Source organism: Perognathus longimembris, chromosome 8 (assembly GCF_023159225.1).
Source record: "Perognathus longimembris pacificus isolate PPM17 chromosome 8, ASM2315922v1, whole genome shotgun sequence".
Classification (NCBI taxonomy): domain Eukaryota; kingdom Metazoa; phylum Chordata; class Mammalia; order Rodentia; family Heteromyidae; genus Perognathus; species Perognathus longimembris.
The window spans coordinates 44,068,545-44,356,902 of NC_063168.1; the positions used below are offsets into that span (position 1 = coordinate 44,068,545).

The window sequence follows — 288,358 nt, forward strand, 5'->3', positions numbered from 1 at the left end:
TCATGTCATCTGTGAAGAGAGAAAGTTTAACTTCATCTTTTCCTATTTGGATCCCCTTTATATTTTCTTCTTGCCTAATTGCTCTGGCTAGGAATTCTAGTACTATGTTGAAGAGCAGGGGAGAGAGTGGACATCCCTGCCTTGTTCCTGATTTTAAAGGGAATGACTTTAGTTTTTCCCAATTTAGAGTTATGCTTGCTGTTGGTTTGTCATAAATTGCCTTGATTCTATTCAGGAATGTTCCCTGGAATCCAAGTTTTTCCAGGGCTTTTAGCCTAAATGGGTGCTGGATTTTATCGAATGCTTTTTCCACATCCAGAGATAAAACCATGTGGTTCTTTACCTTCCTCCGGTTGATGTGGTGGATTACATTAATTGACTTGCGTATATTAAACCAACTTTGTATCCCTGGTATGAATCCAGTTTGATCGTGGTGTATGATTTTTTTGATGACCTGTTGAAGTCAATTGACCAGAATTTTATTGAGAATTTTTGCATCTATGTTCATCAGGGAAATCTGTCTATAGTCCTCTTTTCGTGATGAGTCCCTGCCTGGTTGTGGGATGAGGGTTATACTGGCTTCATAGAATGAGTCTGGTAGTGAACGTTCTCTTTCAATTTCATTGAAGAGTTTGAGAAATATTGGTGTGAGTTCTGTTTTGAAGGCCTTGTAGAATTCTGCAGTGAATCTGTCTGGACCTGGGCTTTTCTTGGATGGGAGAGCATTTATTGCCGTTTCTATTTCAATAGTGAATATTGGTCTGTTTAGAAGGTTTAAATCTTCATGGTTGAGTTTGGGAATATGAATTTTTTCAAGGAAATCATCCATTTCTTCTAGGTCCTTGAATTTGTTGGCATAAAGGTTTGCAAAATAGTTCCTTATTATTTTCTGAATTTTGGTTATTTCTGTGGTGATGTTACCTGTTTCATCTCTGATCTTGTTTATTTGAGTGTGCTGCCTTTGGTTTTTGGTCAGGTTTGCCAGGGGTCTGTCTATCTTGTTTTTTTCAAAGAACCAACTCTTTGTTTTGTTGATTCTTTCGATGGTCTTTTTTGTCTCTAATTGATTTAATTCTGATTTGATTTTAATTATTTGCTTCCGTCTATTGACTTGGGGTTTTGCTTATTGTTCTCTTTCAAGGAAATTAAGGTGCTTTCTTAAATTATTGAGTTGCTGTTTCTCCAGTTTGTTGGTGTATACCCTCAGAGATATAAATTTTCCTCTGAGTACTGCCTTTGCTGTGTCCCAAAGGAGCTGGTACTTTGTGTCCTCATCCTGGTTGGATTCCATAAACATTTGAATTTCCATTTTAATTTCTTCAATGACCCACTGATGGTTCAGCAGTGTGTTGTTTAGTCTCCATGAATTGTAGGATTTTCTGTGGTGGATGTTTGAGTTGAGCTCTAATGTTTTTCCATTGTGGTCTGAGAGAATGCAGGGAATGGTTTTGATACTTCTGAATTTGTACAGATTTTCTTTGTGCCCTAAGATGTGATCTATTTTGGAGAATGTTCCATGTGCTGTGGAGAAGAATGTGTATTCTGTAGTTGCTGGGTGGAATATTCTGTAGATGTTGGTTAAGTTTAGTTGGTCTATGCAATTGTTTAGTTCTGTGATTCCTTTGTTCAGATTTTGGCATGTTGATCTGTCCAGAGGTGATAGTGGCATGTTAAAGTCCCCTACTATCAATGTGTTTGGGTCTATGAGTTTTTTTAGAGTCAGTAATGTTTTTTTGATGAAGTTTGGTGCTCCTGCATTTGGTGTGTAGATATTTAGAATGGTTATATATTCCTGTAGGAGAGATCTCTTTACTAGTATGTAGTAACCTTTTTTGTCTCTTCTTACCTTTTTAAATTTGACGTCAATTTTGTCTAATACTAGGATTGCAACTCCAGCCTGCTTATGGGTACCATTTGCTTGATATATTTGATTCCAGCCTTTCACTTTTAGAAGATGTTTACTTTTGCTGGATAGATGTGTCTCTTGGAGGCAGCAGAAAGATGGCTCTTGATTTTTGATCCAACTTATGAGCCTATGTCGTTTGATTGGAGAATTAAGTCCATTAATGTTGAGAGTTAGGATTGAGAGATGATCGTTTGTGGCTTTCATTATCACTATCTTGTTTGAAGCTGTGACTTCCCATTTCTTGATCTGATGTTTACTATTTAGGGTTAATTTCTCTGTCTGTCTTGGGATCTTGATTACTTTCCCTGTACAGTACATCTTTGAGGATTTTCTCTAAAGCTGGTTTGGTGGAGATATATTGATTCAGTTTTCCTTACTGTGGAATATTTTTATTTTACCTTCGGCTATGAATGAGAGTTTGGCTGGGTACAGAATTCTTGGTTGGTAGTTATTTTTATTTAGTGTTTGGTATACTTCATTCCAGGCTCTCCTTGCTTTCATGGTCTCTGCTGAGAAGTCTGAAGTAATTCTGATTGCTTTTCCTTTATATGTGATTGTTTTCTACTCCCTAACAGCTTTAAGGATTCTTTCCTTGGACTCTACTGATCCTGTTTTGATCACAATTTGTCGGTTGGATGTCCTATTCTGGTCTGGTCGGTTTGGCATTGTAAATGCTTCTTGTATCTGTATAGGCCTATCCTTCTGGATATTTTGGAAGTTCTCAGCTAATATTCTGTTAAATAGGTTGCCTAACCCATTTACTTCTTTCTCCAAGTTTTCCTCAATACCTGTTTTCCTTAAATTGGGCTTCTGATCGTGTCTTGAATCTCCTGTAGCGATCTGTTTTGTTGTTGCACTGGATTTGTATTGATTTTTTATCTTTCTCCTTATATTCTAGGGAATCTTCAGCTCCTGAGATTTGATCCTCTGCTTCAGTTAGTTGGGACTGTAGGCTAGCTACTTGATTTCGAATCTCTTTTTCTTCTGACTGGTCTTTCCTGATGATTTCCATGTCATCTCTTAGGTCTTGCATGGACTTCTTTACTTCATTAATTTGGTTTTGAGTGCTGTCTCTCAAATCTTTCCCCTGGGTAGCTAAGTTTTCATTTGACTCTTGAATTTTATTTAGCTTTCTATTTGTTGAGGCCATGAAATCATCTATTACTTTATGGAAGGATTGCTGTATTGATTCAAATTTTTCATTTAACATGTTTATCAGTAGACTTTGTAGAACATTTTGAGGGTTCTCTTCTATGTCTATGATTGACTGCTCTGTTTCCTGCTTGTTTTGAGTGGGAGAAAAGACTCCATTGTTTGCCATCTTTTTTGTGTTTCTTCTGCCCATTTGGTATGGGAATGCCAATCTACAAGAACCTGTGAGCACCATTTAAGACCCATAGTAGCCCTTAACAAGCACTGTTGTGTAAATCTGATAAGTTCACTATTATATACAGATACCCTGTATACCTGTCTATAAAATTAGATTTGGTGTTCCTAAAGAATACAATTTCAATTTAACAACTGATCCTGGGCCCTGTATTCAGTAGTTCCTTATTTACTGTTACAACCCTATGAGCAATTCTTGTTCTTATGTTAAGTTCTTTTAGAACTGGCTTTCTCCATGAACCCCTTTGATTCACTCAGATTAAGCAGGGATACCCTCTATCCAATAACCAGGAGTCAATGGAACCTGGAGGTTCTGGCAGTAAGTCAGGAGGGAAAGTTAGAGGTAGTAAAGAGAATAGAGTAAAATGTATTGGGGGGGGGGTGATTATTTTTGTTTCAGTGATGTGGAAATGTGGAGAATAGTAGAATCAGTAGAATGAACAAGGTTAAAATGATAGACAATGGAGAGTTAGCAGAAAAGAGTGGAGATATTATTCATAGGAAGGTAATTTTTAAAGAAAGAGAACTCAAAGAAAGAAATAAAGAAAAAATACTGGAAGACAGATGCACAAAACAGAGAAAAATTATTTTAAAAGAAAATAAAAGAAAAAAACTTGATTAAAAAAACAGGTAAAAATGGAAAACAAAAAAAAAAAACAACGACATTTCAGAAGTGAAAAAATTAAAAAAAAATTTTTTTTAAATTTTAAAAAATGTTTGAAAAGAAAAAAAAATGGAGTCTTCCTTGTTTGTGTGGTCTTTTCCCAGTCGTTGGTTTCCTTGTGATGGTCTGCAGTCTATTTTCCTGATTGACTGGTTTGCAGGGGGTGGATCTGTTCTGACCCTTCTCCCCTGTTGGTGCAATCCTGGGTCTCTGTGGTTCCCACAGCTTGCAGGTAGGCCTTGGGCGTCCTCTGTAGATGGGGACGCGAGCAGTCTTGGGAACCATGGCTCCTCTGTCTGCTGTGGGGCCATAGCCTTTAATACCTGGCTTTGAATAGGCTGTGAACACAGCAGGGTGGGGCACCTCTGGCCTGGTTTACCCAGCTGAGAGTTGCTTGCCTGGGGGAGGTTCCTCCTTCCTGGGTGGGGCGGCCGCCTGGTGGAGCTGGCTGTGGAATTCAGCTCTATTTCGGGCTGGGAATTGGGCTTCCTCTGAGATGGGACCGTTTATCTGTCTCAGGAACTGTTTGTTCCCCAGTCTGGTGTTTCCATGCTGCCAGTTGCTGCTTGCTGCTTCTGCTTTAAATTTAGAAATTCTGGCGGGCAGGGTGGGGCACCTCTGGCTAAGCCACGGTTCAGGACATGCCTCCCGCCTGGACAGGGGGCGTTCTCCTGGGCGGAGCTGGCTCTCACTTATTGGTCCCTCTTGCCCTTTTCAAAGATGGCTCCTTTGTCCTCACGTTCCTCAGGCCCGCTTTAGTTCCAGTCTTGTCTGACCCTATGCCAGTGTCAAAGATGGCGCTTTTCTCTGGCAGTGGGGGAAGGGCTACCTTCCAGAAGGAGCTCTGTGGGCGCAAATGAGAATATCTTAGGTGGGGTACTCATGCTTTCTCTGCGATTTCAGCCCATCCGTGCTCAGCTGCCATCTGGAGGATTTCGCCCTGGTCTATGCTGTGTGCTTTAGCCACATGTAGGCTGTGCCTGGTGCTGTGCCTGCGCAGGCATTGGCGTGGTGGTGGGATGCCGCCCGGAGCTCAAATCTGTGTTTTCAGATGAGCAAAGTTGATTTTTCCTTCCTGGCCAGAATCCCTGTACTGTTAGAACTTACTCTGGCTGTCTTTCTAGGAGTAAAAGTTTCTATGGGGTGAGAAAACTGTGATGTCGGAGGGAGCTCACCTAGGGCTCTGCTGCTCCTCCGCCGTCTTCCCGGAAGTCTAGCTATTTGTTATTTTGTTACCTTGCATTTTTTTCAGAGACATTATACAGTGTTTATCTTTCTGGAAAGGGAAAGAATGTAGCCCACCGATGCATAACAGACTGAGTTGCCAAATACCACAATTAATTTTCCTCTCCGACTTTCCCACTTTGTATAGACCATCTCCAAAGGTACTTTCTGTTCTATGACAAAAAACAAATGTCTCAAACACAAAATCCCTGGAAGGGTTGTTGTAGTAAAGAGAGCTTTTAATAATGTTGTGACACTTTTTGGATGAATGCTTTGGTAGAATAAACACAAAATGCTCCGGAAAGGATACAGAAGGCTTTAGCTATTTGTATGAAAACTGCTTATTTCTATTTTCCACTAATAAAATTATGTGTAATATAAGGACAGTCATATACTTAATATATTTTCATTAACATATTTTTACACAGTATTTCCAATTTGAGAAGGGAGGGTTACAATTGAATATATAAATATTGACATGGAGAACAGCTCCTCTATTACAAATGGCTGGAAAGAGAAAAATACACTAAATAAATGGACACTGACACGAATATAATATTCAGAATATGATCACCAAGCGAAAAGAAAGAATTTCTTACTTTTGATATATTTAAAATTAGAATGAATTTCTGTACATCCAAAGTTATTTAGCTATCTTCTTTCCCGAAAGACGGCAGAACTATTTGATCTCTAGCAGTTAATTGTAACATTTGAATGTATGATTGCATAATAATATTGTCATCTCACTTAAGTTTTCCATTGGCCTTATGTGTTAAAGATTTGTGTGTGGAACTTTGGAGCAGAAATTGAAATACCGTCTTCCATAATGAAAGTCAGGGCAGTGTTTCTGACATGAAAGCACACGGTAGCATCATTAGAGAGAGCTCCTGCCCTAGCAGTGTGCTTTCCTCATGCCTAATTTGATAAATGGTAATGAGTATCTGCTAATCTCCAGTGTAATGGGAACCTATTTGTAGTAATTACAACCTGGAAGAATTTAGAGTTTTTGTGTGTTAGGATTAAGGGGAATAATTTTGACTCTTACATCACAAATAATCACTGATTCATATTCATGCACACACACACACACACACACACACACACACACACACACACACATACCGTAAACTCCACAGAATAATAAATTAATGAATAGTAGTGTAAAACTGTTTGTAGTTTTATTTAATGGTGAGCACTAACATGAGCCACTGACTCTCTCTACCTTGGAATGGGTTACTGGCTTTCCCTTACATGAACCAATTATTTCCCAGCCAATTCTAGATGTAGCCCTTTGGCAGGTGGTTCTCGATGTAGGCTGATGTTGTCTGGCTCAGGACCCTCATGTTCATGTGCTTTGTTCTATACCTGGCTTCCAGTACTAGGGGTATGGCTTAATTCACATGCACTGTTGATCAAAGTGGCCTCCTGCCATCCAAATATCCCCTTCTCTCACTGCATTACCTGAGGAAAAGCCATGGCTTAATATCTCCAAATAGGTTCAGTAATGGGGGACAGTGCATGATGTGAGCCAGATCCTTGAGAGAGAAGTGATTACCTTGGCTGAAATTAGCTGACTACAGGTTTCAGCACATGCTGCATAGTTAAAGGCTGTCTACATGACTGCTTTTTACTCTCACCTTGCAACAGGTCATTTGGTGGTTGAGTCAGTGGAAACAAGGCCTTTGGCCTTAATTTGTCTTCCAAAACAGGCAAGCAAAATATAGGCCCAGAATGAATAGCACAGCTTACCACTCAGAAAAGAGGCAGGCATGAACATTTGGAATTAACATTACAAAAGCTCCCATTTTGCAAAATAACTTTCCAGTCACACATTTTTAGCTTGTGATCTGCACAGCATCTTAAAATGTGGTGTTCTGAAGTAGGTATAGCTATTGGCCTTTCACTTTTCCTTGGAGTTGCTAGTGTCCATTTTCTGTTGTTAGGACATCATAAGGAAATCCACTGCAAAGACAAGTTTGTTTTGTCTCATAGTATCTGCCCATGCTTGTTTGGAGTCCTGTGGCTACACAAAACATCATAGTAGAATCACATAGCAGAGGAGACTGCCTACCCTATAGTGGTTTGGAAGCAAATAAAAGAGAGGAAGCATCCAGTCTTCCCATACACCCTTATTAGGCATGACTCCAATAACCTAACTTCCTCCCACTAGGTCCCACTTCCTGAAAGGTGGTGCTCGATGCAGGGTGATGTCTGACATGGGACCCCAGCTGTCCATGGATAGTATTCTATACCCAGCTGCCAGAGTACTAGGAATAGGGCATAATTCAAACACACTGTTGGCCAAATGTTCCTTTCAATATTTCCTAGTAGCTCCACAGCAGAAGGACCAAGCTCTTACTTAACAATCTGGGGAACATTTATTATACAAACCATAACAGTACTGTTGTTTTGTTTTTACTCTGAAATTCTTCAGATAGTAAGCATTTTATTGTGGAGATTCCTCCACAAATTACTTATTAAAGGACTGAAATCTAGTCTCTGCTCACCAATCTATTCTCTTTTACTGAAAATCCAAAGTTTTCTTGGTTTGTATTTGTCAGAGCCTCGCTCAGCATACCCCATCTTCTGAGGATCTTTCTTATCACTTATTATACATTCCCTTAGCACATACCTGTTTGACAGTTTCCTCTATTGCTCTATTGACATTAAATCAATGGTTTACAGTAAAACTAATAAGACAGATCTTCGAAACAATCACTAATCTATAGGTTCATTTAAAAAACTCCCACAGATTTATATGTGCTAAAGATTGTCAGAAGTAATGACATAATCCATTCTAATTACACAGTGTACTGAATTGATCATAGGTCTGGTTTTCTGGACAGTGAAACTCCTTTGAGGTCGGTTTCTTGTTCATTGAGAAGTGCCAGCCTGGAAGCCTGTTTCTCCCAGCCATGGTCTTGAAACAAGTTTTCTCTAGACTCACTCCTATCATGGCTATGAATGGGATCTTGCCCACATACACTGAAGTTTCTTTCCCTGCCTCTCTCCCACTAATTTAAAAATCTCATTTTTTCTCATTTCTAAAATCAGGTCTCCATTTCCTTTCTCAGTTTGGTAAACTGGCCATCTATATTTTATCTTAAGCCTAGTTCTCTTCTAAAAGTATGCTTAGTGAACTGATCCTAAAACATACGCACTGCTTTATGCTTTGACTGTGACCTGCCAGAGGGTGGAAGCCAGTGTCACTCTATTCTCTTTCCATGGTGTGAGCACACCACACAATGGCATACAAAAGACCTTTGATCAATAATTTTTCACAAGCTGTACTGTCAATTAGGTGCAGCTGCTTTGGGAACTGTGTTAGTTCCTTTGGCCTCTAGCATTTGGTAAATAATTCTTCCAAAGCATGAAATTTGTCCTGTCAACTTGAAAGAATGAATATCTCCCCTAAGCACATCTAATTTATCCAGGCAATGTGTGACTTCCCACAACAGATTCAGCTCCTTTTGTTGCCATAGAATTTTGTCCTGTTTTGGCATGGCTGCAGTTTCCCAATCCTGTACAAACTGCTATTTCCCAACCCTATACAAATTGAAGTTCCAAGCTGGTGTGATTTTTCTTAATTTTGGAAGTAGATTTCTTCACTGTCTTGCTTAATCCTCTTTCTACCTTGCATACAGATAGGAATTTTGGAAGAACTAAAGGTAATGAAGCACAGGCAACATGCTAGTAATGTTAGTTAGTAGTAATGTACTATACCCTTACTGACTTTTAGCTGATTGTTACAAGGCACCTGCTGGCATTTTGCACTGGGCTGGATGACTTCCATGAAAAATGGGAGTTTACAATCTTCTCTACTTAAAGAAAAGTGACCTAACTGTGCCTCTAACCACTGGAAGAACAGAAGTGGAAATGAGAGTTTAAGTGTACATATAACTGTGGGGAGACAGAAGTAAGGGAGCAGAAAAGATGGGCAGAATAACCACAGTAATGATAACAGAAAGATAAGCAGTTAGGTAAAATGAGAAAAGCAAGGTGTATATCTTTGCTCAATTGCCCACGAGCTGTGGGAACTAAGGTATATAAATTTTTACTACATTAAAATAAGTCTTACCTAACATAGGGAAACTCAGGTCTAGATAACCACATCAGAGCTCGGCAGGTTATATACTTCACAAGGTCAGTGTGAGCTGAGATCCAGGTTTCTCTGTGCTCTCAGCACAGATGTCCATCCAAGCACAGGGCCACTTCCACCTAGAGGAATAGACAACTTCTCCTAATGATCCCATTGGACCATGTAAACACCTGAAAAGTAGCCTTCCACCATTTCTCATGAAAATTAAAAACTATGTTCTGTAAAACTATGGACAATGTATGACATCCACTAGATGTTTCTCTTTTTACTATTTCTCTAGCTCTTGCTTGTCTTCATTCTCAATATAGATTACATTCTCAATATCTATATCCAAGTCTCTGACTCTTCCTGGACTTGTATCTTCCCAGCTCTACCTGCCAGAGGCTCACATCTCCTTTCAGTTTCAATATGGGAAAAAATATATCTGGAATGGTGTCCTTTAGATCTGACCAGAATCACTGGACCAGAATAACGGGCCATTCTTTTGACTGATCTTCATTATAACCAGAAAAGGAGCAAGGAGGAGTACAATAACCAAAGGGACAATCAATCATCTTTGTCTACTGAGAAGATGAGTGGCTTAGGAAAGATAAAAAACAAATATTCCACCACAATTCCTACAATTATTGAGCACCTGCTCTTCACTTAGACTGATGGAAATTACAATAGACACAGAGCCAGAAAGGCATTTAATTGTAAATTTAGAAGATACAATGATTTGAGAACCATTACATCCAGCTGAATCAACAACTATGAAATAAAATGGCAAAACTAGTTATATTTCCCTTGATGGAATTCATTTCTCCTCTTAAATCGAGGTTTCTTCACCTAGAAAATGGAATGTCTTAATAACCAACCATTGCAAAGTTCCCTTTTCCTCTTATGTCTACAGTCCTTCCATCCATTAGTGTATCTCCTCACCCACCAGTCCATCCCTGTCTTTCACACATACTGTTAGATGCTTAAGATACTTAAATCTTAAGCCAGGAAGTGTTTATGGAGAGCCTATGGAAGAAAATGTATTGTAGGCATAATGATATATGCAAATAAAGTAAGTGACATTTTTTCTCTCCAAATTGTTTATGGTGTCATTGGAGAAGATGAAACACACAGTGCATGAAAAAAAATAAAAACAAAAACAGAAGTAAGTACTTAACACTGCAGCAGAAACAAAACAATGCTGGACCAACTGATGTCTGGTGAAGAGAATTTAAACTTTGGAATGATCCTGAAGACATAGTCAAAAAGTGTGAGAAGATGACTGCATTGAAGAACAGAGATTTTCCTCCATCTAGAGCTTGAGAAGGGTCAACATGGACAGATACAAGGGACAGGTGTACACTATCGAAGCTGTAGAAAATTATTGAGTTCTGTTTCTTTAATACAAACTGTGAATTGTTCAGATTTATAGTACTTCTTCCAACATTGTAAAAATCAGTTACATTGTATAAAGTGAAAAAATGCTGACATACTGTAAGTATTTGGAGTAACAGAAGTTACCTGGAAACATTTGAGGTAACTACTAATTGCATTCATCTGCTAATTAGCACTTTCTCTGTCACTGATTCTAACACCAGATTGGATTTCCCACTGGGAAATCAAAGTAAAACAAAACAGAAACCAAGCAGAAAATAGCATGCTAGGTACTATGAGAATATTCAAAACAAAAATACCTGAGAAATGTTGCTAGCATGCTAAGACTTGGAGATGGGTGCCCCCTGAGGAATGGGAACATAGCCATTACATCATAGTAGTGGTCACTACCTTGCTGTTTAAACAAGGCTCTTAGTAATTGATGACGGAGACACATGGCATTAACAGCTCAGTAGACATCAATCAGTTAGTATCTGACTGGAGACTGAACAAACCAATGAGTGAAATAGGAATGTGATGGCCTTAGAGGATCTGAGAAAGTCATGCTTTTAAGCAATGTTTAGGGTTGTACTGCAAGTGTGTGTTTAAAAGGCACAGTAAGGTATTGGTCAAAGTGCTACAGGATTGAATGCCAAGAAATGGAAACAAGAGGTTTTTTATTGCACTGTTTTCAGTTATTTCTTTTTTCTTTCTTTTTACCCCTTTGGTTTATTCCCTATTGTCACTGTTTTTTATTTGTGTATACCCCTTTTGTATGCATTTATCTGATTTGGGGAAGGAAAGAGGAATCACAGAAACATTGGTGGGATAAAAGGTGAAGAAATTCAACAGTGATATTCACCAGACTTTGCTGGAAATGAACTTTACAACTTGCGGAAGACACTTTTAAAACACTGCATAGTAAAAGAAGTGCAAGGATACCATTTATATGGGAAACCTTGACCATAAAACAAAGGAATTAAAAAATAATGTTACAAGATGGCATAGTTCCATGACACACACTACAGTGATCACACCAAGTAGAGGTTGGAAAATTCAGGTGAGGAAGAATCTACTATTTTCTGTCACATAATCAATAAGGAGGGATGAATCATGGAACCCATGCATACAGCATCTTGCTTTTACAGAAAAGATGGTACCTATAACAGATGTTTAAAGATCTTCTGTCATGTTTGTTTTACTATACACCTTTATATTTTTGTGTGGTACTGGATTTAAACTGATTACTTGTACTTGGTAGGCAGGCATTCTACCACTTGCACCAAATTCTCTTTTATTTTTGCCTTATTTTATTTTATTTTTTTTTACATAGCACCTTGCTCTTGATTTTGGTGTTCGTTTGTATGTCCAGTTGTGACCTTGGATATGCCTTTCTGTTATCCTCATAGACGGGATTACAGATGAATTACCACCATAACCACCACCCCAGCTTACTTGTTGAGATGAGGTCTCGCAAATGTTTTGCTCAGGTTGACCTTAGACAGACTGAGTGAGATCTTCATACCTATGCTTCTCTCCAATTCAGAATACGGAGACATGCCACCAACCACAGTTTATTTGCTTATCTATTTGTTTATTTTATTATGTATTTGTTTATTTTTATTTATTTAGTATATTCATTTATTTGCTATCTTCTTGCCATGTTTGACCTCAAACCCTGATGATTTTCCTAATACCTGTTTCTAGAGTAGCTGGGACTGATGTATGCCACTATGCCTAGCCCCAAATGTGGTCTTTTTCTTTGTTTGTGTTTTGCTTGCTATTTTAATCATCTACTTTCTTTCATTCAATTTATTTTATTGGTTTATCAGATCATCACTACAGAATAAAACACCTGGTTCATTGTAGGTATCAGAGGCCTCTCACAATTTTTAAAGAAGACCCTCAAACCATTGTGCACATTGGTGATGGATAAGGCTCTGTGGTGGCCCATGCTTGCCTGGCCTCATCTTCTAGTGGCTCAGGGGATTGTGCAACAACATTGTGCTATTAGAGAATCATTAAAGGACAAGAGAAGGGAGGAAAGAAGCAAGAAACTACAGAAATTTGCTATTGCTAGTCAGGTTAAACCTCAGTATCATTATTGAAGCCTAAAAACTTAAAAATGGGCATTCTCAATATCACAGTTCATGAAGAGCATAGAACCCAGCTTGTCCCTCTGAGATACTAAATAAGCTTTAGCAACACTCTGTTTCTTCGTAACTAAATGTCTTTTTTGAGTACAGCTGTCAGTGCACATCAAAGGGCATAATTTGTTTCCATAACCTGTCAGAGCAGCTTCCCTACCAAAAACTTGTTTGAGATTCCTTCCCAAGGCACTGGAATTAGCGTGTTTTTATTCATGAGCTGGCCTAGTACATGAGGTTCATTGTTGGCAAGGCCAATCTGCGTCTGCCCAAGTGCTCTCTGCAGTGTGAGCTCCATCTCCAGAATTATGCAGGGTCATGCATAGGCCTTGTGGTGCCCTCACCATTCATTATGTTGTGTCCACACGCAGACCCTCAACAGCTGGCCTGATGCCCCTCTAAAGGTAGAATGCATGAGATGCTGAGTGACCCAAATATAATGCTTATAGATACTGAACCAGTCATACAGCCTTAGGTAAATATTACCAACACAATCTGGAAACATGGATTTGTACTTTTGAACTATGTGTTTACAAATGACTTTTTTTCTGTCTTTCCTAACCAACCTAACCTACTTCCTTGACCTATGTGTTTTACCTCTTTTTATCCATACTATCCCATAATTTGTTCATGCAGTACTATCCATCTGGAATTATTTTCCTACCTATCCACCACCTCAATGAATGTGAGTGTGTGTGTGTGTGTGTGTGTGTGTGTGTGTGTGTGTGTGTGTGGCATTGGGGCTGAAATTCAGTGCTTCTTCTCTCAGGACAAGGCCTTTACCACTTAACTCATGCCTCCACTTCCAGTTTTCTGCTGGGTAGTTGAGAACAAGAGTTTCATAGATTTGTCTGCCTAGGCTAGCTTCACACTTGATAGCCTTAGATCTCAGCATCTTGAATAGCTAAAACAATGGGTTTGAGCCACTAGCATTCAGCTCCATGATGCAGTCTAATCGTCCTGGATGTAGCTAAGATCTTACCTTTCCCAGAAGAGCATACTCTAGTTATATTTGCAACACTGAGAGCTCTTGTTGGTATCATTTGCCAATCTGGATAGGTCTTGCCTTCTTCTTTTCGCTCTTTTGTTATCCAAATTACTATTTTACTCTCCTACTAGAACGTATTTTCACTAGTCTGTGTCATTTCCCTGATACGTTTAAAAGGTTTCTTTTTTCAAGGAATTTACCTTATTTTAACATATATTGCCAAAATGCTAAGCTTATGTTGCAGATTCAAACATCAACACAGATTGTTCATAGATATGCGTTTAAATTTTCAACTAATTTTTCATAATCTGATGAAGAAATTTTGATGAACTTAAAGTTGGAAAAACTACAAATTGATAGCCTTGAATTATTATAATCATGTCTATATCTTGATAAAATATTTTATTTAAAAACTTCCAAGGGGGGCTGGAAATGTATCTTAGCGGTAGAGTGCTCGCCTAGCATGCATAAAGCCCTGGGTTCCATTCCTCAGCACCACATAAACAGAAAAGACCAGAAGTGGGCCTGTAGCTCAAGAGGTAGAGTGCTAGCCTTGAGCAAAAGGAAGCCCAGGGACAGTGCTCTGGCCCTGAGTCTCAAACCCCAGCACTGGCCAAAAAAAAGGAAAAGCACACTTTTTATATTATGAAATATTATTTGAATGTTACATACATTCAGAGTTCGGGTTTTGGGAATGAACTCCATTGACTTCTCTTTCCCCTTTGTCTATATTCTCCAATCTGCCAGTGGCCAGGAGATTTCACAGTGTAGGAGATTTCATCAGTGGTCAGTAATGAAAAATAGGTCAAAACTGGATGACAGAAAACATGTGTCTCCTTTTGGTGAAGCTGTGGCACAAAAGACTATGCCAACAGCCATTGTCTTTCCTTCTCTCTCTCTCATGGCAATAGCTGACCACAGATATAGAAAAATCATAAAAAGTAGGTAGTTTTTGACTATACAATGAAAGAAATCAAAATAACAGACTATAATGTAGAAAAAGTGACAGACACAATGAAGTTCTTTGTGAAGTTAGCTCCTCTCAGAACTGTACTTTCATGGGTCTGATTGTAATTAATGTACACAGCTTTGAGAAGTGAGCTAAGGGTTTAAGGATCCCAGACTGAACATTAAGCAATGCACCTGTGGGACAGGTCTAAATAACACTGTGGACATGTTGCAAATTGAACAGACCTTGAAAACACTTACCATAAAAAGTGAACTAAATACCAACTTTCTCCATAGGACTTAAGTAAGGACTGAGTCTCTTACTGTAGCATTTAAAATGTACTCATGTATAAAAAAGCATAAACTTTGCACTCACATCAGAAAGAACATTGAACGAGAGCAAGCATAAAATGATTCAAGTATTGGTACTATTTACAAACAAATAGCGCATCAGTGGCTCATGACTGTAATCCTAGTTACTCAGAATGCTGAGATCTGAAGATCACAGGTTGAAGGTAACCTGAGCAGGAAAGTCCATGAGACTATCACCAATTAACCACCAAAAATCCAGACATGGAGATATGGCTCAAGTGGTAAAGCACTAGCGCTAAGCATAAAAGCTCAGGGACAGCATTCAGACCCACACGTCATTTTTTTAAAACTTTGACATGTTTCATGTACCATCAAATTTGCCATTTTAATGTCACAATGGTGGTTTTTAGTATACTCAAGGTTGTGAGTCCATTGCTACTATTAATTCTAAAATAGTTTTATTACTTTAAGGAGAAACCACATATGGTTGGCTGTCATTGTTGTTCCTCACTCTTCTGAATACTGGCTTAAATGCTTCACCAGTTAATGAATGGTCCTTATTAGATCATATAAGTTGTATGTGAAGTAAAATGAATAGTAAAGGAGTAATAAGATTATATCAGCCTATGATATAGATTCCTCTCCTTATAATTTGCTATGAGTTCTTTAGATACCATTAGATACTTTTAAGTAACAAGGTAAAAGGATGTATTGACTGGCAAGATTAATAAGAATTTTCCAAGACAATCTGTAACCATCATTGATCTGAAGTTGTATTTGTGATTTTTTTTTGCCAGTCCTGGGGCTTGGACTCAGGGCCTGAGCACTGCCCCTGGCTTCTTTTTGCTCAAGGCTAGCACTCTGACACTTGAGCCACAGCGCCACTTCTGGCCATTTTCTGTATATGTGGTGCTGGGTAATTGAACCCAGGGCCTCATGTATAGGAGGCAAGCACTCTTGCCACTAGGCCGTATCTCCAGCCCTGTATTTTTGTTTTTTAAGTTAAGGGCTTACCTAGTAGGAGAATGACTATTGCTGTTGGTAAGGGTATGCTTAACTTTTTCATAAGTATCAGGAATTTATGAAACAGCTATGTATCATTTTCCATAAACACTAGGATTGATGGAAGTTTCTGTTCTTCTATGTCCTCACCAACAGTCAGTGTAATTGGTGTATTTAACTATAACCACGCAACAAGTAGGTGGTGGTGTTCCTCTGCAGGTTGTTTACATTTCCTTAATGATGCTGAGATGCTTTTCAGTTTGTTAGTGATCCATACATCTTTTCTGATGATAAATTTCTTCAAATAGTTTGCCCATTTGTAATTGTGTTGTTTTGTTTATATGTTTATGTGTCCATGTCCTTTACCAATGATGTCTTTCAAATGTTAAATATGTGTGGAATGTGGTTAATTAAGAGTCCTTGATATAAACTTAGCGGTAACAACATTTCAGTAAAGGCAAGTACACATGGAAAAGGATTTTAAACTACCAGGCTTCAGTGACTTAGCCTTATTTCTGAGTCTCGCTACAAGGCAGTAAGCATTTTCTGTCCAACCTCAGATTTGCTCAGCTACTTCCTGACTAGGTAATCTCCTATAAATTACTTAAATTCTCTTTTATAAAATGTGGTAACACTGGTAGCTGCCTCACTGTGCCTTTGCAGGAATTAAGGGATTTTATGTACATAAAACACCCACAGTGAATGTTTACTACATCTCTGATCTTATTTAGTAAGTTCATTGTTACTTTCCCCCTCCGGATCCCTCAGCTTATCTGTGAGTAGCCTGATTGGCATGGCCAGCTATGAGAAAGAGGAAACTATGTGTTCCTGAGGTTTGGGTGAAAGAAATTGTGGGAAATAAGTGGAAATTTCTAGAAGCCTTCACAGGCTATGGTATGATTTAGTTGCTATACCACTATACTCAGTAGAATAACATAGTAGAGCCTAGAATGTTGAGGCAGTGAGTTGATCCTCAGAGAAGAAAATTGAATTATAAAAACCTTTAACCATATAGCATGGCTTAGCACTGCATTCCATTGTATATTATTAATATGTGAGATGGAAGGGAAGGAACAAATTGGCAGTCATACACAATGCACAATGTCAGGGACACCAAATACACTTGGAAAAGATTACAAGGTTAGTCAACCAGATGCCAGTGGTTCACATCTGTAATCCTTGTTACTCACAAGGCTGAGATCTAAGGATCATGATTCAAAGCCAGTGGGGGGAGACAAATTCAGAAGACCTTATCTCCAATTAACCATCAAAAAGCCAGAAGTAGAGACATAATTCAAGTGGTAGAACATCAACCATGAACAACAACTACAAATGCAGATTAAAAGCACCAGGCCCTGACTTCAAATCCTAGTACCTGCACACACACATACACACATAAAGGTTAACCCATCCATCAGTTGATCTGTTATAAAACAAATTATTACTGTATTATGTAGGAAGACAGTGAGGCAGGGAACAGTTAAGTGATGAGCTCAGGATCTCACAGCAAAATCAACTGCAAAACCTCACAGCAAAACCTGCCTCTTGACTGTCATTGGAATGACTTCTAATAAATGCCAGAAGAGAATGCAAGTCACCTGCAGCTGCTCAACAGCTATGCATTTTAGATTTTATTTATAAACCAACTAATTTTCATTTTCCTATTTCAAGTGTCATTTTCAAAACAGAAGAGAGAACAGTTTGAAACATTTTACAACCATTTTTTTTACTACAACATAAGTACTACTTCTATGATTTATTATTTCTTTAAACCTGAAATTCATAGAAATAATTTTCATTTACATATTTCCTTCATGTAGTTATCCATTCATATGACCTTGCTGGAAAGTATAGCTGAAGAGCTTCAAGGATGTTTTCATACACATTATCTGCTCTCTTTTGCTTTGGATACCAATAGGTTGCTATAGAGGTTGTGAACACCAAGTTAAAATGAAAGGGCAAGTGACTAGATTCCCTTCCTTCTCCTACTCCTTCACAGTTCAAGTCCCTACTTCCTGGTATTCATCTGGTTAGACTGTGAGCGAGTTAGTTGTTCTGAGGAGTTATATCATTTGAATTTTTTCCTGCATAGATCATACTCTGATTAACACATTTGTATACACATATGAAGACAAGGAGGGAGGGGGTTAAATTCAGCCATAATAGTCAATGCATATGCAATGAAACTAGAAAAATGGAGGAAATGGGTGGGATTGAGAGGGATCAGGGTGAATGATGAAAGCAATAATATTGATCAAAATGCATAACATGTTGAATGGTATCCCCTTTATGAAACTACTTAAAGATAATAAAATATAATTTTTAAAAGACATGCTTATTTTCCTACATACATTAATGTAACTTTATATGTATTGTCTTTACCTCTTCAAAGACCCTGTGAAATCCACAAGGACATTTAAGATGTACACACGGTGAGCCTGCTCAAAGTAAGCCATAAGTAATATTTTAAAGGAAATTTACTGGTAGACCAATTACAAAATTGTGTAAAAATGATTATATTGTAGATGCTATAACATAAATGTAATTGCTATAAGTAGAAGGCTGAGCCAAACCTTGCCTCAAAGAAAAAATTTAATTTTCTTTACTATGGTGTTTGTAGATATGCATGTTTTCTTAACAACCAAACAACACTGCTCTAAACTGAACTCTATTTCCCCCTAATTCATCCAATGAAGCTCTAAACTTCAGTTTAACTACATTTAGAGATGATAAGGCCTAGGGGGCTGGGGATCTGGCTCAGCGGAAGAGCGCCTGCCTGGGGAATGCAAGGCCCCGAGTTCGGTCCTCAGCTCCGGAAAATAAAAAGCTATAAAAGACAAAAAAACACAAGGCAATGAGATGATAAGGCCTAGAAGAACCTAACTAAGATTAAAGAATACTATGAGGTACACATGACAGGTGTCCCTAAAAGAAAAGATAATGGGGTTGGGAATATGGCCTAGTGGCAAGAGTGCTTGCCTCCTACACATGAAGCTCTTGGTTCGATTCCCCAACACCACATATATGGAAAATGGCCAGAAGAGGAGCTGTGGCTCAGGTGGCAGAGTGCTAGCCTTGAGCTGGAAGAAGCCAGGGACGGTGCTCAGGCCCTGAGTCCAAGGCCCAGGACTGGCCAAAAAAAAAAAGAAAAGATAATGAATTTTCTCACAATATCTCTCATCCCGTCTTTCCCCTTCCTTCTCCCTCTCACCTTCTCTCTGCCATGTTACTATAAGAACATGTCCACTTCCAAGCCAGAAAGAGGGATCCCACCTAATATATTAATGATAAAACTCTCTTCTCAGACTTATTAGAAATCAAATTATTAGAAAATTTCCCCCAGAACTATTAGAAAATCAATTTCTGTTGTTTACTAAGTCAATGAGCATGTTGTATTTTGTTATCACAAGAGCAATCTAATAAGTGAAGAATTTTAATACATATTATCAATTTCCAAAAATTCTATACAAATAAAAACCCACATACTTCGTTGTGTAAAAACTTACAGATGTCAGGTAGATGGATAAGAGATGAATAGCTAGATGAAAGAGTCCATGGATAGATAGTTGATTCCACATTTCATTAAAGGTTTGGGTAGAAGTTGTAGTGACTTTAATGCTTCCTGAATACTATGATATCAAATATTAATCTATCCCAAAGTATTGCAGAAGATGAGCTTAGAAGTTCAGGTGCTTGATGAAAGATTCATCAACAGCACACATTCTCTAGAGAAGCCATTATGACCAAAGAAAATTATATTCTCAGATATTTAATGATTTCCGCAATTGTCTAAGATCCAGAGTACAATTTCAAACCTTTGAAAATGGTTATTAACTGTCAGTAGTACCTAACCTGAAAGTCATTATTGTTTTAGAAGTTAATAAAAATAAGAAAAATTACCAGACACTGGTGACTTGCACTTGTAAGCTTAGCTACTCAGGAGGCTGAAATCTGAGGTTCAAAGCCAGTTGAGGCAGGAAAGTCCTTGTGACGCTTATCTCCAATTTACCAGCCAGAAAGCTGGAAGTGGAACTGTATCTCAAGTGAAAGAATACTAGCCTTGAGCAAAAAATGCTCAGGATTGTCACGCAGGCATTGAGTTCAAGCCACAGGACTAAAAGAAACGTGTTTTGTTTTGTTTTTTTTTTTTAAAGAAAAATCAAAGTTAAAAGCAGTCATCTATTTGTATACAAAGTGAAAAGGTAAGAAACTAGATGAAAGAAGAATGAAGGGACATAGCTGGACTATACCGACAACACTGCAGAAAGCAGAGGATAAAAAAAATTGATATTATATCAACATATGATTATTTCCCAGTAGGAAAGTTAAATATCTATAGACCAAGAGGAAAGTAAATAAATACTAATTTTGGCTATAAACATACTAGTAGTGTGTATCGAACTGCTTCATTCGAAAGCTTTTTAAATGCTTTATTAGGGTGAAGCATAGTCAAAAGTGAGAGAAGTTAGGACACTAAGTGTTTTGAAATATTCATGTAACTATCAAGAACCAGTGACTGTGATTTTGCTATGTGCTCCATAGCAATATGAGAACATCCTTTTCTCTTCTATTCAGGCAGTTTTGAGAATCACTCATAAACAGCCTACCCCAAGTCTCTCCTTCATTATCATCCATCATGATTAACTATTTTAATTTGGCACTGGCTGCAACTTGCTGCCAGGAGTGCCTGGGTAATTCCACAGTGACATCACTAATTTCTAGTATGTAACCACAACAATTCACATAATGCAGTTAGAGGGAGAACTAAGGGGATATTTTCTGTGTTCTCTCACAAAACCTGTGAAATGTCAGAGCAGTCCTTTGTTAGGATTTTTTTAACTCATGCATGCTAAAAGTCTGACAAAAGTGTGGAAAGGGTAAATGAAACCTTTTATATAAAAGACAGAGTGCCTAAAAATTCCATACAACTAAGAAATATGGTAGTGCTTCAATTTTTCAAAAATAATTTTTATTAAAAGCCTATATATACCAGAAAAGTAAGCTTTCCATGCTTGGTCTCATTTTTAGGAACTGCACATATGGTCCAATAGACAACCACTTGAACACATTATCTAAAATAAACACATAAAATTCAACTGATATTTTCTCTCTCTTCTATCTCTCTTAAGATACTTAACCAATCTATTCCACTCTTGACTTTCTCTTTCAATCTTCTTTCCCCTTCCTCTCCCTTACCCTTCCTTCCTTTTCATCCTGTCCTCTCTTCCCTTTCTTCTCCCCTCCTCCTTTCCTTCTGCCTTTCCCCTTTTCTTCACATTGCTTTCTTCTCTCCTCTCCACTACCCTCTCTCCTCTTTTGACTCCCTCTCTAGTAGAACATTAGACTACTTAGAAGAAACTAATTATTTTGGGTTTGTGGTAAAAAAAAAAAAGCAATGGCTTAGGAATCCTATATGTCTTGTTTAATAGATACACTACTGACAAGTCATTTAACTTACCTGATGATGTGTTAAGTAAACACCCTATTTGATCATCTCCAAGGGGCACTTTGAGACCCAGGAATGGTAATCAATATATGATTCCTGTAGGTTTATCTGAAAACTATCAAGGGCTTGATAATGTTAAGTATCATCTCATTCCAAAAATAATAAAATACATATCAAGTTCATATAAAGGTGTTATTGTCATATTTGTATATGTGTGTACATATATAGAGATAGATAGATACAGAACCTTAGGCCAGTTTTAAAGGTCTTTTGAAAGAGATTTAACATTTAACAATGTTAAATTCCAAAATTGGAACTTTTCAAGAGAATAGATGATTGAGAAGACAGCAGTGCATCTCAAAATCAAAGAGCCACAGTACACGACTGTAGGTTGCTCTAGCATATCTCAATAAGCTATAGAGCCAACATATTTGGGAGAGAATTGTATTGGTAATGAATATGTATGGACTTTTATTCTCTAAACCATATAGTGTAATAACGATCGGCATTATACTTGCATTGTATTAGATATATATGCAATCTAAATTAAGTGAGAAGATATTCCTAAGTTATATGGCAGTCATATGCTATTTCATTGCTTATAGGGTTATGAGAGAATCTGGGAGGGGGTTTGATATCTATACGGGGTTCCTGATGCCAGCATCCTAAAAATATTAAGGGATCATATATAAAAATAATCAGTATACTAAAGTATATGGGTGGAGAATAATATTTCAGTAAAACTTCAAAGAAGTGATTACTCAATATAGGCTGGACTAATGAAAGAAACCTTCCTGAAGTGTGTTTTAGGAGTTAGGGCACAGGTATAGAAGTTTAGAGGCAAAGAATTTGAAAGGAAATGACGAGATGTTTGAAGGTTGATGTAACAAGCTGGTGAAAAATTTGGTGTTAGGTTACATGGTTTGGAAGGAGATAATCTGGAAGGCTTAGTGGCCTGGTAAGTTCCTGTGATGGTCCAGGATGTAGTATGGAGATCACTTAGGTCGGAAGCCTTTGAAAAGCAGTTAGGGCCACATCAAGTTCCTATGGGTTTTAGAAGATACAGTACCACCAAATACTAGTTTTCTTTCCAGTGACCTCTTTACTGTTAATCAAGTTCACAAGGTACATCTTATGAGGTACTCTTGGCCTACTGTTAAGAGTGCTTCTTCAGCATGAACAAGGCTATAGGAAAAGCAAAAAGCACAAGTATATCTCATTTGGGGGCAGTCTCTGGAATGTTATTTTATTAGCTTGGAAACTCTGAGATATTTCCATGCTTATCCCATGATCCTTCTACCCTTCTTACCACCAGCTATTGCCTTCATCATCATATGAAAATACAACATAGGCTTTGTCTTAGTGAGTAGGAATTGCTATTACAAAATAACACAGGTACTATTTAGCGTTTGGGGGTGGTTTTGTTGTTGCTGTTGTTGTTGTTTGGTTGTTTTTTTTGGCAGTCCTGGGGCTTGGACACCGTCCCTAAGTTTCTTTTGCTCAAGGCTAGCACTCTACCACTTGAAAGCCACAGTGCGACTTTCGGCTTTTTTGTGTGTAAGTGGTACCAAGGGATTGAACCCAGGGCTTCGTGCATGCTAGACAAGCAATCTACTACTAGGCCAAACTCCTGGCCCACTACTTAGTTTTTAAGCAACAGAAATGTGCTTCTCATAGTTCTGAAGGCTTTAATGTTTGAGTTCTGGGTGCCAGCACTATCAGGTTGTAAGAGTTTTCTCCTTGGTTTCGAACTGCCACTTTCTGGTATGCCCTCATAAAGCAGAGGGGTGAGGGGTCTCTCTGAGGCCCTTCTACAAGGACACTAAATCCCATTCATAAGGCCAGTCGCTCCTGACCTAATCACCTCCTAAAGGCCCCACACAATGCCATTTTCTCTGCTGTTAATACTTCAGCATAAGAATTAGGGAGGGGCATAAGCATTCAGTCTACCACATGCATATTTGCATAAATAATAATTCTTTCTCCACCAACATCTGGACTTTAAAAGAAGTTAACTTCCTTCATTCTCTGGGATGAGGGGGAAGCTTGAAGGTAATTATAAGCAGGTAAAAATATGATACTGAGTTTCAAGAAGAAAACCAGGTCTAACATGTAGTAGTCATTGCATAGGAAAAACTGGAAAAAACATGATGTGTGAGTTACATAAGAGAGTCCCATGGTGAAAACTATTTTAACTCTGAATCTTCACTTGAACTATGATAAATATGAGGAAGCAAATAGTTCTTAATCCACAGTAAAGGTTCTTGGCATCAGCATGAATATCAATTTCAATCATCTATGCTCTAGATAAGGCATTTAAAGGAGAATAAGAGTGTACAGAGTACACGATATAGGTGATTGTTATAGTCCAAAAAATAAATGCTATACATTAACCATCATACAGTTTATCTTCTTATCAAGGTATGGTAAGAAATAGTTTAGATATCTGAGGATTATGGTTATTGAGCTAAGCCTACATTATAATTAAGATAAAGAGGATGGTATTTTATTTTACTTTTCTTGTTTGTTAGTTCATAAAGTCTATAATGGCACAGGGGCTTCCAAAGCCCAAATATATTCTACCTGGCCTTTTCATGTTTTGTTTATTGTTGTTGTTGTTGTTTCAGTTGTGGAGCTTGAACTCAGGGTCTGGGTGCTGTCCCCGATCCTCTTTGTACTCAAGGCTAGTGCTCTACCACTTGAGCCGCAGCTCCTCTTCCAGTTTTTCAGTGGTTAATTGGAGATAAGAGTCTCACTGGGACTTTTCTGTTCAGGCTAACTTCAAACCTCAATCCTCAGTTCTCAACCTCCTGAGTAGCTAGGATTACAGGTGTGAGCCACCAGCACTTGGGTTATCTGGCCTTTTATGGGAAAAAAATCACTAGCCTTTGGTCTATAGACTAACGGAAAGTTGACACGTAGGAAAGCAAATGACCCAAAGCTGTTCATGGCAGTACTGTTTATAAAGCCAAAAAGAAGTGTGTGGGGGGACTACCTAAACAACCAGGAAAACTCAACAATATATACAATGGAGCACAGAGGCAAGTAATAATTAAGTCCATTTACAGGCACTTCAAAAGCAAACTGAAACTTTCTGTTGCTTAGAGCTACAATCATATCTGCAAAATGCTAAAATAAAACAAAATATGATTATCATAAAAGTCAGCTTAGGAATGAAGTAAATTAGCATTTTATGTTGCCTTGGCATCAATTTTAAAAACACGTTTAATGACTTAGTTGTTTATTTATTCAGTCATTTGTCATTTTACTTAGACAATATGTATTGGTCATGAATTATTTGAGTCTCTGGGTAAACATGAAAAAATAAGCTCAAGTCTCAGTTGTGACTACATCCTCGCAACAACATAACTATGCACAGATAGTAAAATAAGGCTGGTAGTGATGAGGATCGTGAAGAAAAACAAAGTATGGCCAGGTGACAAAAGTGAGAGGCAGTGCTGTTTTTGATGAGACACTTAAGAATGGGAACTCTGAGGGAAAGCCATGTGAGAATCATTCAAGTGTGAATGAGTGATCATTCAGACTGGTGTCTAAATGATCTCTGGGGCAACCATGCTGTCTGAGACAACAGTGCTTTAGGTTAAACAGGCAGGGGAGGAGGAGAAGTGAAGGGGACTTGATGTTGGAAAATGTCAGGATGGAGTATCTGGAGAATCATCTTTCATGCCTGCTCAATTTGGTAGAAGCACTCAGTTCTTTGTGGGTGTAGTCCTGAAGCCTCACTTTCTTCCTGGATCTTGGATAGGGCTCACTGTCAGATGCTTGTCCTGTGACGTGCCCCTCCCTTCCCAAATCTAGCTCTGGAGAACCTCCTCCACTGTCTAAACTCTGTCACACTTCCACTCTCTGCTTTTTTTCTCCAGTCTCAGTATTTGTCGAGCATGACATTTCTAAATAGATGTATTTCCATTTTCAAATAACTTATACAAGGAGATGATCATTTCACATGCCCAGTTATGTGCAATGTGCATCTTGAGTAAAGTGATCCTTGGACTAAGCCCCACCCCCCCACCTATCCCTTGAGAAGATATTTCAAATGAAATACTGAATATACTCTACATTTATGACAGTAAAATGGGCTATACTTTTGGAAGGCTGAGCCTAACAGATTAAGAAAAAAATTTAAAAGAAGTCTGATGCTGGCAGGTTACATTTGATAACCAACCCTTCTGATAGGTAAGCAGTTGGCATCAGCTGCTGCTGTGGCCAGCGTCCCCTGCCACTCTGCTGGGAGTGTTTGCTACTTTGTCCAGATGCCATTCTTAAACACTTAATCAAATACACATTCCCTAACCAAAGTACTTAGACCATATGGTTGATGATTTATCCAGAACTACTAATTTATTTACTTGAAGTCTTTTTTTTACATGTGTGTGTCAGGGAGTCCGGCTGTTATACCAATTGATTAAAAAGGATAGACAGATGGGAACAGCAAAAAGAAACACAAAGGTTAAAATATTCATGTCCATGATTGCTCTTCCAACTGAGCACAAATCCAGAGTGTCTTCTGCTTGCTATTCTCAAGTTGGGGGATTTTTTTTTTAAAATCATCTTCTCTAAAATTTTATTTATTGACTCTCCATTTTTACATATTTATGATCCTTCTGCTCCAATAAGATTGGTTTTGTTTCTTTGTTTCCTTTACTGTTCATCCATCAATTCCTTATATGTCCATGCCTGTTTTGGATTTTTTTTTTTGGGGGGGGAGGAGGTTCTTGTTCATATTACCATCTTTGTTAGCATGCTATCCTTCAACATCTTCCAGGACCAAGTTCCTGTTGTTTGTCCATTGAATCTCTTTTTGGTCTCCCTGCCTCATTACCTGTCTTTATATATATATATATATATATATATATATATATATATATATTTTATTATTAATTGAACATAATTTTTTTTTACAAGGTGTTGTGCAAAGAGGGTGCAGTTACATAGTAGGGCAGTGTGTACATTTCTTGTGATATCTTACAACCTGTTTTTCCATCCCTTGTCTAGGTCAGGTAGACCCATATGCAATATACAATGTATCAAGCACATATACAGTGTTCACAGACTTGGTCTCTACTGTCTCTCCGTCTCCCTTTGTTAACAGTCATATATCAGGGAGATCATACCCCTTTGTTTTCTGTGTTCTAGGTTTGTCTCACTCAACATTATTTGTTCTAGTTCTGACCATTTCCCTGCGAATAACAATATTTCACCATTCTTAATCGCTATGTAGTATTCCATTGTGTATAAGTACCATATTTTTTGGATCCATTCGTCTGTGGAGGGGCATCTGGGTTGTTTCCATATTTTGGCTATTGTGAATTGTGCCGCGATAAACATGGAAGTACAAATGTCTTTTTGATATCTTGGGTTTTGCTGTTTAGGACAGATGCCTAGGAGTGGTATGGCTGGGTCATAGAGTAGGTCTATATTGAGCTTTTTGAGAAACCTCCATACTGTTCTCCAAAGTGGTTGTACTAATTTGCACTCCCACCAACAATGGAGAAGGGTTCCTCTTTCCCCACAGCCCCTCCAGCATTTGTTGTTTCCTGAGTTCAGAGTATAGGCCATTCTAACTGGGGTGAGGTGGTATTTCAGGGTTGTTTTTATTTGCATTTCCTTTACTAGCAGGGATGTTGAGCATTTCCTCATGTGTTTCTTTGCCATTTTTATATCTTCTCTTGTGAAGTCTCTCTTTAGCTCTTTTGCCCATTTCCTAATAGGTTTATTGGGCTTGGAGGGGCTTAGTTTTTTAAGTTCTCTGTAGATGACAGATATCAGGCCTTTGTCTGTTGCTGTGCTGGTAAATATCCTTTCCCATAACGTTGGCTGTCTTTCTACTTTGGTGGCTATGACCTTAGCTGTGCAGAAACTTTTTAATTTGTAGTAGTCCCATTTGTTGAGTCTTTCCCCTATTTGTTGTGCCCCTGGGACTCTATTCAGGAAGTTCCTTCCTGTGCCTATAAGTTCTAGTGTCTTTCCTACTCTGTCCTTCAGTAGTTTCAAGGATTCAGGTCTGATATTGAGGTCCTTGATCCATTTTGAGTTGATCTTGGTGCATGGTGATAACCTGTCTTTTCTTCAGGTAAACGTATAGTGATCATTGTCTATGGATGGCCAGTTAGTAATTAGACCTTGTTAACAGTTAACTTTTTGTTCATAGGTTTTTTCTTTTATAAAAGAGCTGTTTGTTGGATACTTGTTGGATGACTGTAGTTCAATCACGTAATCCTAGCTATTCAGGAGGCTGAGATCTGAGGATCACAGTTCAAAACTAGACCAGGCAGGAAATTCCTTGAGACTCTTATGTCTAATTAATCACACACACACACGGACACACACACACACACACACACACACACACACACACACAAGCGTGGAGCTGTGGCTCTCATGGTAGGGCACTAGCCTTCAGCTGAAAAAGCTCAGGACAGTGCCCAGTTTCCAGACCCTGAGTTCAACTCCAGGACCACCAAAACAAACAAACAAACAAAAACAAAGTGCTTGTACTCTTTAGTGTTCTGTGTTTATGTCATCTGCAGTCCATGATATGCCTAGTTTTCGGTCTTTGGCACTCAGAAAGTATATGTTAACTGATGGAAAAATACTGAGTAGTATTTATTCCTAGTGAAAACAAAGTCATGTTTAAAGGAATGTAATGATTTCTTTTTAAACAAAGCACCATAATGTGAATGCCATTAACAGTGGCCTTAGGGGTTATAGTTTGTGCTGTATTATTTTTCTGTTTAAAAATTAATAATCATGTAACATAGCAGCTGCCTTTTAAAATTTATTGGCATTGATTGTGGCCCATGCCGAGTTGTAATAGATAGCTTTGAGTTGGAACTTGACTCTATAGTAGCAGATGAGGGTAGAAAGAACTGAAGGTTTTGTAAATAACTCAAACACAAAGATAACAAATTAATATTGTGATTTTGCGCTTCATAAAAAAAGGATGATGCATTAAACAAGGTCCATCTTAGAAACTGTCACTAAATAAAGAAGGCACTTTGTGATACAGCCTTTTACTACACAAAGTCAGAATCAGAAATCTTGAATCTAGGTTTCCAGGTAGACCCAAGATGCTTCCTGAACTCTATTTAGTATTCCAACTGAATATAAAATTCAGGGGAAATTGTCAGATGTCTATGTGCTTTGCTTCTTAATTCCTTTCTTTTTAGTTCTTTCACTCTTCTCTTTTACTTCCAGTGCTCTCTGGGGCCTTCTAGATGATGGAGTTTCCTGTTCCTTTGGGCCAAACTTCACATATTTACATCAGCCATTTTTTCTACCAGTTGCCAGATCTACTTTGTCCATGATAGGTCTTTTCAGTTAATAGCCATGTGCTCACACCATATGTGTTCATTCTCCCATGAGCACTTGTAGTTATTGTCTGTAAAACAGAGACTATTTGGCAGTTTTTTGCACTGTAGAGCAGGGAAAAGAAATATCTGGAGATTTCACAGGTTCCTTGTAAACCATCACCTAGCCTTTATTGGAAATAAAGATATATCTTGATCATAAATTAAGGATAAAAGCATTTCAAGCATACTTTCGCCTTGACTAATGAGAAGAAAACCTAAGATTTATCACTGCATTTTATCATTGCATTCCATGTTTTTCAAGGGACTCAGACTCTAATGCTATAATAATATTTTTTTTCACTGAGGGCCTGAGTTATTGGCCCACATGTCACTAGGTTTTTATATTAATTTACTACAGAGTAAATGCACTAAAATTCTATCAAAATTGAAATTTGAATCCTGTATTAACCAATACCTTTCAAAAATACTCGATTTAAATTTGTGATATGGGGTGGGGGCGGGCCTGTGAGATTCTTCATTTCTTTTAGAAGTCAGTATATCTCTTTGTATCTGAAAATCCTTTGCTGCTGATTGTATTTTTAAACAATATTGTCTGTGATACTGATAGTGTTTTGTTTTGTGCTGACTGACATATTTGCTGATCAATTGATTGACTGGCTATTTTTCTCCTCTATCCATATTAATTCTTCATTTCTCCCAAGGAATTTATGAGATAGAAACATCAGATTAAAGGTATGGTAACTGACATAATTTGCTGCAATCTTAATGCTACAGAATTTGGATCTTGGCATATTTTTTCTCACTCTTTACAGTTTTTTTTGTTTTTTTTTTTGAGAAGAAACATGGCTTTCTAGTGGGCTTGAGAGAAAATTTCCAAAAAAGAGATGGAATCTGTTGAGGATTCTCTATTTAAAGGGGGTTCTCTGACATGGCTGCCACTTCTCTACTAAAACTTGCAGGTACTTTTTCAGGTGCTTGCTATCTCCATTCGAAGCACTTAGTAAACTAAAGAAACAGCACCAAGCGAATGTTTTGGCGAGATGAGCAACACACCACATTGTCCATGTGCTTGCTATCTTTCAACTTTTAATTCATTTGGAAAAATGAATCTGGATTCAGCTGGAATATCATTTGTATTTTACTCTGCCTCATTGTGGCCATCACCCTTTTTTGTTACTAGTGGTTATCCATGTTTAGTTTATTTGACAATTTTCATGAGAATCTCACATAAGGCACATGCTAATATATAGTCAGTTTTTATTACAATCATTACTATAAGCAACTCAGAAATAAATATACTACTCAATTTAACCAAACATGAAAGTAATTAAGTTAGAATAATAAAGTTGGATGCATCTTCATTCACTATATGTCAGTACATTGTACCTTGAGTATTGTCACCTCTTACATCATTCCACTCCATCTATTTCAACCCCACGTATCCGCTCAAGTTATACAATTCTACTTCGTTTTTGAAAAACGTACAAACAGCCTTCTACTCAACAAATGTTCATGTATAGTTACCACTTTACAGTATAATAATTTAGAATTTATTTATTTTATTTTTGTGCCTGTACTGGGGCTTGAACTCAATGCCTGTATGCTGTCTTTCTCTCAAGGTTGACACTCTATCACTTGAACCACTGTTCCACTTCAGACTTTTTTGAGGGGCAGTTAATTAGGGACAAGTTTCATGGACTTTTCTGCCAAGACTAACTTTGAACTGCAATCCTCAGATCTCAGTCTCCTGAGTAGCTAGGATTTTAGGCATGAGCCACTGGCATGAATCAGAACCTCAATATTCTAAAATAGCTTTGGAGGAACAGTGAACATATGAGAGGGAACAACCTAGTATTCACATAAAATCTTTAGTTGATTCTTGAAAAAGCTAGATTATTTTCTCCTTTCTAAATTTGTATGACACTAACGTGTCATTATTTTTGTATTAAAATCTTTATTCAATGGTATCATTATTTTAAGTATATTAAATGCAATTAACAGCAACTCTCAAATACAAAACATACAAAATAAAAAGCAGTGTTAGGTAATAAATATTTCTATGCCATGAAAAATGAATAATCAAGCAGGTCAGTATAAAATTTCTGACTCTTTTGCTTGCTGCCTTTTATGATACATAAATATAAAAAGTTGACATATTTCTACTCAGAGATATTCAAATAAAAAGCACAACTCCCCTAACCTTTGCCCTAATTTTCTCTTTTTTCCTTTTGGCATTTTTACTTTTATTCTCCTGTTTTCAGTTCAGTACTTATATCATGGCCTCTAGACAATATTCTCATCCAAAGAATGTGAACAACTGAACATTTTCTCTACCATGCTCTCTTTTCACCCCTTTCTCCAGGTTATATATACTTTTTTTACCTTTTCATGTTTATACTTATGATGTTCAATGCTATTTTAACCCTTCATTTTTAAAAATTATCTTGCTGTACAAACATATTAAAATTCCATAAGTCAGGCTATAAAACCAATACATTTTGATTAATGTTACCCATCCATCCTTCTCTCTCATTCCCCCCCTCCTATCTTTACCTTCAAATTTTGTAGTTTAACGTTCTACTTCTCATTTGACTATCTTGACATTATCAGTGGATTCTTCTATTGTAAGATGTGAAAAATGAACATACACCCCCATAACTCTCATCCCTACTTCCTGATCAGTATGTTAGTATTTCATATAGTCACTTTTCATAACACATATCTTCTTCCTTGAATATATATCAGTCTTCTCTGTGTTTTCAGTTTTATTCTAAACTTTGAATCTCGCTTATTAGAATGTATGATGACGTACCCCCTGTGGTCACTGTATATGATTCTGGTACACTGGATATTGTATATATGCTTATCTGAACTGGGGAAGGGGAAGAAAAATGAAGGAGGGTGTAACAAATATGACAAGAAATGTACTCACTACCTTATTATGTAACTATACCCTCTCTGCACATCACCTTATCAATAAAATTTAATAAAATAAAAAAAAGAATGTACAATGAGTTTGTGTTAGATATATTAATTATAAAAATAAGTAGGGCTGGGCACAGGTGGCTCATGCCTGTAATCCTAGCTACTCAGGAAGCTGAGATCTGAGGATCATAGTTCAAAAACAGCCAGAGCAGGAAAGTCTATGAAATTTCTCTCCAATAAAACACCGGAAATCCAGAAGTGGCACTGTGGCTCAAAATGGTAGCATGCTAGCCTTGAGGGAGAAAGCTGAACTGACAGGGCCCAGGTGCTGAGTTCAAACCCCAGGACTGAAAATAAATAAAAGAATCAATAAATAAAACAAGTAGCATGGATGGATGGGCAGAAAAAGAAACATAACTTCATGTCACTAAATCCATTTATAGAATTTTTCAAGTGTACAAATGAAGGAGTAGCTCCATAGTGGGCATGCACAGGGTTGCACTCTTGTCTTCCCAAAAGGAGTCACTTCCTGGGCCTGAATGGGGTATCTGGTCCAGGTGGGGGGCCAGAGCAGTCATTCTCTTCATTGTCCTCCAAATTCCATTTCCTGTTTCTTCAGTTCCCTTGGGGAGAGAATGGTAGAGCTGAATGGTCTCAGGGAGTCTCCAGTGAAGAAGATGATGGGGGGGGGGCGGTGGTCCATGCTTGTTTCAGGGGTCTCCCTGGGCCTGGATGGAAACCTAAGCCTGCTAGAAACATCACCTTAACTATAAGACCAAGATCCAGCTCACCTGAGCCATCCCAACCCCAGAGAGCACACCTGGGGAGAAGCTGCCTTCACAGCATTGGAGAATCTCATGACAGAATGTCATCAGGATTGTCTGACCAATGGGAGGAGAACATGAGACAGGTATCTTGGAGACTGGGATAAACAGTGTTACTGTTGCTGCTGCTCTACCGTCATCCTCAACTTCTGGAAAAAAGTGTGTCTGGCCTGTCTCTTGGATGGGAATCCTCTATTTTCCAGAATCACCTCATTTACCCTACCAACCATTTTCCACTTTGCATGCTTTGGATGTGACATCAGGTCCAGAATGAAGGATTCAGTGAATGGCAGCAGGAATGTGGTCAGCAAGGAGTGCTGGTCATGCCCTGCATCAATGAACTCAGATTCAAGAAGTACATGTGTTTGCAATTTGAGAAGTATGTGCTGTGTACATTCCAGCAGACTTTCTACCTCCTGCAGAAGACCACCAAGGATAACAAAGCCAACATGGTGAAGAACAGGTAGAGATGCTGGATGGGAGCTATATTGAGAAGTTTAAGGACTTTGTGTTCACCTAAATCATTTGCTGGATTTTCTGACAGTGGTCTTTAAGTACACATTTAATCAGCCTACTTTTTGAAGATTATTTCTCTCAGTTAGATATCTGTACACTCTTTTGGGACTGACAAATAATTAAAAGTTCTCTTGGAGACAAAAAAGCCATTCTCAACAGTTCAAGGTGTTCATTTATACCTTTCATTGAGGTACAGAAGGTATCCCTAAGTCACTCAGGCTAGAATCAGAATCCTGTTGAAGGATAGAAGTAGAATTGGTAACAAGACTCCAAAGTCTAGAGCCCCCAACTTGTCCAAAGACAGACAACCCTCTAGTTTCTTTGGACCCTTCTGCCAGCCATAGACAACCTCATAACCTATAAATCTTATAAGGACTGGTTTCCTCAGATGTAGCTATTCCACTGACACACAGCAGACCAACTGAAACTTACCAAGGACCATGAGGCTCAGCCACAGTCACTTGTGATGCCATCTGTCCTCTAGCTCCGCCCACAGCATCATAGAGGCATTGCTTAGCCAGAAAGTTACTGCCTTGCACTCACATTCCAGGCTCCTATTGTTTACAGATCACTATTTCACAACGGACAATGAGAGCCATGGCACAAGCCACAACTCAATTCTAGAATTTCGTGGGTACTAATTCTGAATTGTTCTTGTAGTTAAAGATATTATTAATGAGATACTGATTGGAGGGCATCTTATAAGTTAGAACTCAGGAAGCTCAAGGCCCTGGACCATCAAAGGAGGCCCAGAACAATGGAGCCCAAAGGGAAGATTGCAGAAAACCAAGTCACCTCTACAGAGGTGACTTTAGTTGCCATTCAGGAAGTTGACCTGTGAAGGGCAGCTTCAGTAACCAGCAATGGTGAGTATTTGAGTATTAAGGACCTCCAAGTAGAGGGTGGAGTCCTGAGACCACCATCTACTGAAACTCCCATTTTTGCCATGGAAGATGGCAATCTGTGCAGACCCTCATGGACTTCCAGCACCAGCAAATATCCAAACACCATCTGTTCTCAAACAATGGAGGAAAGGACACCCACAAAGCCATCCACTGGGGCTCCTGTTTTTGTCCCAGAAGATGGTAATCTGCGCACACCCTCCTGGATTACCAGTGCTGGTAAATATCAAACCACCATGTGTCCCCATGTAGTGGAGGATGGGACACCCAGACATTCATCGCCTGGGGCTAATATCTCTGCCATGGAAGATAATCTGTGCAGACTCCTCTTGATGATCGGGGACAATAATATTCCAACCACAGAATGCCCTCAAATACTTGAGGATGTAACCTCCAAAAAGACAGTTCCTGGAGTTTTTATCTCTGCCTTGAAGAAGAGAAATGTGTGCAGAGCCATTTCAATGACCAACAACCACATTATGAACTTCAAACATGAAATCCTTCAGGGCCAAGCTGTTTTTCTCCAGGATACCATGTTTAAATTGCCAACAGAAAATATTAAACCCCACAGAACTACCTCAACCAACAAGAGGAAAGGGCTTGAAACCATGAGCCCCCGAAGAAGTAGCCGAACACCTTTGCTCTCAGCTTCGGAAGTTAATTCCTCTGTTGAGGACCCAACTGTTAGACTCCAGTCTGCCAGGGCAAAATCTGCTATTGATGAAATTAAATACCACAGGGATGCCTGGACCATCAACAGTAACCAAAACACCTTCAGCAGCCCATCAGTTGAAGGTAAAGCCATTGGAAAGCCAACTTCTAGAGAGTGTTCAGCAGCTAAAGCGATTAAACCATACAAGAGCAAGGTATCCACAAAGGTCAATACGACTCTGCAATTTGACTTGAGCCCCCCAGAAGCAGAGGTCACCAAGATTGTGCAATTCGATTTGAGCCCCCCAAAAGCAGCTGAATCACTTTCTGCTAGGGCTAAATTGACAACAGAGGACAGTAAATTACTCCATGCCACATTAAACAAGAGGGAGCATAAAACAAAGACTGGCCCAGTTATGGACAACTATGCTGAATTCAAAACTATGTTTAATTCTACAGCTAACAAAGAGAAACAGTTCAGGACCACCTTAAGCCCTGTCACTTGGAGCACACAAATATTAGTGGGACAAAGTGTTAAACTTTTAAAAAACCCATTGACCAAAAAAAGTGTAAGCTCTCAAAAAATGGATGGAAAAGTTGTTGGAAATACCACCACAAAGGCTAATACATTCACACATAATGCCACACTGGGCAAGTCCTCCTCAAAGATTATTAAGGGGCTACAAAGAGCAGAAGACCTAGCCCCTAAATCTCTGGCTGCTAAGGATAATTTAGAAGCCAAGGTGCTTAAATGGTGCAAAGGTGCCTCTACCACCAATATTGCATTCAAAACCTCAAACCTCAAAAAAGCAGAGGGAGGAATCACTGCACCACAGACTGCCAAAGGGACCTTGGCAGTAGAGGATTTAAGCCAAGGCAAGGTCACCTTGTTCAGCAAGAGCATACAAGAAAATGACAGCCCCTCCTTAGCTGAGGCCACAGCTGTTAAAATCCAAGATGCTGGAACTAATTCAACAGAAGAGGACACTAAGATGGACAAGGTCACCTCAAGTACCAAGATTACAAACAAAACTGTAAGCCCACCCAAAGGAGTTGGCCAATCCAACGGAATCTTAGCTGCTAGGGCTAATCCATCCCCAGAGATTAAACTTCACAAACCCTCAATGATCCTTAACAATGTATATCTCAGTGTAAGTTCCTCAAGAGAAAAGGGCCCAGTCACTGGATTTTTGGCTGCCAGGGATAAATTGAAAACTGAAGAGGCTAAACCACACAAGAATGCCTCATCCATAAAAATAGTACACCAAACCCTGCACTTTGGACCAGTCAGACTTCTGCCTGCCAGGGCAAATCCAGCAAAACAAAAGCAACAGAGGTCTAAGGCTATTAGGACAGAGACTGTGTGTGATCTCGAAATTAAAGGTGTCAATTTCAGAAGAAAACCTCAAGCATTCATTAAACTTGAATGCAGTGAATGCGAATGCCCAACACCTCAAACCAGTCCTTGTGCCTTAATGATGACCTCAGATCAGCAAATGTGCCCAGATGAACATGGAGATTCTCAGGATATACTTCATGATTGCCCCAAAAGTCCTCCACAATCACCAAAGAGTAATGACAAAAATACATGCTCCAAAATGACAGATAACCTCAAAGGAAAAACAGTGGAGGCACCACAAAAGACTGTCATTCAGGAAAAAAAACTTGATATCTGTCCAGAACCCTTGCAACAAAAAAGGCAGCAGCCACATGAAGACACTTTGTTTGTTAAGGATCTTAATACATGTTCTCTGAAATGTTCATTCACAAGGAATGAGCCACCAGAGGAAGTTTTTCAAGATCATAGAGAAATAGAACAGAGGAGACAGGAGTCTCCATCAAGATGTATGAAACCAACTACAGACCTTAAAGAACAACACTTAGAAGTGTGTAAAAGGGTCCAGCAGGAGGTGACAAGCCAGTTACCAAGAACTGCTCACACTTTTCAACTAAAAACGGGTACAAATGTATAAGCATCACAGGCTGAGAACACCCACGATGATAGCGCTACTAGAGAAGGGAATGCACAAAGTCAGCTCCTACCACAAAGAGAATTTATGCTCAAAAAAGTGAGTGAAGTAGACACTCTACAGCTGAGAGATGACAAATTGAGGAGACATTGGAAAAAGACACAACTTGAGACCATCAGGAAGGTTTGTTATAATGGCTTTAGTATCAACATAGACAAGGAAAAGCAACAAAAGAAGATAAAAAGCTAAGTTTTCTACCCAGAAGATGAATAGAAAAGTGTAAGTAGAAACTGAGGGATAAACAAAACACAACCAAAAAATTTTAATAAGGGTAAAAATAGGCTAAACTACTGATATGAGCATAACTCACCAATATCTATGAGAAGATGCTCCAAATACTACATAGCACCATCCCAAAGACACCAAATCAAGGAAAATCCCAAATATTTCCCACTCATGAAATGAGAGCTGGAACAGGCATTCCTAGAAATTCCTTTTATGAGGAAGTCTTTTGATTTGCAAATAATGGAAAATTTCTGCCACTGATTATCATTTTGAAGTTTTCTCTAACATTTGTCTTGAGCTATGCACCATGGATTATATTTTCACATAAATTAGCACTACTGAAGTAGTCTTACTACTAGACTCTGCCTAAACAGCTTAGGAAATGGAACATTCTAGCCAATTTATCTTTGAGGTATTTTTTCTCACAATTTCTGGGTCATATAAAGTTGATTATATGTTTCCATAGCAGGAACATTCTTGAAACCTTGGTTCACATTTCCATGCTGAGATTTCCCAGTCCCACAAATGATTGTTCAAGTCTTCCTCTGTCATGAATGCAAAAAGAACAGCTGCGTTTGCATGCAGTATAATCAATTTCATGTGTTTCAGAAATTATAAGTGGTAAAAACTTCATACAACATGTTCCATTTTATTTATACAAAAATATGTGATCTAAAATTATGCTGAAAATGTGGGACAAAATTTTTTAAAGCTTAGAGCTTTCAACACATGCTTTTGTTACAAATTTGTGTGTCTGCTTGGGTTTAAAGTACTTTCTGGGATCAGAATCCTTTGCACTCAGAAATTTCTAAACATCATGTACATCAATAAGAAAAGTGTTGTAACTCATATTTTTATCATCCATGAGCATCTTACATGCTCATTGCAAGTGTTTAATACTATCTCTTGAGCCTATTTTATATTCACAATTGTTTACCAAAACAGAGATTCTTTGTTCTCCAGTCAATTTGTGATTGATTTGCAGCCAATTGTGAGGAGGTTGATGTCTTTTGCTATTGTCTCTCTGTTCTACATGCCTAGTGGCATATATATATATACATATATACACATATATATGTATACGTATACATATACATATACATATATATGTATACATAACATATATGTATACATATACATATATATGTATACGTATACATATATATGTGTATATATGTATATATATATATAGAGAGAGAGAGAGACCAGTATAAATTAAGAATCAAACTCACTTTACAGTTATAAAATAATCATGTTTAGCCCTACAGCCAGAGTGAAGATTAAGAAATACTTATATGACAAAACTACTGTAAAGATTAATACAACTCATATTAAAAAAACTCAGTAATATAAGTCATCGATACTGTATTTTGTTCAGCACTGAGAAGACCATTTTAATCTAAACATTTCCTGGATCTTTCCTTGTTCAATTGCTTTTCTTCTTTTATTTTCTTGATAATTTTTTATTGTCTGCTTTTGCATCTTTCCCTTCCCAAACATTCAACTAAAGCATTGTTATTTTTGTCTTTCAGGGTTGATTATCCATACTTTCTCTTCTTTTTTTCCAGAAAATAAAAAAAAACAAAAACGTTTTCCCCTCTATCCTGGCATGATTGTTTAATATAGTAGCACGTTTATTTTTTATTGCTTTTAGACAGATATGTGTTCATTTTCAAGATTGTTTTTCTTTTTATTTATTTATTTAGAATCTGACTTTATTTATTGGTTTCTTTCAGTGGACCAGAGTACCCCCCCCCCCCCCAATGATGGCAATATGTGAATTTTCACCTGAGACACCAAATTCCAGTTCATGTGTCTGTTTTCAACAACGGTGACTCAGACACCCAACTATGTTTAGCTTTCATTTAAAAACACAAGTTTTAAAGTAGCCATAACTTGCACAAGGCCACACTCTCTAGGAGAAGGGTAGGTGTAAATTATAAGTGAAAAAATCCACCCTCTTTTTGATCTTTTATTCTACCTACCTCACCATTGGCCATTCTAATCAATCATCAAAAAAAATATTGAAACTAAATATCTTAAAACAGCAAGGTGAAGGGAGTAGCAGGGGAATCAAAATTGCTTTTTTTTATTGTCTAATAAGGTATAACAGGGTAATCTACTCTTATTTAGGTACAGTTTAAAATTTATTTAAGGATACTCATCAGAATTTTCTAAATGCTCTATTCTCGTGAATTCAATGTTTACCTCTATCATTAGCTATCTTATCCCTTGATCTGTGACCTCTGTACCTTGTTTCCCATACTGATAAGGTAGAAAGGTGACTATAAAAAGGACTGTTTATCCTGCTTCCTACTTGGTTCCTCTTCCCTTCCCTTTTCTCCATTTCCCATGTTTCAGTCTGGTTGAATCAATCTGTTTTCTTTTCCTCTTGGAGCTGTCAGTCATACTAGACACACCATAACAACACCTCAATTTGTCTTGGTAGTGAGGCTGGCCTCAAAATATATTCATATATGGTTTTCATCTTAACTCGGTTTTAGAAGAGATGTTGTTGCAATTCATCCTAGGTACTGTTTTTCTGAGATCGCAGGTCATTACATAGTCCAAAATACATAAGAATGTGTACTTTTTTTTTTTGGTCAGTCCTGGGCCTTGGACTCAGGGCCTGAGCACTGTCCCTGGCTTCTTCCCGCTCAAGGCTAGCACTCTGCCACTTGAGCCACAGCGCCGCTTCTGGCCGTTTTCTGTATATGTGGTGCTGGGGAATCGAACCTAGGGCCTCGTATATCCGAGGCAGGCACTCTTGCCACTAGGCTATATCCCCAGCCCAAGAATGTGTACTTTTGGTAGTGGGAGAACATAGAACACCTTTAAAAAAATTGATAGTACCAGTGTTCAAACTCAGAGGCTTGCAGTTGCTAGGCAAGTACTATACCCGCAGAGCCATGCCCCTCAACCCTATTGGCTTTAGCTGTTTTTCACATTAGGTCTTCTGTTTTTTCCCCAGGTTGATTTCTTCTCTTACATATGAATCCCCTGTAGCTCAGATTACAGAAGAACTTCACCTCACTGGTATTTTTTTTTAGTTGGTCCCACTAACTTTTTCCCCCATAGTCAGACTATAAACTGTGATCCTCTCAATCTCTGCCATTCGAGTAGGTAAAATTGCAAGTGGGAGCTACTTGTAACTTTATCATCCAGTTAAAAAGTGTTACTGTTGGCTTACTATGTGATCTGCTTCTTTGAATCCCTCCCTCTCTGACTTTTGTCTGCCCCATACATCCTGGGCCATCCACATCTATTTAGTCATTTCACCAGCTCTTTTCTAAACATATTCATGATAATTTCCTCTTGGAATATTGCACCCAGAAATCTCTAAGAAAATGCCACTCAATGCTAATCATCAAACTGATTCCTGGGGGAAAAAAACTTACTTTTGATATGCACATTTCAATTTTTTTAAAAAAAGGTATTTCAGGGAGTAGGGCTGCAGCTTAGCCAGTCTCTTCCAGAAAACACAAGCTATGGAGAAGTAAAACGATAACATTAGACACTGACATGACCTTATGACCTTAGTAGTCCTGTAATCCAAACCTTTCAATGTATCAAATGAAGCAGAGATGTTAAGTAACTGACTTAAGGATGTATAGTTTCCTATTGATAGGGCCAGTACCATACCTTGAGTCTCCTGACTCATAGTATGACTCTATTTATAAATTTATATTACATTTATAAGTTTATTGTTTGTACTATTAACAAAAATTAATTTTAAAAGCATCAAAAACATAGCATAAAAACTGTAATGGGGTCCTTTGGGTTATAAAGGAAAACACCACATGGTCAAGCTTGCCACATGCAGGTGGCCAATGAGGTTACAACACTTTACAGAGCATGCCAGGTCACACGCAGGTGGCCAATGGAGTTACAATATGCATCTTGGCAACTGTTTGAAGCAACCTATCATTTTAGTTGGACTTGGTGCATGGATTTGGCAGGGCTCGCATGATGCATGTGATATGCCTACTCATGGGAGGGCACAGGTTTAACCTTGAACGTTCCACTACTCAGGTGGTCAAGCAGTTTATACAATCTTATCACAGTGAAGGGGAACTTCCCTGGATAGGGCAGGGGAGATCTTAGTGAAGATGGAGTTGGATTCTGCTCTCTTTAATCTGAGATGAAGTCAATCTGACACCCCTCAACAGCCCATGATGGCGCTGGCCAGATCTGACCCCCATATTTCAAGAACCATTACAAATTTAGCATAAAGATTGCTAAAATTCTTTGATCTTTTATTATAAGCCAGAGCCCCTTCTAAGTATAATACCCATGGTCTCATTCAATATTTACAACAACATCTATAAAGAAGATACTGGGTGCCCATGGCTCATACCTGTAATCCTAGCTACTCAGGAGGCTGAGATCAGAAGATCACAGTTCAAAGACAGCCAGTGCAGGAAAATCCATGAGACTCTTATCTCCAACTAATCACAGAAGAAGCTGGAAGTAGTGCTGTAGCTAAAGTGGCAGAGTGCTAGCCTTTAGCAAAAGCAAATCAAGGACAGTGCCTAGGCCTAGAGTTCAAGTCCCAAGAAGAGAAAAAAAAAAGGTACCACTGTTTCTCATTTTATAGATAAAGCCATTTGTGAGCTGTGATAATTATCAGAAGAGCCATAGTCAGAGTCTGAGTAAGAGATGGAACCAACTCAGAATGAAAGAGAAAAGTGGCGGAAGAACTAAAATAAAACATTTATACAGGCTTGAAAATATATCTTATTCTCATTTATGTTTGTCATGACAACTCAGTGGGCTGTCATGCCATGAGCTAAAAATGAAGCTGAAAAATGCCTTTGACCATCATATTTTTTAAAAAATTTCTTTTATTCCTGGTTTTATTTGGGTTCCACAGAGAGACAAAAGACCTATTGTACTGCTTGTCACTGCTAAACCAGGGCATCCAGGGGTTGATGTTTTTAGGCACGCTGCTGCTTATTTTCTTATCTCTAAGTTCCCAAAATCAACTTCTCAGCTCCTATCCCAGGACTATGAGGCCAAGAGAAGGCTGGCAATAAGGAGGATCTTTGGTTATGGATTAACACTTTGCTAACTTGGAGGTTGGGGATTAATCAATGTCAGGTTGCTCTGTTAGAGTCACCAGTCAGTCAATTATGCTGAAGAAACCAACAGATTGTCCCAGCCACCCCCTATCACTATTCACAATTAGCCCTCTCTTCATTTTTTGGATGATGTTTATCTGGCATGACTGTTTTCCTTTAAATTGGCAGTCTGGGAACTTTGTGAAGAGAAGAGACAGGAGAGAGAATGTAACTTGAAATATGTTTGTTTTTTTTTTAAAAAAAAAACCCAACAAGTTCTCTAAGAATTTTTAAAGCAAACATGCTTTAAAACATCTGTGACATACCTTCATTTACCTTAAAACAAAGAATATTCCATGTTCCACATTAGTTTGTGAGAAACACGCTTTAGGGTAGGGAGGACTGAACTCATTGTAGACACCCAACCAAAACAGAATGATTTATTTCAAACAAGAAAAGAAACTTCTCACACTAAGATTTAAATCATGAGAACACACAGAATATCTTTATTAGATTTAGTAACATCAGGAAAACCGGTGAGATTTTTAAATAAACCTTCATCTGTTTAATCAGTTCTGGAGGACCATTCATCATTTTAAGATGACTTACTGGAACTTTTAAAATTAATTTGTAAGCCATTCTTTATATTTCTTCCAAGAACATTGGGAAAGGATTCTTTGAAAGTCAATTCCAACTCAAAACTTGAAGATGGGGTGGGGGGAGAAAACAAAAATCTTTAAGCAAGGCTTCAGTCTTGGCTGTAGGTTCCAGAGTGTCTTCATGCCACCCTAAGTACCACAGAGGAAACTATTCAAATCAAGCATTCATATAACTAGCTTTGTTTTTACATACATGTGTAAAGCATGCAAAGCATTCACACATGCGTATGAGCATGCCCATGAAAGATGCTCACCACCAGTGTCTGCAGTATGATGGGCTCAGTTCTGAAAAAATAGAAAATCGATGGTTGCAAAATGAACATATGGTTCACTCTACAATATAGATCTGTCTGCAGATTGCAGTGAGCATATGGTAAAATAAGTCTGTAGACACAGTGTGAGGACTCAAGCAGCCTTTCCATGTTCTATTGCATGAGGAAGGCAAGAAATCACTTGGTGTTAAACGTGCATGCACATTAACTGTGCAAAAGTAAAAACAGTGAACCTATTCAGTGGCACCACAGCCTCCTTATTCTTATCAAGAATGTCAGAAATGAGAAGTCTATACAATTCCCAATCAGAGATGGTATTTTAGAGATTGTTCTTCTAGCACATGATGCAAATCGGCATAGTAAACACTCTTGGAGTTATCTTTGCAATTCAAGAGCCATCTGCTCTCTCCAATAACTAAACTCAGAGCCAAAATTTGGTTCTCCAGCAATCACAGGGAAATTCAGACTATGTGATCAAATCTACTAAACATACCTAGAAGATGCTGGGCGTTCTGGTATTCCTGTCATCCTAGCTATGAAGGGAAGTTAAAAATAAACAGTTGTCAATCCAGGCACATACCTGGGCAAAGGAAAGAGCCTATCTCAAAAAATAATCTGTGCCAAGTTAGGTTGGTGGTATGGCTTAGTGGTGAAGTGTTATCCAGCAATAAAAAGGCCCTGAGTTCAAACCCAAGTAAAATAATGGCACCTAATTCTACATAAGGAGTTTGCACTCTTGCTTTTATCTGCATTTCCTCTATGAGACTTTTTTTTAATTTTTTACTTCTGACCCTTATAAGGGAAATGTCTTTGGAATTTAATGACAGTCGAGAGGTCTAGAGAAGATTCAACAATCAGTGAAAACAGGCTGCTGTTAAATATTTTTATAAGAAGAATTGATTTTTAAATTTTTTAGGATAAATCCCTTGAACATAAATGATGATCTAGGTTAATTTTTCTCATGAACAGATAGTCTCATAGTACTAGGCTTCTTTGTAAAAATGAGTGTGCTTACACTTTCCTTTCCTGAAGAGAAAAATTATGCCATGGTCTAAGCACAGAAACCCCAGCACAGGATCATCTTTCTTAGTGGAAGAGACACATCAGACAAAACCCAGAAAGACTAGTAAAAGTAACAAAACAAATGAGATAGTATACAAGTGACCATTTCAACTTTTCCCTAATATAAAGAGACAGTTGGAACGAAGCACTTGGGCCACCTGCTGCTGGAAAATAGAAGGCTTCATTCTTCAATACTTTTGATTCACTAGTTTGTGGAGGTGAGAGGTAGCTACTACCACATGAAATAGAGACAAATTTCATCAGTGTTCCCCTGCCTACCATCAGCCCACATATTTCTAATTGAAATCTTTAAGGAAATGTCAGCCTAATACCTACACAACAACTTTATTTATTTTTGTAGAATCATTAGGCTTTTATTCTTTCTATCCGGAATGAGACATATTTTAGAGTATTATTATTATTATTGTGTGTGTGTTATTTTATGTCTGTGACAGCAATGGGTTAGAGTCTGTTCCTTCCTAAAATATCTAAGAGCAATTTAGAAGCAATAAAAAATAACTATGAGGAAGTTAGCGAATAACTCCAAATTATAATTCCTTAGCCTTTTGTTCAGTATTCTATCCATAGTACAATGAATGATGCCAAGTACTTTGTTTTTTTTCAATAAAGAATTCTACTTTTAAATAAATGATTATGTTTCTTTGTATTATAAGTATATCCTTTCCCTCTGAAAAAAATGCTTTGCCACAAAAAGTATTGGCTATCAAAGGATCAGGGGAATCCATGCCTTTGGCCCCTCTATATATTATATGGATGTAAATTATGACTAAGTCTTTAGTTTTTGCCTTTGGCATTAACTTTTCCCATCTCCAACTTACTCCTCAGCATTTTATAAGAATGCTATTTTGAGAGGATTTTTTTTTTGGTCTGACCCTTCAATTAGTGCTTCTATACAGTAACTCACACCTTAAGAACCAGGATCTGATATCCCTTTTAAGAAGAACATTCTTCATCTAGGAATAAATTCAGGAGGAACCATGTCAGGAAAGTCAGCCGACATTCCTCAGAAAGTAAGGCAGTAATCCAAATCATTAGGAATGGCCTAATGCATTTCCTTCAAATAAAGGTTTCATCAGCCATGAGACAACCTCTGGTAATTGGGTTGCAATAAATGTTTCTTTTTGGGGAAATAATGTTCTAATAATCAAATATGCAATAGTAATATGTGGATTATTTAGTGAGGATGTCATGAAATAAAGTCTCTTCTCTCTATCACCATGGCTTTGCCCAGTCGAGGCTTGAGTATTTGCAGTAGCATCCTTAGCTGCCTGCCAGCATCCCTACTGATGATCCATCCTACCACCAGCACCAAGGACTACTGAAAAACACATGTGGTATGTGACTTCAAATCACAGACCCTCTTGCTTATGGGAGAAATCTCTAGCACTTTTCAAAACCAGAGTGACAGTCTATTGTATTTAAAGGGTCCCAAACCTGTCTCAGTCTGTTCTAAAAGTGCAAGATTATTGAATGCTGCCCATAAAGTAATAGAAATATAACCAAAAGCCCAGTTTACTTTTTCCAGCCATTCTTTCTTCTCTTTATAAGCCCAGGGCTCCTGTGGTACATTTAAGTATCTTAAATGATGGAAGAAAGCACCAGAATCAGTCCAATGTCATTACACTGAGTATATTGAATTCTAAACGCTCTGAGCAGACAAACTTGACCATTTGAGTTCCAAGCAAAGAAAACAGACTGAAATCCCATTATCCAACACAGTGACTTGTACTAAAGCAGTGCCATCATCTGTAATGACAGATATTAAGGAAATTGTGTTCACATCCCAATGATTTTCTCAGTGGATAGGGATCCAGCCAAGCTTTCTACAGTCCTTTGAATTAAAGTTCTTATCATTACTTTGGCCTCAGAGAGATGAGACAAGCAGCAATTGCAGGCAAGTTCTCTTCTTCCTAAGTGGTTCAGGAATGGTAGCGCTCTCTGACAACACAGATTTGGACATATGAAAATGGGGAACTTTCCCAATAGGAAAAGCTAGCCCTGACATTTTGATCCCAAAGTCATTGAAAGAGTCAGATTCTTGTTTCGTTTGTAGCTCTATTACCAGCAGTCTGAACTTAAGTCCTTTGTAACTGTAACTAAGTAAGTAAATCCTTCCCAAGGACAGGACCAACGTGAGTTCCCAAGAACTACAGTTTTCATACTATAGATCTGTATCAGTATTTTTCTTTAGTCTTAGCATACAAAATAGCCATACAAATGTCAGAAGGAATGAGTCAATTGTATCTCAGAAGAAAAAGTAAAAAGTACATTTATTTCCTCCCTCCCCCATTTTCCCTCGGAATGGAACTACTACTTTCTCCTAGAAAAATTCTATTTCTTTTTCCTATTTGTTTATCCATCTATGCATGATATACTCTAGTGATCCAAAGATGATATCTATTTCCCAATTTTCTGTAGCAGGAAATAGCAATATGTGTTTCTAAAGAAGAAGACAAAGCCAGGTGCTGGTGGCTCATGCTTGTATTTCTGGCTACACGGGAAGCTGAGTAATGAGGATCTCAGTTCAAAGTCAGCTTGGGCAGAAATGTCTTTGAGATTCTTATCTCCAATTAACTACCAGAAAAGCTGCAAGTGGAGCTGTGGCTCAGGTGGTAGAGTATTAGCCTTGAGCAAAAAGAAGCTCAATAAATTTGACTTAATATGGCTTTCCATAGCCAAGAATATATCTAGCTACTCTATGTCTGTTATCAGAAGAGTATGGGGACTGAAGTGGGTTCTTTGACTCTAGTTTCTACCCCTGTCACTCAAAGTTAATGAAGTGGATCCTTTACAAGAAGTATTTATTCAATCCCATACCTTCTATTGATTCAAAATGATTGACATGAGGAGACATTCAGAGTGACTAGTATTTTAATTAATGTAGTAGCCCTATATACTGTAAGATTGATTTGCAATGTTTGCCCAGTTGCATACAATTACTTGCATACAAGATTAAGAGGACTTAAAACTTTACCTATCAGGCTATTGTGGTGTTTTCGTTAATACTTTATCTTCTATGCTCCATCTGGACATAAGAATAAACCCTGACATTGCTGGCTGAGACCTGTTTGATAGTTACTGACACATGAGGAATATGCAAATAGAGTAGGGGAGGACAAGTTGGTATAGTCCCTTCCCTCCCTCTACCCCCTTGCTAACAGCTTTGCACAATCTAGGCCTAAATATTTGTAGCACATTCCTTGCTAATCTTCCAAGGTGGGGCTTGTTTGCCAGGGAACCATCTCTAGCATCTTTTTTGGCCCTGGGCTTCTGACTCATTTGCTATTTTATGGAGGATCTTGCATTCCCTATTCAGGTTCCTTGCAAGAGAAAAAGCACAACACACACAGCTGGCCACAGTACATACATGAATGGTTTTAGTAGATGTCTGCACGTGGACTGTGTGGCCCAGCTTCTCTAGAAACTTCTCTGATCTGTTCTTAGAAATGCAGCATAGATACTGACCTTCTGATGGTAGTCCAGCTCTCATGGTTCTGCAGAGTCAGGCACTAATTAGGCAAGTCGGACTAATTCATGGAAAAAGCATTAGTAAATCTCTTTGCATGTCATCAAGAAACCTTGTCTTCCATTATGAGTTTGGTCTTTTTAAATAATACTAATAATTGAGAACCCATTATGCTGAAGCAGCTTAAGTATCACAAAGCTTCAGGATCATATGAAAGTGAATGAAAACCAAATTTGTTATAAATGGTAAGAAGAAGCTTAAGCTTAGTCAATCAGAAAGCAAGAACCAACCTCTAATTAAAGTCTTTCCATTGTAGTAACCCAACTAAGGCTACTGCACGTATCCTTTTTACCTTGCACCTGTCTTCACCTTATAAGAGCCTCTTCCCCATTCATCTTTCAGAAGCCCAGAACTGCTTGCAGTTCAGAGCTGCCTGACTGAAAAAGCCCTTGTCTGCTCAGCCCCTAAAATTCTAATGCGTGTAACTCTATCTTTTAGCACTTCATAATAGAGGTGAATTTTTAAAAAAAATATAATTACCTGCCTCTTGTATCTTTCAACTAGTTTTGAAATCTAGAGAAGGAAGAAGATTGTAATTTGTTGACCCCCTCCCTCCAGCACCCTGATAACTATTCCATAGTGCTGGCCATGAAGTCTTTTTGTTTGTACTTGTTATTTTTGTTTCAACCCACTCTCTCTGAGTTCATGTATGTCACAAGAGAATGATGGGTCTCCCTTTGACCTGGCCCACTGGCACTCAACTAAAACATCATCTAGATTTCCTTTCCCTCAGGAGCTACTTGATCGTCCACAGATGAAACACTGAAAGCTTTATTTGTACATCTTCCACACAGGCCAAATGGAACTGAATCCTAAAGAAAGCTACCCGCTATGAAACAGGAGCTTCTTCAAAGCAAGCAAACAAACCTGATAGAGTGTCAAAATTCTTTAAAACATATTGGAAGTGCTAAAAAATAAGGAGTGACAGGTTAAAGGTTCAGAGTATTTTGTGTAAATGATTTAGTCCACTATTGATAATGAATGATGATAAAGAAATAACTTCAGGAGCACTTTATATGAATAATGTCTTTTTCCCTCTTATTTAAACCCTGTTGGCCAATGACATCAGTTATTGATAAGTCTGTTGACCAGGATCCAGTCATGAAAAGCTATGGTCTACAGTTAGAGTCATATTTACTATGGATTTTGAGATGATGGGCAGCCTCATGTAAACAATGTTAGATTCCCTCCTGTGGTCATGAAGTGCCTTAAATAATCCTTGGAGCAGCATGGGCTTCATTTTCCTCTATGGAAAGCCTCAGTCTTTCACTAGAGTGGCTAACATGTTTATCTCTGTCTCATAAACCTCACCTCCTCCTGCTTACAGGTGTGATTTTGTGAATGTAATTCGGCCTCCATGGTTGCTCATGGAGACAACAAAGATCAAGAGGGTGATGTTTTCCAAGTGTAGAGTAATTGCCATTTCCCAAATGTTGAAAACACTACTGAACATTTGATGATAGAGAAAATCTTTTTGTGAGCTTCCTTGGGGGGTGAAGGAACAAAACAAAACAACACTAAAGCCCTTTCATTTTTGGCTTCTTTTAGGACTTCCAAATGTATCTCCCTGTAGTTGCCTTGGTGATTTCATTGCTCATCTGTCATTACAGGTGATCTTTCCTCTTCACCTGCTTTTTCTCTCTCCCTTGTTACTGATTACCTGGGCAGAGGATGATAGAAGCACAAGTGGCATGTGTGGCCACAGGACAATGAGATGAGGGTGATGGAAACCGCCCTGTGAGAAAGTTCATGCCAGCATGTGTCTTTGCAGGAGAATGGGAAAGGAGTGGGGGTGAGGGACTAACAGAGGAACTTGGGGTTACACAACACAACTTTCTAACTTGGCTGATTAGCCTATACTTTAGGAGGAGATAAAGACTGCCCATATTGGGAGAAAGTGAGAAAACTTTACCTAAGAGGAGGTAAAGACTATTCATATGCATTGAGAAAACTTTGTCAAAGGACTTCGGAATTGACTTTTATTTATCTTTGTGAAGATAGCCCTCCCATTCACAGCTTGTATTTACTCCTGTGAGCAGCTTCTAAAGTACTATGTCACTCTATTCACAATGACTGACCAGTGCCCTTCAGCTCTTGAGACAAAATGTGACCGTGACACTTAGTATGTGGCTCTCTCATATTATAATGGGAAGTCATCCTTGTTCAGATATTGCTTTCTCTTTGCATAAGTGGTGGATATAAAGAATAATTACTGTAAAGGTTTTCAAATTGTGGCCTCACTCCATCTCTCAACACTTGTGATTGTCTCTAGTTTACAAGAATACCACATAATCCCTATATAGCATATTTGCTTTTATATTTCTAAATTCTGGTGTGTGTGTTTGGTTTTTATAACACTGGCATCATTCTTTCATATGTGTAATGTTTTAGGTTCTCTATATAACCTGCATGCCTTCGTTTTTCAGACCAAAGACTCAGAATCTTTTCTCTAGTAAGAATGAAGAAATGTTTTAATAAGATTGCTAGTGAATGTCCTTGGCTAGTCACTTGCTGCCATAAGCAATTTGAACTATCTTTATATATAATTCATGGGCTCTTCCATCTACAGTGCATTCAACATTACTTTTATTTCCACCTATGCAAAGGTCATTTCTTTGGTCCAGAAAACAACCCTTCTTATTAGTATTATTGTGTTTGTTGGCATGTATCGGACTCCTAGGCTTTGCTTGAAATGGACTCATGTGTTGAGGATTTAGCCAGGCTCCTTTTGTTTTTCTCACCTGTGAGTAAAAACCCAATCTCAGTTGATGTCTTTATGTTTTTAAGGTGAACAAAACATGGAATACACGGAGGAAACAAAACCTAAATCTTAATACCAGAGAAGTACATTGGAATGAGTATGTCAAGATCTAGTTAAAATCTCTAGCTGGAAGTATGGCCTTACTTGTGCAATTCACCTCTTTGCAAGCCCCCAGCACCCTCCTGTGCAAAAGAAACAGGCTATATTATTTGGTTTTCAAAGTTCATTCTCTGAAGGAGGTTAGAATTATGTGGTTTTTGAAAGCTCATTCTTTTTCTACTTGCCTAAGTTTCCAAGCATGTTTGTTGTTGGCAAGGCAAAGAACATTAATTTATTATAAAAATATCTTTGCAGAATAGTAAAGTTCTTTGAACTAGTCACTGCTTTTCTGTAGTGTAGATTCCATTATGATGTAGGCCAGGTTTTCTTCAAGTGTATAAAATCCAGCACTGCCTCTAACATGCCAACAAATCTAAGTTAACATACTTCAGTTGTTATCTCACCACTCAGCACATATTCTCTACCCACATGAAGATTTTCAACACTGATCTTGAGGAAAATGGTAGCAGATTACTTAGTTTAGGAAGGAGTATGGAGAGAAGTCAGCGCAAGAATTTTTATTTTTCCAGGCAGTTAGATTATCTCATATATTCTCAATTTTACATAAAATTTTAAAAGTCTGGGTCTCATTTTTAAGCAGTAATTTTATAAAGGCTTATACTACACTTTTGGTTAGCAAACTCTCCAAAACACAGTATTTTCTTATAGAAAATTTTGGGTGTATGCCATTATATCTGAGGAAATTTTGAGAAATATCAAAAAAATTCCACTTCATATAATTAGATACAAATGTGTGATTGTTACAAATGGAAGACAATGAATGATAAGGCAGAAATAGGAAATGAATAGATAGTACATTCATCCATGATACCTCAAGGGACACTGAGAAGAATAAAAGGAGCTGAGAAGAATACTTGGAGACCTTAGAATTTCACTCCTGCTTCTCTGAAAATTTATATCTGGAACCATAGTGAGGCAAGAAAGCAAAACCCTGAAAGAGAAAAGATGTTAATATTTAGATAGAGAACTAGACTTGGATACATGTGATATCTACAATGAACCAAAATATATGGGTATGTTCACAGTTCAAGCTGGAGTAGAGAATAGGCCCAAAATGCTCCTAGTAAGCAGTATTAAAAAACAGAAAACAGTGTAGAGTTGCTGCCACTAATAAGTTACCATATATTAAACACCATTTTAAATCTTCCTAATTGTTTATATATTTGATTTTATTTTAATACATAAAAAGAAATTATTAGATGGGTTGTCTATTAATGATAGTGGTCTTAATTTTGTTTCCTGTTAGATTTTAAACTTAAGTTTGAGAATGATACTTTGTTTTTATAAATGGCACCACCATATTATGTGTAATTCTGCCTTTTGAGTTTTTTGTTTTGTTTATAGTAGCCTTCGTTTGTGTGGGAGGGGGTGCTTTCCTTTGATCATTATTAATTTTCAAACAAGGAAGACTATAACCATAAATGACAAATAACTTATCAACAACTTCTTATGGGGCCAAAGTCAAAGGCTAGACCTAACACCAATGTTTTCAGCTTTTCAAACCTTTAAGAGATTTTTATGTGCCTCAAACCATCATCTTAAAAATGAAAAAGAAAATTCTTCAAATTGAGGATAATCACAACAGGTTTGCTCCTATTTCTGTCATATATCTATCTAATACTGTCTTTCAAAATGGTTTACAGTCTATATTATTTTGACTTGAAGTCCTATTGCCCAAACAAAGATTGGTGAGGGATGAACTACATGATCTATTTGGAAACACTGTAAAACTACAAGTTATCACTAATGACCTCACATGTATGTATTTGTTGGACTTTTCATCATTGTGACAAATACCAGAAAGAACCAATTAAAAAGAAGGAAGATTTATGTTGGCTCATGGTTTAGATGGTTGGGTTCAAGGTCAGATGCTTCATGGCTGTGAATCAGAGCATTGTGGTAGCAAGAGAATGTAGTGAATGAAAAATGTCTCACCTTATGATGTCTAGGAAGCAGAAAAGGTAGCAGGAAGTGGTTTGGTACAAAATATGTCTTTCCAGGGTACACCTCCAGTGACCCATTTCCTCTAACTTGTCCCCACTTTGCATAGTACCACTATTTTTCAATAGTCTACTCAGATTTTCAATCCACCAGTAGATAAATGTATTAATGAAGGTAGAGCTTTCATGAGCCAATAATTTACCCCCCAAACCCAGGCCCCATATCTGAACATCGCTTGCATATATACATTTGTCTTTTGAGGAGGGTTATTTCATATCCTAATTATAACACAACTTGCTATTCTTTTCTCTGAAAACTTCACTCTTATGCAAAAAATTACATCCATTTTAACACATTTTCTTCTAATAATAATAACTAATATTTACGGAGCAATTTCCCTGCACCGGGGCTATGTTGTACATGTATTACCTCATGGAAGCCTTATTTTATGGCTATTTATTGGTATTTGGAAACTTGAAGAAAATTGCTCAACTTCACATGGTGAGTAAGGAACGTCAGAGAAGGGAGTCGATTCCTAGCTGTCTGATTAGAGAATAGATTTACACAACACATACTTCTTCCAGATACACTTGTTTTCTCCATCATTATCCTACCGTGCTCAAGTTTATGACAAGTATTAGCACACACAAGTATCTTGGGGTGGAAACTCTCAAAGAGACTGGATGATTGCAGCTGAATGCTTAGTCTGGATGGACAATGACCAAAAGTGCAGTATCTCAAAAGAAATGGCTGAATTTCAAACCAGCTTTGCCACAGATCTACAGCATGACCCTAACATAATCTGTCTGTATTTCCTTGTTCTTAAAGGAAAACATACTCCAAGTCTAGTTCTCTATCTAAATATTAACATCTTTTCTCTTTCAGGGTTTTGCTTTCTTGCCTCACTATGGTTCCTAATACTGTTATAGGAAATTAATAAGGATATTTGTATCTGCTAACTTGGTGATAGGCACCATGCACATATAACACTACATGAATTTAATGGTTTATTGCTGCCATTGCAATTCTATCCTGTGGAACATTTGTGGCACATTCTGTGCCACTGTACCTCACACTACCTCAGATTGTTCTGCATTGCTCACATAGTTTAGTTGGCCTAGTTTGTTCATACCTCAGCTCAAATGTTCTTCATCACTAAATTATTTTTATGTACCTGCCATTCACCCTCTTTTCTTGCATCTTAATAATTCAACTTACTCATGATCTATTCTAATGTGTCCTTAAGTGCATGTCATAATTAGGTTTAAGTAATCAGAGTATTAATCTTAAATGCCTGTACGTCTCAGAGTCCTTGTTAGCTGGTATATCCTGTACAGCAAATCCATAGTGATAAAAACCCAATGAATTAATGAGTAATGAATGAATTAATCTCTTGTTCATCTGTTTTATTATTTTAGTTAAAATACCATTTAATTGTTTTGAAAATCCATTTTTGTCTTTTTTTCTATGAATTATTTTGTTTGTATCATGAATTTCCAGACTTCCTGGCCAGCAGTAATTGACTAAAAATATTTATATAAATTTCCCATAGTTACATGTGTGCCAATGACAACTAAATTACCAATTTCTTCCTCTTCAAATATTAGATTTCTGAAATACAAGTAGATTAACTCAGCTTAGAAAACAAGAAATAAACATCTTTGCCTGTTTTGCCTACTGCTTTTCAACTGAATTTTGAATGCTTGCCTTGAAATTTGCATAATCATTCATGAATCTCCCTTCATTTGAATACCACAGTAATAACAACTTAAGATATACTGTTAGTTGTTTATTCAAAATGGATTTCAATTGTCAAAATAGATTTTTATGTGTGCACCTGTGTCCATATTTGCTATGGACTAGATTAGCCATTTGATGCTATATGCTAGTGCTGTTTCAGAATGGAGATATAAAATATATCATGGCAACCTCTGAAATATTAAGAAGCAATGTGTTTTTTTAGTCTTGTCATAATAGCCATATTTTTTTTCCTGATGTTGGAAACTGCACTTAATAGACAATCACTTAATAGGTCTTACACTTAATAGGCTAGCATTTTGCCAGTTTTGATAAGCCCACAGCCCTACCTATTTTATCTTATTTTCAAACAGGGTCTCATCTCTGCTTTTCCCTAGGCTAGGCTCAAACCTGGGATCCTACTACCTCTGTTGCCTAATAAGCTGGGGACTCAAGTACATACCAACATGCCCAACTTCTAGGACATATTTCAAAAACTTGAAATCTCAAGCACATGCCATTCTAGATTTTTACTATTTAAGCTGTATATAGTTTAATGTATCAAGTCTTCAAAACATTCTGGTAGTAAGATTGGCAGAGTGCCAATTCTAATTAGGGATGAACTTTAATCATGGAAAATAACCCCTTCTTTTAAGCTAAAAACATAGAGACATTTTATTATGTATTAAACGTGCCCCAATATTCAGAACAGGAGCTGAAGTAGCTGGAACTTAGATGTACAGAAGTTCTAATGATAAAGAAAGGCAAGAAACTCCTTCTAATTATCTTTACAAGATGAAAAATAAGAAGGGAAGAGACAAGTTGTTTGGGGTATTTTAAATTTCTATTCTATAGCATGTAGCTGTGTTTGTTTCATTAATATTCTGCATAAAATGCAACATACACACATATAAACACACACTCTCTCTCCCCCTCTCTTGGCTTCTCTATCTCTGTCTGTGTCTGTCTGTGTCAGTGTCTGCCTGTCTGTATCTGTATCTCTGCCTCTCACTCTGTCTCTGTCTCTGTCTCTGTCTCTGTCTCTGTCTCTGTCTCTCCTAATAGATGTCATGGAGCATCAACAAACAGAGAAAAAGGAAGTCTGGAAAACCAGACCATGAGATTAAAGACTAAGTGAGAATGAGTGGTGCATGGGAAAGAGACAGAAGACAGAGGTTTGTATGCCTACATGCATATGAAACTTTCATCATATTGTTTTATATTCACATTTTATAATAATAGTTATAATTATTATAAAATATACTTTATGTTATTATAGTTTATTTTTATATATGTATGTATTTATAATATAATTATAGTATTATATAAAACTTAATAGTAATAGTTATTATTAATCCTTCAATGGGCCATAATGTTGTAAAGGTCACATTAATTGATCTAATGAGTATTGGCAAACTCTTCTTTTACTGGTTTGGTAAAAACGTAACGTCTTTCCTAATACATTAAAGGGAAAGAACTAGGAAAATTAAGTTGCAATTTCTTTGACAGTAATAAGAAACTAATTTGAAGAATCAAGAGAAATCCATTTTTACATACCTTTCCAAATTGTCAAATCCAGAAAAAGTATGATAAGTGTTGCCGTGTTGTATGTTTAGAACTGATACTTAACATTATCCAAACTGTATTAAAAGAATTGTTTCTAAAATAAGCTTTACTTTAGGTAAATGGAATCTGAACAGTTCGTTTTAAGTTAGCATCACTAATTTACCCCACACAAATAGCGGCTTAATTTATTGCATATTATCTATAAAAGGCAGACCTGGAAAAGAAATATTTAGGTCCCTCAGGATCAGGTATTCTCTTTCCTCTTTTGCAGAATTTAATAACACCATACTCAACCAGATTTCTCTGGTTTGGACCCACTGGGAGTATGTGCTATAATTGATATGCACACATATCTAAGGACATCATCTAAGATGATGGTCAGATTGACTTAAACCCAACCAACTAAAATTAGAAATAGTAAATGTAAAAGTCAGAGACAAATACAAAACAGCACTTCATAGCTGGTATACACGGCATAATAAGTTTGATGTAAACTAGTATGAGAGAGTTTTATTTTAAAAAAATATAGTCTAGCCCAGTGTCTGTGGCTTACACCTGTAATCCTAGCTACTCATGAGGCTGAGATCTGAGGAGCATGGTTCAAAACCAGCCTCAACAGGAAAGGCTGTAACACTCTTATCTTCAATTAACCACCAGAAAATGGGAAGTGGAGCTGTAGCTCAAGCGGTAGACGGGAGCAAATAAGTTCAGGGACAGCCTCAGGCCCTGAGTTCAAGCCTCATGACCTCCCTCCCCACAAAAAAAAATTCAATAGAGGTACTGCCTGTCATTCAAAATATGACCTTTTTCTGCTTTTTTCCTCAGTTTGTTCATCTACCTAACAAGTGGAAATGTTCTTGCAGGCAGAGACTAAGCCACATTGAGGAATAAAATATGTGAGAGCAGACATTAGAGGTCAAGAGTTTTAAAGTTCTATACGAAATCCAAAAAGAAAAATAAATAAAATTTCTTCTTCTAGTGTAGTTCGGTAATCTAACTATTCATCTCACAGCTAAATATCCTGATTATCTTCCTATAGCTATCTAAGGCTCATTATAGGAAGACACTTTCTCATTTTCCTGATAAAATTCATTTTTATCAACTCTCACACAGTATGAATTTCTATTTCCTTTGCAATCTCCACACCAAAGTTATGTTATTTCCAACTAGTCATAGACTGTGGAATGCAAAAAGATTAGTGGTAGATGAGGGAATGGGTTTGCTATGGAATTTATTATCTTAAATGCCAGTGGTTTAGTTCCTAGATAGCTGGAATATGATGTGATTTATCATATTCAGTACCATGAGGAGTGTAGAGATTTCACTAAATGCAAGGAGATAAGGCAGAAAATAGTCACTAAAATTACCATTGAAACACTACCCTTGACAATTCTTGGGAAATTGTGTTAGGGGAAAAATTCAAGGGACAGATCAATTACTACAAGGAGTAACTGTGGGGATTTTCTTGACATCATATCTGCTTTCTATCAAAGGGGCAGGATTGATCTCCTCAATAGTTTCAAGGGTTCTTCCAAGTTCAAATAATAAGATTCTGAATATCTGAATATATGCAAAAAATTAGAAAATGCTCATCAACAGACTCAGAGACATCACAACTGCTAACATTAAATTTTACTTGATAAGAAAATAATATTCATTTCTTGCAACAAAGATCAAAATACATGCAGTTGTCCAAGTACAAATAGCCTGAGGCAGTCATGGTTTTACCACATCAGTGACCAATGACCTTTATTTATTGTTGCTAAGTCATCCAGTTATATATCTGCCAGTGCTAGATAATTTCCCATTCACTTATGCTAAAGACAGAAAGAGAAAAAGAAGCATGATATGTCTAAAGACACAAAGCACAAGTAATGATTATTTTAATTTATAACCAATTGGCTGAGCAATATCACATCTGAGTGCAAGGGGTCTGGAAATGATCCTTATGCCTATGCAGCAGTATATATCACTCAAGCCTACCAAGCAGAAAGGATAGAATGGGTACATAATGGGAACTTATCAGTGTTGGCCACAGTCCACTATCTGCTCTTCCTGCAACAGTCAAATATCTTATCCCATGTTAAACTGTAATCCAATACAAACTGTGTTCTCCTCTTGTTGAGTGCAAACTCAATCAGCACAACCAAAAGATAAAGGAATGAGAAAGGCTTATTACCTGTAGCAGGCAAGGAGAGCACTAGAGTTACTCCAAAATCACTGCCATCCTCATACAGAAAAAGTGTCTGTCTTTTGTTCAGGGAGCCTTTGCATACTCATATAGGAAAGCACTTTGGGGACAGGTTCATTCTTGAACATGCCCAGGTGAAGATGTACATTACTAAGTATGCTCATCTTAAAGTCATAGCTCAAAAAGGAACGATTATCAATATATTTTTAGGTATGCTGAACTCACGGGCTTACATAGTACACATATTTGAAAGGTTAACATGTTTGGCTTATGTCCTTAAAATGATGGCAGTACTACTCCTAAGCATGTTCAACTTTATTTCTACCTAAATTGCTTTAGCCAAAACCACAAGAAAAGATACTATGAAAGTACATTAATATATCATTAATATATAAGAAAGTGCCCTCGGTGACTCCTGCTCCACCTAGCTGTCAACAAAACTATAACACAAGATGCTGCAAGAAGACCTGAAGGAGAGAAGTTTACATTATCCAATCTTGGATGTAGGATTTGGTCCCACTTTGGAATTGGCCCCCTTAGAATTCTGTGTGGCTTATCATGTTTAACATATTTAAACAAAAGGAATATCCTATCTCTCCCTCACACGAATATAAAATACTGCAGTGAATATAGTTCAAGTACTGAGAACTCTCTTGGAAGAGAGAAGATAAATTAAGAAGTCACTGATGTATAGAACACAAATCCCACTGGGCAGGAGTATGAAAAATCTAGTTTTTCCATTGAATTAAGTTCTTTTGTTAAACTAATATTGTAGCTCATTATAATGTCCTCTGGAAATTGTCATTGTAGCCCTTAGCTTTGTCCTTTGTGAGACTTTCCTTGTCCTATTTTTCATAATGAAAAGATGAAAATTTCTATCCTTCCTAGAGGCTGGAGAGTACATAGCCCATATCACAGTTTTATGACTTCCAGGTCAGAATTCTGCTTTAACGCTAGAAAAATCACAAACTTTTATATGGAGCTTTTGTTCCTTTGGAAATAGTTCCTTAAACAAACAAACAAACAAACAAACAAGATGCATCCTTCTAATTCCTTCTGCACAGAATCATAAGCAAAAGTATCATGAAAAGAAGAACAAAGTCAAAATTTGTTTCTTATAAATTACTAATAATAATGACATGCTACTGGTGAAATCAATTATGGGAAACAGAGAGGAGAGAGATGATCAAATATCATGATGTAGGGCTGGGAATGTGGCCCTAGTGGCAAGAGTGCTTGCCTCATATACATGAGGCCCTGGGTTTGATTCCTCAGCACCACATATACAGAAAATGGCCAGAAGTGGTGCTGTGGCTCAAGTGGCAGAGTGCTAGCCTTGAGCAAAAAAGAAGCCAGGGATGGTGCTTAGGCCCTGAGTTCACGGCCTAGTACTGGCCAAAAAAAAAAAAAAAAAAATCATGATGTAATATTCAGACAAACAGATGTTGCACATATTAAGACGTAATGAGACTATGTTCCAAAAATACCACCTTAGCAACTTTCAAACTCAAATATAATAAACAAGTTCTTAGAAAAATTATAACTGACATTAATTCAAGAAGTTGAATTACAGACATGCAACCATGAAAGAAACTAAATTAGTCCAAAAATATTTACACATAAAAGCCATTTGGACAGATTCTCCAGTTCTATCAATTGGGAAAAAACCTCAAATCTGCAAAAAATTTTTTTAGGGAATAGCTAAAGAGGAAACATTACTCAACTCAGAAAATTAAACTAGCATTTCTTGGCATCAAACATGATGAAATACTTTTTTAACTAAAGATGAAATGATAATTTTACTCATAAACAGAGATGAAAATAACTTTAATTACATTAGCAAAATATAAGAATTCATGACCAAGATGAATATGCCAGGAATGATAATTTAATATTAGAAATAATAAATCATCTATGATCTATATAAGTAAGACTCAGAATTCTGGAAGAAAGAGTACAGTATTGTTATAAAGCATTATAAAGCTAGGAGTTATAAAGCACTGCAACCTGTCATCAAATTCTAATGCCTGAGCTTTCTTCACAGATAAGCTGGAAAATTCTTGATTGCCACATTAGTGGGAGGGTGGGAGAGGGTTACGCAGGAATATGGTGCAGGTATTCTGGATTTCTCAAAAAGGCAAGTTTTCTGTATATTGTCTGTGATCCAATATCAATATGGCCTAGTGATTCCTAGTCTATCATTCTGTAATCTCTGAAGTAAATTATTTCACAGTGGTAGCCTACATCACATACTTAGGAAGTTTTCTTTAAAAATAATGAGGATGTTTGGTTTCATAAAATAAAATATGCCCTTTAGTCCTGTGTATAAACAAAGGGATCTTTTTGTTTTGTTCTGTCAGTCTTGGGGCTTGAACTCAGGGCCTGGGCATTGTCCCTAAGCTTTTCTTTTATTCAAGGCTAGTGCTCTACCACTTTGAGCCACAGGGTCACTTCCAGTTTTTCTGGGGACTAATTGGAAATAAGAGTTGAGGAAGAAAGTTCCTGCTCAACCTGTCTTTGAACTGCAATCCTCAGATCTCCACCTCCTGAGTAGGTATGATTACAGCTGTGAATCACCAGCACCCAACTACAAGTGGATCTTAAAGACTGATGACAAGTTATCATAAAGTCCAAAAGTACCACCAGTTGAAGCTTCTCTATTCATCTGCAAATATATGTTATGTAGAGTTAGGAAAATACTCCAGAAATGTAATTATTTGCTATCACTGTGTAATTGATAATGTCATTAGTTATGACACTATCACACATAGCTTTTTACAAATCACTATTGTGAATTGTTCATTTATTTTCTGTTTTTTTTTTTAATTTCTCCTTGAAGTATACTCTGATTTAGACAAGTAATTCTTAAGCATACGTATTTAAAGCAAATATATTTCAGCCTTTGGTTTCTACCTTTAGAGTGCGTCATTTAGTAGAAATGAGATGGAACCTAGAAAGCAATATTTTATCTACATCTATTCTGAGATGGGCAGAGGTTTGCACATTGAAAACTGTATTACCCTGAATGTATTCTGAAGTTCCAGGATATTTTGTGTAATATAGAAAAGCATCTGATTATTGGATGTGTTTTCCAGATTTCTCCAAGATCTTGGGTTGTCCTGTAGCACAGCACAAGTGTAGAGCTATGAAAACCTCCGACCTTGCAGCTAGAAAGTGAGTTCTGCCAGTCATGTTAGCTGCAGGAAGGCCTGTCATAAGATTAGAAAGAATAATTATTATTCCCCTGGTCTAAAATGATCTGATTATCCAGCTGAGTAGCTCTTAGGTATAGAGAGAATTGTTACCATTCTTTGAAAGAAAATGCTGTCTGTTACATGTTTGATGCTGAACTTCCATGGATCCTTGGACTCATGGGCCAAATGCATGAGCACCAAGTGGCAATTCCTTCCACAAATTGTGATTTGAGATGCATAGAAATGAGAGATAGTAATAAGCAATGATCCCTGAACTGAAATTTCTTCTACTGCCATATGTCTTCATAGCATGCTGCTCTAGTGACTTTCATTAAATCCGTTTTAATATTTTCAATTAATATCCAATTGTAAGTTACCAAGTTTTGCAGAGTACAGCTTTCTGTCTTAAATGGTATTTTCCTTAATTTTTTCTCCTGAACTACTGCTAATTCTCTGAAAATTAGAATACTATCTAAACTAAGCAATATTCAGTAACCGTGTGTGTGTGCGTGTGTGTGTGTGTGTGCGTGTGTGTGTGTGTGTGTGTGTGTGTGTGTGTGTATCCTGGGGGTTTGAACTGATGGCCTGAGCACTTTCCCTGAGCTTTTCTGCTCAGGGCCAGTACACTACCACTTGAGTCAAAATTCCATTTCTGCTTTTCTTGTAGCTAATTGGAGATAAGACTCTTGTGTGTTTCTTTGCCAATGCTGGTTTTGAAGCATGAACCTTAGATCTTAACTTCCTAAAGAGCAAGAATTGCATGCATGAGCTATGGGTGCCTGGCAGTAAATTTGTTTTTATGTAAAAAGAGTACCTATCTATACTTATTAAATTCAAGCATATTAAGCATGTAAGAATTCAAGTGGTAAAAATAATCTTTTAAGAAAAATATTATTATCCGAAAGATGAAAACTAGCCTCATATTTTGTCCATATTTTGCAACATAACTTTTTGCATTGTCTTGAAAAATAATTTACTAATTTCTAAGCACATGGCCTCAAATAATCATAGTAACATGGTTGATTATGCTTACTAAATACCAAATTGTAGCCCTGTAACACGTTATCTATTCTATCTTATATCACAATTATCATATTCTCCAACTGTCTCTCTTACCTCTTAAGTATTGAAACCATACATTCTCTTGATAGCTTTATATCTTTTTCTGAATTTATGAAGTCTTTTGTATATAGCAGATGCATGGCTACACTAAGTTAGTTGACTATTTATTTCTCTATTGATGTTACTGGCACAATAATGATTCATGTTTTAAAATTTCTATAGGGGGCTGGGAATGTGGCTTAGTGGTAGAGTGCTTGCCTAGCATGCATGAAGCCCTGGGTTTGATACCTCAGTACCACAGAAACAAAAAAATCCTGGAAGTGGCGCTGTGGCTCAAGAAGTAGAGTGCTAGCCTTGAGCACAAAGAAGCCAGGGACAGGGCTCAGGCCCTGATTCCCAAGCCCCAGGACTGGCAAAAAAACATTTCTTTAAGAACTTGTTTTATTATCACTATCTCTAAAGATTGATTAACCCTAAATTATATCTAAAAGGTAGATTATTTGGATTAACAACAAAATCTCTGCCCTGTATGAGATGAGCAGAACAAGTGCAGTTAGAAACATTTACACAATTAAGCAATTGTTCACCTTTCCAACTTTAGGCAAAGTATAAGTGAGTCATATGTAAATGTCTATGAGAGGAGTTTATCTTAAATTATTGTAGTTCACTGACAAATAAAATTCTAATTGGTGAAACTATCAAGAATTAAAAGTTAATAAAGTCTATATTTTAATCTGCTTTACATGTTATATGATTCAGTGTATAGCCACTCAGAATGTCATTGTTTGTTTGAAAGTAACACTGCAGATAAAGTTTACTATCCATTTATATGTTGAGTTATAAAAGACATCAATATACTTTCACTCATAAACATTTACTAAGCAGCGAGGCTGAGACTCAACAAAGCACAATACTATGATAGCAAGATGTATCTACTTTTTCAGTTTTCAGAATGTTGGTATCTTCAAAAATATCAAAATATTCCTATTGATCCAGTGTTCTTTGTGATAAAAAATTATGTTTTCAAGTGCTATCTTATAAACAGACAACATATATCCTAACTAATATATTTGAAAGCCTAACATATGATCTTTGCTCCAAAAGCTTATGTCAAAGATGGCTAAAAAGTGAGGAGAAAATGATAGTACAAGAAATATCCACTTAATGAGGCAAAGAGTTGAAAAGGAAATTAGCCATCTCATAATAGTACAAGCACAGTAGGTCTGTCTTTGCTTGGACTGGCAGGCTTCATTTTGAGATTTGGATACTGCATTAGAGTCTTGTTGATTCTATCTAGGTAAGTCAGCTTCCTAGCATACCTCTCTGTATGCAGCACAGTGGTTCTGTCCTGTGTGATGTTGTACCCTAGCCAGCACTTGATAAAGCATCCCTCCTGCTGTCTGGAAGCCTACAGGCCAGCAGTTATTTAGGTATTCTGTTACCATCCATCTCCCCAGATATCCTATCCAGAAGAGTTCCTCTTCAATATCCATTGCTTCAAAGTAGAGAAACTGGCTGCCCTCCAGGATCTCACTGCTGGTGATCCCACCTTTCCATTTAATTAAATAGGACTTTCTGATGAAGTTTCTTTGGAAACCATTTACAGAGTCCTGAGCAGCATGAGCTCTCATGGCTCTGTATACAGTAACAGATAGACAGACAGATGGATTCAGAGTTTGGGACAAATAGGGCTATGTATCTCTCCAAGTTCAGGTTGGTCAAAAACGTAACAGTGATCTATCTGACTCCTTTTGTGAATAATTCCTATACATGCACTAAGCAACAACTTGTGTCAGATATGTGATAGATAGTTGGAATACACATGTAAGCATAATTAAAATCTGTCCATCAGGGATCATGTGACCTTGTAATTAGGGTGATAGTGGAGTCTTACAAAAAAATGTATTGGTACTGAGTAAGAAGGACAAGCACCTTAACACATAGAAAAGTGAAGTGAAGATTAGATGAGGGTTAGAAGTCAGTCCATATAAAAGTTGTTGGCCAAGTGGTCCAGTTCTAAAGAAATATAAACTAAGCCTCAAGAATATCTCTATGAATGTGATGAAAATCATGGATCAAATTAATAAAGAAGCTTGGTTTAGCTCTTCCAAACCATGTTTTATCTCAGTCTATCCACATCGTTAAAGCCCAATCCCATAAATTTACCAGTAAGAAAAATTGCCCTAATTGATTTCTCTAGTATATAAGACTAGCCAGTAACAATATTGGGTTGGAAAGTGTTTATTAACCTTGAGCCTGACAAGAATGTGGTTATAAAAAGGAGGTAGGTAAATATACCCCTGTGTTTGAATGTGTAGAATTTAGGATTTGAAATTCTCCCATACAAGAATAGAGTACTGAGAATTTGTGGTGACTGTCTTCTAGCTTATAGTGAAGCAAGAAAAATAATGAAATTAACTTCTTTAGTAATAAAGGTTTATATATTAAATTAAGGCCATTTCAAATTTAAAACATCAGCCTATAAGGTTTTGTTGTGTTTATTTTGGTGGAAACCATGAAAACAACTTATTTTTTTTTCAAATTTTTATTATCAAACTGATGTACAGAGAGGTTACAGTTTCATACATTAGGCATTGGATACATTACTTGTACTGAAACTATCATGTCAGTGGAGAATAGTTTCAACCTTAACTTGCTCAGTTCTCATTGAGCCCTGGCACTGCTAATCAGAAAGTGTTTTCCATTTTGACAATTACTGTTTTATCTATGTCTTTAAAAATGTTTCCCCTTCTTTCTGTTTGTGCCTTCTTTTTAACTATCAAGGCTTTCTTTCTCTCTTTCCTTAAATCTTAATCATTTGTTCTCCGTTTCACAGTCATTTTTGTTTCTTTTTACTTTAGGTGGTAGCTTCTCCATGAAGATTTTTGTAAATGGCTGTTTGGCCAATGCTAGGTAGTATCCAACTACAAATTCGACTTGAATGCCCATGGAAGTTTCATCCAAACATGGATCCATCAAAATGTACTTCATATTCTTCCTCAGTATCTTGTGTTCCTTCATACCCTGTGTTTCGGAATAGCACCTCTCTCAGCCCAGCTCTTCATGCCAGAGGCCTGAGCCATTTTAGACACTTCCAGTAAACTCACACTCTAGTCAACCAGTGCTCTAAGTTTTTTTCTTTGTGTGGTTCCACGATATTCAACTCCTATCACTATTTCTTTTACTTACACTCTAATCTCTTCTTACCTATATAATTTTAATGGTCAGATACATTGTGTTTCTTTTCTTTAATTTATTCCCTCCTTTCCATCCTGTTCTTAGCTTCTTCAAAACCCTTCTAATACATAAATCAGATGGAAATTCTTCTATTTTATTACTCTCAGCCCTAGATTCAAATACCTCAATCAGTCATTAGGGCTTTCTAGTTATATCTCTGACCAAGTATTTCTGCACATGCTCAGGTCTGTGTTTCATCTCAAACATATCCCCGGGTTCGTCTGGTTGAAATTCCTCTGCCACTAACACTTTTGTCTGCTATGCTTCCCGAGGTGACTCTTCAGAGTGGCCATGTCCTTTATTCCTCCCTAGCTAAATACTTTCCATTCATCCTTTAAGTTCAAACTTCACTATCATATTTTTATGGGTTCTCTCCAGCATCCTTGTTCTCCAGCATCGTACAGGGCTTGACTCTGCCATAGTACACATAGCTTTTCTTTGTGCCAGTCCTGGGGCTTGAACGCAGGGCCTGGGTGCTGTCTTTATCCATTTTTCTCAAGGCTATTTCTCTACCACTTGAGCCACAGCCCCAGGTTCAGTTCTGTTTTGTTTTGTTTTGGCAGTTAGTTGTAAATAGGAATCTTATGGACTTTACTGCCTGGACTGGCTTTGACCTTTGATCTTCAGCTCTCTGCCTCCTGAGTAGCAAGGATTATAGCCATGAGCACCAGCACCTGCCTAGTAATATATCTTTTAAAAATGGTATTACACTGTAAGGTCTCAGAGGTCAAAGGCTGATTTTACTTAGTTCTAGATGTTTAACTTCCAGTATAGAGTTAGAACATAGATGAACAAATATCTCACTTAAGAAAGCAAAGTTGGAGATCTCTAAAAACATATTATAGATGCCTGCTAAACATTCGAGTAAAAAAATAGAGAGTGACAATCCAGGCATGGTGGCTCAGGCCTGTAATCTTTGCTGTTCAGGACTCTAAGAACTAGGGATTACCTTTTGAAGTTATGTCAGGCATAAAAGTACATGGAACTCCAATTAACTACAAAAAGGTGGAAGTGGTTCAAGTGGTAAAGTGCCAGCTTTGAACATAGGAAGAGCACTCTGGCCCTGAGTTCAACCCCAGTACAAGTACAGAAACAGACAAACAAAATAAATAAATAAATTAGAGACTGATAGAGAAAATTGTCAGATTTTACATATTTGTTATATTACTCATTTCAGACTATATGAAGAGGACTAATGCTTAACTGCAGCCTTTCAGATACACTGTAAATACAGGTAATTAGAACTTTGCTTTGAAGGACAGATGCTTATTTTAATTTAAAAAGCAAGAATTTCTGTTTAGAACAGCTTAAAAAATACTCACGTCTTGGGCTGGGGATATGGCCTAATGGCAAGAGTGCCTGCCTCGTATACATGAGGCCCTGGGTTCGATTCCCCAGCACCACATATACAGAAAACGGCCAGAAGTGGTGCTGCGGCTTAAGTGTCAGAGTGCTAGCTTTGAGCAAAAAGAAGCCAGGGACAGTGCTCAGGCCCTGAGTCCAAGGCCCAGGACTGGCCAAAAAAAAAAAAAATACTCACGTCTTCTTCTTATCAAGACCTGTACTCTTTTCTGGGAGGAAACAATGAAATACATATCATCTTACTGTTCACTAGAAACAAAGACAATTTTACATTGAATAGGTCAGAAGTACAATCCATGTTTACAAAATGATGCATCCTAGAATTATATGAAAACAGGAAAATGAGGTAAGGTCATTAACAGCAGAGGGAAGTAAGCTAGTGTGATATTTTTAAGTAAAACATAAAAGAAGATGCTCTAAATGAATATCAAAATATAATTAGAGACAGGATAGTTTAAAATGCAAGAAAGAAAAAGAACTACAAGAAGGAAGATAATAAGGCCTTCAGTCATGTAGGGTATATTAGTAATATTAGAGCAGAATTTAATATGCTGGGAATGGCTCGTAATTCCTTTTGATAAATTCTAAGGGGTTCAATCAATGTATGAGTGGGCCATACTAAGAAGCTTGAACTTAACATAGAAGTCATGGAGAGCCATGAGAGGTCACACATGGCAAAGTCACACATGCAGCTTAGATGTACCACTGTGAGTAGAATGCCAAGACCTACTGGAGGTAGAAGGAAAGAACTGGGTAGAGCAGGGTTAGAAAGCCGAGGGAAAAGGTTTGAGATTGGAGACAAGAAGCAGGATAGGATGGGCTGCTTGCCAGAAAATACTCCAAAATAAAACCAGCAAGAATCGCTCATTGAAATGCCTAACTTTATTTTAACAATCTAATTTTAGTGAAGGCCATTCCCCTTTTTCATGCCTGGAGATGTTTTGCCTTTGTAAACTATAATAATAAAGAGATATCAAACATCCACTAATAAGCATGGATACAGTGCTCTTTTTTAGATAGGATTTAGGCCTCAAGGAAAGTGCATTTCTTAAATCAATTATGAAGCATTTACAACACATTGCAGCCATATGGTGGGTTCGCTCAGAAATGACATTCCTCTGGGGCCCTTAATTAGATGCACCTGACATGGGTTTATTTTTTTAAATGAGGAAGTTTTTCCTCCCTGCTAAATGGTCCTAAAGAAAGTTAGTTGTAGGAGCTTCTCTGGTGCTGCCTAGTTCCTTCATTGTTTCCACAGTTTAGTCCACATTGACTAACAGAGAAGAGTAAGTCATTAAAAAGTGGTTAAATGTGAGGGAAGGGGCAGGTTGTGAGGGATGAGTGAGAATGTAGAAAAGGTTGACACTGATCAAGATTCATTGTATTCCTAAACTGCTTTGCTTAATAGCAACATCTTTGCATATCTACTTAAAGATAATAAAATAATTTTACAAAGAGAACAAGCAACATAGAAATATATAAAAGAGGTTACACATACAACTTGGAAAATTTAATATATGTATAAGAAAATGCATTGTAGTATATCCTTGTGTCAAACTAATAAGTAGTCAGTTAGAAAGGTTATCTGTCTCAAAACATTTTAAATATCTTTAAGCCAAAGATAAAAATTATTTTCTCATATACATATTATGAGCATATGATTCTAGCTCTTGGAAATTCTCTATAAATGTTATGCTTTGGGATATTTTTGTATTTATAAAAAATTGTCATAGCTAGTACAGCATTCTCTTATTTTCATCATGCACTTCCCTAAATGTTAATATCTAATATTAGCTCTGAAAATTTAAGAAATTAAGAGAGTAACATGAGGACTTTGCTATTATACCTCAAACCTCTTCAGATTTCACTAGTTTCTCCACAAATTCCCTTTCTCTGTTTGTAGATATAACCAGGATTTCATATTGCATGTCATAGCTCTGTCTCCTTTACTCTCTGACAGTTTCAAAGTCTTATTTTTCTTGACCATGATCATTTTGAGGCATGGTCAAGAATGTTCCTCAATTTGGGTTTGTCTGATACTTATGTCAGGATTGGATTGTAATTATGAGTTTGGGGAGGAAGGCCACAGAGATGAAGTATCCCTGTGACTTATCAAAGTATATGGAACACCAACTACTGGTGATGTTAACCATAATTACTTGTTTAGGGTGGTGCTTACCATGATTTCCTATAGCAAAGCATTGAGTTTCCTTTCCATGCTCTGTTCTGTGGAAAGAATCATTAAGTGTAACATCCAGTGTCAGGGATGTCATCCTCTACTTCCTGAGGAAGTATCTATCAAAATTACTTTCAATTGTTCTGCAAGGGAGATTTGCCAATTCTTTCCCATTTATTTAGTCATTCAAACATTTATATTAGTATGAGCTTATAAATATTGCCTTATTCTGTTTAGGTTGCTTAAATAGAATACTATACATCAGATTGATTGTAAACAATAAAGATTTATTTCTCATAATTCTGGAATCTGGGAGTTCTAGGACATGGTGGTGACTGGCTCCTTCTCATTGACTTATTACTGCTAAAAGCCTCGTCTCTAATACTATGATTTTGGAGATTAAGGTTTGACATATGCATTAGGGTTGGGGACAGAAACTTGCCAGCTAAAAAGTAATACTTATACTTTGGGTGGTCTTCCAATACTATTTTCTTTATTTTATCGCTCAAGTTGAACCACAAACAGCCACTGTGTTTCCCTCAAGTTGTCTCCTGTTCTCTTCAGTCTGTCCACAACACTTATGTTTTCTAACGCTTTCTTATTTTGGGGCCTTAGAAGTTGATCCAAACTCATCCTATACAATCCTTTGCCTAGGCCTAATACATTTTGGTGGCGAGTAATATTGAGCAATCAGTATCTGGACAGTATTACTGTCCAAAAGCATGTGTTTTCCCTCTCTTATCTTGTATTCTTAGAGAATCTCATACTGGTGATTCAATTTTGTCATTCTTGTCCATAAAGCTGTTTTACCACATGCAGAGGTTTGAAAAAATATAAATTCCTGGCCCCCATTTGTAGGAACAGAGATTCCATCAGCCTATAGTTGGGTACTGAACTGGCATTGCTGGTGCTAGAGTTTTGTGGTTGCTTCCCGCCCCCCCCCCCTCTGGTATTGTGGTGGTATTTGTGTTGGTAATGTTGGTACTGGTGATGCCTTTGTTGATGGTGGTGCTCTTGATTGTATTGCTGTTGTTAACTGTTGGTGGTGTTTTTAGGGTTGGTGGTGGTGGCAGTGGTGGAGTTCATGGTGGTGCTGGCAATGTTGTGGTGTTGGTGTTGCTAAGTACTCATGTAACTTTGTAATGAAAAGTAGATGGGGTCAGGGGAGCAAATCTCTTCATTACACAATGGAACATCATAAGGACCACAGAACTGAAGTATATATCCTGACACACAGCAAAGGAAGCTATTTCTATATTCTCCTTCAACTAGTGGTTTGCCCTGTTTACATTTTTAGTGTGTATTTATTTAAACTCCTTAAGCCAGAGATTAGTCAACTCAGATTCCCTCTGTGAACTTTAAAAGCCTCTATACCCACGCTCCATTCTCGGAAATTCTGATTTAAATGATGTAGGTATCATCTCAAAACTAGGTTTGTTTTAAAGCCAGTCAGTATGTATATCTACTGCTTTAAATGAATAAAGCCACTTTCATCCAGGCTCAGATACTGCATATTAGATTTTCTTTCTTCTGACCTCTCCAGTTAATGCTTAGCTAATGTCTATTCTATAACTTGACTCCTCTGGTATACTGATTCACTTCAGCAAACATTGTTTAACTCTTGCTTTGTTCTCAGCAGAAAGCTGGACTTGCAAGGGAGGGAGAAATTAGAGGCATGGGTTAGTTAAAATCTCTCTGATTCAAGGGCTCTAACTACAAGAGAGGAGCACTGGAATGGGTGAAAATTAGTGGAGTAACAAGTGGAGACAGGTGGGTGAAGAGAGCATAAAGTACCCGAATAAGGAATTTGAGTTCAAAGGAATTAAACCATGTTGACTTTATGCAGATAATTTTGTTCTCTAGCTGAAGCATTTGTGCCTTCCTTTTGAGACTTTATTATTCTCTAAGGATGACATTTACTAAAGCTGTAGCTTTTCACAGAACCCAGAAGCCATATTATTTTTTCTGAAAAGTCCATTAGAGTCACGTGTTAGCTTAACATGGTTTTCACCCAGGTCTTGATTAAGCTCCCTTGAAGCAGGAGGCAAAGCAACCCATGTTAACAATGAATCCAGCTGTAAGGAAACTTGTGTTATTTTTAGGCATCTTGACTGAAATTGCTTTGTCCCATCACTGGGCAAAGCTTTTATTGCTGTTTTTACTGCTGGTAAATTAGATTGCATGTTGTAGAAATTATGCATAACTGCACTGTTTTTAATATTTGCTACTGTAATCATTTCTGTAATTATGATAGAGGCGATGGCTGCAAGCTGTTCCATGGGTAGCTATTTTACTGAGTTCTAATGATGGTGTCTACAGAAAATTCTATCCTCCAAGGCCCTTGCTAGCAAGCGCCTCCCCACTGATGCGAGGCAGATAAGCTTTATCAGATGCTGCTAATGAGCTTGATTGATGATGCTGGTGGTTCAATCTGACACGTTATTTGGGTTTGTAGACATTTTGATTCCAGACTTTGCAATGTCCTCTCTTATCCCCTTGAGGGGAAAGAAAGAAACCTTCAAGAATATGAAACCAAAAGGCCTTGTAAAATAACGTTCACAGACCACGTTTTCTGGCAGAAACTATCTTCTAAGTGCAATGTCTAGCCCTGTACTACACACCACGAGCAAGATGCATGAAAACTGATCATTGGATAAAAGCTAATTACAAATCAAGGAACGATTCCACATTATCTATAATACCACAATTAATGGTTCCATTTCCAGTTTTTACAAAATGAGGTGATGCCCTGACAGCTGTTGTTTTCCTGGTGGTGCTTGTGCTTTTATCAGTTCCTAGTATGCATAATTCATACTAATAACAGGAGATGAATAGGTACACAGTGCGTAGGCATATTCCTCCTCCCAAATTAAGCCTTAGACATTAAAAGCAGTGACCTACAGCAGTCTGATAAATGGGAATTCCAGGCTAATTTCCTCATCCCAAACCTACCCTCCCACCACTAAGTATTATGGTGCTTGAATTCTGATATTTGGGCTATGGGTGCAAGAAACTTTCCTCTTTTTATTTCCTGTTACAAAACTGGAATATCATGGGAGGCCAACCCAGAAAATTCTCATCTGTTACATAATTGCATTTTGCTAAATAGATGATATCAAGTTAGCCAAAATGAAGTAGACTACTGCTTCCAGCCTTAAAGGATTGCTACATATTTCAGTCTTGGAGTGAAAGGTAGGAGAGTATTGGCAGGGATCCAGGACTTGAATTTGTATTAGAATATTAAGTAATATGCATTTGTTTTCCAATTCTGGATTTTGTGAGTCTTTTCCCCCCCAACTTTATTGAGTTAAAATTGGCAAATAAAAAAGTGACTATATTTCAGGTGTCCATAGAGTGAATTGATATGCATAAACATTGTGAAATTTATCAAAATCAAGTTAATTAACATCCCTTCAGGTAGTTACTATATGTGTTTGGGGACATTAGGAACACTCATTATTTCAAAGCATAAAACAAAGGCCATCTCTGAGCCCTTTGCTTTGCCCTTTGCTTTCCTGGAAAAATAGACAGTTGAGATTTCTCCACCCTCTTCAAGCTTCATAATTAAATTCTTCTAGCAGGAGAGGAAGGAGTAGTCTAATAGGTAGAACAAGATGCTGAAACAAAAGCACAGAAAAAGAAGGCCTCCCCAGAAATGCTTTCTACCTTCCTGAAATAGATGGCAGGATAGCTCTTCTTGTTATTCACCTGAGCATTAGAGCATGGTTGACTACAGAATCTTCTTATCTCAAAGGACATTTTCCCAAATCAGCAGATCAGAAACAAGTTCTGCCTCTTGGGAACAATTTGTACAATCTTAGCTGTTTGGTAAGTGTGGAGGGTGTCATGCTGTAAGTCTCTAACAACATCTAAAATTCCTTTAGAAAGGACACAGAAAGACACAGTGGCCATAGGGCAGTCACCTTCTGACAAATCCTATTGAAGTTGGTAAAACTTTTGAAATACTCCTCATCTTTTCCTGCTATCTCCTTTTTTCTCTCTGATTCCTTTCATCATATTCTGAACAGTGAGTGTCCTGCAACCCAGTTTCTGATCTTTTCTGTTGTTTTCTTAACCTAATTTCCTGTATCTCTCTTCTCCTCTATGCTCTTTCCATTTCTCTTTGTATATAGCTCTCTGAGAAGTAGATTGTTGTATAAAAATGAAGGTGCATAGCAGTTTTTCTTAATGATTAATTGAGATTTCATGTACTGATATGAAATACTAGTACTGATCTCAGAGCCTAGGCATTGTCCTTTTGCTTTTTCATTCGAGGTTGGCACTCTACTACTTGACCACACCTTCACTGCCAGTTTTTTGCTGGTTAGAGAGCAGAGTCTCATGAACATTCTCAACTGGCCTGGCTTTGGACTATGATCCTCAGATCTCAGCCTCATGAGTAGCTAGTTTCACAGGTATGAGCCATTGGCACCTAGACATTTTGCTACATTTCATTCTCCTCCATACTTAGAGTCATTCTTTTACTTCTTTAAGCTTTTTTTTTTTTTTTTTTTTAGCCAGTCCTGGGGCTTGGACTCAGGGCCTGAGCACTGTCCCTGGCTTCTTTTTGCTCAAGACTAGCACTCTGCCACTTGAGCCACAGCACCACTTCTGGCCATTTTCTGTATATGTGGTGCTGGGGAATCAAACCCAGGGCCTCATGTATATGAGGCAGGCACTCTTGCCACTAGGCCATATCCCCAACCCTTCTTTAAGCTTTTTGAGAGGCTGATGTGGGTACTGATCCAATTAAAAGCAAATATCCTTGAAGAATTTTTATTTTATCATTCACTTTGTCATTCCCACTTGTGAGCATCCTATTTTGTTAAGAAAAGTGACATTTTTTATCCTTTCAATGTTCTGTCACTAGACACTGTTCTCTTTGCCTAGTGTAACTGCAACTATAAATGTTTCATGAGTTAGATCACTTTACCAATGACATCATTTGAAACTACTGTCACCTAGGGGATGGAATAATTACCATAGCAACTGAGCCTTTGTCTTTCCATACCTACCAAATTGTTGACAGATGGAAAACACTGATTGAAGATCTACAGCAAGACATAAATGTTACACCTCTTAGTGGCCAAATTCATTAATACTTCACAAATTAGTATTTGTTCATGAAGATTGAATGCAAGGTATACATAGCTGTTTATCTGAAGTTGATTTTGCTATTAGCCAAAAGGGTATTCTCATTTTGAAAAGACTGTGATTTGCTTATTAAATTCAGAGACATTAGTAGTGGGATGTTTAAAACATTATACAATGGTTAAGAGAATAAGAAGAGTATTAAAATAATTGCTTTTGCGACATTTGCCAAAAATCTCTAATTTTTTTGCAGGTATTACCTTTATATGATATGTTCTGTAAAATATATCTTCTACTTCACTTTTTACCTTGAAATTATATACGTTTCTACCAGATTTAAATCTTGAGCATGTTTATGTTTTCTGCATGTGTGTCCGCATATGTGCAAGTACATATAGATGCTTTTATGTTTCCCTACATAGATAAACAAGATTAATTCAATATGACTTAGTCAGGTGAAATGCTATCATGCAGACCATCACATCATTACTAAGGAAAGGAGGTTCAAATATCATTTCTATTTCTACTTCCCACAGAAAATTATACAAAGCATAATCAATTTAGTTTCTCATTTTTTGTTCAGTTATTGCTGAAAGAGAAGTGAACCAAGTAAATTACCTTTTATTAAATCCATCTAAGTTTTAACAAATTTAAGTTTTCATGCCCTAATAAATACTGGGAATAGGGGCAGAGATTTGAACAAAAAGAATATTCATAATGTGTATCTTGACCTCTCTAAGAACTAAGGAATATATTTACTGATAAAATCATCCAAGTTATAGGAGAAATCATTTCTCTAATAAATAATATGTGTATAGATATTTCTATTTATTCATTTATAAAACAACGTATTGCCACAATTGCCAGTGCCTTGAAGAAAAACCATTAGTATGTGTTAATTTGACATTATTCCTTTTATGTTATTTGATACCTTCTAATCCCTTAAAATTCATGTACCAAACAGGAGTTTGCCTACTTTTCAAGATTGACTTAAAGCAAAGCTGATAATAGAATTCTAATCTAATCTACATACCATTTGTGCCCATACTGAGGCTTGAACTCAGAGCCTTGTACTCTTGCTCAAACTTTCCACTGAAATCTAGAACTCTATCACGTGAGCTATGCCTTTAGTTCTGGAATTTTTTTTTTATTTTTTTATTATTATTATTATTTTTTTTTTTTTGCTGGTTAATGCAAGATAGAAGAGTCACAGACTTTTCTTCCCAGGCAGGCTTTGGACTTCAGCCTTCAGATTCAGCTGCCTGAGTCGCTAGGATTACAAGCATGAGCCATGGTTCCTAGCTTATTCACTTATTTTTACAAAGAAAATAATGATAAATGTATTCCATTGGTCAGAACTAAAGTCTGCTTTGTGTCTGTGTTTTTGTCTCATAGAACTAAGAGTATTCTAATCCATGATAGTACAAGTGCTTTTTGTAGGATAATGTAATACATGTCCATGTTTGTCAGATTTTATTTTATTTTATTTTATCTAGCTTCTAGCAATCTACAAGTTTAATTATAACTTATCTGTTCAGGCAGGAAATTCATGTTCATTTCATTCAGAGAGGAGAAAGCATGGGCATATTATATGAATCAAACAGATTTCAAGAGGTTATCTGTGAAATTACAGATTCTTTTATCACTCTATATAGAACTTGTTGCCAACCTATGTAAAAGATTGGGACTAGGCTGGGCATCAATAGCTCACCTATAATCCTAAATACTCAGGAGTGTGAGAGCTGGGAATCATGGGTCAAAGCCAGCCTGGACATAATAGTCCTCTGTAGGGCACTAATCTTTAATTAATCACCCTGTGAAAACTTTAAAAGGCTGGAAGTGGAGTTTGGCCAAAGTGACTGAGCGGCAGCCTTGAGAGTTAAAGCTAAGCAACACAGCCCAGACCTTGAGTTCAAGCCCCAGTAGTGGGCGGCGGGGGGGGGGGGGGGGGGGGGGGCGGCGGGGTGGGGAAAGAATAGAACATGAGATTTAAGTGACAGAAACGTACAGCATTTGACTGTAGCTTAGTTTTGTAATTTCTTCAAGTTTTCTGTTAGGAATCAGGGAAAAATAGAAGAATATTATCTACAAGAATAGTATCTACTTTGGATTATTTGACAATTACTTCAGTTACAATAAAGTACCTCTCTAGTGCCTGGTCTGTGGTAAATACCTATAAAAACAAGACTTTGCTCATCTGTACTTATGCTACTTTCACAGTCCCATGGCTATGGTTATTATTAGAGCTCGCTATGGAATGAATGAAAGAGAAAATGATCAATTTATACCCAGTCTGAAATTCCTTTCTCATGGGGAAAGGAAACAATGGAGGGTTAATGAGTTAATACAGGTGGCAGCTCCTTGGTGCGAGAGACAAATGAAATCCCCCTTAAGCTTATTACCTCGAGGATGTACAAAAGATTTGAAATGCCAGAAAGCAATTGTATTTTGAATGGAAATCTCTCTGTAGTGTTTTCCCCATGGGAGAAGGAAAAGATGCTTAGCAATCATCTTCAGATAAGTGAAAGGGACCCCAGGAAGCTCAGCCTGTCTTTTCTCTTGACTTTGCAGGAAGTAGAGGGGTGCCACATCTATTCCTGTTTCTGACTAACCAAAATGAAAACCACATTAGAAATCCAATGCAAATCCTTAGATGATGAATCAAAAAGAGTATGTCCTGGGGACCATATGAGGATCCCATAGTAGGGGATCCTTTTAAAATGTATTGCCAGAAATTAAGGATTTGAGAGAGGGAAGGTAAGACTGCCACTAGAAACAATACATTAGACAATGTGATAACCCTAGTGAGAGGTTTTGCCAAGAAAGTTGAAGATGGCCCCCATCTTCAGAGTGCTTCATGATTATAACTGTTTGACTTGTACTCTCTCAGAAAGAATCACACCACTTACAATGAGTGACAAGACAACCTCTAGCTCTCCTTAATCTACAAACTGGTCTGTATTCAGGTACCTAGGAAAGCAAAGGATTGCAGGTTAATTATCCTGAAAATATGTAATTGTTTCACGCACATGTTTGAGGATTCTGACATTTCTTGTTCTTTGATGAAAGGCAGGGGCTTCTCCATAACAATGCTCCACAGAATTATTCTGGTTAAAAACCCTAGCCATGTACACTGAACTTCCAATCAAATTTCACTGTTTTGATCTCATTAGGTACAATGGGATGGTAAGTATGGTGGGGGAAACAATGGGAGCATTGGAATGAAATAAATAGCAAACTAAATTGGGGAGAAAGAAAAGAAAGCAAAATAATAAAAAAAACTGCTATGAATTTCACCAGAAATAGGAGAAAATATTTACAAAACCAAAACAAGATAAAGCATAGAAAATTATTGCAGAAAAAAATGACTCAAAAATAAAAACCATACTAGAAGTAATTTAATACAATATTTAAATAATAGAGTTGAGTAAAGTTCAGGAGCTTAGAACAAATAACAAGAAAGACAAGTATAAATGGAGGGAATTATAAAATTAATAAATCAAAACATTTCAGAACTGATGGGTTTGAGTTTCTAGGTGGGAAGGGTATTGTGTCTAAAATCAAACATAAAACAATAAAAAAAATCCCTCCAGGTAAGATGCATCATCTTCAAGTTTCATAATTCTCTTAACAAAAAGAGCCTTCAGTATTCTGGAAGAGAGAGTAAAATTGTTAGAAGAATTGTTAGAAGAAGAAAGATTTAAGTTTTACATTGTCTTTAAAATTCTCAGTAGCCACAAGTAATACTAGAAGATAAGAGAGAAATGTATTTTATGAAATATCTAATGTGTCAAGTAAGAATAGGATATAATGCAGATACCTTGGACTTGTGAAAAACTACCATTCCAAAAATGAGAACTTTTAAAAGTTTAAAGGAAAAAAATCCAAGGGAAAAAAATACTGAAACTCAGGGACTAGGATTTTTGATGCAACAGAGGGAGGAAAAGGATCAAGCCAACAAAATATCTGTGCACCAGGCTTAGAGATCAACTGCACAAGATGGAAAGAGGAGGATGGAAGACTCCAGAAACAAATAGAAATAGAACACTAATAGTCTGCTTGTTGTTTGGTCATATTAATAGGTTTTAATCTTCTCCAAATTGTTGTCATTATTTTACTTTTTAAATTTTTTTTGAGGTAGAATATTTTATTTATTTTATTTTTTTTTCAAATTTTTATTATCAAACTGATGTACAGAGAGGTTACAGTTTCATACGTTAGGCATAGGATACATTTCTTGTACTGCTTGGTAGAATATTTTAATGTATTCCAGGTTAGGCTGGAACTCATTGTATAACCATTCCAGATTGGCCTTTAATTTACAGTCCTTCTGCCTTAAGCCTCTCCAGTTCTGAGATTATAAGAATTAGGCACCATGCCCAGCAACATGCATCTATTTGGGGAATTTATATAGATATAAGGTAATGGGTGTTTCTCAAAGTTGAATGGGATTCTTGACATTGATGACTAAAGAAATATATGTGTATAAGCTAATTGTTGTATTTCAAGAGATGACTCCTGAGTCTTTTAAAACAGTTTCCTGATTAGAACAAGATTTATAGGGATCCATAGTCAGGCATAAAATTGTCTAAGTTTCAGTTAAATGGAAAAGAATATTAAGACTCTCTTGGTCTCTGGGAATAGAGAAAGTGAGAACTCCTTAATTAGTCCAATGTCAGTTATTCCAATATCAATTATTCCAATGTCAATTTTTCCAATGGACAGTTGATACCTAAATGAATGAGAATAGTCCTCAAAAGGACAAATACAGGCAAATATAACTACTGAATACTAATACAAAACTTACTAAAATATTCACTACTGATTCTAGGAATAAATATGAAAATCAATATGTATCATCTCTACATTGGTTTTGTCTTGAGAATACAGCACAGGGTATAGATTTTGAAATATATTGAAATTCATCACATAAACAGATTAAAGGAGAAAGTCAAAATTATCATCTCAATATAGCATTGAACAGAATTTAATGTTAATTCATAAATAAAGAAAAAGCTTTAGGAAATTACTGAGAAATTTCCTTTTCCTGATAAAGGGAATCTACATACCCTACAGAGGAATCATAGCATGCAAATCATTAGAAGTATTCTGATTAATAGCAAGAACAAAACAAAGACCCTTAGGATCACTACTTCTATTTCATGATGAACTGGTTGCCCTTGCCAGCATAGTAAAAAAAATTAACTAAGAAGTATATAGTCTGAACAAAAAAGTAAAGATGTCATTATTTGCAAGTGGTATTATTGTTCCTTACATAGAGATCTAAGAAAATCTACAGGGAAATAATTCAAATCAGTGAGAAATCTGTGGGTATATAAGATTGATATAGAATTCAATTGCATTTCTTTACAGATGCAATAAAAGTAAATGTATGTTAAAATAGCTATTATTGGTAGCAGCATCAAATATAAAAGAATCCTAATATTAAGTACAAAGTAGCTCATGATTTAAATGGAGAAAAATTATGACTTTATTATTACTTGAGAGATATTAAAGATGACCTACATAAAAAGAAATATGTTCAGTAACAGTTTCAATATTTGTTGATAGCAACTCTTGTTAAAATCTATATGTTTAATGAGAACCCAAAGAGATTCTGACAGGTATTTTTAATGAAATTTGAAAGACCTCATCTAATATTAATATGAGGGGAAAAAATAAGATATTTCTGAAGGAAGAAAAATAGAAGGATTTGTTTTATAATGAATGTTACAAGTCTGTGTTAATGAAGGTAGTGAGTATTGGAGTAGATTAGCAAATAGAACACATACTAATTTACTCAGATGTATGTGGACAGTGGATATATGAAATAAATGGAATCAAAGGTCAATGGGAAAAGGATTTTGGAAGGTTTCATGAAATAATGAAGCTTGTAAATGGAGAAGAATAACTGATTTCTATTTTGCATGATGCCCCAAACTAATTTAAAATAATTCCGTAATCAAAATTTGAGTCTTACTATGTAAAATATGCAAATATTCTTGTAATATAAGGATTAGGCAAAACAAAAACATCTAAAACAAGTTAAAATAGTGAATTTAAGCACACTCTCATTATTGTGTCTACCCAGCATACCAAGTAGTGAGTGTAGGCTATCTATAGGTGCAAACTATTTGTAAACCTAATTGCAAAATGACACACAAAAAAACTAGAGTACATGAGGAAAAGTTTTTCAAAATTTTAAGATGTGAAAAATAGAGGAAAAATTCAATCCCTATTTGAAGACCTTCTGTTATTATACATACAAAATTCTACAGATTTCTCACTATGAGAACTAATAAATGAATTCAGAAAAGTTGAAGGATGAACAAAATGGCATTCAAGAATCAGTAATGTTTGTATACACTAATAGAAAGCTATCTAAAAGAATTTTTTAAAAATCTATTAGTAGCTATTAAGATTCCATTTATAATGGGCTAAAGACTTAAAGGGAGACTTTTCAGAAGAAAGAAGAATGGCCAATAGACACATGAATAAATATTCAACATCACTGGCCATAAAAGAAATATAAATCAAAACAACATTGAGATTCCACCTCATCCTAGTTAGAATGGCTATTATCAGGAAAACCAATAATAACAGATGCTGGTAGGGATGTGGCCCAAAGGGAACACTACTACACTGTTGGTGGGAATGTAAACTTGTTCAGCCATTCTGGAAAGTAGTATGGAGGTTCTTCAAAAGACTAAACATAGCGCTTTCCTATAACTCAGCCAATCCCACTCCTGGGCATTCATCCACTTGAGCACAAACCAGGCCACACTAAAGCTACCAGCAGGTAGAGGTGTGTGTGTGTGTGTGTGTGTGTGTGTGTGTGTGTGTGTGTGTGCGCGCGCACGCGCGTATCTCACAAGTGCTGGAGCTTGGAGCTTGAATTCAGAGCCCAGGCACTGTTCCGTAGCTCTTTGCTCAAGGCTGGCATTCTACACCACTTGAGCCACAGTTCCAAGTTCTGATTTTTTTTGGTGATTAGTTGGAATAAAGAATCTCATGGACTTTCCTACCAAAGCAGACTTCAAACCGCAATCCTGAAATCTCAGCTGCCCTGAGTAGCTAGTCTTATAGATGTAAGCCACCAACACCTGGTTACCGGCTTAAGTAAGCAGTTCTCATGGTTTGTTAAATTAATGTCTTTCCAGAGAGCTAAGTTCAGTTCCTTTGAGATGCCTTTTTGAAAAGAAGTTAGAGCCTCCTCTTTTTAAAAAAAATGTCACATTTCTCTTGTTTATTCAATATCCACAGAAAGCTACTCTATCAAAATTAACTTTAGGTCCCCCCAAAATAAAAACTACACCAAAAGAAAAAAAAAAAGCAACCAGCACAACCATGTTCATTGCAGAATTATTTACCATAGCTAAGCTATGGAATCAACCCAGATACCCCTCAGAGGATGAATGGATCAAGAAAATATGATGTACATACACAATGAAATTCTATGCTTCTATTAGACAGAATGACATTGTACCATTCATAAGGAAATGTAAAGACTTGGAAAAACTTATATTAAGCTAAGTAAGCCAAACACAAAGAAACATAGGTTGCATGGTTTCCTTCATTTGTAATGATTAAATTGTGCCTGTAAATCTACAAGTAAATCCAATGTATAGAAAAAAACAAAAAATACTCTTGGACATGAGAAATTTTTAACAGGACTCTGAACATTCAACAAGAACAATAGAACAATGGAGGCTATTCTTGAGAGGGATCACAAGGGCTCAACGGCTATGTGCATATAATCATATAAAATGATATTTATCTAAATGAACTCCAAGAAATGGAAACAAGAGGATTTTTACTTCTTGCAATTTCTTTGTACCTTTTGTCTGGTAAGTTTATCTGATGTGGGGAGAAGAAGGAGAAGCACAGAAATGGTGAGACAAAGGGTGAACTAATTCAGCAGTGATATTCACTAGATATTATTTTGGAAATGAACAATACAACTTGTGGGGTAGGGAGTTGGGGAGGAAAAATGGAGAAAATGAGGGAGGGAGTGACACTGTTCAAAAAGAAATGCACTCAATATCTGATGTATGTAACTATCAATCCTCTGTAGATCACATTTACAATATATTTTTTACTATTACATTTATAAAGGCTATCAAAACACTTATGGATAAACTTAGCTATTGAGGTAGCTAAAACTACAAATTACTGATAAAAACAAATTGAATAAAACTATATGAAAAAATATCTCTGTTCACAGAGTAGGAGAATTAATATTGTTAAGATATCCAAAAAAATCTACAAATTTTCTGCAATTCCTGTCAAAATGTCAATGACATAATTCACAATAAAAAACCAAATACTTTGTGTGAAACCACACAAGCCCTGAATAAACAAAATTCAATGACATTTGGGGATGTGATTTTCTGAATATAAATTCAATGGAAAAGACAACCAAAGCTAAAGTGGAAAAACTAGGATTGCAACTAGGATTGCAATAAACTGATAAGCCTCTGCATGGTAAAAAGAAAGGAAGAAGGAAAGATGGACGGAAGGAAGGAAGGAAGGGAGGGACGGAGGGAGGGAGGGAGACAGAAAGAAAGACAGACAGACAGAAAGACAGACAGAAAGAAAGAAAGAAAGAAAGAAAGAAAGAAAGAAAGAAAGAACAAGGACGAAAGAGAGAGAGAAAGAAAGAAAGAGGCAAAGAGAGAGAAAGAAAGAAAGAGAAAGAAAGGGAAAGAGAGAAAGAAAGAGAGAAAGAGAATGGGGAAAAAGTAATCACTATAGTAATTACAGCAAAACTGACAGAACAGGAGAAAATATTTCCAAAATGTAGATCTTATAGGTTAAAAGTTAGAATCTAAGGAACTCAAACTACACAATACCAAATAAACATTTTCTCACTTAAAAATAGCAAAAAATACCTAAAAATTTTTTAAAAGAAGACATAAAAATGGTTAACAGATAAAATGTTCAATAGCATTAGTCATCAGGAAAATGCAAATCAAAATCACAAGGCGATATCTACTAACTCTAGTAGAATGGTTATTATTAAACAAAAAAAACAGACCCCCCTCTTGTTTAGGTACTAGTTATACCCCACCCCATAATTCTAATACTTAGTAGTTGCAGCTCCATCGGGAGGATTACAGTTAGAAGCCAGCCTGGACAAAAAGTCTATGAGAACTTTTTATCTGAACAGATAAAACTTGATATCATTGCTCACCCAACTACTTCAGAAAGCATAAATCAGAGGATTTGTGTTCAGACTGGCCTGGGCAAAAAGCAAGACCCTATTTCAAAAGTAGCTTCCTTAAGAAAAAACAAAAGAAAGAAAAATCAGCTTCCTTGCCCCATACAGAGAAGAGGGAGGAGAAGAAAAGAGAGGGGTAAGAAGAAGAGGCAGTAGGAAAGACAAGAAGAAAGAGGGAAAGAAGGGGAAGGGGCACTGGGGGAGGGAAAGGACAAGGATGAAGGAGGAAGGAAGAGAGAAGGGAGTAGGAAGGGAGAACAGAAACAAACCTAGAAGTGTGCTCAGGCTTAGAAAGATATGGTGTTGATCATCGCTAATGAAGAAAAGTTTATCTCAAAAGCAAGCTGAGGACACAATTTATCAATGTTCTTTTCCTATTTGGTTACTCATAAATATAAGAATGCTAAGGCTAAGGATGCTGTAGGCAGTCTGGGCAAATTTTATACAAAATGGTTACATGTATTGCTGGTAATAAACAAGCTAAGAACAGTGTGTATGTGTGTGTGTGTGTGTGTGTGTGTGTGTGTGTGTGTGTACATAATCTATATCAACACCCTTTAATCAAAAGGAAAATAAATTAGCTTCCCCAAATTTGGTGGCCTTTGGACCAGAAAATTACTTGGACAATGGACAAAATACAATACATGTATATCAATAATTAGAATCAAACTGCTTAGTTGCTTTATACTTCTATTTTATTTTTCCCGGTGCTTACTAAAATATCAACAGGCATTAGGGGTATTTTTGCTCACAACCACAGTAGAATTTTGTACTGGGATCTACCTTTTTGAAAAATCATGGCATAGCAACTGACAAATTTAACAACATTTAAATGGTCTATAGAAAATGTACAGATGGTTCCTCACTGATGCAGTTCAGAAATTGAGCTTAGATGTTGTTTAAAATATAAATTTATGAAACAAAACCTTAGGATTGAAAATCACTATAATTTTGAAGTTTGATAAGCAGCTCTGAGCAAACAACACAGAGTACTGAAAATCACTGTTCATGTAGATTTTATTTAAAGTATCAGAAATAGTTTTGTTTCCTTGTACTCACAGAATTTTTTATGTATGAGGGAATTTCATGTTATCATTTGAAAATTAACTTTCAATATACCTTTCCATTCCCTCTGGGTTATTTTTCATAGCAAATTGGTTTCATATGCAATATATACCAAAAAATTATTACTGTGTCAATGTTGAAATAAACTGTTGCCCACATTCGTGCCTAACCGTAACAATTTTCACTGAATAAAAAAGTGCCCCAAATGTTTCTCCCATATTGATTTACAAGGTGATTTGGAAATACTCACACACTCTATGGTATAGCTCATTTTGCAAAGATAATCAATTAAATTTAATTTTTGTATTGGGAGATGTGTATGTGTAACAGTATTGGGGCTTGAACTCAGGGATTTTTGTCTTATTGCTTAGCTTTTTTTGCTCAGGTTTGGTCCTCTACAATTTGATCCACACTTCCATTTCCAGTGTTTCACTCGTTAATTGGAGAGAAAAATCTCTCAGATTTATCTGCCCTGGCTGGCTTTGAATTGCAATTCTAAGATTTCAGGCTCCTGAGTAGCTAGGATTACAGTCTGAGTGATATCTTTTAATAATTTTTGGAATCATGGGAGTTTTTATTTAAATGAATCATGATGGGTCATACCCAAGTAATACACACACACACACACACACACACACACACACACACACACACGGCATTTTATTACAAAGGCAATCTTCTATTCCAAATAAATTCTTGAATTAAAAGTGAGACTTTTTACTGTCATCCTCTCAACAGGAGTTGAACAAATTAAACTAATAAGGAAAAGGGCAGTCTGGGTATCTAGAGGCAGAGCTGCTAGGATATTAGATTACTTGTCATGAATGGGAACTTTTAAAATGGGATATGCAAGCTACTTTGTGTCATTCACAGATATTTCTACTCACATAAAAACTTTACTAGGTAGATAAAAACCTTGCATACTCATAGGGCCTTTATATTTATTTTTCCTTCTCTAGGCAGTTCATAACTTCACAATAGCTTGTCAAACCATGGATACCTTCTTTCCTGATTACTTTCTCAAGGATGTTACAGTTAGTAGTTATCTTGGAACTGTTAAGAGTCTAAGGCAAATCACATTTATGACGTGGAATGCGGGGACTGGTATGACAGTGGAGAGAGATTTGGGGCACCATTATTTACTTAACTGTTGGTTTTTAGGTGGTTTTGTTGCAGTCATTCAGAATGAGTGGAGTGAATGTAAGCAATACAAACAAAGGCAAATCCTTTAAACTAACAAGAAAGTCATTTTATGCTATTGATTTTCATTTGCTCAAGATCCTTGGTATCCGGTACAATGAAGTTAAGTAGAATGACTCCTAGGAAGAGAAAAATAGGCTTGGACTGTGAAGGATGATATTGACCAATTCTCTATGGTACCGTATATGATGGGCAGCTTTATTGCTGTGTGCTTCCTGCCCCAATGCTAGAATGGAGATCAAATATTGCACATTTTTTCTGGAAACAGGATTGGCTCTTGTCCAGTGAAACTTGTTCTTTGAAGTTATATTGCCCTTTATCAATACCTTTTGTTTTTTCTTTACAATACTCATCATTTTTTATGATAGAATGATACACTGCTCTTAAATGTTAGAATGTAAGTGTTTGATAGAAGGAACCGAATTTTGTCACTCCTTTACTACCTGGCACAAGAGCCTTGTGGGGATAAAATGTCAATCAGTTATAATTTCTGAGTAAGACTCCTTATGAATTGTAATGAACTCATTCAGCATTCTCGGTCAGGCTGCACATGAGCCCATGGGCTGGGTGATTGAAGAAGGCTACATCCAGTTTCCTTCTCCAGTGTCTGCACTTTCTCTGTTCCCCAAGGGAAGCATTTTAATAGTCAACTGCCAGATCTGTGAAAACATCTCATGGGTTTTTGCATTCTTGAGATGTGTATGTGCCATGGACTAGAAATAAATCCAGATAACAAAATTGGAGATAATGATTGGAAGGTGCTCAATGTGAGACTTGTCATAATCCAAGTAAAAAGAAAATGGGGAGGATTAATTAAGGATGATCGCAGGGTGTCAGCCAATGGCAGAGAGGTGAAATACTCTCCTAGTGAGTCACCTGTGAGACTTCACAGAAAAGAGGTCAGGGAGTTTAAATGTTTATAAAACAGACTTTACTTACTTCATGGGCATTTCTTGGAGGGGGCAAGAAAAGCTGCCAACCTACTTTTTTGGAAAACAATCCATGATTTATTGAGGGGGTAAAACAATGAAGTGTCAAGGCAGAAATGGAGTGGATGGCAGACATATTTTCTCCTGAACAGTACAGAATGGTACAATGTGTTATTTGTAAAATGTCGTGTTGTCACTCGAACAGACACCCTCACATATGAAGCAGGGTGGCATTTAGTCATGATAATTCAGCCCCTAAAAATGCAAATTGTTGAATTGCCATTTTGAAGTGTGGGTTCCAAAATAAGCACTTGTGTTATTTCCCATTGCTCTCTGATCTTTCCCTAAAGGTCAGACTTTCCTTGTATACATTGGAGGCCCAACAGAGTGATGGGCCACTATTTCCTCACAAAGACCTACCCCCACCCTGGAGACTGGTACACCCTGGCACCTCCACCCATCTTCCCTTTTCCTAATGCTCTGCCTTTGGCCATATTAATTTCCTTTCCTGGATTGGTGTACTCTTAAATCCTCCTGTAGATTTTAAAGAACCCTTTCAACGTTTTTTAATTTCAATGCATTCTTTGGATCATGATTTTGGTATTTTTCAGTGATGTTTATTGTAAGCCACCATTTCCCTGTCTCCTTACAATGAATATGAAATTCTTTGCTGGAAATGAGCTGTGCTTTCTAACCCCTATTTACAATAAGATTACAATCCCTGTACTGTTCTACTGAAGAGTTGAAAACCTGTTTTTCTTTCTTGCCCTAACATTTCATTGCTAAGGCTTTCCTCCAAACTCATGATTGGTAGGAAGTTATATCCTAGCAAAACAAAATTATATGACACAGTGCTCAGCCAAGATTTAATGGTGCATTAATGTTGGGGATTTAGCTTAGCCTTAAGGGTGGAAGGGCAACTAGGGCTCCCTTAGAGAAGCTGCCCTTCCCCCAGCCCTGGGGCTGTGGAAGGTAGTCCCTCCCACCTTCCAGCTTCAACTGGAAGAGAAGCAAAGCAGCCCCCCACCCCCGACCCCGCAAGCACGTGTGCAATGGCGGGATCCCAGAAACCCCATCCTTGGGGGGCTGTGGTCTCCGCCCATAAAGGAAGTCCCGTGACATCATCAGAGGGACAGCCCTTGTAGCCAACCAGCAGTCCCTCTCCTGTGCCCGCCTTTGGGGTATATCTGTTGGCTACTCATTTGAATAAACCAGAACGCCCCTGAGGCTTTCTCCAGGACTCCCACGTGTCAGTGTTTTTTCTTAGAAGGGCATGAGGAGTCTCGTTCAGCCATGTGCACTGAGGCTTACCCATGTCCCTTACTCCACCCTGGGCGCCCGCAGGTCAGGCGCCCAGGGGAGAGGGTGAAAAGGGGAACACACTTAAGAGAGAGTAATCTTAGCATCCCCGGACCCAGGGGAGGTGAATCTAGCCCAGCACGTTAATAGGGGGATTGTGGCTGGATGGACTTGGGTTTAGTGGATTGGAGCTGCCTCTTTCAACACTTGCAAATTCATTTGGCAAAGAATCACATGGCACAGAATTCTGTACTATTTCTCCCCATCATGGACTGAATTTTCACAATATGCTCTCTGCTAAGGAAAAGTGAAAAAGACCATATGCTCTTAATACATTTTATGTGAATGGAGAATCTTGCTATACATATAGCAAAAATGCAAATAAACATAAATAATGTGCATGTAGGAAAATAAGAGTTGATGGAGACTTACTAAAGGTCTCTGGAGGCTGATAAATAGATTTTCAGAGTCTGTGTGGGTTTTAATGAATATTGATACTTAATCAGCTCATATATTCTTACAAATTCTATGTTTAACAAGTTGAATTCCTACAAAGTGCCTAGCATTGAGTCAAGCATAAATGTGCTTGAACTGTAGAATTAAACTCCCATTATTGAACTTTATTTGTACCAGCATCAGCAAGTTCTTTGCCCCTCTTAAGTTTTAATTTTCTATTTATAAAATGAATTTATTCCTGGTATTCACCTGATATATTTGACTTCACCACAAACTGAATTAAGTAATAATTTTAATAATGTAGATGATGTCTGTGTTAATAAAACAATTTTTGTTATCATTGTTTTCATGATAGTGATTATTCCTCATTTGGGCATTTTTTAGGTCTATCTAAATATCAGTAACAAGTATATATTACTAAAATTAAATCTTAAAAAGACTTAACTAGTAAGCTTTCTGCAGTGATAACAATAGTTTTAGTTTCTGTTAGATACATATAAGTTCCTCTAAATGTAAAGGATGTTGTTACAGTTATATGGAAGTAAAGGAAGACCAACTGAATTGAGAAAAGCAAAAATTATCTAGATCTTTCTTTCACATGAGTCTACTATCATTATTTGAGTTTCTGCAGAGATTTAAAGGCCCCAAAATAAGCAAGAAAACAGTGAGAAAAAGATAAGGCTCTATGTATGCTATATGATTGGAGCCTACTTCCATGGGAAAGCTGTAAGTGGGCTACGTAGAAACAGCCTATTCTACATGAGAGGAAAGGGCTATTTTTTGCCTTTCTCTGATTGGTCCTATTAGAAACAGAGTCAAACATGAAGGGAGCTGTCACTGATGAATCAAGTCCTGGCTATTTTAAGCTGATTGTTATAGAGGTTATTGTATGGTTTCCTGGGTTGTTGCTTGAAATGGCAGTCTGACTTCCTACTGGATGATATATAGCAGGTTGGCTTCCTAGGCTAGTTAAGAGGTAATGGATGGTTTTTGAGGCATGTCACTGTAGATTGTGGATATAAGTTCTATTTTCATATATGGTCTGTCTGCTTTCCAATTGTACATCCAATCTTAGGAATAAACTCCAATGATCTGGGGAACATTCCTGTGATCTGGAGCTAGAACTCCGTATGTAATATGTGGCCGTGAGCAAATTGGTACATCTTCCTATGACTCACTTGCTCACTCAACCTGTCAAAAGAAATCAAAACCTTCATTAACTGATAGGATTATAATAATCCAATAAGTTAAAATAGTACTTGGCACATAGTATTAGATAGAATTGATTCTTACTGATCAGTAGAATGTATGGGTGATGTGATTTTTAGAATTCATAAGATTCTATGTGAGAGACAATTGAAGGAATCTATCAAATGCAATAATGCAACATTTTATACCAATGAAGATTCTATTTTCATATAAGTAACAGCATTATCTCTATTACATTCTCATGAAAGAGCAAATCTATCCCCCTAAAAGCTAGCCAGATTCTCGATCCTTTACTTCTCTCCTGCCATACAAGCTTGTAGTAAATGACAGGGAGTGAAGTGTATTTCTCTACCCCCCTCTCTGGTGACTGTGACCATGAGACTTATTTTCCTTGGGCTGAAGCCTTCAATGCATTTGCACAACAGAGTCTTATCTCTATGCTTCTGTGATTGTCATGAGACATGCACATTCTAGAAAGCTCCTGTCTCTTTAGTCTGAGCCCCAGATAGAGTTATATGAAGTGGATCTAAACCTAACCAAGGCTTAAGCCAAGCTCAGAGTACCCTGAAGCAGAACAGCTCTGTTGATGCTGTTAGAAATGCAGATGTGTATTGTTATAAGCCAATAGGTTGAGGGAATTGTTGATAGGCACCACTATGCAATGATAAAAGACAGACAGAGAAGAAATAACAGGATGTCTTTCATCCACAAGTTTATCCTCACTGGATCAAAAGAGCTGTTGATCTTTTTAATGCCAAAAGAGTCTTGGGAAGCTGAAAAAAGGAATGATGATGTTTTGATAAGGCAGCAGTGATGAGGAAGGTAGAGCTCATAAGGCTGTTACTTGAGACTTGGAGAGAATTCAGGTGTTAAGGACCGCTTAGTTTTCAGACAGAGTAGCACTGAAAGCAATTGAGCATACACAGAGAGAGTGACTGGAATGTTTGCTTCATATCATTGTTTTGAATGGGATAAGTAAAAGAATTAATTTGTCTCTCCATAGCCTATATTTCCCAATAGCACAGAGTAACCTGTACATAGAAATAAAATTAATTAAAGCCAATAATAACCTATCAGAAAAACCTTATTTCCATTTCATGGAAAAAAATGTCAGCCAGTGGAAGTGTGCTGATGACTAGCATTGCCTGTGTATGATTACACAAGCAAGGTCTTTAGAAATACTGTATATATTTGATTTCCTCTTGCTGTTTGGGTATCAGATGGAATTTACTTCCAGGCAACTGCTGATGATTTTGTTTGGAATATCAGCCTTTGCAGTGAATTCTGTCAGCATGGTGCAGCAAACCCTTCTATGTTTCTGCAGATGATATGTAGGTAAAGCTTTGAAACATCAGACTATAAACAGAGAGAAATACTACATTCTTAGTGATGCGAAACCTCTACCACAGGCTCTGAATCAGGCAAGCCATATAATATTATTTATAATTACATTTATTTACCAGAAAGATCTGAATTTTAGAAGTTGTCATATTTACTTATTGATTAGGGACCTGACTGACCTCCCACCAGTCCTAATTCAAGATGTTTCTCTTAAGCTTCATTTTTTTTTTTTTGTCAAAGCAATAAGTTTAGAAGATTCCCTGTCAGAGCAAGGTGTGGCTTAAATTAAAATTTACTTTATGCTAATTACTCCTCTACTTGCTGAGACAAAGAATTATTAATGACTGTGAGATCATGATAAATACCATCAGGATGAGTCATAATTAAAGTGAGACAAATTCATTTGTTAGAAACAAATCAAATGCATTTTGTAATAATGCAAAAGGAAGAAAGACTGATGCCAAAAAATGCACCAAAAAGCCTCTGTCCATATTAACTAATACCTCTTCTTTAATTTTGTCATTTTTTTCACTTTTTATGCTTTTTAGAAAGGAATTTGTTAATAATGGTCCCAATGAGTAGTAACAAAGAGTGTCTCCATGTGGGGCTAGTTAAGCTTTAGCACGAATTACTGCTCAGATGGCAGGAGTGGTACCACAGATAACTGTGAAGACATTTGGAACTGGATCTTCTTAGGTGAAACAATGGGGTAGAATAGATCTTCTAAACATATTTTCAATGCCTTCAGGAAACATGTTACCTGAATACAATCTGAAAGTATTATTTTCCTTTTTCATGACTTTTTCATCAAACAATGGTAAAAAGTAAATTCAATTTGTGTCTTACACTTGGCTATTTTAAGCAAAGTCATCTATACTATGGAAATAATCTCTCCTGATGTGGTGTCTCAGACTGCTATGGAAACTTGAGTTGCAGGCTAACCTCATGATGGGAGTATGGCCACAGCTGACCCTTGATGGATATGAATGAGAAAATTCTTTGGTGGTAAGCCACTGGAATTTGGGAGAAATATTATTGCATAAATACAGTTTAATCTACAAAAAAGACCCGATAATTTGAAGAACCCAGACTGTCAAGAACAAAAGGAAGCTAGAAGTCACCTAAAATTTCCCTATTCAGAAAGGACCAACTTAACTTCTGATGACATTTCTTTATGTACTCATATATGAGAAAGTAGTACATGCCTGGATGAAAATAATAAAGAATATAAGTATTCTTTACAAAACTTTTACTTTATAACATATTGAGTTTAGCTTTTTTAACTTAAAGAAAAGTAATAAGACAAATTAAAGGTATTTCTCACTTTCAGATAAAGGCTAATTCATTGCAAGAACCATTCATATTTTAATAACACTTCTATTACTAAAGGATTATTTCGAGGATTTGTGGTGAGTACTCTTCCTAAATACATACATTAATACATATATTAATTCAAGTCTGTGTCACAGTCCTATCCTTTGAAAAATGCACAAATTAATGTCCTGATATTTAGAAGCATAAAACATTCCAAATAGCTAAAGCAATCATAAGTAAATAGAGAAAGGAAAGCTACAGGTGTTACAGTTGTACTACAGAGCCATAGGAACAATAACAGCACAATATTGGTACAAAAACAGACCTACCAATTAATGGAATATAATTAAGATTCACAAGTAACCTATGCAGATATAACCTAATTCCTGACAAAATGTTCAAAATCATAAATTTCAGAAAAATCAGTCTCTTCAACAAATGGTGCTGGATAAACTGAATATCATTTGTGGACCAAAACTAAATGCCTATCTTACACCCTATAAAAGTAACGTGTGCCTATAAATCTACAAGTAAACACATTGGTTGGTAAAAGGCAAAAAGAAAAAACACATTTGGACATGATAAATTATTCAGGACTATAGATACTCATACAGAGAAACCAAAGGAGCATATTCTTAGGAGAAGATCACAAATGCTCAATAGCTATGTTCATATGATCATATAAAAATGACATTTATCAAAATGAAGACCAAGAAATTGAAACAAGAAATTTTTGTTTGTTTTTTTCTCCTTTGTTGCTGTTTCACTTTCTGTACCCTTTGTCTTGTTTGTAAATTTATCTGTTTGGGGGAGTGTAGAGGGGATCACAGAAATGATGGGACAAAGGATGAACAAATGCAGCCATGATACTCACTAGACAGTATGTTGAAAATGAACTATACAACTTGTGGCGAGGGATGAAAGGGAAAAACTGGGAGAAAGTAAGAAAGCGGTGCCACTGTTCAAAAGAAATGTACTCATTACCTGATTTATGTAACTGTAGCCCTTCTGTAAATCACCTTTATAATAAAAAAAGAAAAGTGAAGGAAGGGATGGGGTTGGGGGGGAGGAGAATATTAAAAGAGGTACTGTATTCATAAACTTCTCTGTTGAATATTCTACAAGTACTTAAAAAGGGGAAGAGGTAACAAACAGTACTAGAAAGATACCCAAGGCCTAACATATAAAACTGTAACTTCTCTGTACATCACTTTGACAATAAATAGAAAAAAATATTTAAAAAATAAAATAAAAATATCAAAATAAATAAATAAAACTTCAAAATGGATCAGAAATTAACCTAAAACTTTGAAAGACTACAATAAAGCATAAGAAAAATAGTTGAAGATAGAGACACAAGTAACAACTTTCTGAATGAGACTTCAAAAGCTCAGGAAATAAGAGAATTGACTTTTGGGTTTGAGTCAATTTAAAAAGCATCTTACAACAAAGTAAACAAAGCAGAATGAGGAGGCAGCCTACATAATGAGACAAAAATTGTATTCAGCTATTCATTAGACAAATGAGTAACACTGAGAATATATAAAGTACTTAAAATTAAATAATAATAATGTCATTATTAAATGAGTGAGCTGAACAGACAGACCTCAAAAAAGGAAGTACAAATGACAAATAGCTACATAAAATAATGTTAAATATCTTCAGCTATAAAGACAATGCAAATTAAATTGATGCTTCGATTCCATCTTACCCCATACGAAGTGGCTCTCATCATGAAAAAAGAAATCAACAAATGCTGGTGAGGACACAGAGAACAAGGAACCGTTTGCGCACTTTCGATGAGAATGCAAACTACTGCAGCTATTGAAACTTAGAATGCAGATTCCTCAAACCTGAAGTAGAAACTACTACATGAGCCTTCTATGCCTCTCCTGAGCACTTACCTGAAGGAATGAACACACCGGAGTCAACACACAGAAGACACACCTGCATACACATGTTCAGGGCAACACTATTCACCAGAGCCAAGCAATGGTATCAGTCTAAGTGCCTATGAAGTGATGAATAGGGTAAAGAAAAATTGACATGGGGGCTGGGGATACAGCCTAGTGGCAAGAGTGCCTGCCTCGGATACACGAGGCCCTAGGTTCGATTCCCCAGCACCACATATACAGAAAACGGCCAGAAGCGGCGCTGTGGCTCAAGTGGCAGAGTGCTAGCCTTGAGCGGGAAGAAGCCAGGGACAGTGCTCAGGCCCTGAGTCCAAGGCCCAGGACTGGCCAAAAAAAAAAAAAAAAAAAGAAAAATTGACATGGATGTATAACACAGTATTATCCAGCCATATAAAAGAATAAGGTATCATTTATAGACAAATGGAAATAAGCCATACTCAGAAAAATACTGTGTGTTTTTTTATCCTCATACAAAGAACCTAAACCTAAAAATATGGCATGAATATACAAGAGAGACTATTTGCAGGGTGAGGGGAAACCAGTGTGGGGAGAAAAATGGAAGAAAACGGTAATGAAGGGGAGTGAATATGATCATTGTTCATTATACATGAATGAAAATGGACTAATGAAACCCATTAAAATGGTAAAGTAAAAAGTAAAGGAAGATAAGAAAGAGAAATAAAGGGGGAGGTCAGTCAAAACACAGTATATGTTGTGTGGAAATATAATAAATCCCATTGTACAATTAATATATATTAATAAAATATATTACAAATTGAAATGAATGATCCTGTTTCTCTGAGACTCTGTAGAATTATTTATCTGGAATCTTGTGTGCTAATTTGCATAATTCTTTTTAGTTCCTGGTGAATTCTTTACCCAGGCATCTTTGTTTCCTTTAATTCACGTGGTCATGATTATTGTTTTTTCTTTCCACACAGGAGATGGAATTTCATTTTCTGAGTCTTATTCACCTTTGTGTGCCTTGCACTGCTTGCTAAACTATGAGGTGGAGGGATGGGAGGTGTAGGAGATAGATGCCTGAGTCCACCACTCTTCTAAAAGCAGATGTTCTTGCTATGCTCACGGTTGGCTGCAATTTAAAATTACAGCCTTATACACCTCTTGTCCCCACAGTCTTTAAACATATTGTCTAGGAAAATGATATCCCAGGGCACTCTGAAGGCAGACAATACTAGCAGTCAATGGATTTTACCTTCTTTTGGTCTAACTTTGCAGTGCATTGCTTATTGACTTTATATTTTGTGGTTTAGACTTGTGACATTTTTGTTTGCTTTATTGATAACAGAAGGGTTTAGCCCTTGGGTTCTGATATTTCAGTTATCTTCAGTGCATACTTCAAAAGCAAGAGAATAAAGTGTCTTTCATCTGGCATGTGAAGAGAGCATTTTTAATTTCCTTTGAATATTACTATACAATTCCTCCCCTTAATAATCTAAAAACATACCAAGTTTCTGACAAAGATTGTATACAGTTTTTTAAAAACATGAAAAAATGATGACAAGAAGACCAAATGAAATACTTGGCTGTATCTTCCACTACATCATAAGACCTGTAAAAATTCAACTAACAGTCAATGGTAATTAACAAAGTCAAGCAAATGTTGATTCAGGAGATATTCACCATTCTACTTCTCCAGATTAACAGTGGGCACCAGAGAGAAGAATATGTTGTATCCATATTAAGGACAACTAAAAAGCCAGGTGTAGTATTAACGTTTGAAATAATAATGATGTCTTAAAATATATCTACTTGTCCTTTGAAAATGTAAAATTTGCTTTGATGTAAACATCAAACATGGATGATGTAAACACCATGGATGATGTAAACATTTAACATGGATTTTTTTCCTGACCACCTTATTTACATTGTATGCAGTAGGTGTTTGCATTCCAGTGCACATGTGCATAGATGCAGGGAAATGAAGGATTAAACATCACTAAATATTTTATTTAGATGATCTCAATTTTTACCTTTCTTCTGTTCAATCACAGTCATGTTTGATATTTAAGTTGTTTGGGTCAGACAATTAATGTAATATCAAATCTGAAAAGCTATGTTAAGTGAAGAAGTGCACTCAAACTAAATGGGAGGATTCAGTAATGAAATTTTATGTTAAAAAAGTAATATTGTCCGAAAATAAATATACTCTTTGCCTGACTTATGTGACTGTAACCCTCTGTATATCACATATATAATAACAATAAAAATAATTGTAAAAATGTTGGACAGTTAAACAAAAAAAAAAGCAAGAAGGGGAAAATATCCCCAGAAATTAAGAACATAAAAGTCAAGATAATCTGTTTTTTACCCACTGGGTAAACATCAAGTCGACCCAAAGGGACATTTTGGCAGCTATAGTAATAATTGGAGCAATGCATACATTTCTTTCTTCTTTTGATAAACACTGAAAGATGATGTTCAACAAACCTAAATGTATCAGGTTACCGGGAGCCTGTAATGCTGTTAACAATTTGGAATTTGTCCTAAGAGTAATGGAAAGTCTGAGGTTTACTGAACAAAGTCTCTCTCTTTCCTTTAGAGCCAGTATGTACAAGTGGCTATGAAGGAAAAATGAACATTGGGGGAATACTTGTTACATACTACAAGTGTGACTTGAGAAAAGCGATTGAAAGTGTTGATAACAGAAAATAAGGAAAAGAAGTAAGGTCAGAGAGGAACACAGAAACAACCTTACTCCTCCTCATTTGGTTTTATGCATTGGATGGAAGTTTTAGCTTAATAAGAATTCTGAAAACTTTCCAAATTGGATCTTTCAGACACAGTGTCTGCCATCTGGGGCATTTCTTCAGAAACATCTGGCTAGTGCTTAAATCTCATGGTTCTCATGTAAATGTCTAGCATCACATTTACACAAACTTGGAGGAAAATTGTGATCAATTACAAAAGAGAATAAAATTAACAACTCCCAGAAATCTTTAGGGTTATATATTTATTTAATTATAAATCTCATAATTTTCACAATATTCTAGAGAGAGTGACTATATCAATACTCATATCCAACCGTGTACTTAAAGAACATTTTCCTTGAAATACTATTATAATTTTTAATTTTTAATTTAAAACTTAAGCCATATACTTCTTCCTCTTCTCTTCCTCCACCTCTCTCTGTTTGCACTATTAGAATTTGAACACATGGACTCATACCACCATACGCAGCTTCTTCCATATAAATAGAATGACATTCAGGTGCTATGATACCTAGCAATGGGTTGAGAAGGTGTCTCATGAACTTTTCTGCCTTGCCTGGCCTGGAGTCATGGTCTCCCATTTGCATTCTCTCAAATAGCTAAGTCTTTTGTATGTGTGGTTTCCTCTTTCTTCTTTCTTCTCTTTCTTCTTCTCTTTCTCCTTCTCCTTCCTCTTCTTCTTCCTTCTCCTCCTCCTCTTCCTCTTTCTCCTCCTCTGCCTCCCCCTCCCCCTGCCCCTCCCCCTCCTCCTCCTCTCCTCCTCCTCTTCCTCTTCCTCTTCTTCTTCTTCTTCTTCTTCTTCTTCTTCTTCTTCTTCTTCTTCTTCTTCTTCTTCTTCTTCTTCTTCTTCTCCTTCTCCTTCTCCTTCTTTTTCTTCTCCTCCTCCTCCTCCCTTCTCCCTTCTCCCTTCTTCTTCTCCCTCCTCCTCCTCCTCCTCCTCCTTCTTCTCCTCCTTCTTCTCCTTCTTCTTCTTCTCCTTCTTCTTCTTCTTCTTCTTCTTCTTCTTCTTCTTCTTCTTCTTCTTCTTCTTCTTCTTCTTCTTCCTCCTCCTCCCTCCTCCTCCTCCCTCCTCCTCCTCCCTCCTCCTCCTCCCTCCTCCTCCTTCTCCTCTTCCTCTTCTTCCTCCTCCTCCCCCTCCTCTTCCTCCTCCTCCTCCCCCTCCTCCTCCTCCTCCTCCTCCTCCTCCTCCTCCTCCTCCTCCTCCTCCTCCTCCTCCTCCTCCTCCTCCTCTCCTCCTCCTCCTCCTTCTTCTTCTTGTCTTTATTTTTTGGACTGGGTATTGAACCAAGGACATTGCACTTGCTAGGCAAGCAATTTGTCACAGAGCTACATCCCAGCCCTTCTTTCTCTTCTTCTTCTTCATTTTCATTGTTGTTATTGGGATGAAAAATATATTAAATACCCTAATATAAGAACAGAGGGTTGGGATTTAGACCATAGATCCTACCTGAAACTGCAACTTGCTCCATCTCTGCACTGTTAATCCAACATACCACACTGGCTGCATGTCAGTCATTGCTACTGCTACAAAACCGAGCAACAGGTTTAGATGCATCTGCGACTTACCAATTACCCTCACATGTGTGCAGGTAGAGATAGGAGCAATACATTCTTAACTCTGTGGCTTTTACTACAGATAAACAAAAGCAGGGAAGGATTTAACATCAGAAGTTTTTTACATCCTGATGCAAGGATTACTAAACCTAGAAGACTAAGCTAAGTGAATGCCATTGCCTAACAATAGGGGAAAGGAAGGAAAAGGAACAAGAGATTTCGGGAAAGCAACCAACAGGGTGTCATGAAAAGAAAATCTCAGGTGATACTCATAGATATGGTCATGGCTCTGCATTGTGGAGTGCCATGACTACTCAGCTGAAGGTGGGCACCAACAAAGGCTTCGGTCTTCTGGGGCGACTTTGCCTAGGTAGAGTACTGATTGGTCTGGCTGGAAGGTCCCTATTAAAATGACGTAGAGACAAGTGGCTCTAACACAGAAGCCTGGTCCCCAAACCAAACTTCCACACTCTCAACTTCAGATGAAGAGGAATCCCTCACTTACCAAAAAGCCAAAGGACAAAACAAATAGCAACCCTTGGCCCCATCATTGACTTTGCCCCCATCATTGACTTGTATCCATCATTGACTTTGCCCCTGTCCTTGACCTGAAGAAGGGTGGTTGCTCAGATGATCAGCAAGTTTGGGACATGACTGGGCTGGAAGGATCCTGTTCCCAGTGGTATTTCTGAAGGCAAAATTTTCATTCCCCTAGCTGACAATAGTATCCCATTTTCTAATGATCATGAGGAAGTAGAGAAGTGTCACAGGAAAGACAAAAGGAAATAGAAGAAAGGAAAGAGAGGAATACAGACAGGAAGTTAGTGATTCTGATGAAGATGAAGATTATGAGCCAGCAATAAAGAATTAAGGGTGGAACTGCCATCATCACACCCACTTCTCTTGTAAAGGGTGACAAAGTTACCTGGAGATTTTCCTTATGACAAGGATTCAGGACCTCACAGTCTTCCAGAGCTGCTATTCCCCCTCTAGTGCATGAGGAATGGAATAGGCCAAAGTCTCTAACTGGGTCCAGCAACTCCTTTTTTGTTAACATGGGTGGAAAAGATGAGCAAGACAGGCAGCAAGATCATTATAGGTGATGCCACTGAGGAGCGAGAAGCTCAGTATGCATTCAAGGAGTCATATTCAAATCTGTGAATTGAGATACTTAAGTGCCCTTCTAAAGTGGTTCTGCTATCAGGGTCAGTATATGAGAAGTAGATGAAGAAGTAGTATAGGAGAAGTAGATGTTAGAACCAGGGAAGAATGTGCAAAAATAATATGGCAAAATTGGAAAATATACAATATTTGAAATCCCTGATGCCCCCTGATGATGAAGCAGTAGGGTATTTTAAGCTGTGTTTGATCTGAATGGCAGACATTTTGGTGGTTGATTCATGTTTCTACAATTTGGATAAACTCAGGAACAAGTTAGAGTTTTAAGAACTCGAGTCATTTCTGATGATCCTCAGATGAGCTACAGACTAAGCACTGAGAAAGGGAATACATACACAATGCATATAATTGTATCAGATAATAAGTCCCCAAACTAAAACTAAAGCTGAACAGTAATAACTTGAATGAGGTCAGGAAGTAAATCAAGAAAAGCACACAATGGAAAACAGCACTGAGGCTCTGAGGCCAGCAATATGCTTCACAGACTAGAAGAATTGAAGAAGCTTTGTAGAACTGAGAGACTGAGTGTATGGGAGATTTGAGCATCTATACAGGCAGAGAAGACCTAGGGTTGTGATCATAAAGCAGATGGTAGGGCAGAGGAGAGGTTGGTATTTTATTCTAAGTGTGAGAATCCATCAAGAAGGTTTTCAGCCTAATAGGAATTTTTGATTTGTATTTTAAAGTGTGAGATGGTAAAATCCTCTCTCCATTGAAGATATCACATCATTACTACTTCCAGTCCATTGTTATTTGGGGTTTTGTTATCGGACCTTACAATGGGTATCTGTCTGTATTGCATAATGTGTATAGGTTCCTGACACCAGGATCATTTGTCAAGTTACCCAATTAGTTTGGATCTCAGTTTGTTCAGGTGGTGAGAGGACTTGATTTTTATCATTTATAAGCATGTTGAGGAGTTTGAAAAAAGCTAAACCAAGTAAAACTCTTCTTGGACATAGGAAATATTCACTAAATGTTATTTAGTGGTTTCATTAAGGTCATTATCATCACTATAAGTGAGCCTACTCAAAGCTCCAGAGAGAAGGGGACAGCTATGTCAGGGGCTGAAGAAATTTGAAAAATTAAAAGAATGAGGACCTGTTGGATTACATAGGAAACCCTTTCTCTCTCTCTCTCTCTCTTTCTCTCTCTCTCGCACACACACACACACACACACACACACGTACACACCAGAAAATGCACAAGGATTTAGCTTATACATGTATTCTTAGAAACTCAAGTGGCTAAGATCTGAGGATCACAGTTTGAAGCCAGCCCAGGTAGGCAGCACAGTTTATGAGATTCATATCCGTGATTAGCAGCCACAAAATCTGAAAACTGTGGCTCAAATGGTAAGAACACAAGCCTTGAACAACAACAACAAAAAAAACAAGGAGAGTGAAGAGTCCTGAGTTCAAACACAAGTATGGGCAATAAATAAATAAATAAATAAGTAAATACAATTCTTAAAAAATTAAAACCACATCAAAACCTGTAATCCTGGTGACACAGGAGGCAGAGGCTAGAGGATCATAGGTTTAAGGTAATCCCTGGGACATATAAGGAGACCCTGTCATGAAAAAGAAAAAAAAAATCAAAACTGCTGATTCATGGCCCAAGTGATTGAGTTCTTGTCAGGCATCTGTGAGTTCAATCCTTAGTACTAAAAAGAAAAAGAAAAAGATATTACATCAAGATATTTACCTTTACTCTTGTTACTTTTGCTTCGCTCTCTCTGTAAACTCTAAGAGTAGGAAAAATAAGTGGGGTAATGCATGACCTTTCACAGAACTCCTATAACACATTTAGTAGTCTTGTCTAATTTGCTGCAGAAGTGTTAAAAACAGGAATATGTGTGAAGCAATTAACCAAAAATCTGTGATTACTTACCATTCCATGGTTCTGAAGTTCTAGGACTGAATGCTAGTTCCCTAGCTTTATCTTTTTTTTTTAACTTTTTATCAAAATAAACCAGATGTTGTATAGTCATTGTCAGTGAATTATGAAAATGGAAGTTTCTTTACAGTCATCCTCACAGGCCATCCTATTTATTACATTTCAGTTGTGATTCTACCATCTATTTTATGGTTAAAAGTGTAGATCAGCCAAGAGTAATAAATTTAGAGACTGTATAGTACCACTGAATAATTTAGTAGGCTGAAAGCTTTTCCTCATTTTCATATGAAAGCCAATTAGGAAAAAATGAGAATTTCTTTTTAGCTGTGTTGTACATTATTGTGATACAGTCTGGAGCCAAGTTGGGCTGTTAGGTTGCCCATGGAAGTATTAGACAAAATTAAAATGTAAGTACTTTCAAGGAAGATCATAATGCTTTTAAACATTTGGAATTGTATGACTTGGGCTCAGAGCCAGAGGTAGGCAGGGTGAGGGAGGTCCAGGGGGAAGGGTGGATGTGCAGGACAGTGATGTGAAATCTTATTAGCCAGAAGTAGTTTATACTCACAAGACAATACATTGGAAATTAGCTGTGCAATTTGGGGTGGGAGGGGGAGGATTGGGGGAGGAGGGGAGGTGGGAGAAAAATGAGGGAAAGGGTAACTCATATGACAAGGAATGTACTCACTACCTTACATATCTAACTCTAACCCCTCTGTACATCACCTTGACAATAAAATTAAATTTAAAAAATTTAGCTTGTAACAGACTGAAAGAGGTTTCTGTGACTGAAGTGATCTGGCCAGCCCATCACAAACCATTTTAGATGAACTTTCTAGAAGTGAATGAAACCTGTTCTCAGCCAGAAAAGACTATTACTAATTACAGAGGCACTATTTTCAAATGGGAACTACAGGAGGAAATACACAGCACCTAGTCCATAGCAAGAGCACATCAACAATGCTCATCAATAAAGATGTCTTTTGCTACACTATTGTATTTATTATTTATATTATTTAGTATACTAAGGGGGGTGAAGGTTTAATCTTTCCTTTTGTGGACTTATAAATTGGGAAACCAAAGGTTTCTATACATGAAAATGGCTTTGCCAAAACTCTGTTAAAACTAAAAGTAGATGAAAGAAAGAGAAGTAATAGAATTCAAATCTCATTTCTCCAATGTCTGGCAGATATCTTCTGTTGAAATCAGCTTTTATAATGCTTTAGAGAAATAACCAAAAGCATGGAATTGAAGCCTACATCCACTTGACTAATAGCAGATATGTATACATGCATGTGCATATATGTTTGCAGATGTATATTTGATATATGTGTATCTGTACAATGCAAAAAGAAGCTGGAAATGTTAAATAAGTTTTCTTTGTAAAGATTATAAACAGATGGGTTACAATTATATAAATCAGGACATGAGTACATTTCTTTTTGTTTGTTTGTTTTTGCTTTTGTTTTTGTTTTTGGCCAGTCCTGGGCCTTGGACTCAGGGCCAGAGCACTGTCCCTGGCTTCCTTTTTGCACAAGGCTAGCACTCTGCCACTTGAGCCACAGCGCCACTTCTGGCCATTTTCTGTATATGTGGTGCTGGGGAATCGAACCCACGGCCTCATGTATACGAGGCAAGCTCTCTTGCCACTAGGCCATATCCCCAGCCCCATGAGTACATTTCTTTTTGAACAGTGTCACCTCTTTCCTCTTTTTCTCCCTCTCAACCCCTTTCCCTCACAAGTTGTATAGTTTGTTTTCAACATAGTGTCTAGTGAGTATCACTACTGCATTTGTTCACTCTTTGTCCCACCATTTCTGTAGGACAATACATTTACATGCAAGACAAAAGGTACAAAATAAAAAACAACAACAAAAGGAGAGGAAACAAAAAGCAAAATAACAAAAATCCTCTTGTTTCTATTGTTCATCTTGATAAATATCATTTTATATGATCATGCCCAAGTGTAATTTTTTGTCTTTTACAATCCTGTGTGTTTACTTATATATGTGTAGGCATAATCTAGTTACAACAAATGAGGAGAAACCATGCAACCTATGTTTCTTTGGAGGTGGGTAACTTCTCTTAATATAATTTTTACTATGAAAATATTACAGGAAGGCATAGGGAAACCACTAAGATGTCTAGGCACAATTCAAACCTCTCAAAGTAAAGATCCAGCATCACAACAAATCAAATAAAGACTTTAGTCCACTTAAAATGGGCTAAAGACTTAAAGAGATACTTCTCAGAAGAAGATATAAGAATGGTTAGTAATGAAGAGATGTTCAACATCTATGTCCATAAAATAAATGCAAATCAAAACAGCATTAAGATTCCACTTCACTAAAGTTAGAATGGTCATTATCAAGAACACTAACAATCTGACATGCTGGAAGGGATGTGATGAAAAAGGGAATACTACTTCACTGTGAGTGAGAATGCAAACTTGTTCACCATTCTGGAAAACAATATGGAGTTTGCTCTGAAAACTAAACAGAGAGCTTCCCTTTAGCAATTTCACTCCATTTATTTATCCAGTAGAGAACAATCAAGACCACACTAATGCTACCAGGACAACCATGTTCATTGCTGCATGGCTTACCATAGCCAAGTTATGGAATCAACCCAGATGCCCCTCAGTGCACAAGTGGATCAAGACAATGTGGTATATATACATGATGGAATGGTATGCTTTCATCATACAGAATGATACTGTAGCATTCATAAGGAATGAAAAGACTTGTAAAAAAAGATACATTAAGTGAAGTAGATGAATTTTCTATTTGCATTGCATATAGCAACACTGACCTCCATGAAAATGCTTTCCAGATGCTGAAAGGTGAGTAGAAATAAAAGGCACTGACGCCTAGCTGAGGAAAAAAGAGATGCTCCTCCTCCATGAGTAAGCTCATAGGTAGAATAAGAAATCAAAGAACTTGCCTGGACACTGGTGGTTCAAGCCTGTCATTTTATCTCTTCAAGAGGTTGAGATCCAGAGGATCTCAGTTCAAACCAGCCTAGAAAGAAAAGTATAGGAGATTAAATCTCTAAAATAATGAACAAAAAATAGTACAGGAGACAAAGCTCATGTGAGAAAGCATCAGCCACATAAGAAATGTGTTGAGTATGCATGAGAACCTGGCTCCAAATCCCAAAGGGAGGGAGGGAGGATGGGAGAGAGGAAGGGAGGGAGGAAGTGAGGAAGGGAGGGAGGGAGGGAAACAGAAAGAAAGAAAGAAAGAAAGAAAGAGAGAGAGAGAGAAAGAAAGAAAAAAGAAAGAAAGAAAGAAAGAGAGAGGGAGGGAGGGAGGAAGGAAGAAGAGGGAGGGAGGGAAGGAGGGAGGGAGGGAGGGAGGGAAAGAAAAAGAAAGAAAGGAAGGAAGGAAGGAAGGAAGGAAGGAAGGAAGGAAGGAAGAAGAAAAAGAAAGAGATAGAGGGGGAGGGAGGGAAGGAAGAAGACATTACATTTATCATTTAGGTTGCATTAGACACTGTGTAATTTTTACCCACCTTTAAGGAATTATTACTAAGAGAATACTGTGGATGAAAATTAGCAATACACAATATCTTATCCTTTACTCACTACTATAATAGTTACTCATCAGCTTACTAGGATGCAGTGATATTTTGGAAACACAAAGAGAACTGTGAAGTATTACAATAAAAAAATGAGATTTGGACCTATGAAGTTTAAAAATTTAGCGTCTCAGTAAATCCATAGAAGCCCTTCGGGTGTTTTGTGAGACATAGGAGGCTACATAAGGCAAGGGAGGCTTTGTGTAATGAATATCGCTCATTATATCTGTTCTTGAATATTCTTTGAGAATCCTTTTTCAACAACAACAAAGTAAGTCTTCACATTTCTTTTGTCAGGAAAGCTTTTCTGGTTTTCAACTTGAGACTTTCCCATTGAATTGTAGGCGCTTTTGTGAGTTAATTTGTAAGGATTGATTTAGCAAGATTGATACCCAACACCAAAATTCTTAAACCTATAATTGCATCTGTGTGCAGCAAAACATATTATCACACACACAAGATGACATTCATTTGGAAATTAACCCACTATTTTATCAATATATGTCATATTATGGAAAGGCTATGGCCTTTCTATATTAAAGTACTAAAACCTTTACAGAAAATTCCTCATATAAAACTTTAAAAGCAAATCTATCTTCCCACAGCCAAGATAAAACAGAAAGCAAAAACTGTATTGATCTTTAGTGTCTGAACTTTATTACATGCTAGTTTGCTTCTCTGTCTTCTCATCCAACTAAATTTCTGTATATTATAAAACTCTATTCCTTTTGATTGATGTCCTTGGGTATTGATGCCAACCCACAAGGTTTCTGTTTAAGCTCTGGCTATTTCTGTCCCATTAGTAATAGGGACACACCCTCCCATTTATATCCTTACTTGTTAAGACCTAGATGGTTCCAACCATTTTCTAATTGATTTGTTTTCTAATCTGTCCTTGCCCATCACTTGTGTGTACATTTTTTATCCAACTTGTTACCTCCTTTCCCATTTCCTCCCCCACCCTCCCCTCTCCCTATTTTTCTCCCCCCCATGACTTGTACAGTTCACACCATATAGTTTTGTAAATATTGCTGTTTCATTGGTTTGTCTATAGATGAGTGGATTGAGAAAATGTGGTATATATGCACAATGGAATTCTATGACTCTATCAGAAAGAATGATATTGCCCCAGTCATAAGGAAATGGAATGACTTGGAAAAAATCATACTAAGTGAAGTGAGCCAGACCCAAAGAAACATAAACTCTATGGTTTCCCTCATTGGAAATAATTAGTACACATCCAGGATAATCCTAGCAGAAGATCTCAATAGCTCAATAGCTATTTTCACCTTGTGTTCGTAAGGAATATGAACTTAGGAAATTTTGTATATTCAGTAAATTGAAATTATTTTCACTCATTATTCTTTTTTATATACGAATTAACTTGAATTTGATCTGGAGATTTCCTAAATACCTTTTCTTGTACTGTTTTTTAAAGAATTAATCTACCGTTGGTAATAATACTATTATCTATATATCTATTATAAATAAATGAAACAAGTTTATCTTGTATCTGTTTCGGTTAGCGTAGGAAATAATGAATAATTAAAAATTAATCCTAGGGCTGGGGATATAGCCTAGTGGCAAGAGTGCCTGCCTCGGATACACAAGGCCCTAGGTTCGATTCCCCAGCACCACATATACAGAAAACGGCCAGAAGCGGCGCTGTGGCTCAAGTGGCAGAGTGCTAGCCTTGAGCGGGAAGAAGCCAGGGACCATGCTCAGGCCCTGAGTCCAAGGCCCAGGACTGGCCAAAAAAAAAAAATTAATCCTATGTAAAAGAGTGTGAAACATTACTCTTACCCCTCTCTCACTTACACTATGGACTGTCATCTAAGATATCTTTCCAATTTTGCATATCCTCAGAATATTTCTCATTAACCCAAAAGATTAAAAATACTGTGTTCTGAGGTTGCTTTAAAAATGATTGTCTCAAACTTCTGGGAAGACGGTGGAGGAGCAGTAGAGCCCCAGCTAAGCTCCCTCCAACATTGCAGTTTTATCACTCCAGAGAAACTTTTACTCCTAGAAAGACAGCCAAGTAAGTTATGACAGTATTGGGATTCTGGCCAGGAAGGAAAAATCAACTTTGCTGGCCTGAAAACACAGATTTGAGTGTGAGATTTGAGCGCCAGTGCCGGCACCTGCCCTGCACAGTGCCACGCACTCTGTGCACCTAAAGCACATAGTGGCAACCAGGGAGAAATCCTCCAGACAGCAGGAGATAGATGCGCATCACAGGCTAAGCACGGACGGGCTGAAATCGCAGAGAAAGGGTGAGTACCCCACAAAAGACATTCTCACTTGCACTCACAGAGCAGCATCTGGTAAGTAGCCCTTCCCCCACTGCCAGAGCAAAGCACCATCTTTGACACTGGCATAGGGTCAGACCAGATTGGAACTAAAAAGGGCCTTGGGAAAGTGAGGACAAAGGGGCCATCTTTGAAAAGGGCAAGAGGGACCGACAAGTGAGAGCCAGCTCCGCCCAGGGGAACAACCCCTGTCCAGGCGGGAGACTCAGGTGAACTCAGCCAGAGGTGCCCCGACCTGCTCACCAGAATTTCTAAATTAAAACTGAAAGCAGCGAGCAGCTACCTGCGGCACGGAACAACCAGGCAGAAGAACAAATAGTTCCTGAGACAGATAAACGGTCCCATCACAGAGGAAGCCCAATTCCCGGCCCGAAACAGAGCTGAATTCCATAGCCAGCTCCACCCAGGAGGCTGACCCACCCAGGAGGGAGGAACCTCCCCCAGGCAAGCAACTCTCAGGAGAGAGAAGCTCCACCCTGCTGAGTCCACAGACTATTCAGAGCCAGGCATTAAAGGCAGTGGCACCACTGAAGACAGGAGGAGCCATGGATCCCAAGACTGTTCATGTCCCTGATCTACAGAGGACACCCAAGTCCTACCTGCAAGCAGTGTGAACCACAGAGCCCCAGTATTTCACTAATGGGGGGAAGGGTCAAAGCAGATCCACCCCCTGCAAACTGAAAGCAAGTCAAACCAGCTAAACATCAAAATAGACTGCAGGAAATTGCAAGGAAACAAGAAACTGTAGAAAGCCCACCCAAACAAGGAAGACTCCATTTTTTCAAATATTTTTTAGGCTTTTTTTTTTTCATTTCTGAGACGTCATTGGTTTTTTGTTTTCCATTTTTACTTGTTTGCTTTATCAAGGTTTTTTTTTTTTTTTGGTTTGTTTTTAAGTTTGTTTTTTTTTATATAATATTTCTATGTTTTGTATATTTGTCTTCCAATATTTTTTCTATATTTCTCTCTTCACATTCTCTTTCTTTAATATTACTTTCCTATGAACAACACCTCCACTCTTTTCTGCTTACTCTCCATTGTCTATCATTTTAACCTGTTCTTTCTACTGATTCTACTCTTCTCCACATTTCCACGTCACTGAAACTAAACCAAAATCATCACCCCCCAATACATTTTCCTCTATTCCCTTTATTACCTCTAACTTACCCTCCTGATTTATTTCCAGGACCTCCAGATTACATTGACACCAAGTTATTGGATAGAGGGTATCCCTGCTCAATCCGAGTGAATCAAAGGGGTTCTAACAGAAAGCGAGCCAGTCCAAAAAGAACTTAATATAAGAACAAAAATTGTTCATAGGGTTATAACAGTAAATAAGCAACTACTGAATACAGGGCTCAGGATTGGTTGTTATATCAAAATTGTATTCTTTAGAAACACCAAATTTAATTTTATATACAGGTATACAAGGTATATGTATATAATTGTGAACTTCTAAGATTTATACAACAGGGCTTGATAAGGTCTGCTTTGGGTCTCAAATGGTGCTCACAGGTGCTTGTAGATTGGCATTCCCAATCCAAATGGGCAGAAGAAACACAAAAAAGATGGCAAACAATGGAGGGTCATCTCCCACTCAAAACAAGCAGGAAGCAGAGCAGTCAATCAAAGAGATAGAAGAGAACCCTCAAAATGCTGTACAAAGTCTACTGATAAAAATGATAAATGAAAAGTTTGAATCTCTTCAGTCAACTATTCTAGAGCATGAGGAGGCAAAGCAAAAATTAATGGAGAATTTCATGGCCTCCACAAATAGAAAGATAAATGAACTTCAAGAATCAAATGAAAAGATAGCTACCCAGTTAAAAGATTTGAGAGGCAGCACTCAAAACCAAATTGATGAAGTCAATGAAGTAAAGAAGCCCATGCAGGACCTAAGAGATAATTATAGCAAGGAAAACATCAGGAAAGACCAGTCAGAAGGAAAAGAGATTCGAAATCAAGTAGCTAGCCTACAGTCCCTACTAGCTGAAGCAGAGGATAGAATCTCAGGAGCTGAAGAGTCCCTAGAATCTATGGAATAAGATCAAAAATCAATACAAACCCAATCCAATCGTCAAAACAGATCACTCCAGGAGCTCCAAGACACAATCAGGAAGCCCAATTTAAGGCTACTAGGTATTGAGGAAAACCTAGAGAAAGAAGTTAATGGAATAAACAACCTATTTAACAGAATATGAGCTGAGAACTTCCCAAATATCCAGAAGGATAGGCCTATCCAGATACAAGAAGCATTTAGAACCCCAAACCAGCCAGACCAGAATAAGACATCCAACTGACACATTGTGATCAATACAGGATCCATAGAGTCCAAGGAAAGAATCCTTAAAGCTGTTAGGGAAAAGAAAATAATCCCATATAAAGAAAAAGCAATCCAAATTACCCCAGACTTCTCAGCAGAGACCATGAAAGCAAGGAGAGCATGGAATGAGGTCTACCAAACCCTAAATAAAAATAACTACCAAAAATAACTACCAGAATACTGTACCCCCAGCTAAGCTCTCATTCATAGCCGAAGGTTAAATAAAAGTCTTCCACAGTAAGGAAAAACTGAAACAATATATCTCCACCAAACCAGCTTTATAGAAAATCCTCAAAGGTGTACTATACAGGGAAAATAATCAAGATCACAATATAGACAGAGACATGAACCCTAAATAGAAAACCAGAATGTTAGATCAAGTATTGGGAAGACACAGCTTTTATCAAGAGAGCTATAATGAAGAGAACAAATGATTATCTCTCAATCCTAACTCTCAACATTAATGGACTTAATTCTCCAATTAAATGACATAGGCTCATAAGTTGGATCAAAAATCAAGATCCATCTTTCTGCTGCCCCCAAGAGACATATCTATGCAGCAAAAGTAAACATCTTCTAAAAGTGAAAGGCTGGAATCAAATCTACCAAGAAAATGGCCCCCATAAGCAGGCTGGCATTGCAATCCTAGTATCAGATAAAATTGACTTCAAATTAAAAATGATAAGAAGAGACAAAGAAGGTTACTACATACTAATAAAGGGATCTCTCCTACAGGAGGATATAAACATCCTAAATATCTACACACCAAATACAGGAGCACCCAATTTCATCAAAAAAACAAAACTGACTCTAAAAACACTCATATACCAAACAGATTGATAGTTGGAGACATTAACACTCCACTGTCACCTCTGGACAGATAAACACGCCAAAAACTGAACAACAAAACCACAGAACTAAACAACTGCACAAACCAACTAGACTTAAATGACATCTACAGAATATTCCACCCAACAACAACAGAATACACACTCTTTTCAGCTGCACATGGAACATTCTTCAAAATAGAGCACATCTTAGGGCACAAAGAAAATCTGTACAAATTCAGAAGTATCAAAATCATTCCCTGCATTCTCTCAGACCACAATGGAATAATATTAGAGCTCAACTAAAACATCCACTGCAGAAAATCCTATGATTCATGGAGACTAAACAACACATTGCTGAACCATCAGTGGGTCATTGAAGAAATTAGAACAGAAATTCAAATGTTTATGGAATTCAACCAAGATGAGTACACAAAGTACCAGCTCCTTTGGGACACAGCAAAGGCAGTACTTACAGGAAAATTTATATCTCGGAATGCCTTCACCAACAAACTGGAGAAACAGCAATTCAACAACTTAAGGAAGCACCTTAATCTCCTCAAAAGAGAACAACAAGCCAAACCCCAAGTCAATAGACAGAAGCAATTAATTAAAATCAAATCAGAATTAAATGAATTAGAGACAAAAAAAATAGAAAGAATAAAAAAAAAAACAACTGCAGACCATCAGCAACCAGAGAAGCAACAGCGGAAAAGTCCCACCGCCAGTGCAGAGTCCATACAGCAGGAGCTCCACCGGCCCCCGACCAAGCGCAGAACAGACCGAGACAGATGGCAGCACAGACCAGGACCAGACAACAACAGCAGGGGAACTGGGTGGACTAGATGGGAGAGCGGGACAGGGAGAGCCAGAACACAACCGCCAAACAATCGATCGCCACACCTCAGCCTGGAAAAGCCCACAGCAGCATGGGACACACACACAATCCAGAATCAGTAAATTCCCCATTGCCCCCACCCCCCACCCCACAGGAGATCAGCTCTAGCAGAGACCCCAAACCTCCTGTAGAGCTCATCACAAGCGAACAAAGAAGCTAGAGCTCCCTCCCTACCCCAAGGGAACAGAAGAGCCCCATATCTGGTGGCCCTAGGACCCTACTGCTCCTGAGAGGACACAGGAACTAGCAGCGGGTGTAGCAGCGCCCAACAAAGCAATCGAGAGACACCATAGGCCAGCGTTCCCCAAAGCCCCATCTGGGGAGCCTGAATCTGTCCCCACCCGCCCCCACCCCTACAGGGACCCTGGGAGTGGTAGGCATTTGAACGCCACATGAGGTGCCCTGGTCTGCTCAGGCTTTTTGAACAACAGTCATGGACTTGCTGGTGTGAAATAGCCCAGCAGGGTCACCTGAGCCCGAGCACACGCCCCCCTCACAGTGGAGGTGCACAGTGTCTGTGGGCACCAATCCACACCCAGACACTAGAACCTGTTGGGGACCATGTATACCGCCCCCACAGTAGATTCGCGAGAGGGCACAAGTACCCTCCAACAATCAGGGGCAGCAAGCCCCCAAAAGAAGCAATAGTGCACACATGCATGCCCCACAGAGGGCCAAGGTGGGTCAGTGTGCTAGCTCTCCAGCAGGAGGATCTTGTGCCCAACCCCCCAGGGGAGCACAAAAGTGGGCAAGCAGCCCCCTCAGCAGCAATGCCCACTCTGATAGGTGCACTCCGCACCAGTGGGTGGGCCAACCATCAACATCACCATCTGCTCTGACAGGAACACTCCTCACAAGTAGGCAAGCCACCCCTCAGAGGTGACTCTCAATCTGAGAGGTGAGCTCTCTTGACCCATAGCAACTAGCAGAAAAAGAATCAAAGAAGAGAGAAGTCTCCACGCCATGCTGAATCAGCAACCCGTGAACTCCCAAAAGGGGCACACAAGGGTCAGAACAACACGCTGTCAGAGCACAGTCCTTCAGAAAAAGACAAAGAACCTACCCACCTCTAAGTGCAGTGAGTGTGAGTGCCTGGGCAACAACTGAGACAGTCAAGCTCACCCCTTAGGCAGTAAGGTTCAACAGCCAAGCTCAAATGCAGAGCCAGGACACAAACAAGTCCCCACTGATGCACCAGCGAGAACCAACACAAAACCAAGCCAAGGTTGCCACCCACGGGTGCAGATCTCCAGATGCGAAAATCACAAAGAAATATTACAAATTTCATGAAAGGTCAAGCCAACTCCACAGCTCCAAAAACTAGTACGACCGAGGAGGAGATGGAGAATAAAAATTCAACTGAGACTAAGATAGAAGACATGATCGAAAGCCTCAGGACCGCATTGGGAAAACAGTTAAAGGAGCTTAGAATGGAAGTCTTGAAGGACCTTCAGGAAATCAAGAAAGAAATGGAAGCAAAAATGGACACAGTCTACTCCTCTGTTAAAGAAGACCTTAACATCCTGAAAAATGAAATGAATGAGAAAATAGATTCAAAACACAACTCACTAAAAGAAGAAGTTACCACAATGAGAGTTGATCTGGCAACCATACACAGCTCACTGGTAGAGATGAACACTCTTATCCATGATGTCTTTGAATATAAATGGTATAAAATCACTGATAAAGAGGAGCAGACTGACAGAATGGATCCATAAACAAAAAGTTGCCATCTGTTGTCTTCAAGAGACCCATCTTACAGCAAGGGACAAAAACAGGCTCCGAATGAAGGGTTGGAGCAAGATCTTCCAAGAAAACGCACCTACCAAAACGGCAGGAGTAGCCATCCTGATTTCAGACAAGTTGGACTTCTCATTAAAATCAACTCAAAAAGACAAAGAAGGGCAGTACATTTTAATACAAGGAAAAATCCAGAAAAAAGACATCACGGTGATAAATTTATACTCACAGAACAAAAGAGGCCCTACATATGTCAAGCAAATTCTCACAGAACTACGGAACAAGATAGACCCAAACATAATCATATTGGGTGACTTCAATACCCTACTCTCTCCAAGAGACAGATCCAACACCCAGACGATTAGCAAGGGAGCTGAGGACCTAAGTAACACCATATCCCAAATAGATCTGATAGATCTGTACAGAGTCTTTCACCCTACAGAGACCCAATACAACTTCTTCTCAGCTGCCCATGGAACAAACTCCAAAATAGATCATGTCATAGCCCACACAAAGAACCTCAGCGAATACAAGAGTATTGACATCATCCCATGTATTATATCTGACCACAGTGGAATCAAGGTAACCCTCAATAACAAAGGATACCACAGAGGCTATACAAATACTTGGAGGCTAAACCCCTCACTGTTATCTAACACTTGGGTCACAGACCAAATTAAGGATAAAATTAAGGAATTCATAAGCCACAATGATAATGAAAATACATCACAAAGAAACCTATGGGATACAGTTAAGGCACTACTGAGGGGCAAGATCATTGCCCTCAGCACTCACAATTAAAAGAATGGAATCAGAGCAGGGGAATAACCTCACAATGAAACAAACATTTGGAGAAACAAGAAATAATAGAACCTAAAATGACTAGGAGGAGAGAGATCACAAAGATTAAAGAAGAGATAAATCTGATTGAAAATAGAAAGACCATTTAACAAATAAATAAAACTAAAAGCTGGTTCTTTGAGAAAATAAATAAAATTGTCAGACCCCTTGCAAGACTAAAAAAAAAAAAAAAAAAAAAAAAAAAAAAAAGGAGACTCATATCTGTAAGATCAGGGATGCCACAGGAAAAATTACAAGAAACACACACGATATTCAAACAATGATAAGGAACTATTTCCAAAACCTCTACTCAGTAAAGAAAAATAATTTTACAGAAATGGATCAATTCTTAGAGAAGTATAAACTGCCCAAACTGAATCAAGAAGAAATAAATCAACTAAATAAACCAATAACTTACAGCAAGAAACAGGGGTAATCAAGAGCCTATCAACAAAGAAAAGCCCAGGCCTGGATGGATTCACCAATGAATTCTATGAAACCTTTAGTGAGGAGCTAATACCAATACTCCTCAAACTCTTCCCCGAAATAAAATCAGAGGGAGAAACCCAAAACTCATTCTATGAAGCTAATATTATACTCATCCCCAAACCAGGCAAAGACCCAACAAAAAAGAGAACTATAGACAAATATCACTAATGAACACAGACGCAAAGCTCTTCAATAAAATATTAGCTAACAGGATCCAGAAACTGATCAAGAAAATTAGACATCATGATCAAGTAGGCTTCATCCCACAGACACAAGGATGGTTCAACATCCAAAAATCTATTAATGTAATTCACCACATAAACAGAACTAAAACCAAGAATCACATTGTTATCTCAGTTGATGCCCAAAAAGCCTTTGACAAAATACAACATCCATACTTGTTAAAAGCTCTAGAGAGAACAGGAATAGATGGAACATTCTTTAAAACAATAAAAGCCATATGCAACAGACCAACTGCTAATATCGTACTAAATGGGGAGAAACTAAAACCATTCCCCCTAAACTCAGGAACAAGACAAGATGCCCACTCTCCCCACTTCTTTTCAACATAGTGCTGGAATCCCTAGAAATAGCTATAAGGCAAGAGGAGGGCATCAAAGGGGTCCACATAGGCAAAGAAGAAATCAAACTATGCCTATTCGCAGCTGACATGATCTTATATCTGAAGGACCCAAAAAACTCAATCCCCAAGCTCCAACACCTAATAAACCATTTTGGCAAAGTAGCAGGATAGAAAATCAATCCACAAAAGTCAGCAGCTTTTCTGTACACCAGTAATGTACAAGCAGAAAAGGAAATTATGGAAATAATACCATTTACAATAGCTAAAAAAAGAATAAACTACCTAGGGATCAACCTAACTAAAGAAGTGAATGACCTATTTAATGAGAACAATAAAAATCTAAAAAGGGAAATCAAAGAGGACACAAGGAGATTGAAAGACCTCCCATACTCATGGGTAGGCAGAATCAATATAGTAAAAATTGCCATATTGCCCAAATCATTATACAAATTCAATGCAATTCCCACCAAGATCCCAGCTACATTCTTCACTGAAATAGAGAAAGCAACCCATAAATTCATATGGAACAGCAAAAGACCTAGAATAGACAAAGCAAATCTAGGCAAAAAAAGCAGTACAGGAGGTATCACACTATCAGATTTCAAGCTCTATTACAGAGCCATCATAACAAAAACAGCCCGGTATTGGTATAAAAACAGACCTGAACAACAAGGGAATAGAATAGAAGACCCAGAAATAAAGCCACACTCTTACAGTCAGCTGATATTCGACAAAGGAGCTAAAAACATACAATGGAAAAAGCATAGCCTCTTCAACCACTGGTGCTCGGAAAACTGGGCAGCCATATGTAGAAAACTCATAGACCATAGACCATAGACTATCACCATGCACCAAGGTCAACTCAAAATGGATCAAGGACCTCGAAATCAGACCTGAATCTTTGAAACTACTGAAGGATAGAATAAGAAAGATGCTAAAACTTATAGGAACAAGAAGGAACTTCCTAAATAGAATACCAGGGGCACAACAGATAGGGTAGAGACACGACAAATGGGACTACTACAAAAGAAAAAGTTGCTGCACAGCTAAAGACATAGCCACTACACTAGAAAGACAGCCAAACATATGGGAAAGGATATTCACCAGCACAGCAACAGAGAAAGGCCTAATATTCGTCATCTACAGAGAACTCAAAAAACTAACCCCCTCCAAGCTCAGTAACCCAATTATTAAATGGGCAAAGGAGCTAAAGAGATACTTCACAGGAGAAGAGATAAAAATGGCTAAAAAACATATGAGGAAATTTTCAACATCCCTGGCAGTAAAGGAAATGCAAATAAAAACAACCCTGAGATACCATCTCAGTCCAGTTAGAATGGCCTATATTCTGAACTCAGGCAACAACAAATGCTGGAGGGGATGCGGGGAAAGAGGAACTCTTCTCCACTGTTGGTGGGAGTGCAAATTATTACAACCACTTTGGAGAACAGTATGGAGGTTCCTCAAAAAGCTCAACACAGACCTACCCTACGACCCAGCCATAACACTCCTAGGCATCTATCCTGAACAACAGGTCTCAGGATATAAAAAAGACATCTGCAATCCCATGTTCATTGCTCCACAATTCACAATAGCCAAAATATGGAAACAACCCAGATGCCCCTGTACAGATGAATGGATCCAAAAAATGTGGTACCTATACCCAGTGCAATACTACGTAGTGATTAGAAATATTGATATTCGCAGGGAAATGGTCAGAACTTGAACAAATAATGTTAAGCGAGACAAGCCTAGAACACAGAAAAAAAGGGGCATGATCTCCTTGATATATGACTGTTAAGGTAGGGGGGAGGAGGGACAGTAGAGACTAGGTCTGCAAAACAAAAAAACTTCTTGTCATATGGTATTTCACACAGGTTTGTATCAGCGACCTTGCATTATGTAACTAAAATCAAACAACTACTAAACATAAAAAGGTCTAAAATAGACCTCTCAGTGGACCACAATATCTCAAAAGCTATGTATGTCTGATCATATAAGTCAAGGATAAGCAAACTCTATTGTTGATGTTATATTTAAAGTTCTAGATGAATTTCCTTTGGTGTATGCCACATGGCTACTGTATATGTTTTTGGTACACTGTGTATTGTATATATGCCTACCTGATCTAGGGAAGGGAAAGAAAAATGAGGGTGTAAGATATCACAAGAAATGTACACAGTGCCCTATTATGTAACTGTACCCCTTTGCACAACACCTTGTCAACAAAATTTAATTAATAAATTAAAAAACGAATGTAGTTCAGTGGTTAGGGGACTGATCTAATGTGAAAGACCCTGCCACCAAACGGGTGGGGGCAAGGAGGGAGGACTGGAGGAAAGAAAGAAGAAAAGAAGAGAGAATAACCAGGATATGCTATATCTTCAATAAATAATACTTAGGGAAAAAATAGAATCAACAAAACAAAGAGATGGTTCTTTGAAAAAATCAACAAGATAGACTGACCCCTAGCAAACTTGACCAAAAAATGAAGGCAGCACACTCAAATAAACAAGATCAGAGATGAAACAGGTAACATCACCACAGAAACAACCAAAATTCAAAACACAATAAGGAACTATTTTTCAAACATTTATGCCAACAAGTTCAAGAACCTAGAAGAAATGGATGATTTCCTAGAAAAAAAGTGATATCCCCAAATTCAACCATAAAGATTTAAACCTTCTAAACAGACCTATATCCAGCATTGAAATAGAAACGGCAATAAATGATCTCCCATTCAAGAAAAGCCCAGGTTCAGATGGATCCACAGCAGAATTCTACAAGGCCTTCAAAAGAGAACTCACACAAATACTTCTCAAACTCATCAGTGAAATTGAAAGAGAAAGTTCACTACCAGACACATTCTATGAAGCCAGTATAACCCTCATTCCAAAACCAAGCAAGGACTCATCACGGAAGGAGAACTATAGACTGATTTCCCTGATGAACATAAATGCAAAAATTCTCAACAAAATTATGGCCAATCAACTTCAACAGGTCATCAAAAATATCGTATACCATGATCAAACTGGATTCATCCCAGGGATGCAAAGTTGGTTTAATATACTCAAGTCAATTAATGTAATCCACCACATCAACCAGAGGAGGGCAAAGAACCACATGGTTATATGTCTGGATGCAGAAAAGGTGTTCGATAAAATCCAGCACCTGGAAAAAAAGCCCTGGAAAAGCTGGGATTCCAGGGAACACTCCTGAATATAATAAGGCAGTTTATGACAAACCAACAGCAAGCATAATTCTAAATGGTGAAAAGCTAAAGTCATTCCCTTTAAAATCAGGAGCAAGACAGGGATATCCACTCTTTCCCCTGCTCTTCATCATAGTACTAGAATTCCTAGCAAGAGCAATTAGGCAAGAAGAAAATATAAAGGGGATCCAAATAGGAAAAGATGAAGTTAAACTTTCTCTCTTCGCAGATGACATGACCCTATACCTAAAGAACCCCATAGACTCTATTCCCACGGTACTAGAGCTGATACAAAACTTTGGCAAAGTTGCAGGATATAAAATAAACCCTCAAAAATCAATGGCCTTTCTATAATGCTAATGACCAGAACGCCAAGGCTGAAATCAGGAAAGCAACTCCTTTTGCAATAGCCTCAAAAAATATAAAATACCTAGGAATAACCTTAGCCAAAGAAGTGAAAGACCTCTACAATGAGAACTTTAAAAACATGAAAAACAAGATTAAGGCAGAACTAAGGAAATGGACAAACCTTCCATGCTCCTGGATTGGGAGGATTAATATAATCAAAATGGCAATATTGCCAAAGGCTATCTACAAATTCAGTGCAATACCCATTAATACCCCAACACCATTTTTTTAATGAAATAGAAGAAGCAATCCAGAAATTCATATGGAACAATAAAAGACCTAGAATAGCAATAACAATCCTAAGCAGAAAGAACAGTGCTGGAGGAATTACAATACCCAACTTCAAGCTGTATTATAAAGCTATAGTAATAAAAACAGCTTGTTATTCGCACCGGAACAGGCCTGAAGACCAATGGAACAGAATTGAAGACCCAGAAATGAACCCACAGAATGATGCCTACTTAATCTTTGATAAAGGAGCTGAAAAAATAGTATGGAAGAGAGATAGCCTCTTTAACAAATGGTGCTGGCAAAACCTGCTCAACACATGCAACAAACTAAAACTAGATCCTTATATATCACCCTGCACCAAAATCAATTCCAAATGGATTAAAGACCTAGAAATCAAAACAGACACCCTGAAAACACTAAAAGAAGGAGTAGGAGAAACACTTGGGCTCCTTGGCACAGGACAGAACTTTCTTAACAAAGACCCAGAAATGCTACAAATCAAATAAAGGACAGACAAATGGGATTTCATCAAACTGCAGAGCTTCTGCAGGGCAAAGGATATAGCTAGCAAGATAAACAGAAAGCCCACAGATTGGGAAAAGATCTTTACCAGCCATACAATGAACAAAGGCCTCATATCTAAAACACATGCAGAACTAAAACAATTACATTCCTCTAAAACAAAACTGCACAGAACAAATAGCCCTCTCAACAAGTGGGCTAAAGACTTAAAAAGAGACTTCTCTGATGAGGAAATGAGAATGGCAAGAAGACATATGAGAAAGTGCTCTACGTCACTGGCCGTAAAAGAAATGCAAATCAAAACAACATTGAGATTCCATCTCACCCCAGTAAGAATGTCATATATCAAGAAAACTAACAATAACAATTGTTGGAGGGGATGTGGCCAAAAGGGAACCCTACTTCATTGTTGGTGGGAATGTAAATTGGTTCAGCCACTCTGGCAAGTGGTATGGAGATTCCTCAGAAGGCTAAACATAGAAGTCCCCTATGACCCAGCAGCCCCACTTTTGGGTATCTATCCAAAAGAACACAAACATAACCACAGTAAAGCCACCAGCACAACAATGTTCATCGCAGCACAATTTGTCATAGCTAGAATCTGGAACCAACCCAGATGCCCCTCAGTAGACGAATGGATCAGGAAAATGTGGTACATATCAGAAAGAATGACATTGCCCCATTTTTAAGGAAATGGAAGGACTTGGAAAACCTTATACCTAGTCAAGTGAGCCAGACCCAAAGAAACATGGGCTCTATGGTCTCCCTTATAGGGAATAATTAGCACAGGTTTAGGCAAGTCACAGCATAGGATCACAGGAGCCCAATAGCTATACCCTTATGAACACATAAGATAATGCTAAGTGAAATGAACTCCATGTTATGGAAACGATTGTTATATCACAATTGTAACTACTTTCAAAGTGCCATATGTAACTGTAGCCTCTATTATTGATGATATTCCTGTATCACCTTCCTGTGGTTGTACCTACACTATCTCTGTATCTTATCTGAGTATACTGGAAACCGGGTATTCTGGTATTAGAACCAGGAATTTGGAAGGGAATACCAAAATCGAGAGACACGGGGTAAAAAAAGACAAACAACTATAAAAGCAATACTTACAAACTGTTTGGTGAAAATGAACTGAACAACTTAACAACTCATGGGGGGGGAAGGGAAAGGGGGAGGAGGGAAGAGGGAATGAGGGACGTTTAACAAACAGTACAAGAAATGTATCCAATGTCTAATATATGAAACTGTAACCTCTCTGTAATTCAGTTTGATAATAAACATATATATATATAAAGAAAACTATCAATAACAAATGTTGGAGGGGATGTGGCCAAAAGGGAACCCTACTTCATTGCTGGTGGCAATGTAAACTGGTTCAGCCACTTTGGAAAGCGGTATGAAGATTCCTTAGAAGGCTAAACATAGAGCTTCCCTATGACCCAGCAGCCCCACTTTTGGGCATCTACCCAAAAGACCAAAAGCAAGAACACACAAAATCCAACAGCACAACAATGTTCATAGCAGCTCAATTTTCATCGCTACAATACGGAACCAACCCCGATGCCCCTCAGTAGATGAATGGATCAGGAAAATTTTGTATGTATACACAATGGAATTTTATGCCTCTATCAGAAAGAATGACATTGCCACATTCCTAAGGAAATGGAAGGACTTAGAAAAAATTATACTAAATGAAGTGTGCCAGACCCAAAGAAACATGGACTCTATGGTATCCCTCATAGGGAATAATTAGCACAGGTTTAGGCTAGTTACAGCAGACGATCACAAGAGCCCAATAGCTTACCCTTAAGAACACATAAGATGATTCTAAGTGAAATCAACTCCATGTTATGGAAACAACTGTTATATTACTGTTGTAATTACTTTCAACACACCATGTGAAACCGTAGCTTCTACTATTGATAATCCTCTTGTATCCCCTTCCTGTGGATGTACCTGCACTATCACTGTATCTTCTCTGAGTACATTGGAAACCATGTACACTGGTATTAGTACTAGGAAACTGAAAGGGGATACCAAAATCGAGAGGCAAAATAAAATAAATAGACAAAATAAAATAAAAAGACAAATGATTACAAAAGTAATACTTACAAAACTGTTTGTTGTAAATCAACAGAACAACTAATGGGGGAAATGGAAAGGAGGAGAGGGAAGGGGGGAATGAGGGATGAGGTAACAAACAGTAGAAGAATTGTATCTGATGCCTAACGTATGAAACTGTAACCTCTCTGTACATCAGTTAGACAATAAAAATTTTAAAAAAAGGATTGTCTCTACAGTTTATACCACCAATGATATCCAATTTGTTTTTTATTTTTTTCAAATTTTAGATATTATTTTTAATTTTTATAGAATTCTGTTTCCTTTTGTTATTGTTGTTTTGTTTTGTTTTGTTGGTTGTTGTTGTTGTTGTTGTTTTGCCAGTCCTCGGGTTTGGACTCAGGGCCTGAGCACTGTTCCGGCTTCTTTTTGCTCAAGGCTAGCACTCTGCCAACTTGAGCCACAGCACCACTTCTGGCCTTTTCTATTTATGTGGTGCTGAGGAATCGAACCCAGGGCTTCATGTATACGAGGCAAGCACTCTTGCCACTAGGCCATATTCCCAGACCTATAGAATTCTATTTCAGGTATTTAAAAATACACAGGAATTTAAAACTACACAATTTAATTTGAAAGAAAATTTCTATCCTCTTTTTACATATATTACTTTTATTAAATTTATTTCATGATTTCAGTGTTTTTATTAAAACGAAGCATAAATACCTCTCTTTAATATTTGTAAATAACTTCTTTCAAAAAGGCTAACTAGTGTGTTTTATGTACTATTTCTATGCCTTGTTTTTATCAAAAAATATATAATGGAAATATTTCAGGTTTGAGGAAGTGGTCTTCTGCATTCCTATACAGTACTCAATATTATTTCAAAGTGTTGAAGAATCATAATTTGCTCAGTCATTGCCTATTTCATGCTCATTTACTACATTTTCCATCTTCTACTCAGAATGCTACAACACTGAGCATGATACTTCATTTCTTTTTCTATTTCTGACTCACAATTTCAGAAGTTTCAGCCCATGGTCACTTGGCCCATTTGCTCTGGACTTGTGATGGCACAGAACATCTTGCCTATTTGAGGGGACACAACACAGGAAGACTGCATCAGGGAGGCCAAGAGAGTGAGAGAGAGGAGAAAAATTGTGAGGGACACCGCTCCACTCAAGAGCATGTCCTCAATGACTTAATGTCTTTCCATCAGGCTCTATCTCCCAAACATTCTAACACTTCACATAGCACCGTAGTCTGGCAACTATGCATATGAACTTTTGGAGAATATATACAACTAAGATCCAAATCATGATCTCCAGCCCCTCCCATCACCACTTTCCCCAACCACCCCCCAAATGAACATTGTCCATCTCACAGTACAAAATGCATTCAGTCCTGACTTTGCTGTCCCGTACAAGGGGATCATACTGGTGACTGAACCCCGGGGCCTAGCCCCTGTGGGGTAGACGCTCTACCTCTTGAGCCACACTATCAGCTCCTTTTTACTTTGGGTATTTTTGAGCCAGGAGCTCACTTTAATGCCCATACTGATTTGGGTTATGATCTTCCCAATTCTAAGCCCCTGTGTTGCTGAGGATGACCAGTATCCACCACTGCAACCAGCCATTGAGCATCCCCTGTAGCTGGGATAACAGATAACTGCTGCCACCTCAATGAGCCATTGAGTGAGATGGAGTCTCCTTGTGCTTTTATGCGTAGGCTGGCCTTGAGTTACAACCTCTTGATCACAGCCTCCGAAACAGCTAGGATTGCATGTAGGCATGAGTCACCATCTAGGCCTGGCTCTGAATAATGTTTTGACAATCCACTGCACAATGCATGAATCAAATGTCTTAAAAACTTTTGTTTAATGTTCCTCTGTGGGATGTTTTGCTACTTGCAATGTAGCAGTATTAATGTACTATTTTTACATGGTCTGGATCTTCTGGCAACCATTTTTGGTTTTGGCTAATTGGCAGATTTAAATTCAGAAGCAGGTTTTCAAGGGCTTCTGAATGGCCTTCAGTTTTTTTCAAATAGTGATATGCAAGTGTTAGTGGTATTAAAGTTAGAGGATTCAAGTCTCTTTTACCATCTAGCTCCATTCTTTTCAGAGAGCTGGCTAAGCAAAGACTCTTCCTATTAAATTCAAAAAGCTTATTGTGAATTGTATGTGATAAATGGTTCTGCCCTCCTAGTAGTTTGTAAGGTATTAAACAAAGGTTGATATTGAATTTCTATGCCTTGAAATGTAACTCTATTTTTTCATCACTCTGATAAGAAACAAAGATTTCTAAGAATAACCCTAAAGGGAAAATATTATTTTTCCCCAGCTTCATTTTAATTTTATCTTTCAATTTTCCCATCATCCTGCACTGACGTAGATAAATCATTTTAAAAATGCATTTCTTGATAAGCTTTAGACAGGAAAATTATTTGATTGGAAACAAGGGAAATATACTAGGTGATTAAACCTGATCTCATTTTGGAGGGTTTTATTTTTGTTTTGTTTGTCAATATCTCTTTCGGTTGCACTGGTTACAGAGATGGTGCGGTTTGAAGAAATGAATGATTTTCCTTCTCTATAAAGCTCTGACCTTATGCAAGCCCATGTTGTTTAAGAAAAAAGAAGGAAATTATGGTGTCTTTCCAGTGTTAATAAGAGGAAGCCTATGTCTGTTTTGTGTTCAGGGCTTAAGTACTGACAAGTGGTACCTCAAACAGAATAAAGCCACTGCCAAGATCTTATGATAAGGTTCAACCCCACCTCTTGCAAAAGACAAGAGGAGTTCCTCAAGTATTTCAAAGTTATCTTTGTCATAAGTCTGCTATCAAGGTTGAATCTTCAGAACAGCTAGTAATTAAAGCATGAAAGATAATAGCAGAAATCTTCCTTTATCACAGAATAATTGTGGTATTTGACATAACTAAATCTCACTTAATTCTTACCCACAAAGGGTTTGCTTTGGTATGTTACTTCTTTAAAAGATTTGATCATATGCTTCTTTGAAAAAGAACCAAAGAGCCATTGATGTATAACTCTGTTAAGAAACTGGGCAGATTTCATGTTTCATTAATTAAAGGATAAATATTGAGAATATCTATCAAGGGAAAGAACTAACCATCAATGATTAATATCAAACTGGGAATTAACAACACACGTTATATGAAAATGCAATTTTACAGCATGAAAATCCATTAAGTATCCAGAGTTATTTTCTAAAAGATTGATGATTTATAGAAATGTACTCTTTTTGAGCTGTTTAGTTTAATGCTTTGCATATGATATTTATTACATATTCATTGGTTGATATAAATTCTTAGTAAAATATTTATTAATAATAAATGTCTTTAACTTCACTGTCTGAGTGGCTGAGAGCATTCTGTATGCCTTAAATAAGCACCCAAAACTACAAGCTACTAAACAACATCTGCCATTGCACTTTTGACGTTTGAACAACTGTATGTGTACTGGAACTTCCTCAAAAGTAACTTCCTAATGCTTTGGTTATAGGAGTATTATGTTGATTTATGTGAATGAAAGAAATCTGTGGTGCTGGTGATCCACACTTGTAATATTTTAAGATGCTGAGATCTGAATATCAAGATTTGAAGCCAGCCCAGGTTAAATTGAACAGCAAAATGCCAGATGAGCAGGTGTGGCTCAAGTGGTAGAGTGCCAGCCTTGAACAAAAAAGCCAAATGAGCCAGGAGTCAGTGGATCACACCAGTAATCCTAGCTACTCAGGAGGCTGAGATCTGAGCATCATGATTCGAAGACAGGTAGGGTAGGAAAGTCTGAAGCTGGAAGTAGACCTATGGCTCAAATGGCAGAGTGTTAGCTTTGAGCAAAAAAGCTCAAAGATAACCCCCAGACCCTGAGTTCAAGCTCCAGGATTGGCATTAAAAGAAAAAAAAATGAACTGAAAGGGTGAGATTTGTAATACTGATATAAAAAAAGAAAAGAAAAATAAGAAATCTACATGCAAAAAAATAAACAGGATCATATTCAGATACACACAACCATACTGGTATATGCAAGGAAGACTACAATGATATATCTCCTTCAAACAACTTACAGCTTAACAAAATAAATTCCAGGAAACTGAAACATGTGCTGGCAGTAGGGGGTAAATCAAGGGAGACAGGGTTGATGAATGGAAAGAGAAAGGGTAGGTGAATATAACATAGTATTCAATGTAGATATGCAAAAATATAATCAGATAACTTGAGGGGATAGGTAGGGTTGGGACAGATGGGGAAGAATGATGAAAGAGATGACACTGATCAAGATGCATGTACTCACAAACTGAAATGTTGAGTTAAAACTCTTTTGTAAAAGTAAAAGTAATCAAAAAGTAAAATAAAAAAGATATCCATCCCTATATGGTAGTACAGTTAACAATTAACAAAACTATTCATTTGGGGATGCTAGATTAATGCTTCTTTTTAAAAAAATAATTTTATTATCTTTAAGTAGATAAAAAGTTACAGAAGAGTTGCCATTCACTAGTTTATGATACAGTGTGTCTGAATCAATGTCACCACTTTCAACATTCTCACCCACCCCACCCACTCCTTCCCTTCCTTTAGGATATGTATTGGAATTTTTGTTTACCATTTAAGAAAGCAGTTTATGAACACAATGCCCCTTGATCTGTGCCATCCTTTCAACATCTTCACCCCCCTCCTTTGATGAGCCACCCCTTCTCAAATAATATAATAGTTTAGAAAGACTAAGTTAAAGTCCAACAAAATTAGTACCAAGAAATGAGTCCTTGCAAGAAGAATGGAGGGAGAGGGGGGCAGAAGGGGAGAGCTGTAGAATGAAAGGGGGAGAATGAAGGAAGAATTCATTGTATATACCACATAATAAAGCTTCTTATAATACACACAAACCTGACACCAAACTAAACTACTGATCAGGCTTCACCATGCTCTTAAAAAATAGGGTCTGCTACTGGTGACAATCAAAGCTACATCATGAGCTTTATTTAATCATAAAACTAAATCATTTTTTCAGCTAGTTTCCTGTGATTGTCAAGTCTCTCATCCTCTACCGTCTTCTCTCTCTCTCCCTTTTGCTTCTCCCTCCCCATTCCCTCCTCCTTCTCCCTTACCATTACTATTTGACTCAAACAATGGTACCTGAATAGCAGGGAGCTACCTACTAAGGGGAGCTAATATCCCTAAGGATTATTTTTGAACTGGGAAGCAGTATAAGTAGTTAATATAAAATTTAATGGGTAGTATTTTGTGTTACTAATTTTTTTTAAAGAAATGTTAACTCCTACAGATTGAGCTTTATTCTGGAATATAGTCATCTCTTGATAGCCTCACCTTTTTTTTTTTTTTTTTTTTTTTGGCCAGTCCTGGGCCTTGGACTCAGGGCCTGAGCACTGTCCCTGGCTTCTTACCGCTCAAGGCTAGCACTCTGCCACTTGAGCCACAGTGCCGCTTCTGGCCATTTTCTGTATATGTGGTGCTGGGGAATCGAACCTAGGGCCTCGTGTATCCGAGGCAGGCACTCTTGCCACTAGGCTATATCCCCAGCCCTAGCCTCACCTCTTAATCCCAACAAATCCAGATTAGGCTTTCAGCATGTGCATTTTACAAGGATATCTTTCATGATAATCATCACTGCAGAGAAATCATTAAAACCTGTAGATTTTAATTAACATAATGTTTTATTGTATTTGTTTACTTGTTTGTCTGTTTCTGTGCTGGTACTGAAGTAAGGAAGTCAGATCTGGCCAGTGCCACCATTGCCACACGGTGAATTGTAGGGTCTGCCATCATGTCTGCGTAGGTGTGCCTGAAGTCCTAGAGGAAGGGAAGTCCCATCCTCCAGGATATGGGTGTCCTGGAATCCCTAGAGACAGGGGTGAGCAGTGGCCTATAAGATACTGTGCCTGGGACTGGGAGCTTCCTGTGACCCTGCCCCCTGACCTGACCCTATTGGTCAGAATTGCTGAGGTACCATTACACTATGCCACAGGGCTCCCTGTTTACATCCTGTGTCCTATCTCCTGGCTGTCTCCAGTCACCATGACATCCCAATTCAGCTCTCCATGGGAGCTGAATTGGTTTGTTGGTATTGGTTTTTGGTGTTGTTGTTTTTTTAATTTTTATTGTCAAACTGCTACACAGAGCGGTTACAGTTTCATACATTAGGCATTGGATACATTTCCTGTACTGTTTGCTACCTCCTCCCTCATTTCCCCCTCCCCCCTTCCCCTTTCCCTTTCCCCCCCATGAGTTGTTCAGTAGATTTACACTGAACAGTTTTACAAGTATTGCTTTTGTAATCATTTGTCTTCTTTAACTTGTGTCTCTCAATTTCCTGACAGTGTTAAGGGCATTTGAAGGATGCAGGCCTTTGTGACAACTGGCTGCCTGAAGACTGCTAATGCTCTAATAAAGACTCCAAGATTCGACCCTTCAAAATGTGGCTTCTCAGATAATTGACCTTACAGTCAATTATCTTACAGACAGTACAGGGGCTTAAATTCAGGGCCTTGAATTTTTTTCTAGGTGGATTGTTTTGCTTATGGCCAATGTACTACAATTTGAGCCATGCCTGCAGCCTGGCTTTTTGATGCCCCTGTTGGAGTCAAACCCAGATCATCAGTGCTCAGCCTTCTGAGTAGCTAGGATTATATGTGTGTGCCACCAGTATTCGGCCAATGTTTAATTTTTAACCATATCTTTTATTTTATTTTATTTTATTTTTATTTTATTTTTTTCTTTTTGGCCAGTCCTGGGCCTTGTACTCAGGGCCTGAGCACTGTCCCTGGCTTCCTTTTGCTCAAGGCTAGCACTCTGCCGCTTGAGCCACAGCGCCACTTCTGGCCGTTTTCTGTATATGTGGTGCTGGGGAATTGAACCCAGGGCCTCATGTATATGAGGCAAGCTCTCTTGCCACTAGGCCATATCCCCAGCCGCCATATCTTTTATTTTAAGAAAAAATATTCCAGTTCTTCCTTTGAATGACATTGTATGTTTTATCTACAATTGCTTTTTTTCTGTTTATTCATTCTTTGTCTTTCTAAGTGGAAATAATACTTCAGTGTACTTTAAATTTAATCTTGCTTGCTTGCACTTATTTTTTTATAAATAATTTTTGAAAGTAGAGATATAGCTCAAGTGATAGAGCACTAACTGAACAAAAAGTCAAGTGAGGGCATGAGGCCCTGAGTTCATGCCCCACTATTAGCACCAAATTAATTAATTAATTAATTTTTTTTTCACTTTGCATCAATTGTTTTTATCAGATATGCTTTTTCCTTGCATTAAGTTGTTTTATGTTTAATTCTTTTGTTTCATTGTTATTCTGTTCTGTATTTTTCAATATTTATATTCTGTTTTTTTGCCATCTACTAATTTAGAAAAGAGAATCTTAATAACAAGGAGGGAAACTTTAAGAAGTATTTGTAAAACAGTCTTTATAATTGCATAATATATAATTTAAAACAAACTTCACACTAAGCAAATCTAGAAATAAAATCAATTTTAAAAATGAAATAAAATGAAGAAACTGAGCAGAAAGTTACTGAGGTAGTAGAAATTTGTAGAATCTGACATCACTTTCTCATTAAGGAATAGCCTATTCCCAGATGATATAGTTGAAAAGTCTAAAGAAACATTCAACAGAACTGAATACAGTTTTAGCCTCGAGGGGGAAGGAACATGGGATACATACTTATAATCACAGCTAGTCAAGAATCTTTCTCTCGGGGCTGGGGACATAGCCTAGTGGCAAGAGTGCCTGCCTCGGATACACGAGGCCCTAGGTTCGATTCCCCAGCACCACATATACAGAAAACGGCCAGAAGTGGCGCTGTGGCTCAAGTGGCAGAGTGCTAGCCTTGAGCGGGAAGAAGCCAGGGACAGTGCTCAGGCCCTGAGTCCAAGGACCAGGACTGGCCAAAAAAAAAAAAAAAAAAAGAATCTTTCTCTCTCTCTCTCTCTCTCTCTCTCTCTCTCTCTCTCTCTCTCTCTCTCTCTCTCACACACACACACACACACACACACACACACACACACACACACACACAAATCTGGAGGCCCTATTTTAAAGTATACTAAAACAAGAAGAGTTAGGAATATGGCTCAACAATAGCAAGCCTATCTCACAAGTACAAGGTCCTGAGTCCAAACCTCAGTATTAAAACAAAACAAAACAAACCACAAGAAGAAGAGAAAAGGCTGAAGAGCTAAACATCTGAAACAAGGAGAAAGAATAGACTGGCTCTCTCTTTGAACTAAAGACTAGCTTCATTTCAATAATAGTAATGACTTGTAGAATTCTTGTTCTCTCCATAAATTCCCTGAAACATTATCATTGGTATCATTTTGTATATTTAATACTCTATAAATTATCCAAATTTACCACCATTGCTTCTCATAAATCTTATACCTCAAAATTAGAGCAGGGATTATTTATTTTTCTTCTTCCTGAAGTATAATTTCTTTGTTATAAATTTATTGGTGATTAATTCTCATAAGTTTAGAGTCTCTAAAAATATGTCTTTTGTATCTTATTTTTTTAAGAGGTGTGTATTTCCTGAGTCATCAGACTTCCAGGTTGGCAAGTATCATCTATCAGTCACTCTGAGGAACCTACTTTATTATAAACTGCCTTTCACTGGTGCTTACCATCGTTTCGTTTGGTGTTCTTTTTTTCAAATATTTTTTATTATACTTGGGGCTTTGTCAGTTGCACTGTTGTCTGCTCAGGTGTTCTATATTTATTTTGCTCAGGCTTTGTAGCTCTTCTAGAGTCCTTGGCTTAATGTCTTATGCAAATTAGAAAGTAAACAAGAGACAGCAACCAGGCCTTGGGTGAAAGCCCCAGTACCAGCACACACACACACACACACACACACACACACACACACACACACTAAATACGATATTTCTTCAAACATTTGTCTTCTCATTCTGTCTACGTTCAAGCTAAGATTCTAGTTAGACCTTTTGCAATGACTCTATCAGTCCATATTCTCTGACTATATCAAAAGATTTAAGACTGTTGCTTTATAATTTAAAAAGATTGCTCACAGTTTTAGTGATTGAAAGTCCAAGATTAGGAGGCCCCAACTGTGGATTTGGGGAAGGACTCCCTTGATTGAGTCACAACATTGTAGAGAATGGAAAAGAAAGCACAGCCAGGTATTCAAGGAGCCGCCATGTTGTCTGTTCTCATTTTATCACAGCTACTCTAATTCTAAAGCTCAGCATTAATCCCTTCAGAGGGCAATGTCTCATGTCTTAATTACCTTACACCTGACCCCCTCCCTTAAAGACTGCAGCAGGTCAACACTGTCACACTGAGGACCAAATCTTCAGTACATGAACCCTTGAGGTACAACTACTTTCAAATAATAGGAATGACAGGTGACTGGGGCTTGAACTTTAGGATTTCATGCTTTTGCTTGGCTTTTTTACTCAAGGAAGCACTCTATCACTTGAGCCACACCTCTATTTCTGGCTTTTTTTTTTTTTTTGAGATAATAGATTCACAGTTTTGTCTACTTGGGCTAACTTTGAATTGAGATCTTCAGATCTCAAATTACAGGCATGAGCCATCCACACTTGGCTTACTGTATGACATGCATTGACATATATGTACATCAGGAGCTTCACAGAGCTCAGATTTTAGAAGAGCCGATATTTGAGATGACCTCATGCCCTTGCTTTTAATATTAATACCACATTGACTGCCCTTCAGAATATGATGTTCATGAGTGGGTTACATCCTAAATTCTGGTCATGTGAAAAATACTTTTTGGCTATTTCATATAAGAACAACAACTTGTTCCCATCTTAAATTCTTATATTACTATTTTGGTTTACCCAGTTCTGTAAGGTTCTGTTAGATGAAAATCTTAGGATACTCTGCTGCCTTTGTCTCTTTAAAAGGAAAACTAAGAGGATGCTTCTGGCAATCTCTCTCTTTCAACTTTTATGACTTGACTCAGATCTGTAGATACACCTCAGTATTGCTCTTGATAAGATTTTTTCCTAATTAAGACTAAGTGATTCTGTCATTTCATTTATAGTAATTAAGAAGTATTGAATATTTCTTGTTTTTGAACACTACTGTATTTAATTTATACCATTTATTTAAAAACATCAATGACTGATATGTAGTATTTCTATTTTCTAGCCTTCATACTGACCCTATATTTTTAGCGATTTTCACTAATTTAACTTTTAATCGGAATTTGAGATTTCTATACCCAACTCTACCCTGAAATCCACATTTCTTGGAGGTGTGTTTCTGTCCTCTCATGGTGCTGGTAAATATTAATATTATATATTTTAATCAACATATTATATGCACATGAGTCAATAAACCTTCACTATAGGATGTTTTATACAAAAAAATAATAATGGATTCCTATAGACCCAGGCAGCCTTAACCCTATTCCCACAGTGATCACACCTTTTAATTGTTTCTGCTCCAGTTCTTTTTATGATTATGTTTCCCTTAAGTGTTTAAATAATACACTGTAGTCTTTATTTAATAAATGTTTCTGTAATTATTCAGTGCAAGATGAGGATATTAATGTACCTATTTCCTCTTTGCCTATGTTTCCTTCCTTTCACTACTATGAAATAAGAATACTGTCTAACCAGCACCATCTTGGCCACGTAGAGGATGATGGGGAGTTGAGTTTAACTAGTGCCATTTGTCTTCATGGCAGAGGCAGGGAAGTTCTATCCCCAGTTGATGGGCATGCCTGAGTTTCTGAGGCAGGGATGGGGACTTAGAAGATAGGTTACTGGACTTGTCAGTTTAGAACTCACTCGACTCTCAAGTTTCTTGTGACCCTGCCCTCTGACCTTGACCTTATTTAGGCCTGGACCAGTTCAGGTGCTAAGATACCATGCCTCATGTCTTGTGTCTCCTGGCTCTCCTCTTCTCACCATGGTATCCCACATCAGCTCTCCATTGGAGACGATCTGGTTTGTTGGTATTGTTTTCCTGCTTTCTTTCTTCTATTGTTCTCATGGCTCAGTTTTCTAACCGTCGTAAGTGTATTTAAGGGGCTGTACATCTTTGAGACAGGAGTCCACCTGAAGTCACAGGCTCTCCAATAAAGACTCCCAATTTCAGGCTCTTCTGTTTCAGATTGCGTTCCCTTATAACACCTAACTACAGTGACCTCTATTTCACAGCCAATGTTACTAATTGTTATGTGATTTTTCCATACCCATAATTAAGTCCTCTGTACTTTCATCCACATATTGAAGCTAAAAGTTAGTAATCATTTAGCAACATAATTTTTATCAGTTTGGGAAGGTTCATGATACAGCCAATAAATGTTCTGTGAGCATATTTCCTTAGTGATACCACTTTAGTTCTCATTGTGCTTTTCTATCTCTTCTATACAGTGTCCTTATTATCTCTTTAAATTAGTCTACCATTCAAGTATTCTATTAAAACTATTCTTGGCATAGCTATATTTTTGTTTCCAGTGTCTCCTTGGGCAAGGTCTTGGTAAAGATTTTGAAAATAATCTTTTCCAGTAGTGACTGGTTGATATCTAGGATCCCAGCTATCTGCCATTGTGTAATCTTTTTTTTTTCCCCAGTGGTTTCCCCCAGTGCTTTATTTCCTGATTCTTAACTTTACTTATTTATTATTACTTTTCTATTTTGGAAGACAATATTTTTAAAAATTCCTTCATGTAAATGACTTGGTACATAAATTCCTTAAAGTAATTTAGGACCAAAAACTGCCATTTTTTCATATTTGATTTTAGTTTGGCTGTGTAAATATGTAGAAATGATAATTATTTCAGATAACTTTAGAAGACAAGATTTGTTCTATGAATGCTGATGTGATAAATTTTTATCCAATTTTCATTACTGATGATAATTAAATACTAAATTTCATTGTGCAGGAAAAAGATTGGTAATTACATTGAGCATTTTATATACTATAAAAAAATGCAAGTTACATCTCATGATACTGCTCTTAGGTACCATACAGAAAATTAACATATTGGTAAAATCAAAGAAATTAGTAAAATATAGTAATATTACAAATAAGTTAGAAATGCCATCAGGATTCTATTTTGTTTTGTATACAAAAGCATGTGTTTTCTAATACTGTCCACTGAAAAATAATGAAATTAATGACAACATATTTGCAGTGAATAAGTTGGCACTCAGGACTTTCTGAAGGAATGGTTGATTCCAGGTCTAGGATTAAAATATAGAGAATTAGACTGAGATAACTTGTACCAGAAAGTAAGGAATTTAAAAAAAAAACTGATAGGCTATGTTAAGCAAAGAAGAGATAAACTTTAAGACCTCTTTCCATCCAAGGATGAGCACTTTGAGCATCAAAAATACCTGATGAGCCAGGCAACAGTAACAAGCTGAATTTAAAAAACAAACAAACACATAAATAGAAGGAATTGGGTGCCAGAGATTCAGTCCAGTAATCCTAGCTACTCAGGAGGCTGAGATCTGAGTATCATGGCTTGAAGCTAGCCCAGGCTGAAAAGTCCCTGAGAGACTCTTATCTCCAATTAACCACTCAACAACCAGAAGTTGCACTGTGGTTCAAGTGGTAGAGTGCTAGCCTTGAGAAAAAGAGGCTCAAGGTCAGCACCCAGGCCTTGAGTTCAAGCCCCACTACCACAAAAATACAATAAAAAACAACCTGATGAGGGCAACCAACTTAGCCATATTAATTATGTAAAAATAGTATTTCAAAATGAAACTCAAATAAGAGAAAGGGGAAATTTTCCTCACAAGATGTCATTGAAAATCCTATACAGCAGTAACTCTGAATGTCAGCTGTTATGAAGAAAGGCATTATTCTGCCTGTCCTGTGTTCACTCTATATCATGATAGTTAAACATGTCTAGGTGATAAGGAGATGTTCTCTTTTGTTAAGGAATTTTAGCTAGAAATGTGGAAGGAAAGATAGACCAGGAAACCTCTGTTTTTAAGTTCCTAATGACATATACAAAAGATCCATCCAATAATCATAATTTAGTAAATGAATTAGATGAAATGTTATACTGTATTTCTTAATGACAACATTAAATTGTCAGAACAGGTTGCTACTAATTAGTCTAGGGATAGCTAAGGGCACAAAGAGCAGTCATTGTGGTCCTGAAATGAGGTGCAAAATTACATATATTTCCAATAAAGTACTGTCCAAGCAAACAAAATAAGACCTTGGGACTAGATTAAATGAAGTCTCACATAACTTCATTTGTAGTAGAAACTTGGAAAGTAGTACATATGAACTGGAAAGAAGAAAAGATACAAATTCAGAATGTAGCAAATTACTAATCTAATTAGGAAAATCTTCACTAGCATGAGAGAGGGAAAAGCAGGAGATAACACACTGTTAGAAAGGATAGAAAAGATTTAAGAAATAGGCAGTTTACAGTCTAAACTAATCTGGGCATACCAAGAGACCCTATCTGGAAAATAACCAATGTTAAAAAAAATAGAGAGGTTGGTGTTGTAACTCAAGTGGTAAAATGCCTGCTTAGTAAGACAGAAGTCTTGTGTCCCATCTCCAGTAATAGATGAATACACAATCACACTCTTAAATAAACTGAAGATAAAGAACAAATATAATGAGAGAAATTTCTTGAATCTTCATTCAGGCAAGCAATGACAATGCCTTCAAACAAGACATTTTTAGGCAATCATGGACATGTGGTTATAGACTGGACATTAAATGATACTGACAAAGAATTACCTGCTTTTCAAATATAATTACAGTATACTTTTATGAGAAAATTATATATATGATATATACATATATCAGATGAAAGAAGGGAAAAGATGGTTTGGCAAATACCTGGGGCATTATATTCAGACAACAATTTTTAGGTGGGCCCTAGATTTGATCTTGCCTAGAAGACAATATATTATCATCATTTGCTGTATTAAATGGTAGGTTCTTTGATGACCAGAAAGAATATATCATCTAAACATTGGACAGAAAGAGAGGTTCAAAAGTGACTTAAGAAAATATAGTCACTTAATTTATGTAAAATATCCCACCGCAATACAATTGTAGAATTGAAGTTTTATCAATGTTTGGTGTTTGCTCAACAGGACAATCATAAAAACATGTATGTGCACACACACATATATATGCACACACCAAATGTAGTGAAGAACTGGATTTGAATAAAATTAAAATCTCTGTTAATCAAAAAATAAAGCTTTGAGAGTAAAAATATAAAAAGGAAATATTTCTACTACAGCTAACAGAGATTCTTCTAGCTTTCAGAAAGAAAGAAATTCAATAAGAACCAAATATTAAAATGGGCAGAAGATTTAAGTATGCTTTTCACCTAAAAGGTAAAGGATATATAAAATTCCGGTATACCCATGAAAGTTTTTTAAATCATTAATTTCCCAAGTAAATCCTGGTTAATACTACAGCAAGAAACCATTATATTACCAACAGAATGGCAAGTGTCAGACACAAAACCACATACCCTTAGCACTGGCAAGGATTTAGAGAACAAGAATCCTCAGGCACAGTTGGAAGAAATGAAAATTGCAGAGAAATCTTTGAAGAACATTGGCTATTATCTTTTAAATGTTAATTCCTGGATACCCTTTAAGGCAGAAATTTCACCCCCAAACCATTACTTAACAGGCCTACCCATATACAGTAACATTCACAAAGTCCCAATTTGGAATCAATAAAATGCAATGAATAGAATGAATCTAGAATGTGATGGATTCATACAGTGGACCACTGCACAGCAATCAATGGAGGGCAAAGCATTGCTTTCTACAATCATATGGCTAGACACTACAATATGATACTGAGTGAAAGAGGCTAGAGCCAAAGACTATGTATGATGATGTGTATATGAAGTTCTAAACCATATAACACGGTAGTGACGGATGCCAAGGACTCAGCTACCTATGCAAAAGACGGTGACTGAGAAGAACACCACTGAACTTCTTGTGATGCTGGAAATATTCTCTTATCTCTTCTGTATGGAGTGTAGAGGATATGTTTACTTTGTGAAAATCCATTAGGATATGTGCACCTAGAAGCCATTCATTGTTATTTGTTGATGGATACCTTATAAGCTTATAAAAATAATTGGGATTATTTTAGCTCAGGGACTTGTTACAAAAAGCAAAGTATTATTTGTAAAACGGTGAATCAAACCATGAAATGAGCTGCATAACTCACAGGTGGATTATACCTTATCTTGGATAAAAATATATCCTTGATCAATAATTCAAATATATACTTGTTCCTTTGTACACATCTTCATACATACATAAGTAGCATGCCATAAAGATTATCTAACTCTCAAATTCTATTTCAAGCCAGATTTTTTCTATGATTTTTATCTCAACTGTTAACATCTCTCTTTCTAAAAAAAATTATCCAGAAATGTTCATAATTGATCATTGATATAACTACCAATAATTTTAAAGTATAAAGTATGATGTTTTATAGTATTTTTTAAATAATCTATGTACACTAGTCTCTTATCACCCAAACTGCACATTCCTGATCAGAAAAATATTTTCATGAAATACAATTATGTATACCAGGCATACTCAACAAATCAGGACCACTGTGTTTTGGGTTGTAACTAAAAACCTGTAGGGATACTCATTCACATTTCTTTATATGCACACTTTTATGCTACATTCACATATATACCCACTCATATTTTCTTATAAAGGATAGATGTGTGTGTGTGTGTGTGTGTGTGTGTGTGTGTGTGTGTGTGTGTGTGTGGTGTGTATATGTCTGTTTCATGTCAGTAGCTTATCATTTAGATTTTTAGTAATAATTAAACACTGGAAGCTATAAGTGGTTTGACATCTATATCCTGTTTTCTACATAGACTTCATTGCTCTTTCTATTTCTTTTTCTTTAACTCTGTGGAGGTAGCTGGGTGGGTACTGGCAATTAAACTCAGGTCCTTGAGCTCTTGACTTGCTTTTTCACTCAAGACTGACACTCTATCTCTTGAGACACATCTCTACTTTTGGCATTTTGCTTGTTAACTGGAGATAAAAGTCTAATAGATTTTTCTTCCCCAGCTGGCTTTGAAGCTCTATCTTCAGATCTCACCCTTCTGAGAAGTTAGGATTATAGGCATAAGCCACCAGTGCCCAGAAACTCTATTGCTTTAATCTGCTTCTTTGTTTTAGTAAAAATAAAACACAACACACACACACACACACACACACACACACACACACTTGCTTATGTACAAACTGGGTCATTTTCAGATTCACAATTGTAAAAACTAATGGAAAATATGGATAAATATCCATGTTTACTTTTTAACAATCTTATTTTTTTAAGTTTATTTCACTTCTTGGTGTATCATGTGAGAAAATAACTCTATTTTTCTAAGACATATTTGCCTGACACTAGTTATTAAATAGTCTTTATATTCCTAACTAATTTGAATTTCCTTCTTTATAAAATATTAAATTTATATGTGCATCTAGGGTTCCTTTTTGATAGTTTCCCCAGTTTCATTAGTCTGTAAATTTGTTTCTGTGCTTATATGCCCTAATTTAATTATTGTGACTTTATAATTTCTTTTGTTTTATAGATGAACAGATGGTATCTTATTTTCATTGAAATAAGTTCTTTTGTATCTATGAATTTTATCTATTTTCCTTCTAATATTACTTTTCATTTCTCACTTTTTATCTCAGTTTTTGTAAGAGCTTTATGTACATCATCTGTGTTCTCAAATAGTTCTTGAATTTCTTCAAAATTTAGTTTTTCTCTTTACCAATATATGGTATGCATGATGTGTTTTGTTTGTTTGTTTGTTTTTGTTCATTGGTTTTTTTTTTTGCCAGTCCTGGGCCTTGGACTCAGGGCCTGAGCACTGTCCTTGGCTTCTTTTTGCTCAAGGCTAGCACTCTGCCACTTGAGCCACAGCGCCACTTCTGGCCATTTTCTATGTATGTGGTGCTGGGGAATTGAACCCAGGGCTTCACGTATATGAGGCAAGCACTTTTGCCACTAGGCCATATTCCCAGCCCCTGAATGATGTGTTTTTATTTAAATAACTAATGTCTATTTCAACAATCTAATTTATTCTCAGCTTCTATGAATGTTTTTAATTTGTTAACTATTAAATATGTTCTTTCCAAATTACTTTATTTAGTTCATGCTAATTACATCTTACAAATTGTTTTCTTTTATATCCAACAATTCTTAGTCCCCCCCTTAGTCATGCCCCATTTTCCATGTCACCATGAAATAATCCTCTCCTTAGACTCAATCCACTTAATAAAATGATATATTCTTAAACAAAATATTGTTTCTTAAGCTGGGCTTTTCTATACATCTGGCTTCGTTCTTGTTTGAGTGACTTTACTGTGAACAGGAACTAAATTCTCAAACAATTCATCATAGGGATCAAAACCATGTATTTTTAAAATTGAACCACTGACAATTATTTCTGTATTTAGTCATTTGTCATCACATACAAATACTGTAATAAAATTAAAAATATGACAATAGGTTAATGGAAAGTTAAAATCAGTAAGGTGCAGGTAAATGATAAAATGGAATTTTAAACAAGAAGATTTCCAGCTTACAAATGTGTGTGTGTATATGTATGTATGTATGTATGTATGTATGTATACATACATACATACATATGTATATGTGTGTGTGTATTTTAACTTGGAACTCTCACTAATCAAAGCAGAAATTGAATTATGATTGGCATGTTTTGTACACAGAGCATGTAATCCATTTAGGGTATGTTGCTTTGTACCTGGAAAGAACATGCATATAAATTGGAAGTTTTGATCTTCAAAGTCTTACGGTAAACCAGTAGTACATAATATGTACCTTAGAAAAAGAATGGAGATAAGAAAATCTATAAAGCAGCCAAATAACTGGCCTAAGGCAAAGAAGAGAGCAAGCCATTACAGGCCAAGGTATGAGAAGGGTATCATAGGTCAAGCAAGTCCAGATTTAATGGATCCCTAGAGAAAGTCAGGCCACAGAGAAGCTGAAAATCACAAGAATATTCTAGATAAGAACAACAGAAAATGCTGTGGAGAAGATGTAGTTAAATTTTTATATTCAGAAAAGCAAGAATGAGTACATCAGTAAAGGAGCCATCCCTTTTTTCTTACCAAAAGTCTAATAGAATATGTAGAAAGAACGGAATCTCTTTAGGAGTACCCTGCGTGAGAGGTGGCATCATGCTCTGTCTACTGGAAAATGAACTTACTTTTTTTTTCATGTTGCTTTAAAAAAAACTAGTGTTTACTTTTATTAAATTAGTATATATCAATAATATGAGGGTTTCATTGTGATAGAGTACTCTGAACAAGTTCACCACCTTCTATATAGTTTTATAGCTTCATTCCCCTTTCCTCCTCACGTTTTCAAATGGTGCTTTGTACATACACACACATATATGTATGTACATATAAAGAACTAACATGCATACTCTTCAAATTTTTCCATGAAAGAGAAAACGTGCTACCAAATTCATTATATGAAACTGGTATTACATTCATTCTAAAACCAGAAAAGGATACAACAAAAAGAGAGAATTACAGATTAATCTCTTAAATGATAAGAGAAGCAAAATGTTTCACTAACATACTAGCAAAAATGAAATTTTTTTTATGATTCCACTTTCTTAACCTAGCAGTAAATGAGACGTTTGATTTTAATATACCTAATGACTGCAGTGAGAAATGAAAATATTTTATGGATGCCAACAATTATATTACCATCACATACAAGATCAGCTTATTCTCCAAAGTGTGTGATTTTTTTCTGTATTCAACAGGTGATAAAGTATTAAAATATAATGCAGTATACATTCTAAATTAGCTAATTCTAATTAGCTATAGCACCATAATATCAGACAAGACTTTTAGTTATTTTAAAATCAGAAGTAAAACCATCTATAATGCCTGCATGAGAACACTTTGAGACTAGTCAAATAAGGAGGTTTAACAATGAAACTGGGATAAAACACTGCTAAATCGGAATGACAGGCATACTGGTTTTGTATTCTTGAATGAAGTATCCTCAGTGTTTGCTTCTTCTTCATGGGATGTTAAACATTCAGGACAATTTATGAAGTCATAAACCTGCAAGATTTCTTTTCCTACTGAAACTAAATCAAGGCAATCTTTATTTTTCTCTGCCTAATCCATGCTACTGAAGTCCATTTATCATTGACTGAAGTGACCAGAGCAGTTCCCTTCAGGACTCCATTATAGCCATTCTCTTTATTCCCATTTCCTAGTTTACTGTGTCACTAAAATCAATATTTGATGCTTCATTAAATTGACAACTAAATCTGAAATGCATTTACTATCACTCAAAATGCAAATGACTCTTTAGTGCCTTCGCTTCTAAAAAATACACATTGTCAGTAATGTCATAAATATACATGCTTATTCTGAAATTTTCTAACTCAGCAGGTTTTTCTATACTTCCTAAGGTAAGTCTTTAAATTTGAAATTATATTCTGAGACTCAGTTTGCTACCGTAGTTTTTTTGCACAAAGTAAAATATAATAAAATTTGAAAGAAATTAGTGTGATAGTACATGGATTTCTTTTTTTGGTTTTTATTACAATCACGCACGTCCTTGGGGTTTGTGCTCTTATTTCCTGCCATCTGTGAGAATTTAAACAATTTGAACAAGAAGTCTTAAGCATAAAAGGTGAGAACTTGCCTGATTTGTCACTGCACCATTCCAGTCTATCATCTTCCACGTTAATAGGATTTTGTGACTGAGTGACCTTGTTAATATAGCAATATGTTGCCTGCCATATCATCAGTATCAATCTTTTAAATAGGAAATTCTAGTATTAAAAACATCATGGCTCACTTCATTTTACTTTTGTCTGTTAGCAAAAGAAAACAACTTGTATTATGTCATCACGCATGATGACATACCATGATTTAAAAAGGAAAAAGAAGATAGCTACCTTGAATGATGAAAATCCAACTTGTTGGAATAGATGGCTAACAGTCTGTTGTCTAACAGCACAATCATATGGAGATATCTAAGTTTTCAAGAATGTGTCTGTTTTGTGTTTGTGTGTATGGGGAGAGACTAATAAGGATAAAAATGTTTTAAAAAATCATATCAGGAGAAAAATGGAACTGAGAGACCGCTGAAGATTATTATAAAAGTGAGTTATATGAAGATAGCTAAAGGTCATATTATTTCTTCGGCTCCTTGAACCATCTCTCATATGTCAGATTCTGTTAATTCTATTTTATCACATCAGTCAGTTCTGTCTCCATGACTATTACAGAGATTATCTCTTAATCAAAAACTGTTCTGAAACAGGAAAGAACACAATTTACTCAAGAGAAGCCACAAAGCTCAGTAATTTGGCTCTGTTGACAGCTGGGAACTTTCCCCTTTGAAACAAGTAAACAATCTTTCCTGGGAATATTCAAGATGTGTCCACTTGCCATTCTCTCACGTTCCTAGATCTGATCAGTCCTCACCATCACGTCCCCGTGTTCCTTCATCACCTTCTACATTTATATGTTCCTCCCACTACCATTCCTTTAGAGGAATCATTGCTTTTCAGCATCCTTATTATATTACTTTTAAATTCCACAGATTTCACATCTTTACCAGCTTTATTAGATCAGCTCTATCTCAAATTCCTTCAATATCCAGGCACCTTGACACATCATACCATCCATTCTTCATCAAAACAATGAAGGCCAATTCCAGCTTTTCAGGTTACTCTTCCAGCTTCCTGTGACCCTGAGAGTCATTGCCCCAATATCAATATAAGATGGAGAGTCATCTACACAAATACCAATGCCAGCAAAGCATTGCCTAAAGTAGGGGTAATAAACCCGGAAATTATGCTAATGTATGGCCTCAACATTATATTTAGAAGGCGTTGGCTCTATTTATTCTTATTTTACTTTGTTGAACTGGGCCTCAAATGTGTCTGGCTAATAACCAAGAGGCTAATACAGATGGGTTCTTCATCGTGGATCTATATAATGATCACTGTACTAGTTTGCAAAGGTTTCTACAGACTGGATGACTTAACGCATACCTACTGTCTCCATTTTGGAGGCTAGATGCCTGAAATGAGATGTTGGTAGGGTAGTATCCTCCAAGACAGGAAGACAAGGACCCTTCTCAGATCTTTCTTTGGCCTTGGATGGCCATCTATCTCTTATGTCAATGTACCATCATCTTTTGTATGTTCTTGTTATATTATGGATTGAGTGTTGAACCTTCAAAACTTTTTGTTAGAGATAATTAAGATCATTATCAAGATAACTAAAATTAAATGAGAGTAATCTATAGGCAAAGAATAAAAATATTACCGGACAACTAATCCTGATAGTACCCTGATTTTCAACTTCTGGCCTTCAGACTGTTAGAAAATAAGATTGTGTAATTTAGTTCTCCCAGTCTGTTTTATATTTAATAACAGGCCTAGTAGAATGGCATATGGTCCCATTGATACCTTTTCATAAGAGTACTTTTATATTACATCCCAAACTCATGACCTTATTCTAACTTGGATAACTAAATTTTCCTCTTTCAGCAATACGCATTTTAAGGCACTGGGGGGTCAGGACTACAACTGATCTTCTTGGAAAGACCAGCACAACCATGTTAATTGCAGCATTATTTACCATAGCTAAGACATGGAACCAACCTAGATGTCCCTCAGTAGATGAATGGATTAAGAAAATGTGGTATGTCTACACAATGGAGTCCTATGCTTTCATCAGAAAGAATGGCATTGCCCCATTCATAAAGAAATGGAAAGACTTGGAAAAAAAATCATATTAAGTAAAGTAAGACAGACCCAAAGAAACATAGACCCCATGGCTTCTCTCATTTGTAATAATTAGTATATGTCTAGGATAGTCCTAGAAGATCACAATAGCTCAGTAGCTGTGTACATATGACCATATAAGATGATGCTAAGCAAAATGAACTCCAAAATATGGAAACAAGATATTTTACTTTGTTGTTATTGTTTTTAATGTACTGTGTGAAGTTATTTTTTTCTTTCTTTTTGTTATTCCCTGTTATCACTTTATTTGATTTTGGTACTCTGTGTATTGTATATACATTTATCTGAGTTGGGGAAGGGAAGAGGAACAACAAAATGGTGAGACAAAGGACAAAAAGTGAACCAGTGTAATAGCAATAGTCACAAGATAATATGTTGGAAATGAACCTTACAACTTGGAGGGGAAGTTGAGAGGAGGGAAAGTGGGAGAAAAATGAAGAAGTAACAATATTCAACAAGAAATGTATTCAATACTTTATTGTGTAACTGTGACCCCTCTACACATCACCTTGACAGTAAAATTAGATTAAAAATAAAATAAAATTTAAAAAAGAAAATGTAACTAAAAGCAAGAAAAAGCTTGGCACCTGTTGCTTGCAGTTTGTGTTTATCATTGTTCTAATCCATTCTATGTATAATCACATTGTAATTACCTGGGGCTCCAGGAAAGGCAGTACTGATGAATAAAAGCTTTATGACAAAAGACTAAAACTAACTCCATAAGGAACAGCAGAGCCTTATAGGACAGATAACCCACAAATGAAAATAGTTCTCTACATTGTTTAGGCTGAACCTAGAGCAACGGAATCGATCTCATAAAAATGAAATTGCCTCCTTCAACTAAGGACAACAATATCAACTTCTCTGGAACCTGGGAAAACAGAAGTGAGATAATGACCAGCCAAGGCCACACAATCAGAACTCTACCACTGTTCATGCCTAATACCACTGTTCTGGCCTAATTCTTGCTTTAATTAAATCCCATGCTCAAGTCTATACCCTGCAGATGCCAGATGAGCTGAAGTGACATCTTCCTGTGACATTATGCAATATACTCTCAATTCTCTGCCATATTTCTTTCCTAATAAACTTCATCTTCACTACTTTTGCATTTTGCCTGAATTCTTCTTCTGCAAGGTATATAGATTGAAGATTCACTTCCTTGTCTCCAGTGGCAACACTGTCATTTCTCTCGAGAAAGCCCAGAGTTTAAACTTGATATATAAGGCTAATGAAACAAACTCTTGCTGTAATTTACCTCTATCATGTGGAAAGGAAAGTGCAAAGGACTAAAGAACTAGTTTTAAGAACTGCATTGGAAAAACATCAATGAATGGCATAGTTTTTCTGATATTACAGTATTAACATTCCAATAGCTAGGTTTAGAATAAACAGTGCCTTAACCTCTCTGACAGATACTGGTGAATAAGTATTGGTATATTTATTCATTTGGAAAAAAAAAGAGAAATCCTTCTTATCTACCAATGGCTTCCCGTGGAATTCATGCAGGAGATACAGCAGCTGGCTACAGTTCTTCTTGAAAGAACATTGGGAATTTCCTTGTCATGTAACCCAGAAGCAAAAGACCTGACTCCCAGGCTTTCCATTTAAAGAGCCTTTAGTCCTGACTCCTATCAACCCATAGAGTTCCTCTTCTTCACATCTTTTTTCACTATTAAAACACAAAACTCTTACATACAGTTTGGATTCTCCTTGGGAACAATAGTAACCTCTTAGGTGCAAAAATAGGAAAGAATAAACCAAGTCTTATTCTGTATGTCTATATAGTATGACTATAGTATTACATTTCTGTGGAGGAATATTAGTGGGGTGAAATGATAAAAGAAGGCAAAAAAAAAACCTACTGGTGATATATATGATTTAATTTGTAAAATGCTATTATAAATTACTGCCATACACTCTAGCCAAAGCTCCTTCTAAATATTAAAGATCCAATTCCAATCCGTACTCCTTCACCCCTTTCCTCACGTTTTTAAGCACAGCCCATATGATGTCCTTTTACTTCATTAAAGAGAAACACTATAATGAAATTGAGCACTGAGTGTCTTAAAGTGGAAGTTCCTTTAGTGCACATATTTGCAAGTATTAATACGTCATAGAGTAAAATAGAGGGCAAGAAAATATCTTAAGGTTTGGGGCACAATTTTGGAAGGTGAGTATAGGAAGAAGAATGGATGTGTTTTTATTTTTACTGTAAAGGATATTTTCTATGACTTCTAAATACCGGGACCCTCAACTGGTATTTGTTTTAATTACTTTAATGGTATCTTTGATATATAGGTAGTAAAACACATGTATCTAAGGAGAAAAGGACATTTACAGAACAAAATAACTCCAATCCCAGACAAGCAAAAGTAGTATTTATTGATTTCAGTAAAGGTACCAAAATTACAGTAAAGTCATGTTCCTCCTTTAACAATTTTGGTCTGAAATGAACCATAGAACATCTCAGTGGCTTTTGGAAACTGGATTGGCTTAGGTTTTGGTTGTGCTTTTGTCTTTTTTTTTTTTTTTTTTAAGAGAACCAAATTGCTGACTTTGCATGAACAAAATTTCAGAACATATTTGGTTTAAGAAGCAGTGTGGATTTTGAAGAATCTTGATAGTTCATTACTCTTTCAGCTGTCACTTGATCCAGAAAGGAGTAGGAAGTTAGGCAGTACAAGCTTGGGTATGATGCTCAGTACATCTGTCTTCTTAAACATCTCTAAACCCACTCGGCCTCGAGGAATTCTCTTAATCAGTAATTAAGAGAATAAATTGTTGAAAACATGCATGGGTACACACACACACACACACACACACACACACACACACACACAAACACCATACACACAGATATTGAAATAAGAAAATATTTTATGCTGTTTCTTTACAGGACTTGACCATTGAATTTATGTTATTAAACAAACTGATTTTGTTTTCATTTTTGTAAATATGTGACTAGACAATTCCATTTTTAAAATTTTCTGTAGCTAACAAGAAGCTGTAAATGTTTGTGTAGGGAAGGGATTATCTTACTTTCTTAAATAAAATTTGCATCTACAAAAATGGAAAGCTACCAGAAGAATCACAGATTAAGGAAGAAAGCATCAAATCTGATAGGAAAAGGTTAATAATATTGGGATTGTTTAATTTGTGGGGGAAAAACAAGACTAGCTATTGATTTTTTTATTACAACATTGCTTTCATTAAAATACCCTCTTTCTTTAGAATCCTAAGTAGCTCCTGTTTACCCAGAGGCTAAGAGGCAGGATTTGAGCAGACATTAAATCCCACTAAATCAGGCGATCAAATTCCCTTTGAATTTATTTCCTGTTTTTCTTATGGAATTGCTCTAGTCCCCAAAAGATAATGTTACTCATTATTCCCTTTTATCTGCAAAGAGAGCTCAATATTGTTATCAAGCTTTATACTAATAGCAATATTAAGAATAGGAAATAATTGTTACATATTGTATATACATGAGCCAGGGACTATTCTAAGCACTTCTCAATTATTAATTCTCATTCTCAAAATAGTACTAAGAATAACCATGGTAATGCTAATTTTATGTTTTAGGAAACCAAGGCTCAAATGAAGCTAGATACGTTACTTAAGCTCACAAATTTTAAGTGTCAGAACTAAAAATCAAAATCAGTCTAACCACAAATCCGGTATTTTGTCCTCTTTGTCCTCCTCCTCCTTCAATGACCCTCGGACAGAAAATAAGTCTTATATGCAAAAATTTTGGAATCAAAATAACTTACAGTTATAACAAAAGCAAAATAATTCAAAAGCAAAACTAGGCACAAACTAAGCACTTATGGCTCACGCCTATAATCCTAGATGCTCAGAAGGTTGAGATTTCATGATTGCCGTTCAAAGCCAGCCTGAGCAAGAAAGATGGGTTCCTCTTCTCCAATTAACTACCCCCCAAAAAACACAAAATGGCACTGTGGTTCAAGTGTTAATGCATTAGTCTGGAGCAAAAAAAAAAAAAATCTCAAGAATAAACACCAGACCCTGAATTCAAGCCCCAGGACTGTGCCCCCATCAATCCCATCCCACCCCCACCAAAAACATTATGCACAAATTCTGGTGAGAATATGAGGAAAAAGGGAACACTGGTAAGAATGGAAATTAGTACAGCTGATATGGAAGAATGGAAATTAGTGCAGCTGATTTGGAAGAATGGAAATTAGTTCAGTTGATAGGGAAGTCAGAATAGAGGGTGCTGACAAAACTCATAGCAGAAGTATCATATATGATCTTTCTATACCACTCCTGGGTATGTATCAGAGGGAAACTAAGTCATTATACATGAGAGATACCTGCCATATGCTTTTTTCCCCTTTAAATTACTATATATTTCTTTCTCTTTCTTTTTCTTTCTTTCTTTCTTTTTTTTTTTTTTGCAAGTCCTGGGGCTTGAACTCAGGGCCTGAGCCCTGTCCCTGTTTTTTGTTGTTGGTTTTTTTTGCTCAGGGCTAGCATTCTACCACTTGAGCCACAGCACCACTTCTGGCTTTTTTTTCTTCTATATATGTGGTGCTGAGGAATCGAACCCAAGGCTTTATGTATACGAGGCGAGCACTTTACCACTAGGCCATATTCCCAGACCCACTATATATTTCTTGTGCAAAGGAGTTCCACTATGGTATTCCTACACCTGCATCAAATGTGCTTCAATAGTTTCATATTTATCCTTTGTATTACTCTTTCTTTCTTGTGTTCTCTTTTCCCCTAATTTGGTTTTTGCAATTATAATGCAGTTTGTTACTGTAGACCTATATTGGTCACAGCACTATTGACAATAGACAAGACATGAAATCAGCTTAGGTACCAATCAAAGAAATGAACAGATAAACAAAATTTGATAAACACACATATCAAACATATATATTTATACATATATATCAAGAGAGTGTGTATACATATATGGAGTGTATATGTATGTATATATGTGGGGGGTATGGAATGTTATTCAGCCATTACAGAGAATGAAATTATGGTCTTGGAAGGCAAGTGATTGGTTGGAAGTAGCTGTCACCAGGTGAAATGAAATAAGATGGACTCAGAAAAACAAATATTGTACATTTTCTCTAAGTATGGGGTACTAAGACTACTGTAGATAATTTGATTAAATAAAATATATTCACAATTAACATGCAAAATATCATGCAATATTAAACTTATAAGTCTACATAAATTCACAATTAAGTTTGTACTTGATTGAAAAATAAGCTGTTTTTTACATGCTAAAAATGAATTTTGAAGTGAGTAAACATCAATATGTGCTTTCGATCTTAAATGCATTTTTTTCCTTTGTGTACCCTTCCTGGGAAGTGAAGTTAGGACCAAGTACTGTTGTTTAGTTTCTTTTGCTCAAGGCTGGAGTTTTACCACTTGAGCCACAGCTCCATTTCTGACATTTTGGGTAGTTTACTGGAAAAAGAGTCTCAAAGATTTTCCCACCCTGGCTGTTTTTCAGCTGTGATTCTCAGATTTCAGTCTCCAGAGCAGCTAGTATTATAGACGTGAGCCACCGACAACCAGCCATATTTGTATTTTTAACCTAAAAATTAGTAAGAACAGGTCATTCTTGTCTTGTGTTTACCATGTAGTGAAGATTCATATCTCTGGCATTGGGAAGAAAGTTAAGTTTTATATTAAAATTTGCCCTTTTATATATAACACCCTACTGCTTTCCTTCCTTTCTTGACCTTTCCTTTCAGCCTAGCTTTCTACTCTGGTCTACCTCCACCTGGTGTCTCCCACACTCTTGTTCTGGTCTCCCCTTCCCATTGTACTTTGGCTTTGACCATACACTTGACTTTCAGATAACTTGGAATTATGACTTCCCCGCTCCTTGCATGTAGCTATTATTTCCTAGGGTATAATTTAGTGTCTTATAACCTTCAGTGAATATGCCAATGATTTCATTAATGGAAACTCATATTTGTTCTTTGTAAAGCAGCCAGGTTGCTATCATCAGGACCAAGGCAAAAACAAGAAAATTAGGCTTGATGGTCACATGAGGAAGAAGATTGAACATTTCTACCTAAGAAATATTTACTTATATTAAAAGCTGATGCATACTAGAACAAGTGACCAAGTAAGTGCATTTTGGATTTCCTGCACTGAAGAGCTTTGTTCCTTTAATAGCTTGGCTTGATAGATATAGTCTTTGCAGAAGGCCATAATTACACTACACCATAGCTAAAAAGTCATTTTCTATTTCAAGAATTACTCAATGTTCCATTCCTCTAAACAAAACAAAACAGAATGTTTGGGTTTGTTTTTTTCCCCTGCAACAACAATACAATTGACTGTGATTCCCAAGCTACAATATTTTCCTAAGTTAATGATGAGTATCTATGAAATAAAGAGATGCTTTTCCAAAAGACAGCATTGTCTTTTATAGTTACCTTGGAGGACCAACAGGACATTATCTGAAAACTTATGAACATACTTTCTTTTAGAATTGTATAGCTTTACAATGTCATTTTCTTTCATTTGCTTTTCTTTGAGACAACAAACCTTAGCTCTATATATCAAAAGCTCTTTGAAAAACTGATCCTCTGTTTTATCTATCTCCATGTCACTAAAAACTAAAGTGGTACTTTCTACATAGAAAATAGTAAACAAACACTCACTGAATGTTTAAATAAATAACTGTTTTATCCCCCACTAGACCATGAAGGGAAATAATGAACCTCAAATTAAAGTAGAAGTGCAAAAGAAGCCTCTCCTGTAGAAACAGAAAAGGTTGAAAATTCATAGTGCATGCTGCAGAATATATTAGTTGATTTTCATACATTTTGTGACAGATCATATAGGCTAACATACACACAGAGCTTCCACACACAATGTCAGTGTGATCCATATTTTTACCACTTAATCTCATTTTTTTTTTTTTAGCCATTAAGAGACTAAGAAAAGATCACATTTTGAATATCTGCATGGCAGATTTGCAGGTGTTGAAAAATAATTGTTTATTTCAGAATGTTTGATGTGAATGCTGTAATAGTTCATGAATGTGAAGGTCAGAATCTCTCAATTGTAGAACAAAGTGCGTAGGGGTGAAATTTAGAAAAGCTCTTGTGGTATTATTTTGTTTTTCATTCTTTCTATTTTCCAGACAAATAACTCAGCCTTTCTGTCAGTAGCCTTTCTGTCACTGTGACAAAATACCTGAATGTGTCAACTAAGGGAGAAATAGTTTACTTTAGGTCTTGTTTTCAGAGGTTTCAGTCACATTGTTGGTTCTGGTGTTTTTAGGCCTGAGGCAAAGCAGAAACATCCTAGAGTAAGGACTTGATAAAGGAAAGCTACTCACCTTTGTTAGCTAGGAAACATAGGGTGATAAGCAACAGGGAAGGGACAGGGTCAGTAATATTATTCAAATACATGTCCATTTCCTCCAGGTTGGCCTCACTTTCCACAGTTCCACCACTTGCCAATTGTCTATTTCAATAGTAACTCTACTAGAGGTTTACCCTATGGGTTAGGTCAGAGCTCTCAAGATCCAATGTCTGTTAGAAGTACCCCAAGACGTGGCTTTTCTAATTTCCTATTCATCTTTCAATCTAATTAAGTTGACAATCAAGATGTACCATCATAGCTGGGAACTGCTTCTATACAAAATGTAGGAAATGTATTTCTCAAGTAAAACTGAAAATAACTGATTCAAGTTTAGAGAAACAGAAGATCAGAATTGCAAGGTAATCTTATAATTGGCTATGTATATTTATTCTTAGTTGGGATAAATTCTAAGCTAAATTGAATGCTGGGGAAATAGGTTGCCACCCAGTCAGTAGCACCATGAAACCTCATGTGACCTGAGGCAATTTTCATCATTAATATTTCACTTCATCAAGTAAAGATAAGTTATGTTCTCAGTGAACAAACTGATGTGCAACAATCATGCCTTGTGTCTTGGTGAAAACAAGCTCATTTAAATTCCAGATCAAATAAAAATTACCTTTGACTAGATAAGAGTATGACCTAAGCAATAGGATTGTGTCATTCCTAGATTAATATGCAAATTTCAATTAAAAGTTTTGAACATAAGGGTAATTTATAATTTTGCAGCAAAATATATTTTTATATTGCTTTTTTGGAATCAATATTGGGATGAACATGGGAAGAAATATTTAAGCTAGCAATTTAGCCAAGTAGACTAAGTCTAACAACTTAGCATTTATAATTCAAGGGGATTTGCTTTGGACACTATCTCTTACCTTGTCAATGACTCAGAGTGAGGTCTATAAGCATTTGTAAATTCAGGGATTTAAGGTCTCATGATAATTCTCTCTGAACATCAAGGATTAATGAAGCATAATTTATTCATCTCCTTTTCCCTAACCTTTGTAAAGCTCATTATTGGCTCCTTCTATAAGGTTTATCAGTTCACTATCAGCTAATTTATTTCAAGTATCAGGGTACTTCCCATGTCAAATATCTAGTACGGTTAACCACCAGTATACATTATTCCATCCCTACAAAGTCTAATTCTCATGTAGATAAAATGAAGCACATCCCTCTTTTGCATGTTTCCTTATATAAAATTGAATGCTATTTTAATTTTTAATGGGGGCTGGGAATATGGCCTAGTGGCAAGAGCGCTTGCCTCGTATACTTGAAGCCCTGGGTTTGATTCCCCAGCACCACATATACAGAAAATGGCCAGAAGTGGCGCTGTGACTCAAGTGGCAGAGTGCTAGCCTTGAGCAAAAAGAAGCCAGGGACAGCGCTCAGGCCCTGAGTCCAAGGCTCAGGATTGGCAAATAAATAAATAAATAAATAAAAATAAATGAAGCACATCCCTCTTTTGCCTGTTTCCTTATATAAAATTGAATGCTATTTTAATTTTTAAGTATGCAAAAGGCTGTAAATAATTTAAATTTACATTTTGATGAGTTGGGAGTGGTTTATGTACCCCTGAAACCATTCATACTATCTATTCCACAAGCCTACCTATTGAAGACAAAAGTTTGTGGCTGTTGGCTTTTTGTTTCTTAATTAAGAACTTTTTACATAAGACCTACATTCTTACACATTTTAAGCACAATATATAGTATGATTAACTATAGAAGTATGCTGTATGGCAGATCTGTATTTCCGTTTCCTTTGACTATTATTTCCCATCTCTCTCGTCCCCATTTCTCTTTAATACAACAATTCACCTATGTTTCTGTCAGTTATTTAATGGAATATAAAATAAAAGCATAAACCTTTGTTGAACTTGATTATGGGTCTAGCTCACCAAGAAAACCTATTGACCAGGCATAGTTTAACTTATTAAATACACTATAATAAGAAAGAAAAACACCTAGCCCAAGTCTTCTTAGTGTGCCAAAGGTGGAAAAATGTATATAGAGTTTGGAGACTAGATTTCAAATGGCTTAAAATGAGTGTTTTATAGTGGTGAGGTGGTTGGTGTTGGATGAGATTGATGACACAATTGTTTAAGAATAGTAAGTGAATGCATGGGCATGAAGCCCTGATAAGAAAACAGTGGTTTCATTTATGAGCTACTTGATCAAATGAGAAGGTTGTTGTTCAATAAAAGAGTAGTTACCCAATCGAGCCAATTGTTTGCTCTGTTTAGATAAGTTTGCAATAATCTCCTCAAAAAATTTTACAGGAACAGCAAATTTACTCATTGATTTATAGTTGTAAATCTCTAGTGTTGTTATATGGGAATGCTGGTCCACATTCTCAGGGCTTATGAATATAAAATCAAATATAATTGCAAGAAACCTCTTATCTAATGTCAATGACAAGACATGTGGACAATGACAAATGTGGAGTGGAGAGGAATGAGAAGATACAACATTAAAAAAAAAACAACACAAAAAACTAGGATCTAACAAACTCACTGCAGTTGAACACATGTATAATAGAGAAGGACTCTGGAATACTCCATACTTCTCTTACCTGAATATTTTAGCAAATAGTGGCAATAGCAAACTTGGTAAAAATATGGAGAAAATAGAAGAGGAAAATAAAAGATATTGCCCATACTATGTAACATATCTTAGGATAAGATGATAACTGGGAAGTTCTCTACATGAGTCAGTATTTGGGGGAAAGAATGTAGTGATAACTTAAATATTCTGTCTTATCTGGTAGTACAGTTCATAAAAATACACAAGATCAGGGATATAATGTGCAGAATAAGGAAAAACTGAAGGATTAAACCTTTTTTAACGTCAAGATTTAATAGACAGGCAGAAAAGAATCCAGTCAAATCCACATGAGAATCACAGAAGTCAAGTGAATTATGAGTGTTCCCTAGAGCCTACAGTGTCAAATACTGAAGAATATTTATGGAGATACAGAACAGAAGCTACCATGGGATGAATGGAATACTAAGAATATCTTTAGTATCAATAACTTTAGTGGAATGAAAAGAAAAAGAAAAATGGAGACTTCTTATCTCTCTTCTAGTTTTATTCCTCAATATAAACTCCCTATTGCATTCAAACATCATATGAAGATAACAGTTTCTTTTTCTATCAGCCATTTCCATGACAATAAATTTTTTATCAGTCTCCAAATCTCTGTCTGTATTCTCAGTGAAATGGGAATTTATTGTTCTTTTGTCTCACCAAAATTCTATGCTGCAGAACCCATGTTATGTTATCTAGATGTGAAGCAGGTCTCCCTTCCCATTACAGAAGCCCAAAATATCAGATATTTCTGTCATGTCTTGTGGTTCAAGGATCGAAGACACAACTTTCGATTTTGACCTAGGAGCTAATGAGACAAAGAGTTGAGATCCTTGTGAGATTCTCTCTCTCTCTCTCTCTCTCTCTCTCTCTCTCTCTCTCTCTCTCTCTCTCTCTCTCTCTCTCTCTCTCTGTCTTTCTCTCTCTCTCTGGAAATAGAGACTAGAAGATAGCATACAGATTGAACTCTCTTGGCTAAGAAACTGGAACAAGTGAAAAAGTTTATGCTTTAGTGGCAGAAGCAATGAGAGTAATTTCTTCACCAGAGTAGTTCTGCATTGTGCTTACTCTTTAGTCATAAAAAGAAACACTGTCCCCTTACTGAGAGCTTATGATGTACTAGGTATTGACCTAAGGGTTGTCTTTGAAATTATATTTTCTCAACCTCAGTTTGAACTGATACTTCTCTGGCATATGAATGTCAGGGGATGGGATGTTTTGTAGCATTTATGATCTCTATCCATGTTATGGATTTGATATAAAGCATACAAAAAATGACTTGACTCCTGGTGGATGGATAAAATCCTTGATTGGTAATTGAGTCATGAAGGCTCTGACCTAATCAATGAGTTGATACATAGAAGGATTCAAAATCTGATTATATGATTTGATGGTACGATTGGGAATTGATGGAAATTTATAGAGATGGAGACTAGTTGGAGCAATGAGATCCCTGGGGTCATGTCCTTAAGGCTTTTACTTTTGTCTCTGTATTATCCACTGGCTGCCTGATCACCATAAGAATGGCAACTTTGCACATTATCCCTGTTATGATGTTCTTCTGCTTAATGGAACTAGCTATCATGGGCTATAACTTCTGAAATCATGAGTCAATACAAATCTTTTCTCCTCTTAAGTTGTTTCTCTAAGCTATTTGACATGGAGACAAAAAACTAATACAACCAACTAGATTCCAGTAGCATCCTCTCAGGTATGATTTAAAAAATGTCTCCAGTCTATGCCAACAGCCCCTGTAGGGCTGCATAAACTCATTCAATATTCACCATCACTCTAAGATGTGAGCAAGCTAACTTCTCAAAGGGTCAAAAAGGCTAAGTTCATCTTTCCTTTTTTTTTTTTTTTGGCTAGTCCTGGGCCTTGGACTCAGGGCCTGAGCACTGTCCCTGGCTTCTTCCCGCTCAAGGCTAGCACTCTGCCACTTGAGCCACAGCGCCGCTTCTGGCCATTTTCTGTATATGTGGTGCTGGGGAATCGAACCTAGGGCCTCGTGTATCCGAGGCAGGCACTCTTGCCACTAGGCTATATCCCCAGCCCCTCATCTTTCCTTTACAAATTAGCAGTGGGGTACAATTTGGGGTTTTGCTTGTTTTCCTCAATTTTTCAGTTCTGTCTTTTGCTGTTTTAAAATACACCAGCCTGTTGGAATTTTTCCTTTCTCTCATTGGAATAAAACAGTTGGTGCTTTCCTGCAGATGTAATATGAAAGTTATGAACTTAGGAAAACGTCATGGTTTTCTTGTTTTTTTCCATCTGGATGGTAATTTCCAAGGTGAAGCCTCTCTCTAAACACTAAAGTAAAGCTTCAAATCCTCATTAAAGCACAATCTACAAAATAATAGGCTCTACTGTGTAATGAGGCAACTTAACATCTCATTTTCCAAATCGTAGGTCACAGGAAATTTCTTTCCCCATTAAATGCATAGATGACAGGTAATCACAGGTTGGTTCATCCCTCCACTGAGATATCTGGATGCTGTTTTGTTCTGAAGATGCCTTACATCCTCCAGAAACATCTCCCTGAACAGGACCTACTCACATCAGAAATTCCTTGCTAAGTTATATACTCAGATGCATGCTTGCTTAAAATCAGAGGGTGAAAGTTTTAAAACATATTGCATGCAAACTTCCTCCAAAATGCCTTAAATCTGATTAGGAAACAAAAAGATATTTAATAAATTAAGTACAGGAACTTCTAGTCATATGGATGAGTTCAAAGCCTGTTTCATCCTTATCTGCCTGCTAGTTCTAGAATGTTGGCCTCTAGTCTCAATCAGAAATAGAATAGAGGTAATCATGCAGAATGTCATTGTGAGAGCTAAATGAGATGAGAATGCAGGGTATCCAATTTATTTCAGCAAATGTTAATTATTATCATTATGGTTACTTGATTGTGTCCTTTTCCTCAGCAGAGCTATTTACCGGTCATTTCCTTTTACTATACATACAAGCACACATGTGTGCACACACACATACACGCATACACACGCATGCACACACACCAATGATTTTATGTGTTTGTACATCTTCAAATTTTAGACTTTACTTTTCTCCAATCTTCAGAAACACATAGTCCTTTCACAAATAATGGTATCACTCAACCTTTCAACTATGTAATTAGAAAATAAAGACAGGCATTTTAAGCTGAATCCACAGTACAGGAAGGATTTGAGCAGGCATCTTCTTATTGCATGATGGTTCCTCAGTATCTTATGAGCCATTCTAATTTCCATTTGACTCATATGTCATTATTAAATAGTTTTTATTAATATATCTTTTTCAGTTTATAATAAATGAGGAAGTTGAGTTACGGGGACAATCGGTATTTCTGTCACTTCTAACCATATCTGAACTCATACAAGTCCATATGAGCCACACAGGATCATGTAAGGTAGCAAATGGGAAAAAAGTCACCTTTAATTCAGAGCAAGCAAAAAGGAAGTCAGAACCAAGTGCCGCTGAATGTGGAAGCTACAGCCAGTGTAAATCTCTGATCCTATTCTTTATGATCATGGACAACAAATGACCCTCTCCATCTCTGCAAAGGTAATTCAATATTGATGCTATGAGTTGGCTATCTTGCATTACTGCTTCATTTCCAGTTTCTCTCATTGATTCAAGTTAATACTTCCTTTCCCATTCTCTCTGCTATGGGAATATTTTGTTTCTGACTACCTTACCCTTCTACTAGTTCCAGATTCTGCTCTCTACCTCTATACTTTCAGTTAGCAGGAAATTCCTAGAACCTATCCACTAATTTCTAGAAGCTGTAAACATGTGCCTATTTATTTTCACAACCTCTGTAAACTCACAATCCCAGCAATAAGGATTTGTCAGCATGGGATGAAAAAGAGTATACTGACATGCATGTACACTAACCTTCTCATCCATATTCTTCACACACATGCCCAATTGTGTGTTTTTCAAGTAGTCAACTCGTAGTAGTCAATTTTTCTTCTGGCTCAAATGAATACACTATGTAAGTAGTGAGCTTTTGAAATACTGTGGGTGACTGATGACTATCAACTTTTATCTTTTACAGAATTTGAACAAACAATAGCAATAATCACTTGCAATAAAACTCATAGCCCTTGCATAAATATATGCCAAGTCAGACTAGCACCTGACATCACCTTCACTTCTATTTTTATAGTTAAGATTACATAATTGAGGAAGTTTCATTTAAACCTTCTTCCACTTTCATTGTATTAATAGATGTTCTATAAAAATGTTGAGAGAATTATCAAAGAAATTATACAAGGAAAAAATTTCAAAAACCAAAAGGCCTATAACTTCAGATTAAAAGTTCCCACTGAGTGCCTAGTGAAATGAATGGAAACAGACCCACAAAAGAGCACATCATGAAATCTTAGAATACCAGTGATAAAGAAAAGGTTCTGAAGGTTTGGAGGAAGAAACAGGGGGCTATTATTATAAGCCATTTTGGCATTATTTGACTTTTAAAAACCACAAGCTGTAACTGCTTTCCCATAATATCCAGTCACCTTACCTTCCACAAAGCTGAACACTAAAATGAATAATGCTCAGAGAGAAAAATTAGTATCTCATGTGTTCCTTCCACACTTACATTATTTGCTCATGAAAGTATTAACAAAATACAGTAAGCATTCTAAGAGAAATTCACCAATAGTTTCAAAGGTAATGTAGAGGTCATAATACTAGAAATCCAATTAAAAGAAAACTCAAGATTATTGGTCCAAGTAATAGGCCACACAAAGCCATGGCAGAGATCTTGTCATATCTCACTGCTGTGTTTTTGCAGTCAGTCTATAATGCATGAGGTCACAGAATTTTAAGGAAAATTGATCCAGTCCAACTTTTCTGTCTAATGAGCACTTGGTGTCAGTAAAGTCTCAAAGGACATTCAGTGAATGAATGATACCAGATGACTTTAACACAGCCTGTCTGCTCCTAGTTTTCAGATAACTAAAGTTATCTCTCTTAAATATAGGAAGTTCTTAATTGTCTGTGCTGAGTCAGTACCGGAAATGATGAAATGCCAGAAAACTGAGTTTGAGCCAAAGCTTTGTTACAAAGTGTTCTTGTTGTCAAAACGGTGGTTGATTTACCAATCATATCGTGCCTTTCTGAATCACTAGCAGACATTTTTATTGTCTCAGATTTTGTAGGGTGGTGTGGATGAGGTGCTGGGGCTCTTGCTATTGGCATTTTCTGGTTAAAGTAGATAAGCCTGCAAAGTGTCAGTCTTCTGGAGGCTGAGTAACCCTCCTTAAAACAAAATGAAACAAACAAGCAACAAACACTAAGTCTTTCAATTTCTTTACAAATGGCAAAATACCATTTTTTTCTCATGGATGGTTAAAATTTCACTGTGTATGCATTCCATATTTTCTTAATCCATTTATTCATTGACAGACATCTAGGTGGATTTCATATCTTGGATATGATGAATAGTGCAGCAATAAACATGGTTGTGCTGGTGGATTTTCTGTATTTTAGTTTGTAATCTTTTGGGATAAATGCCTAGGAGTGGAATTTCTGGATCATAGGACAGTTCTATGATTATTTGAGGAACCTTCATATTGCTATCCACAGTAGTTGAAGAAGCTTACATTCCTACCAACAGAATATAGGGTTCCCTTTTGGACATATCCTTGCCAACACCTATTTATTATTATTCTAACTGGGGTGAGGTACAAGCCCAGTGTTGTTCTGATTTGCATTTCCTTTATAGCCATGAATTCTGAACATTTCTTCGTGTGTCTTTGTTAAGTGAAGTAAGTCAGGCCAAGAGAGACAAAAGATTCACGTTTTCCCGTGTATGTGTGTGTGTGTGTGTGTGTGTGTGTGTGTGTGTGTGTGTATGTATGTATGTATATATGTATATATATGCTAGATTTAGCTTCCAAACTCAAAAGTAAATATGTCTGGTGCTATGAAAATGTAAAATAAAGTAGATAAAAAAGAGATTTAAAATAGTGCAATTTCTTATAAAAACAAAATCAAAGTTCTGCAATAAAATTAAAGAAGTCAGTAATCAAAAAAGGTAGGGGGTAATAAAAAAAAAGGTAGGGTGAGATGGACAAATGGGACTGCATCAAACTGCAGAGCTTCTGTAGGGCAAAGGACATACCTCGCAAAGTAAACAGAAAGCCTACAGTTTGGGAAAAGATCTTTACAGGCCATAAAAGAGACAAAGGTCTCATATTTAAAATATATACAGAACTAAAAAAATTAAATTCCTCCAAAACAAAACTGCAAAGACCCAACAGCCCCCTCAACAAGTGGGCTAAAGACTTAAAAAGAGACTTCTCTGATGAGGAAATGAGAATGGCCAAGAGACATATGAAAAAGTGTTCTACGTCACTGGCCATAAAAGAAATGCAAATCACAACAACATTGAGATTCCATCTCACCCCAGTAAGAATGTCCTATATCAAGAAAACTAACGATAACAACTGTTGGAGGGGATGTCGCCAAAAGGGAACCCTACTTCATTGTTGGTGGGAATGTAACTGGTTCAGCCACTCTGGAAAGCAGTATGGAGATTCCTCAGAAGGCTAAACATACAGCTACCCTATGACCCAGCAGCCTCACTTTTGGACATCTACCCAAAAGACCACAGACAAGAACACACTAAAGCCACCAGCACAACAATGTTCATCCCAGCACAATTTGTCATAGCTAGAATCTGGAACCAACGCAGATGCCCCTCAGTAGACCAATGGATCAGGAAAATGTGGTACATATACACAATGGAATTTTATGCCTCTATCAGAAAGAATGACATTGCCCCATTTGTAAGGAAATAGAAGGACTTGGAAAAAGTTATACTAAGTGAAGTGAGCCAGACCCAAAGAAACATGGACTCTATGGTCTCCCTCATAGTGAATAATTAGCACAGGTTTAGGCTAGTCACAGCAGAGGATCACAAGAGCCTAATAGCTATGCCCCTATGAACGCATAAGATAATGCTAAATGAAATGAACTCCATGTTATGGAAACGAGTGATATCTCACTGCTGTAAGTACTTTCAACATGCCGTGTGAAACCGTAGCTTCTATTGTTGATGATCCTCTTGTATCCCCTTCCTGTGGTTGTACCTGCACTATCACTGTATCTTATCTGAGTACATTGGAAACTGTATATACTGGTATTAGAATTAGAAAAGTGAAAGGGAATACCAAAATCGAGACACACAGGATAAAAAGACAAACGACTACAAAAGCAATGCTTGCAAAACTGTTTGGCGTAAACCAACTGAACAACTCTTGGGGGAACAGGGAAAGAAGGAGAGGGAGGTGGAATGAGGGAGGAGGTAGCAAACAGTTCAAGAAATGTATCCCATGCCTAACAAATGAAACTGTAACCTCTCTGTACATCACTTTGACAATAAATAAGAAAAAAAATATCTTTCCTGTGGAAAAAAAAGGTAGGGTGGGTCCAAAGGGAAATGGGTAGACCAATGAATAGAGGAAAAATGTAGACAAGATTCCAATTTATATCCTAAGAAGAGTGGGGGAAGGGGTGGTTAGAAGAGAGATGGGTGACTGTGTTGAAAGGGATTGATCAAGTTACATTGTAATTACAAATTGCTTTGTTTAGTGCCTTTTAATTCTTTTAATCTAAATCAATTTTCCACTGGTGTTTTTTGATTAATGACGTTGATATTTTTGAAGAATCCAGCAGAGATGTTTACATGATCTTTTTTTTTTTTTTTTTTTTTTTTATCTGTGGCCTTATTTCTGTAACTAGCTTTCTGACCCTGGAAAAGGCTTACAAACTGCAAACTAACTTTACTTAAAATCCTCATCTTCAGAAAGTGGATGTGTTGCCTGGAAATCTTCAAGTAGAAGCTAAACAATGCTAATTCCTCTATGCCTTAGAGGAACTGTAACAACAACTACTCAGGCTCCTTTCCAACAGACTTCTCTGATGAAAAGAGGAAGACTTGAAAGGTGAATCAAGCATTATGCAATTAAGCTTTGCTATGACTTAGGTATCCTGCAGTATTTGAGAGAAAACACTAATCTGAAGTAAAACCTTAGATACCCTTAGAATTGGGAAACATTTTAGAGTTTTCCTTTGAGATGGCATGATTTCTGTCCCGTTCTTATGCTAATTGTGTAATGCTCTCACACTCCAATACAAAATACTTTTTTTCCATTCGGGTTCTCCAATTAAAGAAGAGTAAAAGGCATAGAAATTTGAGAAAATAAATGAGACAGAAAGGATCCTAAAATTTTATTTTTTATCTTTTATTAGAGCTATAGAAACTATTGTCCATCTGGGATATGCTGGAACTGAATGGAGCAAAGATACCTTCCCTGGCTCAGATCATGGGTTCAACTTTACCAAAGACTGTATTTTCTTTTCCTAACTTTTCCTTAGATGTAAAAGGCCTCCCAGAAAAGAAACAGAGCCTTCTATATAGAAAGAATTAGGCAGCTGTCTTGAAGATCTTAAGTGGACTAATCCTAGGTCTTCGGGTGCATGTGCCTTTTTTTTTTCCTCTTTTTAAGACAATTTTATTGTCTTAACAGTGTCAGCTCACATTTATTTCATTTTGATGTTCTTCTCTTAGTTTGATATTTTCCAGTTCTCTGGTCTGCATAAACATTTTGACTCTTATTATAGAAAACTGCAGTGTGTGTGTGTGTGTGTGTGTGTGTGTGTGTGTGTGTGTGTGTGTGCTTGACAGGACTTAACAAGAAGTAATTTCATTGGAGCCATTTCTCTAAGTTACCTCAGCTTTGCTAGTAGATACCGCCTGCTAAGTTCAGTGACAGGTTTCTGTGATATTTAATGACAATTTCTTTTCATTTAACATTTTTAATGAAAAATAATGTAGGAGTTAAAGTTGGGAAAGAGTACATTGGTACCATAATTGGCTTCAAACTTACCAATTAAACATTATATGAATTAAAGTTTTATGTGTTTTTAATTGTACCTTCAATAAGTGACGAGTACAGCTTGTCTGTTAAAAATACAATGAATTATTTAACAACTGAATTTAGTCCAGAATTTCATAGATTTTAATTACCTGCAGAAACAGCAGAGATAACAAAGAAAGAACAGGGACAAAGTATGGTGAAGAAGGGCATTTATCTGCTCTTTCCTTCAGGATGAGAAAACATCCAAGCACATAATTCTACTTGTGTAATTATAAAGGAATTAAACTTGTGATTAGTCCTGATCACAGCATAGACATTAACAAGACTCACTAAAAAATAATAATAACTCAAAGTTCAAGTTCATTGATGGTAGACTAACATGCAGATCTATAATCTTCTTGTCTACCAATTCAAAATATTTCCATAGCAATGATTCCAGTTTGACTGAAAACAAGAAAGTAGGTTGCCTGGTTTTGATGTTGCTAAATAAAACTATCTCTCTGGAACACATCCCATCCCTGATGATACTTTGCAGAATAAAGAGGAAATAACAAGAGAAGAGAACATTATATCTCCCTCCTAAGACCTGGGAAGCACAAAGAAAGTATGCAATTGTTCATCTATCTAAACTGCCTCTACTCACTGAACAATTCTTATGAGGGAAACACTGGGCCAGGTGCTACCTGCCCAGTGTGAACAAGAGCTGAGCTGGGCTGCTTGAATTTAGAGCCCACTGTGACAGTTAGTTCCACATTAAGCAAAATCCCAAATTGTCTTTCTTACTGGGGGGGCGGGGGGGGGGGAGCGGGTAACTAAAAATAAATAAATAAATAAATAAATAGATTGGTTCTTGTAACTTTTTTTTTTTTTTTTTTGGCCAGTCCTGGGGCTTGTACTCAGGGCCTGAGCACTGTCCCTGGCTTCTTTTTGCTCAAGGCTAACACTCTGCCACTTGAGCCACAGCGCCACTTCTGGCCATTTTCTGTATATGTGGTGCTGGGGAATTGAACCCAGGGCCTCATGAATACGAGGCAGGCACTGTAGCCACTAGGCCATATCCCCAGCCCTGGTTCTTGTAACTTAAAGCCCAGCATCTTTATTTTAAATCCTACATGTTATTTCTAATGTAATATTCATTTTCACTCTGCTTGGAAAAAGAGACCTTGTAATTCTTTAGACAAGCTTGGCAGCTGCAGCTTTATTACAAAACCACAGTGAATCCCATCTCCCCTTTCATTAAAGCATACTGTGAAATGATTCGGTGGGCAAGTCTTGGAAGAGAAGGGGAAAACATTGGCAGGAAGGGAGTAATGATGATATGTGATTTGGTGATCCCAAATTGTTAAGCTAGATAATAAACTACAACAATCCCTTTGGTAAACTCAATTCTCTGGGTCTCCTGCTGACTGCATTCCTTATATCTGCTGGGAATATTGCCTTAATGACATCTGCAAGGCTTAATCCTCTGTAGACTCCACACTGTGCCTCTGGAATCATCAAATCTCACCAGAATAGACAAAGCCTTCAAAAAAAAAAACAAAACAGGAGAAATATCACTGGGCTTGACCCTAAGGAGAGACTCAGAAACACCCAAGGAGGCCCATCACCTTTCATATTCCTATCTACCACTCAGTGTTGGAATCTTTGATTATACATGGAGGAAGAAATTTGAGGGTAGCTGACAAAAGAAAAATCAGGCCTCGATTAATGAGGCTGATGAACCCTTTGTCCAAGGAAATAGCCCTGGTAGATTAGGAACTCAAGTCCTTTTTATGAATTCTTTTATTGTAATAAGTAGACCACCATCTACCATTATAGCACTGGGTCCTTTCTGACCTGATGTTTGATATGGCTTTGAATGATTCGATCTCCATGCTCTGACTTTCCTTTCAAATAAGCTTGTTTTCTCAATCCAGTTGGTTCGTATTTTTCTCATATAGTGCCACACAGTTTTTTCTGAAAATTCATCCACACATTATTTTCCTTCCATTGCTTCCTTTTCTCCTTGTTCCTCAAACAAGTTTTAAAAACACATTACTCTTTTCGAGAGCCTCTAGTGCCATGCTTGGCAGTATTTGAAGTCACTATCTGCAAGAACCTGTCTTCTCCTAAGCTTAGCTTACCTTGGTATGTGTCTTTTGCTCTCCAAATATGAAGTCTGTAAACCATGGTCTCTGGGACAATTCTTGGTCTTAATGTGCTCTATTTTCCTGTTCCTGCAGAGTTGAGCCCTCAAAGATCACACGAAAAAAAAAAAAAAAAGAAAGAATGGAATTGCAGATATTTGCTTCATACAAATGATTTTGTAGTGTTCCTTTCTTTTCTTGCCTACCATTCCTACTTCAGAAAAGATTGTAAGTTTAGGAACAACAACCATAGCAATATCAAACTAAAAAATCCAATTGGTTTCACCTAACTTTACAGAACTTTGACCTTGCTTGTCAGATAATTATGAGTAAGTCTTCCATAAATCAGAACCAAAAGGAGAAGGTTGTTGATTTGGGCTACATATTAAAAAGACCCTGCTAACCATTGCAACCCCTTGAGCAATAATTTTGTTTTGAATGGTAGTGGGTTTCTTTTCCATGGAAACTGAAGAGAAAGGAGAAAAACAGCATGGTACACAGCCATGCTTCTCTCAATCATGGTTGTGTGTTAGAGGGGACTGAAATCATGCATTTCTCACAAATTTCTAAGCAATGACAACACTGCTAAAGCAGCGAGCTATACTCTGAAAAACCAACATGTACCATATCCTTTCAATAATGGTTCTAATACTCCTTTTTGAGGCTCCTTTGAACTATGAGACACTTGTTATATTCACTCACTACTTCCTAACATTTACTGAATACCTACTATGTGGAGGACATACTGTGCTAGGAAGTGGAGATCATGAGTTAAACAAGTCACACAGCACTTTACCTCACAGAATTTTTTTCCTTTTTAAAGAGTGAGTCTGCACTACTTTGAGTCCAACACGTTATTTCTATCCTTACCATATCTTAAGCTTAAAAGGCACCTTCTACTCATGTAGCAAAGCCAATTCAAGTACACTCATGATTGCACAGGAAACAATCACTTTCCCAAAGACACCATTCTTCCATCCCAATGGCCCCCTTGTCTCAGCCTTTCTCCTGTGTGCCACTTCTCTTATGTCTTTTGGTGATTTATGGCTTAAACTGAACAATTTTTATTGCTTAAGATACTGGTGTCATCATTTTTATTTTCTCTTTTTCCTCTATCTGTTTTTCAAAGTGGCATTTTTTTCAACAACACACAGATAACATTAAGATGGAGTCTGCAATGTTAAAAAATGCCTGTCTCTATCTCTCTCTATAAATGAGTATTCTAGGTTTTTTTATTCTGTAAGAGAGTTGGCTCTAAAATAGCATCTCTAGTAATATAAGACACAACCCTAAGGGATGATAGATGTGAACTTACACAATTTTTTTTTATTTTATTTGAAGTAATTCACTAAACTTGAAAACTATTAGCATTTAATTAAAATATGTATTTTCAGATTCTCTTGAAAAGTCTAAAATCTGAGTACCTCCAGAACTTCCACATGGGAGTAACCAGCTAGATTTCCACAGTTCTTCCCCCACGAGCAGACGCAAGGGTTTTTGGTTTCTGGGTTTGTTTTTTCTCGCTGGTCCTGGGACTTGAACTCAGGGCCTGGGCACTCACTGTTCCTGAGCTTCTTTTGCTCAAGACTAGTGCTCTACTCTAATGCTGCTTCTGGCTTTTCTGAGTAGTTTATTAGAGATATGAGTCTAAAGGACCTTCTTGCCCAGGCAGGCCTCTTTCTATGATCCTCAGCTCTCAGGAGACTGTGGGGGTTGAATGAAGCCCTTTCCCCAGCCCAGATCTCCAGGGCCAGGACCCCCTCACTTGCATCTTTACCCTCCAAAAAATACCCTCAAGTTTTTTTGTGTTTTTTTTTTTGGCCAGTCCTGGGGCTTGGACTCAGGGCCTGAGCACTGTCCCTGGCTTCTTTTTGCTCAAGGCTAGCACTCTACCACTTGAGCCACAGCACCACTTCTGGCCATTTTCTGCATATGTGGTGCTGGGGAATTGAACCCAGGGCTTCATGTATACGAGGCGAGCACTCTTGCCACTAGGCCATATCCCCAGCCCCCTCAAGTGTTTTTTGATTCCCTCCTCTCCACATATCATAGTGATTCTATTAGCCTACCCTGGACTAGCTTCATCATTAACATTGCTTACTCATCCCCCCAAAAAATGTAATATAAGTATCCACAGGATTCATAAACATTTGACTAGAGTTTCAGACTACAGAGATGGTTGTTAATGGTAGCTTAGTAAAGCCAGAAGTAGAGCGGGTAGCATGATGAGCAGAAATGGCTGCTACATTAAATAATTTCCCAGAGGGATGAATGTGGAACCAGTCTTGCTAAAATTGTTAAAGTGAATAAAACAAAAAGCCAACCTTAGAGCTCTGAGCATCTTTATAAGTTGTCAAGAGCAAGCCAACTCTTAAATTTTGTAATGGGACATACATATGTATGTATATACAAGTACACATGTATGAGCATATGTATGTATATGTTTATATATACATGCACATATATACAAACACAACAAGAGGAAGGCAATCAAACCAAAGATGGTGAGTGCTTTTGATGAAAAGGATGGGTGGAAATTTTAAAATATCGTTCTCCTTCTGAAAGTAGGGTTGTCGTTTGTGAGAAAAAAAATCTAACCAGACTCGTCACACAGGTAGTGAACTGCTACTTTGGTTTCCTGGCCATAAGGCCATTTTAGAATGCCCAAAGATTTAATTTGTCTTTCATTTGACCAGAATGAGTACTACCACCTGTAGTTCATTTTTTAAATTATTCTAAAAGCAGAACATGTACAAAAAAAGGTAGGTTGTTACTTTTCTGAAAAAAATATTTGATTTTCAAAGGATTTTTTTAATTGTCAAAGTGAAGTACAGAGGGGTTTACAGTTTCATTTGTAAGTCTGTGAGTACATTTCTTATCCAACTTGTTACCTCCTCCCTCATTCTTACCTCCCTCTACTCCTCCTTTCCCTCTCCCCCGCATGAGTTGTATAGTTGTTTACACCAAATGGTTTTGTAAGTATTGCTTTTGGAATGGTTTGTCGTTCTATCCTTTGTCTCTCAATTTTGGTATTCCCTTTCCATTCCCTAGTTCTAATACACATATATATTTGTTGCTGGGAATATAAAGCTGTTTAACCACTCTGGAAAGCAGTATGGAGTTTCCTCAGAAGGCTAAGCATAGAGCTCCTCTACAACCCAGCAGCCCCACTTTTGGGCATCTACCCAAAAGATTACAAGCAAGACCACACAAAAGCTACCAGCAAGGCTGGGAATATGGCCTTGTGGTAGAGTGCTTGCCTAGCATACATGAAGCCGTGGGTTCGATTCCTTAGCATCACATATATAGAAAAGGCCAGAAATGGTACTGTGGCTCAAGTGGTAGAGTGCTAGCCTTGAGCAAAAAGAAGCCAGGAACAGTGCTAAGGCCCTGAGTTCAAGCTCAAGGACTGGCAAAAAAAAAAAAAAAAAAAAAAAGCTACCAGCACAACTATGTTCATCACAGCACAATTTGTCATTGCTAAAATATGGAACCAACCCAGATGCCCCTCAGTACAAAAGTGGATCAGGAAAATGTGGTACATATACACAATGGAATTCTATGCCTCTATCAGAAAGAACAACACTGTTCCATTCATAAGGAAATAGAAGAACTTGGAAAAATCATTAAGTGAAGTGAGCCAGACCCAAAGAAACATGGATGCTATGGTTTCCTTCCTAGGGAATAATTAGTACATGTTTATGTTAGGCATAGCAGAGCACAATAGCCCAATAGCTATGCCCGTATGAACACATAAGATGATGCTAAGTGATATGAACTCCACGCTATGGAAACAAGTGGCATATCATTGTAATTATTTTCAACATGCCATGTGAAACAGTACCTTTTTTTTTCCTCTTGTATTCCCTTCCCATGGTTTTACCCCTGCTATCACTGTATCTGATTTTCAAAGGATTTATGATAGTTCTCTTTAAAGTATACGCTCATTTATTACAATTTCAGATTGTCTCAATGTTCTTATAGATATATAGGTTTTCCAGAAACCACAAATATGGCTTAAGTGAACTATAAGTATGTAAAATATAATAACAAACTATATTTTTATTTTAAACATGTCACAAACATGTCATATGCACTAATTCTAGGATCATGTAAAAGCATACATTCACACCTGGACACTAAACTGTGAGCACAAATTCACACCAAACAACTTCCCTTAACATTTTAAAGTAGCAATCCCAAAGATTGATAATTTTCAGTCATGTTTACTGAAACAAATAAATAAAATGTTTAGTGGCATTTCTGACAGCTGATAGGATGACAGGAATGCACTGCCCACGTTTCGCAGGAATAAATCATTTTCATGCTAATTTTCTCCTTTAACTGCAGTTTCCTCCTTATTCCCAACTATGCTTTGGGACAGAGGCCTATCCAGGCAGAAATCAGAAGCAAGAAATAGAAAGCTACCCAAAGGTCATAATAATAATTAATAATAATTAAACATATGAAAGAAGTGTCTCAAAAAACTAATTTCCCTTTCCACAATTTATCCTTATTGCATTTGTACTGTTCAGGAGGATGCAAAGTCAGTGAGAGCAGGTTGAAAAGACTAAGATGATTCATCCTCCAGAAAGTGTGTTTCATTTTTAGATTTCATTCTCATTCTGCTGCTAGCAGTATGACATGACGTCTGCCCCTGCTGCTGGCCAAGACCTTTCCTCACATCCCTGATCCTCTCTCCCAGGGAAGATTCATCCTCTGATAAAATCAGCCACAATTTAGAAACCTTCATTTCCTGAACAGAGCCTTCCAGCCACACTAAATGTATCTGGGGGAAATTTAAGTGATTTGAAGCATTTTGTAGATTATATCCCCTTAAAGGTACAGCCTAGACTAAGAAGATTTATTTGGATGAAATGAGAAATGACCTTAAATTCTATCTTTTACTTGTACCAAATCCCAGACAAATTTAAGGTTTATAAATGCCTATCCATTATTTTTCCTCTTTCTTCACACCGCATTACTTGGATTTTTCTCTTGCTATTTTTTTCAACTGCAATAAAGCAAATATCAACAGCTTTCAAAGAAATTCATTTTGGGAATTCTTTTCCTCATTAATTTGCTAAATAAGAAGCATTGAAAACATATTAATTTTACACTGGAATCCAAATGTTTCTTGGTATCATGTATAAATGTCAGAAATTAACCCTCACTAAATCATTGTAATGATTCTCACATTTAGAACATATCACATATATACAATAACACACACATGCTAATTGAACAACACATTCTCATTCATTTTCCTACACTTCTATATCCTACTGTTCTTTCATATTGATAGTTCTTACTGTTTCACTTACTCGCTTGCAGGTACAGTGCAAATAACATTTTGAAATTCTATGATATAAATAATCTATTCTGATACTTAATTAAAAAATAAACAGATAACAGCTAGACTCACTCTCAGTAAATAGCCTTCATAGTCCTCCTGTGAATATATGCCAATTCTAGACAAACATCTGGCATATGCCTCCTCTTCTATTTTTATAGTTTTCAATTAAGTAATGAAGGAATTTTGTGTAAATACTCTGAAAATCATTGGAAAATATATGTACTCTGGGTGGTCCCTCTAATTTCATTTAGGATTTACATAGAAAATGAAATGTTAGTGACATCTTTTCTTTCCTTTTTTCTTCTTCTTTTTCTTTTTTTTCTTTTTTTTTTTGGTGACACACTATGGTCTTTCCACTCTTGCTTGGCTTTTTTTGGCATTGGCATTGTTTTGGTTGATTTTGATTGTTGAGACTCTGCCACTTGAGCCACATCTCTACTTCTGGCTTTTTGCTGGTAAATTGGAGATAAAAGTATCGCAGATTTGCCTAAGCTGGCTTCAAACTGTAATCCTCAGATCTCAGCTTCCCAAGTAGCTATTACAGGCATAAGCCACTAGTGCCTGGCATGGTTACATAATTTTAATAATATAAATAATTTGGTATGTTCTGTACTGCATCCAAACCTACAGATAAAGAATCTGCAAGGCTGGTTTTCTTAAAATTGTCTTACTGCTTCTTCTAAACTCTCTTAGATTAAATAACCTTAAAAACATTATTTGAAGGTAATAGATACTGACAATATCATGTAATCATAAGGGTATTTTTCAACATATACATACAACAAATGAACATAAGAGGTTATGAAGTCAAACTATACTCAGAACCATAGAGGAGTTTCTTGAAAAGCATGAAGCTGATTCTTAATTTCAGACTTAAATCAATTTCTGAGATATTTTCAGTCTCAGTTCAAAGGAACCCTACCGTGGAGTTCTATTTTTCTGCTTCATCAATGCAGGAACACAGTGACATGTCAAAATGTCAAGCAGAATATCAATTCATCATTAGAAGAAAATATCTTTAATACATATGATTTTGTTCTGAGGAACTTGCTGCCAGTGCTAAATCTGTTCACTTTGGCATGGCAAAAATTTGTGCGGTTGAACCTGGGAGGGATGTGCTCAATTGGCTTCAAGCTGTCTACCCAAAGGACGACATGGCATTCATCTAGGTTTACTATCCCAAAACATGCATCCACCAGGGCTCATGGAGAACCTGTAGATGATGCACTCACTTTTCTCTTTAGTAAATTGGTCCAAAGTGCTAAGAAGTTTCTCAGAGCCCTGAGAAAGTAAGGCGGGATTAAAAATTCCACCGACAAACAGATGAGTGGATCCAAAAGAATGTGATACCTATCCACAATGGAATTTTACTGCGGCCATCAGAAAGAATAACATTGTGTCACTTGAAGGGAAATGGAGGGAGCTAGAACTAATAATATTAAGTGAAGTAAGCCAGCTCAGAAAGGAAAACAACACATGTTTTCTCTCATATGCAGAAGCTAGATTTAAAATACACTGGGACATGATAAATTATACAGAACTACTCTAGGCATTCACACAGTGAGAACAAATGAGCAATCTCTTAGGGGAGGAACACAAAGGCACAATGCCTATGTGCCTTTGATCATGAAAAACAATATTTATCAAAATGAATTCCAGAAAATGACAAAAAAAAGATTTTTTGTTTTTGTTTTGTTTTTTATTTTAATTTTTCTTTATCTTGATTGTTTAACTGTCTTTGGGAGAATAGAGAAATGGAGAGACAAAGGCTGAACAACTGCAGCAGTAGTACTCACTAGGGACTATGTTGAAAGTGAACTATACAACCTGTGCTTGGGGATATGAGGGAAAAACTGGGAGAGAGCAAGGGAAGGGGTCCCATTATCCAAAAAGAAATGTACTCATTGCCTGACCTATATAGTTGAAACCTTTCTATATATCACTAAACAAGGCCAAATCTCAAAAACGTTGTGGAAAGTGTTGTTTATTTTTAAATTAAAATTCTTTTTTTTTTTTATCTTCCTACCACTGTCCAAATACCATGATCCTGAGTTGAACAAACTTAAGGTTCTTCATAAGGGATTAGCTTGAGGCAATGGTTTCCAAATTTGTCTGTTTGTTGCATTCACATAAGGAGTTCTTAAAAGCAGATTCCTCAAGTCAGAGATTTTTGATTCAAAAATTCAAGTTGGGAACTTATATCCTTATTATTATGAGAATTAAATAAACTGAAGTTTCCAAGATCAAAATAAAGGAATTTCTGATTATAGACATTTTGGCTTAAGGATCTAGTGGAGAATGTTAGGGTCACTTAATACCACATTTGGTATCATGTATTAATCATGATCTAATAAATGGTAACTGAGGTTCACAAATATTTTTGGTGGGAAGGGCCTCTTTTATGTCCTTTTTTTCCAGTAGCGTTCATGCTTGAACTTCTTACATAGGAAGGCCATATTTACCAATGTTTAGAGCGTAGACTTTTACTTAACTCCTTGCATTCAAATTCTGATTTTTTCACTTGCTAAGTTTGAATACATGAATTGGAGATGTATCTACCTAAAAGCTTTCTTAAATAATACATTGACTTAAGGGGTATTCCATGGTACCCAGTACAGAGAAAACCCCCCATAAATGTAGGTTATTATAATGATTTCATTATAATAATTCCCTGGGATTTTCAATTTATGATTTGATGTTTTAGAAATCTTTACTAACTCAATACATTAAATTCTTGAAAGGTCATTCCAAGCACCACTAACCTTCCTTGAATTTAGTGTCTACTTTCACCTTGATGCACAAGACAATAATACTTTCTCTAAATGTCTTGGTATTATTCTGATGTCATTCCTACCTTTTAGTAACTTATGTGTCATGGATGAGAATCTCATTCTTAGGAACCTCTGGTATTAAACACAGGGACTTTTCTGAGGGCACTATTATACTCACAAAGTAGGCATAAACAGTGTGTGTGTATGTGTGTGTGTGTGTGTGTGTGTGTGTGCATGTGTGTGTGTGCATGTGTGTGCAGGCCTGGGTCTTAAATTCAGAGCATAAGTACTGTTCCTGAGCTTTTATTGCTCAAGGCTAGCACTTCACCAATTGAACCACAGATTAAACTCTAGCTATGATATATATATATATATATATATATATATATATATATATATATATATATAATCAAACTGAATTACAGAGAAGGCATTGGATACATTTCTTGTACTGTTTGTTACCTCATCCCTCATTCACTCCCTCCCCCCTCCCCCTTTCCCTTCCCCCCACAACCCCATGAGTTGTTCAGTTCATTTACACCAAACAGTTTTGCAAGTAAACCTCTAGCTTTTTATGATTAGAGTCTCATGGACTTTCTTGCCTGGGATGGCTTCAAAACTCTATCTCAAATCTCAGCTTCCTGAGTAACTAGTATTATAAGCATAAGCCACTGGCACCCAGTAAGCAGTGCTAAAGTTTTTAACCAGAAATTATTAATTATGATACCTGCAAGAAAGTTAGGACAACCGAAAAATTAGTAAACAGTTTTAAGATGAAGAACCTGTGCTAGGTGCTACAGATTCAGCACTGGGCAACACAGAATAGGTCCATTCTCTCATCTGGCTCATGTTCTACAGATTTCACTGTGTGGAGAGATAAAGGAAACAGTCATTGGCAGGCAGCTTTTAGGACTAACAACCATTAATAATGCAGTAATTTATGTAACTGTTATGGAGACAGTAACGAGATAGAGAGAAACTGAAGGAAAAAGTCAGAGAAGGCTTCCCTAGGATGTAATATCTGAGTTGACATTGAAGTGATATCAATGAGTCAGACATGCAAAGATAGGGAGGAAGAACAACAATCAGAGGTAAAGGCTAATCATAACTTTAAAGAGAAAATAGGGCTGGACACCAGTGTCTCCTACCTGTAATCCTAGCTACACCAGAGGTTGAGATCTGAAAATTGGGGTTTGAAGTCATCCCAGGAAAAAAAGTCCATGAGACTCTTTACCTCCAATTAACTACCAGGAAAGCCAGAAGTAGAGCCATGGCTCAAGTGGTAGTGCACACTAGCCTTGAGAGGAAGAGAGAATCACTTTGCATTGCTCAGGAAATAAAAGGTCAGTCACTGAATCAAATGTACAAAAAGTGTTAGATGATATCTAAACAAGGGGCAGCAACTGAAACATTTAGATCACCACATAAAGCTTTGAAGTTCATGAAAGTTATTTACATTCTATTACACTTAGAATGAATAACTTTGGGGTATTTTAAGCAAGGTAGGGCCAGTCTATGGTTTGACAGACATTTTTAAAAGTTCTACCTCTTCTTCTTAAGAAAGTACATACTTCTATAACTATGCTTTGGGTATTTTCCCTTCGACTTTATTCACTCCCCCACTCCTGTTCTTCCCTTGTGTGTGTTTCCTACCTTCCAAAGCAAAAGTTAAGCCCACTTTCTTCCATTGGTGTTTCCTAGCATTCTGGAGTCTTTTCCTTTCCATAACATCCATAATACCAAATATTTTAAAATCTATATGCTTACAAATTTTCAAAAATAGACATGAGATATCCTTCAGATCCAACCAAAAGCACCTTCATTACTTCTAACACCTCTATGAAGTATACAATAGATACTAAATTGATTCTTATTAATTTTTCTTCTCTTTATGTTGTGGCACCATGTACTAGAAAGAATAGGTCAGTATAATTTAGGGAAGAGTTAGGAAATGAAGAATGATAGACAGAGTGAAAGATTTGCTTTATGTTTTTGGAGTGCTTTCTGTCTATATTGAGTTTCGTCACTATTTAGCTCAGTCAGGCTTCAACACACAGTCCATTTGCCTCAACAGATAGAAATTATATTGTGAGTATGATCAAAATATTTCATGGACATGTATTAAAATAGAATAATGAAACAAAACTGTTTTAGAGGTGAGGATAATAAGAAAGAATAATATAGGGGATCAATGTGGTCAAATTCTACCATATGCATATAAAGAAATATCACAATGAAACTCCTTCCTATAAATAATATATGCTAATTTTAAAAAGAAAGTGTCTGTGGTGGGAAAATAAATGAGCATAGATGAGTACATTTAAAATATACAGAAATAATGAAGAACTTAATTCACAGCACTTAAATACTTGCTCTACTTATGGATAGGCATGGGTTCATTGAGTTCTGACACTTAAATTTCTCATGGGACCAGCCATCTGTTTTCCAAGGCTTCTGTTGTTTTTATGCTTGTCTCCAAATCACAACAATTTCCCATCACACTAGGGTACAATTAGGAAATACTTCAGCCTCTTCTCTGATCAGAACATCCTAATTTCTTCTTCTGGACTCGTTCGTTCTAATTTTCTCCTCATGTGATTTGAATTGAAACATAAAATACATGGGAGGACTCATCCTTTTACTTGCTCTACAATGCTATTTTTTACTATGCTATTTTCACTATTAAGTTTCTAAATTAAAAGTTACACTTATTAGTTCAAAATGGCTGCTTGTGAAACTAAACCAGAAAGCTTCTTTTCAGACTTCACTATTAACCTTTATGGGTGCTCACTTCCAGAATTCAAGACTTGAAAAGCATGAAGAGTTGCTTTTGTTTTAGAGGAAAATATTCCTGAGAGGGAAAGAGGTAGAATTTGCTGATGTTGATATGGCCTTGTGAGTTTTTCCCCTTCATTTGTTTTCATTAAAAAAGATAATTGCATGAAAACAAGATTTTTCTTTCCTTGAGGGCACACCTGCTCTTTCAGTGACACGTGGTTTACAAAGAGTTTCTTTTTTTCCTGTGGCATCTGGTTTTCAGAGAAGCCTGTAATAATGTTTCTTAGTGAAAGAAAGAAATGAAAGAAGATAGGAAAGGAGGAAGGGAGTGAAGATGTGAGGAGCAAAGGAAGAAAGGAAGGAAGGCAGGAAAGCAGGCAGGCAGGCAGGCAGGAATGAAGGAAAGAAGGGAGGGAGGGAGGGAGAGAGGTCAATAAATAAAATTTTTATGCAAAAAACAAAACAAACAAAATGTGCAAACATAGAAAACTATAATTAGTTCCCAATTATAATTAGTAGTGTTTTTGTGGTTGTTGTTGTTGGTCATGGGGCTCATGGACTGGACTTTTTAATCTCTGGGCTAGCACTCCACAACCTTAAGCCACAGCACCACTTCCAGTTTTCTAGTGGTTAATTGGAGATAAGTCTCTCAAACATTTTCCTGTCCAGGCTAGCTTTGAACCATGATCCTCAGATCTCAGCCTCTTGAGCAACTATGATGACAGCCATGAGCCACTGGCACCCAGCTGTAATTAGTGTTTTTCACATATTTTGTTCATTTGTGGGGAGGAAATATGTTTATGAAAAGTGGCAATTTAGACTCAGAATTTAGAGAGTAAGTTGTCTTCTTACATGCCTAAGATGACCAGAATTTTCATCTATGTAAATACTTGAATGTACTCGATTTTAATGTTTCCCTCTTATCTAATGAAAAGGCTACTTAAGTACTACTCTAGTCTGTATTTTCTATACAAAGAAAACTAAAAACTTATCTCTGTAACTTTATTTGTAAGGAAAAACAAGTGTTCCTTAAAGAAAATGAAGTGTTTCACAGAACAAAAGAGCATTTTTATATGATCATATGATCATTAGACCATTGTCCTAGTTGTATGGGGTCACAATTTCAGTTTATGTTTCTCTGGACAGATGAATTTTCTTTCTTTACCTTGCAGATTTCCATCCATTTGTTTTTTCTTCTCTTATTTTTCAAGTAAAGTTGACAGAAGGAGTTATTATTAATGACCTCAGTGATTTTTAGAGTCTGAAGGTATTCATCACTTTCATTTACTTTAAACATCAAAAATAGAAAGCAGAAATCAATAAAGGGGAAAATAAAAGCAAGATTCATTACTCTTTCTTTTTTGGGGTGGTGGTGGTGCTGCTAGTTTGGGGGCTTGAACTCAGGACTTGTGCACTGTCCCTGAGCTTTTCTGCTCAAGGCTAATACTCTACCATTTGACCACACCTCCACTCTTGGCTTTCTGGTAGTTTTATTGGTCATAAGAGTCTTGGGAACTTTCCTGTTTTGAATGCCTTTGAACCTCCAGTCCTCAGATCTTCCTGAGTAGCTAAAATTACCAGTAGGAGCCACCAGTGATTCACAAGATTCATTGCTCTTTGGTAAAAGAGAAAAGACAAAAGCATGGGATACTGAAAGCATGTAATTATTTGTCATTCAGATAATTCATTCTGTATTAAATGGAAAACTCTATTTCTAATGAAAGAAGATGATAGATAGATAGATAGATAGATAAACTATAACCATGATCTTGGTCTTCCTATGGGAATATTGAATTTGGATTGTTTTTCCAACTCAGATGACTTCACCAATATCACTAATTATTCTGAAATACCCATTGCGCTGCTAGGGCCTACATCCATATCCATGGTTAGGAGTGTCTTCTGACAGTATCAAGGTGACATTTAACATTGCATACTTCATACAATCTCTAGATATACTCTGAGGTGAAAGTTAGGAAAGAATATTTATTTGAAGTAGATAATAGCTCAAAATAACATCTTATGCAATGGTCTTTTACATCAAAATAAAAAAGAATTGGTGTCAGTTTTCTTAATGTGTAAATAATTCTATGTGCGTTTGAAAGTGCTTTAATATTTTTGACTGTTGAAAATAAATTTTGCTTACCCTGGAAAATATATGGCTATGATTTCTTACTTTTCCCTATAGAAGCTTGCCTTGAGATTAACATGATAGAAATTACAAGTAGAGAGACGTTTAAAATTCCTCTCTCTTCTTTGCCCTAAGATCTGTGTCCTAACAATGGAATAGAACTGTAGACCCAGAAATTAACCCACAAACCTATGGCCACCTAATACTTGACAAGGCAACAACAAAAGTATGATGGAAGAAAGACAGGCTCTTCAACAAAATGGTGCAGAAAAAATTGGTTAAACACATGTAGAAACTAAAGTTAAATCTTTATATATTACCTTGCATCAGAATCAATTCCAAATGGATGAAAGACCTTGACATAAAAGCAGATACCCAGAAAATATTACAGAAAGGAATAGGAGGAACACCAGGGCCCTTGGCATAGGTCAAAACTTTCTTAATAAAGACCCAGAAACAAGCCACATCAAAGAAAGGCTGGACAAAAGGGATTGCATTAAACTGAAGAGCTTCTGCATGGCAAAGGACATAGCCAGCAAGATATATGGAAATCCCAAACTGGAAGAAGTTCTTCATTAGCCATATAACAGAGAAGTGCCTCATATCTAAAATATATGTACAGCTCAAGAAATTAAATTCCCCTCCCCAAAGAAACACCCACCCCATTAAAAAGTGGGCTAAAGACTTTAAGACTTCTATGAAGTGGAAATATGAATGGTGAAGGGACACATGAAGAAATGCTCAACATCTGTGGCTATAAAAGAAATGCAAATCAAAACAATATTGAGATTCCACATTACACTAGTTAGAATGGCCATTATCAAGAAAAATAAATCACAATAGCTGCTGGTAGGATGTGGCTAAAGGGGAACACTGCTACACTGTTGGTGGGAATGGAAACTAGTCCAACCACTCTGGAAAGCAGTGTGGAGGTTCCTCAAATGGCTAAACATAGAGTCTCCCCTATGACCCAGCAACCTCACTTTTGAGCATTTACCAAATGACCACAAACAAGGCCATACTAAAGCTACCACCACAACCATATTCATTACATGTTCATTATTTACCATAACTAAAATATGGAACCAACCAAGATGCCACTCAGTGGATGAATGGATCAAGAAATTGTGGTATATACACAATGGAGTTCTATGATTCCAACAGAAAAAATGGCATTGCCCCATTCATAAGGAAATGGGAATACTTGGAAAAAATATTAAAGGAAGCAAGCCAGACTCAAAGCAAAGTAGGTTGCATGATTTCCCTTATTTGTAAGAACTAGAATATGTCTATGATATTCTTAGCAGGCGAACTCAATAACCCAATTGCTTAGGGCATAACACGATATATAATAAAACATATCAACATGAACTCCAATATAGAGAAACAAGAGGTTCTTATTGTATCCTGTAAGTAGTGTTTTTTTTTTCTTTTAGTTTTCTATACCTTTGTTTTGTATATAAGATTATTCGATATGTGGAAGGGAAAGGGAGTCACAAGAAGATCAGAACAAAGGATGAACCAATGCAACATTGATACTCACTTGGCACTATGCTGGATATGAACCTTACAACTTGGGAAGGAGGGGAATAGGGAGGGGTAAGCAGGAGATAATGAGAGATGGGGTAACAATGATTAAAAATAAATGTACTCATTACCTTACTTATGTAACTCTAACCCCCTTGTTCATCACTTTTTCAATAAAAATAAAATAATGAAAAATCTGTGTTCTAATATCCCAAACATTTTAGTGACTTTTGTTTTTATATTAAAGATTTTGTAAGACAAAAGTGCAAACATTTTAAGACAGTAGTGAGTTAACCAGGCACCCCAACATACCCTTGAGACAACGCCAAGATCTGAATCTGCTTTGAAAGAAAAAGAAAAAAAGAAAGATTAGTTTCCTTATTTCTCAAATATGCCCAGATACTAACCTTAGGGGATAAAAAGAGTGTCATTCTCTCATTTGCATTTTTCTGTCAATAAAATAAGTAAAATAAATTATAACAATATACATCTTAAGATTAGATCTTCATGGGGCCTAACAGATGGAAAACAAGAAAACCTAAAATTCAAGAGAGTCTTGAAACATAAAAACAGATGGACTGGACCCAGTGAAAGTGAGTAACCACATCGTAAAACACAAATAACTAAAAATTAACATGAAAATAATCCTAGAAGGGGAAAAATACCAAGCTCAAAGTCAATACATGTAATAGAATATCACAACACAGAAAAGTCTACAATTAAGTTATGAGAGTTGTCTTTTACACAGAAAGAGAGAGATAGACAGACTGAAATGAGAGACAGAGAAAGACAAACAGAGACAGAGAGAAGACGAAATACAGATGAATTTGACTCCAGGTTAATACCCAGAAACAAAGAAAATATGCTACTTATAAAGGAAGGGTTCAGACCTAATCTGTGTGAACATTCCAAGTTCCTACAGGAGAGACAAGGGTTAACAAAATATAACTCTATTGAGACCAGAAACACTGAAGTTCTTTACTACCAAGATAAACTCTTTTTTAACAATAAAGGGGTGGACAGGTGAGGTATCAATAGCTGAGGAAAGTGCAGGATCATGTGCCTAAAGAAGAGTATGCTTACTGAATGACCTGGTAACATAACCAGAACCTACCTGAGCCCTTCAAGGTAGAAATCTCTAGAAGAATGGAAGGAATTCTGAAAAACAATATGCCACCCATTCCATGAATGCAATATGTTCTTGGACATGAACTCTCTCTCAAGAATCACCACATCATAATTTGAATGGAACTAATACCATGAAGCAAAGAGAACAAGCATAGAGTTGGGTCCTTGAAGGAAGAGGAATACAGTGAAACCAGAAGACTTTAAAAATGATTCTAGAGTCCCAATGACATTAGACAAGTTAATGTGCACATAATAAAAACTCAGAACATATTCTGAAAATATCTATAGGTATTACATAGAATCCTTGAGGTTGAAGACAAAATTTCTGACCCAGTTGCAAACGTGCTAGTCAAAGAGAAAAAGAAAGAATATAGGAAAGATAGGCAGCTAAGAGTGTCCATTCAGGTTGTACACAGTATGCCTGTGAGGAGTTCCACAAGGACAGAGCAGATGCAGTGACAGAAATGCAGAAACAATATACTGAAAGAGCATGAAACTCACCACGGTGGATTAGATATCAGTTTTTGAAATGTGTAATCCTGAATCAGATAAATAAAAATGGGAAGAGGTTTGAACACGTACATACATGCACACATGCACACATGCACACATACACTAACAAACACACAGAGAGACACATACCCACCCTAGAAAAATAGATTTTCACATCCTATGAAAAGCCTATGTAAGAATGAGGGTATCAGTTTGGACTTGAAAAGATATGATGCAGGCACGTGGAGAACAGAAAGAACAGGAAAATAAGCAAGACATAGGCGAATGTGGGGAGGAACAATTGTTTTGTTTTGTTGTTGTTGTTGTTGTTTTGCCAGTTCTGGGCTTGAACTCAGGGCCTGAGGACTCTCCCTGACTTCTTTTTGCTCAAGGCTAGCATTCTACCACTTGAGCCACAGCGCCACTTCCGGCTTTTCCTATATATGTGGTGCTGAGGAATCGAACCCAGGGTTTCATGTATACGAGGTGAGCACTTTACCACTAGGCCATATTCCCAGCCCGGGGAGGAACAATTGGAATATTCTTCTATTACTAAATTTTACCCTTATAATAATTAAGAAAATTTTTATAGTCAATTAAATGCACTGAATATTTTAATAAGTAGTTTTCATTTAACTAGAAAAGAAATGAGTCTACTTTTTTTCCCCTGACCTAATCTCATAACTCAGCTAACTTCTATTTTTGCATGGACAAAGCCATTTTTGAAAAATACATTAAAGGTCTCTTTTGGGACTGGAGTCCTAATGTTGACACGATATATTCATTTAGCTTTGAATCATAGTATAATGAATAATTCCATTGGTAATGATGGAACCTCTATATATAGAGAAAACTGACATTTCTTGAACATGAAATGTTCTTGTTTCTATGTCAGTGCCGCTCTGCATTTAGGCATAGTGGCTTCTGTTCATTTTAATTGTGCTATCTTATTTAAATAAAAAGATTATGTCATCGATTTTTTATCCTGTACCACCCCACCTCCAAACTGCTGTACCTTCTCTGTGAGGTCTCTGCTCTTGCTCAAAGAATATTTTCCCTTCCCTTACATCTCTCATCCAATATACTTATTTTATACTTATAGGATTAGAAAATTATAATCAAATAGACTTTACACATCAAACTGAAACATAGGGGGCTTAATTGTGTGCATTTTATCTGCCTCCTCTCTTACTCAGATACAACACATGCCTTTGGCACATTTCCCTTCCTGACATGGTCTTGCCAGTGTTTTCTGTTTCTGGCAGAACAAAAACTCTGACAGAGAAGAGGCTGTGTCCCCATTTAGTATATCTGTCTTAGTCAGCTCAGGCTGCCATAACAAAACAAAATAATCTGAGTTGTTTTAACAACTTAAACTTATTTTTTCCTCATATCTTGGGAGTCCAAGATGAAGGTGCCAGCACCAATTAAGTAGCTGAGGAGATCTCTCCTCATGTCTTGCATCTGCCGCTAGCTTTCATGCCCTGAAGTACTTCTCCTCCATCCTGAGTTAGACATATTGCCCTGCTTTTCTCCTGCTCATATAATGTGCCAGTCTGATTAGGGTCCCATCTTTAGGACATTATTTCGCCACAATTATTCTATAGAAGGCCTATCTTCTCCAAATACAGCAAACAAGGAATTAGGGTTTGAATTTGAATTTTAGGAGAACAATTCAAACCATAACAATTTCTATCTGTAGGATACTGAATGAGATCTCATGGATATAGGTGTAGGGGTGTGTGTGTGTGTGTGTGTGCATGCACTTGTGCTACAGAATAAACCCAAGGCTTCATGCATGCTAGGCAAGTGTTCTTCCACTGTGCTATAACCTCAAACCTAAATGTGGAGATTCTGTGCATAATTTTGTGCATATATTTTATTCATACATAGGAACAGAAACATATGGCAGACCAATCAAAGCATTTTGAGGATAGTACTAATGAGTGCTAAACAATACCCTTTCCATCATCCACATAGTTGCTCATTCAGTCATGGCATCTTTTCTCCACCAGCTTATCATCCCAATTCACTATTAGTGAGAATTTAAACAATTCCACACTCATCCAGTGCTATAAATTCCATATGCATCCCCATAATGGAGCCTTACCCAGCTCAATAGACCCATCTTCCCTGTTTTTGTTTTTTGTTTTTCAGGTAATGAGTCCAATAACATGATTCTGTGGAAAAACTTCTGACCTACATCTTGGTGTGCAAGATATTGAGACTGCCTCTATGGATGGAAAAGAGAAGAAATAGGATTGCATGGACTATCTTCAAGGACCCCCATCCAGCATTCTTGTTCTGCAGGATGATACAAAAAGTGGTAAAAAAAAAAAAAAAAGAAGGCTCCCTCATTAACTGTAATTATGCAGTTTTACAGATTTTATCATGTTTCTTCATGGCAGAATTTCTGAGCCTCTACAATGGTAATATGTTTTATCACTCCCTAGAGGAAAGCAATGAAACCTGTAAGATAGTTTTATTCAATTGATACAAGTTGGAGAAATTGCTTTCTATTCTGATAGTATTTTTTAATAATGATAAGAGTCCCAGGTACATTCCTAATCCTGAGGAAAAGAAATTCACAGTGAAATACGTAAGAAATGTAACACTTTTCAATGGTTTCAGAGTCACTGAATGAAGCATCTGCAGATAAAGTTATCCTTTCTATGATTCTTCTAGAGATGTGATTTTCTATTAATTGGCCAATTCACTTAATCAATTTCTGCTTCACAGACTACTTTTTAAAATCTTGAAATACCAGTTAAAAATTGATCATCACTTGCCATTGTTTACCTGATAGACTCTTAGAAGAAATGGACTGGAAGATAAAACACAGCCATGTTCTTGGGAAGTCATAAAAATACACAAAAGGAGAAAGAGGAGTTCACTAATGCTCATTACTCATTCTAGCAAGATCAGAATGAGGTTCCCTTATGTTGTTCTTATTTTAGAGGCTCAGGATTGTACTTTCCTCTTGATTGTGGTGAAGACAATGTCTTCTGTGAACTGGGGATTGACTTAGATAGTAGATTATCTATCCAATAAGTACAATGTCATGAGTTCAAACCAGTCACACACACACACACACACACACACACACACACACCACACACGTCTTCTATTTTTTCTTATGAATAATGCTTAGGAAAGAATCCATTTTTGTTCACTGTTATTTTGGTAGTCAAAATATTCATGGGTCAGTGGGAGATAATTAAGTATGTCTGTCTTTAGTAACTACTTATGGGATCATCTAACATAGCAGTATACCTATTGCTAGGGATGAATTTGTTCAAATCTTCTCTCTTAAAAAATTCAAGAAGAAGGCATGGTACATTTAAACATATTATTTACACTAAAGCACCACAACTCAGTTAAACCAGTGTTTTATAGAAATAAGATTGACATTTTGATACAGCTTTACATCCTGATTCTCCTAACTGGAACTTGAACAAATTCCATAAGGAACTGGCTGGATTTGTCTCCTCATGAGTAAAACAAACACAACTTGGAACAATTAAAAGCTGTTAAAAACCTCATATTTGTTCCCTATCTAACAAATACAGGGTATATAATTAATAATTGTAGTTATCACTATTACTACAATAATTCAAATTATTATAATATCTCTCCCTAAAATTTCTCTTTAATTTTAAATCGCACAATTTTAAGTAGATAGCAGTTATCTATCTCTATTGACTTCATTATGTATATTTCTATAACATGAAGTTCTACAATAGCAAATACATTTCCATTGCCTTTTGCTGAAAAGATAAATAGCTATTGCATACATGACGTCAGTGAAGCTTTTAAACAAATTACCCAATTGTAGTCACACAGAGAGCACCAGTCTTAATGCCAGAAGAATTTTTTTATGCTGTTTGTAATTATTTGTAATGGAAACAGTGTAATAGGAGCTCTTATGGTGCCTTCCATAAGTGCTAATTAAATTACACTGTGAATACATGTGCAATTGATTTAAATGCCTTACATTATTTTCAGCATTGTTATGAATAAAGGCACACATGCTTACAGATCCTAATGTAGTACTTTATTCCATTATCCTGAGTGGTTTGCTTTTTGGGTCTGTGATGAGAGACAGGCATGGAAAAAGGTGTGGTTGTCAACAAGAAATCATTTCTTCTAGGAAGCATTATAACAAGGAATAATAGGTTCTGGGAAGATAAATTATATAGTCTCCTCTGTCTTTGTTGTTCTAAAGATGGTGTTGTTCTGAAGATGGTCATATGAAAGAAGCAGGCAAGGAGAAACTGCACTGGTGAGAAATTTCAGAAAACTGAGGTAGCCATGGCCTAGTCTGGAAAGAAATAAAAATAGGTGTCATTAGGGGACTTCATCTACTCAACCATCAGAAAGTATTCACACCACATAGGCTACACTGTGAGAAGATGATGTCCATCACATGGGGCCACTGTGAATATTTGAAACATCCCTAGCCACACAGAATAGTAACTTGTTTCAAAAGTAGGCATGCAAGCCTACGATGTTCCTAGGACACAAGAAGGATTTTAAGTGCTTTTTATCAATGTAGCTTTATAAAAGTCTGTGTTTGTGATTTTGCACCTAAAAAGGACATCAAAATACTTTTTCCTTTATGAACTGAAAAGGGATGTCTGCATTTGGTTAGATAATGCACTTGGCAATTTTGGGGGAGGAAGAAACATACGTTTGTTAAGTTAGAGCTCTACCACATGAGCTATAGCCCAGTCCTTTTGCTTTGTTTATTCATACAATATGGAGACCTTCTGCTTTGTGCTTAGCAGCCACAAACCATGATCCTCCTGTCATCATCTCCCATGTAGCTGAGATTACAAGTATACGCCACTGTACCTATCCCCTTATAATTATCTGTTCTTCAGTTGGTGGAGATGTGACAGGTCTCTGATCTCTAAATAGAATAGAAAGAACCAAAGAAGGGGAAAAAATAAGAAAGAAAGAAAGAAAATGAGAGCCTATCTTCTATATAACGATGGACTGAGAGGAATCCTAAGAAAACAGTATTTGACTCAGCATTACTACTACTAAATCATTTAAAAATTATTTAAGTTATTATGTGGATGTTGTAGAGGCTACAATGAAGAAAGATGTGAACATGAATTAGGTGAATTTGTTTGTCCTTGCCACCCACTAGGAACTAGTAATCATATAAGTTTAACTTCTCTGGACTTGAGAAAGAGACCCCATTTTGTCAGGTTATTTCCTAATAAGAACATGATTTGAAGATTAATGAAGATAATATAGTTAATGAAGATAATTAGCATTTTTGTGGGACTCTCATGTGTAGAAAACATTTCTACCTCTATTGAATTATAGAAAACAATCCTGAGAGAAAGATTTGACTATCAAAAGTCAAAAAAAATATTTTTTTTCCAAACAATGTAATTAAAATCATAAGACAAGAGTAATTGTAAGAAAAAAGATAAAAACAAGGTTGAACTATGTTTGGGTTGGAGTGTAATTGACAATGGGAAGGGACCAAGTAAATGGAGAAAAAGACGAGAGTGAACATAACCATAATAATTTCTATATATGTGTAAAAACTAGAAAAAGGAAACTTGATGAGATTGGTAGAGGCAAGGAGAGTGGATGGGAGGCAGGGGAAGAGAGAGGAGATGACTCAGGCATTGTATCTGTAAATGGACATGTTAAAATAAAGCACTCTGGTACAACAAATTGAAGTCAATAAAAATAAATACAAACAATGTCTAGCAAGTACGTGGCTTGAACTCATTTTTTCTACCCTGAAGCATGTGCTGTTCCATACAACACAACTATGTTGATCTTCCCCAGGGTTCAAAGTCAGGAGGTCTCCTGTTTTGCCCTACAAGGTGAAATGCTTTAGACAGTCCCACCTACCTACCTATAGCATTCATTGTCTATGTCTGAGCATTGCCCGTACTTTACTGTCTTTACTTAGTGTCTGTCTTGGATTTACTAATTTCTAATAGAACTGCTACTGATGTCAAATTTCTTAGCTCCTGGTGCTTGGTTTGTCCTTACAGATGTTACTTCCCTGACCCATTGCTGTTGACGATTTCAGCCTCACTCAAGGGCCTGGCCCTGCTGAATCCTTGGGTTTTAACAAGTGCATCATGAAATTTTTCATAGGGTGTCTTGTTAAGTGATAGGAGTTAAAGAAACCATATCTGGTCATTCCAACCCATGAGACTTGATCACATCCTTCCTTTGGCCCAAGTGAGCAAGGTCCCCTTAAGGCTAAGAATGATAAAGCCGAAGACATTGCTTCCTGCTAGCCAATAAGATCCAAGGCCCCCAAATCCCTTTTCTGCTCCCCACTGATGTGGAGTATCACAATAAAACATTTCAAGAAACACCTCTAAGCATTCCAGACCTGCCAGGGATAAACATGCAAAACAAAACAATGACCTTGGATTCTATTATAAAAAGATTAACACCAGGCCCATGCTAATGCACAGGACATTTTAAAAAAGATTGTGGGAATCTGAATGATTTAAAGCATTGTTTGCAATAGTTTTGATGTTTCTTTGTCTTTGTTTTTCTTTCTTTCTTTTTTATATTTTAAATGCTACAGCTCCAATGTTTCTGCAAGTGGGTTTTGGCTTTTTGCACTGTCCTAAGCAGTTTGAAATGGAATTAGAACCGACTTTAGCAAGCCATCATAAAGAATATGCATTTACCAGTTTTAAAAGCTTCCTGGAAGATTTAAGAGAGCAGGAGTCTTTCAGTTACAATCCATTAACTCTATTTATCATCCATTGAGCATGGCGCAGTGTGGAACCTTTTTCAATCGATGCTAATGTGCCTAGAAATGATATAGTATATCATACTTAATTTTCACACTGCATCATGTAGTTGTGTTTTGTGTTTGTGCACCCAGAATTGGCAGAGCTCACCAGTTCAGGATCTCAGTTCCACATAGCCAGCCTCCATGACTGGGACTTGAGTTTTCACATCCTTTAACAGAGCTGAAGTCAGATCTATGGGAGTTGGTTCTTGATCTCCTGGTTGGTACCTATAGCCTCTAGGGAAGGTGCTTTGAAAATAAGATGTTAGGAGTTTGAGTCCAAGCAGAGCTATGGCTCTCAGGGTATGGGAGGGAGTGGTTATTTTGACTATTTTCTCTTGATTTGTCTACAATGTTTATTAAAGATCTATTGGATCTTATTGGTGACATTTTTTTCCATTGTGCAGAGCTCTAGTTATATTGCAGCAACCTCCTACTCAAGTGTAGGAGTTTAACTCCTGCATATACTACATTTTAATCAGCTAAATAATGTATATAAACTCATGCCTCTGCTATTTTATTTTGAACTTCATTTTTCAATTGCTCACCTATATCCAATGGCCTATTTATCTAGTCATGTTATCAAACACACTGAATAATTTTAGTAAATTTTGAATATTTTACAATATTTTTCATGTGAAATAAACCTGCTGTGTCTTTCTAATCTTTACAACTTTTCGTGGGTTATTACATTGGCATTATGAATAAAGCGGCAAATGGGTATCACTGAGTTTTCCTGGTCGTTTTTTTAAAAAAAATTTATTGTCAAACTGATGTACAGAGAGGTTACAATTTCATATGTTAGGGCTGGGGATATAGCCTAGTGGCAAGAGTGCCTGCCTCGGATACACGAGGCCCTAGGTTCGATTCCCCAGCACCACATACGCAGAAAACGGCCAGAAGCAGCGCTGTGGCTCAAGTGGCAGAGTGCTAGCCTTGAGCGGGAAGAAGCCAGGGACAGTGCTCAGGCCCTGAGTCCAAGGCCCAGGACTGACCAAAAAACAAAACAAAACAATTTCATATGTTAGGCATTGGATACATTTCTTTTATTGTTTGTTACCTCCTCCCTCATTCCCCACTCCCACCTCCCTGTTTCCCTTACCCCCTCATGAGTTGTTCAGTTCATTTATTCCAAACAGTTTTGCAAGTATTGCTTTTGTAGTCGTTTGTCTTTGTACCCTGTGTCTCTCAATTTTGGTATTCCCTTTCAGTTTCCTAGTTCTAATACCAGTATACAAGGTTTCCAATGTACTCAGATAAGATACAGAGAAAGTGCAGGTACAACCACAGGAAGGGGATACAAGAAGATCATCAATAATAGAAGCTACAGTTACACATAGCACGTTGAAAGTAGTTACAACAGTGATATAACAATCGTTTCCATAACATGGAGTTCATTTCACTTAGCATCATCTTATGTGTTCATAAGGGTGTAGCAATTGGGCTCTTGTGATCCTCTGCTGTGACTAGCCTATGAGATTTCCTAGTCTTAAGTGAGATCATTCAAAGTATTCACTGGTCTTCTACATTAAATGCAGAATATTCTTTTTCATTCGTAATTTGGTAAGATATTATCTTGAGGTTCTGATGAAATGCTTCTGTTTCGATTGAGAGAATGATATGTTTTTCTTTCCTTTGTTAATGTACAATGGCCATAGATTAATTGTGAAATAGTGGCTGACTTTCAAATATTGAAATTCTTTTATTATAAAAGGCCTACTAGATTGATCATGAAATTTATCCTTTAACATGCTGTTAAACTTTTAACATATTTATTTTTTAATGAGGGGACAGGTTTTTTTCATTAAAAACCTTGAAATGTTTTGCTCTCTTCAAAAGGTTAAGATTTCTATTATTTTCTTCTTACCTGTTAGATAAAAGTCACTACTAATATTATGCTCCATTATCATGTAAATTTATATAAATAGGAATATTTTGACTAGAGATTCCATTTAGCTTCAAAACACAATATTTAGACTTTCTACTTTATAACTTCTAGCAGCAATTCCAAGTAAGTTTTCTATCCCATCTTTATAATTGAATTTACCTGCTATCAAGTTATTCTTAATATTTTTGTTATCTTTTATGGCTCTAAAAGTTATAGCTCATTCTTTCATCTCATCTTGGAAATTTATGTGTTTTTTTTCTTCTTTTCTTCCTTCTCTGGCTTGCTTGAGTTTATCAGTTTTGTTAATCTTTTTAGAGCACCAAGTTTTGTCTCTGTTGATTTTGATTGTTTACTTTTGCATTTTATTGCTTTAGCTTTTATCTTTATTTTATTTTACCTTATTACTTTGATTTGAATTTCCTTTACTTTATTAACTTCCTAACACATCCTACATTATTAATTCTAAACAGATTTTCTTTCTTAAAATATGCGTTTCTATCTATAAATATAGCACAAGGAACAGATTTAGTTGCATTACATAAGCTGGAAAAAGTTATGTTTACATTATCATTTAGTTTGAAAATGTTCTTAAATTCCCAAGTGATTTCTGTACTAATCCATGAATTATTTAGAATTGTCTTATAATTCCTATTTCACCATTTTACAGGTATTTAATTGCTATTAATTTTTGACTTAACTACATTAGAGATAAAATAATACTGTCTATGTGATTTAAATATCTTTGACTATGTTGAGACTTCTTTTGAATGTTTAAGTCATTATTGGGGTCACACTGCTGTCTATGCGTGGCCCATGGGATTGTTCTTTTGGCAATATTGGGGTTTTGAACTTAGGGCCTTCTTTTTTTTTTAACTTGTTGGGCTTGAACTCAGGGACTGGGCTCTTTCTCTGAGCTTTTTTGCTCAAGGCTAATGCTCTACCACTTTGAGCCACAGCTCCACTTACAATTTTTAGGTGGTTAGTTACACATAGGTCTCACACACTTTCCTGTCTGGGATGGCTTCAAATTGCTATCCTCACATCTCAGACTCCTGAGTAGCTAGGATTACCATTGTGAGCCGCCAGCATCTGGGTAGGGCTTCATTTTTGTTAGGCATATTCTTAGTACCAGACGCTGTCTTTGAAGATGTATCTTCATGCTTATTTGCAGTTCTGGAATTTTAATATGTACTATATCATACATATTTTAATATGTCTACTGGGTAATTATTGTAATATATTTATTGTAATATATATTTTTTAAGGTTGCATTATGTTGTCTACTTTCAAGGAGTATTGATTTGCTATTACTTTGAATTGCTAGAGGGCAGAGACTTAAATTTTAGGCAACCCTCCATGATCTTGATGAGGTTTGGTTTCAAATGTCATTAGAATTCCCCTTATACTAGGATGCTGTATCATACTGAAGAGGTATGCCCTTCCTTATGTCTTAGATGGAAGACAGTCACAGAATTTTATTATTCCAATTACAGGACAGTATAACAGGTACTTAGAAATAAAATTCTGTTAAAGTCAGGTACAGTGGCTCATATCTATAATCTTAGCTACTTGGGAGTCTGAGATTCAAAGGATTGAAGTTTGAGGTTAGTCCCAGCACAAAGCTCCTAAGATTTCATCTCAACAGGGAAATAAGGTTGTGGTGGTATATGCCTGTCATCCCAGCTATGAGATCACAGTTTAGACTAACCAATGAAAAATGAGAGATCCTATCTTAAGAATAACCAGAAGGCTGGATGCTGGAGGCTCATGCCTATAATACCTATTCTGGAGGCTCAGACCTAGAGGATGGAGGTTCAATGCTAGCCCAGGCAGAAAAAATGGATTGGAGATGTGGATCAAATGGTAGGCCAAGAAAACCAATTGAGACCTTCAGACACTGAGTTTGAGCTCTAGTATGGACACATACACATACAGACACACACACACACAAATAAGTAAATCAATATAAATAAAACAGTAAGAGGGGACTGGAGGCATAGCTTCATGCCTAGCAAGCTGAAGCCCTGAGTTCAAACCCCAGTTCCACTAAAAAATAAAAAATAAGTTAATCAAACAAATAAAGGAATAAAGAAACCACTTTGACTGAAAAAGCACCAGCTTCTCCTTTAGTTTACAAATTTCCAAAGGGAAACAAACTAAAAGCAGGAAAATAGCCTGGCACCTTGTCTAATACCTATCTGGTCATAACTACATCTCCAGTCTCTCCTGTAGTCACCTTTGGCAACCAGAACTCTGCTATGGTCTCATAAAAAAACTCAGATTGCTGCCCTGCCTCCTCATATCAATCTCCTTTCCTGTACCCCACCTGTAAGTTCCATCAGTTTCAGGAGGCCCAGCTCCCACCTGTCCTTTTCACTACCACAATACTGCTCATTTTGAATTTGCTTCCACCACAGAAAGCAAAGGATCAGATGACTCGCCCCAGCAAGAGGACCAAGGCAAGTTGCATCTTGGATTCCCTGCTCACAGGTTCACCAGCCCTTTTCATTGTCAATGCCTGAAAACTTAACTGCTTGGTTGTGCTGCAGTTTCTAGCTGGAGGTTATCCTCCAAGAGCCAACAACATAGTGGAAACTCCATGCTTATTTTTTTTCTTTCCTTGATAGGAGTCATACAGTGTAAGATGTTTTGTTTCCTTTTTGGAACTCCATATTTGTAAGGCACCAACTTGTAGCAATACTAGAAGCAGTGAGTGTGATGATAAATGAAGTCACACATTTTATGCCTCACAACTGACAACAGTAATAAACAATAAATAAACCTGGAAGAAAGACTGAATTGTCTTTTTATTCTCCCTAGAGAAATAGTATTAGAAACTCACTGCCAAAAGAAGAGGCAATCAAGAAGTATGGAGAAAAGATTTTATAGAGGTATTTTAAACAGTTAAAAAAATTGCTTTTTCCCTAGAATTTGTCCATTTTTTCATGTTTCTTAACCTTGAAGAAGCTGTTTCATTTCCCTTAATGAGGACACATATACATTTCGTGCTTCACAAAACCTAGATCCAAGAAGTCTGAAATATCCTATAACTATACTTAAGTAAATTGTCAAAGATAAACAAAAGAATAGAATTTGAAACAGATTAACTTGTTCAAAGTAGAGTGCCAAGACGTTTGGCGGGAAGAGAGTGATGGATAATTAGTGAAAAAAAGAGTAGATCAATCTATTCTCTATTATATTAACTCCTTCAGCTTGAAGATGGTACATGGGTTGTGGGGTGGGGAGCAATTTTAAAAGTTCATCCTGAATCACCCATGTTTCAATGGTGCAAAGGGCAAATCTGCTAAAAGGAATAGCAAATATCCGAAGTTCAAATTCCAATAGTAGTAGCTAACACACACACACACACACACACACACACACACACACACACACACACACAAAAATTTCCCACCTCTAAATATAAACAGAATATATATCTGGGGAGAAATGAAACTGAAGTACAAATTCCCAATAGCCAAAATGATTTCCTAAATCCAGCTACTCTTTTTGGAGAAGTGGGGGTGGGGCAGTACAACAAGACTTCCATTGTCTGTTAGCCTCAATTAAGACAACAGCTGTGTTCCAAAATAAATAAGGAATAGGCTATTTTGCACCAGAATGCATTAGAGGAACACTGCTAGGGAAGTGCCTCTAATCCGGGACCTAGAAAAATTATCATTCTCTGCCCTTTCCAGTGTCTGTGTGACTTTCAGATCCTAAGAAACACGTCCCCCAACTCTCAGAGAATTTTCTGTCACTTGGCTGTGAAGACTGATTCTTTTTATTTTTTAAACATTTTTCATTGTAGGAAAGGTTCTTGTTTTTTTTTCTTGTTTTTTTTTTCTTTTTTTTTTTTTTTGGCAATCTAAAGCCCTTATGCTTGTTATGTATTGGAGAATAGAAGGAAAATTGGAGCCAGATTCTAAAAATGATAGTTGGCAACTTAGGTGTTTATGGATAGAGTACTTCTGGGCATTTCAAATAGAAGTAAAAATGACACTATATGTTATGTTCAGACCCAAAGCTAACTGGCATATTGAGATCCAGAAGTCTCTGGTTCCATTCCTGATTCTACTAGTAACTCATTTTATACTCTGTCCTTTGTCTATATTATTACAATAGCTTTAATGAAAATTGCCCATTTCCCTCATTGTTTCAACTTTCTGTTGAGAAAAATCAGGTTCTCTTAGCTTCTCAAAATAGAGCTGAGTCTGGGCTGGGAATATGGCCTAGTGGCAAGAGTGCTTGCCTCCTACACATGAAGCTCTCAGTTTCCCCAGCACCACATATACGGAAAGCGGCCAGAAGTGGCGCTGTGGCTCAGGTGGCAGAGTGCTGGCCTTGAGCGGGAAGAAGCCAGGGATGGTGCTCAGGCCCTGAGTCCAAGGCCCAGAACTGGCCAAAAAAAAAAAAAAAAAAAAAAAAAAAAAAATAGAGCTTAGTCTATTCACTGGAGGAAAAATAAGTATAATTAACAGCCGCAAAACATACACAATGTCAAGGTGCTAATGCTTGGATTTAAATTCCCTGCCTAGTAGAGGTTCTGCTTATTGTGTGGGAGCTATAGGATACTTACTAAATCTAATCCAGGAAATCTAATCCAGGGAGAAGTTCCACTGTAAAGCTTGGTAATGTTACCCCAGTCCACCAAGTACTTTAGTAGTGTATACACTAAAGATCCTTATTCAAATAAATGATAGGCTTTCAGTGGATCTCTGGCAACATCTCACAACTGGAAATAGATATTCAAGGTATAATGTGTAAAGATATGTTATAATGATTTTATTCAACATTAGAAAAAACAAACAACTAGCTTCCTAAATACAGTAAAAAATGAAATAGGACTTCATTTAAAAATGCAACTTGATTGATTGATTTCAAAACAGACCTACATAATTTGAGAAATTAATTTGTTTGTATTCATTGATGGCTATAGGGTTAGAATACTAACACACCAAAACCTTACCTTCTGATGAAAATTCCCATTCAGCATCCCCACTTCTCCTTTGCTCATTGCTATTGTGTGCTCAATTTTGTTGCCTTATTATTCACTAAAAACTTCCATTCCTGTCCCACAACCCTTTTCCTACCACAAGACCTCCAAGCATTTCATGGCCTAACAGGATTCCTTTGCAACTGCCTGGCCTTTGAGCTTCCAATGACCATGGCCACTCTATTTTTAGTGCTGGATCTGAGTCCCTGAGGCCCTCTTTACTGCACTTCTGATATAATTTCTTTTTCCTACATCTCATTATCATCCCATTATTCCCCTCTGTTTTTGTTTTTGTTTTTTTTAAACTCAGAACCTCAAACTCTCCCATTGCATTTTTGGTATTTTTGCTGAAGGCTGATTACCACTTGAGCCACACTTGCACTTCCATCATTTTACTGGCTAACTGAAAATAAGAGTCTCTCAAATTTGTGTGTCTAGGTTGGCTTCTAGATCTCAGTCTTTTGAGTAGCTAGGATTACTGGCTTAAGCCACCAGCATCCACTTTTACACATGATCAAATGTCTCCTCTTTAGAGAACAAAAATATCACAATGCCCTCTCTCCTGCCATTCATCTAATTTCCTGTTTTCTATTCCTGGTCACAACCAAACTTCACAAGTTACAAGTACTTATGATGTGCCTTCACTACAATGTAGTTTCTTCCCATAATCCCTCAGGTCACTAAGTCCAGGGCTTACTTCTCACTCCTCATCCTACTTGATGCTGCTGACTATGTCCTCCATTGCACAACACACCTTCCCTCATTTTGTTTCTAAGACCTCTCATGGTCCTCCTCATTGTCTACCTCCTTTGTCTCCTTAAATTCGGAAGGTCCTCAGTCCTGTCCAAGAGCTTCTTTACTCACTCAGCATTACTACAGGCAAGATCTTAGCTGTGCCTTGGCCTTTAAGTACTCCCATTGGAATTTACCCAGAAAACTTTGTCTCTAGGCTAGAATTCCCTCTGAAGTCTATGTCCCTGCCTACCTATCATTTTCATTTTGATGTCTCAGCACCACTTCATTTTGAAAATGCTAACCATGCTGCTTCAACACCAAATGTATGATCTTCCTGCACCATCTCCTCCCACTGAGCATCCCAACCTATTAAATGAATATGACAAACTGGTTCATTGCTAAAGCTTGGTCAGCCTCCATCTTTATTCCAAATCCTCCTTGTGTGTTCATAGTATCTCTTTCTTTTGTATCTCCACTGCAATGGTCTCCTAACAAGGTCATCTTTACAAACTATTATTTTCCACTAGTTTCCTGAGTTACCTTTGTTTTTTAATTTTTATTTTCAAACTGATGTACAGAGAGGTTACAGTTTCATACATTAGGCATTGGATACATTTCTTGTACTGTTTGTTACCTCCTCCCTCATTCCCCCTCCTCCTCCCTGTTTCCCTTTCCCCACCAAGAGTTGTTCAGTTCATTTACACCAAACAGTTTTGCAAGTACTGCTTTTGTAGTCGTTTGTCTTTTTTACCATGTCTCTCGATTTTGGTATTCCCTTTCAGTTTCCTAGTTCTAATACCAGTATACACGGTTTCCAATGTATTGAGTTACCTTTTCTGAAGATACATAATCTACAGTGGCCACCAAATACTAGAAACACTTAATTATTTTTTCATTATACTACAAATAGAGATCAGACTCCTTCTCTTCTAGCAAGCTAAGTGTGCTTCCTCCACCCAAAAACTTCTCTGGCCTTTTTTGACATCCTTTGCCCCTTGCAGGTTGCACAATAGGGCTTAGACATGTCTAAATTATAGAAGAATTTGACATAGGTAAATGAGTAAGCAGCAACTAAAGAATTCATGAGCTTGCTACCATAAAATAGAAAGATGCTGCTGGCAAAATTTCCAACAGAAAAAGCTTCTGTAGCTTTCAAGTGCCACCACCCTTCCTCAACAAGAACAATCATTTGTAATTTCCAGCTTCAATAGACTGCTTTATTCCTGCCTAGGAAATATGGTCTTTTTATCCATTCACAATACAACTGAGAACAGTCCACAAAAACAGAATGAAGAGATCTCATTGCCTTCACAAAAGTGACAGCAAATATTAAATAGTGTTTGGTGTTCACCATTTCAATAAGCTCATTAGAGGTCCCTCATCTAACTTCTATAGAATTATGAAGTTGTAACTGAAACATTTACCAAAAGCACTAAACCTTTTTTCAGAATGATTTGGTGTCCCCAATCCTGAAGAGAATCATTTTGGAACACATTTCCACAGATCACCTTAATTTAACTTGAACTAAATCCATTTATGAGAGCTGCTGGGCTATACAGCTCAACTTATTTTAGCCTGAAATTTGCCTGCGATGGATACTGTTCAAGCTGCATGGATCATTGAGCAGAGAAGAACATGTCTGCCCTTCTTTGTCCTTCTCAATAATCAGATGGAACTTGTAACTTGTTATGTGTTTCCATAATGAGGATCTCAGAAATGCCATTGCATGCAGACTGGGAAGGAACAATAAAAAGTAGACTTGCCAGTCCTCTCAAGTTATTGTGATTTCAGGAAAAAGCTGTGGAGCATATGGCCAATGAAATAGAAACAAACACAAAGACTCATACATTGGGGCAACACATCCTGAGGGGATTGGAATTTTCCACCTATCCCTCTCATCTTTTGGAGGAGTCTTTAGTTCTAAGAAACTTTAATCTTTAAAAATTTAATGCTTTTGGAGTATCTTTCCTAAGGTCTTCTCTCTTTCTGTGTATTTTTTCTTACTTTCCATACTTTGTTGTTTGTATCTGATAGCACAAATCTAAGTTATCTCTCATTCCTGGCTATAGATCAATCTCTCTACCTATTGAAATAAAGAAGCTGGGTGGCCCATGTGCACTTCTCACTTGGTATGTCCTAATGTGAATTTTCTCCCTCTTTCTATATTCTCTGTATCTGTAAAAGGTGTAAACTATCTACCAAGTAACCCCAGCTAAAACATGGACGAGTTAGTCATCTATTGCCATAATGGTGATGTACAACACTACCACAAAGTTTATTACCTTATAAAAGCCTTTATTCCCACATCTGTAGGTTTGGTATGATCTTTTGGTTGCCTGTGAATGTGATTGGATAACTCTCTTTCATGCCAAAGATCAACTACCACATCTATGAGTTAAGTTGAGATCTGCTACCAATGTCTATATTCTGAGACTGAGGCTGAACCTGTTATTTTCAGAAGTCAAATTATTTTATTACAATACAAGCACCAAGTAAAACTGCACAGGCACTGAAGACTTCTGCTCAATATATAACTCTGAAAATATTCCATTGAATGAAATGAATCACATAGCCAAATTCAGTACTAGTAAGGGATTCTAATATGGAAGCAACCCAGATTCCCTTCAGTAGATGAATGGATCAGGAAAATGTGGTACATATACACAATGGAATTTTATGCCTCCATCAGAAAGAATGACATTGCCACATTCCTAAGGAAATGGAAGGACTTGGAAAAAATTATACTAAGTGAAGTGAGCCAGACCCAAAGAAACATGGATTCTATGGTTTCTCTCATAGGGAATAATTAGCACAGGTTTAGACTAGTCACAGCAGAGGATCACAAGAGCCCAATAGCTATGCCCTTATGAACACACAAGATAATTCTAAGTGAAATGAACTCCATGTTATGGAAATGACTGTTATATCATTGTTGTAATTACTTTCAACATGCCATGTGAAACCATAGCTTCTATTGTTGATGATTCTCTTATATCCCCTTCCTGTGGTTGTCCCTGCGCTATCACTATATCTCATCTGAGTACACTGAATACTGTATATACTGGTATTAGAACTAGGGAAGTGAAAGGGAATATCAAAATTGAGAGACACAGGATAAAAAGACAAATGACTCCAAAAGCAATACTTGCAAAACCCTTTGGTATAAACCAACTGAATAACTCATAGGGGGAGAGGAAAAGGGGGAAGGGGCAGGGGGAAATGAGGGAGGAGGTAACAAACAGTACAAAAAACGTACCCAAGACCTAACATATGAAACTGTAACCTCTCTGTACATCACTTTGACAATAAATAAATATTCAGAAAAAAAAATCTCATCTGCAACCAGTTTTATCTGTCCTGTTGACTCTCATTAATTTATACTTTATTTAGCCATAGTATACCACACTACTATATTATTATTTCCAATCAATTAGTAATACCTATTGATAGTTCTTTCTACAAACCTCCAGTGTCTGTGCTATAGTCCATTATCATCCCATGTAGTTTCCTGTTGGTTTCTCTGGCTCAAGGCTTGCTCACCCTTCCATCTCTATCTCTTCACTGAGGCTGGAGAAGCCATTCTAAACATCTATCTCTCCTTTTATTCCCACTTGGCATGTACATTTATTTTTTAACTCCAAATCTGTGTCAGGCATTATTTTAAGACCTGGAGATAGAATAAACAAATAAAGGGGCTGGGAATATGGCCTCGTGGTAAAGTGCTTGCCTTGTATACATGAAGCCCTGGGTTTGATTCCTCAACACCACATTAAAAAATAAAAAAGAAGCTGGAAGTGGTGCTGTGGCTCAAGATGGTAGAGTGCTAGTCTTGAGCAAAAAGAAGCCAGGGACAGTGCTCAGGCCCTAAGTTCAAGCTTCAGGACTGGCAAACAAAAAGAATAGACAAATATATTTCCACTTATGAGGTTGTGGTATGAAATGGTAAAATAACAAACTTCATAGTGGCAAATACTATAGGAAAAAGAAAAACCGTGTAGGAGAAGAACAATGTTAGGGAGGAAAGTAGATCTTAAGAATGAATGAACAGGGGCTGGAAATATGGCTTAGTGGCAAGAGTGCTTGCCTCGTATACATGAAGCCCTGGGTTCAATTCCCCAGCACCACATATATAGAAATGGCCAGAAGTGGTGCTGTGGCTCTAGTGGCAGAGTGCTAGCCTTGAGCAAAAAGAAGCCAGGGACAGTGCTTGGGCCCTTAGTCCAAGGCTCATGACTGGCAAAAAAAAAAAAAAAGAATGAATTAACATCTGGCTGAGTAGCTGATACTTTAGCAAAGGCCTAAAGGCAGTGAAGATAAGGCTTTGGAAAAGAAAGACTAAAAGGACATGCTTGTATGGTAACAAATGGCTGGAACCACAAAAATTCAAAACCTAATCCAGGCCATTACTCAGATGTCCACAGAAATAAAGTGATAAAAATTTAAGCTCAAAATGTGAATTCTAAGCTTTCTGTTGGCTTTATCTTTATTTGCATGTTTTTCTTGTAGGAGTGGGGGGGGGATGTGGGATTATTGGGGACTACACTCAGAGCCTCATACTTGCTAGACAGATGTTCTCCTTGAGCTGTATTCACGATCCTTTCTTGCTTTTTATAATTTGATTTTTTTAAATAGGGTTGTAGTAACCTTGCCAGAGCTGGCCCTGGACAGAGATCCTCTGACCTTTACTTCTGAAGGAGAGGTCATTTACCTTTTAAATAAAACTTATTCTGTGCTCAAGTCATTTGAAACAGATTTCAGTTCCTTGAGCCTATGTCACTCTGTCTCAGTTTAGAAACACCAATGTTCCATTTCCTTAATCTGCAGTACCAATTCCCTACCTTCCTTGTGGCCATATTTTGTGTGACTAATTTTTTTCTTTTTTCCTCTGTTTTTACATTAGAGATAATTACTTCTGGGAGACCATCTATGACCTTCAAAGGCAATGTTTGTTTTTCATCCAAAATGATGCTATAGCATCCCCACTTGCCAAGTCTCAGTTATACTGTGCAGTAAGTATTTTATTGCCTGAAGACTTTATTTCTCAATGGACACTGTTTTTCTTACTGACTTACATATGCTATCTCTAGCAATGCATGCCATAGGATGTATTAGGTTCAAATGTGCTATAGGAGTAGGTTAAAGATTATTATAGGTGGTGCTAGCATTAATAAAATGGCACATAGTTAGTTCTAAATAGCTCAAGGCTAGAATTTATAAACCACATATTTTTTCCAAAATCTGTATTTCCACTTTTCCTATTACCCTTTCCCTGTTTGTTGCCTAACTCTGTCTCTCAAAGAAGCAGTCTAATTTCTGTTGACTAATCCTCACTTAATAGACATAAAAGCTTTAGGAGTTCAGGATCTCTTTGGCACTTGCCTTTGTTTAAGACAGTTAATTAAAATAAAATCTGCAAAAATTAAAATATTTTCTTTTTTATGGTGGGATTTCAAGCACCGGGGGAGAAAGACAGGGGAGATATTTGGAAGAAGGAAGACCTTCTTTAAAAGATTTCAGATTATACCATGTTAAGTGACCACCTTCTCATAGTAAAAATCAACCTCTAAAAATTTTCCTGCTGTGCATTTTACAAAGTTATCATGCACTCTATTTCCTTTGAATTTTATCATGGGACTAGTGAACTGATTTTGTATCTGAGAGAACCATAAAGCCAATGAAGCTAGGATTAAAAAGATAAGAAATAAGTAAAATGAGACCAAGACCCAAATTAGCTTTCAAATCTGGTGATATGGAGAGAGAGAGAGAGACAGAGACAGAGACAGAGAGAGAGAGACAGAGAGAGACAGAGAGAAACAGAGGCAGAGAGAGACAGAAAGAGAGACAGAAAAAGACAGAGAGAGACAGAGAGAGAGACAGTGAGAGAGAGGAGTGAATATCTAAAAGTTCTGGTAATTCAGCCACCATTCTACTTAGTGGGTTCATGGGAATAGACTCTAAATAAACTGAACTAGAAGTTGTGAATCAGACCTGAAATCCTATAATTTAATCTCAGTTACTGCCTACTTCTCCCAGTATGCACATTTGATTGTGCTGTGTGATTCCATTGTTTTCTGGATTGTGATTTCTAAAACCCAGTTCCTTTTTTAGGAAGTACTTTAACTGTGAGGAACAGCATAAATTCTGGAGCTGGTTTACCTACATTTAAATCCTGGCTCCAAATGTTGGTTATGACCTTAGGTAAATTACATATTCTCCCTCTTTACTTTTCTATGATAAGGAAACAAGTGCATTTGTCTTTCGGAGCTATTGAGAGGATAAAGCTAGCTAATTCATACCTTCATATTGCCTAGAATAATTCCCTGTATACAATCAATACCTATGTAGTACAAAGATCCATTATTATTGTCTCTTGCCCAGTTGAACATATATAGCTACCTGTTCCAATACTGAAAAGGAAACTTTCCAGGTTGGGAATGTTGAAAGATAGTATATTGATCCCAAACACAGCACACAACTCATTATGAGCTGTAATTTCTGGACACAAGAAAGACTCTGCTACAACTCAGGAGATATACATGGTTTTTTACACCATGCTTAGGTGAAGAAAAAATTTTTTAAAGAAATTCTTCTTACTGGTTTTGCTTTTATGAGAAAGAACTCTTCAAATTGGAAGATAAACCAGAATTTGAGGCTAGACCTCCTTCTGAAAATATATTGACTGGTATCTAAAAAGTAAAAGAATTTATAATTGTATTTTTAAGAATTAAGACACCTTTTCTAAACCCATGCCTCTTGATAGATATTTTAGGGCTCTCAGCAAAGTACAAATGACTCATTTAGAGAAACTAGAAAGTTTCCAAAGATAAATTAAGAATATAAAAGATCTAAACTCCAAGAACTCAAGAGTTAAATTAGGCTTCGTTTTCTGAGGAACAGAAGGTTCTTAATAAAGTTGCCTAGACAACAGCAGCTCAGTCCCAGGGCAACCGCCCCTTTGATTCTTCACCATCCTATATCAGCTCTCACCTACTCCATAAACAACTTGAAGGCCATTCAGGGCCCTTTGCAATGGCTACTGGTTGCTGTTAGTAGGCCCCTGTGGTTATAAACAGCAGGATCAACTTATCTAATTCAGTCTGTCCAATGTGTAGGCAGGATGTAGGTCACAATGCAGCAGCTGGTGCTTATGAGGAATCTCCTATGTAGGGGAAGCCATTATGGAAAAGGGAAGAATGTCTCCCTCCATAATTGAAGGAGACTTGAAAGGGCACACAGTCTACTGATTTTTTCACTTCTTTCTAAAAAATCTATTTCAATTTTTCCTTTTTCTCAAAATGTGCACGACTATTTTTCTAATCAGGAATCAATGACACACCCCTAATGAAAAATAATTATATTTTTGAATGTGAAAACTCAAATCCTACATGTCTGTCTTTTGCTGTATTTTATTACAATATAATTATTTAGGGCTCTTTATTACCATTATATTCAATTGTTGAGTTAATCATTTAATGTCTCTTTTTCATTTGAAACTGCATTTGAGTTACAAAATGTTGGTGACCCCATTTTATCTCACCCATCAATCTAACCTCCAGGCCTGGCCTAATATCTCTTAAGAATCAAATGAATGAACTGTCTTTTTAAAAATTAGAACAAGTTCTAAGCTCTTGCCTTTTATGAAAAATACTGTAATTTATTTGGAAAAAAGTTCCTCTTTTATATAGGGAATCATTTTGACAAGCCCTTTCAGTAAGATAAAAGGCAATCATAGGGAGGAAGAAAACTAAAGTACATAAATGATGACCTTTGAGACTCCAAATGTAAGTATTCTGCCCAAAAAAGGAAAGTACGTGTATCTTTCAGGGGATATAAGCTCATACCAATTATATTGGCATATAGATAGAAAGAGAGAAAGAGAGAAAAAGAGAAAAAATAAAGAAGTGGGAGAAAATATATAGAAACAGAGAAATAGCATGAGAAATAGAGGAAAAAATGGAGAAACAGAAAAAGAAAAAAATGAAGAGGCATAACAATCTTGTATATTAACTAATATTAGATAACACAAATATATAATACAAATATGTTTAGCTTGTAATACTTCTTCTATCTACCTACAAATCATCCCCAAATTTATCAGCTTAAAACAATTAAACTTCTAGTTTCTCTTGGTCAAGAATCTGGAGATGGCCTTGCTGAATTATTCCAGCTCCAGATCTCTTGTAAAGTGTAAAATTCTGTGGTTCAGATTATATTAAAGCTTCCTGAGCTGGAAGAGCATCCACTTTCAAGTATATAAAATCATGTTCATGTAAACATAACAATCAGAACACAGTACATTACCACCACTAAATAATATTCCTTCATGTCATGTTTCATGCCATGAAAACAAGTTATTTCCCAGACTCCCAGCCACTGCTAACCACAGACATATTCTCCGCCCTGTCCTTATAGTTTTGCCTTTTCTAGAAGTTCATGTATATGAAATCATACAGCATCACATAACCTTGTATGTCAGACTTCTTTCATCATGCTTTTAGAGATATATCTATGTTGCTACATGTATCACTAGCATGCTCCTTTTCAATCCTTAAAAAAAAGTTTCTAGGCACACACAGATGGCTTATGCCAGTGATCCTAGCTATCAGGAGGTTTAGATCTGAGGACTGAGGTTTGAATCCAGAAAGTCAATGAGATTCTTTTCTTTAACCACAAAAAACAAAAATGGAGGTATGGATCCAGTGGTAGAGCACTAACTTTGAGCAAAAAAAGCTCAGGGACAGTGTCCTATCCCACAGTTTAAGCTCATGCACACACACACCTGCACATGCACACACACTCTTTCTTTCTCTCTCTCTTTCTCTCTCTCTCTCTCTCTCTCTCACACACACACACACACACACACACACACACACACACAATTGCTAACCAGTATCCCACTGGGAAAAAAAATGTGTGCCACAAATTTTGCCAACTCTTCACCCAATTGATGGACATATAACAAACATTTTTGACATTCCATTTTTGACAATTATGATCAAACCACTGTGGACATTGATATTCAATCTTTGGTTGTATGGATTCAACTTTGTAGGTACAAACCTAAAATGCTGATTGCTGTGACTTCATATACTGAATGCAGATTTAACATTATAAGAAACTGATTTTGGTACCCTGGATATTGTATATACATATATTGGAACTAGAGAAGGGAAGGGGAATATCAAAATGGAGAGACAAAGGAGACAAAGGACAAAAGACAAACCCATGCAACGGCAATACTTAACAAAACTATATGCTGTAAACCAAATGTACAGCTCGTGGAGAAGGGAGGGAAATGGGAAGGGAAGAAGGTTGCGGGGGGTAGGGGGGTGGGGGGGAGGGGTGAGGCAGGAGGTAACAACCTAGATAAGAGAAATGTACACACGGCTTTATGTATAAAACTGTAACTCCCCCTGTACATCACTTTGACAATACAGAAATAATTTTTAAAAAAGAAACTATCTATTATTGCCTTGTAATCATTGAAAATAGGTGGGACTTGTTGGTTTCAGAAAAGTCTTCATGGTGATAGTGCTTATTTATCACACATCATCCCAAGTTTGTGGATGCCTAAACATCTGGCATTGCTTCCTTTTTATGCCCTAGGCTTGGCATCTATCACCATCAGGAAACAAGGTACCATCTACCAAGATTCAAGCAGTAGGACATATTTACAAGAATGTGTGGAGCTAGGCGCTTCAATGGCATGTGATGCATCACTCAGTAATGTCTGTATTTTCTATGAAGGTTTTGTCCTATTGAGCTAATAACATAGAATCCTCCAGATAGTGGGAGGAATGTCATTCATTAGATACAGTGGAACCGAGAGTTTAGCTTAGGAGTAATTCTTTAAAAGACGTCTTATTAATCACTTGGAGGAAAAAAAAAATAATGGTTCCTTGATATAGAGAAACTTAGGCAGAAACTGCATAAAATTTTTAAATGTTCTTTACATGAAAAGATCAATGGGTAATTCAGGTTAAAGAATCTCATGTTCAATTGCATCACGAAAAGCCTGGGGGCAATTTCTAAATTACTGTCCTTTGTCTGATGGAAGAATTCAACTGAAATAAAGCAGGGATGGTTTGCAGCATGTGCAATGAGGTCGGGTGGGATGGAGTAGATGCGTGGTTCACTGTAGAACTAGGGAATGAAGCCTCAGGGACACTGATGTAGTATGAAAAACTGCCCATGCCCATCTGGTAGAGTCAAGAATACTGGAGGCTAGTTTAGCTTACGCCTCCAAAAGTCTCAATGATTTCATCTGCTGTGTGTGTGTGTGTGTGTGTGTGTGTGTGTGTGTGTGTGTGTGTGTGCATACATGTGTGCCTTAGTTACTCATTGAAGAGAGAGTACAAATGAATTAGATAATCATTAAGTCCTATCATTCATATATACAAGACATGCACAAAAGAACGTTCAAGTCATGGAGAGAAACTTTATGCCAAAGAAGTGGACCTTTGCATAGATTTGCCTGAGGCCTAAAATTTATATTCAGCATCGCTGTGCTACTATGTGATAAAGAGTTCTCATGGGCTGGGGATATAGCCTAGTGGCAAGAGTGCCTGCCTCGGATACACGAGGCCCTAGGTTCGATTCCCCAGCACCACATATATAGAAAACGGCCAGAAGCGGCGCTGTGGCTCAAGTGGCAGAGTGCTAGCCTTGAGCGGGAAGAAGCCAGGGACAGTGCTCAAGCCCTGAGTCCAAGGCCCAGGACTGGCAAAAAAAAAAAAAAAAAAAAAAAGAGTTCTCATACCTCCTTTCTTTTCTCATTTGAAGAACATTCCATCTATCTCCTTCAATGATCTGATAGTCTCAATGTGGAAAGTGGAAGAAAAGTGGCCTCACAGGGTACATGTAGAATTCAACCTGCCTTAGAAAAGACTGAGAAAAATAAAGGTAAGACAAACAGATAAAGTTCTCAGTTTAAAAACCTATAATAAGTTTTTGGCTAACTCAAAAGAAACAAAGTTGGTTTCTTTGAAATATATTGGTCTTAAGTATGACCATCAATTTGTTCTTTTCCCAGGTGGATCTTTAATAATTCAAATATCCAGATTTAAACTTATTTCTGATATTTTGTCTCTAGTTTTTAGCTCCAGCCTCAGCCTCCTAATCAAAATATTCTTCTCTGTGTTTCTATGATCAAGAAGGAAAGCTGAGACAGGCTATTACCCAATCAGAAGGAAAACATTATATCAATTCTACCAGCAATAACAACTGGTTTTGAAATTTCCCATTGCTGTACAAGAAATCAGAAAAACTTACATCTTTTGGTTTTCACAAAAACATGACATTAGGATTTAAAAAGAAGAAGAGAAATGTCTTTGGGTAACTGACTTAGAATTCTCCCAGCTGTGGGTTTGTGTTGAATTTACAGCTATGAACAGTGACCCAGATTTGGTTTGATATTTCTTTTGTCTCCTGAAAAGTTTCAAACATACCCCCATATATTAGCCTTAGGAATTTAGACAACTCAGTGGCTCAGAAAATTTAGAATAGACGTGCCTCAAGTCCATGGAAAATAAGAATATCAATTAAATTTGTTTACCAGGCACTCAGGCTCGTGGTCCACATTGTTCTTTAACTCTCCCCAGCCCCTCAGAGACTTTGAGATTCGAATTGGGATTTTTTAACTTCTTTTGCTTTTCATACAAGAAAAGTTTTATTGTATTTTCTGGGCCACATTCTATCTTTATTGCTGTAGTAGGGAGCTTCTGGTCATGCCAGTCACTTAGAGACTTTTCTCATCAATATTCCACAATAATAATAATAACAATAATAATAATAATAAAATGCCTGACAGACTTTTGAAGTAATAATTAGATATCTAAAACTCCAGATAAATTACTTCTCACTTCTAACTCTGACCTCTAACTTTGACCAGTCCTGATCATATGGTACCTCAAACATAAATTCAATGCATAGCTTCCAAATTTAAAAAGAAAAAGAATTGAAGGATACGTGTGGAGTTGGGAGGTGAGAGAGAAGGTTGAAAGAGGTGGCATTGGTCAAGATGCATGACATTCACAAATTGCTATGTTGAACAGCAACTCCTTTGTATAATTACCTAAAGATAATTTTTTAAAGATTTTGCTTTAAAGCCTACAAAAGTTTCTTCAAGTGCACCCATTGAATGCTTGATCTCAACAAACCTGAAAACATTTGGTGTGAACATAAGTTTCAATGGGGATCTGACAGGATTACTTCTCATTAGGAAATAGTCATTTCCTTCTGAATCAGGCATTCTGAAGGTTTTTTTTTAATATTTGTTTATTGTCAAAGGGATGTACAGAGAGGTTACAGTTTCATATGTTAGGTCTTGGATACGTTTCTTGTACTGTTTGTTACCTCCTCCCTGCCCCTTCCCCCTTTTCCTCTCCCACTATGAGTTGTTCAGTTGGTTTAGACCAAATGGTTTTGCAAGTATTGCTTTTGGAGTCGTTTGTCTTTTTATCCTGTGTCTCTCAATTTTGATATTCCCTTTCACTTCCTTAGTTCTAATACCAGTATATACAGTATCCAGGATACTCAGATGAGATACAGTGATAGCACAGGTACAACCACAGGAAGGGGATACAAGAGGATCATCAACAAAAGAAGCTACGTTTCACATGACATGTTGAAAGTAATTACAACAGTGATATAACACTCATTTCCATAACATGGAATTCATTTCACTTAGTATCATTGTGTGCATTCATAGGGGCATAGCTGTTAGGCTCTTGTGATCCTCTGCTGTGACTAGCCTAAACCTGTGCTAATTATTCCCTATGAGGGAAACCATAGAGTCCATGTTTCTTTGGGTCTGGCTCACTTCACTTGGTATAATCTTTTTCCAAGATCTTCCATTTCCTTATGAATGGGGCAATGTCATTCTTTCTGATAGAGCCATAAAATTCTATTGTGTATATGTACCACATTTTCCTGATCCATTCATCTACTGACAAGTATCTGGGTTGGTTCCATATTTTAGCTATGACAAATTGTACTGCAATGAACATTGTTGTGCTGGTGGCTTTAGTGTGTTCTTGTTTGTGGTCTTTTGGGTAGATGACCAAAAGTGGGGCTGCTGGGTCATAGGGGAGCTCTATGTTTAGCCTTCTGAGGAATCTCCATACTACTTTCCAGAGTGGCTGAAATAGTTTACATTCCCACCAACAGTGAAGTAGGGTTCCCTTTTGGCCACATCCCCTCCAACATTTGTTATTGTTAGTTTTCTTGATAAAGGACATTCTTACTGGGGTGAGATAGAATCTCAATGTTGTTTTGATTTGCATTTCTTTTATGGTCAATGACTTAAAGTACTTTCTCATATGTCTCTTGGACATTCTCATTTCCTCATCAGAGAAGTCTCTTTTTAAATCTTTAGCCCACTTGTTGAGAGGACTGTTGGTTCTTTGCGGTTTTGTTTGGGGGGAATTTAATTTTTTTAGTTCTGCATATAGTTTAGATATGAGGCCTTTGTCCATTGTATGGCCAATAAAGAACTTTTCCCAATCTGTGGGCTTTCTGTTTATCTTGCGAGCTATGTCCTTTGCCCAGCAGAAGCTCTGCAGTTTGATGCAGTCCCATTTGTCCAACCTTTCTTTGATTTGTAGCATTTCTGGGTCTTTATTAAGGAAGTTTTGTCCTGTGCCAAGAAGCCCAAGTGTTTCTCCTACTCCTTCTTTTAGTGTTTTCAGGGTATCTGCTTTAATAAACACTCAGGGTGGCTCTTCCAGGGGTATTTTCTCTTACATGGATCCATCTTTTACAGTCATGGCAAGGAAAATCACTTTTTACCATTCACATCTCTGGCCACGTGTATTATCTTGTTTAATCTTTAAATCATCCTTCTATGGATTCATACAAAAAAATAAAACCTCAATGAAACCAAATTGTTCAAAACCTTTTTAGTTATTAAATGGGAAAAGTGGGATTCAAACCTGTATATTCTAACCCCAAGAACACACTTCTTTTAGGATCTCTCATTTGCAAAGATCAGAGAATCAAAATACTAGAATCAAAACATTAGAATGAAGTATACAATAGCTGTGCGGATCAGTTTTCTCTCATCTGTCTCATAACTTCCTTCATTTTGTGTCTTATTTTTCCAGTTTGTGCTCATTCAAAAAAAATCTGAAATTCTCCCATCAAAATTCTCTAGGCTCCTGATCTAATTAAGCTAACTAATAATCCAAATCCTCATTTCTTTTTATCATTCCTGTAGTGATTTCTGCACCAGGACACTTAATGACTCACTGACTAGCTCCTAGTAAGCCATTCTTGACAGACATGTCCACTCTTGGTTCAGTCAGTGGAAGTCCCTGAGAAGGTGATTTTCCTTGAAGGGGTGGTACATAGAATTGTTCTTGCCAAAAACAGGCACAGTGAGAACTGTGATGACTATGTAGACTAAAATGTTCACATCCACTAGAGAAAGACAGAGCATCTGACACCACTGGGTCCCTGACCTCAGATGTGAACACAGCTAGCCAGCTCTGGGAATGCTCCAGGCTGGCTGCTTGTGTAAGTAGGTTAATGGATGACCCCTTGCCTTTGCTACCTTCTGTTATTTCCCACCCTAGAGCCCTTTAAATCATGCTCACATTTAAAGCATGTTCGCTCTATCCATAATATATTGACATTTTAAAAAATATATGAGCTAATTAAGCATAATATGGAAGAACTAATCCTGAATGACTTCTATGGATTTATCTGTTGCCACAGGGTGCCATTGTTGTTTTAAACTAATATATTTGCATTATCTTTGCCTGAAAGCTGTCTTTGATTCATTCTGCTCTTAAAAGTAAACCCTTTCTTACAGTCTAATGAAGATCACAAATCTAAAAATGCTAATGGTTGGATCTTTGTCTTGAAAAGCTGTAATATTTTGAGAAATCAGATCAAAACCTGTGATTCTGCTGGGTGAACTTTATCTTTCAAATGCTTTCCAGCTTACTTATTTATCTCTGAAATGAGATCATTTTCTTTTTTAAAAGTCTCTCCTTTTAAAAATGATACTCCAACCTATCACATGATATTCAGGCAAGTAGGTGGACTTATGTAAGTGCCACATGGCCAATACAAACCCCCACATCTCTGTCCCCATTGTGAACCAGAAGTAATGAGAGTGACACTTGCTTCCATCCAGCCCTGCATGTCCCTTTTCTCCTTCTGTGGACCCTTAAATTTGGAATCTGCCAGGATTCATTCATATTCCAGCCATCCAAAGTACATGCACAGACCGGCTCTGCACCTGTACCACTTCCATAGTGAGGTGGTACTGAGTGTCATGGCTGTACTTCGTAATGAGTGTTCAAACACTTCTGAAGTGGCTTGTAGTCCTGTCATTTGCACATTGCGATCTTAATGTATACTTTTGTAGCACTTGGAAAACAATCATCTCTAGCAAGAAAAGAAAGACAGAAGGAAGGAAGGAAGTAAAGAAGGAAGGGAGGGAGGGAGGGAGGAAGGAAAGAAGGAAGGAAGGAAAGAAGGAAGGAAGGAAGGAAGGAAGGAAGGAAGGAAGGAAGGAAGGAAGGAAGGAAGGAAGGACTTATTTCCTACCTATCTCATTTTATATTAAGTTCTTATTTTTCGAATTGAGATTTGTTTGGGGCTGGTTTTCCCAAATCAGACCCCACTATGAGGGTTCATGTGAAGTAAGTAGGCACTCTGCAGGTGGCCCCCTCACAGAGAACTTTGGGCTTGAGTTGTTAAAAGAGTTCCTAGTAAGAGAGGAATGCATAACTCATGAAAAGCAGTGGGGGGAACCCAGGGGTCAGAACACAGAAGCAATTTTGCTCAGCATAGGTCTTGATTCTGTTAAGTCCTGAGACATGTCTGTCCCTTGTTGTATTTTATTCCTCAGAGATATTCTCAAAACATCTTGGCAGTTTCTTCCTTTGGCTCTGAGACTAGCCTTTCTTGATTGACTTCCCATTTTTGAGCTGTTCTCATTTGCATCATCAAACTCACTTTTGACAAAGTATTGGAGTTGTTCAACCCTTGTTTGGACACTTTCATTTCTCTATACATTTTTCTCTAAGCTTTTACTACCCATAAGATAACAACAAGTAAAACATTACTATCTCCAAATGACACCTCACCCTTGAATTTCAGACATGAGATCTATGCAACTGTCTTCTGTATTAGTCTAGCAACAGAAACCAAACAGGCCTAGAAACCAAAATTCTCCCTTGAGAACTACAAAGGAGCATCATGTGTACCATGCCACAACCAGACATCAGTACAGGTAAGCCCTAACCAATGTTATTTCTGAACCTTCACAAGTTCTGGTCCTTTTGTCCCCTCAATAAATTTTAAAATGTGTCTTTGTCTATATCTTTAGCACTACCACCCCATCCACAGAGCTACTTTCCCTCAGAGTAGAATTGAAACATCTACTCACTGGCCCCCTCTACTTCTTCTCACCAGCCAAGTATGTCTTTCTGCATATATTTTATGAGGTCAGACAAAATGATTTGTTCTGGTCTTCATATATACTTTATATTTTGGTAGAACTTTTACATTTACAAAAACATGGCAAAGATAAGGCAAAGTTCCCACAAACTACCCACATTCCACTTAATTTCTCACACTAGTATAGTACCTCAGTGAGCCAATAGTGATACAGTGTTAGTCAAGTCCATTGGTGAGTTACATTTCCCTTCTTGTTACCAACAAATTTGAGCACAAATGGCAACAGATAATCCTTAAAAAAATACATTACAATCTAATTTTCAAGTTTTTAATGTTTCACTTCCACTTTCAGACCTCAATTTCCTTCCCTATACCTATAGCCTACTTACTCTGAGGAAGAATGTTAGCCCACTGGAATTTCAGTTTCTTCATCTGTGAATGGAGGTTAGCAAGGGTGTTTTCCAAGGGAGTTCTCCGTGAGGCCTGTGTGCACAGGGCTCAATTCCATGCCTAAAGCACAGCACTTGTGAAAATTGGTTAGCTGTTCATATTATTGCTGTTAATTGCTTCCTTGGGAAATAAAAGTGTTAAGTGGATCTTGGAAAAGAGGATGGGAGGCTGAAGAAGTGCCCTCATGAGCTCAGGCCTATTCATTGTTCAATATATTATTCTTTATCTAGGTAGATTTCACCGTGCTTGGTTTGGTTTATGTGGGTTGTTCAAAAGTACTTCCCACAACCCTTTGTGGCTCAGTTATTGAGGTTTTGGTTTGACTTGGCCTTTCATTTCATGCTACCTGGGAAGAGCTGGAAACAGATACAGATAGGTCTGCTTCTTCAAGACTGGTTTTCCAACTCATTCCAGCTTGCTCTTTGTTAACAGCTGCTTCTTGAGCCACACACAAGGTCCTGGCTCTGGAATCTTCTCCAAGTGGAGTGTTGAGGCAGTAAATATCAGATGCCATCCTCTTAAACTTCTTGCTTTTCTCTTCTCCAAGTTTGAGCTAAAATTATGCAACTCAAACATGCCTAATAATCATCCGGCCTGGTCTCTCAGCCCCAAGACATGATGATTATCATGGTAAGAATGTCAAATTATTATTTTATTAGCAAAAATGCAAACATCATTCCCTAGGTAGGAAAGGCAAGCATGGACTGACATTCATGACACATAATAAGAGATTATGGAAGAAAAATTGAAAGAAAAAAGAAAAAGGAATATCAAGGTAAAACTAGACATAATTCGGTGGCTTTCAATGTTACTTTTTCTTTTTGTACAAACATGCCCAATGGCTAGGGGACATATCCTTTGCTTATTTAGATAAATCTCCATTCAGCCACCTCCCCTCCATATTTCAGTCACTGTCAAATGTACCTAACTGAACACTGGAACCAGACTGATACATGCTAGCTGGTTATCAAGCTTAAAGGATATGGCACACAAATGTGGATATTTTCAACAACGACCTTTTACAATTGTTTTCCTTACTCATATTACCTAGATGAAGTATCTCTGTACCCTATTAGAATTCAGCTCATTTTAGGTCTACCACAAATTCCTCAGGCAAGTTATTTAACCAGGTTGACCTTGATTTCTGAGTTTCAGCTTTAAAATTTCAATGTTGCGAATAAACTTTGAGAATGTCTTCTCAGGGCATTGACTGGAAGCTACTTTTATCCAAATGCATAGCCAACCTTCCCTCTCCCCAAACCACTGACCTCATACAGAGCATCTTCAGAAACTTAGATTGCTGTGCCTGCCTTAAACTTCTCTCCATACCTTCACTACTGGCTTCTTTGTTTTGTTTCATCTACAACAGAATTTCATCCCACACAGGGATTCTCATTTGGAATGCCAAAGCAACAGAAGTGAACACAAAGTTTGAGCTCTCTGTGCCAGGCATGATATTATATTAATTCTCCTACCAACCCTGTGATATAAGTGTGGATGTTATCTTCCTTTTTCAGTGAAAAGACACATACATATACACACACATCCCTACTTACATGCTTACATACTTGCTGTAGTCATGAGTTCCTAGTAGGCCTAGGTTGTCCTACATAAAGTCTTATGTTCTAGACCATTCCTTAATTGCCCCCTTTCCTTTGTATGTGGACTAATACATAGTGTATCTTCCTCTCCCTCACACACACTGGGAAATAAACCAATCAAGTGGATTAATTCCAGCTATGGTATGAATTACTTATTATAAAATATTAAGTCACTACTCCTAGGCAGCCTACATTTAAGAATTCTTTCTATACAAGTTACCTGAACTATAAGTATGGGATATATTTGGCAACCAAGGGAACCTTTTAACTACAAGCCACCATAATATGCAGCTCAATCTATACTCCAAATCTAAGGAGCATTAGTATTAGCAAGAATCTTATTCTTCACAAGCTTCAAGAATCTTGTACTTCCCAACCTAGAAATCACAAAGTTTACTGCTCTGCTCTGACTCATCTTATATAGTTTCACCTAGTTTATATTTCTGCATAAATTTTGGAGCTATTTTAATGTGCCTTTTCTGCACATTTTCCCTTACAGTCCCCCCCCCCCCCTTCCTTCTGGTTAGATAACTAACCCATGCACCCAAATGTGGATATGTAAAACAGAAATTGCAAAAGGTTTGTGTTCTTCCTGACTTTGCAATAGGATATAAAAGCATAGCATTGACCTAACTTTGGTATAAACCAGTCAGGAGAGAAAGTACATTAAAGAAATGCCCCTCACAAGAACCTTACCTCAATAGGCTATGTTGTTTGGATCTTTTGAAGAAAACAGGATTTGAGGGAATATCAATAGTTAAAACTGAAGCCATCAGAGGGGGAATGAGAGTAAGAATGTCAGTAAAAGGGGAACAATGAGGATGAGAGATGTTGCACAATCCAGGTAAACTTGTATCAGCCTATTCTTCCACTCTGTAAAGTACACATAGGCCACATGGCCTTAGCATCCTCCTGCTTCCTCTTACTTCTCTGTCTCCATCTCCACCATGCTCTTTTTCATCCACTGTGATGTGATGATTCTTTCACTTTCCATGTACTTTTTGTATTTAACTTACAATTTACTTGTGTATTTTATATTTCTATTTTTCTTTCTCTCTCTCTCATATTCTTTCTCTCTGTCTCTCTCTGCCTCTCTTTCTCTCTTTCTCTCACTGTGTGTGTGTGTGTGTGTGTGTGTGTGTGTGTGTGTGTGTGTGTGTGTTTCTTTTTTGGCAGTACTAGGGCTTGAAATCATGGCCATACTCTACAACTTGATACTTGATCCACATACCCATCCCCAGATTTGTTTATTTATTCATTCTTTCTTATAATATATTACTTGTACCAGTGGGTTTCGTTATAATGTGACATTTTCACACATGTTTATAATATATCCTAATTAACTGATCAACCTCACCCATTTTATCACTCTCCCTTATCGCAATATTCCTTCTTGAAATTCTATTTCAACAAATTCTATTGCTCTATTTTTATAATAAATACTAAACTATTTGGATCACATTCAACCTCATTTACCCTCTTCATTAGGCCTCCACCTGTTCCACTGGAGCCCATTGACTCCCTCAGAGCCTGATTTACTTTACTCATTTGTGTATTTTAACATCATAATTCATATACTATCATATCAGAGGGGGGAGACTTTGTCTTGTGTTCCACTGAACTGGCACCTAAAATAGTGCCAAGTTCACATTCCCATTTAGATTTTGCCAAAGACACAAACAAGTTTCTCTGAAGCCAAAACTACATAAACAGAACTTAATGTAGTATTTCTCTATTCTGTTAACAGATGTGAACTCAAGATATGAATGGGATATTGGCCAATACTTTATCACATTTTGGGGGGAAAAATCTCTATTACTTTTCCTCTGATTCCTCTGGGACAAGATTCCTTTGCGAGTTACAAAATTATTGTAATTATAGTTACTACTAATTTTCTTTTTGAAAAAAATGAAGAAATTCTAAAGAATGAAGGATAAAGTCAGGCTCAGATCTTTGCAAAGCAGAGGACCTGGCTAGAATTTAAATCGAATTTAAATAGAATTTTTGTTTTTATTACTTTCACTTGTTATCATCTAACAATGTAATCACATAAAATTTTCTGCAGAAGATTATTTATAAAATGATAGGCCAAAAAGGAAGAGAGGAAAGGTAGGAAAGGTAAAGAAGAAAGGAAAGGAGAAACAAAAGAAAGGAAGAATAAAGCAGACAAACGAGGAGAAAAGGTAGGAGGAATAAATAGTGTATTGATTTTTTTAAAAATGGAGCAAGGCACTGGTGGCTCACATTTGTTTGAACCCAGCTCAGGCAGAAAAGTCCATGGGACTCTTATCTCCAATTAACAGCAAAAGTACCTGAAAATAGAGGTATGATTCAAGTGGTAGAGAACCAACTTTGAGTGAAAAGGTCACACACACAGACACACAGACACACACAGACACACAGACACACAGACACACACACACACACACACACACACACACACACACACACACACAATGTGAGTGTACTTGTTCCAATAGGTTTTATCTTAATCCCTGTGGGACAACCAGGTATAACCAAGCTTCTGGGAAGAAACTTTAAAAGGGTCCAAACTGCTTGACTCTCACTGGTATATTTGAAAAGTGAGAAATCCTGTATGTATCCTTTAGAAGGATGGGTGACTGGGAGGACTCCAGTCTCCATGAAGGTGGGTGTTTTCTCCCTGTAAGTCTACGTAAGAACACTGATGTCACCCTGTCCCTCACTGACCTTATTTCACCTCAGAATACATCACAGCAACTTGCTGATCACTAGGTCCCTCAGAAGACTTGGGCTGCCTAAATTTTAGACCATGAGAGCTTATCATTCTGAAAAAAGAACCCCAAACCTATCTGAACTAGAAAAAAATAGCAAAAGCAAATGATACTTTTCTTATCGTTTCATTGTGCATTTGAATGTACTTTCTTTTTTTCTTTTTCTTTTTTTTTTTTAGCTAAAAATGGTCAAAAGACTTGACAGGTAGAATATAAAGGAAATAGAGAGCATATTGTTACCATCTCAGAGTTGTAGGAATGAATGCCTTTACTGCCAGCCCTGAAGTTTGCATCCTCTTCTATCCAGGAAGAAAATACAAGATAATGTCCATTTTGTTACATTTATATCCCCTATTCTTATAGGAGTTATTTTTACAAAATAGAAGTTTAAACAAAAATGGAACACATTAATCTTTATCTAGTAATTTATTTCTCCCTCATTAACTGCATTACAAGGAATAGACTTACAAATGACCTTGGACTACTTCCAAAACCCTGTATCCTTCTTGGTCCTTTGAAATTTGACTGGCTCACTGAGTTAATTCAGCCTCACAGGATTATTTCTCACCCTTTTCTGCAGTGTTTCTTCATATAATGCCTCTGTATCTCTAGGAGACAACAGAACCAATGAGTCTGGAAGTCACAGGCTTCCCAATTTTACCAACCACATGGGATTTCTTAATAAGGACTTCTGATACCACAAGCAACAACTTTCTTTATCACCAAATTAGCAGAATGATGGTATGATTTTTATTAATAGAATTGTTTTGCTTATAACCACCACCCAACTTCAAATTAAACGGTTTCCAAGTGTACTTTCCATCAGTCTTTTAAAAAATCTAAAAATATCATAGATAATTTGGAATTAAAATTGTTTGTGTATGTGGGTGTACACGTGCGTGAGTGCGCGCGTGTGTGTAGGTGCACACTTCTGCTGGGGCTTGAACTCAGGGGTTCAAGTCTCAAGTCTACCACTTGAGACAGAGCTTTACTTCTGACTTTCTGATTGTTAATTGGAGATAAGAATCAAATGAACTTTCCTGTCTTGGCTGGCTTTGAACCTTGACCCTCAGACCTCAGCCTCCTGAGGAGCTAGGATCACAGGTGAGAGCCATTGAAGCCCAGCTAGATTTAAGTCATGTGTGAAATAATTGATTAACATTAAAATAAGAAGGAAGCTGGCTGTTCTATCCTCTGCTTGCTCTCCAGTCTCTCCTGACTCCTCTAGCTTCCATAAAAGTATAGAACCAGCCTGTTGAGGACATAATAGTTCCTTTCATGAACAAGGCTTTGTGGCCCAGGACCTGCCCACTGATTTCAAAAGTTTATCTTATGAATAACTCTGCAGAAAGTCCCTTCCTTTCAAGAAACATTTTAAACACAAATGTCTTATCAAGGTAAGAATTCTAGCATCTAACATTTGTTACTGCAGGCACCATAGCAATCTCTTTTTATGATTTTATCATTTAAACCTAATAGCACTACCATGACATATTCATATATATATAATATTTATATATTTTATAGATGTGAACATATACCTAAAATATCTAGATATAAATAGATATGTGTAAAATATCTATTTATATGTCATTTTTATAGATTATGTATCCTAGGAAGTTAAAAGTTAAAACTTCAGGACACTTAAAAAGGGATGGATGGGGCTGGGGATATAGCCTAGTGGCAAGAGTGCCTGCCTTGGATACACGAGGCCCTAGGTTCGATTCCCCAGCACCACATATACAGAAAATGGCCAGAAGCGGCGCTGTGGCTCAAGTGGCAGAGTGCTAGCCTTGAGCGGGAAGAAGCCAGGGACAGTGCTCAGGCCCTGAGTTCAAGGCCCAGGACTGGCCAAAAAAATAAATAAATAAATAAATAAATAAAATAAAAAGGGATGGATGAAAGTTTTATTGTATCCATTGCATCTATTGCATCTTCAAAACCAGAAAATTAATATATTCTTGTATTATTTCTTCTTTTTCTCATTTTTAACTTTGAGGGTCTAAATACTGATTTCTTTTTAGAGTTGATTATGTCTGTTTGGGTATAAAAATTTTATTAAATCCCATAATTGAGCTATTTGGTTGTTTTTAGAAAAACACAACAAATTTCTAGAAATTGGCATTATATCACCAAACTTACAGAAGACTTACATCTTTGCCAATTCATGTAGCTATATAATTGCTGGGCTAAGGCACAAACTAGCGCCAGCAGAACTCCACTCACTCACTGTAGCCTCCAAACAGCTTTCCTCAGCCATTCTAGAAAACACTCACCCACACCTAACCTCCACACCCACCCACCCACCCCTCCCCCATCAGTGCAAATACAGAAAATTGAGCCATGTCACAAAGCAGAAAACTTGGTCTGTTAAGGAAAATGAATTTTTCCTTCTGGATTTTAGGTAATTTGGGCAGTTTTTCTTCTTGCTAGCATTTTTCTCTGCAGTGTTAAGAATCTCTTCTTTATTTCAAGTCAAAAATACATTCCTAAAACTATTTTCCTATTAGCATGGGAGTAATCTTTTGTGGCCTCTCATTCATTTGGGGTTCAGAAGGGAGACAAAGTAAAATTATGATTTTTAAATATTCAATATAATGAACATATTTTTCAAATGTGTTTTCTTCAAAAACCTGTTCTTTGTCTCACCAATGTGTGATAGCACCCATCACATAGGTGTCTATACCTAAGCTTTTATATTTGTCTCATTGCCTATTGTTTAGTTACTTCATTAGTGGAACATAACTGTTATTGGTAATTACAATTGTATAATAAATGTTTATATTTCATTAAATCAAAGTTGCCTTTCGCTAAAAGTAAGAATAATAAAATTTCTACTGAAATTCTCGAGTTTTTAGCAGCTATTTAATTCATTGCTTCTTAATTTCACTGACTGCACTAATACTGAATTTCCAAATTCATCAGAAGGAATGGTTGCTTAACCTGGCTTCCAAAAATCTGATAGGTTTCCTAGTTCTTGAATTATTTGAAATACATGCTTTACATATGATATCCAGTCTTCTTGCTTATTGGTGAGAAATTTTATCTATAAATGGATAAAAGGGAATCATAAGAAAATTTCTGGATTTTAAAAAATAGTGTTCCTTTAATTAGCAAAATTTTCAAGCTCACTTATTAAATAATTCCTTTTTCTTTTGTATCAGTGATCATATCTTTGTTCTCTTGTGTCTCAGGCTGGTGCACCCATTGCAGCTTCTGAAATAGAATTAGAGGTTCATTAAGGACTCAATGCCTTTGAAAGGAAAGAAGAAGAACCATCACACTAAGGATGGAGAAATTAATCAGTTATGAAGAATTTATAAAGCCTCAGACATCTCAGGAAAGAAGAGATTTAGAGTCTGAATGGACAATAAGTTAGCCAGTTTGGGGGTCAAAACAGCAGGCCTTTATATACTGCCTTGTTGAATTGCCAGGTAACAAGTGATCCAGGACAAATATTACCTCAGGTTTGATGGGTCTCTGCATAATAGATGATGATGATGATGATGATGATGATGATGATGATGATGATGAAGAAGAAGACAGAGAGAGAGAGATTTGGATAGACAATAGAATATCACACATATGTGTCCATGTACATATGAATAAACATACACAGAAGGAAAGCAAGAACTCTGTTAATTAGTAAGAATGGTAGGCAGGCATGCTTGGCATATTTCTGACCTTAAAAGGAATGTGTCCTAATTTTCTTCATTAAGTATGATATTTTCTATAGGCTTTTGTTGGATAACCTTTATCCAGATGAGAAAATTACCTTTGATTTCTGTTTTTCTAAAAGTTTTTTAATGATAAGAGATGCTGAATGTTCAGTTGCTTCATTTGAATCTACTGACATTTATCTCTTAATGAGAAAATTGATATTGATACATTTTCTAACTTGAGCCATTATTACATTTTATGATAAATCTGTCTTGATCACAATACACATATAAAATTTATCCTTACTTATTAAATATTTCATTTGAGACTTTATTCATGTCCATTTCTATAATTTGGCTTTACCCTTATTTTGATGGATTATCATTTTTAAACTCATTTCGGCTGCATTTATTTGCATTTTTCTGTTTAACAACTTTATTAAAAAGGATTATGCTTTGACAACCCTATAGAACTCAACCATAAAGTTATTTAGGCTTAGATCCTATTGTAAATACCTGTTTTGACTTCCATTCTATAAATTATCTACTTATATTTATATCTATTTCTGGAAATACTACAAAAATTATTTATGTTTCTCTACAATATTAATATAGCAATATTATATGTATTTTATTTTAAAATGTATTCTTAGTTGTTTTATAAATGTAGATATTTCTGCCTCCTAATATTCTAACTATTTGGGTTAACTTTTTCCTTTGTCTTAACAAAACATGTTCTGTATGTTATTATTTTTTAATAATTGAGGCATCATTTTTCTTTTTAAAAATGTATGGTAAAATATACATCATATTAAACTGTTCAGTAGCATTAGGTATTTTCACATTTGTGAAGTATCTTCATTATAGTATGTAGTTTTATCAGACAGTTTACACCATGCCACACTGAAACTCTGTATTCATTAGACAATAACTTCATTTCTCCTATCCCAGATCCCAATATCACTGTTATGTTTTCTGTCTCTATGAATCTGAGTACTCCAGATACTTCATAGAATTGGTCTCATACAGTATTTGTCTTTTGTGTCTGGTTTATTTTATTGAACATAATGTCCTCAAGGTTCAACTATGTATCAGAATATTTCATCCTTTTATGAGGATGAATATTATCTCATTTCACTTTACCTCTCCACTGACAAACATTTGCATCGCTTCTAGCTTTAGCTATTGTGATAATGCTGCTAAAAACACTAGGTATGCAAATATCTGAGCCTTGTTTTCTTTAGTGAATATTCTCAGAAATAAAATTATTAGATACAATTGTAATTCTAAGTTTAGTTTGTTGGGGGCACTACACTGTTTTTCACAGTGTTGCAACATTTCCCATTCCTACCATTGGTGGCCAAGTGCTCCAACATTTCTACTAAGGGGGTCTAGTGGTATCTCATTGTTGTTTGAATATTTCTAAATATCAATGATGTTAAACATATTTCTTAGTGTGCTTATTGGCAATTTTAATATCTTCTTTGAATAAATACCTGTTCAACGTTTTTGCCTATTTTTGAATTAAGTTGTTTATTATTGCATAATTTTAGGAGTCTGTGTATTTTCTGAATATTAATTCCTCAACAGATATGTGGCTTGCAAATATTTTCTCCCATACTGTGGACTATCTTTTACTCTATTGATCTTGTTCTTTACTATATAAAATGGTTATATTTTATTGATATACAATCTATTTTTCCTTTTCTTTTCTGTGCCTTTGATATCATACCCAAGAAATTATTGCCAAATCCACTGTTACAAAGCTTACCTCAGATGATTTATTTTAGGAAGTTTTATATTTTTAGCTTTACCATACATCTAGGTCTTTGATTCAGTTCCAGTTTACTCCTATATAATGTTAAGTGAAGATTCTCTCTCTTTTCTGTAAAATATTGAGTTTTTCCAATATTAGGTCAATTTCTGAACACTATTCTTCTGTATTCTATGTCTGTCTCTGGGTTGGCCCATACTCTTGCTTGCTTCAGATTTACATGTGTGCATTTCTTTCAGAACTTGAACATGGCATCCACTGCATTTTGGCCTATGCTGTTTCTGATGAGATATCAGCTGTTAAGCTTATTAAGATTTTCTCATTGATAAGGAATGATCTTCCTTTAGCTACCTTAAGATTGTATATTTTGTTCCAGTAGTTTTATGTATCTGAATATAGACCTCTTTGTATTTATCCTATTTGGGAGAAATCTTGGAGCCATATCTCTGGGGCTGGAAGTGTAGACAGTTAGAGGGTTCTTAGTCTGGAACCTTAAGGCGCTAGTAGGATGGCAAGGGCTCTGCACACTTGGTTCTACAGATTTCTCCCCAAAGATATTTTATGCCCCATAACCCAACTCTTTGCTACCTACCTGCAGAAAAAAAACACCACTTTGCAAGTTGGACCTCAGTGATAAAAGGGATACCCTAACCCCTCAACCAAATTTCTGAACTAAACATACCAGAAACTTAGCTTCTGCAACTTGGAGAAATATGAAGCTAGGAGTAATGAGAAATACTAACACTTGGACCCTCCTACTTATTACCAAATCATATATTGACTAAGAACTGAGAGGAGAGAAAATCTTATCTTCTTGCACATGGAGAAGAGCTTCAAGTACACTGTTTTGAGGCTTTTCTGTGAGAAGGAACAATTTGTAACTCAAATGTTACACTGGCTGGTTGTACTGAGATTTTATAGATTTTTGTTTCTTGTTTGCCCTGCCTCACTTACTTGACTGTTGCTTTTTACCATTGGAGTCATGCCTTCAACTTGGCCTTTTGCTGGTTAATTAGAGACGCAGTCTTACAGGTATTTTCTGCCCAGGCCAGCCCTTTAGCCAACATCTGTGAGACATGCCAGGGCATGTTACATCAGAAAGAGGTAATTAGCCGGCCCCGCCTGTCTCCCAGCCTTGGGACCATGTGTGGCTAAGATGGTGCCTGATGGTGAACCCGGAGGCAGTCCTGTGGGCTGTGAAGTAGAATTAGGCCACCTCTTAGGATTGGTCCCTCAGCCCTCCACCCTTGATGGACAGCTCAGGCCTCCCTTCACAGTCCCTAGATAGGAGCACGTACACCCCCTCCCCTTCCTGCTGCTCTCTGATCTATTTAAGAGCGGAGCTTATTTCAATAAAGCGAGATGTGCACAAGACATTCTCCCGGACACGTTTGATTGTCCGCCAGTGAGGGGGGCTGGGTGCGGGCAGTCCATCAACCCTTCTCCTTTCTGGGCCTGCCCCGGTTGGGGCGTGCTTCCCCATCTCTCCCGCAGGTCAGGAGAGCACTGGGAGCTAAACACCCCAACAACTGGAGCCCAGCGTAGGGCATGAGGAAGTGTAGGTTTGGAAGTGAAGCCATTGGCGAGCCAAGTCAAGTGAGTTCTGAGAGGTAAGGGTATCCCCGGAAAAGATGGGGCAATCTCAAACTCAGCATGATGATCCGGCACTTAGAGTGCTGAGGTTCATGCTTCAAAGCATAGGTTTAGACATCTCAGACTCCCAGGCCAAAAGGGTCTGGGAGCCCTTGACGCACACTGCGCCTTGGCTGGCGGCAGCCAATCTTTTCAACTGGGCTACTTGGGACCGCATAGAACAAGTGGTGAGGAAGAAGGAAATTAACTTGGGAGAGGGCCCCCCTCTCAGGGTTTACCTGACCCTATCCCCCCTCAAGACCTGTTTCTCCCCAGGCTCCCCAATGCCTGGGGACAGTAAAGGCCCTTTTAAGACTCTCACTCCTCCCGCTTCTGAGGTGACCTTAAAGAGCGACTTGGCCTGGGAAGCATTTGCTGAGGAATGTCTTGGATGGAGGGGAGACAGCCCCCTCGCTGCCCAGGAGGAGAAGGGCTTATTTGCTTAACATCTTCTTTGAAAGACACACACAAAAAAAAGGGTTTTCTGTTCTTGTTATTGATGTTTGCTGAGTTTGGAGGTTTGGTTGGTTGAATTCTGATTGTTGTTGGCTAAACCCTAAGTTTTCTCTAGCATTGACCACGTGGTGGGCAATAGAATGGGTTTTAGCAAGCACCTCCCACCCAAGCCCCAGGTAATGGGCGTGCCGAATTCCTGGAGGCTGGGCAAGGATGTGGAGACTCCAGCTCCAGGTAACCCTGCCCCCCACCCTAAAGTTTGCAACTGTGGCCTTACATTCAATGTATCTTGCAATTCAAATGTGCCTTGCAATTCAAATGCTGGAAAGCGAAGGTGTCTTGCTCTGAGCCTGCTGAGGCTCTGACCAGCTCCGCCGCCATTGTGTCTGTGTTCTGTTCGTGTCTTGTCTTCCATCTTCTGGACCTTCTCTGGTCATAGCATCCCACTTCAGCCCCCCCCCCATTGGAGCTGAAATGGTTTCTCAAAATGTGGCTTCTTCATTTCCTCACTGGATAATCTGTGAAAATTTTTGTTTGCTAAAAAATGTTTTTTGTTTTCTAACTGACCACATGGTTCTAAAATATGGGCAAAATAATATCATTTTGCCACTGGAATTCCAGAAAACTTCCATGGTCAATTCAAAAAAAAAAAAATTCTACGTGCGCCCCAAAGCTTTTGCACAACTGTCTGTATGTCTGTCTGTCTGTTGGTAAAACATGTAAAAACTAGGATCATGGTTTAAAAATTACTTGCCTTTTTAACTACTGTTTTAACTTACTTTAAGTCTTATGTTAAACTGATCTTTGCAGCCTGTGGGTAGGGTCACAGTAAACAGCCTGGAGGCAATCCTGACTCTTATCACCAGACTCCAAGCCCCTCCCCCCAAAAAACCCCAGGTTTTAAAACCAAACTGATCATGTTTGGGTACAAGCAAATGTGTCTAAGAAAAACCCCAAAAAGTTCAAATATACAGCATGTGGTATAAGTACAATGATGTAAAATCAGTGTGTTATTTTTTATGTCTATCTATGCTAAAAGTCAAGTGTACATCTGATCCTGACTGTTTGGTCCTCTCCCTGAGGGCTACATGCAGATGCCACCGCCTCATTAAGTCTCCACCCAGTTACCTGGGTAACCAGCAGACCTGGAAGCAGTTACCTCCCCTTTCCCTGAGGTCACCTCCTAATCCACCTGGCCACACCCCTTGCCCCTGCCCTAAATAAAGCAGGGCTGGGTGGGGGTCTCTCTCTCTCTCTCCCTTCTCTCCGGCCATGGATCACCTTGGCCACAGGCCAGCAGTTCGGTAATAAATGTTCTCTCCTGCCTGAATACCGCGTGGCGTTCTCCTTTACCGGCTACCTACTTTAAAAACCTAACATATATGGTGCCAAAACCCGGGAAGGGCTTAAGAGTCAGGACAGGCGGAATTCCCATCTATTTTTCTCCTTTTTCTGGGAGTATCCCCAGTCCTGACGGCCCTTTTTCCGCAAACCGAACTGCTGCGAGTAGCCACGCGGCACTTTTCACTAATACCATTGCTGGCCTCCACATCCACATCCACCTCCACACCACTTGTCTACCCTGGTGAGTGAAACTGCTGCTGCTCGGGTTCTCTGCCGCTCCGTCCGCCGCTTCTGCCTGCCGCTTCTGCCCGGTAAGCTCATTCACTCACCAGGCGCCTCCCTCCCGTGCTTTTTGGGTTGTGCTTCACAGTCACACCCAAGCCGGGACACTGCTAGCACGCCTCTTGACAATGTGGCCTGCTCGAAATAAGACTCTGCTAGCACGCCTCTTGACAGTGCAATGAGGCCTGCTCTAAATACTCCCTCAGATACAGTTTTTGCCACTGCAATGGTAATTGGTTAGAAGTCACTTATATTCAGGCTCTCTCTCTCTTTCTCTTTTCCTCTCTTTCTCTTCCTTTTTCTCCCTCTCTCTCTCATCTTCCTGCTTACTTGCTTACTTTATAAAATTCCCAAGTTGTACCATCGTTGTGTGCCTTGCTCACAAAGCTGCCTCTTTTCACAGACCTCTGAAACTGAGGCTTGACCATCAATGTGCTTTGTCAGCAAAGATATCTAAAAGTTCTTTTCTCTAGCATTGACCACATGGTGGATGTTGGGTTTAACAGTCATCAGCTCAGGCGCCATTATGCCATGCCACGTGTTCTCTATTAGTGTGTTTGTGTCCTGCCACCCCCCTCAACATGGCATCCCACTGGAGTTTATCAAAATATGGTTTCTCCATTTGATAATCTGAAAATTGTTGTTTACTAGCAAAATTGTTTTTCTAACCGACCACGTGGTTCTAAAATATTGGGCAAAAAAAAAAAGAAGTCATTTACTATTGGAATTCCAAAAGAGTCTACTGCTGAAATTCATTTTTGCATGCTGTAAAACCTATGTGCACAGTGTGTATGTCTGTGTAAATGTCATTAGTTAGTATGTCCATCTAGCTATATATCTGTGCTAAAACTCACCACATCTACTGAGTTTTGTCATTGCAGAATTCTGGCAAGTATTTGGTCAGTTCTTGACAAGGTACAGGTAAGCTCTAGTCCCCTTGGTCTCCTTGTTGTTTTAATTGGAAATCAAAAAGGGCTTTTGTGGCAAAGACTCCTTGGATTGCAGTTCGAAGCCAGCCCGGGCTGAAAATCTCTCTCAAACTCCATCTCCCAATTAATCAGCGAAGAGCCAGGCTGGAAGCATGGCTGAAGAGACTTATCTCTAACCAGCCAAATGCTGGAAGTGGAGCTCAAGTGGTAGAGTACTAGCCTCGAGCAGAAGTGCTCAGGGACAGTGCCCAGGCCCTGAGTTCAAATCCTTTGAATGCCATCGGGGACAAGCCATCCCAGCAACAAGCACCTAGATCCCTGAGACTCAGCCAGTTCAGGGAACAAGGATCACGGAGAGGAGTAAGAGGAGAATTATGTCAGATCCTAAATGGAGTCACTTTGTCTCGCCCTTTCAAAATTAATCAGAGCCGGGGGATCAAGAGATAGTAGCTTGTCCATCTAATGTCCATGCCTGAGTATAAGAACTGTCCAAGTAATCCAATTTTTAATTTTGTGCCCTAAACTCTTCCTTTTGCCTTAATATTTTTTTTTGTCCAGCCCCTGCCTCATGAGACTTCTTCCAGGCTTCATTCAAGGACTGGCATCTACCACCAAGGGACCCTGCTGCTCGCCTTCTCCAGGAGAGGCCACATTTCTGCCTTTTACCCCTAATGCCTACGCCCCTTGCCAGCAGGAAGCAGCCAGAGAGAGTCTTCGTCCTTTTTCATTACTATTAAAAGGCTGGAATGTTTGGTCCTCTCCCTGAGGGCTACATGCAGATGCCACCGCCTCATTAAGTCTCCACCCAGTTACCTGGGTAACCAGCAGACCTGGAGGCAGTTACCTCCCCTTTCCCTGAGGTCACCTCCTAATCCACCTGGCCACACCCCTTGCCCCTGCCCTAAATAAAGCAGGGCTGGGTGGGGGTCTCTCTCTCTCTCTCCCTTCTCTCCGGCCATGGATCACCTTGGCCACAGGCCAGCAGTTCGGTAATAAATGTTCTCTCCTGCCTGAATACCGCGTGGCGTTCTCCTTTACCGGCTACCTACTTTAAAAACCTAACACTGACAATTCTCTAGTATAAACTAAGATTTTACTTCTCCATTTTTCTCTCCTGTGCTCTCATATACTCTATAGGATCAAGGGACCAGAGTCATTTCAGAACGAGTGCCCAAATGTTGCTACTAACCTCGATTTTCTTGATCCAGGATTGATATTTTGCTTTATAGGATGCAGGTCGACATGTGTGCTAGCTGCATGGATTGTGGTGGTCTATGAAACTGCCTCCACGGTCTGCTCTCAAACTAATATCTTTAACCAGTCTGTATAGAAATTTGCAGGCAACCCAGCAGGAGGTGTCCAATCATCTCGCCTGCCTGCCTCCATCACACATGACTAACGATGCCTGCTATTTTGGGATGGAAGACACAGCTACTTCTGATCCACTGAAGCTGAGACCTATACATTGTCCTGACCCTTTGACCTCTTGATTGTTATTCATTTGTGCTCTTTAACACCTGCCAGTAAGGTTAAATGATATGATATGATTTGATTTGATGGCACCTATACTTTGGTAGAGCTACAAAACTGTTAGTTGAGATTAACTGGTTAAGGCCTTGGCTTCACCTGTCTACAGTAGGTCTGCTTCTGCTCTTTGACTCCTTAAGGGATAAAGCCCCCACTGATATTATTACAATAACTCCTTCACATCAAGTAATATTTCAAAAAATTCAGACAGCCTTGAATATGCCCCCTTTGTCTTTGGATCCTTCCTGGCTCAGCGCCATTACTCAGTTGGGAGAGCATCTCCAATGGGTACATGCATTGGTAGGAGTGGCTCCCAGGGCCTACTCCCAGCTAGACCAGCTAGCTGACCTCATAATTAAGGGCAGGGATACTTCCCTGAGATATTATGGGTGGGATCCTGATGTGCTAGTTATTCCCTACCAGCTGTCAGATTTTGAGTGGGTCAAAAGAAACCATAATCAGGTGTCTAATGCCTTGGAGGGTTTCATGGGGAGGTTGGACTGCCATTATGGCACTTCAAGATGGGTAACCTCATTTTCGAGGTTACAGTGGACTCCCCCATACTTTTCTCTACCAAACCCCTTATTAAAGCTGTAAATGTTTTTACTGATGGGGGGGGAAAAGCGGGATCTGCTGCGGTGATATACTCCATCTCCTCCCCTGCCAATAGAGAAGAGGGCACCCACTACTTTGAGCCAGTTACAGGGTCTGCACAGTTTAAGGAGCTATACGCCCTTAGTTGCCCTGGCACTAACCCATGTTCAAAAACCGATGAACCGGGCTGGGGATATGGCCTAGTGGCAAGAGTGCCTGCCTCGGATACACGAGGCCCTAGGTTCGATTCCCCAGCACCACATATACAGAAAACGGCCAGAAGCGGCGCTGTGGCTCAAGTGGCAGGGTGCTAGCCTTGAGCGGGAAGAAGCCAGGGACAGTGCTTAAGGGCCCTGAGTCCAAGGCCCAGGACTGGCCAAAAAAAAAAAAAAAAAACCGATGAACCTGTTTTCTGATCATTTGTATGTAGTCAATTTTTTACCAACTCCAGTGTCATTGGTCAAGCTATAATCGAGAGGTATAATAAGACCCTACAGGACCAATTAATAAAACAAAAAGGGGGAAGCAACCCCCATGACCAGTTAAGGACAGCCATGCTGATATTAAATATTTTAAATTTTTCCAAAGATCAACCTTTAACGGCCTTTCAGAGGCATTGGTCAAATCAGACACCTTATTTAAAGGTGGAAGCCCGATGGAAGGACCCCCTTACTGGATCATGGCGAGGTCCTGACATGCTTATTAGTGTGGGAAGGGGCTTTGGATGCATTTTCCTGGTTGGGGAACCATGCCCAACTTGGGTACCTGCTAGAGACCTAAAATACTGTTCACCAGAATTAACTACCCAAGAGCACCCGCTCTTGAGGTATGATTCCTTGTTTGTTTCTCTCTAGGAATGAAAAGACCATGGTGGATTTTTTTTTCTGAAACTTGCCTGTGTATATCAGCAATTGTGGGCAACAATGGAGGCAGCCAGCCTCCCTTCTTTCCAGTTGCGCAGTCCTACCCCCTCGTTCAAGGGTATCCACCCCTACCCCTTCTCTACTAAATGTTACTTGCTTTGTTGGACTCTACCTCGACATCTTTATGGCGCAATGTCTCTCTGTGGCAATACCACTTACAGCTTATTGTCAAAGAACTGGAATGGAGTTTGCCCACTGTCTGAGCTTAGAGGTTGATGTTGGGGTGTGAACAGGTGTTGGAGATCTTGGTACCTTGCTTCATGTTTACGATAAACTGTCTACTAATGATATGCATCAAGTTGCTAGTACCATCCTAGATCTGCAATCTCAACTTGACTCCTTGGCTGTCGTGGTCCTCCAGAATTGCCAGAGCCTGGACCTGCTCACCGCCAGAGAAGGGGGACTCTGCCTGCTTTTATCTTGAGCAGCGCCAAGACAGACTGAACTCCAATTTTCTCTGGACTGGGCTAAATGGGTGGCTCCCTTACCTTCTCCCCCTTGTGGGCCCCTTGGTCACTATGATTCTTGTGTTTACATTTGGCCCTGTGTTTACATTTGGTCCTTGCGTTGTTAATAGGCTTCTCCAATTTCTTAAGGGTTGAGCCAGAGCTGTCCAGTTAATGGTGGTCTAACAGCAATATGCTGCCTTTAGCCGATTGGGAACCCTATGAGGTTGGCCATGACCCCTACCAGGGTGTACAGGCATGAGGCAAAAATAATAGGGCCTCCTCTTGAGTGTCAATTCCTGCCCTCAAGTCCTTCTCCTGGGCTGGCAGACCCTGCAGGTAGGATTTCCTGAAGAGCTAGAGTGGTAGTCAATGACAAGTAAGATCCTCAGAGAGGGGCAACCTAAGACAGGCACACTCTCGAGTAGGGCAGCCATCTGCTGATAGAACAAAAAGGGGGAGATGTGGGACATGTGGGGCCATGTTACATCAAAAAGAGGCAATTAGCTGGCCCCACCTGTCTCCCAGCCCTGGGGCCATGTATGGCTATTGTGCCAGAACATGGAAAGGTGGTTCTAGCTGACCCTGCCTCCCAGCCTTGGGACCACGTGTGGCTAAGATGGAGCTTGATGGTGAACCCAGAGGTGGTCCTGTGGACTGTGAAGTAGAATTAGGCCACCTCTTAGGATTGGTCCCTCAGCCCTCCACCCTTGATGGACAGCTCAGGCCTCCCTTCACAGTCCCTAGATAGGAGCACGTACACCCCTCCCCTTCCTGCTGCTCTCTGATCTATTTAAGAGCGGAGCTTATTTTAATAATGTGAGACGTGCGCAAGACATTCTCCCGGACGCGTCTGATTGTCCGCCAGTGAGGGGGGGCTGGATGCGGGCGGTCTGTCTACTCTTCTCCTTTCTTGGCCCGCCCCAGTCGGGGCGTGCTTCCCCATCTCTCCCAAAGGTCAGGAGAGTGCTGGGGGCTAAAGACCTCAACAAACATCCTCCTAATCTTAGTTTCCTGAGTAGCTAGGCTTATAGACTTAAGCCATAGGCACCTGGAAGATTTGCTTGAATTAGTGTTTTTTCACGTTCTGTGTGCAATGATGACATTCTCCAGAACCTGCCTTTGGCTGGTGCTAAACTAGATCTAACTTTCTTTCCCATAGTACCTATTTGAAAGGAGCTGATGACCCATTTAAGTAAATATGAGAAAGGAGAGGGCATAATTAGGAAGCTATTTCTTGCTGGGTTCCAGTGACTCATAGCTGTAATCCTAAACCAGTCAAAAATTGCAATCTTAGGATCACAGTTTGAAGCCAGGCCAGACCAAAAAACTATGATAGTCTATTGCCAACTAACCAGTGAAAGGATATGTCCCAGCCATCCCAGGGGACCATGGGAGATAGTCACAGACAGGAGGTTTATAAGGAGGTTTATTAGTGGGGCCATATGTCCCACTGGAGAGGGAGCAACATGGCATCTGCACTTTATCCAGGTGGCAGCTTCTCTCTGGGGCTAAAGGGGAAGTAGGTAGGTCTTAATAGTGAGTAGGAGTGGCCCATTAGGTATGAGAGGATCTGGGGGCTAATGGAAGGAGCTGAGGACCTGAGGCAGGGGAAATGCTAACATTCCCCCATTTGTTGCTTATTAATAACTGGGGAAGGCTACCAGGCCGGGAGTATGCGCAGAGGTTGTTTCTTCTGGAGCTACTTCCTGCTGTGAAGGGGCGAAGTAATCAGGGGTCCCTGATTTGTCATTTGGCCAGGTACCATCTAAGAAGTATTTGCTTGAAAGTTTGGTTGGTAAAGGTCCTCATCATTTCCATGAGAATGGTCATCAGAGTCAATGGGTGCCATGGTCTCCTCTAGCTACCTCCTGCAGCTTGGGCACATCAAGGAGTCACTGGGGCTGGGGTCTTCAGCATCCAGATCTGCGCTGAACAGAGCAGTGTAAGTGAAGCCTCCAGTTGCCTGTAGTAACAGGATGGCTTTAAATTCCCAGGTGGTATCCTGGGTGAGAGATGTTATCCAGTTAAAAGAGACTTTTGAAAAGGTCAGGGATAATGATGACAAGTTTATAGGGCCAGTTAACATGAATGACATTGAAGAATACACCCTGGCCCAAGCCAGAAAAGTTCCATTTGGAGCATAAACCCAATTGTGCCCCATTACAAGGAAGGAGGAAACCTGGACTGGGGGCAGGAAGGGAGTGTTTAGGGTATTTTTTTTTTTTTTGGCAGGGGCAACTGAGTAGTGGACTGGTTGGGAGTAACCAGTTAGAAGCTAGTATATATACAAATAGTAAGTAACAAAGGCAAGAATGCAAGTGCCTGTCCAGATGGAAAATGGACAGGTATGGACATTAGGTGGGCAATCAACTAGTCCTCTGGATCTTTTGAAAGGGCACGTTTAAATTGACTCCACTTAAGATGAGACTTCATCTCCTCTTACTCCTCTCCATGGTTCCTCATTGTCAGGATTGACCTCATCCTGAAGGTCTAGGTGCTCATTCCTTGGATAGCTTGTCCCAGCTGGCATTCACAGGGTTTGAACTCAAGGCCTGGGCACTATCCCTGAGCACTTCTGCTTGAGGCTAGAACTCTACCATTTGAGCTACAGTGCCACTTCCAGCATTTGGCTGGTTACTATGTTATGAGTCTCTTGAGCCAAACTTCCAGTCTGGCTCTTTGCTGGTGAATTGGGAGATGGAGTTTTAGAGCTATTTTTTTTCTGCCTGGGCTGGCTTTGAACTGAAATCAAAGGAGTCTTAGCCATAAAAGCCTTTTTTATTTCCAATTAAAGCAACAGGAGAACAATAGTAGTAGAACTTACCTGTAACTTGTTGAGAATTTGACCAACAAATACTTGCCAGAGTTCTGCAATGACAAAACTCAGTAGATGTGATAGGAGGTCTGCCTCAAGTGGTATTGTGTCAATCCTGAACAAGCAAGTAGTGTGATTGTGAGGCTGTGTGAGTCTTGATGCTGAAGAGAGAAACAGAGACAGGGACGGGGGGAGGGGAGAGTGAGAGACAGAGACAAAGGGGGGAGAGAGGAGAAGGAAGGAAAGGAGGGAGGGAGAGAAAGAAGGAAATGATGGAGAGAGAGACAAAAAGGGGGAGAGAGAAGAAAGAAAGATAAAAAAGAAATTGGGAGAGAAAGAGAAGAAAGAACTCTCCTTGTTATATCCTCAACCCCCCTTATTATTCACTTTTTCTTATTCCCCTACTCCAACTGTCAAACATATATCCACAGAGTAAATCATCTCTCCACAAGGTTTCAAAATGTTTCTCTTTTATTTGTTAAACTTGTCCAGAAGCCCTGAGTTTCCTTATCCCTTTTGTCCCAGCCTTCAAGATTCTGGAGAAGAGAGCCAGCAGTTTCTGCTTGCTTTCCAGGTAGTCTAGCGTTAGTCATTTGTATTGCTTGTACTTTGAGACATCTATATTCACTATCAGCTGATTACATTCCACTCTCTCCTAGTGTGTGAGGGAAAACATTGTTACATGTTGCCTGGTGTCTGGGCAGCACTGGAAGTGTGTATAGAATGACCTGCCATGAGTTGAGTCCTGTGACTCTCAGAAAGACTAATAATATGGAATTCCAGTCATCAGCAAGTTTAGTATGTTGCAAAACATGAAGCAGGAAAGATACTTGATCTGGTCTTTTCTATTGATTTTCAATATTGTAGTAACTGCACCCTCTTTACCAAGGGTTAAATACATAAATTACATCCTTTTTCAAAATGCCAGTAAATGTAAGAACAATCTTTTTACTTTTCAACATTATTGCCTTGATAACTAATGCAAAACTAGCTTTCTAGCTGTGCATCAAACCCTTTATTCTGCTAGGTATTACTGTACTTAAGTGTCTCCCAAAGCAATTGCTTTTTGTTTCTGCTTTTAATACTAAGCCATTAATCCCAATGTTCTCTTTGGAGCAAGGTGATACGTTTTGAACCTAGGCTTAGGAATTATGATAGTTAAAAGCATGCATTTAAAGAGGCAGATGCAAAATGGGATTTCATTTCTTTCTGGCATTAGGCTTTTAAGTGTCAGAAAAATAATAATCCACTGAGCAGAATTTTTCAATAAGAGTTTCAGCTCTGATATTTTAGTCACAATTCTTTTCAAATCAGCTAGAGATATGAATCTTGTTGAAGTGATGATAGCTCAGAAAAAGTGATTTATAAAATCGATTGAAATCCTTTGACAGTATGTCTACATTCTATAGTTAGAGAGAGAGAATTTCCTGAGCCATGGAAAGTGATTGCTCCAAAGATGATATGCCTCTTCCTCAAAAATTAGCCTGCAGGACTTTGTTCTGTTTAGGCTGCTCCTCCAGCAAGCTTTGTGGCCCACTGGAATCAGACCCATTTATTTCGTGTATATTATTAATAAAAGTAAAGGCAATTGAGAGAAATGCATTGGGTATTCATTATCATTGAAATGGAAATGTGTTTGCATTGGAAAATGAGAACTTTTTCACTGGAAGGTTTTTTGCATTTTTTAGGATTAGCTGTGACTCTACATTCTGAAGTGGCCACACCTTTGCAAGTCTCTTTTGTTCTTGGACCAAGAACAGGCAAAAGCTTTACCTTCTCGAGCCATGACACAGTCTTCTTTTCCTGATAAAAGCAAATGGAATCCTAAACTTTACTGCAATTCAAAGTAGATAACTTACAGTCATTCTCTTTACCAGTTTCATAGCTGCACTTGCTCCTTACAGAGAGGACATGAAGTAATACATGGAGATAATGTGGTACAGACCTTGCTCTTCTGAATTTTACTGACTTCCAGAGGATCCCAGGGATTGGGGTAAATTCTATAATGTCATCCAACTGCTACATTATTATCTACAAACAGTTAATAACAAAACAGAAGTTGATTCTTCTTAGTACCCAATTACCCATGGAGTTCCATTAAAACATCAGCATTTTTTTAAATCCTAAAATATAATGATAAATATTAATTTCCTATCTAACTTGCATCCAACATGCCAATAAACTCCCAAGCTGGCTTCAGAATGAAGAGCCTCAGATATATTTTTCTCCCTTTTCACTTCTCCTAATGCACTTGGAAAAAATAATAACTTGCTAAAATAGTTTTATCATAACTAGATATAAATTTAAAATGTATAGAGAGAATGGAGTGAAAGCCACAAAGCATTTACTGCCTTGGGGGCTTCTGGAGGCTTGAAAGTTGCTGTTACCTTTGTATCTGAGGGCCCGAAGGATGATCCCCAAGGATTTCCACCATATGCTTGGTCCCATGCTACTGCATGGCTTCTTTTTCTCACCATAATGCTGTGGAGTGTTCCTAGCCAAGGTCATCAAGCTACACATTACTGTGGATGCTGCTGGTGGCTGTGCTCCTCTCCAGGGAAGCCCACAGGCTGCTGCAAGAGTTGCACTGCTTTATTTTCCATAGAGGAGAATTTAACATTCAAATACCAGATTAAGTGTACTATGGAAATACAGCATTCTTGGAAGTTGCAGGATGTGATGAGTACCCACAGCTTCTGAGTTTGTCCTGTTTCTCTGCCTGTAATTGTTTCTGTCTGTCTCTCAATCTCTCTCCCTCTCCCACCTCCCTTCTCCTCCTCTTTCCTCCCCCTCTTCCTCAATCAGGCTTGGATTATTGTAATATCTTTGAGTCTTCTTTTTCTCCACAATGCCCCCTGCCATTGTTTCTGGTGTGTTTCCCATCATTCAAATTACCTTCAAATACTTCTCAGTCTGCACCAGGGGTTCAGGAGCTACCCATTACATAGAAATTACAATTCCAAGCTCAGAATTCTATGGTATGGTAGATAACTCTTCCCCTTGCCCCACACATAACACTCTGATTCTAGCAAACAGTTCTCAACTGAGGGTGATTTTGCCCCTTAGAGGATATTGGGTCCATCATACTTCCAAAGGAGAACAGAGTGACTAGAAATGCAAGTCAATAGCCTACAAATGCCCAAGAGACCTCACAATGGGAATGTGCCCAGTGCAGAATGTCAATAGGCCTGGACATGAAGACATCTTGCTCTAGACAAGTGGGGTTGGGGTTGTTCCTGGAGTGTCCTGTACATGTACTGAGTACTGTGAGGTGCTCAGCTTTTCTTTTTCAATTCTTCTGTGTTATCTTTATATTTTTATTTCTACCAATTTTTTTAATGCCTTCTTAGTGAAATAACCTCTCTCTCTCTCTCTCTCCTTTGAGGGACCTGAATATGCACTGGTCCCTTTTTTGGGATACTTTTGATAACTATCTTCTTTCCCCCCACTGTATTATTCTCTTTTGAGGCCTAAGGAATGTGTCCTCGCTTTCTCATAACCTGGACAGTAAGGATCATAGGGACTGTACATATAATAAATGCTGAAAAATATGTGGGGCTTGACTGGACACAGAAAGGCAGTTCATTATCACTATGGCCTCCCTTTATAGCCCTGTCTCTCCTCCTGCTATATAATTTCAACACTGTGACTGCAGTCCCTGAATTCCCAATGTGCAGACTCAAGCACAGTTCCTTTGTTTTAAGGTAGTGACAGTTTTACCAGGCCCACAGCGCAAAGGCACATAATGGAATACTGCTGATCAGGTACGGCCCTGTCTCTCTTTGTCACGCCTCTTGACCTGCTATTATCCTCAATGAGTGGCCATGTGGAACGAATCACTGATGTGAAGGACAAGGCAAAATTACCAAGGAAGAAAGCGTGAAATGGTAAATGTTTTATTTAATCTAGACTGATATGGAAATGTTTCATCTGATGCCAGCCTGCTGTTTTAAACAACCTCAACCTCATTATTCAGAGCCACTAACATTAATGTGTCTTTGCAAGGGGAAGCTTGCTAAGTAGGCAACGAGAACACATTAGTGGGATTGTGTCTGTGCTAGTCACCGCCTCTCATGTAGATAAGTGGTTCAATTTAATTTAATTTACCAAACATGCATAGAGCACCTCATATATAAAATGTGCATATGCATGGAGCCAAGAACATATATGGAAAAATGTAAAGATGGCCTATGAGAGCTCATGATCTGGCATGCATATTAGCTGAAATAAGAGGAGTAGTGATGAAATGGGATTGTGCAGGCTCTCTAGGGATAGAATGCCAGAATGAGGCAATGCGAGTAAGTGTGAGTGTCTTCTTTTCCCCCCAAGTAGTACTAGGGTCTTGATCTCAGGACCTCAGCCATGTCTCCAGCTCTTTAAGATCCTTCATAGGAGTGGACTGGGAATGCTTTATTTTTCACCTTTGAAGGATATTAATTTTTAATGGCTACTGTAACACATTACCAAAGACTCAGATGCTTCAAATAACAGGAGTGAATCATTTTGTAGTTTTCTAGAACAGAAAGCAGACAAAAATCTCAACTGTGCTCAAATAAAGAAGTCAAAAGGGTAGTACTATTTCTCCCAAGTTTTGGGGAACACTACTGCCTTGGCTTCACCTTCTAGGTTTCCCACCTTCCTTGGCTTGCAGCCCTCTTCTCAAAGGCATTAGTGTTGTACTTTTGTAATTTTGTAACCACACTTCTTTCATCCACTATTAAGGACCAGTGATAAAGACTGGATTAGACCTTGCAGATCTTTGATTAGACCTATTGTGAACAATGCCATGCTGAGCTTACTTTTGTGTGTTTGTTGGCTCCCATACATAAATATGCTTATCAATAGCAGACAAAAAAATTTTCTAATGCAATTATAACAATTTATACTACCACCAACTACTGTGAGTTTTAGTTGCTGTACAGCCTCACAAACACTTGATATTATTAAGCTTCTGGATTTGGGGCTTTAGATAAGGCTAAAAGTGACAAGTTATGGTGGTTTTAATTTCATTTTTGAGGACTAATTGTATTGAATATATTTTGTTTGGTTTTGGGTTTGGGTTTTTGTTGTTGTTTTTGTTGTTGTTGTTTTTGCCAGTCCTGGGGCTTGAACTCAGGGCCTGAGCACTGTTCCTGGCTTCCTTTTGCTCAAGGCTAGCACTCTGCCACTTGAGCCACAGCGCCACTTCCAGCTTTTTCTATATATGTGGTGCTGAGGAAAAGAACTCAGGGTTTCATGTGTATGAGACGAGCACTTTACCACTAGGCCATATTCCCAGCCCATTTTTTTTTTTTATTATTAAACTTTTTTCTTTATTGTCAAAGTGTGGTACAGAGGGGTTACAGATTCATATGTATGGCAGTGAGTACATTTCTTATTCAACTTATTACCTCCTCCCTCATTTCCCCCCCTCCCGCTCCCCCTTTCCCTCTCCCCTCAAAAGTTGCACAGTTGATTTACACCAAATGGTTTTGTAAGTATTGCTTTTGGAATGGTTTGTCTTTTTGTCCTTTGTCTCTCAATTTTGATATTCCCTTGCCCTTCCCCAGTTCTAATGCCCGTATAAACAGTCAACATGCCATGTCAAACCATACCTTTTGTTTTTTGGTTTTTTTTTCTTGTCTGTTTGTTTGTTTGATTGTTTTGTTTAGTTCTTGTGGTTATACCCCCACTACCACTATACCTGATCCGAATAACCTGGATACTGGTTTTGTTTTTTGAGACAGGTTCTCCCTTTGAAGCTGAGACTAGCTTCAAACTCAAGACGCTCCTGCCTCAGCTTACCAAGTGCTGCCATTAGTATTTTTGTGTGCTTATTGGCCATATGCATCATCTTAAAATTAGTTTAATTGTTAACTCAACTAACTTTTTAAAAATGAAATTGCTTTATAGATTTTGAAAGAAGTTGTTTGTCAGATGCATAGAGTAAAGTATATTTTCCTATGGCAGACAATTCATTTGTTTTGGCATTGGGAATCCAACACATGTCTTTGTGCAGGCTGGGCAAGTGTTCTACCATTGAGCTACATCCCCAGGACAACTTTTTTATTTTAATGAAACTGTTTTTAATCATCTCTTTTGTGTTCTACTTCTATAATTGTCACTTGACCAAAGGATATTAAATTATTCATATAGATCATCTTATAGATATTTATTGCTTTTCTTTTCATACTCAGAACCACAGCTCATAACAAATCTCTAATCTCTCTTGTTTGTGGTGTAACACAGGGATCACATTTATACATTTCCAATATGAATTGAATAGCCATATCACTCAAGACCATTTATTGAAAAGGCTACCCTTTGCTCTCTGAATTATAGCAATATTCTGCTATCTATCAGATAACTGTAAATGCGTGGGTTTAATTTTCCATCTTCAAGTCTGTTCCATGGGATTCTTTCTCTAGCCTTATATCAGTTCACACTGATTCCAAAATCACAGACAGAATGACTTCATGGTGAATTCATTGGCTGGGATAGCTAATAGATTTTTGTGTTATGATAATTATTCTCTGCCATGTTAAAATGACATTATTGGTCAAATTTTCTATTGTATGACATTACTGTAAACTGTCTGAGAAGAAGTAAAAGGGTGAAGGGGGTTGAATATGAGTAGAGGATTCATGTTCATGTATGCAAACAGAATACTGAAGCCTATTAAAATTGTTTTTAAAACTGGGGATGAGAAATAAGAAAGAGAAACAGAAGTGAATTTAGTCCAAGTACATTATATGCAAGTATGAAAATAGAAAAATAAATCTCTATTGTAGAATTAACACATGCTAATCAGAAAAATATTCTTATTTCTTTGAAGAGAACAGTTTGCAGCCTGTTTTGTAGTTGACCATTTGATGATACCCAATAGTCAATAATGATTGATACCTCAAATTGAAGATTTTCCAGTAAGAGGTAAGTAGAAATGAGAGAATAGTTAAAGGATATATATTTGTTGAAAGAAATCCAATAAAAATTAGATACACTTTAGGTAAACTAAAGAGATATTTTCTGATTAAGCTCAAGGGCTGAGTCTTAGACTGTAACATAGTCCTTTCTTTGCTAGTGATGCTATTTTCTATAACCCTAAGCAAGTCACTTTATCTTTCCTGATTTGTTGATTTACCTGTAGATGAGAAAAATAATAATATAATCATGAATCAGTCTTATAAGATTACCATAAGACTGAACTAGAAATAAATTAGCAAAGGAAAAACTTGATATTAATAGATTTTTATCTCTTCTAAGAATACACAACTCTCCTTTTCTATTGAGCAATTGTTATTGATATTTATAGTAAAGATTCTAAGACCCTGCAAGATACTATAGAACATTTAAAATTTGTAGCAAGAGATAAAAAGTCATTTTAAAACACATTCAATCTTAAATTCATTGCTTTATAGTCTTTAACTGAAAAGTGACCACCTAATCATATCCTGCAAATATATAGCACTTCTGTTCACCAGAAGGCCCTCAGTAATTAATTTGGTCAGGGAAATGAATGTTTTCAATAGCTTTAAATGATCAGGAAAGCTGTTTGATTTTTCTCTGAATATTCTTGGTTTAACTGGGCATACACATGCATTTAGAATCAAAAGTTAAGTAGCAATTAGAAAGGTACAATCTAAAACTTACTTACACAACAGAATACAGGGATAAAAAGATTTCCTTTTCCATTGCTTTCCTGGGAAAAGGACCAAAAACACAAGAGAGAAAAAGCAGAATATATGTCTTTTTCACTGATCTTTTCATTAATTTTTAATGTCACTTCTCTCTACACTGAGCCTATCTAACACATAGTTGGTGTTCAATAAGTGGTGTGAATGAATGAAAAACTGCTCCCAAAGTCCTGCATATTAGTAATGGCATTATCATCTCATGATCATTTATTTTCAGGCTCCTTTCTCTGTAGCTATGAAGTCCTTGAGAGGAGAAAGCGCCCTTTAATCATCTGGCGAACCTCAGTGCCTGACACACTGTAGACACTTTGAATGTGTCTCTCCACTAATCCTGATTGCTTTCTCCCAATGACCTCATGTTGATTCAGAGTAAATATCATCACTTTTAAGGCTTTCATAAAGACAGCTCAAGCATTTAAGAGAATTTTAATTAACAGTGTGTCCAACAGTGCACTTACATAGGAAGTGAAATGTGGTTGACAGGGAGAAGGAATTCTCCTGCAAAAATAGGAAAAGTATGAGGAATAACTAGACAGAAAAACTCTAATCTTCCCACAATTAAGTAGTTGGCTACAGTGCCCCTGAGCATTAGTTCTGTATGGAACAATTATTCATATTATACATCTATTTTGTCTGTGTATGCATGTGTAAGGGGCTTGAACTCAAGGCTTTGTAGTCTTGCTTGGCTGTTTTGCTAAAGTCTGGGGCTCTACCATTTGAGCCATACCTCCACTTCAGGCTCTTTGCTGGTTAACTGGAGATAAGAGTGTCTCAGATTTGTCTGCCCAGGCTAGCAGCCTCTTGATTAGCTAAGATTAGGCATGAGTCACTGGTGTCCCGCCTGTACATATACTTTTAATTGAGTTGTCTTTCTTATGCTAGTAAACATATTTATTATGCATCCCACCATGTGTATATCACTACAAAATTCTGATTCCCATACTGGACTGAAGTCCAGATCAGTGCTGTCTATCCCATGCAAACTGTTGACATGCACCTTATTGAACCCTTGAAAAATAGGCTAGTCTAAACTGAGCCATGTTAAGAAGCAACATATATGCCAGATGCCAAGACAGAACAGAAATAAGACTAATAATTCAGACATATGGGATGTCCAAATAAAACATACAGTTTAACTTCACCTCTTTCTACTTTGTTCATGAATCCACCAGAAAATTTCAAATTCCACTGGAGTCCCCATTTGAAGTTCCATTATATTTCCCTTGGACATCACTGAATGAAGAATCATGGTTGTGGCTAGCTACCATACTTGGCTGCTAAACAGTGTGATTGGTCTTAAAAGAGAATTAAATACTAGCTCTTGACCTGTTCCCTTCAGAGGTGACTGGGGCAATGGTGACACTAGTATCTAGTGGGTAGAGGGCCATTAAATATCCTACCATACACATGAGAGCTCTCATAAACACAGTATCCAAACATTATCATGTACCAAATCTTATGCCCAGATGGAGAATCCCTGGATTTGTGGATGAGGAGCATCGGCACATGCAGGTGAAGGTCTCTGTTCTTTCAGGAATTGGGGAACTAGGCAGGAAGACAGTCAGACTTGAACATCTGGAGCTGAGAGTTCAGTATCAGCACTAAGATATTGCAGGAGAACTGGGGCTCAGAAGCAAGCAGCATGGGTCTATTTACGAGAACTGGAGCACACTCTTGGGTCTCAGTCACAATTCTAGGGCCAAACCCCTCTCACGACTACATACATGCTCCAGCCAGAGGGAGGCAAGTCCCTTGGCAACGGGGATCAGATAACAGCCAATTCTATAGTCAAGCTTTCTGCTCTGGAGAGAAAAACTGTGCAGAGATTTGGAGCCAGGCAAAGTCTGACAAACCTAACAAATGAGATCAATTACATGAATTTTTCCCCCCACAGATTTTTCCCCCTAGAAACCCTGGACAGAGTGTCAGCCTTGGCACTTGCTTATGTCAGGGCTCAGAGAACAGTCTCTTCAACCAAATAATACAAATTGAATTTATGAAAAAGAGAATTGGCTGTGTGAGGTAAGCCAGTATTTTCTAGAGATGCTTTATGGGTTTCAATAGACCTTTATTATACATTTTAGAATATATTTCAACTCAAAGAGACAGCTGGGTTTTTGTTGAAGACTGAATTTCATCAGCAAAAAAAAAAAAAATTGAAATCTGTGATGTGTGCATATTAAACCATTGGGGCCTTCACATCTGAGGATGGAATGATTAAATTCTGCCTCTTCCTGAGATACTGAAGCAGGAGAAAGGATGTGTACATTGTAAACAGACTTTATTTTTAGCCTGGGTTTGTGACAAAGGGTTTTCTCTCAGTGTCCTCTACAATGATGTCATTCTGTCTCTAGGCAGTTGTCTGTATTATGCTAGAATGTCTCTGACTGTAAATGCTGATAAATATCCTTACAAAAGAACATACCTGAGACATAGGTGACCTTAATCACTGGAATGCAATTGTGCCTCTCCCCTTCCCACATCCCTACCCCATGCCATTATGACTCTCTGCACTCATTCTTATATGTGGAATGAGCTGGAGATTGAATGTTCTATTGCCTTTTAAGGAGTGGATCTGCTTTTTGTTTTTACATGCATATTTACTGCTATTTTCAAATAGTTATACAAGGAGGTTATAATTTATCATGCCCAGTTGTGTCTTGATTAGAGTCACACTATTTATCATTCGATTCCCTTCCCACATATCCCTTCCCCTGTCAGTCTCATCAAGTTTCTTACCTTTCTTAAAATGAACAAGAAAATGGTGAGGTAGCACATGCCTGTAATCCTAGCTCTCAACAGTGTGAAGCAGGAAAATTATGGGTTTGAATTCAACCTAAGTTATATAGCTATGGCAAAATCCTGTCTCTAAAAAAATTCATACTAAAAAGGTGGCTGATTCAAAAATAAAATACAGTTTTAAAAAACACAAAAGAAGAAGGAAGAGGAGGAGGACAGAAAGAGGCTGCTATACCCAACTACTATAAACCTAAACACATAGAAACAACAGAAAATTATTTCTCATATTTCTACAGGCTGGAAATCCAAGATCATTTCAGTTAGAGTTTCAATGCCTTCTCATGATACACTTCCTTGGTCGAGAGATATATATATTTTTCTATGTGATCACATGACTAAAGGGTAAATAAATTTTCTGAAGTCTAAATATGGGCACTATTCCCAAGCAAAAGACTCCACCCTAAGGAGCAGTAACTTCTCAATGGGTCCACTGTGAAACCTCACTAGGAGCTACAATCCCAGATCTATTGTGAACTGGAAGCTGACAGAATTTGTGAAATAAATGACACATGAGAGCAAAGTTAGGGATCATTCAAAATTTTTAGTTTGTTCAATGAATGAAAGATTAGATTTGATAGAATGAAATGAGGAATGCAGTTTTACAAATAGTAATGTTAGTGAAAAGTTGTATATGTGAGTCTGTAATTCAAAGCATGGTAGTACATTTAAGTGGACTTACTGCTGTTGGCATTTAAAAACCCTATTTCTAGGCAATATTACCCACAAAATGAGTATAGGTCGTAGGTATAGGTATAGAAACTGTTACTGTGAAGCTTAGAGAAATTGGAAAGGCTACACCAAAAAGGTAGGTAGACCACCAAAAGTAAAGGTTATTCCTGAAAAACTACTTTAAGAACTATTCATCCATACCCAATGTTACTGACTCATCTGGTTAGATGAGACTTAGAGCTCATTAGAAATCTGTTACTGCTTTTTCAGGTGGAGCATTGGAGATTTTCCCAGGGCTTCACACTTGCTAGGCAAGTACTCTACCATTTGAACTATGCTTCTATTCATTTTGTATGTGGATACACACATGCACACACATATATTAAATATTTTTATTATCTCTAAGTAGTTTTACAAAGGAATTGCCATTTAAGAAAGCAGTTTATGAATACAGTGCACCTTTCAACATTTTCATCCACCCTCTAAATCTATTCCTTTCCTCATATTTCTTGATTTTTAGGATACATATTGAAATTCTTTGTCACTCAACACAGCATTTTATGTACATAATGCATCATGATCTGTCATCCCCTCAAAATTCTCACCTTCCTTTAACCCACACCTTCCCTTATTTTTCTCAGTTCTATAGTACATGCAATGAATTCTTGACTGCATTCTCCCCCTTTCACCTTTCATTCTCTACCCCTCTCTACTTGCCCCCACTTACCCCTTATTTTGTTGGGCTTTGACTTAGTAGTTCTACAGAATTATACTATTTGAGCCCGCCACAGAGTCTATTATACTCAGTTCATTCATTGTAACCACTTGCATGTGGCAAAAAGGTATTCTACTGTTGGTGAGAATGTAATCTTGTTCAACCACTCTGGAAAGCAGTATGGAGGTTCATTAAAAAACAAAACAAAAACAAAACAAAACAAAACAAAAAACAAGCAAGACCACAGTAAAGCCACTAGCACAACAATGTTCATTGCAGCACTATTTACCATAACCAAGATATGGAATCAGCCTAGATGCCCACCAATGGACAGATGGATCAAGAAAATTTAGAATGCTAAAGCCTAAAAAATGGTCATCTAACCTTCCCTACCTTTTTCAGCCAAAAAAGAAATTTTAAGATCTACTTTGGCTAATAGTAATCATGACTTCCATCATTTAAGAAAGGGTTCTGCCTCATGTCTGAGAAGAAAAAAATATGCAGAAAAGCCAAATTTGCTGAGTTTCCTCCACTTCAGTCTATAAAATTTGATCAAACCCTTGTACAGTTACTCATTCTTCATTCAACTCAAACATAAAAGGTGATAGTTTTCCCTGTGACTTCAGGTCTTCATTGTGAAGCTTCCTATGTTAATTTAAACTATGATTAAATAGATTAGTACATGCATCTGTAATCCCATAAACAGAGGCATAGAAAGGAGGATCATAGTCCTAGACTGGGTAGGGCAAAATGAAAAAAGAAGAAAGAAATCTAGAAATATAACTAAAGTGAAAAAGGGCTGGGAGCATGGCTCAAGTGGTAGAGCATCTGCCTAGCAAGTACAAGACCCTGTGTTCAAATCCCAACATCATAAGGTTATTTAATTAATTATAAAAAGAAAACTAGGAATGGAATTCTATTCATTCATCAGATGATATTGTGCCATGTGTAAGGAAATGGAAAAGCTTGGAAAAGTTTTACTAAGTAATCTAGACTCAAAGAAATACGGATTGCAGGATTTCCCTTATTTGTGAAAGTTAGAATATGCTTATAAATCTATAAGTAAACATTTTTTGGAGAGAGTGTTCTGCTAAACTTTTCCCAAGTTAGCTTCAAAGTCAAGATTCTTCTCCCTCCTTCTCCCTAGTAGCTGGGATTGTGGTCATTCCTTCTTTGGAAATCTTTATAAAAAGATTTTGAATAAAATGGTGAGGATAAAACTTGATTGTATTAAGTGAAGTTGACTAGCCTGTCCATACATGGAAACATTACAAAACTTCAAATATCGGGGCTGGGGATATGGCCTAGTGGCAAGAGTGCTTGCCTCCTATACATGAGGCCCTGGGTTCAATTCCCCAGCACCACATTTACAGAAAATGGCCAGAAGTGGTGCTGTGGCTCAAGTGGCAGAGTGCTAGCCTTGAGCAAAAAGAAGCCAGGGACAGTGCTCAGGCCCTGAGTCCAAGCCCCAGGACTGGCCAAAAAAAAAAAAAAACTTCAAATATCAAGACAGATTTCTATTGGCACATGAATAGACAAGCAGGCCAATGTAACAGAATAGATTTCCTGAAATAGATCCAAATATACACAAAAATTCACTATATCATAAAGGTAACATTTCAAGAATAAATGGTGTTGAAATAAACTGTACCATCTGGAAAAAGATGAAAGTTGGATCCAACTTTATCCTCATAAGATTTCCGGTGAACTTCTTGATGAAGAAAGAAAATAATTCTGAAAGATATGGTAAATTCTTTTATAAATGTCCTTTTCTATGACTTAATGTCAAGAATCCATGCAAAAGTAATAAATTAATTTAACCAAAATTTAGCAAACTGGCATTGCAAAAGACAAATGTTAGTTAATAGAGAAAATGCCTGCATAATGCTAATAAGTTATAATATTATAAACAAAATAACAAAAATAGTGGCAAAGATATAGATTAGTGGCCTTTAAATGGATCACATTTATGTAAAAAGCAAATGCTAAATCCAAACTACATATGATATGGTTACTTATCATGTGTTCTGTATTGACAGAACTATTGCACTATCTTTTGTTGGTTAAACTGAAAGATAGCAATTATTGCCATACTCTGATGGTAAGAGGTAAGCATGTTAGACAATCCACAGTGGTCAGTCCAGGAATATTTACCACAATTATAAACTCACTATTTTCTTCACCGAAGACTGTCATAACAAAGAGTTACAAACATGACAGCTTAAAAACAAAGCAAAGCAAAAAGCTCTATTCTTTCATCATAGCCATCTAGATATCCCTAGGGAAGAACTCTCCCAACCCATCACTCACTCTGCTTGATTACATATTTGAACACTCTATTTCCAACTAAGATAATATTCACAGGCTCTGAATGTTAGGACTTAATCATATTCTTCTAGGGGACATACATTTGACCAAGGAACCTTATTTGGAGAAATTTCTTTCAGGTATTTTTATTTAAATGAAATTACGTGTGCATAAAATCTTATAGTATTTTTTTTTGTACCAACTGATTGAAAACAACCCAGGCTCTTAAAAGCAACGGTCAGTTAAACAATGAATTATCTGCACAATGAAACATCTGTAGTTTGAGATGCAACTGAGAGAACTCTGTGGACACAGTGGCCTTTAGTATCCATCGTTACGTGAAAAAAAAAAGCAAAATAAAACAGGTTTACATTTTCTATACCTTTGGAGTAATAATCAAAGTAATAATCATGAGACATGTATATAATATAATTAATAAAACATTAGCTACATACAGGGGATGGGCAGAGAAAGAGATGCGGAGAGATGGCAGGGAGACTTCTTGTTGCAAACTTTATGCTTATTTGGATGGGAGTGGGGTTATGTGAATACATTACTTAAAGTATTTTGTTAAGATCTCCATGGAAACAATTAGAGAATTAGCGAAGGACTGGAGAGTGTGAATACAGACACCCTTTCTGCAAGACTATGATGTTTCTCTACCAGAAAGTGTTAAGGGAAGAGTTTCAAGCCAGAAGCAGGACTCAGAATCTTTCTTCCAGGGATCCTCACAGGATTTCTTGTCTGAAAAGTAGAGGAGTTGCCTGACATTTGAGCCTGGGAATACAACCAAGTTTCTATCTCACCACTGCCATCATGATTGCCGAGGTGATCACAAATTATAACTGGAATCCTGATTGTCAAAGGTGTTAAAACATAAAATACTATGTGCATTAGAACGGGTTAAATGTAGTAGAAGAGTTGCAAGGCTGCAGTAGGATAATGTATGAACTTTCTGATCATGAGTTTAAAGAACCAGCTGGCTGGCTTGTATGTTTCTCTCTATTCATATTCAGCTGCCTGGCTGAGAGTAAGTAGATGGGAGAATTTATTCATCACTGCAGTTTTCCAGGGGATATTGGCTGAAAGGAGAGAAGGGAGGAGCAGCAGTAGGAGATGTATGCAAGGCCTAGCATGATGCTAGAACTGGAGCTAGGAAACAGAGAAAGCAAGGTCAGGAGATATGAAAGCAAAAAGTTATCTCTTTCCATATAGCATCCTTGCATCCCTTGCATGTATGCATTTATTTCCAAATATTTGTTACTTTTCTTTGTGCTTCACTGAGGATGTGATATTGAGCAAGACAGAACAGTTTCATTCTGTCACTGAGCTCCATTCTCTTAAGAGAAAGGCCAATCTTTCATAAACAATTAGCAAATAGTAAATAAAAACAAATAAAAACTAAACCAAATAATGTTCAGAGTATGCAAAAGATTAAAATGGGATGATGTGAGAAAGAGGAGTTGGAAATTTAATATATTCAGGATGATCAAGAAGAGACTCCTGGGCTGGGGATATAGCCTAGTGGCAAGAGTGCCTGCCTCGGATACACGAGGCCCTAGGTTCGATTCCCCAGCACCACATATACAGAAAACGGCCAGAAGCGGCGCTGTGGCTCAAGTGGCAGAGTGCTAGCCTTGAGCGGGAAGAAGCCAGGGACAGTGCTCAGGCCCTGAGTCCAAGGCCCAGGACTGGCCAAAAAAAAAAAAAAAAAGAGACTCCTGGTAAGGCCATGGTTTTGCTCACCTCTGAATGACAAGAACAGACCAGCCATATAAATTTCAAGGAGAATAGAGTTCCTCAGGCAAACAGGAAGGACCTCATGTCAAAGTCCTAATATCAGAGGCTACTTATTTTGTTGAAATATAAAAAGCAAGTTAATGGAACTAGAACTTCAGAGCTAAGGTGTAAGGTAGGAGGATTAAAGGGAGAGATAAATGGGTATCAGGTCATGAAGAGCTTTGTAAACCAAGAGAAGATGTTTCCAATTTTGTTCTAAGTGCATATTCTGTGGTATAATCTGCTGGGTAGCCATAAATTTTCAATCTAGAAGCTGTGGAGCCGATCCTAGAGCAGCTAACTATAGAAGCAAGAAGATCAATGAAGTTATTGCAATAATACACATGAGAAACTATTGTGGTTTTCTCCGTGGAAATAGAGCAGAATAGATTGATTTTACATAGGTACACAATATTGTGCAGTTTTATATTGGTCAGTGTTTTATATGTGCAAAGACAGAGAAAAATGGTTTGGCGAGATGGATAAATACTTGAACCAATATTTGAATATCACTCTGTATTAGATTCATCTCTTCTACCTTTTGCTATGAATCTCAGAAGAAATACAAAAGTACATTTATTTACCACAAATGTTCCATTCTTTCAAAAGTTTAAATGAACTGCCAATAGGAAATTCATTTTCTTGTTTTGAGGGATAGAGGAAAGGAAGAAGGCAGGAAGGCAGGGAAAAGGCAAGAAGGGAGCGACGGAGGGAGGACTGACAAAGGGGGCAAGGGGAGAAGAGAGAAGAATAAGGAGAAAGGAAGGTAAAGAAAGGAAAAGGAGGGAGGAAGGGAGGATGAAGAAGGAGAAAAGAACTAAGGAAAGGGGAAAGGAGAAAGGGAAATTGAGGGAAGGAAGACAAAAAGATGCTAAGATCCCCCACTTACAAGTTATATGGAACATGAGGAGTATTCAGCTCGGTCTCTATTTGGTAAATAAAGCCCTATATTTCTTTTAAAACCAGTATGTCCTCAGAGGAACATTAGAAAAATTCAGTGTTTCTATTTTTTCTGGGTAATAATAAAGGACAATCCATGTATTTGTCCTAATTTTCTCAGCCTGCATGTGGTGAACACATCCACCCCCGCTGTGCTCTGTGAATAATGCGATAATAATTAAAATGTGATATGGACAGACATACTTGTTCAATTGCTGTTCGCAAGTCCATTACTACTTATGATAATTAACTCTTGGAAGTGGAGCTGTAACCCAAGTGACAGAGCACCAGCCTTGAGCAAAAAAGCTAAGGAGCAGTGCCTAGGCCCTAAGTTAAGCCTCACTACTGGTTCAAAACAAAACATAACAACAACATAATTAGAAGTAACTATCATATCAATCTAATGTGCTTAGTGAGCAGACAATTTTATTTCCCATGTCTTTAGGATAGGTTGAGAAAAGAGAAAGTTGGAGAAGTAATGACTTCAAATCTATATATTTCTCATTTACATGTGGGGTTGGAGAAAGGATCCTAAGTATAAATTGTGACAGTCAATCGTTGGTATTTTCTAGAGATGATACAGTTGGATGACATGAATTGTAACTACTAGTTAATCATCAAACTATAATGTGGGGGAATTGATGGATATCCCCATGTATGCTATTTGTTTCAGAACCTTAAACCTGTCACAATAACCCCCAGTCATCAGAGTTGTGATATTTCACCTAAAGCTTAATCGTGTGTCTCTCTGAAATACAGCTTTCATTTATTTTACAGTTGCTGATGCCAAATAGGGGGGAAAAACAAACAGGAGCCAAATTCTGTTATTGGAACCTGCTGTGATGAGATTAAAGCAGCCAGGATGGAAGGTGTTCAAGAACCAAATTAAAATGGTACCAGTAGAGGCATACTTATGGTGGAAATTTGAAGCAGAAAGTTCTTCCTTCACAATGCAAAAAGTGGCAAGAAGAAGTAGGATTCTAGCATCTCAGCAATGGGAATAACTTTCCATGATGGTGGAAGTTCCTATATCTCAGGAATCAGCAAACACTCCTGTCAGGGTCTGGTTTACAGTCTGTTGATTAGACTTTTTAATGTGGCATATGTCATTTTATAGTTGTCACTTTGTTAAGAATAAAAAAGTCAAGGAACTTTTTTTCCCATATTCCATCAGTGATTCAACAAAAACACTCCTCCTGTCATTGGTAAATTCTGGTATATTGTTTTACTTTTATATTTTTAACCTAAAGCAAAATTTCAGCCAGTACTCAGGTTGAAAGTATCCCAGTTCACCAATTACAATCATCGGCTATCTATAAAATTAAAAAGAAAAACATTTCAACAAAAGGTTCTGTGCTAATCAATTGGTCTCATAGAATTTATCCAAGAGGGTATTGTCTTACATCATTGATATTTATAATTTGTGTGCTACATATCTTTAGTAAGATTCACAATGTGTGGTATGTGTGTTAGAAGAAAATTGTTGTTGAGCACTAACCAATTTTTACTTACACATTTCTAAAAGTAAAATTCTCAAGATGCAGATTTGAAAGGCATAAAGTTCCATATTTAAAATGTTCAAATAGAGATGTATATCTGGGTCAAAAGAAATATAAAACTGAAAAATTAATCTATATAATAGAAAAACTAGATAGAATTTTCCAGTGTTTCCTATTTTCTGAGTAAATATAGTTATTTAAGTTACTACTTTCTGTGACAAGAGAAAAATAGTAACTTAACCAGTATTTTTGGTTAATTACGATTTACCAGAGACCATGCTAAACATATTGCATGCACATAACCCAAGTTCATTACAGCCATTTAATTCTCTCTTTTTTTTTAAGAAAAATTAAGATTTAATTTAAGACTACTTGCTTACGGATAAAGTTACTAACTTTTCACCACCCCAGAGATTAAATTCCTTTCTGGTCACTGTTCCCAGAGCTTGTATTTTTAGACTACTAAGAGGTTCTTATGTTTCTGCAAAAATTAAAAAAATTAACATCTTTATATAAGTCTAATCTTTCAGAATATTAATTTACCTTCCCACTCTTACCACAATATTGATTTTTTTTAAAATAAATTATCCTCCTACCCTTAGCTGCATCTTTTACATATATGTATCAAGTTTCCAACCTTTGGATTTTTTTTTCAGAAGCTCTTCTAAATAATGTCTCTGTCTTTACAAATTCCATTGCTAAATGCTATCAAATGTCAACCTCATCACTGGTGTCACTTCTCACTCCATTGACTTTATTTGTATCCCTCTTGTGGTATTTAACCACTCCCCTTTTCCAAGACAATACATGGAAGAACTCGACTAATACCTGGAAGAACAGAACTCAACTCTGAGGTCCTCCAGCATCATTAGTATGTCATATTTTGTGAAGTGACACAGTAAATATTCCTTAACTTAGTTCTTTCCAGTGTAGGGAGACCTACATATTATCCTGGAATTTATTTTTCCCTAATTAACATGTTATAGCACTAGTAGTGAACAAAAGTGATGCAAATTTAGCAACTGAGATACATCCTCTTCCCCACTAAAAGGCAGAGACTTGGACATGGATTCAAGCACGAAAGAGTAGATTTTATGTATCCTTCTGTCACTCCATGATACTTACCCATTGCTTTGCATGTGTGAACAGAGAAAATATTAGTTGAATGAAGAAGCTCTCTACTTGAGTAAATAAGATGCAAATGGCCTCAGACGGAATGTTAGCTCAGGATGTCCATTCCACAGAGACTACTTTCAGAAGTAGCTTTAAACTTACAATCTCTTGTAAGTATGTAATGGGTAGCATAGCAAAGTTAGGACAAAGAACAGTCTATACAGCAATTGACAAAGGGTATCACAAGGTAAGTAGCAGATTCTTCCTGTTTACTGCTTATAAGAATATGACCTGTGATGACCCACAAAGATCAAGTGGACTGCCAGAAGCCTAACATTATAGACCTTTTTCTTTTGGTTTAGGCTTTCTTTTTGTGCCTGTCAATCTCAGCCCTCTTTCACAGAAGGCTCTCTCATTGTGTTCCACAGGAGTCACTCATGGAGTGGCTTCTGGAAGGAAAAAAGTAGGGATTTCAAAAATATCACCAAAGACTAACTTATCTAACATCTCAGGGTTGTCAAAGGTGTGCGTGTGTGTCAGTGGGGTGGGATTGTTGGGCAGTGCTATGTGCAAAAGGATTTCCTCTTTTGAAAAGCTACTCTTGACGCTGTTGATAGATGTGTAAACCTCAAAATGTGAGAGCCAATTTATTCTTAATAACAAAATTATTTTCCTTTCACCTTGATGCAGAGCTGTCAGGAGATAAGCTCAGTGGAAAAGGTTGAAAACTTCAGACACCATAATGCAAGTTCTGTACAGTCTAGCAAAATGATGAAATGGTGAATCTTCATTACCAATTATAATCTTCCTGCTGTACTCTCTGAAGAAAAACAACACCATCAAATCTACTATCTCCCAAAAAGAAGTCACAGAGGCATGGTCCAATGTAGCACACACACCTGAGGATACAGACCCCCTGTTTATGTCCAGATGCAGTCTCCCCACATCACGTATGGTTTACAAGATGAAGATTGCTGGATGAGCTGTGTACATGGTGGAAGGGAACTTAGACACACCAACAAAGGAAGAAAATATGGAAGTGAAGTAAACACACACACACACACACACACACACACACACACACACACACACACACACACGAACAACTATTAAATAATTCAGGTCGATTGCCGAAAGGCAAACAAACATTGAATGGGAGTGGAGATCAAGATATAAAACAGAAGAAAAAAATTCAGTGGAAAGAAGAAGGAGATGAAGGAACTTACCCAAGGGAGAAAAGCAAGAAGAAATCACTGCCTGTGACAGGAATATTAATAACTGGTTATTAAATAGAAAAGAAATACTTCATGGTTTCATGACAATCTTGGAAGACATTGTCAGCAGTGGCTCCTTATCATTTGTACAAGTTTGCAGTGCCTGCAGGAAAGCTGATTTGCTAGCTGGCTTCTAGCCTTTTGGGGGGCCTGCCTTCAGTCATGTGATTATGGGGCAAACAGGAACTTCCAAAAGCATGGTCTTCCATCTGAAGTTAGAATAAAGAACTCCAGGTGCTGGAGGCATGGCTTGGTTGGTAGAGTCCTAGCCAAGGAGTGAAAGCATCGGCTGCCAAGTTCAAGTGTTGTGATTTCAGACCAAAAAAAAAACCAAAAAAACAAAAACAGAAAAGAATGAAGAACTCCAGTCTCCTTTCTAGACCCAAGGCAACTCACACTCTGAAGCTGGCTGTAGTACTGGAATATTCAACAAGTCAGCAATGCGTGGGCATGATTGATCCTTTGTTATGCAAGGTGTTCCATTGCTCAAATAATTCTCAGCTCAGGCTGTTTTGTTCTCCATGAGCAATGAGTGCAGTGAATATGCAACACTCAGGAAGACAATAAACCTAACTCAACAACAGAGAATCTATACAGGAGCTATGCACTGTGGCTATTCTGAGTGTGGGAAGGAGTAATTAATTATTCAGAAGATATTTATTGAGCACATGCTACATGCCACTCTCTGTCCCCTTCACAGTGAGTGAAGCAAAAAAAATCTGGAGTGAAGCCTACAATTCTCATTTTAGCACTGGGTACTATCCCTAAGCTTTGTGGTAGTTAATTGGAGATAAGAATCTTGGGTGTTAGTATTGTATATTTTTTTAGAAACTGTATTCTATAGCAGTGTTTCATGACCCTTTGTAATTACCACCCTACATGGAGCCTTTTTAGAGATTTTTCCTAATCATATTACCCTATGTGATTATAATATTAATTATATCATTATATATATATTCTGTTTAATTTCATATGGCTCTTGGGGAAAGTATAACCCCTTTCATATTTATAAGTTTTCACCTTCCCAAAATCAATATACCTTTCCTTTACCGAAAACTTTAGTTCTGTTGAGATATCACCCTGCTCTTGTGGCTCAATGACAGCAGAAACTTTGTACACATGTAGCTCTATAGGGTTCAACTGAAGTCTACTGAGCACAACTGTGTCTGAGTCTGTGCTAGACCCTGGTACTGAATGAATGAGTGTTATATCATCCCAGCCTATTGCTCATGGGAAAACAGAGGCAGTAGACATACAGGTCTCCCTAAACACAACCAGCAGTAGAATGGAGAGAGCATGAGATACCTTACTCTGTTGGAAGAACCTTACTCTGTTGGAAGAAGGTTACCAGTGCAGATTGAAGTGAAGGACACTCAAGAGATGACATGTAAGTTAATTGATAAAGTGAAGAGAAGTTAACCAAAGAGAAGAATAATGGTTTTCAAAGCTTGGCTCCTCCTGGAGTAGCAGAGTTAAAATTTGCGTGAAACTTGTGGGAACTGTAGGCTCCACAACCTCACTCCAAACTTGCAAACACTTTGCAAAAGCTCCAGGCAGAAATTCCACAGTGTGTGCTTAACAAGCTTCTAGATGATTCCGAAACACATTGAATCAGACAGCCAACTGACATATTTGTGAAATGATGTTTATGCTATTACCCATGACCTAAAGTAGATGCTTGCATCAGCTTGAAGACCCTTGTGGAGTTACAGATGGCATTCATCATGTTCAATTAAGAGTCCAGTGAAGACACAGATTGTAGGTAGTGTTAACAAAGCCCACTCTTGAGGTTAGAATTAACCATCCATGTTGTCTAATACAGGCTAAGCAGGATGGAGGCCTGCTCACCATGCTCACTATACCTGTATTAGAGCACCTGCAATTATTTTAACTCTCACCTGTGGGTACACACATTTCCCTCCTTGGACAGTGAACCCCTCAATTGAAGAGACATTATCCCAATTTATTTTTTATACCCAGAATGCAGTAGGTTCCCAAGTCATAATTCAATAGAGAATCACAAAAACTTTTAAAAAGTCTGAATTGTTCTGACACATCACAAGAGAGAAAAGAGAGTTGACAAGGAAGTACCAACTCCTTTTTCCATGAAGCAGCCCACAGGATCTGGGAGCAGCCCAGAGCAAATTGTTCCAGTTCTTGTCTTAGATTTCTGCCTCCTTTAAAACAAAGGCATTATGCATGACGCTAAAGATGGAGTCTCAGCAGCACCTCTTTTCTTGTTATTGCTATTTCAGGCTTCCTTCTGCTAAGTCCAAAGCTCCACTGCTGTGCACACATGCTTCATCAGAGACAGTCTTTGTTTTGGGTCTGGTCAGTTGGATAATTATAGTTCTTTAAGCTGGCCAATGAAAAAATGGGAAGATAAATTGTTCCTTTTGACTTACTGCAGATATAATCCCTCATTTACTTATGAATACACTGAGGCCAGAGAATTCATTAGTTGGTCCAAAACAACAATGAATTTGAGGGTCTCACTGCAATTCAGAAGAGTGTCAATCTTGTGCTCTACTTGTTTTTAAAAAACAATCCCCTTTTGTTCTCTACATAAAACTGAAATTTTGGACATAGGCAAATTTTGTGAACTGCTAAGAGATGATAGTATTCTATGAACACCTTCTTGTCATGTGACAAAATCCAGTTCAAAATTTTACCCATTGAATTCCTATGAAGGCACAAAACTTTCTTTATATTTACTTCCTGAAGTGTTTTCCCTAATCTAGCTTCACTTCCTCTTTACTTAGTAATGACCAGCATATGTTCCGAGAATATTTGCTCCCATTCCCAGTCTCCACATAAAGTCTTATTTGGATCTGGAAGATGTAAGCCAAAACTGAGAGTTGAGGAGTTATTAGACAGCAATGAGTACAGTCTAGAGCTCTAGACAGAGTTTATGCTAAAGGCACAGGTGTGGGAGAATTTGGAATGTCCTGAGATCTGCCTTGGTACTACATATGTTGTCATTTCTGGCCAATTTCAACTGACTAAGCTGGACACGAACATTAAAAATTCAGTTTGCTTGTACCCATTTAAGAATTTAGAATGAAAAATTCAGAATTTCACTGAGTAGACTGAGTCAAGGCTAAAAAGGGCACTAGAGGAAAAACACTTTGCAAAAGCAATGGTATTTTGACAATTATGCACTTCATCAGGAGTCATATAGAAAGAAAAGAAGAATGCTCTTCTTTCGACTTTTTTTCTAGCCCAGTTAGAGCAAATGTGAGGTTAATATTACTTATAATAGTATTAGTCCCAGGATTCTTCAGGGAAACAGAATTGAAAAGTGTTAACATGTAAGAGTTAATATGGGACTTGTCTCACAATTATGAAGGCAAAGACATCTCATAGTACACCATGTGCAAACTAGAGAACAAGAAAAGTTGGTGGTATATACTTCATATACTGTAGTTGAAGTACAAAAGATAAAACTACAGAAGCAGATGCTGTAAGTCCCACATCCAGCCACACTTGAAAACCAGATGATCACTGGTTTAAGTCCCTGAGTTCAAAGGCCCAAGAACCAGAAACGTCTGAGAACAAGGGCCTGCAGATGTCTAAGAACTAGAGAGAGAGCTAAATAGGGAAAGAGAATTTGCCCTTCTCTATCATTTGCTTTCATCTACATTCTTAAGAGATTGGAAGATGTCTACCTGTGTTTGTTAGGGTACAGCTCCTTGCTCAGTCAATCAAAGGAAAAGCATTTATCCTTTCTTTCACCTTTGGTCTCATCTGGGTCCTCCACAGATTGGAGAATATCTGCCTGTGTTGGTTGGGGTAGAGCTTCCTCATTCAGTCAAAGTTAATTTCTGCCTGTAACACAAACGTCCTCTGAAATAATGTTTTACTACCTATCTGTGTATCGTTTAATCGGTTTACACATGAAAATTAACCATCACTGTACTCTTCAATTTTCTGATAGTTCATGTAGTTGATGTATATTTAATAAATTCATACAGCTAAAGAAGCAGCTCCTATTTGACATTAAAAGGTGTTCTTATTCCAACAAATGTGAACAATAGCCCTCTTGTATCCCCAGCATAAATCTAGGCACTGTAGGTAGAGAAACAGAAAAGAATATGGTAAACCTCCTGAGCAACATGACTCATCTTTTCACCTAAGAGCCACACTCAACCCAGGACCAAGGAAAAGAGCTCACTGCATAAGACCATAGGCCAGAAAGACATTACTTGCCACTTGATCCAAGTCCTGCCTGAACTAGATACACAGCCTGGGAATGCTGGATTCTGAAGTTTCATAAAGAATATAAGGCCAAACTCACCTAATTATGGCTGTATTCCTAAAATCCCTAATTCTTGTGCCCTTTCTGAGGCTGCTTGTTATGTTGTATGCTTTATCATAGGGGTATGTCTGAGTGACATGAATGCATTTTCTTTCTACTCCCACCACCCATCTAGCATTTGTGTGCATTTTGAATTTAAGGCTACATTTATATTAGTTCCCAACAGTATTCACCAGATTAAAGCTAAATCAGAAATTGGATTTTTCTCTACTTTTGCTCCTAAAGAGTATAATAAAAATGTAATCCAATAAATCTAGCAAATTAGCAAGAAGATCTCAAACTTTGGGGCATGTATGTGACTCTGCTTTGGGGGAAGAAATGTAGAACTATTGACAGCTGTACCAATCAAATCATATATTGCTATTTCCAAGCAGGAAGGAAGAAAGACAACCCTTCCATTTAAATGGAATCAAATTCACTACAAAAAAGAAAGGAAGTCTCAGTGGTAGAGAATTTCATTGTTTGATCTCCTTGGAAGCTACCACAATCTTTTATGAAATAGAATGTGTCAGAGGTTGTTTCTCAATTATTTTAAACATTAAATTTGGCAACTTGGACAGATTTAGAATTGTGGCCATTTCTTCTGGCAGATTCATTGGCTATAGAATGAATTAGAATTGTACAAACCAGCCCAACCTAATTGATAGTCCCTTGATTGTAATATTGAGAATATAAATTCTAAATTTGTGAGTAGTTCTTGAAAAGAAGAAGTTAGAATTTTACTTATAGAAAAGCGATGAGCATTTAGACCATTCAGATCTCCTTTAATTTAAAAGAGGATTGGCGCATATAAGGCTAAAAGGTGATTTTTTTGCTTGCGGCCATAAGAGAGTAAGTTATGAGTAATCAACCTCACTATCTTCATCACTCATCTTTCCCTAAAATATTCATCTAATTGGACAGTGGCACACAATATCATTCCACTGGTACTTTCGTGTGAGGCTTACAAAGTAAGACAGAGTGAAACAAATAAAACTCATTACTCCTCTGATCTTCCATATCAAAACATACAGCTTCAGATCTATGCACAAAGAATGGACACCCTTCTGAATTTGTAATCATACCCTTGCACTCAGGACTTATTCTAAAATATACAACATGTTCTTAGGTTTTAGGCCCTTTGCTGGACACCTAGGGTTAAAAGCCTCTGGAGCTGTCATAAGTAGATTTCTATAATAGTATAAAAAGCTTTGTAGATGCTGTTTTCTACATATGAAGTGTCCCTTTGACATATTTCCATCTATCCAAGCCCTCTGCTTTCATAAAAGTTCTATCAGGATCTCACCACAGCTGTGATATGCTTCATGAACTTACCCTTTCACTGCCCTGAGCACATCTAGCTAGTACTGCCCTCTCAGTATTTAATGGTTCCTAGTCTAAATTATGACATGAAATGTATTGTTATTGTGCTATTATTTATTTCTTGACATTTAACTTTTCAACTGTAAATTTGTGTATTTGTGAATTTCCTGAGATCCAATATACTGTAGGATAAAGGACTCTTGCTTAAAAGGGAGAAGAGACAAAACAGGAATGGAGATGGAGGTAGAGGGAAAAAGGGTGGAAGGGAAAGAAGGAAAGAAGGGAGGGAAGTAAGACGGGAGGGAAGGAGGGAAGGCTAACTTTTAAGTTTTTATTCCTGTTATTACATCTCACAAAAGGCTCCAAGTTTAATGAGAATCAGAATGGATGCCAGGCAAGGAAGGAAAAATGTTGTGGTGATATTGAATTTGTCTTCTGAGCTATAAATGTGGGTTTAGAGGCCTTGAATAATAATGGGGATTTTAAATCATTTATGTTTCTTGTATGTGAATATGTGTGCATGCAAAAGTGTGTAGAGAAATGTGAATAAAAGAGACACACTGAAAATATATTAACAATATCCAAAAGATTGACTTCCAGATATTCAGTGATTCCTATTACTGCTCTTTATTCCCCGTAATTTCAGAATTTCAATAGCTTTCCTTATTCACTGAGTCCCTTTCCCCTTCATTTCCCAAGACCTTCTACCACTTAGCTAAATAATGGTAAGTGATTTACAGGGATGAATGTCAGCTCTCAGCAAATTGACAGTAGGTAAGGTAAGTGCATATGGGAATTTGGCTCAGGATCCCTGCTCAGCTGGTGAAAGGGGATCTTGGAAGTTACAGACACAGCTGTCTCTACCAATAAATGTTAAGAAGGACAAGCTAGATTTCTTCCAAGTGCCGTGCTACCTTAAGCAAGAAAGAAAGTTGACAGAAATGAATCGGCAATTCAGCTGTTATTTGGATTATCTGATCAGTGTCTACAGCTGAACAAGTTGCCTGGACCTCTGATAGACTTCCAGACCTAGGGCCAGAGCACTGCAAAAGCATTTCAATCCATCTTCAGGTTCCAGAATTTTGGAGGAAGCAACAGAATAATACCAATGTGCTTTGGCTATAGGCTGCCAAACAGTCTACAGCTCATTGTGGAATGGTGAGGGTGGGGATGGGGGCATAGGCAATGAGTATAAAGTAAAATAAAATGGACATTTTAAAGAGGTTTGCAGAATTGTAAGGGGTTGAAAATTAGTACATATGTGTTTTTAGGAATCCATTTCTTTATTTCCCAAATAGAGAAACTAGTACTGCCAACACTCAAGTTGAAAGTATCACAAATTTAAAACCAACTGCTTGAATAGTTGTGAAGATTTGGTACCTCTGGGCAATTTCAAATGGCTAGATGTGGAATTCTATGTACTAGCAGGTATCCAACAAAAGACTAAGATAATTATTTTTTTAGAAAGAGATTAAAAGGGGGGTATCTTAAAAGAGTCAAGTCATTTCTGGGGTTTGCCCGGAGGGCAGGAAGTCGATTTGTTCTAGGCAGGAGTGCTGTGTTGTGCTCAGCCCATTTGATGACGCAGATGTAAAGCAAACTAAGCCATTTCTCTTGGGGATAGTAATAGCTCTCTTTTTAGATCAGGAGGTTATTTTTCTGGGTCTGAATACTAAAGTGGGGAGAACATTGGAGATACTTCATAATTGGTGGGGGGGGGGGAACCTGATTCCGGCAGTGTAGTTAACAGCAAGAAGCTCAGCAAAGTACTGGACCTTCAACAGGCTCAGAAGTCTGACTTAGTATATGATCTTTAGGAAATGCATCTTTTGTAGTAGTTGGAAAAGCTGGCCCATGTATCAGAAGTAACTCGGGAGAAAGCAGCATCCCCTGTGTAGGACAGAACAAAATACTGGCAGTGTGCACTAGCTGAGTGATCTGCAAATGAACATTGGATTGGAGATTAGAGCAAGAAAGGAGCAGACGAGCACAATGGAACTCAAATTCAAGAAGTGACTAGCAAAAGTGCAAATAGCAGCCATTGTAGTTTGAATCTGAAATGTCACCTGAAGGGTCACATGTTGAAGTCTTGTTTGCCAGCTGGTGATGTTGTTCAGAGCTGATTGCATTATGAGGATAATAACCTCAAGGATGTATTAAACCATTGATGAATCCATAGTTGATCAAGCTATTAGGTGAGGGCAAACTGTCTCTCTTCTCTCTTTTCTTTTCTCTCTTCTCCCCCCCGCCCCATCTTCCTGGTTAAAAATAAGCTGAACATTCTCTTCTACCACACACTTCCACCATCAATATTGTCAGTTAACTAGATACACCTCATCCCACAAGGCAGAATCTGTTAGAGAAGCTATGTTTAATATATAATGGTTGTATGTGCAGAAAAAAATAATTTCACATTCAAAATGAAAATCATAAAAAATCATCAAAATAAACTCTCTGTCACAGAATAAAGTGCAAAATTAAACGTTACTGACATTAAAAATATACAATGGTTATATGAAGTTGTTAAATTCTTAAGATAACCAGGAAATCAATGCAAAAATGGCTGATTTATCTCTTTGATTCATGTTATGTAGTTCCTGAAAGAATGTGAATCTCACAGTAGATAATAATTTCTATTTTTTATCACATACCAACACACATGCTGCTCAGTCACAGCACTAAATAAACAAATAAATAACCAAGAACAAATTTAAATCTGGCAGGCCCAAGAAAGACAGGGTTGTCTGTGTTAAATACTTCTTGGCTATCATTGGATGCTTTTCCTTATAATTCTGTTTTTTGGTTTTTTTTCACAGCGACACTGACTTCTAGAAGTAGGGCAAAACTTGAACTATCTCCTGATTTTGAGAACTGGACCAATGAAGGGATAAATGAAGTTATCCTTAGGAAAGAAACTTAAAAATAAAATAAAAAAATTCCATAAATTCAGAAAGTTAGCTCAGGCCTATTTATTTCCACTGTCTGATTGCAGTATAATATGTAGGGTTATGTGTCAAAATGCAAGTCTTGGGTCTGTGGCTTACCTGGTATGCATGACTGTGGACAAGCAAATTTGCCTCTCTGAGCCTCAGCCTCTCTAAATTTAAAATGAATATGTGTCCAATAGCCAGCATGTGAATTTAGTCTGTGTATTAAGTCGATACAACCATCATATTGTATGATAGTATAAGTCACACATGACGGTGTTAAGTCACATGTCAACTATTTTCAGCATTCATATAACCTTAAAGAAGCTGAATAAGCTATTCTTTCTTTACAGCTGTGGATAAGATAGGATTAGAGAAATATTATTGCATAAGGAAGGAGACTAGAACATGTGGGATCCGAATATAAACATCACCTTTCTATAACTCTGCCTCCCACCCACAGCACACTCTTGCATTTAAGATGGTGCAGTCATGGAGTACTGCTAAACATCTCTCAGTCCTTCAGGAGATACCCTGAACTATGACTTGCAGCCCTCCAAAGAGTCAGAAACCTTAGACAGGTGAAGAATTAACCTCTCGGGACACCTACTCAGCCAAATGTAAGTTTGAAAAGAGGGAGAAGAAAAAAAAATCTTATATAGAAACTCTTTATAAGCAGTGAAGGGCATGAGCTGCAGAGGTGAGATATTTTATTTTGCTCTGCACTGTCTGTAAAGTAATCTCTTCTCTTACAAAATGATGTTTCTATTGGGCTCAGTGTTATTTGTTGTTCTGGGTCCCAGACAAATATTTTTCATAAGAACATCAAAAATGCCATGCTAGATCAAACCAATGGTCCCTCTAGTCCTATGCTTTGCCTTTGAAAGTGGTACCAGGAGAGGAGTTCATGAGAGGACATAGGTGTTCTATTTTAGTGGCTTTAAAACATTTCTTATGGTGACTAGTTAGAAGTAGAGTGTGCATTGTAGTCCAGTACTCGCCCTGAGAACATGCACAAGAATATACCTGTGCATACTAATGTATGCAAAACTAACACTGTATTTTCTTCTTCTTTTTTTTTTTTTTTTTTTTTTGGCCAGTCCTGGGTCTTGGACTCAGGGCCTGAGCACTGTCCCTGGCTTCTTCTTGCTCAAGGCTAGCACTCTGTCACTTGAGCCACAGCGCCACTTCTGGCCATTTTTTTCTGTATATGTGGTGCTGGGGAATTGAACCCAGGGCCTCATGTATACGAGGCAAGCAATCTTGCCGCTAGGCTATATCCCCAGCCCCCTCTTCTTTTTTTTTAAACTACTGCCTTCAACCCACTAAACTGATTTCATAATCCACTCACAGGACTACAATTCACAGCTCGAAAATGTTTGCTCTCTTTGCTATCAGTGTCAAAGTCTAGTACCTACCTCTAACACTCCTATTTTTCTTTAAGCCAGTGAGATCTACTATCCATGAACTTACCTAAACCACCTATTGGTTAAATGAGTTATGTCACGGTATTTGGTACCCATGATATCAAATAACCACAGGGGATTGGTTTTAGGATCCCCTTGCCAACAAAAATCTGTGGATACTCAATTCTATCATATAAAATAATAAAGTGTTTTATATAAAAACTACACAATTTCTCCTATATACTTTAAATAATATTTACTTACAATACCCAATGTAATATAAATAATTGTTATACTGTACTATTTATAAAATAATGGCGAGAATAATGTCTGTGCACGTTTAACACAAATGCAATTTTTCTAATATTTTTAATCTACTGGTGAAGACAGTAGCCTTGAGTTCTCTTTTTGGTTCCTTGAGAAATTTAATCTGTAAGGCACATAGTTTACAAAAAGCTCACACTGGGTAATGTGTTATCTCATTAATGGGCATGGAGCATTTCTACCACATGAATAGACTTTTAAAACAAGGATATTAAAGTACTACTTTATCAACCATATAATGGTATTTTTCAAAGATGGCTTCAATATCATATTACACCTTCTATGCTTTCCTTTCATGTGATCTTGCCACATCCTATGAGGAGGTAGTATCTGCTCACCTCTTCAAATCTGAGTTGATTCTGCTATTGCTTTGAACAATAGTGGCAATGTCTACTGCCACTTAAACAGATCGCTTTTAATCACTTTGGACAAAATCACTTCCAGTCTTAGATAAAAGGTAAACTACTTAGATACCATTGTGTGAGAAGTCAGTTTGTGCTAAGATTCTGTGAAGGGTGAGATACCATGGAGAGAGAAAGAAGCTAAGTAGCATAAAATGCCTACATGGAAAGCAGCCACACAGTTACATCTTTCACAAATTCCTCAGCCACTCAAGTTTGTTGTGTGTGTGTGTGTGTGTGTGTTTGTGTGTGTGTGTGCATATATATTATCACTTTGAGCTTCTAGAATTAAGCATAGTTTGTTAGACATAGTATTGTTTGTTTCCAAAAATAATCAGGACAATGATCACTATCGTTTCATTATGAAGTTCTTTCAATTAACAGAAAAGATCAGATTTGGTGATTTATGTTTGGATTTAAATATTTATTTTCTAATTACTGTGGTGGATAATGTAAGTGTGTAGATTAAGTCATGAATTGTGTAATCAAAAGGCAGTTATGTGATTTTAATATAGTTCACTTTTTAACAGAATTTTTATCTTACTAGTGTTTTTTTAAATTTTTTTATTATCAAACTGATGTACAGAGAGGTTACAGTTTCATACGTTCGGCATTGGATACATTTCTTGTACTGTTTGTTACCTTGTCCCTCATACCCCCCCCTCCCCCTTTCCCTTTCCCCCCCTGAGGTGTTCAGTTCATTTTCACCAAACAGTTTTGCAAGTATTGCTTTTGTAGTTGTTTGTCTTTTTTTACCCTGTGTCTCTCAATTTTGGTATTCCCTTTCAATTTCCTACTTCTAATACCAGTATACACGGTTTCCAATATACTCAGATAAGATTACAGAGATACTAGTGTTAACAGTCTCTTTACATCTTTATTCCTACTGGGTTCTTAGTACATGTTAAATATCTGTCTTGTTGTAAGGAAATATAGAAGTTAATAAGAAACCATCTTTGTCCTATACTGGGCTAATTTATTAGAGAAGAAACAAGTTCTATGATCCTTATTACATAGGGATCAGAATTTTTCAAGAGATAGTCACAGAAGTCCTTTTTAGCTGGAGCATAAAGGATGAGAGGTCAAGAAGAAAAGTTGGGTGGAAGATGTACAAAGATCAAAGTACTAGCATTCTAGTCAGTGAAGGCAAAATATTTAAAGGCAAGAAAAAGTAAAATTGTGATGGCATGGGTTTGTTTCTAGGGATAAATGAAGGATGGACAGAGAGGAATAATAATACTTGCTATGGTTGGGGCCATGTTATGAAGACTTTAGATGCCATGCACAGAAATCTAGACCTGAAACACAAAGTAACAAGTACTTATGGTAAGACTTTTGAGAGGAAATATGTCCTATGCACTTTCATGTTAAGAAAGAACTTATTTAGAGGAATCCAGAATGTGATCAGGAACCCACTACTCAATTTCCCTTCAGCCACACTTTGGAATAACCCACAGTAGACTATAATGGTTTCCTCGCAAATACATTTGGAGAGCAGACATGCCTAAGATCACCATTAATCCTATCAGTGTCATATAGATTTTGTCAAATAGAAAGAGAAAGGTGGAGGGAAGGAGGAAAAAAGAAAAAAGAAAGGAACAAAGGGAGGGAAAGAGAGGGAAGGAGGGAGAGAAGCAAAACAATTCATCAAAATTATAGCAACTCAGAGTAAGAAAGTTTGCACTGGGGATGTTTTCGGACATTAAGATATTACATTTTATCCTCATATCTAAAATTGTATTTCTATCACAGCTTACAAAGGAGAAAACATAAATCACTACCAGAGATATAACTGAGGTGTGCTTAGGGTTGTGTTGTTTTTTTTCCCCTCCCTGTAAGACAGGATTTAGCCTTGGAATTTACCCTCACATTAAAGAACAAGTTTCAGCAAACACAGGGGTCAAGATTTGGGGTGTTTTGGAGTTAATCTTATTATTACTTCAACAGAGCATCTAAGCAAAGAAAAAAGCAACCAGAGGAGAGACTGCCTATGGCTGAATACTTCAACATCAGTGGACATCATAGCCCAAGGAATCCTGCTGACAGAAACAGAGACAGGAAAGAAATTTAACCTCTTCACAAAACAACTCCATAGCACTGACACACGAAAATAAAATTCTCCTTGGTGGCATACAATGCTTCATTATGGTGGCCTAGTCTCCAGGGTAATTTAAAATTTAAAACTCAGGTTCCTTGAGTTCTGATACTCTTCTCATCAAAACCACTATTCCAATTTTAACTGTACTTCCCCAGAGGCAGAAACAATCAACTCACCATATTTATAGCTGGTGCATAATTACTATCCGCAATATGTATCTAGCTATTTATCTGTTTCATGTCTTCTGTCTATCTGATGAGATTGTCAAGAGACAAGTTTCTTAGCATCTTGTACAGGAATACATCATCTGCTGTATATTTTATCCTCTTAGTTCATGCTGCTTGTTCTCTGATTTCTAAAAGGACTGGTCTGTATTTCTCAACACTTCTCAAGAAGTTTCTCTGCTTTCCATTTTAAGGTTTAGGGCCCCATTAGACCTTTACTTCTACCTAATTATTCTGATCTCAGATGTAGACCAACGTACCAAGTTATATTTTGGTTCTTCTCTTACCTAATTTAGCACCTCACCTCATATAATCATAGTGGAACTTGAGGCTTGAACTGGTAAATGAGATAAATATTATACTGACTTTATAGCACACAGTTAAGTTCTGTGATTCAGTGTTTGAAACTGTCAAAGCACTATCTTCATTGTACCTAGAGATTCTGTTTTGGGGTAGAGAGCAGGGATACAGAAGAACCATGTAAGATAACCAAGGCATAATCCATTTTGTGAAGATAAGTCCAAGTTTCCCATCATGATATCTTCTTCTTAGCTCTCCAATGTGGCCATCTCTTCACTGTAGATAAGTAAGATTCAAACTTGAACCAAGAATTGAGCTCCAATCAAAGGAGTAGATGTAATTGCTTAGGGTGTCAGGATTAACCCATTGCCATGTCAGAAATGTAAGGCTTTTTCTTAAATTCTTCATTTTTGGAATTTTTTTTCAAATTTTTATTATCAAACTGATGTACAGAGAGGTTACAGTTTCATACGTTAGGCATTGGATACATTTCTTGTACTGTTTTTGCCTTGTCCCTCATACCCCCCTCTCTCCTCCCCCTTTCCCTCCCCCCGCCAGAGGTGTTCAGTTCACTTACACCAAACAGTTTTGCAAGTATTGCTTTTGTAGTTGTTTGTCTTTTTTTACCCTGTGTCTCTCAAATTGGGTATTCCCTTTCAATTTCCTCCTTCCAATACCAGTATACACAGTTTCTAATATACACAGATAAGATTACAGAGATAGTGTAGGTACAACCACAGGAAGGTGATACAAGAACATCATCAATAATAGAAGCTACAGATACACATGGGATGTTGAAAGTAGTTACAACTGTGATATAACAATTGTTTCCATAACATGGAGTTCATTTCACTTAGCATCATCTTATGTGTTCATAAGAGTATAGCTATTGGGCCTTGTGATACTCTGCTATGACTTGCCTGAACCTGTACTAATTATTCCCAATAAGGGAGACCATAGAGTCCATGTTTCTTTGGGTCTGGCTCCAAAATCAACGGCCTTTCTCTATGCTAACGACCCGAAGACTGAGGATGAAATCAGGAAAGCAACTCCTTTTGCAATAGCCCCCCAAAACATAAAATACCTAGGAATAACCTTAACCAAAGGAGTGAAAGACCTCTTTGATGAGAACTTTAAAAGCTTGAAAAACGAAATTAAGTCAGAACTAAGGAAATGGAAAAACCTCCCATGCTCCTGGATTGGGAGGATTAATATAATCAAAATGGCAATATTGCCAAAGGCTATCTACAAATTCAATGCAATACCCATTAATATCCCAACACCATTCTTTAATGAAATAGAGGAAACAATCCAGAAATTCATATGGAACAATAAAAGACCGAGAATAGCAAAAACACTCCTAAGCAGAAAGAACAGTGCTAGAGGAATTACAATACCCAACTTCAAGCTGTATTATAAAGCTATAGTAATAAAAACATTTTTGGAATTTTTGACCAAGGAACAATTTGACATTCTAGCCTATGCTGACTCAGCAATAAATCTACAGCCATCTGAGCAGCTCTATTCCCCAGAGCTTTTTTTTTTTTTTTTTTTTTTTTTTTAAGTTTTAGCAAGGATTTATGTTAGTATGACAAGGTTAAATAAGGAGAGAAAGAAACATCCCCTGCTCCCCATGCAGGAAATGGTAGTTAAAATCTCAAAATGACAGTTGTTACTTTTGGCCTTTATTCTTTCAGAGCTGAAGAAATACGCATGGTCATGTCCTCTAGCAACCCCCAACCCTTAGGGGATGGTTCTGGGTAGCCCTCCTGGGTTACTGGCTACTTACTATTCTAACATATAGAGATGTCTCTGGACCTATCCAAAATATAGTGCTTCCTTTTCTCAGATAAGCTTCTCTTCATTTACAGAGAGCTGCTAAGGCTTTGTTATTTTTAGTATTAATATCCTTCAGTAGTTGAGCAAAGGAGTTACCATGCAAAATAGCAGCCCATGAATACCCTGTCATGGTCCAGGTCACTCATTTCAGCAATCTCACTCATCCCTCCTAATCCTCCCCTTCCCTCACTATTCTTGATTTTGTAGGCTATGCATTGAATCCTTTGCCATTTCAAGAAAGAAGCAGTTTTATATATTGCCCCTTAGATCTGTCAGTCCTTGGCATGTGAATAGACGCTAACTTGATTGTTGTGTTAGTTACCTCCTAGTTCCAAGTTCTGCTCCTTTTATACATTTATTTAAAAAATAAAATTACCCTATCTCTTCATCTATCTCTCCTTCCCCTAAAAGACCATGGTCTCCTTTAAACATAAAAGGGGTACATAGGACCATGATCATCTTCTATAGATGCTTCCTCCTGAGAGTAGATTTGGGCACTACTCTGAAAACAGAAACCAAAATGTTGCCTCCTCTAATTGAGGAAGTGACATGGGAAATTTAAATGGCAAGATATTTCATTGACAGGATGTCATGATCAGGACCAGATGATCAATATCAGAAGACATCAAGTTATTCTTTCTAAGTAAAAGAAAGTCAAAGATCATATTGAAACAATCCTTTCAAAGTAAAGATAGGTTAGTTTTACCCAAATCGTAATTTTTCTAACAGCCTGTTTCCGCTGTTTTGTTCATTCCCCAACTGAGAAGACCTCTGATATTGGATAAACTTTATTTTGACATTCAAACATTCTTTCATCCATTGTAAATTTTTCAGAGGAGAAAGTTTGACCTTCATCTTTTTTTTTCCTTTACTTTGTCTAACAGAATGCCGAAAAAACTAGCAGATGGACCATCACTAACTTTTTTTTTCATTTTTTAAGTCAGGCTTAGAAGATTTATCACTGAAACTTAGTGACTTATTTTTCTCCTTGAATATGATGTCGAACAGTCTCTCTTTGTCTAAGGTCTATTGATTCCATTTCTATCTTTCCTACTACCTTCTTACTTTCCCTTTTTAAATTTCTTATGATTGCCAGCACTACTTTCTGTAGGGCTAGGGCTCTCTCCTAACTTTGAGCACAGAGAAGATACCTACACCTCATCAGTATTCAGGAGCAGGGCAGAGCAAATGGAATAGGAGGCATACTAATCTGAAAAGAAAACCTTCTTTGGGGGCAGTCTTAGTCCCTGGTGGCCCATGTCCATCCCCATCCCCACCCTCTGCATTGCCGCTTCTTTGCAAATGCTACAGAGATGGTCTTCTTGCAGTCCCAGAGATTTCCTTGGCGCGTGACAGCTTCCTACTCCTTGGATCTGTCTGTTGTAGTTCTCAGCAAAATCATCTCCTCTCTGTTCATCCACCCCTTCACCATCACTGAAAATGACAACATCCCCAGCTCTTCCTTCCCTGCTGTTTGTAATCTTTATAGGAGCCACCATTTCCTTCATCACCCCATGAGAGAGTAAGTACTAACAGCTGTGTGTGGGCCATACATTCCTTTGAGAATTCTCCCCTCTTCTTGGATTGGCCACAACTTTCATGATAATAGTCGAAGGGATAAAGATGAATACATCTGTACCTCCCACTTACAATTAGTCTTCAAGAAAACAATATCCAGTGTTCTTAGATTATTGTGTTAAACAGGTTGGTGGAGAGTAAGCAGTCAAGAGCCCTTTGTTATTTCTATCCCATGCTAGGGCGTTGATGATGAAGAGTGTCTCCTCTCCTCTTCTCACATCCACTGACACAACCTGTAAATTGTCAATTGTGTCCCTGGAAACAAACCGTAAAATAGATAGTGCGCTTACATAAACAACAACAAAAGAGAACACAAAGGATATAAAGCACTTTGTCAAAAAAAATAATCTTTTTTCAAGAAATCACACAAATACCACTGTCATGATTTTAAAAGACAGAAATCAGAACCACATTTGCCTCAAGCAGGTAATTGTCCCTTTTCCAGGCAAGCTGGACAAGGCTGACCTGGAGGAAGCATTTAAAAAAAAAAACCACAAGAACTGTTTTTGTCCTGGTCATCTCTTCTTTCCATTTTTTTCTCTCTAATTCCAATACTGGCACCCAATGTCTCCTGACAGACTCTTTATATAGAGAGATAAAATGATCATTATTCATGAATGGTCAGAAGAGATTCTTCACCAAAAAGAGGAAAACTCAACATTTTGAGCTCATGTTTTTCTTCCATAACCTTTGGTATATGTTAAAAATCAATTCCTCGGCTTCCCTAATAGCCAGGCTATGCTAGGTCCAGTACTTTCAAAACTTACCTGGATGGCACCATGCTCTGTGGACTTTAAATCCAAGCCCATGCCAAACCTAAAAAAACACCAAGAAAAGATCCTGGCCACAAAGCGAGGTAGGTAGGGATGAGGGAATTTTTGCTCATTTATTCCCTCCATATGTTTTTACAGAGATCCGTCCTATTACATAATAGCAAAGAGGATGTATTATAAGGATACAAAAATAAAATAAAAATAAATAAGATAGTCTATTATAACATTATAAAAGCATACATGATTTCATAGCTAAAATTCTTGAGCATATTCTCACATGCTGGACAATATCTAAGTGTCTGGCAGTATAAAGCCACTTAATACCCACAACTGCATCTGACTCTTCTCAGATCCACTTAAACAAGCTGTAAAATTTCAATGGTCTCTATGGTAACAAATAGGTAAAACAGACAATGCACTTGAAAAAGTTGAAAAGACCACAGAGACTTTATCAAAAATAAAGTTAGTCTCCTTCTAAAAATCACACACAATTCATAATCAATGAAGTTGTCAAAAAGAGAAATCAGAAGCTATATATATTTTTTTGCTCTAGCAGTATAGATTCCTCTCTTCCTCAAGGAAGTCAGGCAAGGTTGGTCAAGGGGGAGCAGGACAGACTAACCACATGTTCACAAGGTCTAGAAGGCTCATCTTGGATGTCCTTTGTTCTACACCCTCAGAATTCATCAAGAAAAGCATTTCACAGAAAACCAAGAGCACTTGCATAATGTATTAGCATGCCATTTGTTAGGTAAATAAATAATAGGAATTTTGAGGAGGGTTGAATATATATGTATTTTTAAAGGCAGGGGCACTGTGACAAGTTAAAAGCTAAGAAGGTCAATTGTGGTGAGCCTGTGAAAGAATTTTTACTAGCATCCTTTGAGATTTAGCTCTTCCTTCCTTGAGAAAGTCCTCCCCTGTCCCTCATCCCCAAGGCTGAGTTCTGTTCTTCTGGATCTATGTTAGAACTGTTCATTTATTAATCTTTCTCCCTCACTGCTCTATGCTGTCCTTCAAGGCACAAAATAAAATTTTAGACTACATATGTCTAGTTCTCTAAACAGAGTTACCACATTATAATCTCTTTTCTATAATTTTATTTTATTCTCAAGTACTTTATCCTTATAAGTATTTCTTATTTCTTTTTAAAAGTTTTATTGGAAAGGTGATATACAGAGAGATATGTCTAGAAATGAATACATATCTTTTTTAACAGTATCACCCCTTCCCTCACTTTCTCACAATTTTCCCCCTCACAACCCTCCTCCCCTCAAGTTATATAGTTATTTAACATCATCAGGTTCCTTTCATTCATATTCTCAACTAGTAATGGACCCCAACTTCTTACTAGAAAAATAATAACCCCACCTCTCTCTCCAGCTATGACACTATTATTTTTACAGTAAAATACTTTAAAATTCTTCCATTGTCTGGATCATTCTAGCAGGTTTCTATTCCTTCCTATCCCTCCACAAAAATTGTTCTTGTTATAGTTACTAATAATGTTCATTTGCCAAAGTAAACTCACTTGCCTATATTCATCTTATTCAACGAATCCCTTCTCAAAATGCTCTTTTCTTTATGCTTCAATGTTACCTCATTCACAGGAATGACCTCCTAGGTCATTTGGTTTTAGTCCCATTGTATTCTCTCTCTACATTCCCAGAATGAACTGATGATTCTGGTTTCAAAATAATTCCATCTTCTTCTCAATCTCAATTAATGCAAATAGCATAGCTACTCATCCCAAAAATTAAAATGCTGGTCTTCATACTGGCTTTTGGAGGGAGTGAGATTCCAGTTGAACAGCGATTCCATTAACAACTTTCATTGATTACAGCTACTTTATTCTATTTCCTCTGCTACCTCTCAGGTCCACACTGTCACCATCTATCATATATGGTAAGTTTCTTCTCTCTCCCTAGTTCTATTCTCATCCCTTCAGTTCAATTTCCATATGATAATGAGAGACGTATTTTTTCTTCTGTATACTTAGCCTTTCTTTTGCCCTGAAGTAAAAAACACACACAAATAGAAAGGAAGTTGAACGTAAATGTTCAGCTCAATGAATAAATATAAAGCATCCAGAGACTTGGCAAGCTGTTCAAGATGTTTCTCCCTGATCACAGTCATGGGTAACCAATATCTTGTCCTGTGCAGTTAAAATTTACTAGCATTGATTGATATATTTTAACATTTAATTATGCAGTCTGTCTACTGAAATAAAATTATATAGCATGCATTCTTTTAGTTGTGGCTTCTTTCATCCAAGATCACTTTTATGACAACCATGAATATTGTTTTCTGTAGTGGTATATAATTTATTTCCACTGTTGTATTATCTTATACAGTATTCCACTATGTGTTTATGTCATAGTTTATCTATTTGTTTTTGTTTGCTGATGGATGAGAAATCTTAGTTTTGTATCAGTGCAAATAATAGGGTAGGAATACTTGTGTCTCCAATTACCAATCATGAACACTATAATAATTGTGTTTCCTTATAATGTCATTATGTATGTTTACTTATTGTCCATGATCAGTTTAATGGGCCATTTCAGATTAAGTTGAACATATCATGAACTTTCAATTCTTAACACTTCTATATATCTCTTAAGAAACAAAGACATTGTCTAGCCTCATTTTCTTATCAAACTCAGAAAACAATATAAATAAAATATAATTAATCAATAGAGTACTGCCCAAACTTTAATGTACATACAAATCTGTTAAGAATCTTGTTGAAAGTCAATTTGAAGTACCAGGCCTGAGATAGTGTCTGTGACTGTGCTAGTATGTTTTTTCTTATAATATTGCTAGGGATAAAAACCTGGGCCTTGCGCATTCTACATTATAGCTCTACCATGGAGATATAACTCCAGCCCATGCTTATATTTCATAAGTTTTCAGATGAAGCTGTTGTAGCTGATGTACAAACCATATTATGAGTGATAAATATCTAATGTACATCTTCAGATGTTTCCAATGGTACTAGCATTACCCTTTAGAGCATTATATTTTCTGATCAAGAATTAGTCCCACAAATAAGGGAAATCTATGTTACATATAGTTACCATAATCACGGGATTAAAATTTTAGATTGTCATCCAGTATCTTTCCAAAATTCCGTAGATAGTAATGCAAAGAGATCACTCAGTCTAAATATCATTGCTCTGGAGGGATTTTTCTTTCTTCCTGTATAGTTAATTTTAAAATATGCCCTTCATGTTTACTGTGATTTCACTGTGATTTGTCTAGGTATTGGTTTGTTTTATTTATTTTTCTATGATTTTGTTGGGCTGTTTGAATCTATGGATTGAAGTCTTTCTTCAGTTTTGGAAAATTCTTGCCATTAGCATTTCAAATATACATTTGCCCAACTATATTTTATCTCCCTCTTTTAAATTTTATTTTTGCTGATACTAGGGTTTGAACTCATGACCATAGCTAGTGCTCTACTACTTGAACCACAGTTCCAGCATGGATTTTTGTTGGTTATTTTGGAAATGGAGTCTCATGGACCTCAGTCCCAGCTGAAGAATTGTGATTCTTTCAATCTAGATCTCCTGAGTTGGATTACAGATGTGACCCATTCATTGATAGCCAATCTTTTCTTTCCATTTTAAGTACAGATACACTCAACTGGGTCTTTTTCTTTTACTCATACTCCTAAAGTTGCCATTTTTTGTCTCTCTCTGCCACTTTGTGGACATTTCCATCCAACTAACATCCCAGTTCCTTGATTTTCTCTTTACCTGTATCTAATGTACTGCTAAATAAATCCACTGAGTTTGTAATGTTGCATACTGCACTTTCAGCTTGAGAATTTATAATGATTCCTTTTCAGAGCTTCTAGTTCACTTTTTCAGAATTTCAGATTTTTTTGTCAATATTTTATATCTTTCATCTCTTCTGAAGACAGAAAAAAGTAATTTAAATTCCGCCAAGGCCCTTGTGGATCTAATTTGCTATTTTGTTTGTTTGTAAAAATCCATAGACACCTAGTTCTCTGACTTTTCTACCAGACTATGTGGGTTTTTTTAATGAATATATATTTGGGGCCTAGAATGCCATTGATTTCCTTGACAAAGTACTTTACTGTGTTTCATCCAGATGCCCATAGAAACTGTAACTGGGATTGTCTGAATACAATCTTAGGTCCTAATAATTTCTAAGTCACTGAGAGGATTTTTTAAAAATGGTCTGCAGGCCATGAAACTGTTACTTTATCTTGTGTTATCCTTCATCCTTGGATGAAGTTCAGCAACAGGAATTTTACAAACTACTAGATTTCAGACAGGTCCATTCTTCTGGCCCTGTAGTTCAAAAGTCTTTCCATCTTCCTAAATATATCTATCAATGAGGAGATAACTCCTAGACAAAAATAACCTTCAGACTCTGAGTTCTCCAAGACATGTTGAAGTAATCTCTCACCAAAGTGTTACTCACCACCCTCAAGTGGGTCATCAAACAGAAGCTGTTCTGTGATTTGCCATTAGTGTCAGGGCTAGTCTGAATCACTTCATCTACCAGTTCTAAAAGTTATAATTTTTTAAAAAATCTTTAAAAAAATATGTGATGAGATTTAAATCTGAAGGCCATATGATAATAACAAAATAAAAAAAGTTTATAAATGAAGATTTTTCAAATATATTTCAGAAAACCAATTTGACAACAAGCCCACAAAGAAGCCAAAAGAAATACAACAAAAAAGCAGATTTTTGAGGAAAGAGAGATCATGTCAAGTGACTTATGAAATGAGTCTGGGAACTTGAGAAACATTCTCTCCAGTTACGAGAATAGAAAAGAGCTGATTCAATCTGACAATATCCAAAGATATTGGATACTAACTTATTTAAAGCATGCTTGGCAGGAGAATTACATGCTCTTTCTGGTGGGTGACAACCCTCCTCCAGTAATAGTCAGATATGGATAAACATTACGGGCCATCTATGGCAGTTATGGTAGGAACCTGAGCCTAGATCATGATTTAAATGATTTAAGTCAAAAAATTTACTTCTAGTGGCAATGAAATTGTTTCAAAGTCTATGTGGAGGTGATTGCAAAATAAGAGAAGGAGGAGGAAGAGGAGGAGAAGAGGAGGAGGGGGAAAGGGAGAGGTGTGGGAGAAGGGCAAAGAGGGGAAGGGGAGGAGGATGAAGAAGAGGAAGAAGGAGGAGGAATAGGAGAAAAGGAGAAGAAGGAGGAAAAAGAAAGAAGAAAGAGAAAGAGAAAGAAAGAAAGAGAGAGAGAGAGAAAGAAAGAAGCAATGAGAAAATCAAGAGGACTAAGCTCAAAAAGTACTTTCTAAAAGCATCTTCACTCTCATAGGTCCAACCACAGACTCTCCAAAGATTCCACAAGCTCCATTAGCAAGTCGGTTTTCTCCATCATTCAAGCTCAAGGAAAGCAAAGCTGTTTGCTAGTACCAGTCCATTAAGAAACTTTCAATTTCACTACTCATTTCTCTTATTTCTATCCATTCTAAGTCCCCCCAAAATCAATAAAGCAGCTGGTAAGTAGGTGAACAGGTGAGCAGACAAGAAAGGTATTTCTGATTGTCCTGTGCTTGGTGAAGGCAGAAAGCTTCGTTGCAGGTGAGCAGAAGCACATGCATTAAATGAGGATTAAATTCTTTCTTAATATATCCAACAACACATGTTAACTTCTGTATTGGATTTTCTTTGGTTCTTAAAGAAAGCAATAGGGCTTGCTTTCTTTTCTTTCTTTCTCTCTTTCTTGCTTTTCACTACGTGTGAGTAACCAGAAAGTTTGCAGCATCTTTAAAGTGTTCATTCAGTGGGAAAGAAAAGAAAGAATTTTCTTTCCTATAAAGAGTGAATGTGAACTGGATTTGTTATGATGCCCTATTTTTTCTGAGCGAGAAAAACATAATGCAAAATTTCAGATGATTGCAGAAGGGGGCAGTAGGGTGGGCTCAATAGAAAAATGGGCAAACTGAGGAAGGTCAGCAAAACTCCTAGCACAATCATCCCACAAGAGACACTTAAAAAAAATGCAGGCCTTCCAGGATCTGTGGCATCTAAAGAAAGATACCTATATGTCATCCCAAGAACAGGTCTGGGATGGAAAGAGAGAAATGAGTCCAATGTTTATCCTCCCATTCTGTTTGCTCACATATAATGAATCATTAACATTGTCACCTGCATAGTTAACTCACTTTCCTCATCAGTAAAATGGGAAGATAATAACCGAGAGATTAATATGATAGCATGTATAATGAGGCACAAGATGATTGTGAGTAAAATAAACGGTTGTTAGGCTAATGAGAAGAACAAATGAATGAAATGCAATGCATGTCCCTCTCCAGAGTAGAAGAGATTGGTTCTTCATCCACATACTTCCATGGAGCTGAACTTTCCCATGAAAATTGTGTGTGTTTGTGTGTGTGTGTGTGTGTGTGTGTGTGTGTGTGCATGTGTATGTGTATGTGCTTAATGTAAGAGTTATTTTTTTTTAATTTTTATTGTCAAACTGATGTACAGAGAGGTTACAGTTTCATACGTTAGGCATTGGATACATTTCTTGTACTGTTTGTTACCTCCTCCCTCATTCAATGTAAGAGTTATTAAAATAGTTAGCTGATAAAGGAGAGCTCCACACAGTATTCAGGCAGGAGAGAAAGTTTATTAACGGAACTGCTGGCCTGTGGACTGGATGATGCATGGCCGGAGATAAGGGCAACCCCTCAGGAAAGGGGGAGGTAACTGCTTCCAGGTATGTTGGTAACCCAGGTAGCTGGGTGGAGACTTAATCAGGTGGGTGGCATCCACATGGAGCCCTCCCAGGGTGGACCTTACATTCCAGCCTTTTAATAGTTGTGAAAAAGGGTGAAGACTCTCTGGAAGGAAGCATCCTGCTGGCAAGGGGCATCGAAATTAGGGCTAAAGGTGGAAATGTGGCCCCTCTGGGAGAAGGCGAGCAGCAGCTGTCCCTTGGTAGTAGATGCCAGTCCTTGAATGAAGCCTGGAAGAAGTCTCATGAGGCAGGCGCTGGACAAAAAGAAAAGGCAAAAGGAAGGGTTTAGGGCAGAAAATTAAAAATTGGATGACTTAGCTAGTTCAGCTAGTTCTTATACTGAGGTATGGACATTAGATGGACAAGCTACCATCTCTTGATCCCTGGCTCTGATTAATTATGAAAGGCCAAGATAAAGTGACTCTATTTAGGATGTGACATCATTCTCCTCTTACTCCTCTTCATGATTCTAGTTCCCCAAACTGGCTGAGTTCCAGGGGTCTAGGTGCTTGTTGCTGGGATGGCTTGTTAGTTGGCAATCACAGAGGCTTGAACTCAAGGCCTGGGCACTCTTTCTGGAGCACATCTGCTAGAGGCTAGTACTCTACCACTTGAGCCACAGTGCCCCTTCCAGCATTTGGCTGGTTAGAGATAAGTCTCTTGAGCCAGGCTGCCAGCCTGGCTCTTCGCTGGTTAGTTGGGAGATGGAGTTTTAGAGAGATTTTCTGCCTGGGCTGGCTTTGAACTGCAATCCAAGGAGTCTTTGCCACAAAAAGCCCTTTTTTAAATTCCCAATTAAAACAACAAGGAGACCAAGAGGACTAAAGCTTACCTGCACCTTGTCAAGAATTGACTAACAAATACTTGCCAGAATTCTGCAATGACAAAAATCAGTAGATGTGGTGAGAGTTTTAGCACGGATATCACAGCTAACAATTATACACCAATTTAATAAGCTTTGTCTTGTATGAATTTAAGACATACTCATACCGTCTTCTCCCTACACTGTTTCTTTAATTCCCTTTTCCAAGACTTCACTAACAAATGACATTGACAGACAGACATACACACATGGAACACACATGCACACTGTGCACATAAATTTTACAGCCCACAAAAATGAATGTCAACCATAGACTCTTTTGGAATTCCAGCAGCAAATGACATTTTGCCCAATATTTTAGAACCATGTGGTTAGTTAGAAAAACAAAAACTTTGCTAGCAAACAAAAATTTTCAGATTACAGAATAGAGAAACCATATTTTGATAAACTGATTCAGCTTAAGTGAGATGCCATGGTGACCAGAAAAGGGGCAGGAGGACACAAACACTCTAACAGAGAACACGTGGCACGGCATAATGGTGCCTGAGCTGGTGCCATGGTGGTGCCTGTTAAACCCAATATCCACCATGTGGCCAATGCTAGAGAAAATAAGCAACATAGATATCTTTGCTGACAAAGCACATTGGTGGTCAAGCCTCAGTTTTGAAGGCCTGTGAAAAGAGACAGCTTTATTCGCAAGGCACATTATCAGAATGGTATGACCTGGAGCTTTATAAAGTAAGCAAGCAAGCAGGTAGACAATTGAGGGAGACAAAGGAAGAGGAAGATAGGAAAAGTGGACGAGAGAGAGAACAAAGAGAGCCCGAATATAAGTGACTTCTGACCATTTACCATTGCAGTAGCAAAACTGTATCTGTGTGAGTATTTCGAGCAGGCCTCATTGCACTGTCAAGAGGAGTGCTAGCAGTGTCCCAGCTATGCTTCCTGGCTTCCCCCAGCGCCCTCTGGAGAGAGGGAGAGAAACAAGGCCAAGTCCCCAAAGCCAAGCATCCTCTGCCCCGAGGTGCCCCAGCCCTGGGCCTGGGAAGCTCTCTGGCATGGTATGGAAGCAACAGAGAAGCTGAGCAGCATTTCACTCACCAGAGTAGGGAAGTGGTGTGGACATGGATGTGGAGGCCAGCAATGGTATTGGTTTAAAGTCCCGCGTGGCATCTAGCAGCAGTTTGGTTTGCGGAAAAAGGACCATCAGGACTGGGGATACTCCCAGAAAAAAAAGCTACTAAAACAGGTAGCTGATAAAGGAGAATGTCATGCAGTATTCAGGCAGGACAGAAAGTTTATTACCAAACTGCTGGCCTGTGGCCCACATGATTCATGGCCAGAAATAAGGGGCAAACCCACTAGGCACTGCCTTATCTGGGTGTGGGGGGGAAAGTGGGGGAGGATTAGGATGTGACCTCTGGGAAGGGGGAAGTAACTGCCTCCAGGTATGCTGGTTACCTAGGTAACAGGGTGGAGATTTAAGGAGGTTGGGGGGGGCGGGGCATCTGCATGGAGCCCTCTCTGGCGGACATTACATTTAATAAAGTTGTGTTTAAATATTAAATAGGTGGTTTTACTACCTCAAGAACTCATTTGGAGAAACCGCCTTGGCTGGCACGAGCATGCTGGGGTGAGCAATCCTACTTGCTATTCAGTTTAGTATTTATCAGCAAGCATGCAGTCAGAGCCCCACACTAAAGGCTGCTGGCAAACCTTCTCGTGATGGCTCAGTTGAAATGAATAGCAAGGCAGTGTCAGCTGCTAGCTTTCATTAGATTCTCTTTGACTGAGTGGAATATTAAAACAAGGCCACCTGATAGAGTCATCTTGGATTCCTGCAGGAAGAGACTGAAGGTGCTGGAAGCAAAATGAGGTGCAGGTGGAATAGCATAATAAGTTCTGCAATTTACAAGTGTTAATATGAAAAAAAAATCAGAATGTGAACCTCACTGGAAAGAATCTATAGGCTATTTATCTATTCAAAGTGACCTTGTAATCTGTCAGTCATTAAAATGATAGTGAAGAACATGAATGCCACCCTGTGGCTACCAGAAGAAATTATATTTAATATAACATAATTTTACATAATTAGAGGGCAATGAGAAGGAGATTAAAAGAAATCATTGCAGATGCTAGTAGAAAGGGAGACAGCTCACAGTTATCACTGCTAATACATGACTCGGGGAAGTCTTTACCAAAATACTCAGGAAGAAGAAAACTCCTTAATCTTGCAATGAAAACCAAAAGTCAGCAAAAAGAAAAATCAGATCATAGCCACACAAAGCATTAGACAGACACTATTAGATTACTGGAATTATTCGTGATACCAAAAGATTCAAACACCCAGAAGTAAAAGTATGTTTTCTTGTCAGTAAGCATGCCATGGTTAGATGAGACTTTATATATGCACAAGGATTATTGCCCTGTGCACCAGCTTATACACAAACATGTAGATTCTGTTTCACATACACAGAAGTATGCTCATTTATTATTTGTGTGGCTGTTTTGTGCATGTGACTATAGCAAAATAATTGATGGTTTCATTCATTTTTTCCAACAACTTTTCAGAGCATATCAGCTCTGAGCCATACGCTGCCATAAGGTCTGGGGCTTCAGCACTGGAATTCCTCCTCTCATTGAGCAAAAGAGTATGTCAGGTAATAAAAAATGTTATGGAGAAAAATAAAACCATATACTGTAGTTGGAATAGTGAGTACTGGGATAGGGCAGGAAGGAAGGCATCTTCATAAAATGGCATTTCTACAGTGAGCAAGTAAAATGTACATAGATGAAGGAAGGAAACTTGAGCCAAACATAAAAAGTACTTTGCAATGATGTAAAGGCAAAGCATGCACTGTGTATCTAAATAACACTGAATGAGCGAGTGGAACACAGAACAAGAGAGTGGTGTGATGGGGGATGAAGATAGAGGTGTTAGGTCAGTGGGCAGGAGAGTTAAACAAATGCGGCCATCTGACAATTTTGAGGACTTGGGCTTTTACTCAGTCTAGCTTCAGTATGGAAAAGGAATTATAAGGATAAAAGCAAAATAAAAGCCATTTCAATAGTCCAATAGATAACAACGGCCCAAGGTAGTAAAAACAACTCTCATAAGGGTGATTAGATTGTAGGCAGATAATAAAAGCAGAGTTTCTGTTCACTGGTAGCCAATGTCTAGAATACTACCTATTCAGGAAGCTGAGATCTGAGGATGAGTGCTCAAATTCAGCCTGAGCACAAAAGTCCATGAGAATTTTATCTCCAGTTAACCAGCAAAGAGCCAGAAGTAGAGGGATGGCCCAAGTAGAAGAGTACCAACCTTGAGTAGAAAAGACAAGTGAGAGTTCAAAGCCCTGAGTTCAAGCCCCAGTATCAGTACAAAATAAACTTATAAATAAGCAGATGATAGATAATAAATAGCCAAGCCATTAATAATCAAATATGCTATGAAGTGAAAGTTAGTACTAGAAGAAAATAGTTTGAAGGTACCTAACACATAGTGTTTATATTTGAAGAGAAGGTAGTGCTACTCTGATTTGATCATTATATAAACTATATGCATGGATCAAATGACAACACTGTATTCTATCAATGTATACAAATAGTACTTGTACTTTAAAAAAAAATCAAATAGTTGAAACAGCACATTAATCAAATGTCTGTATTAGAGGCCCTGAAATTAATTCCTTGTGGCTACTGAGGGACTACTTGATGTAAGAATGGAGATGGATGGTGGTCACCTGTGGATGACTTTTGGATATACTTTGGACATCCATAAAAACCTGACTCAGCAGCTATTTATTCAAATTATCCAGATCTTGATTAGCCTTTGAATGTGAGCTTCAGAATGCTCTACATGTGGTCCTCTTGTAAGCAGAGAAAGGCATTTCTCCCAGTATGTCTGTGAAACACTTCTCCCACCTACTATCCTATCATACCAAGAGCCTCTTTTGGTAGAAGACAGGGACAAATCGACTGACTTCTCACTATCAAGATCTGAAAGGAAGAAGTCACATCACTCTATCCTGCATCACCATAGTAACCTAGGTTTTGAAATTATTTAATCTGCTTTCCCATTCTTTCTAGAAGGTGAACAAAATCAATGCAAGAGAAGAAATAATAGGCTAGTGAAGGCTGAAAGTTTCAGTGTTAACCATTTCAAACTTCAAGGGAAAAAAGAATAAAGGTTTGGGTAAATCTCTATTTTCTTTTACTTAGAAATACCTCAAATTTCTAAATGAATAACCAGAAGGTCACCTGGAGTTTAACTTAAAGTAGCAAATCAGGGATAAATATGGCCGCCTCAAAATACAGGCACTGAGCTGTGCAGCCTTTTTCTCATGGACAAACACCGACAGTGCCAGCTGATTCACTGGTCTTGCCTGCCTTTATCTCCATGAAGCTCTGGCCACTCTTTCAGAGGTCACTGAAATGTCCAGCCATACTCTTCCTTGTGCCCAGTACTTCATTACAGAAGGAATAACCTGAGGTCATAAAGGGCTGTAGTGAAGGCCTACATACTATGATAGGTAGATCATGACTTGAACCCCGGTACTGCCTCTTGTAAATTGAGTGAACTGAACCTTAGTAATTAACCCCCTAACCTAGATGTTTGTTCCGGGAAAATAGGGCAATTATGCTTCTTCCTGTTTTTGCATGTATAAATGAGATAAACATGTTGCTCTTTTTAATAGAAAATCCGCCACATACAAGGTACTCAATAAATGTTTGATATCATCTTTAAAATCACTAATGTTATATTGGGCATTGTCTATGAGTGGAAATATTCCAACCATATTCTAAGCATGCTCAACAAGAAAAGAAATAGACTACCCATACCTTCCATATATGTGACTCCTACGCTCTACTTTGTAACATGTGATGAATTCATCATTCATAGAATGATTAGTTGTGACAAGCCATTTCTGGCCTTCTAGTCACTCAGAGCATGTGTCACAATTTCAGAGTCACTCCACTCACCTTGCCAGAGATCCACAGAGCTATCTAGAGCTAGCCACACAATTGGCATTCTAATATTTCATTTTAACATGAATTTTAAGGTAAATTCATGGAGAGAAAATATCACTATTGAAAAGCATAAAATATATTTTAAATCTAGAGATTATAAATCACAGTTGAATCACCAACTTCTGTTTCATCCTTCATCAGAATACATTTAATACTTGGACGCGGTAAAGTGTTATTTGAGACTGTTGACTCCATAATTTCCAAAATTCGGGCTTCCTTACCTTCATTGGATGCCTTCTCAACAATCATAACTTCATTTCTAAAACATGATTCCCTGGAGAAAGATAGGGGGGTGTCATCCCCAGGCCCTTTCTCTCATTGTTACCTGGCCTCATTTTCACATCCTTTTCTCGTCATTCCTAGGAATGGTCTCCACAGCTTTTTCTTCCTCCAGCCACAAGCAGGTCCACCTATTAAATGAAGACACAATATTTATTCGTGACTGTATCATTTGTATCAAGGCTCTGAGCTGCATCACCAGAGGAAAGAAATCACTCTTGGTTACAGAAGAAAAGTAAGTCTTTTAAACTCCATAATCTCAACAAGAAAACAATTATATTATTTTCTTTAGAGAAAAAAAAAGATGAGTATGATTTGATCAATGTGCAGAAAAGCAGTCATTTGAGGTGTGGGGGTGAAGTCTAGGAAATTGCTAATACTTGGCCATTTTGTATTATAAATATACAAATGATATATGGCTCAAAAGAACCATGAAATTTGACTAAGTGAATATCACCCCTGGAAGGAAAAATACCCCAAGTGTTAGAACATTGAATTAGTATTTGCCATCACAAAGAAAAGGCATAATAAGACAACAAGTATCATTCAGAAGAACCCAGGAATTCTCAAACGCATCTTTAATATTTAGGAAAGATACCTGAGCAAATATCTCTTATTTTACAGATGAGATGTGTAAAGGACCAATAAATAAAGCAACCAACCATAATATAAATTAACGGTGAATATATTTCTCATCATTTAATTTCCAATTCTTAGAAAAAATATGTTGATATTTTAGAATGTACACTTAAGAGAAAACAGGAGGGAAATTGTTAAAGAGATACCAATATTCTGAAAGAAAGAGACCACACCTAGGATTCTAGATGATAGTAAAAGCAATGTTGGCTCACCAAACTCATATATAAGTGTCAGCCTTGCAAACACTAGCTGACAGATAATCCTACTCGAACTCTAGAAATGGTATGATTTATCTCAGTTCTCTCACCAGAACCAGTATACCTGTTCCTAAAGGGCTACATAGTTGTAGCTTTTCTCCTTTCAAGAATTATTCTTGAGTAATAGACCTCAACTCTATTGTTGCAACAGTTTAGGGAGAGAAATATACCAAAGTCTGCTTTGAAGCAGAAGAAAAGAAAAACAATATGTCCAAAGAAGAAAATGGAATCAGGAGACTCAGTTCTAATGGACATCTGAGGAGACTTGCTTTTTTTCTTAGTCATAGAGATGGTCAATATGCTAATGACAGGGCCCAGATGTTAACCCTGTCATTATGCCATTAAAAACTCATTCAGGGGTTGGGGATATGGCCTAGTGTCAAGAGTGCCTGCCTTGGATACACGAGGCCCTGGGTTCGATTCCCCAGCACCACATATACAGAAAACGGCCAGAAGCGGCGCTGTGGCTCAAGTGGCAGAGTACTAGCCTTGAGTAAAAAGAAGCCAGGGACAGTGCTCAGGCCCTGAGTCCAAGGCCCAGGACTGGCAAAAAACAAACAAACAAACAAACAAACAAGAAAAAAAAAACCTCATTCAGAAGCTGTGGCTTATGATGATTCATTTCTATGTTTCAATTTTTAAAGCATATTCCCAACCATTATCACATAAACTAGACAAGAAAGGAAACTTTATGCCTATGTATAGTAAGAAAGATGTTTTACTCCTGTGGCTTGTAAGGAAATGGAATTCCATGCATTTGCTCAGTCTTCACTCAACTCATAAAATAGGCAAGAAAAGCAATATTAAACCTACATATAGTAAGAGAGGTGTTTTATTCCTGTGGCTTGTAGGAAAATGGAAGTCCATACATTTGCTCAGTCCTCACAGGAATTGCAAGACCTGTGTCTAGAATCATTTCGTTTCAGAATTGTATGCTCTGTTCTGAGAAATCTGAGTGTCATTTCTATAACCAATTTCCTCTGTAGTCACTTGGGTCTTGATATTTTTTACCTGCAAAATGGAGATTAAAAATGTCCTTTCTGCCAGACACTGGTGGCTCATGCTTGAAATCCTAGCTACTCAGGAAGCTGAGATCTGAGGACTACAGTTCAAAGCCAGCCTGGATAGGAAAGTTTATGAGACTCTTATCTTCAATTAACCACCAAAAGGCCAGAAGTGACATGTGGCTTAAGTAATAGAGCTCTAGCCTTAAGCAAAAGCTCAGGAACAGTGCCTAGGCCCTGAGTTCAAACCCTAGGACAGGCATACATGTGTGTTTGGGCACATGTACACACACACACAATCACATACAAGACGTCATTTTAGAAGGCTGCAGACTGTGTTCAAATAATTTTAGTTCTTTTTTTCTTGAATATTCCCCAAATGGCTGGGGGTGACATTGTATAGATGTAAAGTAAACACTGTGTAAGTATAAAATAAATTGAGTGGATATTCAGAACAACTAACCATGAAAATCAGTGAAGAAAAAGTTTTCTGGGTCAGAGATTGAAACTACAAGAATAACTGTTAAATTTCAGTGCCACTTCCATGGTATTATCAGAACAGCTTAGGTCTGTAGTTACAGACTAAAGCTGATATCCTTCAGGTTGTTGTTTTCTCTATTAAACATGAATATTATGCTTTAAACTGGGGATTAAATGTGCTTTAAGGACTAATTAAAAATGAAGATTACAAGGTATGTCCTTTATCCAAAGGAAAAAAATAATGGGAAAAGAAATTGTTATCTTTATTCCTTTATCTTTAAAAACGATAAAGGATTACCTTTAATGACAAATAGTAATTTATTTTAAAAAGAAAGCAATGTGGCTATCCCAGAATTATTATTATTTACAAAGTGAGCTAAAGAAACAAAAACCTTAAGATAATAGACTGCTTTGAAGTCATTACTTAAAAAAAAAAGAGAGAGATCAGAATATGGATAAATGTGGTTTGGTTTGAGGCAATACAATTACACATGAGCGTACATATCCTAGTATGGTAAACACAGTAAAGTACCAATTTATCCACCAAATCAAATGGCTATCATTTCTACTCTAATCAGGGCATTTAGAGAATGAGACACAAAAGTGATTGGTTTGATGTGGCAATATTGAATTCAAGATAAATACTCAAATGCTTCCTAGTGCTGTGGATGGCATGAAATTATGAGGGAACAGTGAGCATACACTAATATCAATCTTTCCCCATCATCTTTTACCTTTATAAGGCACTGTACTAAAGTTTGTGAGCTAGCTGCTAGTTTCCTAACTTATTTATAAGGCTTATTTATGTATTCATTTTGGTTAATAAATATTTTGAGCACCAATTACTTACCAAAGGCAGTTGCAAGAGCTTCAGGGGGATAATGAGTACCATTCTCAAAGAGTTCCAAATCAAATAATCTATAGACTTGCAGTAAAATAATTTTATGCTTCCTGAACTACACATGCAAGTGTCATTAAAGGGCCACTAATTGATCATTAAAAGTTAACCCCAAACATGCTAAACATTAAGATATTATTTAAATAGGATATAGCAAATGCTATAATGAAATATGGCAAAACCACAAAATAGTTTCTTGAATTATGCTTAAGAACATAAAAAGTTAATCATGGTATACTAAAGGAGAAGTTGAGTTTATAGTATTGTATCAACATTTAGCAGCTTAAAAGACCAGTATATGATATCTCATAATTTTCTGGATCGCTAAGAAGTTCTACTGAATTCTTCAGTAATCACTGACGGTGTAATGCTACATTCTGCCTGCTAGGTCACTCAGAGCATGATTCTTTGGAACATATGTGATAACTAAACTTCTCTTTAAAATGCGATTTTTTAAAAAAAGATCTTATGAAGCCAAACAAGCAGTTTATCAAGCCTTCAATTTACATCACACTTCCTGCTGTCCCATTGACCAAAGCAAGTCACATGGCTAATCCCAGGGCCCATGTGAGAAGGACTTTACCAGGCCATATACATACATAGAAGGATAACTCATTGGTAGTTGCATATTCTCTGAAATAAGTTGTAACCCAACACATTCATATTCTTGTTTTTACTCTATGCCACTTATATTTTTATTTCTGGTAATAAGACAAAAATTTCCTTATGTCCCTTCATCCTGATTCAAATATGGGCCCCAAGGTACCTGCCAGCGGACTCAAAAAGCCTTTATCCCAATGATAATGTGCCACCTGCCACTTTTCAATCATCAGGACTTCTATCAGAACCAATCAAGTACTCAAATAGTCCCAAGGGAATCTCCACTGTTTTTGTTTGTTTATTTGGACTCAGCATGTAAGCAGGCAGACTGATTCTGGTGTTGCTTCCAAGTTAGGATTTGCTTGTAACAGTAATAGCAGAGGCTTTGCAGGTAGCTTAATTACTCACCTTCAGTCTTCTACAGCAACATATTCACATTCTAATGCACCTTTTCATATGTACAATCATAAACAGACATATTAATTACCTTTTGGAGGTTCTTTTTTTTTTTCAGTAATGAGGCTTGAATTCCGGCCTCATGCTCTTTAGGCAAGTGCTCTACAACTTAAGCCATACTCCTAATCATTTCTATTTTGTTATTTGTTTGTTTATGGTACTGTACCAAAACTTTAACTGAAGGTCTGGGTACTTTTTCTTAGCTTTTTCCATTTGAGGATTGTGTGTGCTCTTCCACTTGAACCATAGCTGCTTTCCAGGCTTTTTTTTTGTGTGTGGTTAAGAGTTTGTAAACTATATTGCTTAGGATGGCTTTGAACTGCGATCCTCAGATCTCAGCCTACTGAGTAGCAAATATTATAGGTGTGAGCCACTGGCATCCAGCTATAGTTTATTTTTAGATAGAGTCACAACTTTTGCCAAGGCTGGTCTTAAACCATAACTCTTCTCTCTCTGTCTTCTGACTAGCTGGTATTATTACATGTGCCATCATATCCAGCCTTTTCTTTGAAAGAAAAACAAAGAATCTTATTTTTATAATTATTATTTTTTAATTCAGTGATAAATATGTTATTGTGATTAAAAATTC

At 37.5% G+C, this 288,358-nt stretch overlaps 1 long non-coding RNA gene and 1 pseudogene across 1 annotated transcript in view; one reads left to right on the forward strand and one right to left on the reverse strand.

The window, feature by feature from the left end:
* Nucleotides 1–95,381: 95,381 nt before the first annotated feature.
* LOC125355990 lies at nucleotides 95,382–99,598 on the forward strand (annotated as a pseudogene).
* A 179,620-nt stretch (nucleotides 99,599–279,218) lies between these two features.
* The window catches only part of LOC125356025, a 21,079-nt gene continuing 11,939 nt past the window's right edge, over nucleotides 279,219–288,358 (reverse strand). Inside the window, exon 4 of the long non-coding RNA XR_007211804.1 lies at nucleotides 279,219–279,362. This is a non-coding gene — a long non-coding RNA (uncharacterized LOC125356025). The remainder of the gene's footprint in view (nucleotides 279,363–288,358) is intronic.